Below are 288,358 nucleotides of genomic sequence, written 5' to 3' on the forward strand. Positions count from 1 at the left end.
GGTAAGGTGCCTGCCTTACCTGCGCTAGCCTAGGAGACGGACCGCGGTTCGATCCCCCGGCGTCCCATATGGTCCCCCAAGCCAGGAGCGACTTCTGAGCGCATAGCCAGGAGTAACCCCTGAGCGTTACCGGGTGTGGCCCAAAAACCAAAAAAAAAAAAAAAAAAAAAAAAAAAAAATAGTAAAATAGGAGCTGGAGAGATAGCATGGAGGTAAGGCAGTTGCCTTGCATGCAGAAGGTCATCGGTTCGAATCCCGGCATCCCATACGGTCCTCCGAGCCTGCCAGGAGTGATTTCTGAACATAGAGCCAGGAGTAATCTCTGAGCACTGCTGAGTGTGACCCAAAAAAAAAAAAAACAACAAAGTAAAATAAATAGCAAAGGTAACTACTACCATCTGAATGGTTAGATGTGGTAGTTATCCAGTGTACAGTCTAATTTTTTTTGCCACACCCAGCTATACTCAGGGTTTATTCCTAACTATTATCTTCTCTCATCTGAAAAACAGGTGCTTCTGGCAAGCTTGTTCTCAATCGCCCTTTGGCTTCTTCTCAGCTCATCTAAAAGCTTTAAAAAAATTTTTTTTTTCTACCTACTTTTACCTTGGAGTTAGACTGAGTAGTAGGTCTCCCTCCATCCCCTCTTGTTAAGCATTCATTCAATAGACTGTGGAAGTGAGGAGATAAAGCAGTCTCACCCCCAGCTTCTGGGTCTAGTGGAAGACATGAGCTGGCAGATTGACTCTGTGTCTCAGATCCTATTCCAAAAAGATTCTCTTGCCAAGCCGGAATGGACAGAAAAAAAGGTGTGGGTTCAAGGGGTGATGACTTGAAGTTTCTGAATAAAAAAGAAACAGAGTAATGTGCTTTTCGTTTGTGTGTTGTTGGACTACATCCAGTAGTGCTCAGGATCACTCCTGGCAGGCTCCAAACTCCAGAGATCAGATTTGGTACTGAGGACTGAACAAGAATCTGCTGTGTACAAAGTCAGCACCCTCTCTGTTGTATTATTGGTTGGGCCTCAAGAGTTCTCTTTTTTGGACTCAACTACTTGATATGTGTGATTTCTCTTCCTTTACTTTGTAGGACACTTTTTTTCTTTCTTATTTCCTAAATAAAACCATTTTATTTCCCTGAAAAATTAGAGAGAAGGCTGGTATAATCTCTCTTCCTCTCTCTCTCTCTCTCTCTCTCTCTCTCTCTCTCTCTGTTTGTTCATTTGTTTGTTTTTGGGGTCACACCTGGCAGTGCTCAAGGGTTACTCCTGGCTCTACACTCAGAAATCGCTCCTGGCAAGCTCAGGGGACCATATGGGATGCCGGTATTTGAACCTCTGTCCTTTTGCATGCAAGGCATGCATACCTCCATGCTATCTCTCCAGCCCATTTTTTTCCTTAATTTTTTCTAAACTTTATTTATTGATTGATTAATTGATTGGTTTTTGAGCCACATCCAGCAGTGAAATAAAATGGTTTTATTTAGTTCTATCCACATTGATACAGAGAGCTCCACCACCAATATAGGATAGCATCAGCATGGTTTTATTTTTTTTGGTTTTTGGGCCACAGCCAGTGGTGCTCAGGGGTTACTCCTAACTCTGCACTCAGCAATTGCTCCTGGCAGGCTGGGGGACCATATGAAATGCCACTGAACAACTTGAACCACCGTCTGTCCTGGATCAGCTGCATACAAGGCAGATGCCCTACCCGTTGTGCTATCTCTCCGGCCTGAAACTGCTTTTTTTTGGTTTGTTTGTTTTTGTTTTTGTTTTTTTGGGCCACACCCGGCGGTGCTCAGGGGATACTTCTGGCTGTCTGCTCAGAAATAGCTCCTGGCAGGCACGGGGGACCATATGGGACGCCGGGATTCGAACCAACCACCTTAGGTCCTGGATCGGCTTGCAAGGCAAACACCGCTGTGCTATCTCTCCGGGCTGAAACTGCTTTTTTAAATTATAAACAATATCTCCTCTAAATCTTCTTCTCTACTAAATCATCAACTTTTCCTCTCTGCTGGACTACTTTCATCAGTTATAAAAGTTCTTCTGTTTCTCCCATCTTGAAAGAGACATGCCTTTAGTCTACCTTCCCTCTAGTCAGTATTTTGATGTCAAACTCCTTCAGAGTGTGTCCTTCAGAGTTGTTGTTGTTTTTTTTTTCTTAGAGTTGTTATTCACTGTCCTACTCTCCTTTAATCCTGCCTCCATCTGCCTTTGACCTTCCAACTTTACACCAAACTGCTATGGCCAAGTCATCTATTACCTCAACATCATAAAAATACAGCGATTCGGGGCCGGGCGGTGGCGCTGGAGGTAAGGTGCCTGCCTTATCTGCGCTAGCCTAGGAGACGGACCGCGGTTCGATCCCCCGGCGTCCCATATGGTCCCCCAAGCCAGGAGCGACTTCTGAGCGCATAGCCAGGAGTAACCCCTGAGCGTTACCGGGTGTGGCCCAAAAACCAAAAAAAAAAAAAAAAAAATACAGCGATTCATTCTAGCTCTTCTTCTAGTTTGACACATTTACTCCATCCTTCTTGAAACACTTTTATTTATTGGTTTCCTGGAAATCACATCATCAAGCTTCAATTCCTCCTACACAACTTCCTGAATTCTTTTCCTTTCCCCACCCCTGAGTGTAGGGATGGTTGGGGTTCAAGTTTTGAGCAATTCTTTCTTACCTAATCTCATCCAACATCATGATTTAAATATAATATAATTTATATGAAGCAACTGCCAGATTTAAATTTCTAGCCCAAATGTTTCCCTTGACCCCTAGAATTACTAATCTGTCAATAATAATGTTTGAATCTGCTTAAATGTTAAATAGCTATTGTGTGTAAATGGAATTAAACTTTTCAAAACAGAACAGTTCAAAGGTATTACCTCCTGGGACTGGAGAGATAGTACAGTGAATAGGGCACTTTCCTTGCACACAGTCTATTCGAGTTTGTATTGTTTTGTTTTTTTTGGGTCACACCCGGCAGCACTTACAGGTTACTCCTGGCTCTACGCTCAGAAATTGCTCCTGGCAGGCTCGGGGACCATGTGGGATGCTGGGATTCAAACCACCATCCTTCTGCATGCAAGGCAAACACCCTGCCTCTATCTCTTTGGCTCCAGCCTATTCGAGTTTGATCCCTGGCATACCTTATGGTTCCCTGAGCACTTCCAGGAAAAAGTCCTGAATATATAACTAGGTGTAAGTCCTGAGTACTGCTAAATGTGGCAACAAAAAAAAGGAAGGAAGGAAGGAAGGAAGGAAGGAAGGAAGGAAGGAAGGAAGGAAGGAAGGAAGGAAGGAGAGAGGAAAGAAGGAAGGAAGAGAGAGAAAGAAAGAAAAAGAGAAATAAAGAAAGAAAAAGAAAGGAATGAAGGAAGGAAGGAAGGAAGGAAGGAAGGAAGAAAGAAAGAAAGAAAGAAAGAAAGAAAGAAAGAAAGAAAGAAAGAAAGAAAGAAAGAAGAAAGAGAAAGAGAAAGAAAGTAAGAGAAAGAAAGAAAGAAAGAAAGAAAGAAAGAAAGAAAGAAAGAAAGAAAGAAAGAAAGAAAGAAAGAAAGAAAGAAAGAAAGAAAGAAGAAAGAAAGAAAAAAAAGAAGAGAAAAGAGAAAGAAAGAAAGAAAGAAAGAAGAAAGAAAGAAAGAAAGAAAGAAGGAAGGAAGAGGAAGGAAGGAAGGAAGGAAGGAAGGAAGGAAGGAAGGAAGGAAGGAAGGAAGGAAGGAAGGAAGGAAGGAAGGAAGGAAGGAAGAAAATGAATTACCTCCTTTTCCTATCCACACTAGTTACTGGCCTGGTTTGATGCCTGGCATCATATGATATCCTGAGCACCACCAGGCATGACCCCTGAATAGGAGTAGTCTTTGAGCATCACCAAGTGTGATTTCTTCCCCACAAAACCCAAAAAAGTACCAAAATAATTTGCTAGAGTTGGGGACACTGCTCAAAGACTAAAAAAAATTTTTTTCAGTTTTTGGGTCATACCTGGGGATGCTTAGGGGTTATTCCTGGCTCTCCACACACCTGGCAGGTATGACATGATGGAGATTGAGGCCAGGTCTTCTGTGTGCAAGGCAAGCACAAATAGCTTTACTACTGCTCCAGCCATAAAACTCATTTTTTATTATGTTTAAGGCTCCAATTTCAATCCACAGTGTTGCACGGATTCCCAAGTACTGCCAATGAATGGCCTTCATTATCCTTGGACCTGAGCAGTACCACCACATTTTCGGGCCTGTTCAATCTGAGGCCCAACAGAAAAGCCTGGCCCTCAGGCAACTTAGTGTTATTTTCTCTCAAAATTATTGTTGTTTTATGACAATAATAATAATAGTCTAACATCTGGTCCCATTTAATTATCATTCAACCATTTTTTTGATTCGGAGAGATAAAGCAGTAACTTAGAATGCCCGCCTTACAAGAATATAGTCCCAAGTTCAGACCCCCTGATGTCCCACATATGAAGAGTGTGTTCTTGGCAACTGATGGCAGCCATTACTGGTGCTGCTTGTGATTTTCTGTCTTTCACAGCGAGGTGCATGTAAACAAAAAGGAGAGCAAGCACTGCAACAACAGAAAGATGTCTAAGTGCCACGGCCAGCAAACATGACCCTTTGTGCAGCCTGGTACGAATCTGGGAGCACCATACTGACCCCTGAGGAGCATTACAACTGTAACTTGGGTGCTTCCAGTGAGAGAATGTCTCCTAGCAAGTATGTGAGCAAGCACTACCATTAAGGGGTGCAAACATTAGTGTGCACAGGGTGATAGTACAGTGGGTAGGTTACTTGATTTATATACAGCTGACCTGGGTTCAATCCTCAGCATTCCATATGGTACCCTGAACCTGTTAAGAGTAATTGTTGAGGCATACATGTGCTCTCTGGACCCATGTGTCAGTGCTGCACACACGTGGCTACTGGTCCATGCACATGGTGCTTGAATACATGCTGCTTACATCTCTCCTCTTGAGACATGTACTTTCCTACTTTCAAGCTGCATGTGTTCTGGAGCTCTCTCCACCTTTGGAGAAGCCTGCGTTCTCACTTGAGAGTGTTTCACTCTTTCATATCCTCTCCTGAGTCAGTACCTTCGAATAAAAAAAAACAGTTTTTACTTAAAAAAAAAAAAGAGTAATTCCTGATTGCAGAGCCAGGAGTAACCCCCTGAACATTGCCAAGTGTTGCCCCCAAATCAAAGCCAAACCAAACCAAAAACCATCAGTGAGCACAGTAGTCATTATGTGAACACCACAGCCAGGTGCGCGCGCACGTGTGTGTGTGTGTGTGTGTGTGTGTGTGTGTGTGTGTGTGTGTGTGTGTGTGATCTTCAGTCATTACAACATGTACTATCACAGCATGGGGTCCTGGAGTGATAGTACAAGGGGGAGGATGCTTGCCTTGCACACAACTGGCCCGAGTCAATCCCTGGCCCTGTCTGAGCATAACCAGATGTGGTTCCAGAACTGATTTAAAAAAAAAAAAGGGCCCGGAGAGATAGCACAGCGGCGTTTGCCTTGCAAGCAGCCGATCCAGGACCAAAGGTGGTTGGTTCGAATCCCGGTGTCCCATATGGTCCCCCGTGACTGCCAGGAGCTATTTCTGAGCAGACAGCCAGGAGTAACCCCTGAGCACCGCTGGGTGTGGCCCAAAAACCAAAAAAAAAAAAAAAAAAGATGGGGCTGGAGAGATAGCATGGAGGTAAGGCGTTTGCCTTTCATGCAGAAGGTCTTTGGTTCGAATCCCGGCATCCCATATGGTCCCCGAGTCTGCCAAGAGCGATTTCTGAGCAAGCAAGCAAGCAAGAAAGAAAGAAAGAAAGAAAGAGAAAGAAAGAAAAGAAAGAAAAGAAAGAAAGAAAGAAGAAAAGAAGAAAGAAGAAAGAGAAAAGAAAAGAAAGAAAGAAGAAAGAAAAGAAAGAAAGAAAGAAAGAAAGAAAGAAAGAAAGAAAGAAAGAAAGAAAGAAAGAAAGAAAGAAAGAAAGAAAGAAAGAAAGAAAGAAAGAAAGAAAGAAAGAAAAGAAAGAAAAAAGAAAGAAAGAAAGAAAGAAAAAGAAAGAAAGAACATGAGAACAGAACGATGATGGGCAGGGATAGGACAGTAAAATCAATCCATTTCTACAGACATGGCCTAGATTTCTGGGTTTCTTTTTTGATGGGGTCTCCTAAGAGGTACTCAAAAGCCCTGGGGGCCCCACACTAGTTCTTGACAATTGGTTCAGGGTAAGGACCAGGGATCACCTAGATCACCCCAGCAGGGCTGCTCCTGGTTGTGCTAGGGGCTACATGGTGCTGGGAATCAAACCAGGTGGCACACAGATGCCTTTACCACTAAGCTCCTTACCACTCCCTTTTGTGTGTCTGATTCCTCTCTCCTTTTTTTTTTTTTTTGGTTTTTGGGCCACACCCGGCAGTGCTCAGGGGTTACTCCTGGCTATCTGCTCAGAAATAGCTCCTGGCAGGCCCCGGGGACCATATGGAACACTGGGATTCGAACCAACCACCTTAGGTCCTGGATCGGCTGCTTGCAAGGCCAACGCCGCTGTGCTATCTCTCCGGGCCCTGATTCCTCTCTCCTTCTAACTCCTTTCCTTCATCAAGGAATTGCTATTCACTCTGCTTTCGAAATATGGCTAATCAGGGCCGGAGAGGTAAGATGGAGGTAGGGCGTTTGTCTTGCATGCAGGAGGATGGTGGTTCGAATTCCGGCATCTCATATGGTTCCCCAAGCCTGCCAGGAGCAATTTCTGAGCACAGAGCCAGGAGTAATTCCTGAGCACTGCCGGGTCTGACCCAAAAACCAAGGATGTAGCTGAATGCTAGAGCACTTGCCTTATATGTAAGGGGTAAGGGGCAAGGAGGGGAGGAGAGAGATATGCTGATTTTACCGCTGAGAACTAATTCAATAGGCTTTATTTGGGGGGGGGGGTTGGGCCACACCCAGCGGTGCTCAGGGGTTACTCCTGGCTGTCTGCTCAGAAATAGCTCCTGGCAGGCACCGGGAACCATATGGGACACTGGGATTCAAACCAACCACCTTTGGTCCTGCATCGGCTGCTTGCAAGGCAAACACCACTGTGCTATCTCTTCGGGCCCCAATTCAATAGGCTTTGCATGTACATTATTCCCTGAGTACAACTAGAAATCAACCCCCAAGTATGAAGATGGAGGTTGCAGTCCAAGTGTGACCTCAAAATTGGACACCAATGAGTCTGTAGCCATGATACAGCGGTTATTACATAAAGGCAGCCAACCTGTGTTCCATTGCTGGCACGCCACATGATCCCCTGAGCCCTGGAGTGATCCCTGAGTACAGATCCAGGAGTTTACCCTAAGCACAACTGAGTGGCATCCAAACAAACACCTGTCCCATCAAAGAATTCCTACCACTTCCTCTGGAGTCTGAACCACCATCATGTCTATTCCAGGTTTGCTGTAAGAACAGCAGAGAAGTGTCCTTACAGCCACTAATGCCTCCTCAGCCTATTCCCAGCACAACAGCTGAGTGATTTGTGTGGGAAGGGAGAGGGGAGGAGGTCACAAAGGGTGGTGCTCAGGGACTGCTCCCAGTGGTGCCTGGGCATTAAATGGTGCCAAGGGGAGAAGCCCAAGGTCTCTGCCTGATGTGTTCCTGTCCTGAGTCATCTCCCTGGCACCCATAATGATGTTTTTAGAACATAAGTCACATCCTGTGGAAGCCCTGCTCAGGCCTGTAATGGCTCTACTCGCCCCTTGCCTTGCCTTTCTCTCTCCAGTGCTGTTTCTGGCCTGTGCATGGACTTTTGCCCTGGGCCTGCTTTGTTCTGCCTGTTCTTTCCTCAGAATTCAGCTTGGCTAACCTCATCTACCCCAAGTGTTTGTTCAAATGTCATCTTTGGGTTTTTTGGATTTTTTTTAATTTGTTTTTGGATAGATGAAAGAGAACTTTATTGGCAACAAACCAAATGTTTGGGAGATGATGAACTTGTTGCTCAAAGTAACCATCTTCCAAATGACCCCAGCCATATTCCTTAATTTCCTGTTGCCTTTCCCTATCTAGCTTGTTATCTTTATGATGTTTATTGTCTTTTTCTCAGAATACAATGTAAGAATATAGGGGCATGATTTTTGTTTGCTTACTGATATATCCAAAGGGAATAGAAATTGTACTATTACCACCCAGACAGCAGTGATAGATTTCTTTTTCCAGCAAGCTGACACATACTTGTCTCATCCCAAAACAGTGCCAAGTCCTTTATTGTCTTTTTCTTTTTGCTTTTGTTTTTGGACAATACCTGTATGCTCAAGGATCATTGCTAGTGGTACACAGAGGACCAAAGCCAGGTCAGCTGTATGAAAGCAAGTGCCCTGTACTGTTTTCTGGCTACAGAATCAAGACCTTTATTTGCCTAGGCCAAAATAGAAAGTTTTTATCATCCAAATGCAGTCTCAAGAGCACATTCTATCATACTCTTCATTTCTTTGCATTTATATATATATATATATATATATATATATATATGTATGTATGTATGTATGTAGGTAGCTAGGTAGGTAGGTAGGTATGTATGAGCCATACACAGCAATACTCAAGACTTACTCCTTTTTTTTGAGAGGGTCACACCTGGCACTCAGGTTACTCCTGGCTCTGTGCTCAGAAATCACTCCTGGCAGGCTCAGGGAACCATATGGGATGTTGGATTGAAGTTGGGTTGGCTGTGTGGGTAAGATGAATGCTCTACCCTCTGTTCTATCACTCTGACTCTTAGGGTTCTATGTTTCTTAAGCTATACTTTACTTTGTTGTTGTCACAGTGAGGTATTGTTTACAGTTGGTTCCAGAAATCTCTCTCTCTCTCTCTCACACACACACACACACACACACACACACACACACTCAGGACCCAGGCTGGGGCCTTAGTGCTGCTAAGATTGAATCAGGAAAAAGTGCACTTAGAGTTGAGCAGGATCAGACTCTGACCCTCACTTGTTTTTGGGACAATATCCAGTGGTGCTTAGAGACTACTCCCAGCAGGGTACTTGGGAGTTATTCCTGGGGTGGGAAAATCTGCAGTGCCAGGGACACAACCCAAGCATCCTTGTATGCAAAACTTGAGTTCCAACCTGTTGAATTATCTCTCTAATCCTGTGTTTTTCCTTTCCTTTTCTTTTTTTTTTTTATATGTTTGTTTGTTTGGGGGTCATACCAGGTGGTGCTCAGGACTTTACTCCTGGCTCTGCACTCAGGTATCACTCTTGGAGGGCTCAGGGAACCATACAGCATGTAGAGATTGAACTGGATTAGCCATGTGCATGGCAAATGCCTTATCCAGTGTACTATCTATCCCTTTGGCCCCTTGGACCCTATGGCCTCACTTTTGCAATGGCAGGACTTTGTCATTGTGCTATTCCAGACTTTACCTCTTTGTTTCCTTCTGTTCATTTATGTATGTATATATATGTGTGTGTGTGTGTGTATATATATATATATATATATATATATATATATATATTTTTTTTTTTTTTTTTTTTTTTTTTACCATACCTGTTAGTGTTCAGGGGGACCATGCAGAGTTGGGAACTAAACCAAGATCTCCAACATGTAGATCATGTGCTCCAGACTTTTAAGTCCAGTTCCCCAGCAATTGTGTTCAGTCTTCCCTCTGTAGTGCCAAGATTATGATACAATCTTCACTCTGCACTGTACTTCCAGAAAAAAATTTCTTTATTCTCTATTCTCTATTTTCAGCCCCAACCCTCTCAACAGTCATTAAATAAATTTTCCTGGAATTACAACTATTACTGTAAGCTCTGAGGTCATTTTTAGTAGTTTTGTAAGTTTTGGGTTCAATTTATGACAAGATTGTATTTATTACTTAAGATTTTCCTCCTATGGGGCAGGAAAGATAGAACAGTAGGTAAGATGATTAATTTGCAGCCTACCCAGGTTTAATTCCTGGTATTTCATATGGTCCTGAGACCCTCCAGGAGTGATTCCTAAGCATAGAACCTGGAGTAATCCTGAAGCATCACTGGGTATGGCTTTTCAGGTTCTTCCCCTAAAATTTTATTATGATTTGGTGCCTGTGACAGAAATGCAAGGCCTCATACATGTGGAAGGAGGGGAGCAACTGTTGAGCTGAGAGCCAAGTGCCAGGTAATGCTCTGAATGAGCCAGTACAATGTCATGCACTGAGCATCTTCCTTGGTTCACCATCCATCCTTCTACGTATGACCCCAGTGATAGATGTCCAATGACACCAGTCACAAAAGGTCACATAGCCAGGGTACAGAGGAGAGGGTAAGTCATTTGCTATGTATGACCTGAGTTTGATCCTTTACCAGGAGTGATCCCTAAATGCAGAGCCAAGAGTTAAATCCTGAGCACCAGTAGATGTAGCAAAAAAAGAAAAAGAAAAAAGACTGAACATTAGATGAATCCAATCATTTAAAAGCCAGAACAAGGGCTGAAGAGATAGCATGGAGGTAGGGCATTTGCCTCACATGCAGAAGAATGTGGTTCGAATCCCGGCATCCCATAAGGTTCTCCAAGCCTGCCAGGAGCGATTTATGAGCATAGAGCCAGCAGGAACCCCTGAGTGCTGCCAGATATGACCTAAAAACAAAAATAAAATAAAATAAAATAAAATAAAATAAAATAAAAGTCAGAACAGGAGCTGGAGCAATAGCATAGCAATAAGGTATTTGCCTTGCACATGACCAACCCAGGAAGGACCCTGGTTTGATCCCCTGAGCCTACCATAGGCTATTTCTGAGCGCAGAGATAGGAATAACTCCTGAGTGCCACTGGGTGTGGCCAAAAAAAATGTTAGAACAGGAAGAGCCAGAGAGTTATTGCAATGAGTAGGGTGTTTGCCTTTCACGAGGTTGACTCTGGTTCAATATCTGGCATCCTATATGGTTTTCAGAGTCAGCCAGAAATAATTCCTGAGTGCAGAGCCAGGAATAAGCCCTGAGTACTACCATGAACACCCCCCAATAACCACAAGCAAGCAAACAAACAATAACAATAACAATAACAATAAAGAACACGAAGATCTATGGGGAAGAAGGTAGATCAAAGGTTGTTTAGTACGAAGAGGTGGGAATGGCTGGATAAAACATGATTCACTTAAAGGTACAGAGGCCTGAGGGGTAACACAGCAGATAGTGCATTTGTCTTGCATGCAACCAACCCAGAGTCTATCTTTGGCATCCCATATGGTCCCCAGAACCTGCTAGGAGTAAATTTTGAGTGTAGAACTGTAAAGGAAAAATTTCCCGAGTTCCCTGACTGCCCTGATCACCTACCCCCCTTCACAATTGTGGGAACTTGTAGACCCAGTTACAGTTCAACTTTCTTTCTGTTCTAACATGGTTCTAACCTGGTCATGTTAACCCTGTAAGCTTGCACCTGCACCTTGCAAAAATGTGATTAAGCAAATGCCAGATGTCATGTACTTCCTGAAGCAAATCAATCTACTGTACCTTTCTATTGTTTGAAATACTATATACAGCTAGTAAGATCATGGCTTGGGGCTGGCAGTTTCTGGCTTATGCTGGATTCTAGCACAGCCCCTGCATATGCTTGTAAGAAAATAAACCCCCTGCTTTTGCATGAGACTGTGGTCTTGGTGTCTTTGAACGGCGCATCATTCTCCTGGACTTAACAGAACTAGGGTTAACTCCTGAGTATCACCAGGTGTGACCCAAAAACTAAAAAACAAAAAACAAAAACAACAAACAAACAAACAAAAAGTAAAGAAAAACTTAAAGTACTGAGTTTGTTAAGTGGCAGCACATTGGTGAGCTCTGGGTTCAATCTCTGGCACCATCAAAAGAAAACACTAGGGGCTGGAGAGATAGCATGGAGGTAAGGCGTTTGCCTTTCATACAGAAGGTTATTGGTTTGAGTCCCGGCATCCCATATGGTCCCCCGAGCCTGCCAGGAGCGATTTCTGAGCATAAAGCCAGGATAACAACTGAGCGCTGCTGGGTGTGACCCCCCCCCCCAAAAAAAAAAACAAAGAAAAAACAGTATTGATATTCTTTCTTTTCTTTTTCTTTTTCTTTTTCTTTTTTTTTTTTTATGTGTGTGTGGGGGGAGGGTGTGTTTCATGCAATGCTCAGAGTTTACTCCTGGCTGTGTGTTCAGGGACCGCACCAAGTGGGGCTTAGGGTGCCAGGGATCAAATCCAGGTAGGCTGTGTGCAAGGCAAGTGCCTTTTCCCTGTATTATCTCTTCAGCTTATACAGTTCTTTTTTTGTAGGAGAGATATTGAGTAATGATTGAGCATGATTGTTGTACTCAAACATATTCAGGTGTTTAACATCTTTGAGTATATGTTAATATTTAACCCCTCTCCACCCCTAGGGTTTCTTTGTTGCTTTTGTTTTTTGGGTCACACCCTTCCTTCTCTTTTTTGGTGGTGGTGAGGTACATCTGGAAATCCTCAGGGGTTACTTCTAGTTATGCACCCAGCCCCACCTAGGATTTCTCCTTGAAGTGATAAAACGTGCTTAAAGAGTAACCTGTGGATAAAGAGTTGGTTCAAAGGGCTGGAGCACAGGCTTTGCATACCAGAAGCCAGGTTTGATCCCTGGAACTGCACAGTCTCCCAGCAGCTTCTAAAGTTGACCCCATGCAATATCTTATAGTAATCCTAGAGTACTACTGAGTGTGGCACACTTACTAACTCCCACCCAAGGAAGAAAGAAAAAGAAAGGAAGGATGGTAGAATGATATAAAGATTAACTAAGTCATCTTACTAAGATTTACCAAGCGATGATGGGATACTTGGTTTCCTCTTCGTTGTTGTTGTTGTTGGTTTTGGAACCACAGTCAGTGATGCTCGGGGGTTACTTCTGGGCTCAGAACTCAGGAAGCATGCCCAGTGATGCTCAGAGGACCCTATAGAATACTGGGGATCAAACCCAGTTGGCCACAGTTCAAGCAAGCATTCCACCCACTGTACTGTCTCTCTAACTCCTCTTGGTTCCCTCCTTTCTTTACACATTTATTTATTTATTTATTTATTTATTTATTTATTTATTTAGATTTTGGGCCAACCCAGTGGTGCCCAGGGCGTGTGCTGGCCCAGTGCTCAAAATCTCTCTTGGCAGGCTTAGGGGACCATGTGGAATGCTGGGAATCAAACCTGGGTTCATCCTGGGTCAGCCATGTGCAAGGCAAATACCCTATCGCTGTGCTATTGCTCCAGCCCCTAACTTGGTTTCCTCTTAAAGGTGCTGTTTCTTACACAAACATACCATGTGATAAAGTAGACAGTGAACACACATCACCCACAAATGAGTGTATGGAAAAATGGTGAAATGTGAATTAGCCATGTGGGCTGTACTCAGGTCAATTTTCTGTTTTTGATATTGTGCTATAGTTATGCAAGATGTCACCATTGGGAAGAACTGGGTGAAAGGTACACAAGAGCTTTTAGGACATTTCTTTTGTGCAACTTCCTGTGAGACTAATTATTTCATAATCAAATGTTTAAAAACATTGAACAGAAACAACTTCTAATAAAGAAAATATAAGGCCCTAATGGTTCTATAGACAAATTCTGTCAACATTCAAGAACTGTGTTCCTTGGACCAGAGATAGTTATTTCAACCTGCTAAGGGTCTGTTTTTGTTTTTGTTTTTGTTTTTGTTTTTGGACCACACCCAGTGGTACTCAGGGGTTACTCCTGGCTCTATATTCAGGAATCACTCCTGGCAGGCTTGGGAGAACCATATGGAATGCCGGAGATTGAACCCAGTTCAACTGCATGCAAGGCAAACCACCTACCTGCTGTGCTATTGCTCCAGCCTCTATGAGTGTGATTTGTATTCAGGAGACTCAATGTCTAGCACCAACCCAGAAATAACTCTTGCACAACCAAAACAAAACAAAATTAATTATCTCCCCCCACAAAAACCTGTTCATCAAAATATCTAAGCCAATTCAAACCATAGAGCATAGAAAATGAATTGAATTATCTCTGTTACTAATTCTGTGAGGCTGATAGGAACTTGATATGAAATCCCAATAAAGGAAGAACAGGGAAAGAATATTGGGGCCGGAGAGATAGCATGGAGGTAAGGCGTTTGCCTTTCATGCAGGAGGTCATTGGTTCGAATCCCGGAGTCCCATATGGTCCCCTGTGCCTGCCAGGAGCAATTTCTGAGCCTGGAGCCAGAAATAACCCCTGAGCATTGCCGGGTGTGACCCAAAAACCACAAAAAAAAAAAAAAAAAAAGAATATTAAAGATCTATTTTATTTGTGAATATAGGTGCAAAGATCCTAAAATATTTTAATGAATAATATATAACAATGAATAAAATACTGTATACTGAAATTCAATTTATTTATTTTTTGGTTTCTGGGCCACACCCGGCGGTGCTCAGAGGTTACTCCTGGCTGTCTGCTCAGAAATAGCTCCTGGCAGGCACAGGGGACCATATGGGACACTGGGATTCGAACCAACCACCTTTGGTCCTGGATCGGCTGCTTGCAAGGCAAACGCTGCTGTGCTATCTCTCCGGGCCCGAAATTCAAATTATTTTATATTTCATTGCCAGAGCAATGATACAGTATGTAGGACACTTGTCCTGCATATGGCCGACCTGGGTTCCATCCCTGGCACTCCATATGGTCCCCAACCCTGCCAGGAGTGATCGCTGAGCACAGAGCCAGAATAACCCTGGAGCATCATTGGGTGTGATTTCAAAACAAAACAAAATAGAAATATTCTAGGAATAATATAAATAATTATTCTAGGTATAATATATAATAATAATATATGGTACTGCTGGTATATGTAAGAAAATCTGTAGTAGGCCACAGAGATAGTAGAGTGGGTAGGGCCCTTGCTTTGCAAGAACCTAATCTAGGTTCAAACTCCCTTGAGTGATTCCTGAACATAGAACCAAAAGTACTATCTCTTTGGTCTCTTCCTATTCAACACGGAAGTGAAGACTCTAGCCAGTATAATTAGATAATAATAAGAAATTCAAGGCAGGGGGGCTGGAGAGATAGCATGGAGGTAAGACGTTTGCCTTATATGCAGAAGGATGATGGTTCAAATCCCGGCATCCCATATGGTCCCCTGAGCCTGCCAGGAGCGATTTCTGAGCATAGAGCCAGGAGTAACCCCTGAGCGCTGCCAGGTGTGACTCAAAAACCAAAAAAAAAAAAAAAAAAAAAAGAATAGTCAAGTGCTCGCTCGGCAGCACATATGCTAAAACTGGAACCATACAAAGAAGATTAGCATGGGCCCTGTGCAAGGATGAAATGCAAATTCGTGAAGCGTTCCATATTTAAAAAAAAAAAAAAGAATAGTCAAGACAAAATTTTACTTTTAACATATATATTTTTTAACTTTTTTTTTTTTTTTTTTGGTTTTTGAGTCACACCCGGCTGTGCTCAGGCATTACTCCTGGCTGTCTGCTCAGAAATAGCTCCTGGCAGGCACGGGGGACCATGTGAGACACCGGGATTTGAACCAACCATCTTAGATTCTGGATCGGCTGCTTGCAAGGCAAGCACCGCTGTGCTATCTCTCTGGGCCCATATTTTAACTTTTATACAGTAAATTGATTTTCAAAATGTATTCTTAGTCTTTTGCTTATTATAAAACTCCTATATTTTTGCACTCAATTTTCTATACAATTTTCAATTTCTATACACTTTTGTTTCATCTGTACTTTTTCTACTTTCACCATCCCAGATTATTTTGAATCAGATCCCAGACATTACATCATATCATCCTAAAAAGGGAACTTGTTTTAAATGTTTTGACAACGTAGCTGCAAGTGGAGCCTTTTTGCTCCCCGCTTACTCATACATTCCAATAAAATAAAACAGAAGTGAAAGTTAGATTGTGTTTCCCTTAAATGCAGATTAGAGCTAAAAAAAAATAATCCTGCCAATTTGATGATACAAGTAAAATTTACAAATGGAGGCCAAAAATCCACTTAATTACCCTTTCTTTTTTTCTTGGTGAGTGGGTAGGGCCACACCTCGTGGCCAGGCTTACTTCTGGTTTTGTGCTCAGGAATCATTCCTGAAGATGCTGTATGCCCATATGCAGTGCCAGGGATTAAACTGGGGTTGACTGTGTGCAAGGCATGAGCCCTACTCTTTGTGCTATCTCTCTCCCCCTAATTACCAATTCTTTGTAGAGATTTGGTGGGGCTGGGGTTGGATCAAGCAGTCACCAGGAATCAAACCCAGGGCCTCACATTTGCTAGCCAAGTGTTCTACTCTCCCCTTTTAAAAATTGAATCAGGGGCTGGAGAGATAGCATGGAGGTAAGGCATTTGCATTTCAAGCAGAAGGTCATTGGTTTGAATCCCCACATCCCATATGGTCCCCCAGCCTGCCAGGAGCGATTTCTGAGCATGGAGCCAGGAGGAACCCCAGAGCACTGCCGGGTGTAATCCCCCCCCAAAAAAAATTGAATCACTGTGAATAACAATTACAAAATTATTCAATATTAAGATTTAGACATTAGGGCCCAGAGAGATAGCACAGCGGCGTTTGCCTTGCAAGCAGCCAATCCAGGACCAAAGGTGGTTGGTTCGAATCCTGGTGTCCCATATGGTCCCCCGTGCCTGCCAGGAGCTATTTCTGAGCGCTTAGCCAGGAGTAACCCCTGAGCACCGCCGGGTGTGGCCCAAAAACAAACAAACAAACAAAAACAAAAAAAAAAGATTTAGACATTAGAGATAGCATGGAGGTAGAGTGTTTGCCTTGCATGCAGAAGGACGATGGTTCAAATCCCGGTGTCCTATATGGTTCCCCAAGCCTGCCAGGAGCGATTTCTGAGCATAGAGCCAGGAGGAACCCCTGAGCGCTGCCGGCTGTGACAGCAAAACAAAACAAAGCAAACAAAAGATTTAGACATATAATGTTTCAATCCCAATCCCAATCCCTTCACTTCCCTCTACCCTCCCGCCTGGCCCCCTTCCATCTCTATAGCTCGTATTTGTTTCTTTTTCTTTTGGTTTTTGGGTCACACCCTTTGTTTCTCAGGGTTTACTCCTGTCTCTTCCATCAGGGATCACTCCTGGCAGACTCGGGGGACCATATGTAATGCCAGGGATCGAACTCAGGTTAACTGCATGCAAGCCCTGCCCTCTGTACGATCACTCTGGCCCTTCTTCTTACTCCTCCTCTCCTTCTTGTTTTTATTCTTTCTTCTTCTCTTTCCTTCTCTTCTCCTCTTCCTCCTCCTCTCTCACCTCTTCCTATTCTTCCTCTTCTTCCTCCTCCACCTCCTCCTTTTTCTTTGGCACTCTCAGTGATACTCTGACTCTGTGCTCAGGGATCACTCTGATGGAGCTTGTGAAACTAGATGAGGATGCTGGGAATCAAACCTGGATTGATTGAGCAAAGCAAGCAATTTACCTGATGTACTACCTCTCTGGCTCCTGTGTTTCTTCTTGGAAGAGGTTACTCTTCATCTCTTCTTCCCATTTTATGATACAGTTGGATTTTTATTTCTTGTAGAGTTCTACCAGTGCTTTATATATCTCGGTTTTTAATCCTTTGTTAGATAAGCTGCGACAAAGTAATTATTTTCGTTTCTGGGCTGTCTTTGTATTTGGTCATGATTTTCGTTGAGGCGCAAAAGCTTATTACGTAGTGTTTTGTAGTTTTCTTTTTTTCTTTCTTTTTTGTTTTTTGGGCCACACCCGGAGGTGCTCAGGGGTTACTCCTGGCTGTCTGCTCAGAAACAGCTCCTGGCAAGCACGGGGGACCATATGGGACACTGGGATTCGAACCAACCACCTTAGGTCCTGGATCGGTTGCTTGCAAGGCAAACGCTGCTGTGCTATCTCTCCGGGCCCGTTTTGCAGTTTTCTTTGTATAGAACTTTCATCTTTAAACTGATTCTGAAGTACTTGATTTTCTGAGACACAATTATGAATAGAATTGTTTTAAATATATATGTCCTATTTCATTATATAAGAAAGCCATGGAATTTTGCACATTAATTTGTGGTCTGTCACTTTACTATAAAAATCTTGAAAAAAATCTTGTTTTTAGATTTTTATTTATTTATTTATTTTATTTTGGTTTTTGGGCCACACCCTGTGACGTTCAGGGGTTACTCCTGAACTCAGACATTGCTCCTGGTTTAGGAGACCATATGGGACTCCGGGGATCAAACCCAGGTCTGTCCTGGATCAGCTGTGTGAAAGGCAAATGCCCTACTGCTGCGCTATCACTCTGGCTCCTGTTTTTAGAAATTTTTTTGTAGTCTTGAGATTATCATGTCATATTAAGACTTAATTTTATTTTCTATCTGAATGCCTTTATTTTTTCTTGCCTAATTTGCTATGGTGAGTACTTCTAGTATGATAAGCACTATATTGATGAGAAGTGGTGAAAGTGGATAACCTTCTTTGTGCCTGATCTTAGAGGGTGAAGCTTTTAGTTTTTTGGTATTGAATATAATGTTTCCTCTGTGCTTGTGGTAAGTGGCTTTAACTATGCTGAGAAAAGTTCCTTCAATTCTCATTTTATTGAGAAATTTAGTATTAATGAGTGTTAGATCTATTCTTTTTTCTTTTTTTTTCTTTTTGGTTTTTGGGTCACACTCGCCAGCGCTCAGGGATTACCCTTGGCTCTACATTCAGAAGTCACTCCTGGCAGTTCAAGGGACCATATGGGATGCCGGGATTTGAACCACCATCCTTCTGCATGCAAGGCAAATGCCTTACCTCCATGTTATCTCTCTGGCCCCGAGTGTTAGATCTTTTTGAATAATTTTTCTGCACCCATTAATATGATCATATGATTTTTCTTGTACTGATATGCTCTAGAATATTGATTATCTTGCAATTGTTAAACTATTTTGTTTTGATAAGTTGTTGGATTTAATTTGCTAGTATTTTGCTGAGAATCTTTGCATCTATGTACATCAATGATAGCGATCTGTTAGGTTTTTTTTCTTTTCTTTTTATTTCTTTCCTATTTTTTGGCAATGTGGACGTCTCTGTCTGTTTTTGGTATCAGAGTAGTGTTTTTTTTTTTTTTTTTTTTTTTTTTTTAGTTTTTGGTTTTTCGGTCCCACCTGGCAATACTCAGGGGTTACTCCTGGCTCTACACTCAGAAATCTGCTCCAGGCAAGCTCAGGGGACCATGTGGGATGCTGGGATTCGAACCACCGACCTTCTGCATGTGAGGCAAAGACTTTACCTCCATGCTATCTCTCTAGCCTCTCAGAGTAGTGTTTGCTTTATAGAAAATGTTTGAGAGGGTCTGAGAGATAGCATGAAGGTAGGGCATTTGCCTTGCATGCAGAAGGACAGTGGTTTGAATCCTAGTATCCCATATGGTTCCCCAAGCCTGCCTGGAATGATTTCTGAACATAGAGCCAGGAGTAACCCCTAAGCCCTGCTGGGTGTGACTCAAATATTAAAAAAAAAAAAAATAAAATGTTTGAGAATGGTGAAGGAGGTAAAGATCTTTGCTTGCACTTTGGCAGACCAAGGTTTGATTTCCTGACATCCCCTATCGTCCCTTGAGTACACCAGGAATAATCCCTGACTGCAGTATTAGGAATAGGCCCTGAGCAAATATTGGTATAACTTCCTCTCAAAAAAAAAAAAAAAAAGGTGTGGAGGTGACAGAGAGATAGCACAGTTGTAAGGCGTTTGCCTTGCATGCAGCTGACCCAGGACAGACCTCAATTCAATCCCTGGCGTCCCATATGGTCCCCAAGCCAAGAGCAATTTCTGAGTTCATAGCCAGGAGTAACCCCTGAGCATCACCAGGTATGGCCCCAAAACAAACAAACTACCCAGAAAAAAATTGTTTGGGAGTATTTCTTTTTTTTTTTTTTTTTTCTATTTCTAAAAGAGCCAGAAAAAAAAATTGCAGTTGTTCTTCTTTAAACGTTTGAATGAGAGAGGGAGGGGCAAGGAAAAAAAAAAAACAAAAAAGAAAAACGTTTGAATGAACTCACTAGTGAATTCATCTGGGCCTGGGCTTTTGTTTTGGGATAGACTTGATTACTATTTCTACAGGACTCCAAGAATGTATCCATTTATTCTAGGTTCTTTTATTTTGTGGCATTAAGATATTTAAAGTAATCCCTGATAATCTTCAAATTTTCTATGGTATTTGTTGTGGTATTTCTTTTTTAAGTTTTAATTTGGTTAATTAGAATTTTTCTCTCTTTGTGGGTTTTGCTAGTGGTTATCAAAGAACCAGCTCTTGGTTTTGTTAATTATTTGGATTTTTAAATTTCAAATTCATTAATTTCTTGTTTTATTATTTCCTTCAACCTGCTCTTTTTTGTTGGCAATTTTCTAGTTTCTTAGGCTATGCAGTTAGATTATTTATATACAACTTTTCTTCTTTCCTGATGAATGCTTGCATAACTATGAACTTTCCTCTTAACACTACTTTTTTGATGTCTCACAAGTTCTGGTAGCTCATGTCTTCATTCTTGTTTGTTTCTAGGAATATTTAGATTTACTCTCAGAATTCTTTTCTGATCCATTGGCTGTTCAGTGATGAGCTTTTCAATTCCAGGTATTTGAGTTATTTCTCCATTTCTATTTGTGGTTGACTTCTTATTATTTTTGTTTGTTTGTTTGTAGACCACACCCAGTGATACTCAGGGATTGGTCCTGGCAGGCTGGGGACCATATGGGATGCTGGGGATTGAACCCGTGTTTATCCCAGGTCAGCATCCCTCTAGCCCCTGTGGTTGACTTTTGTTTTCAAAGCACCATGGTTTGAGGAGATAGTTGATATTATTTTTATCTTTTTGACTATAAAGGTATAATTTATGTCCTAGCATGTAGTTTATCTTAAAGAATGTCCAGTGTGCACTGAAGAAGAATATGTTTTAGGCTTTTTGTATTTGTTTAGGTTTTGAGGCCACACTCACTATGTTCAGGGTTTACTCCTGGTTCTTTACTCAGGGAGCATTCATTGAGATCTCAGGGGACCATATGTCATGCTGGTGATCAAACCCTGGTGGGCAACATACAAGAAAAATTCTATACCCATTGTACTATCTGTCTGGCCTACTACTAAGCTTTTTGGAAATGAAAAAATGTAAATAGATATGTGTTGTCTATGTATCTATCTTTCTATTTCATTTTTTCTTACAAATCTAATATTCCCTTGCTGAGTTTTAGTCTAATTTATCTGTTAAGGAGTAGTGTTGAAGTCCTCCAACTATTATTTTGTTGTTGTTGTTGTTTCTTTTTTGGGCCACATCCAGTGACGCTCAGGGCTTACTCCTGGCTATGCGCTCAGAAAGTGCTCCTGGCTTGGGGTCCATATGGGATGCCAGGGGATCGAACTGCAGTCTGTCCTAGGTTAGCACATGCAAGGCAAATGCCCTACCACTTGTGCCACCGCTCTGGCCCTATTTTGTTATTTTTGATGTCTTCCTTCAAGTCTGTTATCAATTGTTTCAAGTATTCTGTTGTTCCCTCATTGGGTGCATATATGTTTAGGAGTGTGAATTCTTCTTGATGTACATATTCCTTGATCATTGAGAAATGACTCTCTTTTAACATTTTATAACTGAAACTCAATTATGAACAACTGGGTCTAGAGCGATAGCACAGTGGAAGGGCCTTTGCCTAGAACACAGCCAACCAGGATTGACTTGGGTTCCATCCCTGGCATTCATTTGGGTGTGGCCCAAAAACAAAAACAAAAAATCATGAACAACTTTGTAACTTTGAATCTCGTGGTAATTCAATTAAAAATAATTGGGGCTGGAAAGATAGCAAAGCAGTAAGGCCTTGCACACAGCCTACCCAGGATAGACATGGGTTCGATTTCCAGCATCCCATATGGTCCCCTGAGCCTGCTAAGAGTGATTTCTTTTTTTTTTCTTTTCATTTTTTTTTTTGCAGTAACCCCTGCAACGTTCAGGGGTTACTCCTGGCTCTATGCTCAGAAATCGCTCCTGGCAGACTCGGGGAGCCATATGGGATGCCAGGATTTGAACCACTGACCTTCTGCATGCCAGGCAAATGCCTTATCTCCATGCTATCTCTCCGGCCCCACGAGGAGTGATTTCTGAGCATAGAACCAGGACCCTGAACACCACTAGGGGGATTGAACGTGGTCCGTCCTAGGTCAGCATGTGCAAGGCAAATGCCTTACCACTTGTGCCACTGCTCTGGCCCATGGTGAGGGTAAGCTTTACTGAAGAAAGGTTTCCTGGGTTAGATTGTAGATAGAACTTTTTTTTTTTTTGGTTTTGGGTTTTTGGGTCACACCCAGCAGCACTCAGGGGTTACTCCTAGCTCTGCACTCAGAAATTGCTCCTGGCAGGCTCGGGGGTCCGTATGGGATGCCGGGAATCAAACCATGTTCTGTCCTGGATCGACTGCATGCAAGGCAAACTTCCTACCGCTGTGCTATCTCTTCAGCCCCAGATTGTGTATAGAGCATTCTTTTTTTTTTTTTTTTTTTTGGTTTTTGGGCCACACCCGGCGGTGCTCAGGGGTTACTCCTGGCTGTCTGCTCAGAAATAGCTCCTGGCAGGACCATATGGGACACCGGGATTCGAACCAACCACCTTTGGTCCTGGATCGGCTGCTTGCAAGGCAAACGCCGCTGTGCTATCTCTCCAGGCCCGTATAGAGCATTCTTAAAAACAATCATAGGGGGGCCGGGAAGGTGGCGCTAGAGGTAAGGTGTCTGCCTTGCAAGCGCTACCATAGGACGGACAGTGGTTCGATCCCCCGGCGTCCCATATGGTCCCCCCAAGCCAGGGGCAATTTCTGAGCTCATAGCCAGGAGTAACCACTGAGCGTCAAACGGGTGTGGCCCAAAAAAAAAATCATAGGGGCCGAAGAGATAGCATGGAGGTAAGGCATTTGCCTTGCATGCAGAAGGACGGTGGTTCAAATCCCAGCATCCCATATGGTTCCCCGAGCCTGTCAGGAGCAATTTCTGAGCGTAGAGTGAGGAGTAACCCCTGAGCGCTGATGTGTGTGACCCAAAAACCAAAAAAAAAAAATAATAATTTTTAAGTCTAGAAAACTAAGAAATATGTTAATGAGCACTGTAAGAGGCATCTACACCATGAAGTATAATGTGGCAGGTCTTGAGTATCCAGATTCCTTTACTGAAAGTAAACTGAAATCATAAGATTATGGTAGAATGATGTGTTACTTGTAGGCAGCAGAAGGTTGAATTCAATTCAGTTTTCTAAAAGAATATATATATAAAATTCATCATGAATTTGCTGTATTCTGGGTTATGTTAATATTTTCTGTATCATTCCAATGTTAGTATAAATGCTACTGAAGCAAGCACATACCCTATCCTTTTAGATAATCCAGGAAGAAAAATCATCCTTAAACATCAAAGATACTGTGTACTTAATCACAGAGATGGCTGTGGAACAAACTGAATATGATCATTTTATACATGATGAATTTCAGCCTCAAATTTTGCTAAATCCTTACAATGCTAGAAAGCTTTGGTGCATTATGCATTTTAAATCCCAAAATATGCTCAGTTTTGTCATAATACATGTAGATCAACCTTTTTCTAAAAAAAATGACACATAGTCACTCTCTAAATATTATTTGGCATAGAAAGATAACTTTTTCTTCTGGAACTATATATAGTAAGTAGTAATGGATGTGCCAGGTAAAATGATACTGTGTGAAGCTCAAATTAAAGGAAGATTTGGAAGTTTCATCCACTTCCCTAGAGCAACTTTATTCCTGCAGTGCTTGCAATGATAGCAGTCATTGGATCTGCTGAAAATAGTTGCCACATTTTGAGGATGACGCCTGTTATATCCTTCCAAGTTGATGATCACCAAAAAGCAGTATCAGGCTCATGACAAGGTTAACTGCTTCAAAACTGTTTCATTCTTGGGGCCAGGAGCGATAGCACAGTGGTAAGACATTCGCCTTAAACACGGCTAACCTGGAACGGATCTAGGTTCGATTCTCAGCATCCCATGTGGTCCCTGAAGCCTGCCAGGAGCGATTTCTGAGCGTAGAGCCAGGAGGAACCCCTGAGCATGAGCGTTGCTGGGTTTGGCCCCAAAAACAAACAAACAAAACAAAACAAAATAAATATTCTGGAAAGAAAGTTCAAGCATGCCTTGAATGCAAGAAGCTTGGGTTCTGTCCTCAGTACTTCCTGAGTATCAAGTCAGGAGTAACTTCTGATCTTCAGCAGGAAAGGAAGGAAAGAAAAGAAGCAAGTAAGTACAATGGAAGGATAGAAGAGTTTTAGATACAGTAGAGCAAAGGGGCACTTGCCTCACATGTGGCCTATCTGGGTTCAATCAATCTCTGGTACCACATATGGTTTCTTTTCTTTCTTTCTTTCTTTCTTTCTTTCTTTCTTTCTTTCTTTCTTTCTTTCTTTCTTCTTTCTTTCTTTCTTTCTTTCTTTCTTTCTTCTTTCTTTCTTTCTTCTTTCTTTCTTCTTTCTTTCTTTCTTTCTTTCTTTCTTTCTTTCTTCTTTCTTTCTTTCTTCTTTCTTTCTTTCTTTCTTTCTTCTTCTTTCTTTCTTTCTTTCTTTCTTTCTCTCTCTCTCTCTCTCTCTCTCTCTCTCTCCCTCTCCCTCCCTCCCTCCCTCCCTCCCTCCCTCCCTCCCTCCCTCCCTTCCTTCCTTCTTTCTTTCTTTCTTTTTTGGCTTTTGGCTTTTGGCTTACACCCAGCAGCGTTCAGGGGTTACTCCTGGTTCCATGCTCAGAAATCGCTCCTAGCAGTTACAGGGGACCATATGGGATGCCGGGATTCGAACCACTGTCCTTCTGCATGAAAGGCAAACGCCTTACCTCCATGCTTTCTCTCAGGCCCCACATATGGTTTCTTGAGCCCTGATAGGAATGATCCCTATGATACCTGAGCAAAGACCCATGAGTAAGCCCTGAGCACTGCCAGGTAAGAATCAAAAAAATAATTAATAATAAGAGAGAGAAAAAGAGGAGAAATGTCTTATTCAAATGTGTAATTACAGTTTAGAGAGGTTGTACAGTGGGTAGGGTGTTTGCTTTATAGGTGATTAATCCAGGTCTGATCCCTAGCACCCCCATGTGCTCCCCTGAGCCTTGCCAGGAGTTATCTTTGAATATTGGCAGGTATGGCCCCAAAACAAAAACAAACAAAGGTAACAAAATGTTTGATGGAGCCTGAGGGATAGTACAGCAAGGAGGGTGCTTGTTTTGTATGAGACTGACTTGGATTCAATCTCTGGCATCCCATAGAGTCCCCTGAGCACCTTTAGAAATAATTTAAATAGGGCCCGGAGAGATAGCACAGCGGCGTTTGCCTTGCAAGCAGCCGATCCAGGACCAAAGTGGTTGGTTCGAATCCCAGTGTCCCATATGGTCCCCCGTGCCTGCCAGGAGCTATTTCTGAGCAGACAGCCAGGAGTAAACCCTGAGCACCGCCCGGTGTGGCCCCAAAACCAATAAATAAATAAATAAATAAATAAATAAATAAATAAATAAATAAATAAATAAATAAATAATTTAAATATAGAACATGGAATAACCTCTGAGCATTATTGGGTGTAGCCCCCAAACCAAAATAAGAAAAACAAAAACCAAATATTTGATCAAATGAAAAAATATTTTTCTGGGCCTGGAGAGATAGCACAGCGGCATTTGCCTTGCAAGCAGCCAATCCAGGACCAAAGGTGGTTGGTTCAAATCCCGGTGTCCCATATGGTCCCCCGTGCCTGCCAGGAGCTATTTCTGAGCAGACAGCCAGGAGTAACCCCTGAGCACCACCGGGTGTGGCCCAAAAACCAAAAAAAAAAAAAATTTCTGTTATCTGAATATGACTGTAAAAGCCTACACATTAGCAAGTGTATTTGTAAACATTTACATTCATTATATATTATTTTGCTCATTTTGTTAATATATTTTAGTTTTCTTTCTTTCTCTCTCTCTTTTCTTTCTTTTGGTTTTAAAACCACACCTGGAAGTTCTCAGGCTTACTCCTGAGAGGGCTTGAGGGATTCTACATACAGTGCTAGAGATAGAACCAGGTCAATTGAATGCAAAACATGTACCCTACCCATTGCACAATTTCTCTGTCCCCTTGATAATATACTTTTTTTTTGTTTTTTTGTTTTTTGGGTCACACCCGGCAGCGCTCAGGGGTTACTCCTGGCTTCAGGCTCAGAAATCACTCCTTGCAGGCTCGGGGGACCATATGGGATGCCAGGATTCGAACCAATGACCTTCTGCATGAAAGGCAGCTCTGACTTTTAATGTCAAAGAGAAGCTGAGGGTGTGTCTGTGAAGTGAAGACACATCAAACCATGTCTGGGTTTGATTCCTGGCATCAAATGATAAAAAATATTCTCTGAGATCACAAAACTGAACACCGGCATTTATTTCATGGAGTGTGAGAACCAAAAATGTCATTTTTAGTTTTTATTTTTTGTTTGTTTACTGGGACACACTGCTATGCTTCAGGCTCACCACTGGCTCTGTGCCCAAGGATTACTCCTGGTGGGACTCTGCAGATTTGTTTGGGGGGGGGGGAGTTTTTGGGTCTCACCTGTGCTGCTCAGGGGTTAAAAAAATCGCTCCTGGAAGACTCGGGTGACCATATGGGATACTGGGGATCGAACTGGGGTCTGTCCAGAGTTGTCTGCATGCAAGGCAAATGCCCTACCTCTGGGCTATCACTTCAGCCCAGCTCTGGAGATCATATGTGCTGCCAGGGATCAAACCTGGGTCAGTAATATGCAAGGTAATTGCTGTCCCTACTTTAAATTATTTTTCTTTAATGTATTTATAAAGTTTTTATTTATCCCTTTTCCCATCCCAATTTTGTTGTTTATAGTTGTGAGGATATGAGTTCACAAAAATTCTTGGCCTCAGTAAAGCTGGGGTCTCACATCCTTTTAGGGGAAGGGTGTTAGTATCATACCTGGAAGTATTCAGGGTTTACTCCTGTGCTCAGGGATTACTTCTGGCAGGGTTTAGGAGACTATATGTGATGCCAGAGATTGAACACTGATTTGGCTGCATGCAGGGCAAGTGCCTTACCCCTGTACCATCACTTCTCCCCCCCCCCCCCCAACTTCTTGGCCTGCTTGTTTTGGACTGCTTTCCTTCCCAAAGACTATGTTTAAAATTATTTACTTCCCTGACACCACATCACAGACTGAGAATCAAAAAACTCTAACATCTCAATGCAACCATCATCTTTAGAATCCCTGTTTGTGTCCTTGAGGTTTGGGTTCCCTGACGAAACATCCTTTTTGGCTTAGAGAAATAAATGTGCTTTTGTTTACTCTAAGGACAAAATTATATGCTTTCTTTTACTGTTAAAGTTCTATTCTACAGGTTTTGACCTGTAGATTTTTTCTCATCACTCATTTTTCAATAAGTTCTTTTTCTTGTTCTCCCCCCACCCAATTTGGGGGTCACATCTGGTTTTCAGGGGAACATATATAGTGCCAGAGATTGAACCCAGGCTAACTGAATACAAGACAAACTCCTTACTATTATTTCCACTGAGGTTTGAGGTTTTGTTATTTTATTTTATTTTTTATCACATCCAGTGATGCTCATGACTGGCTCTACACTGAGGGATCACTTCAGGGGTTCAGGGTTTTATGTGCAGTGCCAGGATTGAACCTGGGTCAGGCACAGGCAAAGAAATTTCCTTACCCTCTGTACTATCTTTCTGGCCCCTTTACTAATATGTAACATACTTCTTTACTATTGTGGCATATATCTTTTGGTCTTGTTTTGGAGGCCACATCCAGTAGTGCTCAGTGATTACTTGTATCTCATTGTTTAGGGGTTTTTGCAGCAGTGCTTAGGGGGCCATTTAACATTTTGGATCAAACTCAGGGCACTAGCACACAAAGCACTTCTTCCAGTTCTTTGGATAGTCTCCCTATCTTAATATATGTATATACATACATACATACATATATACATACATACATACATACATACATGCCTATATATATATAATATATATATAATATAATGTTATATATAGGCAGGGGCAAACTCATCAGTTCTCAGGGATTACTTTTAGCCTTGCATTGAAGGATTACTCCTGGCAGGTCTCTGGAAACCATATAGGATGCTAGGGATTGAACCTGGCTGGCCACATGCAAGGCAAACATCCTGCCTGCTGTCCTATCTCTTCAGCCCAATTATAGATTTATATTTATATATCAGAAAGAGGTATTATGGATAGCTTCAGTTGAAGTTATCAACTATCTTCATAGTTATTGCTGTTTATTTCAGAGGGCTCATAATTTCTTTCTTTTTTTTTTTTTTTGGCCACACCCATTTGATGCTCAGGGATTACTCCTGGCTAAGCACTCAGAAATTGCCCCTGGCTTGGGGGGACCATATGGGACGCCAGGGGATCAAACCATGGTCCTTCCTTGGCTAGCGCTTGCAAGGCAGACACCTTACCTCTAGCGCCACCTCACCGGCTCTGGTCTATTCTTGTTAAGTGTAATCTTTTCATTCTTTTGCAAAGAATGATTAATTTCCCCATTCCCTTTGATATTGCTATGATAGCTGGGGTCATGCACATGCTTGGTGCTGCATACATGACTGTGGCAATAGTGGGGCTTGCACATCTGGCTGGCCAATAAATGTTACTTTTTTTTTTTTTTTTTTTTTTTTGGTTTTTGAGCCATACCTGGCAGTGATCAGGGCTTCTGGTCCTGCACTCAGAGTCAGGGCTCAAGGGATCATGTAGGGTACCAGGAATCATACAACTGGGTCATACAACTGGTAATTACCCTCTATCTCTCTGGCCCCACTTTATTTTATCTTTTTATATTTGACCACACCAGGTGGTGCTCAGGGATTAATCCTGGATCTGTGCTGAATATTGATCCCTAATGGTGCTAAGGATTCGAACCAGGGATTGATCACAAGCAAGACAAATGTCGTATTGACTACTAGAAATTTTTTGGTTTTGTTTTGGTGCCACATCCCCCAAAGCTCAGGACTTTGAGCTTAGAAATCACTTCTGGCCATGCGTGAGATGTTTACAGTGTGGTAGGTCAAACTCAGTTTAGCTGCACTCCACCTATGGTCCTATTGCTTCAGATTCCAAAATAATTTTAGAGGGGCACACACACCCATCTGTACTTAGTGCTTATTTCTGGTTCTGTGCTCAAAGATCACTCCTGGCAGGTCTTGGGGCATCATGTGAGTGTTTGGGATATGACCAGATCAGCCATATAAAGAGCAAATGTCCTACCTGCTATAATATTGCTTTGGACTCCAGAAATATTATTTTAACCTTTTAGTTATTGCCTTTACTTTAGAGTCCATACTCAGATATTTATTTCTTACTGATTTCTTTTTTCTTTTTCTTTTTCTGTTTTGGTTTTTAGGTCACACCTGGCAGTGCTCAGTGGCTACTCCTGGCTCTATGCTCAGAAATCACCCCTGGCAGGCACGGGGGACCATATGGGATGCCGGGATTTGAACTATCGTCCTTCTGCATGGACACCTTACCTCCATGCTATCTCGCTGGCCCCATTTTTTTACTGATTTCTAAAATGTATTTATATCTCAGTGTTTCCCTAACAAGCTAGTACTTTGGTATCTTACGTGTCATTGGGTTCCCATGTGAGATTATTTAAGTTATATGATTTAGATATTTTTTCCTTGAGATTCTATTAACTTCCTAGTTCTCTTTTCATTTGCTATTTCTTATTCTTCCTTTTTTTGGGGTGTGTGGGGGGGTCACATTCGGCGATGCTGAAGGGTCACTCATGTCTCTGCACTCAGGAAAAACTCCTGATGGCACTTGGCATATTAGATGCCAGGAATGGAACCCAGATTGGATGTATGCTAGGCAAGTGCTATTGTGCTTTCTCCAGCCCCACTTATTCTTTCTTTTGCCAGCACAGTAAGTTACTTCACTATTTCTTGCTTGTACTCTTTTTTTTTTTTTTTTTTTTTTTTTTTGGTTTTTGGGCCACACCCAGCAGTGCTCAGGGGTTACTCCTGGCTGTCTGCTCAGAAATAGCTCCTGGCAGGCACGGGGGACCATATGGGACACCGGGATTCGAACCAACCACCTTTGGTCCTGGATCAGCTGCTTGCAAGGCAAACGCCACTGTGCTATCTCCCCGGGCCCTTGCTTGTACTCTTGTACTGGGTTTACTGGAGTTTTGTTTTTATTGAGGCTTTTGTACTCTCCTGACTTGACCTCAGTTCCCTGGAGATGAGTGAAATTAGTGTCACCACCCCTCAACTCTCACCTACATATCAGCCTTAATTTTCCTCATATTTTGTCTACAATTAATAATTACTTAAGTTTGTGCTTTTAGTTTTCCACTGGTTTGGAAAATTAATCATTTCTATTTTTGTTTTGTGTTTTGGCCACACCCAGTAGTTCTCAGAGATTACTATTCCTGCCTTGGTTTTAAAGGATCACTTCTGGGGGTCCCCAGGGATCCCATATGCAGTACTGAGGATTGAACTGGGATCATCCATGTGCAAGGCAAGTGCCTTAACATCTGTACTATATCTCTGATCACAAAAAATTAGTCTTTTCTTGTCAAATTTTCCTTCTGTCCTAGTCTCTACTTCTGGATTTCTGGGTTTCTAATAACTTATATATCACATTGTCTCATTACCGGGACCAGTGAATAGGGGTCTTGCCTTTCATATGCTCGAACTAGGTTGGTCTCCAGCATCCCACATGATCTCTTGATATCACCTGTAATGATTCTTGAGTGCAGAGCAAGGAGTAACCTTGGAGCATCTCTGACTATAATCCAAAAGCAGTGGGGCCCGGAAAGATAGCACAGTGGCGTTTGCCTTGCAAGCAGCCGATCCAGGACCAAAGGTGGTTGGTTCAAATCCTGGTGTCCCATATGGTCCCCCGTGCCTGCCAGGAGCTATTTCTGAGCAGACAGCCAGGAGTAACCCCAGAGCACTGCCGGGTATGACCCAAAAACCAAAAAAAAAAAAAAAAAAAAAAGCAGTAGAAACATCAAAAATATCTCATCACCTCATCAGTAAACTTTTTTTTTTTTTTTTTTTTTTTTTTTTTTGGTTTTTGGGCCACACCCAGCGGTGCTCAGGGGTTACTCCTGGCTGTCTGCTCAGAAATAGCTCCTGGCAGGCACAGGGGACCATATGGGACACCGGGATTCGAACCAACCACCTTTGGTCCTGGATCGGCTGCTTGCAAGGCAAACGCCGCTGTGCTATCTCTCCGGGCCCATCAGTAAACTTTTATTCTCTTTGTAGTCATTCTGTCTCTTCTTTTTCTTTGGCGGTGCCAGGAATCAATTCAGGGCCTCAGTTATGTGAGACAAGTGCTCTGCCCTTGAGCCCTATCCTTCATTCTCATTTATGTTTTTTTTATAGGTATTTTCTTTTTTATTATTATTATTTTATTATAGGTATTTTCTTTCAGTTTCAAAATTCACAAATTCCATCTTTAGCAGTATTTAATCTGCTGTTAATCTTATATTATTTCTTTCTTTCCTTCCTCTTTAGTTGTTAGAGAATTTCTATTTGGATGTTTTGTATATTTTTCATGTTTCTCTCCAAATTTTCCATCTTCTGTCTTTTGGGGGCATAATAAATAATTTGTGTTTGTATTGGGGTCACACATTGTGTTGCTTGGAGCTCACTCCTGGCTCAGGAGGGATCTCTTCTGGCACAATCTGGGGGGGACATATTGAATGCCAGGAATTTAACTAGTTGGTCACCTGTAAGGGAAGTATCTTACCAACTGTACTATCTCTTGGGCCCATAATAAAATTTTTGATAATTACAATATGTTAAATTTATTTATTTATTTTTTGTTTTTCAGACTACACCCGTTTGATGCTCAGGGGTTACTCCTGGCTTAGGGCTCAGAAATTGCCCCTGGCTTGGGGGGACCATATGGGACGCCGGGGGATCGAACCGTGGTCTCGATCTTTCCTTGGCTAGCACTTGCAAGGCAGACACCTTACCTCTAGCACCACCTCGCCGACTCCTAAATTTATTTTTTTTAACTTTATTTATTGATTGATTGATTGGTTCTTGAGCCACACCCAGTGGTGTTCAGGGCTTACTCCTGGCTCTGCACTCAGAAATTGCCCCTGGCAGGCTGGGGAACCATATGGGATGCTGGGAATCAAACCGGGTCCCTCCCGGGTCAGCCGAATGCAAGGCAAATGTCCTACTGATGTGCTTTCTCTCTGACCCCTGTTAAATTAATTTATTGGGGAGGGGGTGGCACCATGCTAGAAAAGAATTAGGGCTTACTTCTGGCTCTACATTTAGGGATAACTCCTGGCAGGCTCTGGGAATCACAGGAGTTCCAGGGATTGAACCTAGGTCAGCAGTGTGTAAGGCACAGCTTAACAATATCTTGAATTCTTTGGACAGTAAAATTTATTTTATTTTTCTTGATAACAGGTTTATTGAATCTTATGTAACTCAAGCTTTATTAAAAAGGCAACAAACTTGAAAAATTGCATTCTCCCTCTCAAGTTTTATGTTGCCAAAGCTTGAAACAGTAAATTTAGCAAACAAAATGATAGGAACATTTCACTCTGGAATTGCCTACAGCTAAGCTTGGTGTATGCAATTATTTTCTTTACTTTATGGGGTTCACTTTTTCTCTCATCATTCTCCTCTCTTACTCTTTTTTAAAACTACTTTACTTCAGCAGCAGCAGATAGAACAACAAAAGCTCTGCAGAAGAACCTGTTGAAATCCTTTGAAAAATATAAATGAATGAACAGAGTGATAGCACTGCAGGTAGGACATTTGCCTTGCACACAGCAGACCTGGGTTTGATTTCCAGTGTCTCATATTGTCCCCCAAGCCTGCCAGGAGTAATTTCTTTTTTCCTTTTTTGGTTTTTGGGCCACACCCGGCAGTGCTCGGGTTATTCCTGGCTCTTAGAAATCACTCCTGGCAGGCTTGGAGGACCATATGGGATGCCAGGAATCAAACTGGGTCCTTCCTGGGTCTAGAGCATGCAAGGCAAACGCCTTACCATTATGTTATCTCTCTGGCTCCAAGAGTAATTTCTAAGTGCAGAACCTGGAAGTAATCCCTGAGTGTCATCAGATGTGGCCCCCCATAAAACAATATATATTATTATATATAAATATATTTATATGTGTATATTTATATATAAACAAGGGGCTGGAGCAATAGTGGAACAGATAAAGTGCTTACCTTATACACAGTCAATCCAGATTTGATCCCTAGCACCCTGAATCTTTCAGGAGTGACCCCTGAGTGCATACATTGTTGATGTGAACATTTAACATTTGTTGAATTTGAACATTCAACAAAACAGGAAAAAAAACACAATCTAAATGAGGATCTGAAGAGATGAAGAGATAGATAATATAGGAGGCTAAGGGGCTTGCCTTTCAACTGCTAGCCATAATTCAAATCTCCAGCACTACATATAATCCTTTGATATTTTTTCAATTTAAATTTTTTTGTTTGTTTTTTTGGGTCACACGAGGCAGCGCTCAGGGGCTACTCCTGGCTCTATGCTCAGAAATCGCACCCGGCAGGCTCAGGGGACCATATGGGATATCAGTATTCGAACCACTGTCCTTCTGTATGCAAGGCAAACACCTTACCACTGTGCTATCTCTCCGGCCCCTTAAATTATTTTTTAATAATTTCTTTGAGTAGTGTGGTTACAAAAATATTTGGATTTTAGTCATGGAATGTACAGCCCTCTTCACCAGTGCAACTTTCCCATCACTAATGTCCCCCATTTTCCTCCTCCCCCCAACTCTGCCTGTCTTTGTTTTTTTTTTTGTTTTTTTTTTTTTTGTTTGTTTGTTTTCTTTAACTGCACTCACCACTCTTTGTGGTAAGCTTCATATCATGGGTTGGTCCTTCCGGCCCTTATCTCTATTGTCTCTGGGTTTTATTACCATATTGTCTTTTATTTTTCTTATATCTCACAGATTAGCGAAACTATTCTGTGTCTATCTTTCTCTCTCTGACCCATTTCATGCAATATAATAGTCCATGTACATCTATGTATAGGCAAATTTCATGACTTCATTTTTCCTAACAGCTATATAGTGTTCCATTGTGTAGATGTATCATAGTTTCTTTAGCCATTCATCTGTTGTTGGGCACCTGGGTTGTTTCTACTTTCTGGCTATTGTAAATAGTGCTGCAAATAACATAGGTGTACAGAAGGCATTTTTGTATTGTGTTTTTGTGTTCCTAGGGTATATCCCTAGGAGTGATATTGATGGATCATATGGAAGCTCAATTTCTAGTTTTTCAAGGAATATCCATATAGTTTTCCAGAAATACTGGACTAGGTGGCATTCCCACCAGCAATTATTGAGAGTTTCTTCCTCACTGCATCTATGCCAACACTGGCTGTTCTTGTTCTTTGTGATGTGTTCCAGTCTCTGTGGTGTGAGATGATACCTCATTGTTGTTTTGATTTGCATCTCCCTGATGATTTATTAGTGATGTGGAGCATTTTTTCATGTGACTTTTGGTCATCTGTATTTCTTCTTTGTAGAAATACCTATTCATATCTTCTCCCCATTTTCTGATGGGGTTAGTTGTTTTTGTTTTTTTTTTTCCTTAAGTTCTGTCAGTACCTTGTTTAACTTAAATATTAGCTCCTTATCTGATGGTGAATAGTTTCTTCCATTCTGTGGGTAGCTTTTGTGTCCTCATCACTGTTTCCTTTGAAGTGCAGAAGCCTCTCAGTTTAATGTAGTCTCATTTGTTTATCTCTGCTTCCACACATTTGATCCTTTGAGCACTACCAGGTATCACTCATGAGCACAGAGCAAGAAATAGCTCCTGAGAATCAAGAAGCATGGTCCAACTTTCCCTAAGCCCAAGTGAAAGGCTAAATAGATTGTAAAGCACTCATCTTACATGCAGACAATTCCAGTTAATTCCTGGCACCTTTTGTCCCTGGAGCATCCCCAGAAGTGTTTCCTGAGTAGAAGATCCCTGAGTACAGTTGGGTGTCACCCAAACAAGATTTAGGGTTTTTGTTTTGTTTTGTTTTGTTTTTGCTTTTTTCTTTTTGGTTTTTGGGCCACACCCGGTGACGCTCAGGGGTTACTCCTGGCTATGTGCTCAGAAGTCGCTCCTGGCTTGGGGGACTATATTGGACACTGGGGGATCGAAACACGGTCCGTCCTAGGCTAGCGCTCGCAAGGCAGACACCTTACCTCTAGTGCCACCACGCTGGCCCTTAGGGTTGTTGTTGTTGTTTGTTTGCTTTTTGGTTTTTAGGTCAATCCTGGCTCTGCAATCAGAAATTGCTCCTGGCAGGCAGTGGTGGGGACCATATGAGATGCCGAGATTTGAACTACCGTCTGTCCTGGATCAGCTACGTGCAAGGCAAACACCCTACTGCTGTGCTATCTCTCTGGCTCAACCAAACAACATTTAGTAATGGGGTTGGGGAGATAGTACAGTGGTTACCTACTTATCTTGCATGCAACCCATCTGGTTTGGTCCCTGACACTGTGTATGGTTCTTGGTTCTTGAAACACTGCCAGGAATCACTCCTAAACAGGAAGCCAGAAATAGCCAGCTCTGAACACCACAAATGTGGCCCCAAATAAAGTTTTTTGTTTTTGGGCCATACCTAAAGATGCTCAGTCACTATTTAAGATTATATGCCCCTTTCTATAGATTCTGGAGCACACAACCACATATGTAGCCATGAGACACCTTCAAATTTCTCAATACTGACATCCAGTAGGAACACACCAAGTTACATGGAAAAGTAGAATAGAAGTCAAGTAATCTCAATAAACAATACAAAATGCTCAACTAGCAACAAATAGTTTAGTAAACCCAAAGACAATTACTTAATGACCCCATTGTGTAATAATTTTCCCATATTTTTAAACTGAAGCATTTTTCATTAATTCCATTATCCACTTAGTAGTAACAAACAATATAAAATGAATTATTTTGCACCAGCCAAGAGGGAATCTGGGGACATTTGTGGTGGTGGTAATGTTACACTGGTGGTAGAGATGGTGTTGGAACATTGAATGCCAGAAAGAACTGTATTATGAACAACTTGTAAATTACAATGTCTAAATAAAGTAGTCAAAATCTGAGTTGATGTGTTAAACGAATTATGTATCAATGAAGCAAACAAACAAAACAAAACAAAACAACAACAACAACAACAAAAAGCCAGGGCCAGAGAGAGCAGGGTCCTTACCTTGCATATGATCAATCCAGATTTTATTCCTGGTACCCTATACAGCTCCCCAAGAACCATCAAGAGTGATTTCTGAGCACAGAGCCAGGAGTAATCCCTGAGCATAGCACAGTAAGGTGTGGCTCAAAACTCAATAATAAAAAATAAATAAATGGGGCCGGGCGGTGGTGCTGGAGGTAAGGTGCCTGCCTTGCCTGCGCTAGCCTAGGACGGACCTCGGTTCGATCCCCCGGCGTCCCATATGGTCCCCCAAGCCAGGAGTGACTTCTGAGCGCATAGCCAGGAGTAACCCCTGAGCGTCACTGGGTGTGGCCCAAAAACCAAATAAATAAATAAATAAATAAATAAATAAATAAAATCATGAATTGATCTGCATGCAAACTGTAACTGTTTCTACTCAACACTATGGTAAAAGTCCTAGCCAATGCAACAATTAACAAGAAATTCAAGGCATAGTTATCGAAAAAGAAGAAATGAGTATTGTAACAAGATGGTATGATCATTTTTATTGAGTATGAAAGAAACCAACATCCCAGGCCTCCTGCACACAACACATGCACTCAGCTTGTTGAGCTATCTCTGCAGTCCAAGATTTTGGCTTTATATTAGTTTTCCATTTTCTTTGGGGAAATAAAATCTGAATGAATTTTGGGTCTTTAAGTTATTTTTTTGTTTCTGCTGCATTTTGCTCATTTGATCTCTCCATGTACATGTGATTACTTTTTTTTTTGGTTTTTGGGCCACACCCAGCAGTGCTCAGGGGTTACTTCTGGCTGTCTGCTCAGAAATAGCTCCTGGCAGGCACGGGGGACCATATGTGACACCGGGATTCGAACCAACCACCTTAGGTCCTGGATTGGCTGCTTGCAAGGCAAACACCGCTGTGCTATCTCTCCGGGCCCTACATGTGATTATTTTTATTTGTGAATTAAATATTGCATTTACATAATTGTTCATAGAAATTATTTCAGGCTTAATCTGGTGATATCTTTTTATTATTGTTTGTTTTGGGACCATGCCCAGTGGTGCTTATGGGGTCTATTCCAGACTTAATACTAGGGTTCAAGGGGTTCCATGTAGCCACTTTAGGAGCCTAGCATTCCTCCATGCGAAGCATGTGATCCATCTCCCCAAACAGGATGACGTTATCTTTACGTAGAAAAGATTCACTATGTTTTTTGCTAGTTTGTAGTTATTAACACTGGACTCTGAAAATACATTCATACAATTTCAGGGTTTGAGACAGTTTGGAGCTGAGTTTCTGTTTGTGCAAGTAGAATTTGGGTACACTATTAACCTTTGCTTTTAGGGTGCTTTTAAGTAATACAATTGGAGTGAATTCTTTTTACTAAGTTCTCTTTCTTTTTTTTGGGGGGGTACACCTGGTGGCGCTCAGGAGTTATTCACTCAGAAATTGTTCCTGGCTAGGGGGACCAAATGGGATACCAGGGATGGAACCAGGCCTAGTGCAATGTGCTATCACTTCGGTCCCTACTAAGTTCTCTTTTTAACACTGTAGGTTTAGTCTTTGGTCTCCTAATTTGCTCTCTCTCTCTCTCTCTCTTTCTCTCTCTCTCTCATCATCTCTCCTCTCCTCAAAATAGTTTAAATATTTTGCAGTTTTGGGGATTTTTTGTTGTTGTTTGGTTTTGGGCCATATCAAGCATTGCTCAGGGGTTACTCCTGGCTCTGCATTCAGGAAAAACACCTGGCAAGGGGGGACTATATGTGATGCCATGAATAGAACCCAGGTCGGTTCTGAGTCAGCCGCGTTTGAGGCAAACACCCTTCTGCTGTGCTATCGGTCTGGCCCCAGTGCTGGGTATTTAAGCTAGGGCTACATACATGACAAACTCATTTATTTATCTTTTTGTTTGTTTTTGTTCTGGGTCCATGCCTGGTATGTTTAGGGGTTGCTGCTGGGTTAGCTTGGGAGTTGCGCTGGGAAACCATATAGTACCAGGCCCAGTACCTGGGTTTCTAGCATGCAAAGTATGCACTCCAGCCCCCTTACAGCTAAGGCTTGAATCCTTAGTCATTATTTAGTCTATTAGCTACATTTCAGGAAATGTGCCACCCAGAAAAGTGGGGCTTACATATCTCAGTTTCTCCTTGCCTGAATCCTGTCTCAGTAATTCTAACTAATTGATTAATTTTCCATTGTTCTCAACAAGAGCATTTTTAGATTTTTATTAGTTTTACCAGTTTTCCTCAGTGGAAAAGTTGGTCAGAATTTACTAGTTATCAGTTCTGAAAACATAAAACCTCCCTTACTCATTCCTTCCTGTGAGAAAAGGACTCTTAATAACCAATATTTGCTAAGAAATAAAATTACAATGGAAATGCTACAGTCCAACAATTATCTAAGTACCAAAACAATGAAAGGAAGTGCTGCCCAAGGGAGATCCTCCAAATAGACAGAAACACAAGGGCAACATCATTGAAAAAGCGACTCGAACTAATACTGATAACATGTTTTCCTAAAAGTGGAAGAATTCCAATTTTGCTGGACCATGTTTTACTTTCAGTTTGTTAATACCATATTACAGTAGCCACTAGCAGTTGGTTGTAACAGAGAATGAAAGCCTATAGCATCAAACAGCATTTGGGGATTTGTTCTTAGTAGTCAGCTCGGCCAGTTTGGCTACTTTTACTGAGTCCCAGGCTACACTTTGAGAACCACTATCAGAGAAAGGAAGAGGAGCCAAAGCTTTCTTGAAGAGTCATCGTTGAATGTTTCTGACATGAGATCACTGTCTTTCCCAGTTGAAGTTACTGTGGGAAGGATTAGGTTTCTACTGATAAAGTCCTCAGCCAGGTCAGCTGGATTAGACTTCTGATGTTTGAGAATTCTGGAATATTGATTTTACTGTGTCTTATGTGTTAGTTTTAGCCATTGTACTTTGAAGCTTCCAAATTGGTTTTCTTTTATTTGGGGGTGGGTTGGGCCACACCCAATGACGCTCAGGGGTTACTCCTGGCTATGCACTCAGAAATCGCTCCTGGCTTGGGGGACCAAATGGGACTCCGGGGGATAGAACCTCGGTTTGTCCTAGGTCAGCATGTGCAAGGCAAATGTCCTACCACTTGTGCCACCGCTCCGGCCCCTGAAGCTTCCAAGTTTTTTTATTTATTAATTTTTTTATTTTGGGGCACACCTGGCTTTTGCTCACGGGTTACTCCTGGCTCTAGGCTCAGAAATCGCTCCTGGCAGGCACAGGGGACCATATGGGATGCTGGGATTTGAACCACACTCCTTCTGCATGAAAGGCAAATGCTTTACCTCCATGCTATCTCTCTGGGCCCAAGCTTCCAAGTTTTAAGGATTGTTTGAATAAATGCTAGACTGGTTTCATACACTCTCCAAGTATCACTTTCCTCACTTTTGGTTTTTGGGCTACACCCAGTGTTGCTCAGGGATCACTCCTGGCTCTGTGCTCAGGGATCACCCTTGGCAAGCTCTGAAGACTACTTAGAGGGGGGTCACTTCTGATAAGCTTAGTGGAACATATGAGGTGACAGGGATTAAACACAGGTTGACTGTCTGCAAGGCAAGTGTCCTGCCTGTTGTACTACCACTCCATCAGCTTTTTTCACTTTTGAATGGGATAGTAATGCCATCCATTTTATAGATAGATGGGGAATTTCTAGTTTTGTTTTTGTTTTTGTTTTTTTTTTTTAATTCACCAACCCAGTGGTGCAGGGTCAGGGTTATTTCTGACTCTGAACTCAGGAATTACTCCAGGTAGTGCTCAGGGGACCATATGTGATACCTGCAATGAAACCTGGGTGGGCATGTGCAAGGTAAGTGTCTGCTATACTATCTTTCCAGTTCCAATAATTGGGGGACATTTTAATAAAATGCACAGTGCATGAGACATAGGCAAGCACTGAAAAAACATTTCTGCAGGCCACAGCTGGCTGGGCTCAGAGTTTCTTCTTGTTCTGTGTTCAAGGATTACTCTTGGTAGTGCTGGAAGACCATATGTGGTATGGGGGCAGGGGAAGAATCAGCTGCTTGCAAATCAAGCACCTTAACCCTTATACTATCTCTCTGACCCTAAGCAAGCATTTGATAAGATATTCGTTCATGAGTAGCAGGCATGTTCTTACTGAATTATTTTGGGGCTGGTTTGGGGCTTCTCAATTGAGAGAGAAACCAGTTTTTTTCTTTTCTTTTTCTTTTTCCTTTCCTTTCCTTTTCTTTTTTCTTTTGGTTTTTGGGTCACACCCTGCAGAGCTCAGGGGTTACTCCTGACTCTATGCTCAGAAATCACTCCTGGCAGGCTCAGGGGACCATATGGGATACCGGGATTTGAACCATCGTCCTTTTGTGTCTAAGGCAAATGCCCTACCGCTGTGCTATCTCTCCGGCCCAGTTCTTTTCTTTTCTTTTCTTTTCTGTTTTTTTTTGTTTTGTTTTGTTTTTTGTTTTTTGGGCCACACCCGGTGGTGCTCAGGGGTTACTCCTGGCTGTCTGCTCAGAAATAGCTCCTGGCAGGCACGGGGGACCATATGGGACACCGGGATTTGAACCAACCACCTTTGGTCCTAGATCGGCTGCTTGCAAGGCAAACGCCGCTGTGCTATCTCTCAGGGCCCAGTTTTTTTCTTTTCTCTCTCTTTTTTTTTTTTTTTTTGGTTTTTGGGCCACACCCGGCAGTGCTCAGGGGTTACTCCTGGCTGTCTGCTCAGAAATAGCTCCTGGCAGGCACGGGGGACCATATGGGACACCGGGATTCGAACCAACCACCTTTGGTCCTGGATCGGCTGCTTGCAAGGCAAACGCCGCTGTGCTATCTCTCCAGGCCCAGTTTTTTTCTTTTCTATCTTTCTTTTGAATGTCAAGAATGACCAACAGTACTTGATGGATACTATTGGCATGGTGCTCAGGGATTTCTCTAGGTGATGTTGGAGGAATATGCCCTATTGAGGACTCAATCTGGTGGACTTTCATGTGAAGCATTTGTTCTAGCCCTTTGAGCTATCACCTTGGCCCTCCTCCCCCCTTGTCTTTCCTTTTCTTTTTTTTGCAAATCCAGTGATTAAATCCAGGACCTCAATCAATACATGCCAGGTATATGCTGTAACCCAGATAGCCATATGTCCAATCTCTAGGAGCAATTACTTCAGAGAAAATAAGGAATGGTGAAATTTGACTATGGAGAGGTAAGAATGGGTATGGCTCTAGTTGAAATAAAAAAAAAATCTCTTTTGCTCAGTAGTAAAAGCTAATATTTAAACTAAGGAATTGTTAATAGATTTCAGGGTCAATTGAGGGGTTTGGAGTGATAGTGCAAGCAGCCAACCTACAGATGATAACCTGCATCTCATATGGTACCCTAAGTACCTTTAGGAGTACAGAGCCAGAAGAAACCCCCGAGTAATCACAGTCGCTGTATGTGGCCCCCAAACCAAAAAACCAAGCCCAAACAAAACAGTGAAATGATGGAGCACATGGCCCTGTAAGGGTGTGGAAATTTTGTAACTGTCGAATGTCTACTGTGCTTCCTTTTCTTACATATTTTTCTATTAAGGCTACTCAGCACTTTGCAGAGTTCTGGCCTCCTGGGGCTAAATGCTTTTCATTTAGAGCCATTATATTAACCTCAAGTTCCATGGGAGAAAATGGAGGCTCAGAGAGGTTAAGTAATTTTTGGTCTGGCTTAAGAGATGGATCTCTGAATACAGCATATCACTTTTAGGATTCTTGAATTTGAGACTTGACACTCTAAATGACTGTTAATTCATTTAACAAACATTTAATGAACAATTACACTGTGCTTTGAACTAAGTTGGCATCTTGAGACTTGGAAATGAATGTTAGACCACAAGTAAAAAAAAACAGTTACAGTTATTGAATGCTAATTTTGTATCAGACACTTTATAGATATTAGCTCATTTAACTTGTAAATACCTTGTTAGAAAAATACTGATATCCCTTTCTTTAAAAACTTTTCTTTGGGGGGCTGGAGTGGTAAGGCATCTGCCTTGCCTGAGATAGCCTAAGACGGACTGCGGTTAGTTTCCCCAGCATCCCATATGATCCCCCAAGCCAGGAGAGATTTCTGAGCGCATAGCCAGGAGTAACCTCTGAGAGTCACTGGGTGTGGCCTAAAAATCAAAACAAACAAACAAAACAAAACAAAAAGCAAAAATCTTTTTATTGGGGACTGAAGAGATAGTACAGTGGATAGAGTACTTGAATTGCACGTGGCCAACCCAGTTTCGAGCCTGGGAATCTCATATGATCTCTCGAGCACTGCCAGGTCTAATTCCTGCTTGATAAGCCAAGAGTAACCCCTGAGCATTGCTGGGTGTGACCCAAAACCAAGGAAAAAAATTATTTTTGTCAAGGCCAGAGAATTTGTACAGTGGGATAAAAAGCTTTTTTGTAGATGGCTAACACCAGTTTTGATCCCTGCAATGCCGCATAGTCTCCAGCACCACCAGGAATAATTCTAAGTATAGAGCCAGGAGTAACTCTTGAGCATCAACAGGGATACTCAGGGCTTCCTCTTGTCTCTGCACTCAGTATGGCTTGGATGGGGTGGGAGGAATGACCATATGTAGTTCTGGTATTGAGCCTGGGTTGGCTGCTTATGAGGCAAGTGCTTTACTGGCTGTACTGTTGCTCTGGACATTACTCCACTTTTATTTATTTATTTATTTATTTATTTTTAATAAATGAGGTTGATTGAGATTCATAGGCTGGCCCCAAATTATATCATCTGGAAGTAGCTAAGCTCAGGGTCTCTACCTTCCCAGTTTTTTTTTTTTGAGAAATAAAATCCTCTCTTACTTTTTGTTTTGAGGGTGTGTGTGTGCGAGTATGTATGTGTGTGTGTGTGTGTGTGTGTGTGTGTGTGTGTGTGCGCGTGTGTAAAGGACATTGCCCACAGCCAGTGGTGCTTAAGGCTTGCACATAGCTCTGCACTTAGGGATCACTCTTAAGGACTTTAAGCACCATCTTAAATGTTGGGGATAGAACCTGGATTGGCTGTATGCAAGGCAAATGCCTTATCCACTGAATGTCCTACCCACTGTACTACTGCTGCAAACCCTCTTTTTATTGTTGGTAATTTTGTTTGTTTTTGGGGGGCACACCTGGCGGCATTCAGGGGTTACTCCTGACTGCACTCAGAAATCACTACTGGCAGGCTCTGAGGGCCATATGGGATGCCAGAGATCAAACATGTGGGTCAGACACATGTAAGGCAAACAAACGTCCTACCTGCTGTGCATCACTCCAGCTCCATGTTGTTGGTATTTTTTTTGTCACTCCTACTCATCTTTCTGTGACCATGTGGTACCTGTGATTGAACTCAGGTCTCCTGCTTATAAAGCATGTTCTTTAGACTATTGAGCTATCTCTGACCTCTGGGCTATTCTTTTTTTTGGGGTCACACCCAGCAGCGCTCAGGGGTTACTCCTGACTCTATGCTCAGAAATTGCTCCTGGCAGACATGGGGGACCATATGGGATGCTGGGATTTGAACTACTGTCCTTTGTATGCAAGGCAAACACCCTACCTCCATGCTATCCTTCTGGCCCAAATTTTTTAAAATTGTTTTGAGAAGTACAGTATTTATCATCTTTAGAAAGTGGAGTAAATAGGGCCGGGCGGTGGCGCTCGAGGTAAGGTGCCTGCCTTACCTGTGCTAGCCTAGGAGACGGACCGCGGTTCGATCCCCCGGCGTCCCATATGGTCCCCCAATCCAGGAGCGACTTCTGAGCGCATAGCCAGGAGTAACCCCTGAGCGTCACCGGGTGTGGCCCAAAAAAACCAAAAAAAAAAAAAAAAAAAAGAAAGTGGAGTAAATAGTTTTACTTAAAGAAATTTACTTCTACACTGGTGAAGGGGGGTGTTCTGGTTATGACTGTAACCCAAATATGATCATGTTACTTAAATAAAAATATATTTAAAAAAATTTACTTCAAGGGCCGAAGTGAGAGCACAGCGGGTAGTGTGTTCTTCTTGCACATGGCAGTCCTCGTCATCCCACATGGTCCCTGAGCCTGCCAGGAGTATTTTCTGAGCATAGAGCCAGCCCTGAGCACCACAGGGTGTAGCCCAAAAACAACAGCCAAAAATAAATTTACTTAAGTAGGAAAATAGTCAGAGAGTGACAGAGACAGAGAGACAGAGACAGAGAGAGAGACAGAAACAGGGAGAGAGAGAGACAGAGACAGAGATAGAAAGACAAAGAGAACTGGGGGGGAAAGACTATTCTCAGTATTTATCTTGGGGATGAAATGATTTTATATTATCCATGAGGTAATATTAAAAGCTGTTTTCTCATTTTTACTTATTGATGGAATACTTACTGTTAAATGTTTAAATATTTCAGTCTTTTTTTTTGTTTTTCGGCCACACCTGGTGAAGCTCAGGGTCTACTCCTGGTTATGTGCTCAGAAATTGCTCCTGGGTGTCGGAGCAATAGCGCAGTGGTAGGGCATTTGCTTTTTATGTGGTTGACCCAGGATAGACCTCCATTCGATCCCTGATATCCCAAATGGTCCCCCAAGCCAGGAGCGATTTCTAAGTGCATAGCCAGGAGTACCCCGTGAGTGTCACTGGGTGTGGCTCCAAAAACCAAAAAACTAAAAAAAAAAAACCCCAAAAAAGAAATGAAACGAAACCAAACCAAACCACATGGCTCCTAGCTTGGGGGACCATATGGAACGCCTGGGATAGAAACCAGGTCCGTCCTGGGTCAGCCTCGTGCAAGGTAAGTGCCCTACCACTGTGCTACTGCTCCAATCCCTAAATATTTCAGTCTTTTAAGCAATGATTCAATGATTCATTATTTTCCCTCGTCCAGTTATAATATACTCTTCTTATTTTGGTATTTAAAAATAGTGTATTGTGTGGTTTGTGTAATCTTTCAATTTATTTTGGATTTAATTGGAGATCACATTTCACTACATTTGGAAGTCACTCATTGAAGACAAACTTTACTTTTAAATGACAATAGGTAAAATTGAGTCCTTACAAACAGGATGGGCTTATATCATTTTATTTATTTATTTTTTGGGGGCACACCTAACCATACTCAGTGTTTACTTGAATCAGGATCAGCTGTGTGCAAAACACGTTCCTTATCACTGTCCTATCTTTCTGACCTCTTTTGTTTTCCGTTTAAGGTTATGTGATTGCCACATTGACATTACAGCAATAGTGAACATGGACCCTGTACATACTTATAGTTTGCCCTGGGCCCAAGCAAAATCATGTAGCAATTCTGCTTTCAAGTTCCAGCACTGTACTAGTTCTCAAGACAATCTGTTATTTTTTCATATTTCTGGCCCTTTTACAAATTGGACAGTGGACATGAAAACTAAGGTCACACACAGAGCCATCAAACTTCAGCAGATTATTTGGCGGCTGGTGGATTGAATCCAGGACCCCACATAGTCATAGTCAAGGCATGCAAGGGCTTTGAATCCAGTACTTATACTTCTAGAGCCACCCTAGTAAGCTCATTAACTGTAATTTGGGGGTGAAACTATGAGCGAGTAGAGCTGCTACAGTTCTTTATTATTATTATTTTTTATTAACATTATTTTATTCATAAATGTGAATGATATTTTAATTGCTACATGTAATACAAATGCAGGGAATTCAATGTTACCTTTCAGATGACTATTTGGTCCTTTATTCTTTCCTTCACTTGTCTGCCAGCCTTTTATTTTTATTTATTTTTTAAAAATATCTTTATTTCAACATCTCGATGACAAATATGACTGTAGTTGGGTTGCAGACCCAGAAAGCACACCCCACCTTCACCAGTGCAACATTTCCATCACCACTGTCCCAAAGGAGGGAGATTTGCTCCAGTCCTTTATTAGCATAGCAGCTCAGTGGAACGGAACTTGAAACACTGCGGGATCCCCCCCCCCCCCCCCCCCGGGCGTGCCCATCCCGGTGCCCACCCAGGGCGGCCGGCAGCACACGCAGTTCCAACATCTGGCGGGCTGTAGGTGCTGGAGAACGGATCCGGGGAGATCCCGCCTTCTGGCCGCGGCCGCGCGCGCTCCGAGCGGGCGGGCGCTCGTGCGCGCGGCGGTTGTGTGTTGCTAGTGAGTTTCCCAAGTTCACATAGGCCCCGGGTTGGCATGGCAACCGGGCAACCTGTTCCAGAGCCGCCGCCTGGCCTGCCTTTCCCCGCACATGCCGCTTGCCATCGCTGGCGCTGGGGCCCGGAGCCCATCCCAGGATGCACCGCGCCAGCCCAGTCCCCAGTGGGCCGCCATGTTGTCGGAGTGAAAGGTAAGGGGGAGCGAGAGCGCCAGCGAGAGAGCGAGAAGAAGAAGAAGAAGATCGGGGGGCTGAAAATCCATCTTCATCCGACCGCTCCGCCCGTGAGTATCCGCACCCCACCGCCCCCAAACGCTGCTCCGGACCCCCAGCGAGCAGATTCTCCCTTTATCTTGGTGTTTGGAGAGCGGCTAAGGGGGGGTTGAGCCAGAGCTTTTGGGGGAAAGCCTCCCGGGCCCTCGGCTCAGGCTTCTCGCACTCGCTCTGCCTCCCTCCTACATGTTGGGGAGGCAGCGGCAAGGCCCTATTGTTAGCCGAGGAGGGAGGGGGTGGGGAGCGGGGTCGAAGCGAGGCAAATGCGGGCTGGCTGGCTTAGGCCTGTGCCCAGGGCCATCCATGTGCCTCTCTGCAATTTTGGCTTGGCCCCGCTGGAGCCCCCCACCCCCCCAAAAAAAAGATTGATGTTGCCATTCTGGTTGCTTTTTTATTTATTTAATTTTGGTTTTTTGTTTTTGGATGGGTTTGAAAAGGATCCCAGTCTTCCTCTCTTCTCTTGGCCATGAAGTCTTTCTTTCTTGAGCTTCCCTGGATTTCCTGGACTTCTTTCTTGGCCGCCGAGCTGGAGGAAGAACAATACATCGCTTCTAGGTGCTGCCGTGGCCCCTCTCTGCTCGGGCTAGGTTCGGGACCCGCCACCGGGGGGGAACTTTGCCAGCTTTCAATGTGGAGAAGTGTCGATCAGGAAGTTTGAGATGGGCTCTGAGATTCCTGGGGTGCTCGGGGCCTTTTGTTTAACGCGAGAGCTGCTTTATTTATTTATTTTTTTATTATTTTTTGGGGGGGTGGCTTCTTCCTTCCTCTTTGAGCCTTCCCAGTGCCGGGTGCCTTCTTTGGGTCCTGCCTCGAAAAGGGGGGGCTTTATAAAGCCCGGGCCAAAGGGAACCACCTCGACTCTTAATCCTGGATAGTTTTATTTTATTTTTGCATGGCTCCCCGAATGCTTTCTTTCGGTAAACAGACCTCCTCTGCTAGACTTCTTTTCTCGGTACCACTCCCACGTCAAGTGTGTGTGTGGGGGGAAACTCCGCTCCCCAGACCCTCCTGCGGCTCCCCGACCCCCCAAAAGCCTTCCACTCGTAGTAGGTGCGAGGGTTTTTCGCCTCCCCCATAACTCGGAGAATCACTACTCTTTGTTGTCGGTCGACTGGAGAAAACTGCGTTCGGAGCTGTCGGTTCGCTTCCTTACTCTCTCTGCCCGGGGTTGAGAATGAGAGTGGATATGATTTCCCCATCCCCCCCGCACGGCTTTGGGTTCTTGGTTTTTACTTTTTGGAAACAATAGGGTCTATAGCTTTAGCCTTTTTGGGGGCTTGTTTTGGGGAAATCAACCTGAAAACTCAATAGGGCCCAACTAGGAATTTTATTTTGCGATGAAGTTTTTTAGTGAGCAGGACCCATGTTTTGATGATCCATTGTTAATTTTAACTTTATAAAACTCTCTCTCTCTAGGAATTTTATTTTGCGATGAAGTTTTTAGTGAGCAGGACCCATGTTTTGATGATCCATTGTTAATTTTAACTTTATAAAACTCTGTTATCTAGATCTCTGGAAAATATTTCTGGTTCTGGACTTTTTTTTTTTTTTTTAGTTCGGATTTTGTTTTAGCTACAATTGAATTCTTGACAAAGGCCATAGTTTTTTTTTTTTTTTTTTTTTTTGAGCCTGAAGTTTTTAGTTTGGATTTTGCGTTTGAGAGAAAAGAAAATGCTTTACCGTTTATAACCACAAAATGTTTTCTTTCGGTGTGATAAAATAAATACCCTTGAAGCTTCTGATCCTTTTAGTAAATAAGAAGGGAGAGTTACGGAGATAAATTAAACCGTGTTCCTTTGTTCGAAATAATATGTTATTTAAAAACTAATAAACTTGTAAACAGGTTGAAAGCTGGAAGAGTAGTCAACACTTAATTCTAATTGCTTAAGTAGTTATTTTTATATGTCATACTTTGTAAAAAAGTTGCATTTCAGCTGCTGCTCGACTTTGTGGTTCTTTAAAAGATATCAGCAACTTGATGTTTTCTAATTTTAAGGGACTTAAATTTTTTTGGCCTTGGTTTTTAAAATACTCCAAAATTATCCAAAAACACTTGTTAATTGCTTAGGTTATTTGCTAAATTCCTGATTGTCCCTTCTGGCCGACTCTGAGAAACTGCCCTGCCTCATTAGGTAAAGCAGGAAGTCTCAGGGCATACAGATAGCTTTACAAAAGCCAATTGTTTTGTTTGAACATTTTTATAGACGTCTTCCCCCACCCCCATATAGCACGAAGTTGCGTTCTGTGTGTCTTAGAGTTAAACACCTATTTTCATATGGATAGTCATTATCGGAAAGGTATTGAGGTGACTTTATTTTAGGAAGAATAGTATTTGGCTGTTTTAGAAACAAAGTTCAAAATTGGTGGCAACTAAATTCCTTGGGGTCTCATTATAGCGACTTTAAATGTATCGAAAACTTGAATTTTGATAAAGAAACTTATGAGCCATAAAGGAAATGATGCCTTGCATTTTCTCGATGAGGAAATGGTATTAGAGGTTGCAAGTTTAGTGGTAAAACTCTGGTTTTGAGGCCCTGTCTTGCTCTCAAACGTTGTTAAGATATTCTCCCGTGGAAGAGAATGGCATTGGCTTGCTAATAAGAGGCGGGTAAATTCTTTTACAAAGTCACACGGGGAAAGCACTTTGCAAAGACTGGCAATGGCGATCAACACAGCTCTAACTTAGTGGTTTGGGTACCTAAATAGAAACATTTTATTCATGAAAGAAGAAAGCAAAGGCTACAAAGTACCAGACTCTCCTAGTTTCGGGGAAAGGTTCCAGACTGGAATTGTGATCTACCAGTAGGACTTCCAAATTAGGTTTTGAAGAAATTCGCCAATTCAATTGTCTTCTTACTTCTGGCTTCAAAACATGAATTTCATATGAAGTTCGAAGCAAATGTGTCTTTATCTGGAGGTTTAATTATGTTTTAAAGACAAAGAACTTAATAGATGTACCCTAAAGTATGTTTGCTTTTGAAATGTCCCAGGTGTAGGAAGCGCGGAGGCATTTATTTATTAGTTGCAGAGATTTGGAGTCAGTCTTGAATTAACACTCCGGTGGCTGTAGGCGTGTAGGTTCTAGCTGGTCACTGATTAATTTGTAGCAGTTACTTTTTAAAACTTGATTACTTGTCTCCTTTTTTTAAGCAATCACAGGCTGACAAGTAATGTAATGTACAAAGGTTTTTTTTTGTTCTTAAGCAATTTAAATAGTAATGGTTCTTAGTATCATTCTAAAGATTAATTGTAACAATTGCATCTTGTTTATTTGTGACGAATCCGCCAGGAGAGGATAGGAACTGATTTTGGATACAAAAAGGATTTTGCTTCCAATCCCCCTCTCAGCTGATTGGCTTTGACAAAGGCATAACTTTCTTGTACTTTCCTGTTTTTTGCTTCTGTGCTTTTGTGTGAATTAGGGAATAGATGGAATATATTTGCCACAGGGTTGTGTCTAGGGAATTTGTTTTTTGGTAGCAAGCTTTTGGCACTCATAGAGTGCCTGCTTGAATTTGGTTTGTCTTAGGTTGTTTATGGGAATTGAAGAACTAAACATTGTAGTATTGGTGAACATTGTGTTGGTTCCCCCCCCCCCCCACCAATAGCGGTTGAGAAGGTTCAGGCAAAGGACATTTTTATTGCAGTTTTTGGATCAGGGATTTTGGTATTTCTCCAAGGAGCACTCTATGAATATAGTGTACTTCTCAAAGTCTTTTTTTCAGGGGTGGTGCTCAGTGCTTTACTTCTGGCTCTGCTCAGGGATTACTCCTGGTGGGGATTGGGAGACCCTATGGAGTCCCAGGGATTAAACCTTAGCCTGCCATGTGCAAGGTGTTCCCGATTTTATTTTATCATATTATTTTCTTCTTTGCTTTTGGGTCACACCCAATGATGCTCAAGGCTTACTCCTGGTTCATGGCCAATGGGATGCTGAGATTGAATTTGGGTTAGCCATGTGCAAGGCAAATGCCCCACCTGCTGTCTCCTAATTTTATTACTTTAATTTAATATTTGTCTTTTGGGCTACACCCAGTGGTGGTCAGGGGTTACTCCTGGCTCTGTGCTCAGAAATCGCTCCTGGCAGCCTCTGGGGACCATATGGGATGCAACGCAAATGCCCTACCCCACTCCAGCCCTGTATCTCCTAATTTTAAAGTTAAAAAAATTTGGAGTCACACTGCTGGACTGTATTTAGAGTTTACCCTTGCCTCTTGAGGTGCCTAGGGGAACATATATGGTGGCGAGGAGAGATATGGAACAGGGCTAACCAAAGTAAGTCAAGGTCCTTAATCCCTATATTGACTCAGCCTTATTGGATATTCTAAATTTTATTTGTTTGTTTGTTGTTTTGGAGTCACATTAGGCAGTACTCAGGGCTTACTCCTGGCCCTGATGGTATTATTCTTGGGTTAGAGGTTACTCCTGGTTGGGCCTGGAGAGATACTACAGTAGGTAAATTGCTTGCCTTTTATTGAACTGAGTTCAATGCCCATCACCTCATATGATCCTCTGAGCAATGCTAAGAATAATTTTCTGAGTTCAGAGCCAGGAGTAACTAACTGATCATTGGTGGGTGTGACCCCAAAATTTAAAAAAGTGAAAAAGGCTTACTGGCTCAGGAATTACTCCTGATGGGATTTGGGAGATCCTTTGGGTGCTGGAAATGAAATATGGGTCGGCCTTGCTCAAGACAAATGCCTTACCTGTTGTACTATCCAGTACCAGGATTTAAATTTTTGTTCATTGACATAAACTGCTTCAGCCATAAAGTGACATTTTATAAAGCTCTGTTTTCAGTTCACTTAAATATCTGTGACGGTAGATTTAAAGTATAAATAAATAAGTTTATTTAAAGTATAAATAAATAAGTTCGAACTTGATTGAGGTCTAATTCATATAGTTATATTTGCTCACAACTTGTTGCCCTGCAGTTGCTTTGAGTACTGATCTCAAATTTTGTCAGTGCTTGCCATCACCTAAACTTGTTTCCATATTAAACAGTCATCAACTTAAAACTGGAGGGGCCGGAGAGATAGCATGGAGGTAAGGCGTTTGCCTTTCATGCAGGAGGTCATCGGTTCGAATCCCGGCGTCCCATATGGTCCCCCGTGCCTGCCAGGAACAATTTCTGAGCCTGGAGCCAGGAATAATCCCTGAGCACTGCCGGGTGTGACCCAAAAACCACAAAAAAAAAAAAAAAAAAAAAAAAAAAAAAAACTGGAGGCTTTACTTTAGAAAATTGTATATATATTGGAGCCAGAGAGATAGTACTGCACAGAGGGTAAAGTGCTTGCCTTATATTTGGTTGATCTGAATTTGATCTCTGGCACCCCCATATGATCTCTTTAGCATTGCCAGGAATAATCCCCAATGACCTGAGCTCTGCCAGGTCTGGGGGTAGGGGGAGAAAATTGTGTATAATAATATTTAAAAAAGTTTATCTTTGGGCCATTGTCAATGGTTCTTGGAGACAGTAAACTCTTAGCTCTGTGTTTGGGGGGAAGGCAGCATACTCGGGAACCACGTTGTGCTGGGGTCTATTTGATGCATTCACCCTAACTTAATAAACTATCTCTGGCCCAAAATTGTGCATCTTTAAGTTATTTACTGCTTTCTAGAAACTTCTCTGTTAATAATGGGCAAAAGACATGAGCTTGGGCCCGGAGAGATAGCACAGCGGTGTTTGCCTTGCAAGCAGCCGATCCAGGACCAAAGGTGGTTGGTTCGAATCCCGGTGTTCCATATGGTCCTTCATGCCTGCCAGGAGCTATTTCTGAGCAGACAGCCAGGAGTAACCCCTGAGCACTGCTGGGTGTGGCCCAAAAACCAAAAAAAAAAAAAAAAAAAAAGACATGAGCTTAATTTTTAGCTTGATGTGTATCAAATAACTTAAATATTTTTTAAACATTTGTGTGACTTGTTTGTCCTTAGGTGTTGGTGGAATGAGCGTTGCATGTGTCTTGAAGAGAAAAGCAGTGCTTTGGCAGGACTCTTTCAGCCCCCACCTGAAACATCATCCTCAAGAACCAGCTAATCCCAACATGCCTGTTGTTTTGACATCTGGAACAGGGTCGCAAGCGCAGCCACAACCGGCTGCAAATCAGGCTCTTGCAGCTGGGACACACTCCAGCCCTGTCCCAGGATCTATAGGAGTTGCAGGCCGTTCCCAGGACGACGCTATGGTGGATTACTTCTTTCAGAGGCAGCATGGTGAGCAGCTTGGGGGAGGAGGAAGTGGTGGAGGCGGCTATAATAATAGCAAACATCGATGGCCTACTGGGGATAACATTCATGCAGAACATCAGGTAAAAAAAGTTCACTATTTCAGCTTTGCAACTCTTACAATTACTGTCCACTTAGGATTTCTGTTTTTAGTGAATGTTTTGTAAAACCTAATTTGTTAATTTGTTAATTTCAGTTACTTGTTTTGAAGGATGATTGTTGTAATATTGTAACTGGATCATTTATCATTCTGGTGATAAGTGATAAAAACAAATGACCGTTTGATTATAATAAAGACTTTAGGCTGTTTAAAATTGTTCATCGAATTTCGGGTATTTTTCTTTTTACCCCGATGGGGTGCTCAGGGCTTATTCATGGCTCTGCACAGGGATCTCTCCTAGCAGTGTTTAGGGGACCATATAGAGTGCTGGGGTGAACTTGAGATGGCTTTGTGTAAGGCCAGCACCATATTCATTATATTATCTCTCTGGTCCCATCTGGGTATACTTTTGTTGTTTTTTTTTTTTTAGTCAGTACTCAGTGTTTACTTCTCTGCTAAGGGGACCATTTTTGGGGAATGAACCTGAGTTGGCCATGTGTAGGGCAAGCACCTTACCCATTTCTCTAGCTCTGTTTTTTTTTTAAACCAGTTTTTAAAACAAAGGTACTATCCCTTCACTTTCCTGACATTTTTTTTCTTCCTTTTTTTATTGTTTTTTTTTTTTGGGGTGGGGTGGGGTGGGGTAGGTGGGCCAAACCTGGTGACGCTCAGGGGTTACTCCTGGCTCTGCTCAGAAATCGCTCATGACTTGGGGGACCATATGGGATGGGGGACCATATGGGATATCGATCCACGGTCAGTCATAGGTCAGCCGTTTGCAAGGCAAATACCCTACCGATGCACCATCGCTCTGGCCCTATTCCTGACATGTTTTAAGTACTGTTGGTCTCTTGTTAAGTTGAATACATATTTTAGAATTTTACCTGTTGATTGTGGTGACTTGTTTTTTTTTTTGGTGTTTGGATCACACCTGGTGGTGCTCAGGGTTACTCCTGGCTCTGCACTCAGAAATCGCTCCTGGCAGGCACGGGAGACCATATGGGATGCCGGGATTCAAACCACTGTCCTGGGCCTGCTGCATGCAAGGCAAACACCCTACTGTTGTGCTATCTCTCCGGTTCTGTGACTTTACAGTCTTACATTCTTTACATTTCTGTTTTGATCATACTTGATAGTGCTTAGGGGTTATTTCCTGCACAACACTCTGGGTCACTCTTGGCAGTACTTGTTACAGAATATGGAATCTGAGCCTCAAACTTATAAAACATGAATTCCAGCCTTTTGAGCTATCTTCCTGGTTCTGTTTTTAAACATTGTAATTGAAAGTAGTAGAAAGTTGGTAAATTAGCTGCTCATATAAAAGAAAAAAACCTTTTCTGGTTTTTTGAGCCATATCCGTTGATGTTCAGGGGTTACTCCTGGCTATGTGCTCAGAAATCACTCCTGGCTTGGGGCACCCTATGTGATGCTGGGGGATCGAACCTCAGTTTGTCCTAGGCTAGTTCACTCAAGGCAGATGCCTTACACCCTGTGCCATCGCTCCGACCCTGAAAAAACTTTTTTTTGGGTTTTGGGCCACACCCATTGACGCTCAGGGGTTACTCCTGGCTATGCGCTCAGAAATTGCTCCTGGCTTGGAGGGTCCATGTGGGATCCCGGGGATTGGGGATCAAACCAGGGTCTGTCCTGGATTGGCTGTGTGCAAGACAAATGCCTGCCTGCTATGCTGTCACTCCGTCCCATCCTATGAAAATTCATTTGAAAATTTTTATTTTTGGATCACCCCTGGCTTACTCCTGACCTGAACTGAGGATACTCAGTACTCTCCTGGGTACTTTATATGGTGCTGGGAGATTATGTGGAATTTGAACTGGGATTGGTTTTGCAAAGGCAGGTCCCTATACTCTCCTGTATTGTCTTTTGAAATGGAACTGCTACACTTTAACTGATATAGCTAATGTTTTGTGTCAGAGGAGTGAATGTGGTTTTAGTTTAAGTTTCCTCCTCTTGTTCTAAGTACTTGTTTCACTAATTACTTGTTTCACTGGGCTGTTTTTGTTTTTGGGCTATACCCAGTGGTCCTCAGGGATCACTCTTGGCACTGCTTGGGAATCTTATGGGATCATGAGGTTTGAGTCCGGTGGTCTGCATGCAAGGCAAGTGCCCTAACTAGTGTACTATCTCACTGTCTTTCATTGGGCTAATTTTTAAAAATTTGTTTGGTTTTTGAGGGGCCGGAGCGATAGCACAGTCGTAGGGTGTTAGGGCATTTACTTTGCACCCGTCTAACCCAGGACTGACCCTGGTTCGATCCCCGGGCATCCCATATGGTCCCCCAAGCCAGGAGCGATTTCTCAGTGCAATACCAGGAGTAACCGCTGAGCGTCACCAGGTGGCCCAAAAACAAAAAAGGTTTTCTTTTGGTTGTTTGGTTTTTGGTTCTTTGACCTTACCTAGAGTTTTTAGCACTTATTTCTGTTTATTCAGGGATTATTCCTTGTGGTGCTCTAGGAACCATTTCCCCCTATTTGCTCTCTTAGGCCCCCTTGAGGCCCAAGAGAGCAAAGTAAATTTGGGGTAAAAAGAAAGGGCATTCTCACAAAGACAGATACTGAATGCCAGGCTAAGATTTAATTCTGTAGTCAACAGGAGCTTTTGAGTGTACAGATATGGGATTTTTTTCTTTTTTCTTTTGGGCCATACCGGGAAGTGCTCAAGACTTAACTTCTGGCTCTGAAATCAAGTCACTCCTGATGGGCACTATCTGGGATGTTGGGGGGGTCAAACTATATGGGGACCAGATAGGTTACAAGCAAGGCAAGCACCCTGCCTACTTACTTGCTCTTTGGTCCCAGAACTGACTTTTATTCAGTGTTATTTTAGGAAGATTAGATTAGAGTAGGTTAAAAATTAAGACTAATAGATACCTACTCTACCAACCCTGGTGTGAACCCTGGTGTGAAGAATGTTTGGAGGGGCTGAGAGAGATAGTTCAGTGGGTTAGACTCTTGCATGTGGCTAACCTTAGTTTAATCCCCAAAGCCTCATGTGGTGGTCCTGAGCCTGCCAAGAGTGACCCCTGAGTGCAGAACCAGAAGTAAGCCCTGAGCACAGCTGGATGTGGCCCAAAAACAAAACCAAAAAAGAATATATGAGTTCAGACATGCACAAAACCATAGACATCTTAGGGTTTGGGATGTGCCTGATAGCTTTGTATATGTGAGGCTCTCGGGTTGTTTATGTGGCCCTTAAAAAAAACAACAACCTCCAAACAAAAATCATTTTTATGGGCTGGAAGATAGATCAAAGTATTTGGGCACATGCTTTGCATGCAGGAGCCTATGGTTTGATCTCTAGCACTAACTAGTTGGTCCCCTGAGCACTGCTGGAGACTGGGGTAGGTTTTTGAGCACTGTTGGGTGGGCCCGAAAACAAACATTTTACAGAATTTATGCCCTGGGAAATGAATTGGATTAAAGAATTGGAGAGGCGGCTCTAATTTGGATAAAAATCCATCAGTTTTTTAGTATTGTTGAATATAGATTGGTATTTGCCAATATCTCCCTATCACTGCCATATCTCCTGATCCCTGAATGCAGAACCAGGGGTAATCTCTGAGCACAGTTGGGTGTGGTCCCAAAACAACAAAACTTACCTCCATTTCCTTCCCCAAATATCAAAAACTCGGAGTGTTCTACCTATTGCTAAACTAGCAGATTAAATGCTGGGATAGTCTTTATTTTTTTTCTTCTTAAATTAAGAAGGTTTATCGGAAAGTAGAAGAGAAACTCCCTCAGTATAGACTTAGGTTACTCTGGGCCAATTCTTGGTAGTAGGGCTCTAAGACTTAAGATTTGGATGTGTTATATTGAAGACCTATCCTGGTTGTTTATCTTGTGCTCTGCCATAAGGGAGTTTTATACAAGTCAATTAACAATTTGTTGGACGACAAAAACAGTTTCTATCCAAGGGGCCTGAAAGTGACCCAACTTGTAATTGGCATTAATTACAACACCACTTTTTGGGGGCCAGATTCATGACCAACAGTAATGAATTTATGGTGGTTGCTTTGTTGTAGATGTGGACTACGTAAGTCCTTCAGTCATTAGAGTGAATTTAATTTTGTTTTTCATCATATTGAGAACTGAGGTCTTATGCATACTAGACTTGTCCTTTGCCACATTCCTGGTCCCATTATTATTATTATTATTATTATTATTCCCATTATTATTATTATTATTCCTATTATTATCATCATCATCATCATCATTTGGTTTTTGGGCCACACCCAGCAGTGCTCAGGGATTACTCCTGGCTCTGCACTCAGAGATCGTTCCTGGTAAGTGCAGGGAACCATATGGATGTCGGGGATTGAATTTGGGTCTGTCCTGGGTCAGCAGTATCCAAGGCAAATGCCCTACCGTTATGCTATCACTCTGGCCCTCGTCATCATTATCAACAGCTGTGCTCGGTGATCATTTGGTGATGCTTGGGGGACCATTTGTAATCTATTGTTATTATTAACTGTGCTCAGTGATCACTCTTGGTGATGCTTGGGGGAACATTTGTAATGTCCAGGATTGAACCTGGGTAGACTGTGTCTGAGACAAACATTTTTTTTTTTTTGGGGGGGGTTTTGGTGTTTGAGTCATAACTGGCAGCACTCAGGGGTTAGTCCTGGCTCTGCACTCAGAAATCTCTCCTGGCAGACACGGGTGGGGTGGGGGGGACACGACCATCTGGGATGCTGGAATTTGAACCAAGTCAGTCCTGGATTAGCCGCTTGCAAGGCAAATGACCTACCACTGTGCTATCTCATCGGCCCCTGAGACAAACATCTTTTTTTTTTTTTGGGGTCACACCCGGCAGCACTTGGGTTCCTCCTGGTTCTACGTTCAGAAATCACTCCTGGCAGGCTCAGGGGACCTTGTGGGATGCCGGGATTCGAACCACCGACCTTTTCTGCATGTAAGGCAAATGCCTTACCTCCATGTTATCTCTCTGGCCCGAGACAAACATCTTAACCACTGTATTATCTTTTCTTCCCCATTCCCAGTTGTAATTTTAAATTTCTTTTTTAGTCTTGTTTTGATCTCTTGAACTGAACTATCCTGGGTCAAAATGTTGTTTTGGAGCCACTCTTTTTTTTTTTTTTTTTTGGTCACACCCAGCAGTGCTCAGGGGTTAATCCTGTCTTTACGCTCAGAAATCGCTCCTGGCAGGAGATATGGGTTGCCGAGATTCGAACCACTGACCTTCTGCATGCAAGGCAAACCTTGCATGCTATCTTTCCTGCCTCTGGTGCCACTCTTGTTAAAAATATGGAACGCTTCACGAATTTGCGTGCCACTCTTGATGGTTATCAGGACTTATTCCTTCCTCTGTACTTGGATTGATCACTCCTGTGCTCCTGGCAATGCTTGGAATGAACAGGAATCAGTTGCATGCAAGGCAAACAAGCACCTTAATCTCTTCATTATCTCTCCAGCCTATGTTATATAATTTTTTTTCATACCTCCTTTATAGTCTTTTGAAATTTTGGCATTGTTCAAATGAGAGAGAGAAAACTAATTTTGCACTCAGATTAAGCATGGGGGGCAGGATCAACAATTCCCAGCAACTCAGCTGTGTTGGGAAATATGGCAACCGGCAGAACCCAGTTGGATACAGTGTTTGGATTGTAATGTAATTGAAAAAAGGAAGGACTTCTTTAACTGGAGCTGTTACTGATAGTGAGAAAGTGATCTTGTCTGGAGGGAGTACAAAAGAATTTGAGAGTCACTGCAAATAATAGAAACATTTTCTGAGCATATGCATCCTAGTTATTGAGCCAAATATGTTTATGTATTTTTGGTTCTGAGATTGAATTTAGGGTCTCATACATGTGAGTCATACATTACACCTCTGATCCCTGGCCTCTTATTTTCTCTATTTAATCTTAAAATCCTATACTTAATTCTTAATTTTTTTTTTTAGTTTTTGGGTCACACCTTTCATGGGGACCATATGGGATACTGGGATTTGAACCACTGTCGGTCCTGGGTTGGCTGCTTGCAAGGCAAATGCCCTACTGCTGTGCCATCTCTCCAGCCCCAAACCAATATAATTCATAGGCTTTCGTTTATTTATTTTTTTTGCCACACCTGGTACCCCTGGCTATGCGCTCAGAAATCGCTCCTGGCTTGGGGCACCATATGGGATGCCAGGGGATCGAACTGATGTCTGTCTTGGGTCAGCTGTGTGCAAGGCAAACGCCCTACTGCTACACTGTTGCTCTGGCCCCAGGCTCTAAAATCCTATATTAAATTTATGAATAATCCTTTAAGGGACAATTTTTGTTGTTGTTACTGTTTTTGGGCCATATATGGTGAAGCTCAGGGGTTATTCCTGTCTCTGCATTCAGAATTACTCCTAGTGGTGCTTGGGGGACATATGGGGTGCCAGGGATTGAATCAAGGCAAATGCCCTCCCCATTGTACTATTGCTCCATCCCTGGATTGTTCTCTTTTTTGACATATGAAAGTTATATTTTGTTACTAGATAGAACTTGGTTTTTATATCTTTTTATTTTATTTTTTGTTTTTGGTTTTTGGGCCACACCTGGCGGTGCTCAGGGGTTACTCCTGGCTATCTGCTCAGAAATAGCTCCTGGCAGGCTCTGGGGACTATATAGGACGCTGGGATTCGAACCAACCACCTAAGGTCCTGGGCCGGCTGCTTGCAAGGCAAATGCCGCTGTGCTCTCTCTCTAGCCCCTTATTTTATTTTTCATAGATTGTCCATGCTCTTTCTCCCTAGAAATGATTATAGTCTTTTGTTTTGGAATCACACCCAGCAGTTCTAAGATTTATTACTGGTTCTGTACTCTGGAATCACTCCTGTTGGGCTCTTGGGACTATACATGGTGCTGGGGATCAAACCCATGCTAGCCATGTATATGAAAGACAAGTTGTCTACCTGCTGTACTCCAGTTCTAATTCTAGTCATAAAAAGTAAGCCAGCCAGGAATGTAGCTCAGCAGGTAGAGCACTTGCCTTGCTTATCTGGGAATGTGGCTTAGATTCCTGGCATCTTCCAACAGCAGTAAGTTATCACCACCAAAAATTAAACCATCAGGATCTAGGGATCTGGCCCAGGTGGTAGAGCTATATCTTGTTGTATGATGTTTTAAATTTTTTAAAAAAAAATAATTGAATCACCATGAGATACAATTTAAAAAAGTTATTGATAGCTGAGTCATAGAGTCATAGAGTTCTAATACTTACCTCTTTGCCAGTGTTCATTTCCTGCTACCATTCCCCCAGTTTCCATCTTTGTGCCGTGTTGGCTGGACTCTGGTTTGATTCTCGGTATCCCGTATGTTTCCCCAAGCCTGCCTGGAGTGACTTCTGAGCGCAGAGCCAAGTTACCCCTGAGTGTGGCCAGATGTGATCCAAAAACCAAAATCAAAAAAAAAAAAAGAAAAAAGAAAGAAAGAAAGAAATGAAACTGTTATGACAAATGACATATTTCAAGGTCAAAAACTTAGCATCATTTTTGTTTGTTTATATTTGGGCCTTGCCCTGTGGTCAGGGATCATTTTGTGGCACAATCAAGTATCCATATGAGGTGCCAGATATCATTCATTAGTCAGCCATGTACATGACAGGCAGTCTACCCACTGGACTGTCTTTCCAGTCCATAAGATCATATGTGGCATAAGTAGTTTAGCTTGAATTTTAAAGAAAATAAACTTGATAAAGGAATGTACATAGAAATATTTATTTTTTTCCTGTCATCATCTTTTTTCAGGAGGGCAGTAATGCTAAATGCTAAAGACTTATTTGATTTTGGGGCCACACCTGGTGATGCTCGGGTTACTTGCTATGTGTTCAGAAATTGCCCCTGGCTTGGGGGACCATATGGGACACCGGGGGATCAAGCCGCTGTCTGTTCTAGGTTAGCACATGCAAGGCAAACGCCCTATCGCCTATGCCATCTCTCCGGCCCCTAAAGACTAATTTGTTATTATACATGCAATTTGTTTAGTAACTGGAAACCTTTATCTCTTTCCAGACAGAAAAATTCAGTATAAAGTGGGCTTATTAAATGGGTGCTGAAAGAGGATAAAGTGATATGCTATAGTACAGAGGGGTTGAGGGAGGGAGAGAGAATGACTGGTAGGCATGGGGATGGGGTGGGAATGAAACTGGGGACACTGGTGGCAGAAAATGTGCACTGGTGAAGGGTGGTGTACATTCTATAACTGAAACTCATTCATGAACAATTTTGTATCCACGGTGTTTAAAGTAATTATAAAAAAATAAAATAATCTTACTGCAGTACATTCTTGATACTACTAGGCAGTTTATTCCTGTTGTTGGACCTTTTTATCTTTAGCTTTAAAACATTTTATTTGGGGGGAGGGCTGGAGCAATAGTACAATGGGTAGGGTGCTACTTTGCACATGGCCTACCCAGGTTTGTTTTCTGACACCCCATATGAATCCCACTCCTAGCCCCCAGCAGTAACCAGCAGATCTAGGTGTAACCCGTGAGCATAGTTGGGTGTGACCAAATATAAAAAGCAACAAAGCAGGGGCTGGAGAGATAGCATGGAGGTCGGGTGTTTGCCTTGCATGCAGAAGGATGGTGGTTCAAATCCTGGCATCCAATATGGTCCCCTGAGCCTGCCAAGAGCGATTTCTGAGCATAGAGCCAGGAGTAACCCCTGAGCACTGTGTGACCCAAAAACCAAAAACCAAACCAAACCAAAACAAACCCCCAAAGATATAGAAGAAATCTATTTTTGGTGTTGTCGGCATCAAACCTGACCTCATATATGTGAATGTACATGCATTTAAAACTCTGATCTATATGCCTGACTCCTGGTCTTTTCCCCGAGGTGTGTCTTCCTAAGGAGTGTTCAGTGCCTTGGTGGGGGCCCACTCCTAGTTATACTTGGTCATCTGGACTAAGTGATTTTATGCTAGGGCCCCAGTGTCTAGGTTGGGGGCCTCCAGGCAACACTGGTGATGCTGAGGGATGATGATGTGGTCCTGGGGTTTGAAATCAGGTTTTGGTGCCTACAAATGATCACGGAGTTATTTTTGCTATCCCTGGACTTTTAACAATTACTTTGGTATAATGGTCCAAAGATTGCTATCACTGATAGAAATTTTCCCCAGTGAGCTGGGGAAGTAAAGAAGTCATAGGCTGTGCTGCCAGCAAGTAGTGTTGGAAGGGAGGGAGCTGGGGTCCAACACTACTCTATTGGTTCTTTTGGGGTGGGTATTTTCTGCCCATATCTTTCTTGTTTTATTTCTTTATTTTTGGGAGGTACATTTCTGGTGTTAGCCTGAGGATTGCCTCCTGTTGATGTTTGGAGACCTAGGACTCTGCATGCAACCCTTTGTATTATCTTTAGTCTCTTAATTACTCTGAATTATGAACAATCACTCTTGTACACTTCAAGGGAGTTTCCTCCCCCACCACCCCAGCTTTTGGGCTGTGTTCAGAATTTATTCTTTTTTTTTTTTTTTTTTTTTTTTTTTTGTTTTTGGGTCACATCCGGCAGTGCTCTCAGGGGTTACTCCTGGCTCTATGCTCAGAAATTGCTCCTGGCAGGCTCAGGGGACCATATGGGATGCTAGGATTCGAACCAGTGACCTTCTGCATGAAAGGCCTTACCTCCATGCTATCTCTCCGGTCCCAGGATTTATTCTTGTCTCTGCTCAGGGAGCAATCTTAGCGAGGCTCTGAGGACCTAGGCAGTGCCGGGGTAGAATTGGGTCAGACACATGCAGGAGTCTCAACCTCTGTACTTTCTCTCTTGCCGATTTTAATAGTTTTTAAAGTGAAGATCTGTTCCTGAGGGGCCAGAGTGGTGGCGCTAGAGGTAAGGTGCCTGCCTTGCAAGTGCTAACCTAGGACGGACCTGGGTTCGATTCCCAGGTGACCCATGTGGTCCCCCAAGCCAGGAGACATTTCTGCTCACATAGCCAGGAGTAACCCCTGAGCATCACCGGGTATGGCCCTCCCCCCCAAAAAAAAGATCTGTTTCTGAATAGCATTAGCAAAGCCTAACATCTAATGTTGGACTTAAAATATTTTTATTCTCATTGTGAAATGTTTCCTCTTTAAACTGTTATGAGATACAGTGTGTGATGAAATAGGGAAAAATTTTAAGGTTGACCAGTTGAACTGTGACCTCTACTGGATTTTAGGGGTCAGATAGGCAAAAGTTCTGCTTTGAGATAAAGAAAATTTAGATACTGGTCCTCAGATTGGTGATTGAAACCACTGATTTAGTAGACAGCAAACACAGCTTTCTCACTCTTGCTAGTATTAGTCTTTTGGCTCTAGGATGTATCAGTATACAAGTATTATTTAGAAAAAGAAAAGTTGAATGGAAAGTAAAAGGGAAAGGAAGAGAAACTTACTGGCCAGGGAGAAACTTACTATAGGACTAAATTTATGGGAGATAGTTAAGAAAAAGCAAACCTGAATGGATTGAAGCCTCTTTTGGATTGTTTGTATTTTCTCCCTTTACTTGGTGTTGTTATCTCCTCGTGTTATCATGTCATTTGTTTTGTTTTCCTTTTTAATTTTTCTTTTAGGGCCACAACCAGCAATACTTATTAGAGGTTTATCCTGGCTCTATTCAGAAATCTCTCCTGGGGGTTCCCTGGGGACCATTTGGGATGTGGAGATCCAACCCACATCAGCTACGTGCAAGGCAAGAACCTTACTTGCTGCATTATCATGCTGACCTCCAACCCTGTAACTTTTAGAAATTTTTTTTTTTTGTTTTTTTTTTGTTTTTGGGTCACCCCACAGTGCTCAAGGATTACTTCTGGCTCTACACTCAGAAATTGCTCTTGGCAGGCTGGGGGGACCATCTAGGATGCCAAGATTCGAACCACTGTCCTTCTGCAAGCAAGGAAAACATCCTACCTCCATGCTATCTCTCTGGCCCCAGAACTTTTTTTTTTTTGTTTAAATTGAAACAAAATTTTTGGGCCACATCTGATGCAACTCAGGGCTTACTCCTGGTTCTGTGTTCAGGGATTACTCCTGGAAAGCTTGGGGAAGCATATGGGCTTCTGGAAATCTAGACCTGAAACTTGGTGCAAGGGCACACTGTACTGTCTTCAGATCCAGTTGTTTTTTAGTTAAAAGTGGAGATCACGGGGCTGGAGAAATAGCACGGCGGTAGAGTGTTTGCTTTGCTTGTGCTGACCCAGGAGGGACCCAGTTCGATTCCTGTCATCTCATATGGTCCCCCAGCCTGCTGGGGCGATTTCTGAGCACAGATCCAGGAGTAAGCCCTGAATGCCACAGGATGTGGCCCAAAAACCAATCAATCAATCAATCAAATAAAAATAAAAATGAAGATCGGGGCCGGAGAGGTGGCGGCTAGAGGTAAGGTGTCAGCCTTGCAAGTGCTAGCCAAGGAAGGACCGGGGTTCGATCCCCCGGCATCCCATATGGTCCCCCCAAGCCAGGGGCAATTTCTGAGTGCTAAGCCAGGAGTAACCCCTGAGCATCAAATGGGTGTGGCCCAAAAAACAAAACAAAACAAAACAAACAAAAAAAAAAGATCACAGGGCTGGGCAGGTGGCTCAGGACTGTAGCTTTTTATGTAGGAAACCCAGATTTATTCCCTGGCACCTCTCTAAGCACGAGCTGAAGATTCTGCTAACAGCAAATTTACAAAAAAAGAGTATTTGAGACCTGAGTGATAGTAAGAGTGGGTGGGGCATTTTCTTTGCGTGTGGTCAATTTAGGCTCAAACCCTGGCATACCATATCATCCTGAATTCCACCAGGATTGATCCTTGAACACTGCTGGATGTACCACCTTCCCAAAACAAACATAAAACCAAAATAGAAATAACTTATTTGTTTTGTTTCTCATTACACTTGGCAGTGCTTATGCTTAGGAGTCATTGTGGGTGGTGCTCAGGGACCATGCAATGGCAGGGATTCATGCCAGGGTCAAACTTCCACATGCAAAACATGTCCTCTGTCCATTGAGTTCTCTCTTTGGCCTGTTAGTTGTTTATCTCCCCCCCCACCCCCCAGTGCTCAGAGTTTACTTCTGGTTCTGCACTCAGGGATCATTCCTGATGGGTTCTGGGGACCATATGGATTGCCAGTTCTTGAACCTGGGTTGGTCACAGGCAAGGTAAATATCCTAATACTGCTCTGACCTTCCCTTAGTTTTTCCTACCCCCTTTATATCTGGTCATGGGATGGAACCCAGAATTTCTTTTGTTTGTTTGTTTGTTTTTGGGCCATACCCGGTGACTCTCAGAGGTCACTCCTGGCTTTGTGCTCAGAAATTGCTCCTGGCTTGGGGGACCATAGGTTCATCCTGGGTCAGCTGCGTTCAAGGCAAACGCCCTACTGCTGAGCTATCATTCTAGCCCAGGAACACCAGACTATCTTTTTTGGGGGGGTTCACACCCGGCAGTGCTCAGGGGTTACTCCTGTCTCTGTGCCCAGAAATTGCTCCTGGCAGGCTCAGGGGACCATATGGGATGCCGGGATTCGAACCACTATCCTTCTGCATGCAAGGCAAATGCCTTACCTTTATGCTATCTCTCTGGCCCTGGGAACTCAGAGTTTCTTTTTGTTTTGGTTTTTCGGACCACACCCGTTTGATGCTCAGGGGTTACTCCTGGCTAAGCACTCAGAAATTGCCCCTGGCTTGAGGGGACCATATGGGACACCAGGGGATTGAACCATGGTCCTTCCTTGGCTAGCGCTTGCAAGGCAGACACCTTACCTCTAGCACTACCACGCCGGCCCCAATGAACCCAGAATTTCTAAGCAAGGCAAGTTTCCTACTGCTGAGCCATATTCTTGCCTTTCCACCTCACTCAAAAAAATTGTGATAATGTGTAAGCAGTGAGATGCCCATCTTAACGTGTGCTACCTGATTGTTATGCCTTCTAGATGGCAGTTTACATAGGTTTATGGTATGATTACTTTGTTTAGAAAAGCTTTTATTGTCAAATAGGTTAATGGCTTTGGAATTGGGGGCTGGAGAGTTTTACAGTGATTAAGGTGGTTGGTTTTGTATATACCTGGCACAAGACCCCCCAAACCTGCTGGAAGTGATATCTGAGCCAGGAATAAGCTCTGAGTTCAACAACGTGTGACTCAAAACCACAAGAAAAAATAAATTGTGGAATAGAAAGTAATGAGATACAATAATGGTAAAATAAGAGTATGCCAGGAAAGTGAACGGGTGTAAATTTAGGAATATCTATGTACTTGAGTGTATTGGGCTATAGAATTTTCTGTGTCCCTTTAAAGAGGAAAATGGATCGAATTATGAGGCTCTTGGAGAAAAACATAGTTGCTACTCTTAAGTACTATGTTAGATTTGTTACAGATGTGGTTGAAATGTTTTGTAAACTGTAAAGTAATAGTTGATAGTGTTTTTCATCACACCTCTCTGTATTAGCCAGTAGACTGCACACATCCTTTGTACATTTTTTTCTCAGGCATCAGTGTTTGCTGATTACTTTATATGGATTGAGCCTGGGAAGGAACTTATTTTTTCACATAGCGTTTTCTGAGAACTGGTAATTTTAAGTGCTTTATGAATGTTTCCTGAAGATTTAGCAAACATGGATTTATTGCCTTTAGGGAGTATCCTTATTTGGTTAACATTTGTTTCATGGTGTGTGTTTGTGCATGCACGTGTGTGTGTGTGTGTGTGTGTGTGTGTGTGTGTGTTACTGTTTTTGGGCCACACCCATTGGTGTTCAGTGGTTATTCTCAGCTCTGCTGGCAGAGCTCGCTCCTGGAATTGTTTGGTTAACCATGTATGTAGTGCATGTGCTCAGCCTGTGGAGTCATTTTCCTGACCCATATTTCTCGGGGCTTTTGTGAGTCTCATCAGAAAATATTTTAAACAGGTCAAAGATACTTAAAAATTAATTGCTATGTAGCTCTGTGTGTGTGTGTGTGTGTGTGTGTGTGTGTTTTGGGCCACACACTGCAATTTCAGGGTATGTGTTCAGGGATTACCCCTTACTCTGTGTTTAAGGATCATTTCTGGTGTGGCTTGGGAAACCATATGAATGCTGTGGATAGAACCAGGTCCTCTATGTGCCATGCAAGTGCTCTACCCACTGTACTATTTGCTCTGGTCTTGATATGTAATGTTGTTTATTAATTTTTTGTTCTTTGAGCCTCACCTGGTGATGCTCAGGGATTAATCCTTGCTCTACACTCAGGAATCATACCTGGCAGGCCTCTAGACTATATGGAATGCTGAGAATTGTACCTTAGGTTGGCCGCATGCAAGGCAAATGCCCTACCTTCTGTACAGTTTCTCTGACCTCACTGATATATAACTTAAGCATATTATTATTATTATTATTAGTTTTGGTTTTTCGGGCCACACCCGTTTGATGCTCAGGGTTTACTCCTGGCTAAGCACTCAGAAATTGCCCCAGGCTTGGGGGGACCATATGGGACACCGGGGGATCGAACCGTGGTCGCGATCTTTTCTTGGCTAGCACTTGCAAGGCAGACACCTTACCTCTAGCGTCACCTCGCTGGCCCCATAACTTAAGCATATGATTCAGAGTTTTTAATTTTATTTTTAAATTCTTCATTTATAATTTTGTTTTATTTGGACTACACCTGTAGTGCTTAGGAGCTGTTCCTGGCTCAGTGCTCAACAATGATCCCTGGCAGGTGTTGTGAGAATCATTGTGTGTTGCCGGGGATCAAACCAGGCCTTCTGTATGCAAGGCAGGTGTTTTAATCCCTGAGCCATCTTTCCTGTCTATTAAATGTTTTGGGGCCATATCTGGTAGTACTTTAAGGGATTATTTCTGGCTCTGTTCTCAGAAAGGACTCCTGGTGATACTTGGGACTGTATGGAGTGTCTGGGATTGATTCACTGTTGGCCTTGTTGCAAGGCTTTCCATTTCCACAGTAGCATATTTTTTAGAGGTTCATTCATGTTGTAACATGTACCAGCACTTAATTTTCTTTTATTGCTGAATAGTTCATTATATAGATTTTTATATTTTATTTGCCCATCCTTAAGTTGACTTTTTTGACTTTTAGAAATAATAATGCTCTAGATATTTGTGGAGTAGTAATATTATGTATACATTGAGATTTTTCATTCTCATAGAAACCTCGAGGTTTTTATTTTTTATTTTTGGGACCATACCCAGCAGTGCTCATTGGTTCCTCCTGGCTGTATTCAGAAAATAAACCTGGTAGGTTGGGAGACCATATGTGATGCCAAGGGATGAAACTTAGGTCAGCTGCATGCAAGACAAACACCTTCCCTGCTGTGCTACTGTCTCACCCCAAACCTCAAGTTTTTTTTTTTTTGGGCCATACCCAGTGACGCTTGGGTTACTCCTGGCTACGCATTCAGAAATTGCTCCTGGCTTGGGGGACCATATGGGACATCAGGGGGATCGAACCATGGTCTGTCCTAGGCTAGCGCATGTAAGGCAGATGCCTTATGGCTTGTGCCACTGCTCTGACTTTTTTGTTTTTTTTGTTTTTTTTTTTTTTGGTTTCTGGTTTCTGGTTTTTGGGTCACACCTGGTGGCGCTCAGGGGTTACTCCTGGCTCTGCACTCAGACATTGTTCCTGGAAGGCTCAGGGGACCACATGGGATGCCAGGATTCGAACCACTGTCTGTCCTGGATCAGCTGCATGCAAGGCAAACACCATACCACTATGCTATTTCTCTGGCTCCAAACCTCAAGATTTTTAAAGCAAACTGTACAGATAGGAAAAACAATGGAGATTTTTTTTTAAATCACTGTTACGGTGACTTTTAGACTTAGACACATCCATTTATATGAAACTTGATACTATCAATTTAGAGTTTTAACAAATTTTCTTTTTTCCACATCCAGCATGCTCAGTAGCTCCATCAGACTCGGGCTCTCACATGGAAAGTATTCACTCCAACCCTGAGTCATCTGGCCCTACAAAAATTTGCCCTTTCGGGGCCGGAGAGATAGCATGGAGGTAAGGCGTTTGCCTTTCATGCAGGAGGTCATCGGTTCGAATCCCATCGCCCCATACGCCCCATATGGTCCCCTGTGCCTGCCAGGAGCAATTTCTGAGCCTGGAGCCAGGAATAACCGCTGAGCACTGCTGGGTGTGACCCACAAAAAAAAATTGCCCTTTGATTTTTCTGGTGCTAATCATAGCTCTTCTCCCATTCTCCCCACCCCTGTGAACAAGACTTACTTTTGGCTCTGTACGTAGCTCCGATCTGTATGCGGTGCCAGGGATTGAATTTGGATGGGTCCAATGTATGGAAGGCTAAGCACTTTAACCCCTGTCCTATTCCCCTGAACACAACTTTTTCTACATGAAATATTTTTAGATTAGTGCCATCAATAAACTAGCTTAGAACCCAGGGAATTGGAATGCATAGATTATAGAGAACAGGCGTTTTTAGGGAGTTGCATTAAAAAAAAAATCACTGTAGGTTTCACTCATGGGCCAGCTGAGCCAATGTAGTGCATCTAGCCCTGCGGTTGATCTACCTCTTGAGCAACACCCCCAGCCCTGGGAATTATACTCTTCAGATGTCATAAATAGATGCAGCCAATTGATCTGTTAGTGATGAATATTTCCATTTTAAAGATCCCTAAGGACTTTTAACAAGGAAACTGCTCATTAGCCTAATTTTACTTATATTGTATGTATTTAAAAGCATTTAATCTATTGTTAATTAAAAGATGTTCTTGAATTGGAGTGATAGTATAGGGCTAGGTCTCTTGCCTTGCACAACACCAGCCTCACTCACGTATGATCCCTGGTACCCCATTTGATTCCAGAGCCCATCAGGAGTGATCCCTGGGTGCAGAGCCAAGAGCACTATTGGTTATAGGCCAATCCTCCTCACCCAACCCCACTTAAAAAAATAATAGGATGTTCTTTAATTTGCTAAGAATTTGTGGGCTTAAATAGTTTTTCTTATCTCAGTTGGCCAAATTATAGAGATATTAACATTGATCAGGAGACCATGTTTTGTGGGGATCAAACTCTGGATCTCCTACCTTTTAGAAAGCATTCATTTCAGTTGTCAAACTCTTCATGGCTCCATAATTATATTTCTTTTTTTTTCCTTTTAGTTTTTCAGCCATACCCAGGGATGCTCAGGGGTTACTCTTGGCTATGCGCTCAAAAATTGCTCCTGGCTTGGGGAATCATATGGGACGCCTGGTGATCGAACCAGGTTCCTCCTAGGCTAGAGCATGTAATGCAGATGCCTTACCACTTGTGCCACCACTCTGGACCCCATAATTGTATTTCTGAGGAGAATAAAACTGCTATGTCCTGCCATCATATACATTTTTGTGTTTTTTTTTTTTTTCCTTTCACTTGCTTTTGGTATAAGTTCTAAACTCAGCAAGAGCATAGTATAGGTACACTGTTTCAGATTACCTGTAATCTTCACTGGCATCTCTCTTTTGTGTGTGTGTGGGCCACACTTGCTGGCACTAAAACACACCTATTTAAAATGCGTTTGTCACAGGCCCTAGAGATAGGACAGCAGGTAGGGCATTTGCCTTGCACATGGCTGACCTGAATTTTATCTCTGGCATCCCATATGGTCCCCCAAGCCTGACGCGAGTAATTTCTGAGCACAGAGCCAGGAGTAAAATCTGAGCATTGCCCCCACCCCCCCCAAAAAACAGCACACTCAGACATACATAGATACCAATCGGTGAACCATTTCAGTGGACTGAAATACATGCTTTGTATGTAGAAGGCTCAAATTTGATATCTGGTATATATGGTTTCCTGAGCACAGAAGCAGGAGTATGTATCAATGTATCAATGTAGCAACATTGAGTAACTCCAAAATCAAAATAAGACCTATTCAGTAGTGTTTAGTATAGTATATTTAAATTCTCCAAAAGAAAACCTGCTCTGTTACTAGTAACTTTTATCTTCCTAGCAATTCTCACCAGGCAGGCAAGTCAATGTTTTCAGTGCAAGGGCCAGAGAGATTGAGATGGTCAGGGTGTCCTGTGTTGCTGGGGATACTCTGGTTACTGCACTGATGCTGGGGATTGAACTAGTGTTGATTATATGCACAGCATGCATAACATGTGCCCTAACATGTGTTATCTCAGGGCCACCGCTTATGCCTTTTTTGGTTTATTTTGGTTTGCCTTTTTGGCCAGACCTGGCACTGTTTACTAGAGCTTAATCCTGACTGTTAGGGATCACTCCTGGTAGGGCTTATGGGGTGTCAGAGATTGGACTCTGGTTGGTTGTGTGCAAGGCAAGAGTCCTATCCACTGTACTCTTTGGATCCTGGGCTAGAATTTTATTTTTTATTATTATTTTTTTTGCTTTTTGGATCACATCCCGTGACGCTCGGGTTACTCCTGGCTATGTGCTCAGAAATCACTCCTGGATTGGGGAACTGGGGACCATGTGGGATGCCGTTTCATCCTAGGTTAGTGTGTGCAAGGCAAACTGTGCCTTGCTTGTGCTACCACTCCGGTCCCTGGGCTAGACTTTTAATGATTGGACTTAAATGTCATTACATGAGATTTGTGTGTAGGGGGAAGATTCCCGACTGCTTGGAGTTTACTCTTGGCTCTGTGCTTAGACAATCACTCCTGGAGGGGTTGCAACCATATGGGGTATTAGGGATCAAACCTGTGGGTAAGTGTTCTGTCTCTGTCCTATTCTGGCCCCATGTTTTTTTTTTTTTCTTTTAAAGTTTTGTACCATATATGGTGCCAAGGTTTTGAACTGGGGTTGACTACATACAAGGCAAATGCCTTAATTGCTTGTAATAGCTCTGACTGAACTGGGAGTTGTGAATATTCTATGGGTGAGACTCATTTTTAGGCTACACTTGGTGATGCTTAGGTTACTTTGTAGTCAGGAATTACTTCTGGAGGTGCTTAGGGGAACTTAAGGGGGACCAGGAATCGTTGTCAACTGCATACAAGACAAATTCCTAACTTGAAGTAAGCCCAAGACCTTTTGATCTATATAGTTGTATAGCATTACAAAGATTCCTGTGGTTGGGGCAGGAGTGGTAGGGTGTTTGCCTTGCATGCTGCCAACCCGGGAGGGACCCGGTTCGATTTCCAGCATCCCATATGGTCCCCCAGCCTGCCAAGGGTGATTTCTGAGTGCAAAGCCAGCAGTAACCCCCGAGTGCTGCTAGGTGTGGCCCATAATCTTTATTAAAAAAAAAAAAGATTCCTGTGGATATGGTTATGTATCTTATTATTTTACAGATTTTTTTTTTGTGTGTGTGTAGTTTTTGGGTCACACCCAGCAGTGCTCAGGGGTTATTCCTGGCTCCAGGCTCAGAAATTGCTCCTGGCAGGCACGGGGGACCATATGGGATGCTGGGATTCGAACCGATGACTTCCTTCATGAAAGGCAAACGCTTTACCTCCATGCTATCTCTCTGGCCCCATTTGACAGAATTTTTATTTGTTTAATTTGGGCAGTATTTGATGGTGCTTAGCTATTGGTGCTGAGGAACATAGGTGGTGCTGGGAATTGAACCCAGGTTGGCTGCATGGAAGGCAAGAACTGTCTCTCTGCTCTGGAAATTATAATTTAAAAATTTGATCTTTATTGTTACTTTCATTTTCTCCTCTGTTATTAGGATGATTGGGGGGGGGTCATACATATGTTTGCTGGCTTGCAACAACTCAGTATTTACCTAAAACAAAGATCATCCCTGGTTCCTTTGTATGTTTGTTTACAGCTAGGATTTACCCCAAAACAGAGATTGTCTTACTTATAAACCTGCGTGGGACTGATTCCTGATAGCCTGAGATGCAGACCCTGATTTATACTCATTCAGCTGGGGTGGGAGATATGGTGTGTGGGGTGATTTTACACAGGGGTAAAATACTTTTTTTAGTGTGGCACTCACACTGTCTGGTTGCAGTATAGTGGAGATTGCACAATTTCTGTTGCTGTGCCCAGCATCCCTAACTGCAGTGCCACTGGGTTTTTACTTGTCATATGCAAGGCGCTGGGGATGGAACTCATGCCTCTAGGCCAGCATGGTTGCAGAGAATCTGCCACTGTGCCATATTCCTAGGTCCTTGTCTGTTTAATTCATTTTCCTCTGTCCTTCTCTGTTGTGATAACTGAGGCCATATACTCATTTATTCCGTTATGCCAGAGGCCACACAGTTATTATATACACTAGAGATCACACAGTATACTGGTGTCAGGAATCCCAGACAACTGGCAGCATGGTTGGCATGTGGTGTAATGCCAAACCAGGTAATCTACCGATTGAGCAGTCCCAGACCTTTTCACTTACTTATGTAAGTTACTACCTTCTTTTCTTTTAATTATTAACATTTAGTTGTATGAAATTATGTCACTTGTATGCTTTGCTCTCGTTGCCACAATGTTAATGCTTTGCATGTGACATTATAGTATATATAGTATAATATACTATAATACAGCATAATGTGACATTATAGTTTAAATGTCACACCTAAGATAATGCCATTAATATAGTCCACAGTGTTTCTCAGATTTCTTTAGCTTAGCTTGTTTGAATGTATGAAATAGAATTTTATTGCCTTCCGTAAGGAACCATTTACTTGACCTGTGTGTGTCTGAATGTGTGTGTGTATGCTGTGTGCTGGTAGGACTTCCAAACAATGCTGAGGGCACCTCTTGCTTAGGAGCTCCCACTCCTGGCAATATCTGGTAACTGGGCTTCAGAATTACAGGTGCTGGATGGTGCTGTTGTGCCTGGAGTTTCCGGAAATGAGGCTGGAGTGCCTCTAGGCCAGGTATTATCTGGCAGTGCTTCTGGTAGTTGCCCCTTTTTGAATTATACATTCCATTTTTTCTGGTGCTTAGGTAAGGTTCCTTTCACCCCATGTCTATCGGTTTTCCATTTATATAATTTCATTTTATCATTTTAGAAGTGTTTTATAGGTGAAATCTTAGAGTTTATAGCTCTGATTCCTTTTTTTTTTTTTTTTTTTTTGTGGTTTTTGGGTCACACCCAGCAGTGCTCAGGGATTATTCCTGGCTCCAGGCTCAGAAATTGTTCCTGGCAGGCACGGGGGACCATATGGGACACCGGGATTCGAACCGATGACCTCCTGCATGAAAGGCAAACGCCTTACCTCCATGCTATCTCTCCGGCCCCAGCTCTGATTCCTTTTAAAAATAATTTTTTGTTAACAGCTTAGATAATGCTTACATTAGTTTTAGTTTCTGGGATTTATTTTTATTTAATGTTTTGGGCCATGGCTGGCGTTGCTTGGGTGGATTGCTCTGGCCTCTCAGTTCAGAAATTACTCCTGGCAAGCTCAGGGGGCCATGTGGGATGTTGGGAATCCACCCCAGTTGGCCACGTGCAAGGCAGCCACTCTACCCACTGTGCTATTGCTCTAGCCCTCTGGGAAATGCCTGTGTGGGTTTGTCTGTGGTGTCACACATGTCGGTACTCCATGTTTATTCATGGTTCTTTGCTCAAGGGTTATCCCTAGTGGTGCTGTGAGGACAATATGTGGTGCCTGGGTATTTGAACAAGGGCCAGCTGCATGCCAGACAATTGCCTTAATCTCTGTGTTTTTTTCTTTTATTTTCTCTATTTTTTCTATACAATTCCATGCAATATAATTCAAAATGATTTCTTTTAATTCATGGTATACTATTATGTGGATGTACCAGTTTGATTAGTCTATTGAAGATCTGGGTGGATCCCAATTTTAGCTTTTTTTGTTTTTTGTTTTTTGGGTCACACCCAGCAGCGCTCAGAGGCCACTCTGGCTCAATGCTCAGAAATTGCCCCTGCAGACACGGGACCATATGGGATGCCAGGATTTGAACCACTAACCTTCTGGACCTCCATGCTATCTCTCTGGCCCCTCCAATTTTAGCTTTTGAACATAAGGCTTTTGAGAAAATTCTTGTTTAAATTTTGTGTGAATTTAATTTTCTTTCTTTCTTTCTTTCTTTTTTTTTTTTTTTTTGGTTTTTGGGCCACACCCGGCGGTGTTCAGGGGTTACTCCTGTCTATCTGCTCAGAAATAGCTCTTGGCAGGCACTGGGGACCATATGGGACACCGGGATTCGAACCAACCACCTTTGGTCCTGGATCAGCTGCTTGCAAGGCAAACACTGCTGTGCTATCTCTCCGGGCCCTGAATTTAATTTTTTACTCTGGGGTAAATGCAAGTGCAATTGTTGGATCATATGGGAGTTGCATGTGTCTGCTTTCTTCATCCCTTTTGCTGTGTTGCTGCGGTGACCAGGGTTTCAATACAATTGGTTGTAGTGCTCACACTTTCCTGGTTTCATACAGTGTAGTTAAGGTGTTTATACACATAGTTGCTGTGGACCACATGGTTTTGATGTGAGGGATCCCAAATAGTGGTGTCTGTGGGTTCATACTCCACATGTGAGGTGGGATCCTCATACCACACAACAGGTGTTTTATCACCAAGCTATTTTGGGGCTCTCGAAACTTTCTCAAAGTGGGTGTACATTTTACTTAACAGCAATGCTTGAATAACTCAGTTTTTCTGTGTTCATGCAGGCACTATTTTTTCTTATTAGCCATTATTTATTCATTTGTATTTAACTATTTTTGTATGAGCCATTCTGAATAGTTGTGTAATGAGATCTCCTTGGGTGTGTTTTTTGTTTTGTTTTGGGGCCACATCCAGTGCTGCTCAAGGTTTACTTCTGGCTCTGCACTTAGGAATTACTACTGGTGGGCTCAGGGGACCATATGGAATGCTGAGACTTGAATTTGAGATTTGAATTTAGGTCAGTTGCATGCAAGGCAAAGGCCCTGTCTCAGAAATACTGTGTTTCAAGCCTGCAGTTACCTGAAGGCTAATGAAGAACATCTTTTCAGATGAGAAGTGATCTTTATCTCTTTTTGAAGGGGCCACACACACCTGGCAGTGCTTGGGGCGTACTCTTAGCTCTGCAATTTAAGAATCACACTTGACAGGCTTTGGAGGGGGAAGGGACCATATGGGGTGTCAAGTATCAAATGCCCCTTAAAACTGGTTTTGAAAGGTTTATGATTTATGCTCAGTGTTCTTTTTAAAGTTTAGGCAGTGCTGAAATTTACATGAGGTGTATATAATCTGATAGCTTGCTAGCAAAACAATTTGTCTTTAAAATTTATCTCTTAAATTTGTACATTAGATATATGTAACTTTATTTAAAAAATGTGTTAGGACCAGAGCAGTAGTACAGTGGATAGGGTGTTGCCTTGGATGTGCTGGCCCAGGTTTGGTCCCTGGCATTTCTTTTTTTTTTTTTTTTTTTTTTTTTTTTTTTTTTTTTTGGTTTTTGGGCCACACCCGGTGACGCTCAGGGGTTACTCCTGGCTATGCGCTCAGAAGTCGCTCCTGGCTTGGGGGACCATATGGGACGCCGGGGGATCGAACCGCGGTCCGTCTCCTAGGCTAGCGCAGGTAAGGCAGGCACCTTACCTCGAGCGCCACCGCCCGGCCCCGGTCCCTGGCATTTCATATGGTGCCCCAATGCTGCCAAGAGTGGCCCCTGAACACTGTTGGGTGTATCCCCCAAAAGAAAGAAGAGAGGGGGGATGGAGGAAGGGAGGGAGGAGAGAGAGAAGAGAAAGAAAGAAATGTGTTCACTTGAGCTTCTCCAGAGTGGAAAAAGCCAGTAAGAATTGCTTTACAGGGCCTGTGAGACAGCACTTAAGCTTACTTAAGATAGGCCTTGCAAAAAAAAAAAAAAATCTGATATCTTGATATCTGGCTGCCCATGTGGTTGCCAAGCACTCACTCCCATGAGTGATTCTTGAGTGCTGAGCCAGGAGTAACACCTGAGCACTGTCAGGTGTGGCCCCCAAACAAACAACAAAAAAACCAAACCAAAAAAATGGGAACCCTGTATTTTGCAGATTGGGTGAGGGGGGAGCAGGGTGTATTCCAAGCAGTCCAGGAGGGCTAATCAGTGTCAGAATTTTAACCACAGACATGGCTGCAGCTGTATAAAAGGCAGCTTTGTAGTATTGCTTAAGTCCAATATGTAATTTTAGTTATACTCTTTATTTTTTAATTTACTTTTGCGATATCCATTGGTGCTCAGATCTACTACTACTGCTCTGTTGGGGTGACTCCAGTGGTGCGCAGGGAAACTTGGAGTGGTTTGGATTGAACCCAGGTCTTCCTGTATGCAAAGTATGTGATGCCACACAGCCTGTTGAACTTCTGCAACCCTAATGTATTGACTTTAATAATAAAAATACTGAAAACTCAACAGTACAGAAGTCAGCAAGCCTGAATGCTGTGACTTCATCCCTCTCTACTCTCCCAAAGGGTATAAAAATAGCTTAGAAGTCAGTTGCTGGAACCACAGCTGTTTAACCCAGGTGTGCCAGAGCTTTTGCACTTGCTTTGATGATATCAGGGGGAGGAAAGTAGTAAAGGCCTGAATTTTAATTCCACTTCTAATTCTTATCAGCTTTATGACTTTGGACAACTTACCTGACCTTTGCATTGCTATTTATTGCAGTATGGCGACTTGAAGTACCAAGTGAAAAACTTTTTACAAATTTTTTTTTCAGGCCACACCCATTTGATGCTCAGGGGTTACTCCTGGCTAAGCACTCAGAAATTGCCCTGGCTTGGGGGGACCATATGGGATGCTGGGGGATTGAACCCTGGTCCTTCCTTGGCTAGCGCTTGCAAGGCAGGCACCTTACCTCTAGCACCACCTCGCCGAACTTTTTACAATATTAAGTGAATAAGTTCATAATGTATGGGGCTGGAGAGAGAGCACAGTGGTAAGGCTTTTGCCTTAGACGCAGAAGGATGGTGGTTAGAATCCCGGCATCCCATATGGTCCCCCGTGCCTGCTAGGAGCAATTTCTGAGCATGGATATAGGAGTAACCCCTGAGCGCTGCTGGGTGTGATTCCCCCCCCCAAAAAAACCCAAAACCAAAAAAAAGTTCATAATGTAATGAATACATCTATTTATAATAAAATATATTTATTCATTATAGTGAATAAGTTAAAATTTATAAATAAGATGCAATGGGGCTTATTCTATTTAGCAAAGGGTACGGATTTTGTTTATTTTTGGGTGCTAGGTATTGGATGTACAGCTTCAGAGTGCCTGTCACAAAGTAAATCCCAAAATTATTAGTTATTATTATTCAAATTGAAGATGGTATAGAGTTACTATATTTTTCCATTGATAATTAAATTCGATTCTCACATTCCATTTCCTCTTCTCATTGTTCAAGTTACTTCTGTATTTGCGTTTTTTTTTCTCACTGGTATCCCCTTCCCATAATGGTTCTTGGCACAGTTCTGCTTATGTTATTTTGAATCTTGCTTGGTGAAATGGAGCCAAGGGAACAAAGGTGGGTGTGGAAAAGAAAAGTGTTTATCAACTTAGATTTGGTGGCTGAGGAAATAAATATTCTTGTGAAGGCAGTTTAAGTCTTAAAGTATAGAAATATATTCTAGGACTGGGGGTGGACTCAGTGATAGAACCCATGTCTTGCATATGTGGAACCCTGGTTTTTGATCCGAGGCACCACAAAATAATAAATGATGGACTGGAGAAATACCTCAAAAAGGTCTTAGCACATGCTTTAGAACCTGGCTTCAAATTTGCTGTGCCATTTGATCTCACTGAACTCAGTGCCAGGAACAGTCCCCAAAGACTCTTAGGTATATGGCATTCGCCACACCGCCGTACTTTGGCCTTGACAGGTAGAGAGTTAACAGTTAAACTCAAAAAGCTAGAGAGCTCAGAGGTCCTGAGTTCTCTTTCTGGCATTATATCTCATTCCAAGCACTCCTGAATATCATAGAATACCTGTAACAGCATTGCAGGTCCTGAGTTGCATTGCATCATCTGGCCCAAGTGTTGAACTGATTGGCCCACTATTGCCAGGAGTGGCCCCTGAGTCTTCCAGGTGCCAAATTTGTTTAGTTTGCTAAAGTTCAGGGTATAAAGTGAAAATATACCAGCGTTCTTCTTGATTCCCAAAGCAAGAAATAATATATATGTGGGCACTCTTGGGCATTGGAGGAAGTTTTTGTATGTCCCATAAATGCTTGCTTTTGCTCTTTACTTTTTTTTTTGCTTGACTTAAATCACAATAATTACCAACTAATTGAAAAAAATTTTTTTGGTGGGGTGTCTCCTAGCAGTTATTTTTTGGGGGGTTTGTTTTTGGGCTGCACCTCAAACCTATTACCGCACAATACTAGGGCTTGTTCTGGCTCTGAGCTCAGGGATCTGGGAACCATATGAAGCATTGGGGATGGTAACCTGGGATCAATTGCTTTAGCAGTTCTTAGGGAGTGTGAGGTCACTCCAGTTCTGCTTGGCCAGCCTGGCTGTTTGATTCAGTGTTCCAAGCTAGTCTTGCTGGGCAGGGTCATTGTAGTTAGTGTTGGGTACTGAACTCAGATTCTTGTTTGTTTAGTGTTTTATTTGGGGGGGGGTACTGGGCTGTGTTCAGGGTTTACTTCCAGCTCTACACTAAAGCATTTCCTGGACTGTATGGGATGCTGGGGATCAGATCCTGGTCAGCAGCATGCAAGGCAAATGCCCTACCCATTATGTTAGTGCTCTGACTCCTTGTTTTGCTTTTGTTTTTGACCCACACCCAGTGGTGCTCAAGAATTATTCCTGGCTCTGCATTTAGGACTTACTCCTAGTAGGCTCAGGGGACAGTATGGGATACTGGGGATAGAATCTGGGTTGGGCATGTGGAAGGCTTACATGCTCTACTATCATTCCTGGCCTTTGAACTTTCTCTGTACCCCTGAAGCTGTATAGGATTCAGGACATATCTATCTATCCGTCCATCCATCCATCCTCTTTCTCTTATCCCTCTCCCTCCCTCCCTCCCTCCCTCCCTCCCTCCCTCCCTCCCTCCCTCCCTCCCTCCCTCCCTCCCTCCCTCCCTCCCTCCCTCCCTCCCTCCCTCCCTTCCTTCCTTCCTTCCTTCCTTCCTTCCTTCCTTCCTTCCTTCCTTCCTTCCTTCCTTCCTTCCTTCCAGTTGGGGGTATACTCAACAGTGCTTAGAGCTTACTCCTGGCTCTGCACTCAAAGATCATTCCTGGTAGGGCTTGGGAACTATAGGGAGTGCCAGGGGACTGAATCCAGGTTAGCAGCATATAAAACAAACACTATCCACTATACTATCTCCAGCTGGCTTTTCAAATTTCTTTTTAAGTTTTTTATTATTCTTTGTTTGGGGCCACACTGGAAATGCTTAGTGATTACTGGAAATGCTTAGTTTGAGAACTGCTCTTCACTCAGAAATCACTCATGTATGTCCTTGTGGACTATATGGGAGCTGGGGATAAAACCTGGGTCTGCTGCATCCAAGGGAAGCTATCCACTGTACAATCTCTCTAACCCCAACACTTCGATTTTCTCTGCAAAGCCATTTCAAATACAAGAAATCTGATGAGGTAATTTCATTTTTTATCTTCAGTTTAGGGATTTGGCCTTTTAGAAGAGTGCTTGTTGTTTGTGGGCAGAAGTGGGAGAGATCATCTTTTTAAGATGTTTTGAAAAATATTTGTTCTAGAAAAGATCTAAAGAGTGTTGATGTGAGGCTGGAGAGAATAGAGGGTAGGGCACTTGCCTTTTAATTAACTGATCTGAGTTTGATCCCTGGCATCTCATAAAATTTTGTGGTGTGGCCCCCAAAACAATGAACCATTTAAACAACAAAAAGCACTGATGTGTTGAATTTTACTTATCTGTGCAATATGTAGCTATTTTGGATTAATCTGTTTTAAAATAATAAACTTGCAGAATGCTTTAAGAATAATTGGGCCAGAGGGGCCGGAGAGGTGGCGCTAGAGGTAAGGCGTCTGCCTTGCAAATGCTAGCCTAGGACCGACCACAATTCTATCCCCCTGGCGTCCCATATGGTTCCCCCAAGCCAGGGTTGATTTTTGAGCACATAGCCAGGAGTAACCCTGAGCGTCAAATGGGTATGCCCCCCTCCCAAAATACTTGGGCCTGAGAGAGGTACAGCAATTAAGGCACTTGCTTTGCATATCAGACTTTGGTTTGATCCCTGGCACCATGTGGTGTTACTCTTGCCAGGAATGATTCCTGAGCACAGAGCCAGGATTAGGCCCTGAGCACCACGGAGGTGCTTATTCCAAATACATTAAAATACCAGCTAAGTGATACTCTTGTGTCTTAATTTAGTTCTTCTGTAGGACTACAGAGAACTAGCTCACTTGGCTCAGGTAAGGGAGTATTTAAAGAGATACAGAGCAGGAAAAGGGCAAGATTAAAAAAGGTACTGATTTGTGCCAGAATGCTAGTAACACATTTTTTCTGGCTGTACCTGTCAGTAATCAGGTCTTTCACCTGGGTCTGCACTCAGGAATCACTTCTAGTGGACCTGGGTTTTCATTTGGGGTGCTGGAGATTGAACATGGATTAACTGCATTCAAGGCAAGCACTCTTACCTGCTGTACTCTCTCTCCAGATCCTAATGTTTTTTTTTAACATTTGAAACTATTTAGAACTATTTTAAGTTTTTGTTTTCAAAAACTGCCTTGAGTTGGGTTGGTGATACAGAGGGCACATGTTTTGCATGCAGAGGAGCAGTTTATGAGGAACCAAGCCAGGAGTAGCCACCAACCACAGCCAGGTATTGTTGACAAACAAACAACCCCAACATATTGCCTAGTACTAGTTAAATGTTTGATTCAATTCCACAGAAAGAACTAGATGTAGGGCTTTGTAAATGTTAACTCTGGCCTGAAGGTGAATGATTTTATCTAACATTTACTGTTTTAAGCTGTTATTCCTCACCTCCCCAACCTCTTCTGTAATTCAGGACCTTGTATTCAGTGTGCTTGGCTACCTAACACCAACACCTTGTAAATTGATCAGAGGTTGTTTTAAGGCCTGCTGAAGTTGTTTTTATCATAATAACAACCATATCATATCACTATATTTCTTTGTTCTCTTAATTGAATTTTAGCTTTTTTGTGTTTGTTTTTGGGCCACGCCCAGCAGTGCTCAGGGCTTGCTCCAATATCTGTGTTCAGGGATTAGTTGTGGCAGATTGCGGGACCACATGGGGTGCCCAGAATTGAACCTGGACCAACTGCATGCAAGGCAACCACCCTACTTGCTCTACTATCTACCATCCTTTTATTTGAGTTTTAACAAGCACCCCAAATTTTGTATCTTTTTGTTTTGTTTTGGGCTAACCCAGGTGCGCTCAGGCCTTACTCCTGTATCTGCACTTAGGGAACCATATGAGGTGCCCAGGTAGGCTATGTGCAAAGCAGGTACCCTACCTACTGTACTATTTACCCAGGAATCCCATCTCCAAAAGCTTATATCAACTCTGAGTTTTGAAAATGTTTAAAATAGTAATGCAGGAGCTGGAGCGATAACAGCGGTAAGGTGTTTGCCTTGCACGCAGCCAACACAGGATAGACTACTGTTCGAATCCTGGCATCCCATATGGTCCCCTAAGCCTGACAAGAGTGACTTCTAAGCACAGGATAAGGTGTAATTCCTGGGCATAGCCGGGTGTGACTCAAAATAAAAAAAGTAATGAAGTTATATTTGGGGCCACACCCTGGCAGTGTTCAGGGTTTACTCCTGGCAGGTTTGGGGGACCATATAGGATTCCAAGGATCAGACCCAGGTTAGCCTTGTGTAAGGCATATATCTGTCTGCTGTAATATTGCTCTAGTTCCCCCACCCCCAGATGTGTTATGGTTTGTGTACAGGGTTATATATAGATGATGGTGACCAAATGAGAGAAGAGTTCTGCTTCAGTTAATAGTCCTTTTTAGATAGGCAGAAGAGAACCTTGAATTAAATGAAAACCTTCTCTTGCATCAGTAGAGACAGCTTGCTGTTCAGAGCTGAGTGAACCACTGGACTGATGAAAAAAACAACTGACTTTTAGCAATCTGCATCTTTTTTTTTTTTTTTTTTTTGGTTTTTGGGCCACACCCGGCCCAAAATTCAGGGGTTACTCCTGGCTGTCTGCTCAGAATTCGCTCCTGGCAGGCACGGGGGACCATATGGGACACCGGGATTCGAACCAACCACCTTTGGTCCTGGATTGGCTGCTTGCAAGGCAAACACCGCTGTGCTATCTCTCCGGGCCCAGCAATCTGCATCTTTGACTGCAGTATTATTTTGTAGTAATGAACTTTGGGATGAGTTAATTGAAGTCTATAGAGAATTAAAAATTTTTTGTTTTGGGCTGGAGAGATAGCACAGCCTTGGGATGTTTGCCTTGCAAGTAGCCCACCCAGGACCAATATTAGTTCGAATCTTGATTCCATATGATTCCCTATGCCCGCCAGAAGCGATTTTTGAGCACAGAGCCAGGAGAAATCCCTGAGCGCCGCCAGGTGTGGCCCAAAATCCAAAAATTTTGGTTTTGTTTTGGGGCCACACCCAGCTGTTCTCTGGTTTAATTGTGGATCTTTGTTCAAGTATCATTTCTGGCTGAGCTCGGGGACCATATTATGGTGTGCTGGGGAGCAACCCCAGGCTGATTGCATGCAAGGCAAGCAACCTGCCCACTGTTCTATCTCTTTAGCCCTAAACCTAGGGTTATAATATGCATCCTTTTGATGACAAAGTTTGGAAAATTCTTGTGAAATGAGTTCCTTTATTCCTGGTCTTGAGATTCTAAGTATCTTCTAATATGGAACAATGTTGGTGTACTCTTACAAAGTTTAAGGTACCTTTCCAAACTGAGGTTGACCAACAACTTCTGGCATGGATCAAGTGAGCCCCTGAGTTTATTTATTGTTTATGCTTGGACAACCTTTGTAGTCTTTGATTTAGTAACAAGATTTAAGTCACAAAATCTTACATTGTTGCTCTTTAGCATGTTGATCTTGGCTTAATGAATTAAAATAAAATATATGAAAAATAGCTTACATAATTTTCATGTATAGAGTTTATATTTCTTGTGATAGAATTTATATTTGTTTTTTCTTGATTATGTGTTTTTCATGTTTTGAAAAAAGGGAATGGGAAAGCAGGGGTCATTGTAGAATGTTAAATGAATAAAGGTAAGTGAAAGTTTAATAACTTGTACTGTCAGTTTTTCAGTTGTGTTTAATATGTGAGTAAAATCTAAAATACTAATTTGAAACTTTATTCTGTTCAATAGGTACGCTCTATGGATGAGCTGAATCATGATTTTCAAGCACTTGCTCTGGAGGGAAGAGCTATGGGAGAGGTAAGTGAATTGATGTATCAGGAAAGTGGGCTTGCTTTTAAGGGAAGGTTGGAACTATCCTTTATCCAATGTGTCTGGATCTAGTCTCTGATAATATGTGTTTGCTTTTCCTTGTTACCATCCTCATAATACAGGAATGTGCAATTTTAAAAACTTGCCAGATGATTACTTTTACGAGAATGATAAACTTAAAAAATATATACGGGAGCAGAAATGATTAATAATTAGTTGTAAGTTGAGGTGAAAACAATTTATATGTGTCAAAAAGTTCTTTGCCTCATTTTCTAGTTGCTAGTTTCTTTTGTAGAGGAAGAGAATTTTAGATTGGCAGTTAAGCAGAGCATGCTAGTAACCCATTTTCAGAAGTAGTGTTATTTTTTTGTTGGTTAGAACAGCACTTTAACAAGGAAGTTATTAGCTTTTATAATAGTGTCCTAAGCTAGTTATCCCTTACATAAACTGAAATTTTCACTTGTAATATTTAAACATAACAAAATCAAAAAATTTTAACCTCATATTAATAAGGAAAATTTGTGTGTAATCTAAAAGAAGTGGTATAAAGTTAAAGTACGCCAACTTTTGGTGAATCAAGTTGACATTAAAGTTGTGTTTGTAGGTAGAACATACTGTTTGAATTAATTGCTAAAAGTGTCAAATTCACTAGTTAGGGCATTTGCCTAGGGTTCACTTGTTCTGGAGAGTAACTGTATTATTCTATTTTGTTTTACATGTAAGTATTTTAGATATTTAGTATTTTAAAGAAAAATGAATATTCTAGGTTGCCTTTTATACATTCATCAAATTTATTTTTTTTGATGCAAATATTGTGGTAGGTCCTGAAGATTTAAAATTAAAACTAATTCTCCTGATTTGTAAATTTTATTTTTTAGATTTTGGTTTATACCCGGTGACGCGCAGGGGTTACTCCTAGCTATGCGCTCAGAAATTGCTCTTGGTTTGGAGGGCCATATGGGACGCCGGGGATTGAACCTAGGTCTGTCCTGGGTCAGCCGTGTGCAAGGCAAATGCCCTACTGCTCCAGCCCTGACTTGTAAAATTTTTTTTGACTGCTTTGTGATTTAGACACTAAATTCCTTTGGTGTTTTGATCTTGAGTCCTACTTTTATTTCCTTTTGGCCACACATGGTGATGCTCAGGGGTTACTCTGACTCTGCATTTAGGAATCACTCCTGGCAGACTCTGAGGACCATATGGATGTCAGGGAGTGAACGTGGGTTGGCCATGTGCAAGGCAAACTCTGTACTATTGCTCTGGTCCCTTAATACCTGCCCCTTTTGTAACACTGCCTAGTTCTTCTGGCTCATCTGTGGTCAAGAGACTAGTCTTCTATCATCTTTGTCTCAGTCTGTGATCCTTTCACCCCCGTTTTAAGAGATTGGTAGGTGCATTGTACTTCCTGTGCTTACTAGAATCAGTGAAACATTATACATCAAGAAACCTGAACTGGTTGCTGCTAAAAGATTTTCTCAACAAACGTAATATCAGATAGGTTTGATAGTATGTATAGATGAGAAATAAGCTTTATCTCCACGCACGTGCTATTCCCAGAAATACAATTTCAAGTTTTTAAAATGTTATAGTCCAAATGTTCCCATTTTGTAAGCTGTACTTCATACTTTCTAAAGACCCAGTTCTGTGACTTTTTTCTTTTTGGACTACTCCTAGCAGTACTTAGGGCTTATGCCTGAGCTCTAGCTCAGGGGTTATTACTGGTAATTCTCTGGGTACCATGTATGGTACCAGGGATCGAATCTAGATTACCTGCATATAAGGCAAGCACCTTAACCTCAGTTCTTCTTGTTGGTCCAGGACTTAAATCTAACTGAAGGATAGTGACTACAGTTAAGTAGAAAGTGAATTTATTTTAAATGATTACAACATATTTGCTTACGTGATTATATAAGTAAAAGATAAAATATTTAAACAATAGCAAAAATTCTTTTGAGCTAGTCCCCCAGCCCTCAGAAATGTCTTTTAAAAAATAATTCAAGAATCCAAATCTCACTATTTTTGTTTGAATGCAAATTTTGCACATATATAGATAACTCCAGATATGGATATAGTATGATGTATATGCAAATTTCTATCTATATAAAACACATGGAAACAGTGCATTCCAACAAGATATGTATGTATTTGACATATAGAAACAGTACATTCTAATAGGAATGAGGCACCACATTTCCTTCCCCCACCTCATCAATCATAGCACAGCATCTCCCCATTTGTTGACTATTAGGCAGAAAAGTTCTGTCTTCCAGATAAGGAAAAAGGCCAGGAGAGAGGTATTAATTTTCAGAGTCATATCTCTTGATAGAGATTTTTTGTTTTTGTTTTTGGGTCACCCCCTGCTGTGCTCAGGGGTTACTCCTGGCCCTGCGCTCAGAAATCCTCCTGGCAGGCTTCGAGGACCATATGGTATGCCGGGATTTGAACCATTTCATTGTCTTGGATTGGCTGTGGGCAAAGCAAGTGCCCTACACCCTACTGCTGTGCTATCAGCCCCAAGTTTTATTTATTTATTTATTTATTTATTTATTTATTTATTTATTTATTTATTTATTTACTTGGGCTACACTGGGCAATGCTCGGAGGTTACTGCATTCTCTGCACTCAGGAATTACTCCTGGTGGTGCTGGGGCGGGGGGAGGGACTATATGAGCTGCTGGCAATTGAATTGGTCAGCAGTGTAAGGCAAGTAGCCTTAGGTACTATTGTTCCTAGCCCCTACACTTTACTTTCTCTTCAAAGCATACGGTAGGAGAATAAATGAAGCCTATACTTGGGTCTGCTATGTGCAAAGCAAGTGCCCTACCCACTATACCGTTTTTCCAGTCCCAAAGATTTTATTTTGTTTTTTTTTGACAGTAGTAACCTAATGAGTAGGAACAAAGGACACAAGATAGTAAGTATGGAGTCTTAAGGAACTCCTTGGTCAAAGCACCAGTGAATACACATGGATTTTAGTAGGTAGAGTTTGGAAAGTGTTTTTTGCAGCTCTAAAAAATGAGTTGGTTCAAAACAGAAACGAGGAAAAAGTTTTTTCTTTTTCCTTTTATGGGGTGGGGGGGACACACTGAGTGATGATGTTTTAGGGATTACTCAGATTAATCCTTGTGGGTTTAGGGGACCATATGGGATGTTGGGGATTGAACCTCATTTGGCCACCTGCAAGGCAAACACTCTACCTGCTGTACTATTGCTCTGCTCCCAAAAGTTTTTTAATAAGATAAAACATGCACAATTAGTTTACCTTTGCTAAGTTATATTCTTAATTTTTTAAAAATAGAATCACCATGCTTTAAAAAGTTAGGTATATGGGGCCGGGAAGGTGGCGCTAGAAGTAAGGTGTCTGCCTTGCCAGCGCTAGCCTAGGACGGACCGCGGTTCGATCCCCCGGCGTCCCATATGGTCCCCCAAGCCAGGAGCGATTTCTGAGCACTTAGCCAGGAGTAACCCCTGAGCGTCTGTTTTTAGGTATACAATGTTCCAACACCAGTCCCTTCGTCAGTGTTTTCAGCTTCTCTCTCACTCCACAGCCTGCTTCTATGGACAAGCACTTTTCCTCCTCACACCCCAGTTTAATAATATCCTTTTAAGGCAAAAAAAACATCTAGAGATGCATAGTAGGTAAATATATAGTAAGTAAAGCATTTACCCATATAGACTAAAATTTCAAATAAATTGTATGAAGTGTATGTCTGCTGAAATCATATTGTGTGTGTGTGTGTGTGTGTGTGTGTGAGTATCTGCATGAGTGAGTCCTTAATGTAAGCAGAACTCATGATTAAATCTGAATAACTAGAATTCAAAGAGAATTGGCTTCATTCGGAACAATTGTCTTCTAGTTATCTTAGTGCTACTGGTTTTGTTAGATTTTTTTTCCTCATCAAGGCCGCTGTTAATTCTTGTTATCACTTCAGGTTTAGACTTTTTGGGGGCCCCCTCCTGAGGTTGCTTCAAACTTACTATTGGCTCTTCACTTAGGGATCATTCCCTGTGGGGTTTTGTGGGGGACACCATATGGTTCCAAATATTGAACTTGTGTCAGTTGAGTTCAGTTTAAGGGCCCTATTATGACCCAGATTTAGAACATTTCACTAAGTGGCTGCTTACAATACCACCTTTAAGCTTTGCTGGTTGCCTGAAGTATAATTTTTAGCTGAAAAACTCAGTGCATCTGTGCAACTTTCGTGGGAGTCCCCCGACCCGCGGGGGTGTGAAAATGAAAGTTGCTAGTTATTAGTGGGTTCACTCGAGCAGAACCGACCTGTAAAGAAGAACTAGAGAGATTAGTAAAAGAAGCCTTCAAGACAACACATGCTGTTCAAAAAGGGAAGTTTATTGTTGGGGGATCAGCTTTTAAGGGCTGAAACACGTCAGGGGTGTTACAAATTTTACACCAATCACAGTTACAAGCATTTATTAGCATAAATTGGGGCAGGTAGTAGGGAGGGGCAGAGGTAGACCTGAGCACGTTTTACTAAAAGGCATAAGATTCAAACAAAGTTCTTAATAATGTTTGCTAACACAAAGGCAAACTCTATATTTTTCTTTCTGGCTGGATATATTGGGCTGCTCTGAATTACTTTATTTTTGTCTATTTCCTTTGTTCTCAAGGCATGGGCCTTTTGGTCACGTGGGTGACCAGATTAGGAATTACTGAGGTGTCCTATGTCCCAGGTTTCATCAGCTAGGCTCCCCACACATCTGCTTTATTTGCCTCCTGTTTCAGAAAGTCAACATAAAAAGGGTTAGTATCACAAATTGTGTTAAGAGGGGCCGGAGCAATAGCGCAGCGGTAGGGCATTTGCCTTGCATGAGGCTGACCCAGGATGGACCTGGGTTCGATCCCAGGTGTCCCATATGGTCCCCCAAACCAGGAGAGATTTCTGAGCACATAGCCAGGAGAAACCCCTGAGTGTCACCAAAACACCCAAAAATAACCCAACTCCCCAAAAGAACCCCCCCAAAACACTCCCAAATCAAAAACAAATTGTTTTAGGATATTATGGGCTGGAGGTAGCACGGTGGCAGGGCGTTTGCCTTGCACAAGGCCGACCCAGGACAGACCTGTTCGATTTCTGGCATCCCAAATGGTTCCCTGAGCCTGCCAGGAGTAATTTCTGAGTGCAGAACCAGGAGTAACCTCTGAGCGCTGCCAGCATTGTATTCTCTTCGTTCAACTGTAAAGTTAAAAGGCACTTAGAACAGCGTTTTTCCCCATATGAAAAAAATTTATTGTTATGGTCACTGACCAGGATTTCTGGTATTTCTTTCTACTTCAGTTTGGATTTTTGCATGACTCACTTGCTTCACTGGCAGCACAATTCAGCTTCTCTTCTTCCTCCTCTTCCCTTTTCCCCTTCCCCTCCTCATCCCTTCTCCCCCTCCTTTTCCTTTATTGGTGAAGCAAGGTTTTTATTGAATGAAACTTGCTTAGAAAGAAGAGAAAGGGTGAGAGATAGTTCAGCAGATAGGGTGCTTGCCTCGGAACTGGCTAATCTGGGTTTCATCCTTGGCTATGCACATGGTCCACTGAGCACTGCCAGAAGTAATTCCTGAGCTCATAGTTAGGAGAAACTGAACACCAGTGTGGCCCAAAAACAAATACCGTAAATAAAATATGTTCTAGGAGAGAAAGAGGGAAAAGTGTTCAGGAAAGAACACAAGCTTCTTCAGAGTGGAACTAAGAAAGCAAGCAAAGAAACAGAGACAAGCAAGCAATATAGTCCAGGAAGAATAGGCTTGACGAGCAAGCTCAGGTTCCATTCTTAAAAGGAAGAATTTACAAAGATGAGCAATTTTGAATAGAAAGCGAGATTTGCTTTCACTTTTTAATTGAAAGCATCACTTTATTATTTTTGAAAAATAGAAACTTTTTTTTAAAAGGTACATAATACTTAACATTAATGGATTCACTTTAAAATTAAACTTTCAGATTAAACTTTCAAGATGTCAAGTGTGGTGATTATTTCCAGAGTAAAGGGAATCTAGTTTTGTGAGAGGCTTATTGTCTTTGCTATAGAAAACTGAAGCATTAGAAAAAATTATAGAGGGGGCTGAAAAGATGGCATGGAGGTAGGGCGTTTGCTTTGCATGCAGAAGGACGTGTTCGAATCCCGGCATCCCACGTGGTCCCCCAAGCCTGCCAAAAAACAGAAGAATTAAGAACTGGGCTGGAGTGATAGCCCAGTGGGTAGGGTTCCATCCCCAGAATTCCATATGTCCTCCTGATCCCAGTCAGAACTAATTCCTGAGTGCAGAGCCAGGAGTAACCCCTGAGCGCTGCTGGGTGTGACCACCCCCCCCCCCAAAAAAAAAAGAAAAAGAAAAAGAAAAAAATTTTAGACTGGTTATAGACCAGTTAGACCTGAGGAAAGAAATTAAAAAATACCCCACTATACAGAATAATAGTATTAGCCTGCTAAATTTTCTGAAAGTGGACAAAGGATAATATATATATATGTATGTATATATATGATACAGGTATCATATATATAATATATATAAACAACTATCTGCAGAGTTTTACTAGACATTAAAGTAAAGTACGTTAGCAGAATGGTATATAGAGGTAGGAATTTGATAGTGATTTATAAAACTGTTAGCCCAAAGACAGGTACAAAATTTGGTGGGGTAAGATTGTTTTGAATCAGAACAGAGCTTTTAGTCTTGGCATATTTGTTTTCTTTGGGTTTTGTTTTTCAGTCTGTTGATAAATTGATCTATTGTTTGAGTCAAACCTAGCTGTGCTTGGGCTACTTAGCTGCATTTCGGGGATCATATATGGTGCTGGGGATTGAACCAGTGCCAGCATGTGCAAGACAAGCATTTTACATTTTAACCCCAGTACTCTCTCTGGATTTGGACTTTCCTGCTTTTTCTCCTCCTTCCCCTCCCCTCCCCTCCCCTCCCCTCCCCTCCCCTCCCCTCGCCTCGCCTCGCCTTGCCTCCCCTCCCCTCCCCTGTTTTCCCCTCCCCTCCTTCCACCTTCTTCCTCAGCCTCTCCTCCCCACCCTGTGGTGCTCAAGGGTTACTTCTGGATCTTCACTCTCAGCTCTCAGAAATTGCTCCTGGCAGGCTCAGGGGACCATAAAGGATGCTGGGAATAAAACCTAGGTCCATCCAGGGTCGGCCTCATGCAAGGCAAACACCCTATCTCTGTGCTATTGATCCTGTTCCACTTTTCTTTTTCTTTTTCGGTTGGGGGGCAGGGGATATGTGGGGGATAGACAGACAGACATAGTTGCTCAGGGCTTACTCCTAGTAATGTGTTTGGTTATTCCTTGTGGTGCCCAGGTGTCTTTTTCCCCTGTTTCTAGCATGTGCCTAAATAATACTTAATTTAGAGCAATTTCCTCCTTTTTTGATATATTTTCCTAACCATATTTTTTTTGTTTTGTTTACCTGGCATTTTTGTGTGCAGTGAAAGGAAGTGTCTTCACCTCACCTTAATGGTTGGGAAACTATGTAGTACTGGGGATCAGAGAGGTTCCTATATTCAGTTTGCTAAAAATTTATTTATTTATTTTTTTTTTTTTTGGTTTTTGGGTCACACCTGGCAGTGCTCAGGGGTTATTCCTGGCTCCAGGCTCAGAAATTGCTCCTGGCAGACACAGGGGACCATATGGGGCGCCGGGATTCGAACCGATGACCTCCTGCATGAAAGGCAAACGCCTTACCTCCATGCTATCTCTCCGGCCCCCAAAAATTTATTAATAACTTTATTTAAGCACCATGATTACAAACATTTGTAGTTGGGTTTCACTTATAAAAAAGAATACCCCCTTTTTTTTTTTTTTTTTTTTTTTTTTTGGTATTTGGTTTTTGGGTCACACCCGGTGACGCTCAGGGGTTACTCCTGGCTATGCACTCAGAAGTCATTCCTGGCTTGGGGGACCATATGGGACGCCGGGGGATCGAACCATGGTCCATCGTAGGCTAGCATTGGCAAGGCAGACACCTTACCTCTAGCGCCACCACCCGGCCTCAGAATACCCCCTTTCACCAGTGCAACTTTCCCACCAGCAATGCCCTCCATCTCTCCCCACCCCTTCTTGTATTTGAGACAGGCATTCTGAATACAAGCATTGTCATGATAGTTGTTAATGTAGTTATTTCTCTAAATGCACTCAACACTCTTTGTGGTGTGCTTCATAATGTGGGCCAGTCCTTCCAGCCCTTAGCTCTATTGTCTCTGTATTATTACAATAATGTCTTTTATTTTTCTTAAATCTCAGGGTGAGACTATTCTATATCTCTCTCCCTCTGACTTACTTCACTCAGCACAATAGTTTCCATGTCCATACATGTATAGGAAAATTCATGACTTCATTTTTCCTGATGACTGCATAGTATTCCATTGTATATAGGTTTCTTTAGCCACTCACCTGTTGTTGGGAATCTGGGTTGTTTCCAGATTCTGGCTATTGTAAATAGTGTTGCAATGAATATAGGTGTGCAGAAGGCATTTTTATATTATGTTTTTGTGTCCTAGGGCATATTCCTAGGAGTAGTATAGTAGGATCATATGGAAGCTCAATTTCTAGTTTTTTGAGAAATCTCCACATTGTTTTCTATAAAGGCTGGAGTAGATGGTATTCCCACTAGCAGTGAAAGAGAATTCCTTTCTACCCACATCCCCTCCAGCATTGATTGTTCTGTATTTTGTGAAGTGTGTAGTCTCTGTGGCAAGAGATGGTATCTCATTGTTGTTTTGATTTGTATTTCCCTGATGATTAGTGATGTGGAGCACTTTTACAGGTGCCTTTTGACCATTTATATTTCTTTGAGCAAGTTAATTTCTTCCCTTTTTTTTTTTTTTAATTTTGGTTTTGGGCCACACCCCGTGACGCTTGGGGTTACTCCTGGCTATGCACTCAGAAATCGCTCCTGGCTTGGGGGACCATATGGGACACTGGGGGACTGGTCCTCGGTCCATCCTAATCTAGCGCAGGCAAGGTAGACAGACGCCTTACTGCTTGAGCCACCACTTTGGCCCCTTTTCTCCATTTTTTGATGAGGTTAGATATTTTTTCTTGTTAAGTTTTGTCAGTGCCTGTATATCTTTGATATTAGCCCCTTATCTGATGGGTATTGGGTGAGCAGTTTCTCCCCATTCTGTGGGTGACCATTGTATCCTAGTTACTATTTCCTTTGAGGTGCAGAAGCTTCTCAGCTTAATGTAATCCCATTTGTTTATTTTTGTATGAGAGCTTCTGATTAATCATTGAAGACTCATGGATGGTAATTCTGAGATCAGTGGATTTGTTAAAATTTTGGGTTGTTAGAAATACTTCTAGGAGCAACAGATTAGAAGACTACTGTATATACACTGGCCAGTTTCTTATAAGACTCATAAGGGTTACTAATTTGATTCCAAAGCATATTGAATTTTGAAAATGAGATATTTTGTCTGCCAGCAGGATAATGCATCCTTTGTTGCAGAAAGGAGTACATTAATAGACTGGTTAAGGAGTGCAGTATTTTTTTTTCTTTCCTAAAATGAAGCTTTTGAATACAGATAGGAATAGTAAAAAGCTGCATAGCTTTCTAATCTTTTTATTAATTGATTTTGGTTTTGGTGGCATTCCTGACTGTGCTCAGAGATTACTCCTGGCAGAATGTAGGGGACTACATGTGGTGCTGGAAATCGAACCCTGATTGTTTGTGTACAAGGCAAGCATCCTATCCATTCCAGCCTTTATAATCTCTTATTAATAGCAGTTGTACAATTTTTACATCCTATTAAAATTATTTTTGAGAAAACAGTTTGACTTTGAGGAATATAATGGCTTTCTTGTATTAGGTTAATGATTATATATGTTGGAAGTGGAGTGACAGCCTAATGAGTGAGTAATCTTTGGGGGAAATTGATTACTTTGGGGGATTGAGTACTTTGAAGAATAAAATGAGTCTTCTAATTTTAAAATGTGATACACCTGACATTTGAAATACGGCTCTCAATTTTGTTTTGTAGCTGAAAGTCTTGTGGATTCACACTCACTCCAATAACCTATGATCTGTCTTGCACTGGGAAGAAGAGGGAACCCATTAATTTATTCATTCATTTTTCATTTTGGGGAGGCATATATGGTGCCGGAGATAGAACCTAAATTGCCTTGTACAGAACAGATGCCATACCCTTTGTACTGTTGTTGGATTGACTTTGCTTAATTTGTGTTTATTAAATTTTTTTTAGCAGAAGGGACATTTTCTTTATCTACATTAATGAAAAAATTTTTTGAGTGTAAGGCTGTAACATTTCCCCCAACCCTCTGGCACCTTTTTTTGTTAAAAAAGGTTTTAGATATTCAGTGTTCTTTTTTTTTTTTTATTTTTTTTTTTTTTATTTTTGGGCCACACCCGGTAATGCTCAGGGGTTACTCCTGGCTATGTGCTCAGAAGTTGCTCCTGGCTTGGGGGACCATATGGGACACCGGGGGATCGAACCTCGGTCCGTCCAAGGCTAGCGCAGGCAAGGCAGGCACCTTACCTTTAGCGCCACCACCCGGCCCTGATATTCAGTGTTCTAACATCAGTATTTGATCACTCTACCAACGACCTCGGGTTCCCTCTCACCCTGAACCTCCATGACAGACAGATTGACAAATTGTTGTAATTTGGGTCCTGTGTTTACAGTAGAAATGGTTCTATTTACATTAACATTTAAGACAGTTTGGTTATGACTTAAAATTCCAAAAATTTTGTGGAGGAGGGAAAGGTTTGACTCTTTAGGCTATGCTTAGTGCTATTCAGGGACTATTTTTGGCCCTTTGACCCCTGGAATTGCTCAGGAGACCATATGAGTTAATGGAGATTTGAACCTGGATTTGGCTACATTGCAAGGCCCTGTCCCAGTGTTACCAGATCCTCTACAGATTTTTACCTTCTAAAAAATGAGGTCAAAGGCCACTGGTTCCATCTAAGATCATTTGTGGCAAGATAAGGGCTAATTTCATGTTGTTTAGTTAAACTCCAGTAATTGTAATATATTGAACGTTGACTTTCCAGGTATTGAGTTAGTTACTTCCTGCATATTTCCGCCTTTAATTTGGCTTTGGCAGTAGTTTGATGCCTTTTCATACATGAGGAAAGCAAAAACGATAGTATTTAACACTGGTTCATTTGACTATGTGAACCTGGGTCTCTGTCCTCAGATTGTAGATTTTTATGCTGTTTATTCTTTGTGTCTAGAGTCTGCCTGTTCAAAATGCAGCTTCTTTTATCAGCTCCTTTCTCAAAGTTTTCTTTTTTTACTAGCCAGAAGTTATGGAAGGAGATTTAATTAGCAAGTTATCTGTAGCGTTCTTAGTATATGTGCTGCCAAAGCGAGCACATCTGAAGCATTCTTAATTATTCTAATTTACCTAGTATATAGTCATCTGTATAATTATCTTCAGTTTCCTTGTTCATAATTTCGTTGAGTGCAAGGGTTCAGCTTATATATTTCGTATAGATGCTACCTAATATATTGTGTTTCATGATCTCAAAGTAGTAACCCCTTGCTTAGCATGGATTCCTTTTTATTTTCTCTTTTACATTGGAGTCAATTATTGTACTTTTTCTAGAGGGGCTTAGTTCAATTTAATAAATACTTATTGCATGTATTTTTATTCATCATATTTTTCCTATCTTAATGATGTGATGTGTTAAGGACAGAGGAAGAGACAAAACTGAAAAATATTTATTCATCCTTCTGTATAAAGGAAGTACCATACGGAGTTTTATGTTTTAATTTTTTGGTTTGGGGGACTTGATTTTGGGATTACTCCCAGCTTTGTACTGGGAGTAAAGGTGAATTTGAGCGTCAGGAGTTATTTTGTATAATCAGGGGACATCCTGTGCCAGGAATCAAACCAGAGCTGGCTGCTTATAAGGCTATGCCTTAAGCACCCCCTGTATTAGTTTCTCTGAACTCCTAGTTTTACTTTTTTTTCCGGTGTGTGTTTTCGGTTTTTGGGCCACACCCAGTGACACTCGGGTTATTCCTGCTATGCAACCAGAAATCGCTACTGGCTTGGTGTATCATACGGGATAGAGGTCCGTTCTGGGGTAGGCGCTCTACTGCTGTGCTACCACTCTGGCCCCTAGTTTTACATTATTAACCTGTTCAGTGGTGAATTTTTTTGTGTGTCTGGGATTAAACTTTGTCTCACAGTTACAAGATAAATGTATTTATATTGTTGAACTCTATCCCTGCTTTCAGTAATCACTTTGTAAAGTTCTAGATAAGTAGTAAAGCAACAATTCTATATGCGCTCAAATCAAGTTGAATCTGGTATTTAAAAACTTTAATTATAACTAATTCAGCAGGACACTTTCTCTGGACCATCTCTTAAATCAGGGGTCTCAAACTCAATTTACCTGGGGGCTGCAGGAGGCAAAGTCGGGGTGATCCTTGAGTGCAAAGTCAGTAGTAAGCCTTGAACTTTGGGGGGTGTGACCCAAACAACTAAAACAAAACAAAACAAAAAAAGATTCCTCTAGGGCAGGGCAACAAAATGTTGTATGGAGGGCTGCAAACAGCCCATGGGCCTCGAGTTTGAGACCCCTGTATAGAGAAATTTATGTAGACAAGATTAGAAACTGGAGGTGCCTTTGTTATATTTCTTGTTTAAACTTGTATTGAACTATCTTGTATTTGATATATCTTGTTTATTGAGATTTTTCCCGAGGAGGAGGAAGCAGAACACTGTTTAGTTTACTTTTGATTAGTCATTGTACTTTTTTGGTTCTCATTACTGCAAAATATCTAGAGAAAGTAGTTTATTAGTTATCCTTATATACACAGTAGCCACATCTATGAAATTTTTGTCTTCTAGAATAATTAAGGGAACCTACCCATACTGGCATACAGAGATATTTAAAATAAAATTGATAATTAAAATATACTGAGGCTGTTGAGATGTGATAACTATTTTTGTTTTTTGTTTTTTGTTTTTGGGCCACATGCTGGCGCCCGGGTTACTTCTGGCTCTGCACTCAGAAATTACTCCTTGCTCAGGAGACCATATGGGATGCCAGGAATCAAACCCGGGTCTGTCTTGGGTCAGCAGTGTGCAAGGCAGATACCCTACCACTGTGCTATTGCTTTGGACCCAATGTTTCATGTCCTTTTTTTTTTTTTTTTGGCTTTTGGCTTTTGGGTCACACCTGGCAATGCTCAGGGCTAACTCCTGGCTGTGCGCTCAGAAATTGCTCCTGGCAGACTCAGGGGACCATATGGGATGCTGGGATTTGAACCACTGTTCTTCTGTATGCTATCTCTGGCCCCCTTAAATTTGATTTTTGAGTGTCAGAAGTTAGCTCAACTGGCTGGAGTGCATGTTTGTATGTGGGAAGATTATGTTTGATTCCTGTCACCACATGGTCCTCTGAGCACTACTGGGACTAGCACTGCTGAATATGGCCTCAACAAACCATATGGGATGCCCGGGATTGAACCCAGGTTGGCTGTGTGCCTACCTGCCATGCTATCACTCTGGCCCCAATTTGGGACTGTATTTATGTAACCTTTGCACTCGTTTACAGCATAGGTTCTTGATTAAAAACATTTTGTTTGTTATTTTTATTTGTTTGTTTGTTTTTGGGCCACATCTGGAGGTGCTTAGGAATTATTTCTGGCAGTCTCAGGGGGATCCTATGAGATGCCAGTGATTGAACCCCGGGAGGGTTGATGGCATTTAAGGCAAACATCATACCTGCTTTAATAGATTGGCATAATTACTGATGGTGCTGGGGCTTGGACCCAGACTTTACAGAAGTGAGGCATGCACACTACTACTGAGCCACATCCTTGGACTCCTAGTTGTATTTTTTAGTATTCCAGTGTGCTATGAATCTTTTGAGATTGGTAGCTTTCCCCAACTTTATAAAGATGCTGTGAAAGCTAAGATATGGGGTGGTAACTGAGCAAGTTTTGTTTTCTTTGTTCTCATTTACTATAATCTTTGTTATTATTTCACAACTAAACAACTGCAGCACTTAGCTTCTCAGCCCCCATTTGCTTTTTCTCATACATTTTTTTTTGGGGGGGGGGGGGCACACCCATCGGTGCTCAGGGGTTACTCCTGGCTGTCTGCTTAGAAATAGATCCTGGCAGGCACTGGGGACCATATGGGACACCAGGATTCGAAACAACCACCTTAGGTCCTGTATCGGCTGGCTTGCAAGGCAAACACCACTGTGCTATCTCTTCGGGCCCTTCCTCATCCATTTCTATGTAGGTCTTTTAAAATTAATTTTTATGATTGTACTTTCTTGCTGTCCCAAGTAGGGATATCTTTTTTGTTCTCCATCAAGTCTCCCTGATGATTGGATTAGATATGTCTTTATAAACCTTCTCTTTACTACAGCCTGTGTTAGTAATTCCTTTTTTGTTCATGGACACTTGTCCCATCTTTTCTCTCCAAGTGAAATTCTTTGCAGTGTTTTGCCCTCTCTAAACAATTTGGTCCCTTTGAGGCATTTCTTGACCAGGACTATTTGTTCTGTCTTCTTCTGTGGTAGATTGTGAAATTTAGCAGCCTGTACCATATAGTATGCCTTGTAACTGAAGTTGTTTGGTAATGTTAAGTTTTTCTTTTTAACATTATAAGATACTTTAGAATACCATTTCTAGTAGTGGCTAATAATGCATTTTAGAACGCATTTAACTAATGCAGATCAATAAGTACCTCAGGTGCCAAATTTTTTATTTTAATGTCTGGAAAAGCAACATTAGTTTTCCAGATATAGAAAATTTCAGATGTGACCTCTTTTGGCCTAGACTAAATGATTTGTGTAAATCTGAGTGTTGAAGGTATTACTAAAAAATCTTTTTTTGGTGGGGGGCACACCAGTGACGCTCGGGGGTTACTCCTGGCTATGCACTCAGAAATCGCTCCTGGCTTGAGGGACCATATGGGACGCTGGGGGATTGAATTGTGCTTCATCCTAGGCTAGCGCTGACAAGGCAGACGCCTTACCTCTTCGCACCACTGCTCTGGCCCTACTCAGGGAGCTCTTGATAGAGAGTGCTGGGGATTTGGACTGGGATCTGTTGCAAACAAAGCCATTAGCTTCTACTCTATATGCTTTCTCTTAAAGCGTATGTGTGCTTGTGTGTGTGCGTGCAAGTATGTATGTATGTATGTATGTATGTATGTATGTATGTATGTACGTATTTGATGTACTTGCAATTTTTTTCTTTTCTCTTTTTGTTTTTATTTTTGGCTCACACCTGTTGACGCTCAGGGGTTAGCTCTCAGAATTCTGTCCTGGCTTGGGGGCCATATGGGACGCTGGGGATCTAACTGGTCTGTCCTAGTGCCACCTTACTGGCCCCTTCTTTTCTCTTTTTTTTCTGGCCATTCCCTATGGTGCTCAGAGCTTACTCCTGTGTCTACTCAGGGATCATTCCTGAGTGATCTAGGAACCATATGGGATACTGGAGACTGAACTTAAGTTGACTGTGTATAAGGCAAGCACCCAACCCATTACATTATTTTCCAGCTCCTAAGTAGGGAAAAAGTTTTTTTTTTTTTTTTAGGTCACACCGGCAATGCTCAGGGGTTATTCCTGGCTCTACACTCAGAAATCACCTCCGGCAGGCTCGGGGGACCTACCAGAGACCTTCCGCGTGTAAGGCAAATGCCTTACCACTGTGCTATCTCTCCGACCCCGAAAAAGTTGTTTTTTAAACCTTAGTTTTGGAGCTGAAGAGATAGTACTGTGGGTAAGGTGCTTGCTTGCACAAGTCAACCCAGGTTCAATCCCCAGCATCCCATATGGCCCACCTGAGCACTGCCAGTATTAATTCCTACTGGAGAGCTAGGAGAAGCCCCAAAGTATTGCTGGATATGGCCCTAAACCCCCCAAGTCTTTAATTTCATTAATTTTTCTTTTATTTTGTTTTGGACCAGCTGTTTTCATGGTTGACTCCTGATTTTGTGCTCAGGGATCAAATTTGATGGTATGGGAAACCATATATGTTGTTGGGGATCAAACTATGGTAGGCCATGTGTCAGGAATCACTTTTTCCTTAAGCCCTGTTCTATCTGTGTCCCAAATTTTTAGACATTTCCTAGCACCTCTTTTCCTGTCTCCCATTCTCATTCGTAGGTGTAGTCTTGGTGTATGTCCCCACCAAGTGCTGTACTAAATGACATTCATCTAGGTTCAGAATCATTGGGAGTGGCCTTGAACCCCTAGTATTGCCGGATATGGTTCCTGTAAGAATCTATTAATTTTTATATATTATGTTTTAGTTTAATGTGAACTATCTAAAGTTGGAGTATATTACATTTCAGTCAAAGTGACATTTAGTTAAGAAAGCATTGGGGGCCAGATGAATGTAAAGCAGATAGGGTGCTTGCTTTGCATGTGGCTGACTTGGGTTTGATCTCTGTTCATCAACTACAGAACCAGGAGTAAGTTCTGAGCATTGGCAGGTGTGGCCTAAAAAGCAAAACAAAAATTAAAAACGGGGCCGAAGTGATAGCACAGCAGTAAGCTGTTTGCCTTGAACGCAGCCAATAAAGGATGGACCCTGGTTTGAATCCTGGCATCCTATCTGGTCCCCTGAGCCTGCCAGGAGCGACTTCTAAGCGCAGAGCCAGGAGTAACCCCTGAATACTTCCAGGTGTGACCCAAAAACCAAAACAAAAAACAAAAAAAAACCCCACAAATGTATAAACATTTTCCCATTGGTGTTCAGCTTTATACAGAAGCTAAAATTAAAAAAAAATTTAAGCAGTATTTATTTACCTGGTGGCTGATTGTGATGGCAGATTGTGATAATGCCTAGTAGATATAAATGAAAAAAATTTGTAACAGATGTTGATTGTCAGACTTGTTTTATGGTTTGTATTATTTGAAATGGGACACAAATGTTTAAATATTTAAAAACAGGACTGGGAATAGCTCAGTGATAAGAGTACTGAAGTAGCCTAGCCTTTGATCCTTGGCACTCCCATGTCTTCGCTAAAAGCAGTAGGTAAACCCTTATTTGTGCTTAGGAGATGGCTCCCAGAGCTAGAGTACATGCTTTGCAAGTGGGAGACTTGTGTTTAATCTCTAGCACTGCCTAGTCACCCAAGCACAGTGTCTAGATAATCTCTGAACACTTTCAGATTTGGAGGCAGGGGCTCACCCCCACCATCTTTATACTTTATTACAGAAAAACTAATTTAAAAAATGTTGGACTCTGCCACAATTTTATTTTTATGTGTATATTTTTTAGTTTTTGATATTTGGACTACATTTAGCAGTGCTGGGGGGGCATATGTGGGTGCCAGATTTGAACCAGGAGGGGACACAGCCATAGTCACATATTAGGCCTTAACCTTGGTAGTATTATTCCTGTCCCAGATGGCCTTTTTTTGGAAGGAGGGATGTCAACCAGTGATGCCCAGAGCTTATTCTTGGTTCTTTGCTCAGGGATCAGTCCTGCAGTGTTGAGGATCTAACTGTGGTCAGCTGCATACAAGGAATTTGCCTTTATACCCATGCTATTTTTTGGCCCCACAGAAAATATTTTATTTTAAAGGGTGGATTTGGGCCACATTTAGCTTCTCAGAGCTATTGGGTTACTGATGAGACTGCTCAGGGACTACCCCTGCTTGCTTGTTGCTTGGCAGTTGCTCCTGATGGTGCCAGCAAAAGCATGTGCCTCAGCCATTAAACCTACCTCTTATTAATTCAGAACTTTATATTATCATTAATATAAATGATATATTGACATATTTATATATATATTGATTTATACATTTACAGAATATCTTCTTGTTTGTACTGACTTCTTTTTCCGGGGCGGGGAGGGGAGGCTCATATCTGGTGGCACACCGATTACTCCTGCCTCTGTGCTCAGAAATTGCTCCTGGCTCGGGAGACCATATGGGATATTGAAGATTGAACCCATGTCCATCCTGGGTCAGTCATGTGCAAGGCAAATGCCCTACCATTGTGCTACCACTTGGGCCCCCTTAGTGTAACGACTTCTATGAGTATAGTTGTGTTTTATTTTTAGTACTTTAGTATTATCTCATTTAATCTCACGACAACCCTTGATGTTATGGAGGTCGTTAAGATAAAAGAAAGGGGGGGCTGGTGTGGTGGCGCTAGAGTAAGGTGTCTGCCTTGCCAGCGCTAGCCTAGGACGGACTGCAGTTCAATCCTCTGGCATCCCATATGGTTCCCCAAGTCAGGAGCGACTTCTGAGCACATAGCCAGGAGTAACCCCGAGCGTTACCGTGTGCGCCCCCCCCCCCAAAAAAAAAAAGATTTGAGAAAGGGAAGCCAGAGAGCTAGTATAGGGGGTTAAAGTTCATCCCTTGGTTGCAGTTGACCCTTGTTCCATTCTGGCACCATGTTTGCCTCCACTTCCTACTCCGAAAGCCCCCTCTGTGTGTGGCTCTAATCTCTGAGAATAAGTTCCTGATGGTAGAGAGTTGCTGGGAGTGGTGTCCAGACCCTTAGAGTCCTACTGGGGAGATCTCAAAGGACTAGACCTTAAATTTGCATAAACCTGGTATTCCCTAGCCCAACTGGGTTTGGCAGCATGTCATTACTGGGTATTGATCTATATGTCTGGGTGGCTGATTATCATTAGAAGGGACCTTAGATTTCCTAAGTACTAATTTAGGATATCTACTACCCAAAAAATATTGAAAAGTAATCCTCCCTCCCCCATCCCCTTCCCTTCCCTTCCCTTCCCTTCCCTTCCCTTCCCTTCCCTTCCCTTCCCTTCCCTTCCCTTCCCTTCCCTTCCCTTCCCTTCCCTTCCCTTCCCTTCCCTTCCCTTCCCTTCCCTTCCCTTCCCCATCCCTATCCCTTCCTTATCCTTTCCCTTCCCTTCCCCATCCCTTCCTTATCCTTTCCCTTCCCTCCCTTCCCCATCCCTTCCTTATCCTTTCCCTCCCCTCCCCTCCCCTTCCCTGCCCTCCCCTGTCCTGTCCTCCCCTCCCCTTCTCTTCCCTGCCCTGCCCTTCCCTTCCCTTCCCTCCCCTCCCCTTCCCTACCTTCCCTCATCCCTTCCTTACCCTTTCCCTTCTTGTCCCTTTCCCCTTCCCTTTCCCCCCCCCCCTCTCTCCCCTCCCCTCCCTGGGCCACACTCCAATGGTGCTCAGGGTTTGGGGTACTATATAGGGTACTAGAATCGAAGCTGGGTTGTCTGCATGCAGGACAAATGCCCTACCCAATAGCTGTACTATCTCTTCAGCCCTGAGTAGGAATTTCTTAATATTCTACAGTATTCATATCCAGAACTTTGACAGAAAATGCGACTGTCAGTTAATATAAGGCCTCTTTATTTCAGTTAGTGTTATTCTGTGTTGATGTCAAATTCCTTAATGTTAATAAGAATATTTAAGAGACATGCCTTTTTTTGGGGGTGGGGGACACACTGGTTATGTTCAGAGGTTATTCCTGGCTATGCTCTCAGAAATTGCTCCTGGCTTGGGGGACCATATGGGACGCCGGGGGATCGAACTGTTGCCCATCCTAGGCTAGCGCGCACAAGGCAGATGCCTTATGCCCTGCGCTACCGCTCTGGCCCCCTTTTGATTTTTTTTTTTTTTGTTATCTGTGTGTGTGTGTGTGTGTGTGTGTGTGTGTTTTTGGGTCACACCCTATAGCATTCAGGGGTTACTCCTGGCTCTATGCTCAGAAATTGTTCCTGGCAGGCTTGGGGGACCATATGGGATGCCTGGATTTGAACCACTGTCCTTCTGCATGCAAGGCAAACACCCTACCTCCATGCTATCTCTCTGGCCCCAAGAGACATATCTTAATACTATATCTAATTACTAGCTAGTTAGAATGTTAGGTATTTACTCTTGCGTTGGCTACATTCACTTAAATTAAAGCTTGCTATGGAAGTTTGCATTACCACATCACATGAGCAAACATGAATATGCCTGCAGGTTTGTAGCTTCCTGCCACTGCACTGAAAGAAGCCAGATTACTCTGCCCAGCTCTTCCTGCCTCTGCTCAGGAACTGATAGGGCTGATAAACGTGTTTCTGGATTGAACTGAATGCATGGCAAGCACCTTAATCCCTGTACTATCTCTCTGGCCCTTGAAATCAGATTTCTGATACTAGGAGAAATACCTCTCTGCAACCTGTGTTCAGCTTGAGCAAAGCTACCCAGTAATTTATTCATCATGTAGTGTGCTTTTAGTGTTAAAATAATCTGAAAACCTCATTTATACTTTCTTATGTAAATATTAGTGATGGTATGGTCAAACAACTTTCAGTCCTTAATAATCATCTTGTCAATTCATTTTAAGGTCTGAAAACAGTAATCATGGTTCCTTTGCCAGTGCTTTCTTTTGTAAGGCTCTTAACTATTGGATTTATACTGAAGGTGGCGGCTTGATGCTATATTTCATATCTGCTCCTGAGTAGAGATGAACATTTGTCATTGGTTAGCCATTGAAAGATCACAAAGGAACATTTTTCTTTTTTTTTTTCACCCCTGCAGCCCCCCGCCAGGAACATTTTTCTGTCAAGCCCTTAAAGTTGTAAAGTGTGTTAATGTACTACTTAATTCTTTTATAATAACATTTAGTTTTTTTGGTGATTACTCTGGACTTTATCATGACACTACATATAATTTACGTATCTCATTGAAATGTTCAGAATAGTTCATTTTTTGGGTGGGGAACTGAGGCCTAAAGGTTTAAATTAATACAAGAGGAGTTCAAAATCAGTCCAGTCCCATTTCCCCTTCAATGATTTCAGAATGTTTATGTGCTTTTCTTTTTGGTTTTTGGGTCACACCCTGCAACGCTTAGGGGTTACTCTGGGCTCTGTACTCAGAAATCGCTCCTGGCAGACATGGGATCATATAGGATGCCGGGATTTGAACCACCGTCTGTTTTGGATCAGTCATGTGCAAGGCAAATGCCCTACCACTACCACTCTGCTATCTCTCTGCCCCCCTCTTTATGTGCTTTACTTTTCTTCTTGAAATAAGAATCCTGGAGGTTCTTGACTTTCTCAATCTTTTATTGTATGTTTTATTAGATGATAACAGAAAATAGTGTTTATTAAAAATGTAGAGAATTACCAAGTGACTGACTTTGCTATCTATGTTTTGCCATACTGCAGTTCTTGGAGGTCACTCCTTGTGGCACTTTGGGAGAACACGGGGTCTTGGGGATCAAAGTCTGAACTTCTGCATGTATATGATACTCTGGTCCTTTGAGCTATCTCTTTTGCTTGATTTCACTTTTGTTTTCCAGACAATTCATGAAAGCAATTATATTGCTTTCTTTATTCTTAGTCTTTTCTTTTATAAAGCTCTGGTCTAAACTGGGGTAAAATATTGTGTGTTTTGTATTGTCAAGATTTGAACATAGACATTTTTGGGTTGTTAGGAATTCTATTTAATAGAACAATGTAAAGAAGGGTACACAATGGTATGTTTCTGCTAAGGATATTGATTTTCAGTTTGTGTCTAGAAAGGAGCTCTTTTTTACTAAATATGGTAATTGGATTATAGACAAGAAAAGCTAATATATAAGAGTGAATGCAGTTTATGAACTTATACCAAGAAAAAATTTTCAGGTGCGTAGAACAATTATGTTCATTGATAAGCTTGCTTGGGCAAAGGAAGAAAGTTGCTTTAGGTGGACCAAGGAGATAGGATTTCTCAAAGCCCTGAGTATACGATTTGCACGCTACAGCTCCAGGTTCAATATCTCATTCCCAGTACCCCGGCATCTCCAGATTTTTTTTTTGTCATCTCTCCAAAAGTGAGTGAGTGAGTGAGTGAGTGAGTGTGTGTGTGTGTGTGTGTGTGTGTGTGTGTGTGTGTGTGTGTGAGAGTGAGAGAGAGAGAGAGAGAGAGAGAGAGAGAGAGAGAGAGAGAGAGAGAGAGAGAGAGAGAGAGAGAGAGAGAGAGAGAGAGAGAGAGAGAGAGAGAGAGAGAGAGAGAGAGAGAGAGAGAGAGAGAGAGAGTTAGTTGGCCTTTCTATCAAGTTGCAAGCACCTTAAACTACTCTCTAGTTTGGTTCTTAGCTTAAGTATATATCTGTTTGATATATTTATTTGCTTTTGGGTCTCACCCAGGAGTGCTTAGGGCTCTATGCTAGGCAATCATTCTTGGCTATGCGGAGGGTGGAGTGGGGGGGCAGGGAAGTGAGCAAATGTGGTGCCTGGGGTCTGACCATGTATGCAAAGCCTTATCACCTTTATTAGTTCCCTGCCTGGGATCCTGGTGTTACAGTCAGTAAGAAGCAATTTCTAGGCCCTTGAAAGCTACTGTCTTCAGGGTGGTTTTCATTCACAAGTCCTTGAACTCATGCTGGCTTGCAGGTGTAAAATGGTTGAAAGGTACTCACAGTGTTTAACGTCATTCATTGCTTTTTGTTTTAGAGCACATGTCCTCACCCTAACTTGCCCATGAAACAATCTTGTCTAAAATAATCCGACTTTCATGCCTTTGTTGGCTTTATTTTTTAATTTTTGTTACCTTTTGAATTTTCAAATCTTTTAATCCTCTTGCTACCATATTTCTGTTTTGTTTTTGGGTCACACCTGGTGAGGCTCAAGGGTCACTCCTGGCTATGTGCTCAGAAATTGCTCCTGGCTTGGGGGACCATCTGGAATTCTGGGGATTGAACCGAAGTCCATCATGGTTCAGCCACGTGCCAGGCAAATGCCCTACCACTGTGCTATCGCTCCGGCCCCACCAATTTTTTTTTTTTTTTTAATTTTGGGTCACACCTGGCAGTACTCAGGGATTACTCCTGGCTCTGTGCTCAGAAATCGCTCCTGGCAAGCTCAGGGGACCATATGGGATGCTGGGATTCAAATCACCTTTCTTCTGCATTTAAGGCAAATGCCCTACCTCCATGCTATCTCTGGCCTCATCCAAATGGTTTTTTTTTTTTGTTTGTTTGTTTGTTTGTTTTTGGTTTTTGGGCCACACCTGTTTGACGCTCAGGGGTTACTCCTTGCTATGCGCTCAGAAATCACCCCTGGCTTGGGGGACCATATGGGACACCGGGGGATCGAACCGCGGTCCGTCCTACGCTAGCGCTTGCAAGGCAAACACCTTACCTCTAGCGCCACCTTCCCGGCCCCAAATGTTTTTTTTTTAATTATTTTTTTATTTTATTATTTTATTTTATTTTATTTTTGGTTTTTTTTTGGGCAACACCTGGCTTGCTCAGGGATTACTCCTGGCTCTGCATTCAGAAATCGCTCCTGGCAGGCTCAGGGGACCATATGGAATGCTGGGAATCAAACTCAGTCCGTCCCAGGTCGGCCACATGCATGGCAAATGCTCTGCCACTGTGCTATCTCTCTAGCCCCAAGTGAATTTTGTTAACTTCTGTTGTAGGTCTGCTGCTTATGTCCTTTCAAAGTCTTTCTAAGGAAACCTTTTTATTTTATGCACTAGTTGCATTTCATGTTTTTTGGTGATTGAACTTTTATTTATTTATTTATTTATTTATTTTTTTGGTTTTTGGGTCACACCTGGCAACACTCAGGAGTTACTCCTGGCTCTGCACTCAAAAGTTGCTCCTGGTAAGCTCGGGGGATCATATGGGATGCTGGGATTTGAACCAAGGTCTGTCTTGTGTTGGCCAAGTGAAAGGTATCGCCTTACCGCTGTGCTATCATCACTCCAGGTCCTGGTGATTGAATTTAGATGTGGTTTAAGCAGTTTGGCTAATAACCTGGTTTTTGCTGGTGAAATAATGTGCCATGATGTTTTAGCTTTTGTTTTTCAACTAGACTATGTTGTGGATACTGTTAGAACTACAGTGGGTTTGAGGCTGAATTTGAAATTCAGTAGTTGTATATTTATCCCTTTTGTATTTTGATAGATTATGGCTCCTTTTAACATTTCATATGAGCAGTTAATGTTTTTCATTTGGTTGGTTTTTGATAATTACTAATTCTAGGCATGCTTTAACTGTGTCTACGACTTAATTTTGAAGTATTACAAAAGCCAATGGCTGGAATGTGCGTTTGGGAAACGTGGGTTCAATTTCTGGCACTGTACAGTCTGAGCTTCATTGGGTATGGCCCTCAAACAAACACAGACTAAATCATATATATGTGAGGGCTGGGTTGCAGTGGCAATGCTTGGGGGTTTCTCTGGGCAGTGTTTGGGAGACTATATGAAATGCCAGGGATTGAACCTGAGTCAACTGTATGCAAGACAAATGACCCTTCCTGCTGTTAATGTTCCCGCTCCAAATCATTTTTAATACATAAAGGTAGGCTTTAAGAGTAGAGGAGAACATGAACTAGAACATCAACATTCAAAGAAAAGTTCAAAAACACTTTTCTAAATTAAAATATTGACATTGGGTATTAGAAAATGCAACTCAGTTTCTTTAAATTCTTAGTACATACTTACCTTATATACAGTCAACCATGTTCAATAACCGGCACCCCATATGCCTGCCAGGCGTGATCTCTGAGAGCAGAGCCAGAAGTAAGCCCTGAACATAGACGGGCATAGCCCCACCTTTCCCGCAATAATAACTTTATTAAAAAAAGGCTTTGAATATAAGAAAATTTCCACATATTCATAATCTTATTGGTTACCTGTTGCTCTTAATTGTGACTTAACTAATGCAGCTGTGTAAGTCCCAGTTTCTATAGAAATTGGTTTACAGGTCAGAAATCCACTCATACTTTGCAAAAGGCCATTCACATGGTGACACAAAATGAGAATTATGCTTTATGCAGGCTGTTGAGAGCTTCACTGTATTATAGTTAATATGTTGTCCAAAGATCTCTTTGTTCATGGCTATGTGGACCTATCTAAGGGCAACTACTAAATGGCAGTTTGTTACTTCAAAGTGAGAAGGGCAGTAGATGAGATCAAGAAGGCAGGAGAGGAAAAGAGTTGAAGCAAGACTGATCATAATCTTACTCGTGACACTTTAACACCTTTGTCTTGTATTTGTATTTATTACAAACAGGTCTCCAGGAGCACCCTTCCTGGAATCAACTAAGGAAATTATCAGGGCATTGGTATCAGGAGACAGATGTCATAAGGAGTCCTTTTGAATGCTGCTAACCATATAAATTGAGTGGTGGAGGAGGACCGAACTTTGGAGAAAAGAAATGCTAGCTAGGTTCTAAGACCAAGAAAATGAACAGCTTTATCAAGTTTGTTTCATTTTTATTCAGTTACTTCTGTTCATAGTTTTCCTTTCCTTCGTGTCTGCAGAATACTCTTGTAGCCTATAGTATAGGTTTTGCCCCCACAGAATCAGCAAGTTGCCATGCTCTTCTCCACCCTCCCTTTTTTTTTATCTGTTACAAACTTGCCCGTTTCAGTTCCTGCTGTTTTCACTGATAATAATAGTTTACTAAGTAACAGAATGCTTTAGTACTTTTCGGGCTGGAAAAATTTAAGATGTGTATTTCAATCCATTGTCAGTTCTTCTGTAGATGGAGCTGGTGTCTGGCTAGGATCTTGAGTTTCTATGTTGTGTATTCCTTTGAGACCTGTTGCATCTACTTAGTGATTCTAGTTTGAAGTAGAATCTTTACCTCTTTTTATCTTGCTCCTTGTTTGGTATATTGTTTCCTTTTGAGATAAGTTTGGTTAAAAACAACCTTCCTTAAATTTAAGTTCACCTGCTTTTGCTGGCTTTGCATGTTGTGACAACCTAGGAAGCTACATTGATAGATAACAGACTCAAAGCAGGCTTTTTGAAACCTTGAGTTCAGAGGCTTTTGCTTTTTTAATAAATGACTGTCTTTGCATATCGAGGCTGTTAAAGAATATAACTGGGATTTGATTAAAGATTTCTAAATGTGCATGGAAAGTGATGAAAATTATAAGGAAGGGCTACTTTGATAAACTTTGCTCTTTCCACTATTATATAAAGAATACAATTAAAATTCACAAGTAAAGTGGCTCTTGTGCTAGCATTCTTATGATATACAGAGGTGAAGTTGAGGTGGGATTGTTTGCTCAGATTCCCTGTAATATAGGGGAAAACAGTCAGAATGCTAAATGGAAAGGTAATAAATCGTAAGAAAAGAAATTTTATTTTTAATCTTGGAAGAGGGCATTTTCAGGAGCAAACAGGAGAAAAATAAGCATTAAAACAAGATTCCTAATTTTGGGTGCTAGAGAGGTAGCACAGCGATTAGGGCATTTACCTTGCATGTGGCTGACCTGGGTTTGATCCCTGGCACTCCATATGTTTCTCTGGGCATTGCCAAGAGTTATTTCTGAAAGCGGAGCCAGGAGTAACCTGAGTGCCACCAGATGTGACTCAACTCCCCCCCCCCCCAATATGTTTTTTTGGTTTGATTTGATAGTAATGCTCAGGACTTACTCTTGGCTCTGTTATTCTGGTGGGCTGGGGGAACCATATGGGGTAATGGGCATTGAACCTGGGTCAGTCACATGCAAAGCAAGTACCCTACCCATTGCTTCAACTCAAAAATCCTCAAATTGTGCTTGTAGTTCATCTTTCCAGTAACTCATCTGTGACACAATTATTTGGTCATGGTGTTTTTTCCTTGAAAACCATTTGAGAACCCACTGTATATTGTACTAGGTACTTATCACCAATATTGCTAACGATCCAAAAAGAAACCTTCCGTGTCCAAATTACTATCTCAGTGCAAAAAAGGATCAGATTCAAAAGCAGTTCGTTTTGTTCTAGGATACAACATTCATAGGTTCTCATTCATGGTTCTCTCCCATTCCCCATTTCACTCTCAATTTCTCTCTAGCTAATAGATCAGCTTGTTTTCCTTAGCAAAAGAACAATAATCATAGGAATAATGGATTATAATGGTTCATCTTTCAGTAAACTATGCCTTGTAGCAATTAATTTTGAATCCAAAATGTGTCTTTCATGATCTTTTATATCACAAATAGCAAATTAGGGCCTGAGGAGGAAAGTATACCAGGAAACTCCTTTTATTGCGGTAGTAATTAATATTTATTTGATAATTTAAAGAGCTAAAATAAAATGGTTGAGAAATCCAAATTTCAAATTTAGGTTTGGAAACAGACTTGTTTTTGAAGTAAAACTGACTTACCAGAATGAAGACTGATGGAATTCCAGTCTAATTTAACTTTCTAATTCTAGTCATTGTTACTTTGATCTTGTATGGAACTGAACTACTGGTTTTTTTTTTTTTTTTTTTTTTTTGGTAAGAAGGTAATTTGTGTTTCTTTTGTTGAAACTAGTTTAAAGTTCTTACAGTGGTTTAGTGGTTTAGGAGCAGTGATGCCTACATTTCTAGGACATGGAATGTTTTGTGAAGCAACATTAATGGCATTACTAAGCATTGTTAAAACTGAGACTACAAGATTTTAATTCTCTTCCAGTAATAAGAATAGCTCTGCTATTTCAAAATCTTAGAATAAGTTAAAACTATGGTTGGAAGGAATTTCCCCCCCTTCTGATGAAAGTTTTTTCCTGATGAAATGTTTTGGTTTACAGAAAATTTATGTATGAAGGGGGTGAGTTTTACATCTAAAAACTCCAATGTTGGAATTAAGTTCATGTTCCAGGTTGAACAACTCATTGTGACTAGTTAATACTTATACAGGCAGAAGCATTTTAATCACTGTAGTTCCCCCCCCCCTTTTAAACTGTCTTCTACAAAGGAGTTAGTTTATAAGTCTCCTTTCCCACTTAAAAAAAAATCTTGTCATTGACAATTTCAGAAACTTAAATTAGCCCCTTGCTTTAGGATTCTGTGAAGTTTACTAAACGTACATTAGTAAGTACTCTGACAATAGTCAGGGCACTGTGATTAAACACCTGGGCACGTGACATCTTTTAGTACCCTTGTCTAAAAGAAAGTGTTGACTGCTGTACTTTCATCCTTTATGAATTCTTTAAAAGCATCTATTATTTTTAATTTGCAGCAGCTCTTGCCAGGTAAAAAGTTTTGGGAAACAGATGAATCCAGCAAAGATGGACCAAAAGGAATATTCCTGGGTGATCAATGGCGAGACAGTGCCTGGGGAACATCAGGTAATCTAGATCTAGCATCTGTACTGTGATTTATGCCTGTCTTAGAGCTCCTTTCCTCAGCATTTGGCAAGTCAAGTCATGAATTTTACATCAGTGACATAACCATATCAAGTAGTGTCCTGCCCTGTAGAAGAATTGCCATGAAGGAGCTTATATGATGTAATTTGTTAAAGCAGAGCTTAACACAAAGTTAAATCTTTACTATTTTATTCAAGCATTCACAGGGAAATGCTCTTATTTGAAATTACCATAATTTCACTTACAATTTCTTGTTTAGTACTGCTGTCAGCACACTTGGAATCAGAAAATCTATGCCTGCCATTGGAAATTAGTTCATTTTTCTTTAATCTCCCCTTGCTTCTGTGTACTGTGCATAGGATGATCTATAGATATTATTGGGGCCAAGTCAAATAACTGGGCATGGATGCTGTTTTGACATATTATTCCTGAGGAGGAATAAGAACTTCTAGAGGCAGATGCGCTGACAGTAGAAAGAAATGACAAGTGACAGGAAGGAAGATAACCTCAAAGTTGATGTGCTATGTTACAGCACATTGTAAGATCTTTGAGTTTCTCATGTTAGATGACAGTGATTCATCAGAAGAGATAAAATTATTTTTTTAAAAAGGGCAGTAAAACCACATTTTCTATTATCACCACAATAAAATATATTAAAATAATTGCTACTACTTGACAGGGATGAACATGTTAATTTATTCACTTATCTAGATAAACCAGTAACAAATGCTGTTTTGTTCTGTTATGCTGGGTATATGAGGATGTGTTCCGCTTTTTATAAAGACGCGATACTTAGGGAAAAACATTATAGAGGTTTTGACTCAACTGACCATGGCAGGTTTTGATTTGTAGTCATTGGTTTATCCATGAGACATCACTCGTAATATGTTTGAGCCTCTGGCTGCACTGTATCATGCTTGTGTATCTTTTTTGTAGATCATTCAGTTTCCCAGCCAATCATGGTGCAGAGAAGACCTGGTCAGAGTTTCCATGTGAACAGTGAGGTCAATTCTGTACTGTCCCCACGGTCGGAGAGTGGGGGACTAGGCGTTAGCATGGTGGAGTATGTGTTGAGCTCATCCCCGGGCGATTCCTGTCTAAGAAAAGGAGGATTTGTAAGTTGGTTTGAGGAACTTGTTCCTATATCTCTTTCTCTTCTTTCCCCCAAAACAAAACATGCCTGTTTAGTTTCCTAAGATATTAATAGCATTAATTATAGGGTGTTTAAAAATTGGATCTCAGCAAACACAATAGGGTGTGTAAACTTTTTAAAAATAGAAGTGATAATTTGGGGACACATTAAGTAATAGAAGAACTGAAATCCAGAATTCAGTTTATTTGGTCAATCAGAAAATGGCCCAACTATTTTTAATTGGGAGGGAGCTAAAAAGAGAAGATATTAAAAAACTGGCTCTAGGAAGTCAATGTAGAGTAGATCTAAGAGCAGTTACTTGCCTATTTCTAGGAGCCAAGTGGGTAGAAGTATTCTTGTTCTGCTAGTTAGGCTAATTATAGAATGAACCCCGGCCCTCTTTGAACAGTTGTACTTCTTATACCCAGTCAGGTTAGTAAAAGTTTTGTTGATTCTATACCTGCATTCATTCATTCATTCATTCAAATCACCCCTCATCTCTGATGTTTTTATCTACATACAACCTTTTCTTTTTCAGTCTTAAACAGTTTCCCCCCAGGATCTTTGGTATGATAGCCTTTCTCAAAATAATTCTTTTATTTTTTTGTCAAACTCATATCATTTCTAGAAGCAGTACAATTTCATTTGCGTCTTAGTCATTTTGTGTTTTGTGTTTGTTTTTATATTTCAAGTCACAGCCAGGAAGAGGGACCTTCCCAATCTGAAATGAAGGGTTGTTTTCTTTTTCTTTGCTTCCCCCTCCCACCCAAGCTAATTTTACCTGTGAGGGGCCTTCTTCCCCTAACTTCATATTAGTAGCCTTTTCTTTATAGACATCTTTATCTTAACTTTATTATTCATCATGGTGTTAGTATTTTTATTGTCATGCATCTGTTGCTGTTTATCAGAGACTTGGACCTGTGTCCTGCCCTGTTTTAAACTTTTTTGGAGTATTGTATTTTGGATTATTGGCTACTGTTTCGGATGTATCTTTCTCATGTATGAAATTTAATAGATGTTAGTGGATATTAAATGAATGATTGTTGATTTGGTTGGCATGAAGAGAATGGTAATATCTGAAGTAACCAGAATCTATATGAAGTTTGTTTTAGGTGTGTCAAAGGGAATACTTAATTGACATTGATGTTTGACATGTGGCTAAAGCATTAATCCCCAGAAAAACTAGAGCAAACAAGTGAAATAAACTAATTTAGGTTTCTGGTTTGGATTTCTCATAGATCCAAACCTAGAAATTAGGTATGAGAATTTTAACTATAATAGGATTATTTTTAAAAATAAATGATAACCCTTCCCTATGTCAAGGAACTAAACTGGGGCTTTTGTTTGGTTTTGAGAGCTATCCATTCCGAATGGATAACCCAACTGCTTCTAGAGACTTTTGAACCTATAAAAACATTATCTGCAAAAGACTGCTTTTAGGGGCCTGAGGGATAGATGGCACAGAGGTAGGGCATTTACCTTGCATGCAGCCAGTCCAGGACTGACAGTGGTTCAAATCCTGGCATCCCATATGGTCCCCCAAGCCAGCCAGGGGTGATTTCTGAGCTCAGAGCCTGGAGTAACCCCTGAGCACCGGGTGTGACCCCTAGAACCCCCAAAAAAGAACCCCCCCCAAAAAAAACAGCAAAAGAAACCCCACACCTGTTTTTACCTCCATTTTCCCCAAGTGCATGTGAAGAACAAAATCTACCCTATAAATGTAGGAAACAGGATCAGACCAAATTATCTTTTGCCTATAGTTCCCATGGGAAGAATGGATTTTCATTTTTTCTTTCACTTTATGCCCAGCTCACCTTTTTTTTTTTTCCATGGGTTGCATTTTAGGCCGTACCTGGCAATACCTAGGGTCATATGTGTTTCTGGGGATTGAATTGGGGCCAGCTGCATGCTAGGCAAGTGCCTTAAACCCTGTACTGTTTCACCTGCTTTCCCCTCATCTCTTTTACTGTCCTCACACTTTCCTCACTTACTGAGTGACGTTTTATCAAATGAAGTGCTATCATTACTTTCTATAACTTTCAGTTCCTGACTATCAGAGAAAAGTTAGTATATTGAGTAGGTCAATTGTTAGTGTGGGGAGAGAGGACTTAAGTGACTTTTGCTTGAAATCCTGTCACTTACATAGTTTCTAGTTTTCCTCTTTAGCCAAGAGGCTTGTACTTAGTTATGATGTTGGCAGGAGTCAACAAAATAATCGGACTTTAGAGAAAGACCAAATGCTAAAAAGGAATGTTATTGTCCTATTTTCCTTTATTTTATTTATTTATTTTTAAATTATTGTTTTTTGGGTCACACCTGGCAGTGCTCAGAGGTTACTCCTTGCTTCATGCTCAGAAATTACTCCTGGCAGGCTCGGGGGACCTTATGGGACACCGGGATTTGAACCAATGACCTTTTGCTTGAAAGGCAAACGCCCTGCCTCCATGCTATCTCTCTGGCCCCTATTGCCCTATTTTCTTTTTTTTTTTTTTTTGCCCACTTTTTATTTTATTCATGTAATTTTTGGTTTTGGTGTCACATCTGGCAGTGCTGAGTCTTACTCTTGGCTTCATGCTTAAGGATCATTCTTGATAGTACTCAGAATACCATGTGAAATACCAGGGATCAATGGAGGTCAGCCATAGGCAAGCACCCTATCTGTTATACTATGTTTTCAGTCCTACTTTTCAAATAATTATTAGTTATTCTAATGGCATATCTTTTTGCAGTCAGTGTCTTATATATTTTTATTAATATCTTTGTTTAAACATCTTATATATTTTTTTGTAAAAAATGACATATACTTTTTTATTTTTTCGAAGAATGGTGATTTTTTTTTTAGCTTATGTTATCACTATTTTAGGGGAACACCTCAGACTAGAGTTCAGAAAATTAACATCTCCAACAGTCAGGTTATTTGTACTTCCGAGATTTGCATAAAAATAAACATTTTCAAATCTGTGTTTCAGGTTCTCAGAATGCAGGTTGTAGGCAATTAAATTTATCCTACTTGTAGTGACTTGAGTTGCTTCTACGGGGTGGTATAGGAGAATTGGGTAGTGACATTAGCAATCAAATTTTTATGTCCAGCTCAGCATCAGCGAACTACCTCATGGCTTTATGGTTGTATGCTGCTGATCCCCTGTCTAATTTGGCTTGGCTTTGCTCATTGGTTAGGATGAATGACATTTGACCAGATATCTGGTTATGGAAAGTGCATCATTTTATGCTTTTCATAGTATGCAGGTATCCTCTTGGAAGAGGTGAGCTTTATCCCTCCCCCCCTTCCAAATTTTTTTCTCAACTAGAACTTACTCAGAGTTGGGTGCAGCAGCCAGTGAAATTAGAGTATCTGATTTTTGGAAATAATTGCTTTAAAGAGTAGTAACTAGTGATTTAGAGAATAAAACACAATCAGATACTTTTACTTGTTGGGTAGCAACACTACCTCCAACATAAACTATTTTACTCTTCTGAGAACTAAGAACATCATCTCTGTTGAGGAGGAAAGCACAAGGAGTCATTTTCATGCTGACCACAAAAATCCAAATGAAGTATTTAGTTAGAGATGACTTAGAACTAGAGTCATCTAATCATCCTAAAGCTATTTCTTATGTCTTTTAAGGTGGTTTTTACGTTACAACTTGAATGAAGATGGTTAACTCTGTCTAGTTTTATTAGGTTTTCCTCAGTGTTCTGAGTAGTAGAGTGAGATAGAATACTTTCAGGCATGATAGAGTATTCTGTGATAAAGTACTTTAAGGCTGAAGTTTTAAAAAGCAGCTATAGTTTCTTCTTAGTACACACTGTAAATTTTCTATAGTATTCTATAATGAATCAGGAAGTGTAGTCGCTTTCAGAATAATAGGACATTTTAGGGCTGGAGCAGTGGCACAAGTGGTAAGGTGTCTGCCTTGCATGTGCAAGCCTAGGACAGACCACAGTTCAATCCCCCGGTGTCCCATAGGTTCCCCAAGCCAGGAGCAATTTCTGAGCACATAGCCAGGAGTAACCCCTGAGTGTTACTGGGTGTGGCCCAAAAACAAAAAAAAAAAAGAGAGAGAGAGAGAGAGAGAATAATAGGACATCTCAGAATGCCAGTTAAGTTAGAATCAAGTCTATAATTTTGTATTTATGTACTTTATATCTAATTTTTTCAGGAATAAGACTGTCTTTGTCAATATAGAAAGTATAGTTCAGAGTGGTTACTGAATCATTTATAAAAGCTATATTTTGAGACCACTGGTATTAATTTACTATATAAGGACACTGCTATTTGTGTTCTGGAATGCCACATACTCTTCAAATAGATGGGAGCCTAGTTAATCAGAAAAGTGGATCAAGGGGCCAGGGAGGTAGGCTCAGTGGTAGAGAGAACACTTTCTTTGGCACATGTGAAGCACCACAACTTCCTCTTTTTTTTCCTACACCAAACCAAACCAAAGTTACAGTGGATCATGATTTCTCACTTTCTGGCTTACTGAGACTACCTCAAACTTTCACTAGGTGAAGAAACTTAAAAAATGCATTTAGGAAAAAATATTTCGGGATATTTTTCTACTTGTCTATAGAGACTATTGCTTCTTTTTTATTTACTTATTTGGGTTAGGGGGCCACACCTGACCACATCACAGGGATCGCAAGGCAAGGACATTAGCCCCATGTGCTATCTCTCTGATCTGGGACTAGCTTCTTTCTAATTTTTTTTTTTTTTTGAAATTCACCCCATGTGCTATCTCTCTGATCTGGGACTAGCTTCTTTCTGATTTTTTTTTTTTTTAATTCACTTAGGTTATAAATTTTTTGTGGCTTTTCTAGTCTTCATGGCCTTTTCTAAGGCACACATTAATAATTTTTTTGTTTTGTTCTTTTGAGTACAGTAATTAAAATCTAGAAAGTGATTCATATAGCTGGATAAAATATATGGGAATGGTTTGTACAATGTACAAAACCATGCCTATGGAACAATAATACTGCCATTACTTGGGAACTTGTTAGAAATTCAGAATCTCAGACATGATATAGAACCAGTGAATCAGAAACTCATATTTTGACAAGTTTGATAAGTGATGCCTTAGTTTGCTCCCAGCACTGCATTAAACCCCCACCCTCATTCCTCAAGTACTGTACAGTGTACTCTTTTCTTCTTGTGCTCTAGCAGTCTGCTGGCTTTTAAGCACTACACTGCTAGGGCTGCACTGCCAGGCCAAGTCTTGCTTGGAGCTGCCAAGGACCCTTGATTCCAGAGACCTGAGGGTAGCCTCTATTGAAAAACAAAAACAAACAAAACCCCACAATTTTCCTGAAAACTTAAGTTGTTAGGCATTTATAGACCAAATGCATAAACTTATCTCTGGATAGTGCTTCCCTTGAGCTTGACACTATAATCTCTGCCCTTTTTTGTGCCAAGCTTTTAGAGATAAAAATATACAATTTTAGGGGCCCAGAGTGGTGGCACAATCGGTAGGGTGTTTGTCTTGCATGCGCTGACCTAGGATGGACCGGACTGTGGTTCGACCCCCTGGCATCCCATATGGTCTCCCAAGCCAGGAGCGATTTCTGAGCGCATAGCCAGGAATAACCTCTGAGCATCACTGGGTGTGGCTCCCCCCAAAAATATATAATTTTTGATTTATATCTCTGTAATAACAACTATAATGCTACATGTTTAATATAGATTTTATATGTTCTTTTGACCTTATGGCTACCAGAGCAAAAAAAGAACTTTATTTTTAAGTGGTGCTAGAGATCAAACCTGGGACTTCAGGGCTTCAGGTCAGGAGAGATAGTACGGTGGAATGGGTAGGGCACTTGCCAAGAGTAATTTCTGAGCACTAATATAAACAACCTAATATAAAACAAACAAAACAACCCCCAAACACCTAGGTTTCTCACATGACCTACCAGTGAATGACAACCCCAGCCCAGGGAACTTTATTTAAACACAGTGGCTTACGAGGTTGTTCCAGGGAGCATTTTAATCTTTTCTTAGAATTGGGTTATTGAATACACTGCACATGGCATATTTCATGCTATATAAAATCCACATTTCCTCACTTTTATCATTTCAAAATTGGGTTGCATCTTTTACTTGATGTAGTTTAATGATCAGGCCAGAGAGTTTTCTTTTTAGCACTACATAAAATGAAGCTAAGATTCAGTGAAATATAGTACTTTGTGATGACTTGATGCTGTAATTCATTACTCTGAAAAAAATCAATGGAATAAGAGTATACTAATTAGGGCTTTAACTTCTTGCCAGAAGTTTAGATGTCTAGTAGTTTAGAAATGTGGGGAAATCTAAGTGAGGATGGTGGTTGCTTGAGAAAGGCAGCATGAGAAAAAAACAGGAAGAGTTTGTATAAAGAAATTTTAAGAATTAAAAGGCACTTTCATGAATTATTTAATTCTTGAAATAACACTGAGATAAGAGTGTTGCATCTAAATTTATAGATGAGAAAAATGAGACTTAGAAGTGTTGGGGCCTTAATTTAGACTTTCTAACTTCAGTTCTTAGCTGTATTTTTCACTATGCTATCTATATTGATCTACAAATTGAGCACCTCACAAGAGAATCATATTTCACATTACATAGAAAATTCACATGAGTGAATTTTACTTTTACTGAGACTTGAATATTTGAATTTTTTTGCTAGTGATCATAAAGGAACTTACATATTGTGAAAAATAGACATGTATACACACAGGTCCAAAACAAATACACAGCGATACCTTTTAGAAAGAGAACTTTACTAGTCTCAAGAATATGATTTCTGCTGCAATGTATAGTAAGAGCTCTGTTTATATAAGAGATAATTTTTCATTTTCCTGACTTCGCTTGGGATTAATAGCTATTCCCATAAGGAATCCTCCTTTTATGTGAAGTTATGAGGAAACTGAGCTATAAGTGGATAGATTCTGATTTCCATGATTTATGACTCTCCAGTGTTCTTTTTTTTTTTCAGCTCCCTCCCCAACAGGTGTAGATACTTGTCTGCTTGAATTTGGGCCACACCAGCAGTGCTCAGGGCTTACTTCTATAGAGATCATTCTTGGCAGGGCTAGGTGGCCATACGGGGTGCCAGATGTGCAAGTCTCAAGTGCTTTACCCACTGGGCAATCTCTAGCCCCTTTCTTCTGTTTTGGAACATATACCTTCTCTATATTTTTGGGATCTCAGAACCTTTTGACCTCTCGGGTTTGACCGCTTGCATTTTCAGTACCCACTGAGATCTGAATTTGAATAGTTGAGGTAGCTTGTAAAGGATTTCCACAATAAAAAAAAGATACTTTTAATTTTTTTTTTAAATTCTGTTTAGTGGAAAAAAATTTTTAAGTACTTTGTACTATGTGATAAACGCAAAATGTGTAAGCCCTGTTTTTAATGATAATTATGTTGTACTGAATGACAGGAGTTTTCAGTTGAGAGTCCTCCCCTCCCCCAAATTGGATTACTCCTGATGGCGCTTGGCACCATATACAGAGTGGGGATTGAACTGCAAGCAAGCACTTTATCTTACTATTGCTCTAGCCCTCACTTGTGAGAGTTCTCTCTATCTCCTCCTCTCTCTTCTCTGCCTTGTGCCACACTCAGTGGTGTTCATAGCTTGTTCCTAGATCTACATTCAGGGATTACTCTTAGCAGGTTTGGGGGAACTGTAAATGATGCCAGAGATTAAATCCAGATCTACCACGTGCAAGACAGGCACCTTAATTACTATACCACATCTTTGGCCCTAAATTGTGAGTTCTTAGAGTTATTGGAAAAGATGCTTTGTAGAATAGTTGTGGGAATTTCTATAGATTAATTAAATCAATATTTTGGCAATAGGCCCAGGCACTTGTACATTTAAAAAAAAGTATTGGTGATTGTTTGACATGATAACCATGGACCATTGCATTTAAAAAAAAATGTCCCTTTGAGAACAAATCCATTATTTATTTTTACTTGAGCTAAAGCACTTAATTGGGAGCATTTTTTGATAGAGAAATTTGTCAAACCACTTAATTGAACATTTGGTACACAGTAACTATGCAGCGCCTAGCTATTACTATTTGTATAAAATTGAATGCATATCGTTTATTAATGATCATGACTACACTTCCAGATGTGAGAACTCATATTCAGGTTTAATGAACTCTCCAAAGTCCTGTGGCTAATAAGTGTTACCAGTTGTGTAGACTTTTTTTTTCCTTCCAGTTTGGTATTTTTTTTTCTTTTATCTTTTGGGATACCCCAGTCATTGCTTGGGGACCTTGGGGATGTTTCTGGGGCCAATCATTTGACCGGAAGGTTTAATGTCAGGGCATGGTGATGTGGCCCTGTCTTGTCCCATTGGTGTTGAGGGTTTCCAGGTATACCCTGTTATACCCTGTAGTGCTGGAGGGTGGGGAACATGCATTGTTTGGTCCTTAAGCATACAAGATACGCACCCCTGGACCCTGAGTTTTTGCCCCAAACCAAAGTTAGCAATTTCTTTTAAGATCACAGATCTATAAATACAATATCTTAAATATATAATACATTTAAGAACCCCCTCAATCACGCTAGCCCATTTTATATCTCTATTTTCTCTCTAGGATCTTCATATTTCTAAGAGGCCTTTTTATGATCTCGAACCCTGTAATCTCTTAATAACAGACTTTTGGCAAAATAGCTTCTACTTATGCTCTTGGTGTTATTCAGAAATCAGACTCTTTAGGCTTGTGACTGATTTACTGAACTTTTTCTTTTAAGCAAATGTTTTATTGGAATGCTAACCTTTATAAAAAGTCATAATTGCTCATCTTCATGAATTTCTACAAAATGAATACACTCATGTAACCCATCCAGATCAAGACATTGAAGCCTCCCTTGGGTCCCCCATCTTTGAATAGAAGGAACCACTATTCTACTGAGGCCATTATAGCCTATTCAGAGTAGAAAACCAGCTAACTGTTTTGTATGAACACACTATACAGTATTGGTAAAAAGCAGCTCATCCTAGGCAAGTCTTTGCAAATCTAGTGCTTGATAGTGTATTTGAAAATGTTAAGTACCTGTGGCTAAGTTTACCTGTGATAGTAGTTGCTGAACAGCTTTTTAGCAAGATTTTGTAAAGGATGGCTGAAGAAAGGGAATGTTATCACTTTGTCTTGACAGTGATGACAAATTTCTCTTGCTACAATATATCTTGTTTATTGATCAAACTTTCTTTTGCTCCTTTATCCCGTTTTCTTCTCATTTGTCTCTTAGATCTTTTGAACTGCTTGGAAACTAGAGCTGAAACTGTTCCTTTTAGCCAGTCTTAATTTGTAGATTTGTAGAATGTTAACATAGGTATATTGGTAGGAAAATCCTTCAAAAATTCTTGCTGTTGTTACTAGCCCTGTTGAATTCAGGTGATTTCATTTATTTTCTAGATAGCTCCATCTCCTGGTCTCTTAACTGATAATAAAGATATAGGGAAGATCCTTGTTTTAGCAGTTTAGATTTGCAGAGTTCTCTACCCCTGTCCGTATTTTTTTCATTCGTATTTCAGAACTGTTTGCCTGGTACTGCATTCAGTACTGGCAGTGTGAAAATGAAAATACTTAACCTCTTCCAGATTTTAGTCTGGAGCTATTGTTGTCTGGCTATCTTGAAAGAAAACAGTTTTTGATTTTAGAATTCTGTCGTTTCCAACTCTACTTTCGGGGCTTGACTGGGTGCTTTATTGCCTGTTATTCATGCCTTCTGAACTAGTAATAACCTTGTACTTTAAGATATTTTAAAAACTCTGCTGTGAGACTTGCATTTCAATGGCTTCCAATACTATAATAATTTACTATCTTTTAAACATTTTATACTTTGGTCTGTCAGTGACCTAGCTCACAGGCTTAATACATGTAAAGCATATTTCCCCTCAGAGCTACATCCTTAGCCTGTAATTTAATTTACTATTTTGATTCCTCATCAAACTGAATTTTAAATATTTTTAAAATTTCTTCTCTTGTCTCCCTCTACTCATATTAGCCATTAAATTTTTCTTTTTATGTGTTACATATAAACAGATTGTGGGTTATGAAGTGCAATTTGAAAGGTGTAAGAATATCAGCATCTAGCAGTCACCCTTTCTGGGCTAGTGATTGCTTAGGATAATCTCTTAGAGCATTTATTTGTTTTGCATCTGCACTCATACTCACAACTGAGTGTTCCTCTGGACTCTTATTGATTCCTACCCTTTAGTCCCTTTCCTGTGGAGTTCAGTTGTAGTGATGGAAATGCTATGCACCATACCAAGAGATTTAAGTAAGTCAAGGAACATTTGTTTCTTCCTTAATCCAGGAATCTGTGGTGAGAATAAGCAGGGTTGCCTCTCTAGTTTTCCTAAAGCAAAGGTTATTTATCTTCTGATAAGATTCTGTAAAGTTCTTGATATCATATCACATCAGTAGATCAAATCTTTTACCTTTAGTGATCAAAGCACATTTTTACTCACTTATGCCCAGGTCTTAATTTACTTTGACTATTGGTAAGAGGAGACAGATTGATTTCTATGAGATTTAACATGTTGTGAAGGAAATTAAAAATGGAAGGATGGTTAGTAAATTATTGAGGCATGGGTTGCATAGGACTGTGGTAGTAATAGTTTAAATTGGTAGGGCATAGACCCAAAGGTAAAATACAGAATTATTAAATGAAATGATATCAGACCACATTAGCTCAGTATTTGAGGAGTTTAGATAGGACATTGAGGAAGCAGGCAATTGTTTTATTAGGCTTACCACTTTCCCCTCTATACACGGGGCTTATTACGATTAAACAGGGTTATACACTAGAGCAGGAAAGTGGAACCAAGATATCAAAAGTTTTGGGTAGAATGGAAAAAAGGGTGGTGGGATGTTGGGTGTGGTAAAATTGTCTTATTACTATACATGTATGTGTGTCTTCCTCATTTGGCAAGACTTTCTTTCCGCAGTGTTTCTGCTTCTGTGTTGCTTGTTAATTAGATTGTAATGTCTTGAAAGGGTACGGACACTAGCATGGACTCAACCCTGTTTAATTAGCATCTAGAGTAGCATGGTGTCCACAGTGGCTGCCCACTATTATTAGTTGATGATGATTAGTGAAGCTGAAGCTATTTTTTAAACAGGGCCCAAGGGATGCAGACAGTGATGAAAACGACAAAGGTGACAAGAAGAACAAGGGTACGTTTGATGGAGATAAGCTAGGAGATTTGAAGGAGGAGGGTGATGTGATGGACAAGACCAATGGTTTACCAGTGCAGAATGGGATTGACGCAGACGTCAAAGATTTTAGGTTTGTATGTTTTACACTTATGAATTTTGAATGGGGTCTCTGGGTTTTGTTTTCATTTATTTTTATTTTATTTCTCTCATATTTAACAATTGGGTCCAGTGTAGGTTATATCATAAATATAAATTAACTGGTGAGATAAAAATTTTAAAAATCGCTAATTCTCGGTGCTTTGCTAAACCAACAGGCAATTTGCATTTGTATAGGATTTATTGCAGAATGATTCCATGAAGATTATTTCACTGCTTCTCAAATACCAAATCACTTGGTATTTAAGAACTTTAATATCTTTTCATTTGACTTTTATAAGCTCCCTTAAGTGTAGGTGGGTGAGGGTATCATTTTACTGATTTTGAAGAACCAGAGGTGCTATGTGAATGACTTGTCTCTCACCATATTCTTTCCAGGGATGCCTCTACTTCCATCTCTGGTTATGACTGATACAGAGGTTTTACCATGTCAGTAACACACAGTATTGTGATATATTGTCTTATTTGACAGTTATTCTTCATTTATCTTTAGTGATATGTAATTTCAAATGATTTTAGTATTAGTCCACACACACACACACACACACACACACACACACACACACACACACACACACACACACACACACACACCTCCTAATTTCATCCAAAATTAAAATCAGTTTGCTTAGTTTGGAATGGTTTAAATGGTTTTCTTATTCTTAATCTTAATCTAATTCTTAATCTTCTGAGAGAGAGTTATTATTTTCTGTAATATTTGAAGCACAGAATAATGAACATGTACCAAAAGGTCTTTCAGATGAGTTTAGGAGACCTTTTTACCCAGACTGTAGCAGTGTTTTGTGGCACCCACCCAATTATGGGAAGAGGAGGGGGGGATGGGAGTGAGAGGAGGAGGAGGAGGAGGAGGAGGAGGAGGAGGAAGAAGAAAAGGAAGAGATAGGGTCGGTGGTAGTGGCAGTGGTGAGTGTATGTATGTGGTGTGTGCTTGTGTGCATGTGTCTGAAGGAACTTGACAATAGATTTGATTTGTACCTACTATAAGGCTTTCAGGGAATGAAGGGTTTTAGAGAAGGTGGACTAAAGCTTCACTCCTGACTAGAACATAATACTACCTTACTTTTGACACACAGATGTCATATTCCATATTTCTTTGGTATGATAGTGTAATGGGATATAATGTAATCCTATAACATAAATACTATCCTAAATCCCTTTTGCCTCTTTTTGTTTGTGGTCACATTAGACAGTGTTTAGAGTTTACTCTTGACTCTACACTCCAGGATCACTCCTGGCCAGGCTTAGGGGACCATCTAGGATGCTGGGGTTGAACCCAGGTTGCCCACATGGAAGGCAAGCAACCTCCCCACTGTGCTGTTGTTCCTGCCCCCAAAATCCTTTTTATGCATGTGATTACCTATATATATCCTGGATTATCTAGGATTGTACTTGTATTCCAGAATATTTAATATTCCTTTTTCAGGTTTCCTTATTATTTGCATGATAAATTATGTCTTCACATTAATTTTAATTATCAGGTATCTCTTTGGTTTCATATAGCTAGACAATAAACTTACTGATTTTGCTGTATTTTAGCTCATGGACCACACCTTGCAATGCTTAGGATCTCTAGGCTCTGTGTTGTTCCCAGTCATGCTTGGGAGACCATGTGGTTGCCAAGAGTTCAAATGTGGATACCCCTTTGAGTTCTCTCTGGCTTTTGATCCATTTTCTAATGATGTGCTTCTAATTTTTTAGAAGAAATGTAAAGCATTGGTTAGAGTGTTCAAAAAATTACTTACCACTTTGTAAAGGAGAATCATACTTAGATATAGTATTTCCCATTAGAATTATTTTCTGTTTGTTATTTAAAGGGTAGATGTTGCTTTTGGGGGTGGGCATACTTTATATTTGCATTTGGGAATATCTATTGTGGTGCCATGGCAGTAATTTCCAATCAATCCAATGTTCTTTAAATATGAATCCTTTCGATTAGGTGATTATAAATTATGTGTAGTTAATAAAAATTTAGGGGGTGAATTTTAATGCAAACGTGAATCGGAGCAGTCATTTTATGGGATGTAGAATATAAGCAATATGAGGACTCTGGTTATTTTGTGGAATTAGATTTAAATATTATTGAGGATGAGCTATGAAAAGGACGTGTCCCTTGATCTTAGGTTGCTGTAGATCCCCTTCTTGCACAAAATAAGATTTAATGCCCTTTACTTTCTCTGTTTAGCCGTACCCCTGGTAATTGCCAGAACTCTGCTAATGAAGTGGATCTTCTGGGTCCAAACCAGAATGGTTCTGAGGGCTTAGCCCAGCTGACCAGCACCAATGGTGCCAAGCCTGTGGAGGATTTCTCCAACATGGAGTCCCAGAGTGTCCCCTTGGACCCCATGGAACATGTGGGCATGGAGCCTCTTCAGTTTGATTATTCAGGCACGCAGGTACCTGTGGACTCAGCAGCAGCAACTGTGGGACTTTTTGACTACAATTCTCAACAACAGGTACTGTGTGTGTGTGTTTGTATGTATGTGTGTGTATGTGTGTTGGTCACTTTCTTGTAGTACATTACTTAACTAAGAATGGGATGTGGGAAGAGGGCAACATTATTAAGGCTTTCACTAGCTAACTCAATAGTTGTTACCAGAGCCTCTGAATCTCCCCCATCAAGAAGCTGGTTTGATGTTGAGGTTATTGGCAAGAGACCACCTTGTTCTTTGTGCACAATATGTTGCTCCTCTCTTGTCTCCCAGGGTTGGAGGTGAGGTGGGTGAAGTTGTAGTCTCTCTTATAGCACAACCTCTTAGATACTACAGCAATCTCTCGGATGATTCATGTGATTGTGATGCTATTGTTTGTTTTTAAATCATAAATCATAAAATCATAAAATTGGAGTTTTGTGTCAGAGTGTCTTATTCATGTTCTAATTAAGTGGTCTACTATAGAAAACCAATGTCCCGGTTTGAAAGAAGTAGAATATGATTGAGGTGAAAAGAGATCACTCAGTAGAAGATCTATGGTGAAATTGTTTGGCTAGAAAGCAGTTTGATGGGCTGTGAATTTCTGATACTACTTAATTCAGATTGTAATCTAAATATAAACTAGGTTTAAAAGGTTGAAGTCTCATTTTGACATTTCAAAATTCTATATCCATAGTGGAAATTGTCTGGGAATCAGTTATACCATGCTGTCTCTTTAGGTAGCATAAATAGTTAATTTTAAGTGATTTTGACTCAACAGTTAGTTATAGGAAGGCTACATACAAAAAAGAATCCTGTAGAGGAAAAATCTGATGTGTATATTCTGTACTCCTGTCTGAGGGCCATATTAAGTCTAATTAACAAACTCATTTTCCAGAGAGTGTACAGTATCTGCTGTTCTTGAAGGCGTTACACTGGACAGGCCCTCCTCATCATGACAGTGGTCTTTGTGCCCTTTCTCTTCTGTATACCAGATTTTATTATATAGTTGCAGATTTTCTGTCAATTTTCTTTTTGAAAAAAGTGGGTTGCAGGCATTATGTGAATCTCTAAGGGTTATAATTTTGGGCTGATGAAATAACAGGCTATGACCATTTTATAGTGAAACACATTGGAATAAACATTTATATTACTATTTATGAGGGGTGTTTTATAATGGATTTTTGAAATTAGTTTCTGGTGATGTTAAAAGTTGCTTCAGGTGCTAAAGATATACTGGAAATAAAAATATTGTGCGCTAAATTAGCAAATGGAGGGAAATACAGTGACATACTGTGACTAAGTTGTCTAACTTAGTTTATTAATGTGGTGGTTTTTCTATCTAAATTGAGCGACATGCAAGCCAGGATCTTCTAGTTTAGTGATATAAGGTTGTCTTTTTGAGTAAAATAATTTTATTCAATAATGTAAGAGTCAAAGAGGAATACACAATGCAGGTTTTGATGCAGGCAACAGAGAATGGATGCTTAAAGAAGTTTTATTTGAGAATTTTCTCCCCCCCCCCCCCCCCCCCGTTTAAACTTCTTGGAACTCCTAGAAGTTCTTGCCTATTACCTTTTAACTTCCAATCTAATCTGTTCTAATTTTATTTACCTGGTATTTGACTTGTTTATACCTTCAATCTCTTATGAACAAGTCTGTCATTTAGTTGTTTTTTTTTTGTTTGTTTGTTTTGTTTTGTTTGTTTGTTTTTTACCTTACAATCACATCCTGCAGTGCTAGGGATTATCCAGACCACTTTGAAGTTATCTTTGGCTCATTTGAAAAAATTTTATATGGTATAAATACTTAAGAATAGACATATAAATAAGTAGGATGACAAAGAAAATCAATTACATGGGAGTAAACAACAGCAAAAAAATGTAATGATGTGTTTATTGTGATCCACAAAATAGATGTATCATAAACAAGAATGATACCCCTCTTGTAAGTTGTAATGTTCATTGACACCTCTAGAATATTAACCTTTTTCTTTTTTATTTCCTTTTTTATTGGGTGGGGGGAGGGAGATGGGGACTGTTCCTGGCAGCCAGGGATCGAACTGGGGTTGGCTGCATCCAGGCAAGCATCTTATCTCTCTAGTCAGTTCTTAACCTTTCCACACTTTTCCTCCACCATATCTTTTTTTATCCTGGAAACAGTGAATAGCTATACCATTTGTGTTATACTTATTATGGCTTTGGGTCACATACACCTACCTAGCTGTGATCAGGGCTTATTTCTGGCTGGTGCTCAGGGATTGCTTACGAGGTACTGGGGATCAAATTATCGTTAGCATGTTCAGGATAAGTATCCTGTTATAGTATTGCTCTGGCCCAATAGCTGTTTGTTTAGGCTTTTGAATCACACCTGGTGGTACTTGGGGTTACTCCTGGTAGGCTCAGGGAACTATATGGGATACTGGGGATTGAACTTGGGCCAGAGACATGCAAGGCAAATGTCCTACTTCTGGACTATCACTCCTGCCCCAATAATATTTAATTTTAATAGAACTGAGTAGTTACATTTGTGTGAAAATACATTTTCTTGAGCTTGTAGGTCTTGAGAACTGTATGAAAGATTTGAATACAAAGCTTGGAAGATTAAGAAGTTTATTGTACAGTTTAGGTAAATGGGGCTGGGTATCTTCCAAAATGTCCAAGTTTCTGCTTTACCTGCATACTTCACTGTTTCACAGTGCCTGGTCCAGTGTATAACTTTTAAAATCTTGTCACTGGACTGTTTGAACTATACTCCAATGACTCCCTGGTGTAATCTCCAGCCACGGACACTTGCACTTCAGCAAGATTCCTACTTAACTGTATCTGAGCAGTTCCTATTGTCCTGGTTTTTCTTAGTCTCTGGTTACAGCTACAGTGCATGTATGTTGCCAAGATCCTTGGGTTCTGACCTGTTTTTGGAACTTGCTCAACTGTACCTCAGCAGTTCCTGCTATTCATGCTGGCTTTTCTCATCTCTAGCTATGCGTGGGGGTGAGACTCCTGGACTCAGCACCCTGGCACTGCCTGGGTGTTCAAGACCTTCCTGAATCTGAGCTCTCCTGCACAACCAATATCTGCCTATATTATGCCCTGTCTAGGCAAATGAGACCTGCCTGATCCTATCTAGGCTCATGTAAAGCTAGTGTGAGAAGAATGCCAGAGTGGGACTGACTTGAAGATTCCTTTTATCTCCTGTTACTTCCCATCCCCAGCCATCCAATTATCTATTTTGATTGTTCGATGGGTGAGATTTAAACTGACAAACTAAATTCCTCTCCACTCCTCCTGTATCAGTTATATGTATCTCCATTAGAATGTTTTAGGAAATTATTACCAGGAGTCATTATGAACTGATCATGTCTAGCAGGAGTCATAATGAGGATGCTGTTTATATGATTTATCAGATTGTTGGTGTTTTTTATTTAGAATTTAGTTAATCTATAAATAGCCTAATTTAGTGTATCTAATAAAATTGTATAAAAATACACTAAAACTCATTGTTAAGATGAGTGTTCCTTCTTAAACTGATACTTTTGACTAGCAGTTGGGTCAGCTAAAGGTTATTCTTACTTGATTTTTGTGGAAATTTTACATAATTTTCTTCAAAAGAAATTAATGTTCTTAGTGTATGGATGTTAGTTTTTCACATTAACTAGATATCATTTACTTTGGAATGAAATTCCATTTACTAAAGAAATGTGGAAAAAATCTTAATTTGGCAGCCTGGGTCCTCTGTGGTAGGTAAAAGTCATATCTTACAAGAATCAGACCATGAGTTAAGTTATTGGCACCTATCAAGTGCTATTCCAATTGCACTGATCTTTGTATTCTTTGGTTGCATAACTCATTTCCGGTACAGCACCATGACCATGTACAAACAACACAACCAATTCTACCTCTATTCAGCACAAGAGTAACAAAAGAAAGGGAATACAAGTTTTGGCAATGTGGTTCATATATAATTGTGAAACCAAAGATCATTATTATCATTTGCCAGTTATTGGCAGTTCTTCATAATCCAATTTAAAAAGTTTTGATATCGATGTTTTATTTAGTAATTCATTCCACAAATGTTATGTATTGAGACTAGCTCCAGTTGGTGTTGGGGATAAAATTTAAGTGGTTCAGAGCATATGCTGCAACACTCTGAATTCAATCCCCAGTACTACCTCTTACATTTTCCTCTCCCAGCCTTGCCAAGCATGGTGGCTTTGAATACTTTCTGTCCTGAAAACAAAACTGCCAGCCTTAGGATCACTGGAAATGGCTCTTATTTAAGAGTATGGGAGTAGACTTATCATTCATTGATTCAAAGGGCTTTATTTTATTTTAATTTTTGGTTTTTGGGCCACACCCAGCAGTGCTCAGGGGTTACTCCTGGCTGTCTGCTCAGAAATCGCTCCTGGCAGGCACGGGGGACCATATGGGACACCGGGATTCGAACCAACCACCTTTGGTCCTGGATCGGCTGCTTGCAAGGCAAACGCCGCTGTGCTATCTCTCTGGGCCCTCAAAGGGCTTTATTTATTTGAATTCTGACAATAGTCTCGTAAGTAGGACAGGGTATTGGGTTTAAGAGTTTTAAGACATAATTAAACTTAGAGCCTAAATGAAGATCAGATACTGTGAGCAATGCAGCTGCCTTGGTTCTGCTTTCTAGCTCTAGGTGTTTCCTTTGGATCTTGTGCTGGCAAAATAGGAAATTATTTGATACATGCAGTTGTCTCATCTTGTGAGTCCACTGCATGTCTAGCATTTTTCTTCTTGGAATATACTGTTAAAGTACCCATCAAAATGAAAGAACATTTTTCTTCCCTGCAAGATACAGTTGATGATCACATATTTAGTGGGATTAATTAAGTCTGACAAGGACCTTTTCCTTTCTCCATGTCCTGAGCTACCTTGTCTAGGGCCCAGAAGTCTTAAAAGTGACTCACAGAAGCTGCAAAGCTGCTTTTCCCATTCATTTTAAAGAACATTACTATTAGGAAATGTTTCAGGTACTTTGCATATGTTAATTTCCCACTAGAGTGAGGAGGAAGCGTATGGAATCTTTCTCCTGAGTATTATTACATCGTAAATTAATGGGATTTCTGGCTCCAAGAGTCTGTGCGTGTGTGCGTGCATCCGTGTGTGTATGTGTGTGTGCGGGCATGCGCGTGGATGCTTGCTGACTTCATATTTAGTGTGTGCACATGCATGCTTGCTGACTTCATATTGCTTGACTTGCTGACATCTTACTCCTCCAGGACCGAAACTGTAGTACTCTGGGTAGGGCACTACCTACCTTACCTTGTGTGTTGTCCTGGTTCAGCCCCTTGTACCTCATACAGCCCCTTGGAACCATCAGGAGTGATCCCTGATAACAGCAGCGTGTGGCCTAAAAACCAACTCCATTCCCTCCAAATAGATCTTATTCCTCCAGATTAAGAAAACTCAATGGTAATGTTTTTATGCCAAAGCCAATAACAGATATGGCTTGTAGATACCTTTTATGAAGTCTTAACTGTATGTCAGACACTATATTGGCTGTTTTTAATTGCCTCAATTCCATTCTGGAATAAATATAAACAAGTACTAATGTCTTTGTAAGATGTAATAGATATGAAAGTCAAAACAGCTTGCTTTTATAGGTTATATGTTATGCTTTGAATTATTTCCTATTCAATGTCCTGATAAATTGATAAAGTTTTTCCTTGCATTCAGTTTCTGGACAACTTTAAATTCTACCTAAGTAAATTGTAACCTTTGTGAATTATTTACCAGCTTTGATATAAGCACAGTTCACAAAATTTTGAGTGTTCTGTTTTTTTTTTTTTATTTATATGGTTTGCATTGTAAAATATAGAAAATCTTAAAGAGAGTTCAGTGGTTTGACCAGTAGATGGCATAGGTATAAAACTTGGAGGATTTGGAGTCTCCTTCACATGCACTTTTATTGTTTAAATTGTCTTTCCAGTTAATAGTGTATATTTACATGTAGAATGTGTCAAGATCAGTATAATCTGTGCTGTAATAGATCTGCTATTGCAGCATGTGTCCCTACTTTTCAAGTGGCAGCATAGATTTGGGAAGTCCAAACTGACTCCATATGTACTAATTGTTTTCTATATATATTGATGTACATATTTACAGATATTACACAGGATAATAAAATACATGTAATACTAAAAAATAAAACATGAAATTAGGATAATACCGATGGAATGATACTGAAGTACTGTTTCTTCTCTTTGATTTTGGGCCACACTCAGTGCTCATGACTTACTTCTGACTCTGCTCAGAGATCACCTCTGGCAGGACTTAGGAGACCATATAGAGTGCTGGGAATCGAACCCATGTTGTTGCATGCAAGTCCCACATCTTACCCATTATAATATCTCTTTGGCCTCTCTTTTTCTCTTAATTTTTTGTTTTTGTGCTACATTCAATGGTGCTCATGGCTTGCTACTAGCTCTTTACTTGGGATCATATCGAGTTCTGCAGATGGACCCTGGGCCAGCTGTGTGAATGCAAATGCTGTTTACATTCTCCATCTCTGGAATACTTTTTCTGACTGACAGATATAATCCCAAGAGTTATATTTTGAATGCATTATTTTTATTCCTCTAGCTCCATGCCATAGCACTAATGCTTGCTGAGAAAGTTTGTTGAATAAAATGAGTTATTTTCTTCATTGTGGGGTAAGAGGGTGTACAGCATCTGAGATGTTAAATGTCTCCAAAGAATTTAGACTTAAACAATTCCAGAAGTCTTACTACAGAGACTGATATTTTTACCTTGGAAACCTGAATTTTTACTTTGCAAAAATTTGGGAAGTATTTCACTTTTTTTGGTGTTTTTATTTGTTTGCGTAGTGATTTTTCCTGTTGATAGGACTACTACAAAATAATAGTTTTTTAGGTGAAACAACTGTTCTGAAATCAAGTTACAAATCAGTTAACACATAGTAGCAATTGGTTCCTTTCTTAGACTAAAGAAGTGTTTTTATATGTTAAATACATTCCATTGTTTTCTTGGAAGGTATTTTATTGACTGCCTATAAAATAGTCTGTTGGTGGCCAGAGCCTTAGGACAGTGGTTAATACACTTGTTGTGCATGTGATCAACCTTGGTTTGAACTCCAGCACCCCATGCACTACTAGGAATAGTTCCTGAGTACTGCCAGGTGTAATTTAAAAAAAAAAAGGTGCTTTTTTTTTTTTATTGTTGTTGTTGTTTTTTGGTCATCATATGAGCCCACCCTTTCCTCTTTTTTGGGTAGTTACTTCTGCCATTGCTCTGGGACCATATGTGGTGTCAGGGATCAAACTAGGGTCAGCTGTGTACGAGACAAGCGCCTTAGTCCTTGTACTATCTCTCAGATAAATTAAAATTTAAAATTAAAGAATATTTTGGATATCTTTAAATATCAAAAGTAACCTTGTGTACTTTGGCGGGGGTGGGGGGTTGGCCAACCCAGTGAGTGATTCAGGGCTCAGGGGTTACTCCTGGCTATGCACTCAGAAATCGCTCCTGGCTTGGGGTCTATATGGGACACCAGGGGATCGAACTGTGGTCCGTCCTAGGCTAGTGTGGGCAAGGCAGTGCCACTGCTCCGGCCCCAGCCTTGTGACATCCATACAGTTAAAGTAAAAGCTAATTTTTTTTAGGTTGGATGATACAGACTTGATGAGGGTAGAGGTGTTTGACTATACCAGGTGGTGCTCAGGGATTATTCTTAGCTCTGTACTTAGGAATCAGCCTGACAGTATATGGAACATATTCTGGGGGGTATAACCCTTGTTGACTAGACAAACGCTCTGCTCAGTGTATAATCACTCCAACCCTTACACCAGATTAAAAAAAAAATGAAATAGAATTAACAAAGGAAGACTGTTGAGTGTATGCACTTTTTATTTAAAGTCAATCTACTAAAATTTGAGAATAAATCTCTTATGCGTAGGATAATATTTGACCAGCTATAAGGATAATGAAGCCGAGTTGGTGATTTGATGTTATTCTTTTTTGGGGGGAGGGATTGTTATTTGGGCCTAACCTGGCAGTGCTAAGGGGACCGTATGGATGCCTGGGTTCAAGCCCAGGTTGACTCTGTGCAAGGCCAGCACTCTGCCCACTGTACTATTTCTCTGGCCTCTGATGTTTTTTTTTTGTTTTGTTTTGTTTTGGTTTTTGGGCCACACCCGGTAACGCTCAGGGGTTACTCCTGGCTATGTGCTCAGAAGTTGCTCCTGGCTTGGGGGACCATATTGGACACGGGGGATCGAACCGCGGTCCGTCCAAGGCTAGCGCAGGCAAGGCAGGCACCTTACCTTCAGCGCCACCGCCCGGCCCTGATGTTTTTAAATATCTGAATCAATCAGGTCTTTGATTGGGACATATATAATTCAAAATGCACCAGGTGTATTACACATCATGTAGTCATATCCGTAGAACTGTTGAAAAATTCTGTGGAAAGAATAGGTATGTTGAAGGTCCTCTCCAGGCCCTCTTCACTATTCTTTTAGTCTGATTTATGGATATGAAGATTTTTAAAAGGCCTCTCAGAAGGAGGTCCACCAAGGCAATTGAGTAACATTTTATTGCCATCACCTTTCTTTGTCATGGTCATTTTCACAGTAAAATGGAGACAGTTATTCAGTGTTGTGTTCATAGTTCTTGCACAGTGCCTTGCAAGGATTCTCTATTTCAGGACCATTTCTTGAGTGAATGATGACTTTAACAGAATCTAGCAATATTCTTAGTATCAAGGTCTGTCCTTTTTCTTGAGAACTAAAACATGATCGATTGAGTTCATATTTTATGCTTTGTTCATAACAGCTGTATTTCTGCTATTTTACTGCTCTGTAATATATACTTGGAGAAACTCTAGAGTGCCGACAGTTGGGGCTATCTTCTAATATCTTTATTAGAGCAAGCTTCTAGAAAAATAGCCAAATAACATTTTTTCCTGGAAGAGTCAGCCCAAGGACAAAGTACACTTTTAATATTCTTCAAACTAAAAGTGGGTGAGGAGTAATTTAAACTGTATGGAGTTCAAAAAAGAAGGGACATCACAACTCTTAGGGGCAATGTGGTAAGTGATTTTGTAGTACATTGGTTTAGTTTTTGAGTGCCTTCAATCAGGCTTTGCTTTTGATCAGATGTGATGCCTACACAAGGTTTTAAGAATTTTTTCTTAATATAGTTTCTCTAACTTCTTGTTCTTTTCTTACCATAGCTGTTCCAAAGACCTAATGCACTTGCTGTCCAGCAGTTGACAGCTGCTCAGCAACAGCAGTATGCCCTTGCTGCACACCAACCACACATTGGTAAGTGTTTATTCTAGGTGTCTATGCTAACTTAAGTCTAGTTTGGGATATTTGAATATTGTCAGCCCAGGAATGTGGACTGATTGTGAAAGTCTAGATAAATTCTTCCTCTGCTTCTCTTATGTCAAAGCATATTCTTCTTTGTTTTTGTTTTTTTGTTTTTGGGCCACACCCGGCAGTGCTCAGGGGTTACTCCGGGCTGTTTGCTTAGAAATAGCTCCTAGCAGGCACGGGGGGACCATATGGGACACCAGGATTCGAACCAACCACCTTTGGTCCTGGATCGGCTGCTTGTAAGGCAAACACCACTGTGCTATCTCTCCGGGCCCTCAACGCATATTCTTTATTTTAGAATAAGAATTCTAGCTCACCTTCTTGACCTCAGTTTATAGATTTTCTTAGAATCCAGCTATTGCTTTCCTAAGCTGTCTCAGGATTTTAAGTTTGCCTTAATAGTGACTAACATAAGTTTCTTTGTTAAGATTGAATGAAATAGAATAAATCACAATAGTTTGGCTTTGTTGTTGTATAGATTGTGAACATAGCAACTTTCAGTTTTATTAAGTTGCAACTAGTACTTGCAAATCCATTTCCAAGGAGCATGTCTTGACATTTTACAAAAGCATGCTCAGATAATTACTCATTTTAAAAGTAACATTGCCCTTTTCCTAGAGCAGTTGTTGAAATTTTGATGTAAGTGCTTTTGTCTTATTGTCTAACTTCTCCTTACCCATCTCGACCTTTTAAAGGTCTCTTTGAAGCAAAGTGCTTTATGTGTAAACAAGCATTGTAGAAATGTTTCTTTATGTATGTCCAAATTACTCATTTAATAGAAAGGAAATTTCCACATGGATTGTGGCATGTTGGGGGAAGGTGGGAGGAGGAGAGTTGCTTCTAACTTAGAAAATTAAGACCAGGCATACATGACTTTATTCAGGTTTTGCATTTTATAGTTACAGATAGTGTTCTCTATAATTAGTCATATCTGATCTTTGAGTAGATTGCTATAGTGGAATTAAGTCCTTCCCTTCATTCCATTATAAAGTATTTTAAACAGGGGCTGGAGAGATAGCACAGCGGTAAGGTGTGCAGAAGGACAGTGGTTCAAATCCCGGCATCCCATATGGTCCCCTGAGCCTGCCAGGAGCGATTTCAAACAGCTTTGGAAAAAAAAAAAAAAGCCCTAATATGGGTTTGCTAATCTTTTAGAGCAGTGGTCCTCAAACTATGGCCCGCGGGCCACATATTGTATTTGTATCTTGTTTTGTTTTCTTCATTGCAAAATAAGATATATGCAGTGTGCATAAGAATTCGTTCATAAGTTTTGTTTTTACTATAGTCAGACCCTCCAATGGTCTGAGGGACAGTGAACTGGCCCCCTGTTTAAAAAGTTTGAGGACCCCTGTAGAGAGTGTGCTAAATTGAAAAGTATATGTGGTTTTAATGTAACTCTTGAGCAAAAAGACAAAAAAAACGGGGCTGGAGATAGCATGGAGGTAAGCCGTTTGTCTTTCATGCAGAAGGACTGTGGTTCAAATCCCAGCATCCCATATGGTCCTCTGTGCCTGCCAGGGGTGATTTCTGAGCATACAGCCAGGAGTAACCCCTGAGCGCTGCCAGGTGTGACCCCCCCTCCAAAAATGGACAAAAAGAAAAAACGAGTTGTAGGGATTGTTTGTTTTTGGTTTTTGGCCACGCCCAGTGATGCTAAGGGGTTTTCTCCTCGCTATGTGCTCAGAAATTGCTCCTGGCTTGGGGACCACATGGGTATCCGGGGGAATCTAACCGTGGTCTGTCCTAGGTTAGCACATGCAAGGCAAATGCGCTACCGCTGCACCACCACTCAGGCACTCAAGATCATGTTAGTTTTTTAAGAAGTTCTCTTTTAGCCAATTATTAACTTTTTTGTTTTCATTTACTTCAGCTGCAGCTTGGAAGGAATACTTAAACTGTGGGTTCTTGATAGGGCTATAGTTTTAGTCCTGTGTTTTTACTGACAGGTATGTTTTCAGCAGGTTTAGCTCCCGCTGCATTTGTCCCCAATCCATACATCATCAGCGCTGCTCCCCCAGGAACGGACCCCTACACAGCTGGATTGGCTGCAGCAGCAACACTAGGTGAGATTTTCTGCTGCATGAAGGAGTTTTCTCGCGTACTATAACGTTGATTGAGAAAGGCATGCATTCTTGACTATACTATTTCACAAACCCTTATCTCCAGTGGATATTTCTGTTAATAATGTTTAGTACCATGCCTGCCAGTTCATTATCTCTACCCTTGAGATAGTGTAATCTCAGACTTGACTATTCCTAAAGTCCAAATAGCTATCCTTCTCTTATATATCCTTTTGACCCATGGAGTAACTGTTGGCTAATATTCGTGGACTTTTTTTTCTTAGTCTTACCTTTAGTACTCCATAGTCTAGAGCAGTATTTCTCAATCCCCGTGGCCTCCAGGATATTCCAAGGGGGCCACAGGTGAAAAATCACATAAATGTAAGTAAGATCATGAGACTCAGGCAGTGACCAGTAGGATGAGGAGAGCTTGTAGGAAGGGAAATAGGTTGAAAACATTGATCTAGAGCTTTAGTCTTTTTGGGGTAGAGGTGTGTGTGTATGGGCACGTTGGTTTGTTATGGGGCCATGCCCTGCAATGCTCAATGTTTACTCTTGACTTTGTACTCACTGATGACTCCTGACAGGACTAATGGAACCATTTATGGTGATAGGGATCAAATCCAGTTCCTTTCCATCAAGGCAGACATCTTCCTGATGAACTCTCTCTTTGGCTCTTAGACTTTACCTAGACTCTTACATATTCCTATTTTTGTTGCTTCTATCACCTTCTGTGATACCCCCTCCCCCCAATTTTTGTCCACAAAAATTGTTTTTATACAGAACTCTTTCCCTTTTGCCCCTTGGTTTAACCTCTTGTTTGACTTCTGCCATAATCCACAAAATATAACTTACTATAGTTTTTACCAGAGTTGGTTTAATCACTGCAGACCACTTGGTAGGGCGGTAGCAGTGTGTTTGTTGTTTCTTGTAATCAGTATTTTCTAGCAGTGATCATGTTGGGTTGAGGGGTCCTTGCAACCCAAGTATTTCAAACCATTGTACCCATTATAGGGGAGATAACTAAAACAAATACTTGGTAGGCCAGTTTAAGGACTCATCTTTAGTGCATAAATGATAATAAGATTTTTCTTAACATTCAGGTTCTAATAAGTTAAACATATTGAAAAATAAGGACATTAAATTAATTAATTTGGGGAACTGCTACACCAATTAGGAAGGTCAGAGCCATATCAGGTATAATTAAGCCTTGTCTAATCTATGTTTGTAATACTCAGTAGGGGGAATCAGTTAACTTGAGTTGTCAAGGTAGTTTATCATGTTGAGTGCTAAACTTGCCTTGCTCATGGTCAATTTAGGTTTGATCTCCACCACCCCATATCATCCCCTGAGCCCCATCAGGAGTAAGCCCTGAATACCACCAGGTGTGGTGTGTCTCCTTTGCAAATATTTTATACTGGGTATTAATTATAGGTATTAATAGGCATCAATTTTACAGTATCAATTTTTTTTTGTTTGTTTTTGTTTTTGGGCCACACCCGGCAGTGCTCAGAGGTTACTCCTGGCTGTCTGCTCAGAAATAGCTCCTGGCAGGCACGGGGGACCATATGGGACACTGGGATTCGAACCAACCACCTTTGGTCCTGAACCGGCTGCTTGCAAGGCAAACGCCGCTGTGCTATCTCTCCGGGCCCACAGTATCAATATTTTAAACTAGATGTTATCTAAAGAAAGTTCTACATGGGAGGTATGTTTCAGCAAATAGAGTAGCTTACTTTGATCCTTTGTCTTTGTTGTTAGTTGTTAAATATACAGTCTTGGTATTCTTATTACCATCTTTAAAAAATTGTAGTTTTGATTTGTGCTGTCTGAGATTCTGTCTTCATAGCTCTTCTGCCTCATTGCCAGCTCTGCTGGGAGATATTGCAACTGTAGCTTGTTGTCTGAAAAGGCAAAGAGATGATTTGGAATAAGTTAAAATGCTTAGTTTTGTTTTAGAATACTTAACTGACAGAATCAGATGGCAATGTTTTTGTGTAAATTTAGTTTCAACTTTGACATGTTTTTAAAATACAGTGATTGGCGGGGGCTGGAGAGATGGCACCGTTGTAGGGTGTTTGCCTTGCACTTGGCCCATCCAGGACTGATGGTGGTTGGAATCTCGACATCCCATATGGTCCCCTGAGCACCACTGGTTGTGACCCTAAAACCAAAAAACAAAAAGTTACAGTGATTAGGGCCAGAGAGATAGTACAGTGGGCAGGGATCTTACTGTGCACCTAGCTGACTTGTGTTCACGCTCTGGTACCCTATGTGTGGTCTCCCATATGCTGCTAGGAGTGCAGATTCACCCTCCAAATCAATGTCTGAAGGAAGTTCTTTGACATTTATCTATTTTGGTTTCTGAGTCATACCTAGCAGTGCTCAGGGTTTACTTCTGGCTCTATACCCAGATCAATCCAGGTGTTGCTCAGGGAACCATATGGAATGCCAGCGATTAAACCCAGCCTGATTATGTGCAAGACAAGTGTACTGCCAACCATATTATATCACTGTGGTCCAGCAGGTACTTTTGAGTTTTATCGTTTTAAGATGAAAAGTGGATTTTTGTGTCCCTAATAGTCATTTCATTGAGTTAGGCACAATTCCATCTTCTGTTTTTGTTCCTTCACTTTGGCGCACATTCTCCATTTACCTCCTTTCTAACTCATCCACCCTGTATTCTTTCTTTCTCAGGGAAAAAGCATGTCACCTTCCTGTCTTAAGTTTAATTCATCCATCTGTTCTTTTCTTTCGCCTTTTTTTTCTTTTTTTTGGGGGGGTGGGGATCACACCCAGCAGCATTCAGGGGTTACTCCTGGCTTTGTGCTCAGAAACCACTCCTGGCAGGCTCGGGAGACCACATGAGATGTTGGGATTTGAACCACTGTCCTTCTGCATGCAAGGCAAAAGCTCTACCTCCATGCTATCTCTGACTCCTTTTGCTTTTTAACCTCTCACATCTGGATAGGTTAGAGGTTAGATCCCATGCAGTGCTGGAATCAATTTCAGGACTTTGTTCATTCATGTTCTCTATTATTTGAACTATAGCTCTGGCCCCATTGTGTTTGTTCTGTTCTTTTCCATATGAAGCAAAGAAGTTCTAATAAAAAGGAAGTGAGAAAAGATAACATTGGAGGGAGAAAGAGCGACTGAGACCTATGAAGTAGAGAATAGTTCCACACCCTGTGTTGGGATGTGGGTGATTTTCAAAATTTAATGTGCCTCCACCTGTTTTTAAGCCCACATCTTATAACTTCTAAATCTATTTTGATATCTGCGGTGTGTGTCTTTTTCTAGATTCTTTCTTTAAGGCTGGTGTATTATTACTGACTTTAGAAGATTGCTGTGTGAAATCTTATTTAATGTATTTCATTTTCTGAAAAAAGAATGAATGATAAACCATTATCAGCCACTGTATTTATTAATTATTAATTTATTAATGTTTTATGACAAGACATGCCAAATTAGGTGTTTGTTTGTTTGTTTGTTTTGAAAATCCTGAGATAGTTATTATTCTAAACTTTTTTCCCTGGCTCTTGCTATTTCAGGCCCTGCTGTAGTTCCTCACCAGTATTATGGAGTTACTCCGTGGGGTGTCTACCCTGCCAGTCTTTTCCAGCAGCAAGCCGCTGCCGCTGCCGCAGCCACTAATTCTGCTAATCAGCAGACCACCCCACAGGCTCAGCAAGGGCAGCAGCAGGTTGGTGAAACAAAGCTGACTTCCATTTATATGTGAAAAATGTTAGTTTCATAAGAATGAATGTGTGACTTCCCTCCAGCATATTTGTATCTGAATTCAGACTCTGACTTAAAACTCTGTATACTGGATGTATTTTATGTATCAGGTTCTTGGTTAGTGTAATTACTTGAGGTAATATAAGAGAAAAATGCCTAAAAGATTTTTTGGTCAAGAGTACAGAGGTTAGCAAGAGGGCAGAATAAGCATTCTTATAGTAAATTTTCTTCCCACCTGCTAGTACCTTTCTCTTTCCCTCTGGCTATTTATTTTACCAGTACTTGCTGCCAGATGAGGTATACTTGTTATTTAAACAATATATTTTAACTATTTGTTGGATATAAATCTTTTGTTTTTTTGGTGTTTGGTTTATGGGCCACACCCGGTGGTACTCGGGGGTTGCTCCTGGGAGGCACGGGGGACCATATGGGATGCCGGAAATTGAACCGGGGTCCTTCCTGTGTTTGCCGCATGCAAGGCAAATGCTCTACCGCTGTGCTATCTGTTCAGCTCCTGGTATTTCTGTTTTAACATAGTAATATGTATTTTTTTTTAACCACACACAGTACATTCAGAGCTTACATCTAGTTTTGTGCTCAGGATTCACTTTTGGTGGGTTCAGGGGCCACATGCAAAGCGAGCCTCCTAACCACTGTACTCTCACTTTGGGCCTATACTTTATAATTGAATTAATAGTTAAGAGTAAAGTTAAGTACTTAATGATGAAAATGCTTTCTGGAATAATACCTATTTATTGCCAAAAATTGTGACGAATTAGAAAACCAGAGAAGGAGGGGGTGTCACCCATAATGCTCTTGTTAAAAAACATAGACAACCTGATTTGATTCTGTGTATGGCCAGGCATGAGTCTTGATTGCATCTAGGTATAACCTCAAACCATCCACTCCCTTCCCTCTCCCCAACAAAAGGGGGCAAAAACCTCACCAAAAACCTAATCAGTGGAAGCAAGGGAAATAGGTTAGGATAGAATGATTATTTGCCTTCCATGTGTGTAGCTCTGGGTTTAATTCATATAATCGTCTCCTTAAAAACAATAAACCAAGGAGCCAGAGTGACAGCATAGTCGTAGGGCATTTGCCCGGCATGCAGCCAACTGGGGTTCAATTCCTAGCATCCCATATGGTCCCTGAGCCTGCCAGGTGTGATTTCTGAGCACAGAGCCAGGAGTAATCCCTGAGCACCGCTGGGTGTGGCCCAAAAACAAAACATAATAATAATAAAATTAAAATAAATAATTAATATTTGCCATTCAGCTTTACTAAATTGGGGGTTTCTCTATGGTTTACATAATATTTCTTGCAATTTTTATGTTAGTTTTATTTAATACTTCTTTTTTATCATTTTAAAATAATATTAATAACTTGTAGTTATTCTTCATGTATTTGCCGCACCTGGTGGTATTTAGGGGTTACTTCTGGCTCTGTGCTCAGAAATTGCTCCAGAACACACGGGGGACCATATGGGATGCCAAGATTCAAACCATCGTTGGTTCCGGATTGGCCTCTTGCAAGGCAAATGCCCTACCGCTGTGCTATTTCTCTGGCTTTTATGATTTGCTTTTATGATTAACTTTTGCTTATTTTTATTTTGTGTTGTAAGGCACATACCTTGTGGCCTTCCATGGGCATAGGAACAGAATATGTGTTTATTGAGGGGGGTCAGAGCAGTAGTACAGCAGGTAGGGCATTTGCCTTGCACATGCCAACTCAGGTTTGATCCCCCACATTCCACATGGTCTCCTGAGCCTGCCAGGAGTAATTTCTGAGCGCCATTGGTTGTGAACCACCTCCCAAAAGGGAAAAGTTGAAGGACAAACTGAGGGTTTATATATATATAATAGGGCATTGTGACTCTAACCTTAATCCATTATTCCCCTAATCTTGGGTCCTTGAAGATCATGCTTAAATGATAATTATGGGTTTGAAGACTAAAATAATCATTAATTTTATTTATTATTATTGTTTCTTTTTACCACATCCAACTGTGTTCGGGACTAACTCTTGGTACTGTGCTTAGGGATCACTCCTGGCAGGCTTGAGGGAACATATTGGGTCCCAGGGATCAAATCTCGGTCAGCTACAAGCAAGGCAAGCTCTACCTGCTGTACTCCAACCCCATAATTGTCAACTAAAATGTATTTCACAAACTGAAGAAGGAAAATAAGTATGATTATTTTCATTGATTTGTCTGTTTTGATTTGGTTTGATTTGGTTTTTGGGCCACACTTGGTGATGCTTTAAGTTTACTTCTGGCTCTGAGCTCAAAAATTATTACTCTAGGTGGATTTAGGGGATTATATGATTTGAACTCAGGTTGGCTGCCTGGATGGTAATCACTTTACCTGCTATCACTCTGCACCACTAAGTATTGTTCTATTGAAGTATTTTTGTGTTCTATATAATTCATCTTCTTTATTCATTTGTTTACTTTTTGAGTTGTGGGCCTTTTCAACTGTGCTCAGAGCTCTATACTCAGAAATTACTCTTACTGTGCGTGGGGGACAATATGTGGTGTGGGCATAGAACCCAAGTGGGCAACTAGAAAGCTTACTCTTAGTACTATCTCTTTGCCCCTTAATCTAATTTTGATAAATTTCTCACTTTACACTGGACTTTTTATAACAGATGTATACAGATGATAATTGTTAGGATTTGATCATGCAGCCTTAATTTTGCAATGTACATGTTGTCTGGTCATACTGTAATGTCTGTAGTTTAAAAAAGTAGATACAGTTGCTGTTCTTCCACTGGATTGCAGTAGGGCAAGTTACGTAATTTTATTGAATGCAGATTCCTTAAGTATAAAATGGATGCAGTTATCATTTGTAACCCGGTTTCCTCTGTTATCCATAAATAAAAGTGCAACTACACAAAAGTTACTTTTTATTTTTCTGACTTCACTTTTAGGAAAATTTGGTTCTTTATAACATTATAAAGAGAAGTTGGGCTGGAGAGATAGAAAAGTAAGTAGGGCATTTGCCTTGCACATGGCTGACCTGGATTTGATCCTCAGTATCCTATATTATCCCCTGAACCTGCTTGGAGTATTTTCTGAGTTCTGAGCTAGAAGAACCCTTACATACTGACCCCAAAACGAGAATCAAACAAAAGAAGCTTTTCTCAAATTTTTATTTTGACCTTTTGGCCTTTGTATTTTGCCTGAGTAATTGCAGGAACTTTTTATAATTGTGATATGACCAAAGAGAGCATAGTGTGTAGGGCATTTGCTCTGCACACTGCTTACTGAGGTTTGAGCTCCAGTACCCCATATGGTTCCCTGAGCCTGCCAGGAGTCATCCCTGAGTGCAGAGCCAGAAGTAAGCCCTTGAACACTGTTGTGTGTGATCCCTGATGACCCCATGTCCTTGAAATATTCAGTTAACTGTTGATCAGATTTTAAAATGCTATCAGTAAAATTTTATGTAATTGTTTCCATAAGGTCTCCTTGACAATTGTTGATGAAATGAAAGTTTATGAAATTGCCTGCCGATTTTAGAACTTTTATTGTTTGTTAGGTTCTAGTTAATAATTATTAGTTAAGGAATCCACAAAGATTCCTTGAGTCAACAGGAAGGAAACATGTTGCTCTCCATTAAATAGGGCTCATTAGGGCTGGAGTCATAGAATAGCAGAGCTGGTAGAGCACTGTCATCTACACAGCCAACCTGGGTTTGACCCCTGACATTCCATATGGTCCCCCAGCACACCAAGAGTTATCCTTGAGTATGGGGCCAAGAGCTCTTGACCACTGTGGGGTGTGGACACCCCCCTTGTCTCCTCCCTCTATAGAATAAGACAAAGTTTATTAGTCTTACCTGTCCCTTAGATTAGCAGACACCTTGCCCACTACCCTCTCTATAGTTTTTTTTTTATTTCAGTTTATAAGCAGACAGAAGTCTATAATAATGGGGCTTTTATTGTTGTTTTAGTTCTAAAGAAAAATTTTAACTCTAAGGAATTGCTGTATCTCTGGCTTCTGTGTGTATTTGTTTTTAATTGAATACCCATAATAACAAAGTTATTCATATTGCGTTTTAGGCATACAATGTTCCAGTGCTAATCCCTTCACCAGTGCCTGCTTTCCTTCACTTATGTCCCCAGTTTCCCTCTTGCCCCTCAGAAATGCCCCTTAGATATTTAAGAAATTATCTAAAAATAATGATAATTAGCTATTGAAAATTAATCACCTACAAAGTACCAGCCATTGTGTCTGATAACAAATACATTCAACAATCAGCAATATATCCATTTTTCTCACTAATTTTATATGACTAGGAATTATGTGTGGGGGGAGTTAAATAACCACAGTTTTCCTCTTGACAAAAGTGTTGTGTATAATTATTCTTTTTTAATTAGTATTTTTTAGTGGTTAATAATGTTCCTCTTCACACATCTTTAATCAAATGCTAATGTTTTGTTTGCTTCATTCTAATTTTGAGAATCACACTGAACAATGGAGAGATTATTCCTGGCGGTGCTTAGGGAACCATATGGGATGCCAGGAATTGAAATTGTTGGCTGTGTGTGGCAAGCACTCTACCTATTATTCTCATGTTTCTCTCTCTCTCTCTCTCTCTCTCTCTCTCTCTCTCTCTCTCTCTCTCTCTCTCTCTCTCTCTCTCTCTCTCTCTCTGTTTTTTTTCTAACTTCTATATAAAACAATTAAAATTGGAAAAATGTTTTCGACCCTTTTTTTGGAGGGGGTGAGAGTCGGGCCACACCTGATGGTCATTGATTACTCCTGGCTGACTTGTGGGGAAACATGGAATGCTGGGTATTGAACCCAGGTTGGCTATGTACAAGGCAAACATCCTACTCATTGTATATTCACTCTGGTCTTTCAACAATTAATTTTTAAAAGTTGAACAGTTTAACTTAATATGTCATAGATCATGGAGCTATCCAATGAGATGAAAGTAGTTAATACATTTTTGTCTCCCAGGTTCTCCGTGGAGGAGCCAGTCAGCGTCCTTTGACCCCAAATCAGAACCAGCAAGGACAGCAAACAGATCCACTAGTGGCAGCTGCAGCAGTGAATTCTGCCCTTGCTTTTGGACAAGGACTAGCAGCAGGCATGCCAGGTGAGGTTGCATTGTTGTTTCTGATACTTGGTACAAAGAAAGTCTTACTGCTAGTTTCAGAGGAAAATAAGTAGCACTTTTAATTTATATAAGCATGTCCAATTTGGTGACTGGCAAGGATGACATTCACTTGCCCTCACTTAGACTACAGTTCATTGATGAGAGTAAGATTGTTCTGAGCCAGTCTTTTTGTTTTATTTTATAAATATCTTTTTTTAAGCATCATGATTACAAGCATGTTTGTAGCTGGGTTTTAGTTATATAAAAGAAAGAACACCCCACTTTACCAGTGCAACATTCCCACCATCAATGCCCTCCATCTCCCTCTCCCCCCACCTCTTGCCTATATTCAAGACAGGCATTCTATTTCTCTCAATTACTACCATTGTCATGAAAGTTGTTAGTGTATTTATTTCTCTAACTGCACTCACCACTCTTTGTGGTAAACTTTATATTGTGGGCCAGTCCTTCTAGCCCTCATCTCTATAGTCTCTAGCTCTTTTATTTTTCTTAATTTCCACAGATGAGTAAGACTATTCTGTGTCTCTCTCTCTCCCTTTGACTTACTTCACTCAGCATAATAGTTTCCATGTCCATCTATCTATAGGAAAATTTTATGACTTTTTTTCTGACGTGAGACAGCCTTAATTTTTGATTTTGTGGATAAGTGAATCTCTATACTGCTCCTTTGACGACTATCTTACTTTGTCCCTCAGGATCGTTAATAGCAGGCAGTATCATTGCAAATTCTTGGCTCACTATCACCTGGTGTTTGATCGTTACATGTATTGGAGTTTTTGAGGTTCTTCCTTTGAAACAGGTCCTGATGAGACCTCAGTATTAAATCATGGATTTCTATTGATCAGAGAGAATAACTAGATTAAGTGATCAATATTTGAGGTCAATGAGTAACTTAAATTGCATTTCTTTTTTTTTTTTTTTTTAATTTTTTTTTTTAATTATGAGAACAAAGATGCAAAGAAAGAGGACAAGGTAAATTTACAGTGGAATGACAATCACCCATAAAATAATTCTCAGAAGAACTTCCCTTGCTGATATCTTAACTTTGAACTTTCAGCCAAAGAACATTAAAATAAATAAAACAGAATCCATGTACAATTACTTTGTCCCTCAAGTCCCCAGATTGTAACACATTATAATATTTTTTAACAGCACACAAGGCAATCTAAAGCCATAAAACTTAACGTAACTCCTTAATCATTAGAGGCATAGTATTTTTTACATTTCTATGTACATGCATATTAGCTTAAGTTAACCTCAAATTTTAAGTGTTTTTTTTTAAGGATTAGAGTCAAAGGAGCACAGTAAAAACGGTGTTAGAGTGGCAATTGTTTGCATAGGCCCACCAAAATATGAGGGGAATGGAAAGGAATAACCTTGGCCTAAATACAAAGAGACCCAACCCCTGAAGTTTCCTGGCACAAGACCAACTCTAGGCTCCAGGCAAGCTAGATCGTCCAATCCAAGACATTGTCTGTAGTGCCAACACACTTTTATTTTACGCACAGTCTCTGTTGTTGGTATCATGTTTCTGTATTAAAGATCCTGGAATCTGTATATCCTACATTGAAGTCAGGATGTGGAGCGTCCTCTTGTTTCACCTCACCATTAAAGGGCAATGCAGAGAGCCCTGTCCTGTAAGCAGGTTGTTGTTGTTGTTAAGTCTTCTCAGTGTTAAGGGAAGTCGCTTTTGAGCAGGTCGATGTCTGAGCAGTGGTAGGGTCTTCCGTGGTAGAGGATTGCTTCCAGGTGATGTTATAGACAAACCTGGATGTTTCGTGGATGGCTTCCCTGGTTCAGGGGTGAATGGAAAATGTCCTTTCTTCTGAGGCCTGTGCCAGGTCGTTATGTCAATGTTCAGGGTGTAAGGTCCCTTTGCACTACAAGATTTGCGTGTTCCAATCTCTATTAGATAGGATCTTATTTGTATTAGTATTTTCCCATTTTAATGTGCCTATGCAAAAAAGGAGCAATATTGCATTTTCTTTTGTTAGTTGCTAAATATGTTTTCTCAGGAAGACACTTAATTTTTTTTGTTTTGGATCCACACCTGGTGACACTCAGGGGTTGAACATAGGTCTGTCCTGGATCAGCCGCATGCAAGGTAAATGCCCTATCATTGTGCTATTGCTCTGTTTTCAGGAAGACACTTATTTCTCAAACAGATGACTAGGATTTGGAGATATCCATCTTGTATGGTATTGAAAGATTTGACTCATTTAACCCTATGAGGTATTTTTTTTTGTTAAAACAGGAAATAAAAAACAAACAATCCCCCCCCCCCAAAAAAAAACTCAGGAAATTGTAGACTATTTTTTCTTAGATTATCATGTAGTATGGAAGGACTATGAATGTAATCATTTCTATGCCTTGTTATTTGTGTACTCAAGAAAGCAAGAGCTTTCTGAGGGTTTGATTCAATTTATAACTGCTAGTAATAGTATTCTCTATTCTACCGAAATCCATCCAAATATTTAGTGGCTAATAAATGACTGCTCAACTTTGTATTTATTGGATATCAGACTAGAACTTTTCATACATTTTTTTTTTCAGCCTAATCTTCATAGAGCTTTTGCAACAAGTACTACTTTTTTCACTTTATTAGGAATGTAAATGAGTTGAGATCCAGTGTCATATAAGTCTTTAAACATTGAAGTCATGATGTCACTTTAAGTTTCTGCCCCCAAAGCAGACAAATACATCTTTCCCCAAAGTAGAGCTTGTGACTATTTATAATATTCTCCTATCCAGAAACTATTTATACATATAATATTTTACTTAATCTATTGACTCAATATTCCTAGGTTATCCGGTCTTGGCTCCTGCTGCTTATTATGACCAAACTGGTGCACTTGTAGTGAATGCAGGAGCAAGAAATGGTCTTGGAGCTCCTGTTCGACTTGTAGCTCCTGCCCCAGTCATTATTAGCTCCTCAGCCGCACAAGCAGGTGAGTTATACTCCTTAGTGAATAGAGCTACAGGGGGCAAGAGATAAAGTTCTTACTATATGTTGAAATACAGTTAATCAGCAATTCTCTGTATGCAAGTGATACCAGTAGATTCTGATTATGGTAGTAGCATGTAATAGTTGGTTAACTGCAAGTGAGAACAACATGGTTAGATGTCTTGGGAATTTGAGGAATGTTAGTAATTGGTTTATTAAAATGATTCTAGAAAAAAAGTGTTTACAGGATATGAGTGGAGTTTTTAGCTTTTAGGAAGTAGTTTGTTTTTTTTTTTTTAAGTTTATATTTTATATTTGTTTTAAGTCACAGATTCTTTAAAGCTCTTAATATGGTCAGTTTGGTCCAATGGTAATTTTGAGTTCTAATTCAAAGTTGAAATATAAAATGGGAACTTCAGATTAAAGGACCAAAGACAGATTTTCTAGTGCTTTATAAGGTTTGTGTTGCTTTGAAAAATATGGCAGCATTAAAAGCTTTTCAAAAAAGAATAACAATGTAATTTGGAATGTAGCCTATTCTCTTCCTAGCCAAATGGTTTACTTTCTTCTTCATAGCTGTTGCAGCGGCTGCAGCTTCAGCAAATGGAGCAGCTGGTGGTCTTGCTGGAACAACAAATGGACCATTTCGCCCTTTAGGAACCCAACAGCCTCAGCCTCAGCCCCAGCAGCAGCCCAACAACAACCTGGCATCCAGCTCTTTCTATGGCAACAACTCTCTGAGCAGCAATTCACAGAGCAGCTCCCTCTTCTCTCAGGGCTCTGCCCAGCCTGCCAACACATCACTGGGATTTGGAAGCAGCAGCTCTCTTGGAGCCACCCTGGGATCGGCCCTTGGAGGATTTGGCACAGCAGGTAGAGATCAGACTGATGTGCTCTTAAATTGAATGTTTATTGTTTGTACACCCTTTGGAATACTGACAGTGCATGGAGCCTTGGGAAGATACCACAGACAGATCTGGATTATGTCTTGGGGGAATTCAGACTTTCCACAAATCTTTGAGATTGATGGACTGTTGAGTTCAAATTATAAAAGCTGGAACCTGTTTTAGGTTTATGCTCAGGTTGTTTTTATTTTTGTCAGTATGTTTCAGTGATTAGAAGAAAACTATAGGGGCCCAGAGAGATAGCACAGCGGTGTTTGCCTTGCAAGCAGTTGATCCAGGACCAAAGGTGGTTGGTTCAAATCCCGGTGTCCCATATGGTATCCCGTGCCTGCCAGGAGCTATTTCTGAGCAGACAGCCAGGAGTAACCCCTGAGCAACGGCGGGTGTGGCCTCAAAAGCCAAAAACCAAAAAAAAGAAGAAGAAACCTATAGGAGATTCGCATATAATTGGCAAGAAGACAGGTATATGTTAAATACTGAGGGAGGCGATCAAAGAACCTAATATCTTTTTTTCTGTTTGTTTGTTTGTTTTTGGGCCACACACGGCATTGTTCAGGGGTTACTCCTGGCTGTCTGCTGAGAAATAGCTCCTGGCAGGCACAGAGGACCATATGGGACACCGGGATTCGAACCAACCACCTTTGGTCCTGGATCGGTTGCTTGCAAGGCAAATGCCCCTGTGCTATCTCTCCGGGCCCAGATCCTAATATCTTATACACTTCAGCCCACATAGCTGAGACTTGAGTGCTTGGCCTGCAGACCTATAAAGAGTTAATGCATTTTTCCAAGTCTTTTGAAAAGAAATAAGGTGGATATTGAGGAAAAGAGGGAGAAAAGGAATATTAGAACAAGATTTTTGTTTGTTTGCCGTCCTCAGGGGTTACTCCTGGCTCTGTGCTTAGAAATCACCCCTGACTGGCATGCGGGACCATATGGGATGCCGAGATTTGAACCACTGTTGGTCCTAGGTCTGCTACTTGCAAGGCAAACACCCTACCGCTGCACTCTCTCTCCAGACCTAGAACAAGATTTTAAAGACTTTCGTTAGGAGTTAAAAAAAAAAACCCTAGAACATAGTGAAACAAACCATGGAATAACTGCAATACTGGTAAAGTAATGTTACTGCAAAACAGTAGCATGTGTGAGAGAAAGTATCTGAAGTTGGAATTGGGGACAGTTGATTTGATTTAACCTATTGAGAAACAGGGCTTTCAAAGATGTCTTGTGTAGTGGGACAATACCCCATTTACATATCTTTTTTTTTCTGTATTCTGTTGTCTACTGGAACCTTTGGGTTAATGGAAGGCGTTCTTTCTAGCCCATTTTCTTTCACTTTTTCCATAGTTTTTGTGGCCATCAGAGCTTTATAAACTTTTCCTATCCCATAATACGTGACACAAAAGGGGGTAAATTTAGTAAATGTGTGATGGTTTGAACAAGAATTTTATGTTAACTATTAAGCCATGTCCTCTTATTAGTTTACCTGACCCTAGAATTGTCACAAGTAGAGATAGGCTGTCTCTGCTGACAAATTTGCGGTGGTAAGGAGTTGATCAAAATGTTAGGAACAGGTCACTGGGCTTGTTCTTCCAAGAACAGGCCTGTTCTTATCTGCATTGTTTAATTTCCATTTTAGTTGCAAACTCCAACACTGGCAGTGGCTCCCGCCGTGATTCCTTGACTGGCAGCAGTGACCTTTATAAGAGGACATCAAGCAGCTTGACCCCCATTGGACACAGTTTTTATAACGGCCTTAGCTTTTCCTCCTCTCCTGGACCCGTGGGCATGCCTCTCCCTAGTCAGGGGCCAGGACATTCACAGACACCACCTCCTTCCCTCTCTTCACATGGATCCTCTTCAAGCTTAAACCTGGGTAAGAACCATTACTCTAACACACCCTGAACTCTGGAAATCTCCGGTCATTGATGACATTAGTATTACTTTGCATATGCAAAGGTAACAATCCCTTTATACTAGAAGTGTCCTGAGTGTTTTGTACTTTCTTTAAGTGCTTTATGTTATTAGTCTATACCTAGACAGCACAACAGATTTGGGGTTAATGAAATTTGGATGCAACCCCTCTATATTCACTTCAGATTTAGTGTGGACGTCTTGTCCTTGACTACTTACTTAGAATCTTTCATAATAAACACAGTACAGGTTTAAGTAAAACTAGAAAATGTAGAGACAGAGGAAAAGAATGTATTTACACAATCTCATAACTAAAGTTTCATAGTTAATATTTTGCTTTTTTTTCAGGCTATTTTTTTAGGCTTATGCTTAATATCTTCACATAATACATTTTACCAAATTTTTGTCCTTAAAAATTAGTGGCATTGACATTCTAAAACTTGTAATGTGCTATGAGTAGCTTGTATTTCCAAGGTAGATATAGGTGTTTTTGAATGTTACTATCGAGATTATAGAGAAAGTGGATAGAAAAGGAAAAAAAAATTTTTTTTGGTGTTTGGGCCACACTCTGCAGTGCTCAGGATTACTCCTGGCTGTCTGCTCAGAAATAGCTCCTGGCAGGCATGGGGGACCATATGGGACACCGGGATTCGAACCAACCACCTTTGGTCCTGGATCGGCTGCTTGCAAGGCAAATGCTGCTGTGCTATCTCTCCGGGCCTCAGAAAAGGAAAATTTAAGCCAGCATAGTATATGAAATAATTTAGTGTGGCAAAATTTTTAGAGATGGGAAATTATTTTTTGATCTCAGGAACATGGTACATTCTTTGTTCTTACAATTGATTGTTTCAGTTTCAAAGTACTGATTTATTTCATAGATAGGGAAATTGACATGTAGGTATTCATTGCCCATACCGTTTATTTTGCTATTCAGGATAGTTTGAGGAGGGAATGGGTGCTTTAATCATAATAAGCTTAATCAGTACTGTCCTGGGAAAAATCATGCATGATTACTTTATTAAGAAGATACTTATTTTGGACAAAAGGAGGTGTTTGCCTTGCACTTGACCAATCTATGTTCAATTCTCGGCATCCTAGGTGGTCCCCAGATGTTCTGGGGGTCACTCCTTGTGCACTGGACTGGATGACTCAATCATCAGCCATGGGATGTAAAGCTGCTTGGACAAGGCAGAACCATTCTCAGCGTCATGAGGATAATATATTTAGTAGAACCTCCTGTCTTTTTTGTTTGTTTGTTTTGGGGTCACACCTTGTGGTGTGCAGGGGTTACTCCTGGCTCTGTGCTCAGAGATCGCTCCTGGCAGGCTTGGGGGACCATGTGGGACCCCAGAGATTGAACCCAGGCTTGTTCTGGATCGGTCACGTGCTATCACCTCGGCCCCTCCCATCCTTTTGTATGTGAGATATGTACCCCTGAACATTTTCCTGAGTCCTTGGAGATGGTATTGTTTTGATATAAATTATAGATTTATATCAAAATATGTGTGCTTGCCAGGCTCCCCCACCAAACTCTAGATATTTTTATTTGATGAACCTATTTTGAGGTATCATGATTACTTTAAAACTTATGACTTGCAAGTACTTCCTTCAGCTAATAATCAGTAAGATTAAAAGTAATTTTAAAGGGCAGAGGCTGAAGTTTTTGCTTTGTCACATGGCCAAGCCAACTCTAGCCCCACTTCTGCATATATTTCTCAGAGCCAGGAGTAAGCCATTGGGTATGACCCAACCATCCTACCTTAAAAATATGAAGACGTAGCTTTAAGTATTTAGAAATGAGGGCTGACTGAAGAAAACTACTGTGCTTTGATTTCAGAAGATGAGAATGGAGAATGATTTATGAAAGAATAAAAGCCTTACAGGTATTCTAAGATATAAGAGCATTATCTATTTGAAAGAGATGAGGCAAAAATAGTGTAATGAATATACCTGAAGTTTTATATGGTAGAAACTACAGTGGTAGAACTCATTGTTTCAGGATATACATGGGTATAACCTTTTTAAAATAAATGGTTAGAACATTCCATAATAATACCTGTATCAGCTATTTAAGGGGATGAGATATTTTTCAGAACAACTCCAGTCTACTGGAATGGGATAACTGAAATATACACATGGTTAATGCAAGGTTAGAAGGAGTAGATAAAAATGTCATTTTACTAAGTAGATGAAAGAATCAACCTTTATTGAAAAAGTGTTATTGAAGAACCTCTCTCTGGTTTTGGGTTCTGAACTCTGGAATGATCATTATCAGGTCAGTGACACAGAGAGAGGAAATGAACTTAAATATCTTGCCTCGCTCTTTATTTTTCAGTAGATGTAGTCCAAAGTTTTTAACTCCAAAACTTGCAATCTCTTTGTATATCATTTTACATGATTTGGCCAGGATAGTGCTTAACCTACTGTATTATCAGATTCAGAAATCATATTTTTTCTTTATTTAAACATTTTAATTTTGTCATCTCACATTGAATATTTATTTAACAAGGTCTGCAAGAATAGTATTTTAGCCTTAAAGGTAAAATAAGGTATATGTTTCATTGTTGACATGCAGAAGACAGAATCAGTGAGCGTAGTTGTTATATTCTTTTTTTTTTTTTTGGTTTTTGGGCCACACCCGGCGGTGCTCAGGGGTTACTCCTGGCTCCTGGCTGTCTGCTCAGAAATCGCTCCTGGCAGGCACGGGGGACCATATGGGACACCGGGATTCGAACCAACCACCTTAGGTCCCGGATCGGCTGCTTGCAAGGCAAACGCCGCTGTGCTATCTCTCCGGCCCTAATAAAATTATTTTAAATAACAAAACTTTACTGTAGATCATATAACTCACCTGCTTTAAGAGTATAGTCATTTTTATTAACATGTGAATTCCTTAACCACCATCATAATTCTTTTTTAGAATATTTTCATGTCCTCGATCAAATTCCTCATTATTTTACTGTTAAACTCCATTATGGCTGGGGATATTGGTTTAGCTATAGAGCACATGGCGTGGTACCACAAAACAGAACAACTATTCTAACTTTATATCATGATATAATGGTGTGTTAGTAGTTCCATTTATTTCTGAATAGTGTTTGATTTTTGATTTCACAGATAAATCACACATCCCAAACTTCGCGTTAAAACACACACATACCTTTTTTTTTTAACTATAGAAATAATGCTCTATGAACATTTGCCTGAAAGTCTTTCTGTGGGCACATTTTTTTTCCTTTCTCTGGGAAAAAGTTTGTACAGTGCTACAAATTTTGTTTGTGATGAGAAAATTCCGTGTAGAATGTGGTTTGAGAGGCACATTTGATACACATTCTTAGGGGACTGAGAGAATACAATGGGTCAGGTGCTTTCCTTACATATGGTTGGCTCAGCTCTTATACTGGGCACCATGCTCACTAGGAGTGATCTATCGCACAGATCCAAGAAAAAGATTTATTTTTGGCATCCCCCAAATAAATATATATAAATGTATATATATATCCTTAGAAACTTCCAAATAGATTATTATTTGATTATAGTTGTGTTATTGATAATAGTGCTATTGAATTTTTTACAATAGTATACATTACTTATTTTATAAATTAAATTTTGTATCATTTATCTTCTTTACCCCTCAGTTCAGATCCAAGATCTTGAGATTTATTAACATATAATTTTGAATTATTCTACATAGAGTTATCAAATACCTAGATTCTACATATGCTTGTAGTTAAATTTCTGTTTTGTTTTTCTCTGACTTTTTAACATTTGATCTTAATTAGATCTGAGTCCTATGAGATAGCTCAAATGGTAAAACACATTCCTGGTACTGCATCTTGGTCCCCTCCCCCCAGCACTTTGTGTGGTCCATATATATGTGCATACGTAGGCAATATGTACAGATATGATTATGAACATATATTTTGTTATTAATGCCTTTTGAAATTTGGGCCACTCCTTGCTTTGTGCTCAAGATTTACTCTTGATGGTGCTCAGATATTGAACCTAGGGCGGGCACATGCAAAAGTTCCCTACTTTAAGACAAGCACTTACTTGCTGTACTGTTATTTCTCCAGCCCCCATATAGTTACTCTAATGGGCCTGGAACATTATGTCATTGAGGTTTTAATATGCATTGGCCCACTTCCTCTTTGTTTTTGTATTTAACAGGGGCTGACTGCAGTATTTTCCAGTGCTCACCAGGGGGCACCATGTTTGGATGGTATTGCGCTTCAGGCCACTGTGTTTACACACTTTAATTTTGGTGATCATACATTTGGAGATATATACTCTGATGAGGCATTGGGGTGCTGAATAGCAGAGATGCTGGTTCTGCACTTAGTGTGGGCTATACTGGGGGGTTGAATTGACTTCACATGAGTAGGGCAAGGACCACTGGGCCCAAATTACTACATTTTACATTGCAATGATGATTTGCTTTCCGGTTTCTTTTTCCCTCTTTTTCCTTCCCCTCCCCTTCCCTCTCCTTCCCTCTACTCTCCTTTAGCCATGCCTAGTATTGCAAGTGGGCCATTCTAGTAGTACCTAGGTGCCTTGTGTGCCAGACACCCAACCTGGAGTTTCCACATGCAAAAGTTATGCTCCAGCTCTTTGAGCCATCTCCCTGGCCCTTAAGCCTCTTTTCATGTACTTACTAACTATTCATATTCTCCCATAAACATGTATATGTTTATGTCCATGTTAGTAATTGTTGAGGTGTTTTTGTTTTTTTTTTTTTTTTTTTGGCCACATCCGTTTGATGCTCAGGAGTTACTCCTGGCTAAGCGCTCAGAAATTGTCCCTGGCTTGGGGGGACCTTATGGGACTCCGGGCGCTTGCAAGGCAGACACCTTACCTCTAGCGCCTTCTCACCAGCCCCGAGTTTTTTTTCTAACAAAAAAAGGCGTATTTATTTAGTTTAAATATGTTTAAATATATTATATTGTGTTTATATTAACAACATTTAAAAAAAGAATACTGTTATTCTTAGTTTTTTTTTAATTTATCTAATGCCCTAAAGCAGGGGTCTCAAACTCAGTTTACCTAGGGGCCACAGGAGGCAAAGTCGGGGTAATCCTGGAGTGCAAAGTCAGTAGTAAGTCTTGAACATTGGGGGTTGTGACCCAAACAACTAAAACAAAACAAAACAAAAAAAAGATTCCTCTGGGGCAGGGCCACAAAATGTTGTACAGAGGGCCGCAAACAGCCCGCGGGCCGCAAGTTTGAGACCCCTGCCCTAAAGTATTCACTTCTAACAACTTCTACCTAACATCTTAAAAGAGTAATTTATGTGGACTTTAATGTTGTGGTATTATGTTCTGTTTACCCATAGATTGCTTCATCTTACTCTTAACCTTCCTTTTTTTCCCCTAAGATGTTTCTTTTGGGGTTAGAATAGGTTTGGACCATACCTGGGTCAGGGTTTTCTACTGGCTCAGTGCTTATGGGATCATATGTGATCAAACGAGGCAAGCTCCTCACACAGATTTTGTCATTTTAAAACCTGTAACATCCAAGAATTAACCTGCAGAATTTTATTACTATTTACAAGGTTGAAGTACTCAACCTTTTCCTGTGCCTTGGAAGAAAAGTCTTAGGCATGTGGATTCTCACAGTGATATACTTAATATAGATGTCTTCTCTTCTCCCCACTCTGTTATTTATACTAATGTTGATTTGTCCTGTACTTTTTTATTTGTCTTTGGACCATATTTGACACTACAGTTGTGCTAGAGTAGAGGTGGTGATATGCTGCTCCTGACTCTGTGCATTAAAAGTCACTTCTTGGGCAAGGGGGGGCAGGGTTTGCACACCTTGTGGTGCTCAGGGCTTATTCCTGGCTCTGTTGTCAGAAATTACTTAAGGTAGATTCAGCCGTTTTGGATGCTAGGCTAATGCTCTCTATGCTATCACTCTAGCCCAGGAGCCACTTCTTATGCTGGAAATTAATTCAGGTTGGTATGCAAGGCAAACAAGTGCCTTCCCACCTCTGTTATCTTTCCAATCCCTCATTCTGTCCTTAGAACACAAGATTTTATGTGCAATGGTAAATTATTCTAATGTCTTTAAAGAAAAGCAGTACTTAAAATTATAATTGTATTTTGTGTCTCTGCTTGAAGTGTAGAAAATGTTTTTAATTTATTGGCAACAAACTAGCTTCAGATTGTTTACATAGTTTGATGTGTGTGCATCCTTAGATATTTTGCTTTATAAAGAAAAAATACTTTTTGTCATTGCTTATCTAGTTTCCAAAAGTGATCTTTGTTTGTAGATGTATGTGTGTGTGTTTTGTTTTTAGGCCACCTTTGGCAGTACTCAGGGGTTATACTTCTTGCTCTGCGCTCAGGAATTATTCCTGACAGTGCACAGGGATGGGATAGAACTCTGATTAGCTGTAAGGCAGGGGTCTCAAACTCTCGGCCCACGGGCTGTTTGCGGCCCTTCGTACAACATTTTGTGGCCCTGCCCTAGAGGAATCTTTTTTTTGTTTTGTTTTGTTTTAGTTGTTTGGGTCACAACCCCCCAATGTTCAAGGCTTACTACTGACTTTGCACTCAAGGATCACCCCGACTTTGCTTTCTGTGGCCCTCGGGTAAATTGAGTTTGAGACCCCTGGTGTAAGGCAAATGCTTTACCCACTGTACTTTCTCTTCAGTTTCCATGATCTGTCATTTGTAATGCTAACTATTTAAAAAGGACCTTTTAACTCAGTATTATCATTAGAAACTTTTAGTTTTAGTTTGTATGATTAGCATTAACTAGATATTTAATTCTCATTTTGGCTTATATGTGGTCTTCAGCGGTCAGTCCACAGATCTGTGCTGGTCCACAGGCATAAAGCAATAGAAAACTACTGTTTTTACAGCCTTAGTTAGAACTGCAAGTCCTTGCACTGGTTTGCAGGATCTATTGTGTTAAACGTGTAGAATGCTCAGTTAGGTGAAACCCTCTGTCATGCCTGACTAGAACTATACTGTACATCAATTTCACCTGCTTCTGAAAGAGACAAAGGGGGTTTGAAAGAGTTTCACAAAAGTTTGCTTGTTCTGTTAGAAAATAGATCAGAGAGAACTATTTTAGAAACATTTTAAACACATTAATTTAGCATGAGCTAATAATTTCTCTGTTTAAACACCATGGTTACAGAAATGTTTGTAGTTGGGTTTCAGTCATTGAATGTACACCATCCTTTGCATGGTGTAATTTTTTTATAAAGGGAGTCCTGCAGATCACTCCTGTTAATTCTAGCCAGCTAATTCAGCCAGTTGAATCCCAGGATCTGAGCTTACTATTGGGCATGTAGTACTGATGACCATCTTGACTACTTTGTCATTGCTTGGGGGTTTCTGTGGCTACACTGGGAGTGGGGTAGAAGGATGCCTCTAGTATCCAGGATCAAAGCTAGGTCAGCTCAGCATGTCCTTGTGCTGCAGTCCTTTTAGTTCCTGATCTTTATTTTTGTTGTTACTGTAAAGATGGGTTTCTTGTGGACAATACCCAGTTGATTGTTTTGATCTATTTGACAGTCTTTCATTTATTTTATTTTATTTTATTCTATTTTATTTTATTTTTTTGCAGTGCTCAGGGTTACTCCTAGCTCTGCACTCAGCAATTACTCTGGGGGTGTTGGAGTGATAGCACAGCAGTAGGGCGTTTGCCTTGCATAGATGGAGCTTACCCAGGAGTTAACCCTGAGTGCCACTTTGTGTGGCCCCCAAACCCCCCCCCCCCCATTTACTCCTGGCAGGCTTGGGATTCCGGGGATAGAACCTGGGTCGGCCTCATGCAAGGTGCTACCCGCTATGCTGTTGCTCCAGCCCCAGTCTGTCTTTTAATTATTATATTTAGGTTTTGACACTTAAATTAATTTTATAGTTTGAGTAATTTTTACTGTGTTCATAGTGTTCTTTAGTATCATTTTTGTTTTCCATTCTTTTTCCTCTTGTGCTTTTTTATTTTAATGGAGCATTATATGTTATGTGTTTTTCTATTTTCTCCTCTTACAATACCAATTTCTTTTTTTAATGTTTAATTATTTTTGTAGTGTTAAGGATTCAACCCAGGGGCCGGGAAGGTGGCGCTAGAGGTAAGGTGTCTGCTTTGCAAGCGCTAGCCAAGGAAAGATCTCGACCGCTGTTCGATCCCCCCGGCGTCCCATATGGTCCCCCCAAGCCAAGGGCAATTTCTGAGCGCATAGCAAGGAGTAACCCCTGAGCGTCAAACGGGTGTGGCCAAAAACAAAACAAAACAAAACAAAGGATTCAACCCAGGGCCTCACACTTATTAAGAATGTATTCACTACTAAGCCATACATCTCCCTGCCTCAGTATTACTTTTGTTACTGTTTTTACTTTTAGGCTACACCTGGGTTTACTTTTGGCTCTGCATTCAGAAATTACTCCTGGCAGGCTTAGGGGAGCCATATATGGTGCTAGGAATTGAACCTAGGTTGACCAAATGCAAGGCAAGAGCCCTATCTTCTGTACTACTGCTCTACTACTTTATCTTTCCTTTTAAAACTTTTCTAGTGGTTGTCCTGGAATTTTTATTAAACACACTTAAAAAAATCTACATCCATTTTCAAATGATATTATTACCAATTTGAATGTAGTATAAACGCCAAAATAATCTTAATTGCTTCCCTTCACTTTCATGTTATCATTAGTTTCTTGTGTAGAAATAAGCATATAGTTTCATACATTGAATATAATATTGCTGTTATTATTGTGAACAATCAGAAGAGTTTAAAAGGTTCTATGTTTTATTATCTTCACTTATACCATTTTCAATGCTTTTCCTTTGTGTAGGTTCAACTAACTTTCTGACCTTTGTTGCTTTTCTTTTTGCTAAAGAAATGCTTTTTAACATTTATTGCAAGGCAGTTCTACTGGAAACTGATTCTCTCAAATTTTGTTTGGAAATTTTTGCTTCTCTTTCACTTTTGAAGATTTAGGATGTGAAGTTCTAAGCTGGTTTTTCTAAGTTGCTTTTTCTCTGAGAACTTTAAATATTTCACTCCACTCTCTTCTTGCTTGCATGCTTTCTGAGAAGTCGGATGCAATTCTTACCTTTATTCCTCTATAGGTAAGGTGTTTTTTTCCCTTTGATAACTTTGAATATTTTTCTTATCTTTGATTTTTTATAATTTAGAAATGATGTAAAGAGAGATAGTGTTTTATGTGTATGTGGTTTGTTTGCTTGGTTTATTTTTTTCTGCTTGGTGTTCTGAGTTGCCTAGTTTTGTGGTTTAGTGTCTTAACATTAATTTGGGAGAATTTTTTCACTAATGTATAACATTTCTTAATTTATTTCTCCTTTTCTGATATTTCAATTATTTTTCCATCTAGTTGTCCCATAGTCCTTGGGAGTCTGTCTCTCTCACCCCAGTCTTTGTTCTCTTTTTTTTTTTTCCCAGTTTTTTTCTTTTTAATCCTCTTATTATGCATCTATCCTTAGCTATGCCAAAAAAGGCTTATGCACAGTCAATAGTAATTTTGGAGCCCCAGGCATTTCTTATTGGTTCTTTCTTAGGATTTTCATTTCTCTGCTTGGATTGTCATCTATTATATGCTTTCTGTTTTAGGCCCCATATCATATTAATCTATAGTTCTTTAAAGTTCCAGTCTAAGTCAACATCTTGCCATGTATGTTGCTCTTTTTCTTCAGGGTATATAGTTTTACTTTGTTCTTTTTTTTTTTTTTTTTTTCTTTTCTCCTCACCACTGGCCTTCTTCCCCTCTTAAATAGCCAGGCCTGATGTACCAGGTAAAAGGAACTGCTGTGTATTGTGGTGAGTATGAAGGGAGGGAACAAACTGTATTAGGGGCTGGAGAGATAGAACAGCGATAGGGCATTTGCCTTGCATGCAACCAATTCAGGACGAACAGTGGTTCAAATCCAGCATCCCATATTGTCTCCTCAGCCTGCTAGCAGCGATTTTTGAGTGCAGAGCAAGGAGTAAACCTTGAGCACCGCTGGGTGTGACCCAAAAACAAAAACCAAAAAAAAAAAAAAAATTCTGTATTAGTTTTGGTCTTTTAGGTCCTATATACACATCTTTGGACTGTGAACTTCACAAGTATTTCTTAGTTATATTTTCTTTCCTTCTGTTGAGACAGGGTGTTATGAGTAGGCTGGAGTTGTATGTATTTTCCTTCCCCCTGTTAGTGTCTGGTTAACTAACCAGACTGTGGACAGGCCTGCTAAAGAACCAGTATACACTGGCATATTGCAGCTGAATTCCTTTCCCATTTCCTTATGCTGGAAACCTGAGGAAATTTTTATCTTTGTAACCTGGTTGGGCTCCTAAAGGTAAATTTTACGATTTTATGGAGTGTTTCCTCTGGGGTGTTAGTTTTTAAACTTTGGTGTTTTTCAGATTGACCCTTTAGGAATTAATTTGTCCATCACAGTTTGGGTTTTTCTATCGTGCCTGGGATTAATTATGATGGTGGATTTTACTAGAGAGACTTTGTTTCAGGAAGCTAAGATGGACTGTCTTCACTTTGCTGTGTATCCTCTCCTCTTTCATAGATCTAAAAAGACTTGGTTTTTTTCCCCACTCTGCAAAATGTGTGTTTCTGACAGTCAAAGCTGTTGTCTCCCACATGCAAGGAAGACACACTTCTACTAAGTACCTATTTGGCCATCTCTTCAGCTGTTTTACTTGTTAAGATGGATTTCTACTGCCAAGCTCCCTACATGACAGCTGGAAACCTGTACTTGCTCATATGTTATAGTATTAGTAAAACGTTATCATACAGCAGAACTCCTTTTAAAACAGACTGGGATAGGAGAGATAATACATGTATAAAGGCACTCGTCTAACACGCAATTGGCCTAAGTTTAATCATGGGCACCACATCATTCGCCAGGCACCACTTGGTGTGCCTTCAACCCCTTGAAAAACCAAACAGGCCACAAATTCAGACACTCGTTCAGGGGATAATCCTAGGAGCACAGTGCTTAATGAGTCAGTACACCTAGATTTGTGAGCTCTAATTTGTGAGCTGTACTAAACACATTTCTGCTGGGTTCCTTGTCAGAATGAGATTTTGTAAATACTGATGACTTACTTACTACTACTTGCCAGGAACCATTTTAAATACAATCAGAAGCTGCAGGTTTATGCCTAAATCTGCTTTAAGCCATGATTTATTGCTTAAAGTAAAATTATCTAACATAAACAAAGTGTTGAATTATCACTTTGCCATTGATAGCATAATACCTGGAAGGAATTAATTTTAGATTTGTATACTTTTCATAGTAATAAAAGCTATGTGTATTTGTGCATATATTAGTGTACTTTTGTGTGTATATTCGTTAGATATCAGAGGGATACTAGAACAAATTATTTCAAGGAAAATATATAAATATTAATTGTAGGCATATTACCTATTACTTCACCCCTTTGTGTTCTGGATCAGTCAAAGGCTAAAGGCCATAGTAGCAGAAAAACTGGCAACTATTGACTTAAATGGCAAATGAATTAATTGGCTCACATAAGTGTATAGAGTTATGGTCAAGTTTAGTGTTTATGCCTTTAAGCTTTGTCACTAATGGCCTGACTACATTCCATCTAAGTAGAGATGGTTGCTATATTTTAAGTTTGGTTTTTTTGTTCTTTGAATTGTTACTGGTCCTTATAGGCCTTTCTTGGCTAGTGAGGTTTTTAAAATACGTGCATTGTTGTTTTTGGCTACCAGACTTAAGTATTTGTGCCATTTCTCCTCTTAAAGCATGTTCTTGCTGTACCACTCTCTCCTAGTATGACTGGCCTACTTCATTCTCATTTCTTTTCCTCCCCATTCCTAAACCTAAAAAATAGTTCTGCTACTCATATGCTGCTGTATACTCATTTCTTAGAAACCGTCTTCTCTTTTCCTTTGATATTTTTCATTTGGATCAAGAAGTTAATTGTGATATTTTGTAGTAAAGCAGTGTCCTTTAGAACAAGAAAACTGTATAACCGAGTCTGAAAATGAGTGTTACATAGCTGATTGCAAAGGCATAGACTATTCTCGAGTTGTGGAATCATCTCTGATCATGATGATTTGTGATTTTTGTGTCTTTGCCGTATGTATCATGTTAATCTCTCTGGATCATAATTTTTTGTTGCTTAAGTCGAAATATAAATTTTTCCAATATATCCTTGAGAATTCAATAGGAAAAAATATATGGTTCTTCTGACATGGGGTAAAATTTTTATTTTATAAATTTTAACATGGGGGGACCGGAGAGATAGCACAGCGGTGGGGCATTTGCCTTGCACGTGCCTGACCCAAGACAGACCTGGGTTCTATTCCTGGTGTCCCACATGGTCCCCCCCTCCCCCCCAGCCTGCCAGGGGCAATATCTGAGTGCAGAGACAAGAGTAACCTGAGTGCCGCTGGGTATGGCCCAAAAACCAACCTACCTCCCTCCCTCCCTCCCTCCCTCCATCCAACCTACCTACCTACCTATACCTACCTACTTACCTACCTACCTACCTATACCTACCTACTTACCTACCTACCTACCTATACCTATCTACCTCTACCTACCTACCTATACCTCCCTCCCTACCTCCCTACCTCCCTCCCCCCCCACCACCCTTTCTATCTATCTAAACATGGAATATTTCTCTGCTTTGTTTTTGGGCAATGCCTGGCAATGCTTTTGTGGTGCAACTCTCAGCTCTGTGAGCTTAGATGTCACACCTGGTTGTGCTCTGGGAACCATGTGATTAAACTAGGATCTCCTGAAAGCATTTTTGCTCAGTCTGTTTAGCTATATCTCTCTGGCCCAAGCCATTTTCTTTTGCTTTCATCACTTTCATTGAGACCCAAACTTTTGAATCTGATTTCTAGAAGGCAGAATTTGTTGGTACCATGAATTAAATATAGGTATTTAATAAAACATGCAGAAATTGACAGTTTGCATTGGGTGACTTTTCTCATGGATCCTGAAATTATCTGTGTTCTTTGTGGTTTATGTGGTATTTCTTATCTGCCTTACTGTTTTGTTTAATAGGAGTCTAGAAGGAATAGAGAGATATTACGGGTTTAAGGCACTTGTCTTGCATGCAGCCTGTCCAGGCTCACTTTCAGCACAACATATAAACATATCAGTTCCAGAGGTTTGTGAGCTGCTTAGGAGTGGTCCCAAAAAGAAATAGTTAAAGGAAAATTTCCGCTCACAGGAAGCTTTATATCCTGTATTGTATAATCTAAAATATGTTTTTAAGATTCAGATTGTTTAAACTATATACTCATTATAATTTGTTGGTCTGCCTTTATTTTTTTGTTTTGTTTTTGGTTTTTGGGTCACACTCAGCAGCACTTAGGGGTTACTTCTGGTCTATGCTCAGAAATTGCTCCTGGCGGGATTTGAACCACTGTCCTTCTGTATACAAGGCAAATGCTATCTCTCCAGCCCCTATATTTTGATTTTTCTTTTCTTTTTCTTTTTTTTGGATTTTGGGTCATACCCGGCAGCAATCAGGGATTACTCCTGGCTCTATGCTCAGAAATCGCTCCTGGCAGGCTCGGGGAATCATAAGGGATGCCGAGATTCGAAACAATGACTTTCTGCTTGAAAGGCAAACGCCTTACCTCCATGCTATCTCTTCGGCCCCTGATAATTTTTAAAAAGGTCTTATATTCAGAGAAAATAGGAAATATGGCAAGCACTTACATTACTTGCAGCTGACTCTGGTTCTAATCACTAGTACTGCATATGGTCCACTACTACTGCCAGATGGGACCCAAACTCCCCTTCCCAAGGAAGATCTTACCTCTTATTTCAGGTAAAATGATAGTAGCAGCAACTTCTGTGCTGAAATTTCAGGTTTTGTCCTCATGAACAACTCAAATCCTTCTGTTTCAAAGTATACTTCATATGTTGAATTCTTAACCTCTCGTGTCTTTGTTACTTATTTGGCTTTGGGATAATTTCCACTGGGGTTCTGGAGACTTGTTGTGCTGGGAGTCAAATCCAGGCCTCTTTCATGCAATGCTTGTGCTTAGTAGATAGATCTCTGTGGACTTTCAGTGTTTTAGATGGGAATAAGGATTATTCTAGAACGACTGAAATCACAGTGAGTTTAGAATAGAGAACTGTTGAAGCCTCCACACATTTTCTCTGTCTTATTCCTGGTGTTCAGGTGTTCATTTGCACAACAGACTTTCATTGGCATTTAACTTACTAAGGGACACTTAATTTTTGTTTCACTGATTCCAAGCATCCCTTCTCACTCTGTGCGAATATTTCTTTCCAGTTTGTGACTTGCACTCAGTGAAAGATGTGGCATCATAAAAATTACTCTAAATACAAAGTTAGTAATTAAAAATAAGCCAGAGATAATCCAGGATTTCATGTGTGGGATGCTTCCTGCTCTTGGGAATATTGTTCCTTAAAAACAAATGACTCTTGAGTTCTCTTCTGTAACCAACAGGAGGACTCACCAATGGCAGTGGACGATACATCTCTGCTGCTCCCGGCGCTGAAGCCAAGTACCGAAGTGCTAGCAGTGCCTCCAGCCTCTTCAGTCCCAGCAGCACCCTTTTCTCATCCTCTCGCTTGCGGTATGGAATGTCTGATGTCATGCCCTCTGGCAGGAGCCGGCTTTTGGAAGACTTTCGAAATAACCGGTACCCCAATTTACAACTCCGGGAGATTGCTGGGCATATAATGGAATTTTCTCAAGACCAGCATGGGTCCAGGTAAGGACTTAGTTTTGGTAAATAAGATAGTTGAAGTTTTTTGTTTTTTTTTTTTTTTTTTTTTGGTTTTTGGGCCATACCCGGCGGTGCTCAGGGGTTACTCCTGGCGGTCTGCTCAGAAATAGCTCCTGGCAGGCACGGGGGACCATATGGGACACCGGGATTCGAACCAACCACCTTAGGTCCTGGATCGGCTGCTTGCAAGGCAAACGCCTCTGTGCTATCTCTCCGGGCCCGATAGTTGAAGTTTTAACACCTTAAATTCTGATACCAAATACATCAAGTTGTCATAAAATAGTTGAAACAAAACTTATTAAGGCAATTCCCTGATCTTCTGTAGTGGAATTAGATGTGTGAGGGCTATCAGGACACAAGTGAGTGAAAAAAACTACTTAATCATCTAAACCACATGTCAGGCAAACCGGTTTACCTTCTAAAGCCATGTCTGTGTTCCTAGTTCATGAAACTCATTGAAAATCTGTAATTTTAGAAAAACTGTATAGCAGCATAAGAGACACATGGGTGCCTTTGCTATTTTGCTATTTTACTCACCATGTAAAGTCTTATTCTCAGATACTAAGAAAATGAAGTTTGGGTTTCTGCTTCTTGGGTACTACAACTCCACTGCTTTTCTTAGTTGTGTCACTCTGTGGAACAACTCTAAAAAGTCTGTGTAGAGATGAGTATGGAACAGATTTTTATAAAACGGAGTTTCGACCTTTTTGTTTGTCTGTTCCAGTAGGCTTCACAGACTGACAACCCTCTTCTGGGGGAAAGGCATAATTGTAAATTCATCCTCCAATATTCTATATTTATCTTCTTGACTATGACCACAAAAAACAGCATCTGAAGAACCAGTATCCTCAATGTTCTGTTAGATTGTTAATTGGGCCAGACAATCCCATGTTTGGCAGACTCAGAGTCTAAGCCAGACTTAGAGAGATGGAGTTCTTCTGATGTGCCCCCAGAATTAAAAAACAAATAAATGAAATGAAGTAAATGCCACTTCAGAAGACATGGCATTACATATATTACAAGTTGTTTCATATTCCTAATGAATAATGCTTCAGATGAATATGATTTGAGCACAGTGACAAAGATCATAAGCTTTGGTTTTTGGATGTGAGAATGGTTTCTAAAGGAAAGTCAGCTTTCCTTGTGTTAAACCCTCGTATTACTTACTCTTCTTCTATCTCTCCTTTTATGTACATTTAAAGAGAATTGTGTCCTGTAAGTTTAAATATACTTTGAAAAGTTCAATTACCATGCTCTGTCATATACATCTTGAAACCTTTCCCTTCCTTCCACACCCCTCCACTTTTGTGTGACCAGTATGTGACACTTAAAAAGTTGTTCTGATAATACTACAGAAGTGGAATATAGGGGCTAGAGAGATAGCATGGAGGTAAGGCATTTGCCTTGCAATCAGAAGGACAGTGGTTCGAATCCTGGCATCCCATATGATCCCTCGAGCCTGCCAGGATTGATTTCTGATCGTAGAGCCAGAAATCCTGAATGCTGCTAGGTGTGACCCAAAAACCAAAACAAACAAATTAAAAAGAGTGGAATATAATTATTTTGTGATGAAATACAAAAGAAAAGCATGGGTCCCTCACACTAAGATTTTCTTTTCAGAAAGTCTAAAAATGAGATAAAGTGATTCATTTAAATAACACTGTTTATATGCATACATAGTAGTTTCCTAGTTGATACATTACATAAATTAAGCTACCCTTTATTTTTGAGTGTTCTTAAAATGCTGTGATTTCCACTTTTCACTTTGTACTTCAGATTCATTCAGCTGAAACTAGAGCGTGCCACACCAGCTGAGCGCCAGCTTGTCTTCAATGAAATCCTCCAGGCTGCTTACCAGTTAATGGTGGATGTATTCGGAAATTACGTCATTCAGAAGTTCTTTGAAGTAAGCTTTGTTCTTTCTATCCTTTGATTTGAGAGAATCTCCAGATCATTTTGCTTTTCATGAGCTGTGCTTAGAAGTGCTTTGCCATTCATTCTAATTCTCAAAATGAAGTGTGTGTGGTCTTTTTGAAGAACTTTTTAATGTTTCTCCAATTTACTAGCAGCAGCCCATTATTTATTTAAGTGTCCAAGCAGATGATCCCAGTTGTATTTTAGACTCGTATTTGGAGAGCCATTGTCCAAACATTATTTTGATTTTTTTTTTTTTTTGTGGTTTTTGGGTCACACCCGGCAGTGCTCAGGGGTTACTCCTGGCTCCATGCTCAGAAATTGCTCCTGGCAGGCACGGGGGACCATATGGGACGCCGGGATTCAAACCGATGACCTTCTGCATGAAAGGCAAACACCTTACCTCCATGCTATCTCTCTGGCCCCTTATTTTGATTATTAATATTTTCACTAAATATATTTCTGGAGGAAATAATTTTTAGAAGATAATTTTAGTAGCATCACAGTAACATTCTGAAAATCAATATTTTAAGGAATCTTAGAGATTCTGTATATATCAACTTGTTAACATCATAACTGGTAACCATATGGGCTATAGAAATTTTCCCCTTAACTTACGTTGTAGGCTTTTAGTCCGTCTTTCTCCCCTTTGTTTTTAGGCTACACCCGGTGGCATTCAGGGGTTACTCCTGGCTCTGTGCTTAGAAATTGCTTCTGGCAGGCTGAGGAGACCATATGGGATGCCGGGGATCCGGGATTCTGGGATTGAACGTGGGTCAGTTTGTCCCAGGTCGACAGCATACGAGCCAAATGCCCTACCACTGTACTATCTCTCTGGCCCCCTTTAAATTCCTTTAAGCTTCTCTTATTCGTTCATTTTTTTGTGTTTTTGTTCCTTTTTGGGTCACACCCAACAGTGAGTGTTCAGGGCTTACTATTGCCTTGCTGTATTTGGTGCCAGGGATCAAACAAACCTGGTTCAACTGTATGCAAGGAGCAGCCTTAATACCCATAGTATCTCTCGACCGCGCACATGTGTGTGCGCTCGCATGCGGTCTGGTTTTTGGACCACATCTGATGGCGCTCTGGGGTTACTGTTCTCTCTGCACTCAGAAATTATTCCTGGCAGGAGTAGTAATGTCAGCTTTTTATCATTGTTTTTGTATAGGATTAATGGGATTGTTGGACCAATGGATTTTTCACTTATCATTGTTAGTTCAGGTTTTATGGTACCAACAACTCCAAGTTATAAATGAAAGGCTTTAAATGGGTCCCAGAGCAATACTACAGCAGATAGGGCACTTGCTTTGCAAGCAGCTGACCCAGATTTAATACCAGGTATTCCATACTGTCCCCTGAAAATTGCTAGGTGTGACCCCAAAAACAAAACATTGAGATGAAGGACCTGATAAGAAGGTGGGAGTACTATAATCCTGTACATGATCTACCCCTAGGGAAAATAAATGAATGAAATTCTAATTTGCTTTATTTTCATGAAGTTAAAAATGATAGATCATCCATAACCTTCTCTTTTCAACTTAATGAAATTTAAGTGTTTTGGTTTTTTGTTTGTTTGTTTGTTTGTTTTTTGTTTTGGTTTTTGGGTCACAGCCAGCAACACTCAGGTTACTCCTGGCTCTACACTCAGAAATCTATCCTGCCAGGCTTGGGGGACCATATGGGATGCCGGGATTTGAACCACCACCCTTCTATCTCTCCGGCCTAAGTTTAAGTTTTTAAATGCTGGATTCTCTAACCACGTGCAAAGAACCTATTTGAAAACAGCTCTTATAATTTTAGAATGTCTTCTTTGAGTTTGTCATAGGTTGTAAAAATAGCAAGATCTCTAGCTTCAGAGGTTAATAATACCACCACATGGCAGAATTAACAATGGAATACAGCCATATGATTGGCATTAACTAAAGAACTCCCTGGCTTTAGAAAAAAATGAGTAGGTTACAAACTAATAATTTTAGTTTTTAGTTTCATGATTAAGCTATTCAAAAGAAAATAAAAAACTGAGGCTAGAAAACCTATCAATATCATGTTTTCACATTTCAATATTCAACATTTCCTGTTGATTCCAACATTTCTCCTTGACTCTGTTACCTTGTGTAAACAGATAGTACCACAATCTTGAAGTGTTGAAGTAGGGTGCTCATTGAAAATGTGACCAAAGGCAGGCTATTTAAACAAAACTTTTAGTTAATCATAGGTGACAGGGCTAAAGGTTATGGCAGCAGTTGATTAAAAAAAAAAAGGCTTTGATTTCTCTGATTTCTTTCCTTCTTCCTAAGTAATGGTGTTCACCCACACATTATTTCTAGTTTGGCAGCCTTGAACAGAAGCTGGCATTGGCGGAACGAATTCGGGGCCATGTTCTTTCATTGGCGTTACAGATGTATGGCTGCCGTGTTATCCAGAAAGCTCTTGAATTTATTCCCTCAGACCAGCAGGTAATTGTAAGTTTCCCCTTTAACTTTTCTCTTGGTGTTTGGTGTCTCTCCATGGTATGCGCAAGAAACACTGTGAATTTGTCCATCTCTCCCCATCCTCCTACCCCAAACACAAATGTACATACTTTGGTGCTGTGGTTGCCTTTCTTTGCATGGCAAGCATGAAAAGTTAATTTTGTAGTTGTGTTAAAACTTGGGAATTGTATTAAACCAAACATTAATTGTTAACATATGCAATTTTGTAGGTTATTAGTTGGTGCTCTTTGGCAAAAATTGAGCGGGTTAAACATTAATTAAATCATCTCTCTTTTTTTAACCATATCTGATTACTACAGCATTCCAAAGTTTTGTTTAGCTCACCGTAAAGGTTTTTATTCTTCTTCATCCTGCCACCTTTTCTGGGAGTGCTGCCTGCCCTGGGCATGGTCTGGCCTGAGTCCTGCTCAGAGTGTGGTGTGAAGGAGCGAGAAGCACAGCAGTAGCAAGTAGGGTACATGGGACATTGGGGTTCAAGTGGGAATGTAGGGGGCAAGAGACAACAGATCTGACTTTTCAGGCAGCACTACTCAACCCTTTTCTGGCCATGGCCCCCTAGTCTCAACCTGTCACCCCTTGACACAATTTTCACTTATGGCTCCTTTGGATAAATATTCTAGTGGTCCATATGGCTCATCTGGCACCCCCACCCCCAAGGATCAATCACTGTGTTAGGTACTGAGAGTGGGCGCTCACAGCAAATGTCCCACATAGCTTCAGGAACAGTCAGAGAGAAGGTCCAGCCCGGCATCACACAGATCCCAGACCCAGGGACCCTGTCATGCGCATCGTGGGTGTGTGTTTGCTGCTGTGCTGGGCAATGTGTGAGCCTCGGGTGCTTCTGATGCCACCCTACCTATTCCAGCCTTTGGGCTCTGAGCTCACACAGTGTGCTCAAGGTGGGGACGGCCCCAGTCTGGCAATGATGACTCACTTGCCCTCACTGAGAACAAAGTTCGATAATGAGAATCTTTGTTAATGGACTCAGGTCTGAGCCAGTTGGGGCATCTGGAACCTCTTGTTCCAGATAGAGACCAGAGACCACACAGCACAGGTGTCTGGTGATGATAGGTGAGGATCTGAGTGGCCTTATAGGTGTGGTGTTAGGGTGTTAGCCAAAACTGAGCAAATGTTGGAGGCACATCCATAAGTTCAGGGTTCATTCAGCTCGGGCCCAAGATGTGGCAGAGATGAGGGGGCTGTTGTAGTTAGTTCCTCTCAGCAGGGCTGATAGTACTGCTACTTGAGGATTTCTTTTACCAGTCAGTTAATTACCAGGCTTCTTATTTGTTCTCTGGGATTACTGTCATGGATTAAAATCATCAGCTTTAACTTTTCCCAAAGGCTTTCTCTTTTTGATTTGATATATCTTGTAAACTCTGAAAACTTCTTGTTATGGATAACCGAGTATTTTCTTGATGCAATTTTATTATATTTTTAATTTAAGTATTTGTAATCACTATGAATTATAGTTATTTATTATTGAGTTTCAGGCTCACAGTATTCTAACACAAATCTCACCAGTGCCCACTCCCCCACCTTCCTCTAGAGCAGACACCTTTTCACTCCATCATTGTCCTAGTGTTTCTTCGCCAACACTATGGGAAGTGTTTAGGCACATCCTAATCAGAATGATGAAAGCCATAGAGATAGAATACTTAAAACAGACGCCAGGTTGCAGCCCACTTCCAATCCAGTGGCAAGCTTCCTTGAAGAACACTTCACCTGCACTTCTTTTCTATTGTCAAAGCCATCCATGTAGCAATAAATTGTATGAGTTTATCTTTTCTTATTGCCAAGTAGTATTCCATTATGTATAGTGCCACAATGAAACACAGGAGTGCAAATGCCATTTCTGGATTTGAATTCTTGAGGTATATTCTAAGAGTAGGATTGCTGGGTTATATGGAAGCTCAACTGCTGTTCTTTTGAGGAATGTCCATTTTGACTACCAAACAGACTGAATCAGTCAACATTCCCACCAGCAGTGAAGGAAGCCCCCCCCCCCAATCCTTGACAATACTGGTGGTTGTTTTTGTTTGTTATTAAGTGAGTGCCACTTAAAATCTGCTCACAGATTTTTGTCCTGTACTACTGTTAGTCTACTGATGAGTCCTTCCAATGAATTTTTTATTTTGCCTACCAATTTTTTCAGTTTTGTCATTTCTACTTGTAGTCTTTTCATTTCTGCTCTCATCCACTTTCTCTCCCCTACACACTCCCCCTTCCCCATTTTGTTTTCTTTATTCCTTGGATTGGGGCACTTTCACTAAGTAACTGAGAGCACCCTTCTGTGGTCAGTATTCTTGACTACAGTCACCTTTAGTCTTGTTTGTGTTTCCTTTTTCGGCCACACCTGGCTATGCTTACGGGTTATTCCTGGTTCTACACTGAGGAACTAACTCCGGGTGGTGCTCAGGGGACCATATGGTTGCCAGGGATTAGACCTGCATCAGCTATGTACAAGGCAAATGTCTCCCCAATATACTATCTCTTCATCTCCATGTCAGCTTTAATCTTAACATTGTGAAACCCTTCCGGATTTAGTTTCTTCATTTGAAGGTTGAGTTGTGTGCACGGCTATGTTATTTACAGGTGATTAACTGACATATACACAGTTTGCCGTAAACAGGATAGCCCAAACAAATTATTTGGTCTTGAACCTGACAGTTCTAGGATGATTTTGTTAAGTCATTTAATGTGCCTTTACTTTGGTTTCCTCATCTCTTGTATGGCTAATGCACATAGCTGTTACTGTCATTCATTGAACAATAACATGGACTATGCCTATTCTAGAGTAAGTCTGAGGTTAAATTCTTATTAGAAGTAATGTGTACTTTACAGTGCAGGACTTTTATGATAAACATGATTGATTGTACGTAAAATTCTCTTATTACAGTGGACTGCATATATCCTCCTTTCCATTTGGAGATGTCTTTTTTAAAATGTTTTTTTAAATCTCTAGAAGTCCTTTGCAAGCTGGAAAACTGGGGGTATTTGTTACCATTACCTGAAGTTTGATAACATTGGGAAATTTCCCCGTGAGGCAGTCCTGCTGCCATACTGTCATAGTCATGTCCATTTTCATTCTCATGGGCTCTCTGTTTCATGCTTTTTGTGTTTGGTCAGCAGAACAGAGGTTGTCCAAGCATTTTCTCGCTATGATTCTGGTGGTGCTTTTTTCCCCTTGTTTTCAATAGAATGAGATGGTTCGGGAACTGGATGGCCACGTCCTAAAGTGCGTGAAAGACCAGAATGGAAATCATGTGGTCCAGAAGTGCATTGAATGTGTGCAGCCCCAGTCTTTACAGTTCATCATCGATGCTTTTAAAGGGCAGGTAAGTGACTTAGGAAAGGAAGAAGGAAAGCAACACTAGGCTTGGTGTAAGCAGAGAATTGGACAGGATTTGATGAGTGATCTCTAGCGCTTTTTAATTCAGTTTAGACCAGTGTTTCTCAATTGTTTCCTGACCATGATACCTTGTTTTCTTCCTGTAAGCACCCTTGGCCCCCTAGTCTTATCCCTGAGCCCAGTTTACATGATTTTCATGTGTTCGCAGACCCCCCTCCCCATATCCCAGGGCCATATGACCCCTATGAGAGAAAGTGTTGTAGATTCTAATAATTGACTCCTCTGCTTGGGTGTCAGATGCATAACTCTGTATCCTCATCTTTTCCCTGAGTAGTCGATGAGGTTCTCTCCATCATTAATGCATTTGTCCTCTCACATTGGGATAAGACTTAGAATTAAAGCTCATATTTCTTTTTTTTTTTAAGCCAGTCAAATTGAGCAGTGTGTGTGGGGGTTATATACCAACTTTTGTGATACTAATGTTAATAAGTTCTGATAAGCCACTGCCATCGGACCAGCCAAAAGCTCATATTTCAATTTTCGTTTAAGTTAAAAAACATTTTAGGACTGGAGAGACAGCACAGTGGTAGAGTATTAGCCTTGCATGCAGCCAGGCGGTGGTTTTTTTATCCTGGCATTCCATATCCCTGTGCATGCCAGGAGTGATTTCTGAGTGCAGAGTCAGGAGTAACCCCTGAGTGCTGGCGGGTGTAAAAACACCCCCCCCCCACCACCTCAATTTTAAACATTTCTGTTTTGTTTTGGTTTGGTTTTGGGCACACCTGGCAGTACTCCTGGCTCTGTGCTCAGAAATCACTCCCAGCAGGCTCAGGGGACCATATTGGTTGATGGGAATTGATACCAGGTCCGTCCTGAGTCGGCCGAATGTAAGGCAAATGGCCTACCTCTGTGCTATCTCTCCGACCCCCCATTTTAAACTTATAAAAGTAAAATTTATACCAGAATTGCATTATTTGTAGAACTGAACTTTTATAGATAATGTGTTGCTATATCTTTAAAATAATGAACTGGTTCTTAAGTTGGGGTATGGGCAAGCAGTTATCAATTTGATTTCATGCTATGAATCCAGAGTTGGCTTCTGACTTCTTATTCACTTGTATTATGAACCTTATACTTTTCGTTTCAAAGCAGATTTGGCATTTTACTTGGGCTTTTACAGAAATATCTTTTGTTTTGTTTTGGTTTTTGGGTCACACCGGGCAGTGCTCAGGGGGTTACTTCTGGCTCTATGCTCTGAAATTGCTCCTGGCAGGCTTGGAGGACCATATGGGATGCTGGGATGCAAACCACCGTCCTTTGCATGCAAGGCAACTGCCCTATCTTCATGCTATCTCTTCAGCCCCCAGACATACTTTTTTTTTTTTTTTAATTGGTTATTCTTTTCTTTTCTTTGCAAAATATCAGTGTTCTTTTACCTCTGGGGCCAAGTGCTAAACTACATTAAAAGAGGAAGTTTTTATTTAAACATTTTTACTGAAGTACTAGGATTTACATTACTTCTCATGCACACATCATTCCAACACCATACACATTACCACCTCTACCGGTAAAAGGAAGTTTGAAAAAATCAGTTTATGGGGCTGGAACAATAGTACAGTGGGTAGGGTGTTTTTCTGGCAAGCAACCACGTGGGTTCAGTCCCCAGCCCAGGCCCATCTGGGGACAGAGCCAGGAGTAACTCCTGAGCATTGCTGAGTGTGCCCCATCCTCCCCCCAGTTGGCGTATTAGATTACATTGTGGAGTTGAAAGAGTTTATAACATAATATCTCCATGTATAAAATTTACTCACCACCAAGTTTCATTGTCAGAGGAATGGAATTCTACTTTTTTGTTTCTGGAAAGCACCCCAAATAAATTGAGTGTTGTGCTTTGTCTATGAAAGCAATCAGAATTTGATTCTCGTTCTTCCTTTTTTATGTTTAACCATTTTCTTTGGAGCTGTCAATACTGAATCTTAGTTAAATGTAGTTTCCATGATTATGACTTTTTATTTCTTTCAATGCTTCTTGGGAAAGTGTTCTTAAGCTCTGGGTTTATGTGCACTGGTGAATCCTAGAATTACTTAAAATGAAATTTACTCAATTGTACACACACACACGCACACAGGAACAACCAGCAGTGCTCATGAGCTACTCCCAGCTCTGTGCTTGGGACCATGCAATGCCAGGAATTAAAATGGGTTTGATTGCATGCAACAACTTCAATGTTATATTTTTGGACTTTTGAGTCAAACAAGGAAATAAATCCTGACTGTCATTTGCTATTTGTATGACTGTGGGCACATTATTTAAACTTGTAGTAAGTTCAGTTTTCTGATTTTTAGGCTTAGAATAAGCATGGCGATGTCTCAGGGTCATTTTGAGGTGGATTCATGTTCTAATGAGTACAAGCAGGACTGTAGCACTGAATGTGGCAGCTATCATTTTTGGGTTTCTTATTTGTTTATCTGCCCTAGGTATTTGCTTTGTCCACTCATCCCTATGGCTGCCGAGTGATTCAGAGGATCCTGGAGCACTGTCTCCCTGACCAGACACTCCCTATTTTAGAGGAACTTCACCAGCACACAGAGCAACTTGTGCAGGTAGTCGAGTTGCCAGTAGAGTAACTGCAAACACCTGTGGGCTCGTGCAAGCCCAGAGCTTGTGTGTTATCTCAGAACAGGTATCTGTTCCTGGAGAGGTTAATGTGAGTGTGTTTGAAGTGCCCAGTGAACATTCTGGGCAAATTTTCATTTCCACCAACCTGGTTTGTCTTCTATGAATTTGTGTAACTTTTGGTGCCCCTCCCCTTGGAATCCTGACACCTGTCTGCCAGGGATCAGTTCTAGATTAGCTTTGCAATGTCTCCCAGCCACCTTCTGAGACAGGCTGCCTCCAAGTTGCTGAGTTGGGTTAGTTAGATTTCTTTCTAGCCTTGTTATTGTACCACTGAAAATTTCTCCCATGTACTAAACATTTAGGTACCTGCTACTTACTGAGTCTTGGACTAAAGTAACTTGTTTTTGTTTTAATTCTTTGTTTGTTTTGGTGGAAGATAGAATAGGAAGACTTACTAAATATTATAGGACAATTTGAAAGTTCAGAAAGAGTCAATGAAATTTATCTACATATATGCATATCACCCAGAAGCAAACACATTTGACGTGGACTAGTTTTTTCATACATTGATTTATATTAAGATGTCACGGTTTACAGTAGTATTGATGCTGTTTTATGATTTACAGCCCCCACTACCAGGGTGTGTCCCATTGACATTCTTTACTTTTTTCTTAGAGGATTGTTACAAAATTTTACTTTAAACATATAAAAAAAATATAATCATTGTTCTCTTTTCCTTATTTGCACATGTTCTCAAAATAGCTTTAACTGTAGATGTGAAATGTTGATGTGCACTTTGTGCTTTGTTACGCTCTGTTGTTAGAAATAGGCTTAGTGAACATTTTTACAGTTCTGTTCTTCTCATCTTCCACATTTATTTAAATGAAAGAAAACCTTTTTATATGTGTGTGTATTTCTTTCCAAACAACCACCCAGGACCTTTAATGTGTATACATACATATATATATGTATATGTATATGTATATGTATATGTATATGTATATATATTCCTTCCAGTGCCTAGTAATATGTATTTTATTTTTTAATATTGGGAAGGACTGTCCTTCCCTGTTTGTTTTCCAAACTTTTATATGTCCATTAGTGTTTAGAAGAGCTAATAGTGTTGATTAGACCTAAGGTTAAGTAACCCATAGAATTAATTGTTCTATAAATTTTATTTGTGTTGTTGCTTGTCACACAGGATCAATATGGAAATTATGTAATCCAACATGTATTGGAGCATGGTCGTCCTGAGGATAAAAGTAAAATTGTAGCAGAAATTCGAGGCAATGTACTTGTACTGAGTCAACACAAATTTGCAAGGTATGTGCTTTGAATTACACAGGTTCTTCCATAAAAGGAGTACATAGTTTTGTGTTTCGCTTACTAATTTATTTTGGTTTCTGGGCCACACCCAGTAATGCTCAGGGATTACTCCAGGTATGCTCGAGGGACCATATGGGATGCCAGGGATGGAACACATACAAGGCACATACAAGACAAATGTCCTACTTTCTGTAATTTTGCTTTGTTCCCCAAAGTATTTTAGATATGCCCCAAAGTATACATACAGCTGAGCATAAGTCAGATAGTTCTGTTTGTGGGCTCCTTAGTTCTCCACAATCAGCTACTTTGAAATCTGAGGAGTATGTTTATAAATACTGTAAGGCTTGTGTTTTGAAAAATTTGACATTTCATTATTAACTAATTGAGAATTATGGTCCTTACCAGCTTCCTTTGGCACCCTCAATAAAGAAAATAGTTTACTGTATCCTTAGAATAGCCTTTGCTATCTTTTTATTATACCAGCTTAAGAATAAAATACATCTGTTTTATTCAGGCATTGCAAGATGTTTGTTTTACATAACTGTAAGAAGCGGTGCTCGGACTGAGGGAGTTGGTGGGTTAGTGAGTCAGTCTTCTGGATGAGCTTGCATCTCATACAATATGCAGAACACAGTTCTTTACATTTTTGGAATACTTTTTTTATTCCTGGTTTTCAGGATAAGTAAAGGCAGATGTGACTCATGCCACCAACCTTCCAATCTTTTGCAGTCACTGAAGGGGTCACTCATGGCAACAGTGCTTGCAGTGTTTGAAGGGATCATATTCTTTTCTTGCGGTGCTTTACAGCTGGCTATAGTATGGCTAGAAGTTGCTTGTTCCATACATGGGTTTGGATTTATGGGAGGCCTTTTTCCACTAGGCCTCTCATAATGCTCTGCCAGAGCACTGTGGGTACTGAAGTGAGCCATACAGTAGGAAAGGGGGACAAATAGACTGGAGAGAATAGTGCAAGAGGAAAGTGCTTGGCTTTTTCACAGTTGGCCCTGATTCTAGTCCTCAGCACCACAGATGGGTCTCTAAGTACTGCCAGGATCATTACTGAGCAGAACCTGGACTAGGAATAGTCTCTAATGACCCAAATCCTTCAGAGAATGGGGGAAAGGGAAAGGAGGAGAAAGTAAGGGTTGAGTACAGCAGGTAAGTCAATTGTGGATCAACCAGGGTTTGAGGATCTAATATTCACAATCCCACCCAGATTAATCCCTGAGTGCAGAACCGATATCTAGCTCTCAGTGTCACTGGGTGGGGCCACAAATAAACAAAAAGCCAAATCAATCACATATAGCTATGTTGTTTTTATTTTGGTTTTTGGGTCACACCCAGCAGCACTTAGGAGTTATTCCTGGCTCTACGCTCAGAAATAGTTCCTGGCAGCCTTGGGGGACCATATGGGATGCCAGGATTTGAACCACCGACCTTCTGCATGCAAGGCAAACACCTTACCTTCATGCTCTCTCTTCAGCCCCAGCTATGTTGTTTTTGACACTGACACACAGGTCATGAACTGCAGTTTATAACCATTAGAATAAATTGGGGCAGGACTCAGGAACTGTTCCTCATGGTTCTGGGGGTTAAACTTGGGCCTCTGCATGGAAAGCATGTGCTTCTTTGTACTCTAGAGTGAATTTTGAAAAGTCAAAAGTCTTACCCTTTGTGTATAATTGGAAGCTTCTGTCAAGTGGATTCCAATGGTCATAGCTGCTTGCTTTCTTGGAAAGACAGATCAGTACTGAGGACTAAGTTCTGCATCCCAAACCATAAATACCTGGGTCGAATTTGAGTTTATCAGAAAGTTTTGTTCATACCCTGAGCACTTTATACGTTGTAGGTGAAATTGGCCTGCATGGATAAAAGAATATCCTTAACAAAGTTACTAAAAAGAGAGTAATTCTTTGGCTGATTTAACACTTCTCTTAGCCAATGCTAGAATGACTGCATGGTTGTATAAAAACAAAGGTGGGGATGAAATGTTCTCATATCTGGCCAGCATATAAAGGTTATTGGTCAGACTGGAGAACGCAGATCACTGGATCCTGGTATTATCTACTAGGATGATCACTGTCATTCAAATTGAACATTTTTGTTTGAAGATTTTGTTTCATAATCTACATAAAAGCCTATGCACAAGCCTGGTATATCAAACTACGTAACATTGAGAGGATCCTTTCGGAGATGAGTGAAACAATTCTTGCTGTTGTGAAGCCAGAGAAAGGACCCAGGGTCTCATAGGTACAGAATGTGCACTTGTAATACTGAGCAGAGAGATTGTACAGGGGATAAGGCTATACACACTCAGGTACAATCCTCAGCACCACATACGGTTCCTTGAGCACCAAGAGGAGTAAACCCCAAGCTCTACCTTTAGGCAAAACAAAACAAATCACTGAGCTACATCCCTAGACAGCAACACCTTCTATTGGCTCAGAAACCTTTTGACTAGAAGGGACTGCTCTGATACAGGTGATGGCAATTTGTAAAATATCCAGAGGGCTGGTCTTTGGGAAGCAGAGTAAGGCAACTGGGGGAAGTTACAGGGAAGCATATATACTTAACAAAGTTCATTCATCTATCTCTCTGGTAGTTTTCTTTTTCTTTTTCGTTTTTGAGCCACACCTGGCAGTGCTCAGGGTTACTCCTAGCTCCTGCACTCAGGTCATTTCTGGTGGTCCCTGGGGAACCATATGGGATGCCAGGGATTGAACCCCGGTTGGTCTCTTTCAATGCTGTGTTATCACTGTGGCCCACTGGTATTTTTCTTAAGAAAGTAATACTTTGGGACCAGAGAGATAGCATGGAGGTAAGGCGTTTGCCTTTCATGCGGAAGGTTGGTGGTTCGAATCCCGGCATCCCATATGGTCCCCTGAGCCTGCCAGGAGCGATTTCTGAGCATAGCAGGGGTCTCAAACTCGTGATCTGCAGGCCACAAACGGCCCTCCATACAACATTTTGTGGCCCTGCCCAAGAGGAATCTTTTTTTGTTTTGTTTTGTTTTAGTTGTTTGGGTCACACCCCCCAATGTTCAAGGCCTTTGCACTCAAGGATCACCCAGACTTTGCCTACTGCAGCCCCCAGGTAGATTGAGTTTGAGACCCTGGTAGAGCCAGGAATAACTCCTGAGTGCTGCTGGGTGTAACACCCCCCCCCCCCGCAAAAAAAAAGAAAGAAAGAGGGAGGGAGGGAGGGAGGAAGGAAGGAAGGAAGGAAGGAAGGAAGGAAGGAAGGAAGGAGGGAGGGAGGGAGGGAGGGAGAAAGAAAAAAAGAAAAGAAAAGAATACTATTAGGTTCTGGAGGTGTTAAAGCAGAGGGTTCAGAATTCTGACTCCCATTTTTCTGGCAATCCAGAAGAAGAACATTTTGTGTTTGTTAGATCTAAACTTTTTGGTTCTGTTTCTATTGGAGTTTTTAATGAGCCAAAGCAGTTCTTTCCCCATTTCTCAACTTGTTATGAAAACCTTCAGCTACCTTGCCAGGTGTACTTGCCTGGTCCTACGTTCAGCAATACAGATATAGATGGTACCTCTTTTTGGTCTCTCAGTGCCCTTGGAGCTGTAGATAGAAAATAGTGCCTGTGAGGCCAACCACTGAGGAGTCAGTCACTTTTAAGCACAAAATACCTACAGCATGGCCTTTCTTCTGATGGAATAAAGCAGCGTTCCTGCTTTCTTCTCCAGGTTTATACATTTGTGAAGTATTTAGCTATGTGGACAGGCCTACTCTAGGGGCTCTGCGAGACTTGCATAAGGTAGTGAATGGCCATTCAATGGGTTCCTGTGGCATGGTTGAGCTCTGCTCGGCATAGATATAAACAAGATTGAGTTTTGGTCTTAATAAGCAGGCAGAGGCAAATAGAGACCTGTCTGCAGACTTTGGTACAAGTTGACATGGTGCTGCTTAAATTTTATGATTGTTAATCACTCGTGACACCCCAGTTAGGTGCCTGATCCTGTTCCCTTTCTTAGTAGAGGGTTGGATTGGGACAGGAGTGGCCCAAAAGTGTTTCCTAGAGGTGATTCATTGTCCCAAACTTTGGATTGTTCATTGCCCTTTGTGAGCATGGTCAGGGCAGCCACAAGACAGGGAGCCTCTTCTAATTGTTGTCTGTGGCTCTGTCTCATCGTAGTAATGTTGTGGAGAAGTGTGTCACTCACGCCTCCCGCACGGAACGCGCTGTGCTTATTGACGAGGTGTGCACCATGAACGACGGTCCCCACAGTGCCTTATACACCATGATGAAAGACCAGTATGCCAACTACGTCGTCCAGAAGATGATTGATGTGGCGGAGCCCGCACAGCGCAAGATTGTCATGCATAAGGTAGGGGCCCCGCAGTTGGCCTTCCTGGGAGGACTATGTCACTCACTCATCGATACTGTTGCTTGTTATGCTCCTCTTTCCCTGTCACAGGGATGTATGTTACCCAGGGCTGTGAGAGGCGCTCACTGAAGGATTCCCATTCTTGAGCATCAGGGCCTCCATCTGCTTGGAGACTCCCTTCTCTGTTAAAGAGATCCACTTGCTGGTCTCCTTCTACAGCCACCATTTCCTGAGGGGCTGGGCCCTCGGGCATCTAAGATGAGCCCTGTTTAGAGTGTGATGTGAGGGAGATCACCAGTAGCACAACAGTGAGAGTGGGTTGCATGGGACAGTGGGACTCAAGTGGGGGCTGAGTGTGTAGCGGTAAGACACAACAAATCTGAACTACTTAGGCAGCACTTTTCAACCTTTTTCTGGCCATTGCCCCCTAGTTTCAACCTGTCATCCCTTGACACAATTTTCACCTGTGGCTTCTTCAGAGAAAAATCTTGATGGCCCATAGGGACCATCTAACCCCCATCCCCGAGGAGCAAGCACTGTGTTAGGTACTGGGAGTGGTCGCTCACAGCAAAAGTCCCACATGGTTTCAGGAACAGTCAGAGAGAGGGTCCAGCCCGGCACCACACAGACCCCAGGCCCAGGGACCCTGCCAGGTGCATCATGGGTGTGTGTCTGCTGCCCATGCTGGCCAGTTGTGAAGCCTGGGTGCTTCTGATTCCACCCTGTCTGTATCAGCCTTTGGGCTCTGAGCTCATACAGTGTGCTCAAGGTGGAGGTAGCCCCAGTCTGGCAATGATGACTCACTTGCCCTCACTGAGAACAAAGTTCGATAATGAGAATCTTTGTTAATGGACTCAGTTCTGAGCCAGTTGGGGCACCCAACACCTCTCGTTCCAGATAGAGACCAGAGACCACAGCACAGGTGACTGGTGATAGTAGGTGAAGGCCCAGGTGTTCTTACAGGTGTGGTGTTAGGATGCTGGCAAAGGTTGAGCAAATGTTGGAGATAGACAAAGTACATATTTTTATTTACTTAAGAAAATACTGAGCAGGGGCCGGAGAGATAGCATGGAGGTAGGACGTTTGCCTTGCATGCAGAAAGACGGTGGTTCGAATCCGGCATCCCATATGGTCCCCAAGCCTGCAAGGAGTGATTTCTGAACATAGAACCAGGAGTAACTCCTGAGTGTTGCTGGGTGTGACCCAAAAAATAAAAAGAAAAAGAAAATACTGAGCAGGAGGCAGGTATGATTTAATGATAGAACACTAACCTTGCATGTCGGAGGACCTGAGTTTAATCCCCACCATTTAAACAATTTTTAAATAGCTTATTAAACATGCATGTGTTGTGTCTGCAGTGATCCCTCATTTGAGCAAGACTGCATCAATGACCATGGCAGTATTCTTCTGAGAAAGTTAACGGTGTTGTGGGAACAATAGGAGGACCAGGTCATGTGAGAACATGCCAGTGTCTCTTCGGTGTGAGGCATAGAGAAGTCTTCCCCAAGAAGAAACATTTGAATAGCCTCCTGAGCCTTGTATAAAGGAAGTGTGTCTGAAGTATAAAGTAGGCTCAGCATAGCAGAACAGGTGCCAGAATCTGTCACTTGGTCAGCTATTGGGTTTTTGTTTTGGGGGTGGGGTGGGTTTTTGGGTCACACCCAGCAGCGCTCAGGAGTTACTCCTGACTTTATGCTCAGAAATCGCTCCTGGCAGGCACGGGGGCCCATATGGGATGCTGGGATTCAAACCACCGTCCTTCTGCATGCAAAGCAAATGCCCTACCTCCACGCTATCTCTCTGGCCCTCAGTTACTGTTTTGCGGAGGGGTGGGATCTAGGTAGCTTTGGAGCTGAAGAATAGAGTGAGGAACACAATGGCACTTTTGCAGGAGGAGGGAGAATTCTGAGAATCTCAACAGCTCTGCACATCCATTTCAGCAAGAGGCAGAACAGGCTGGTCCCTGCTACCTTCTGTGGGGTCAGGTGAAAGGTGTGGGGAACCGTGCTGTGCCTGCATGCACACATGGGCTGGTGGGTTCTCTGGAAGCAGAGAAGGGCGAAAGGTAAAGGCTGGACTTCCTGACCAGGCAGTCCCGGAAATAGAGGTGAGACATGAGTTTCACTTGCTCTCTAAAAGGAGAAATACAAAAAACAACTGGGTCCTGGACCTCAGACTTCTGCTTCAGAAGCATTAGCTATGTGCATAGACACATGGCTTCCATAGCCTTTTCCAGAATGTGTCAGCATCCCAGAATGTGCGGATGCAAAGCGGTATCCTGGGGAGACTCCCACTGAGACTGCAGCAGGTGATATAGGTCTGTCCTGTGAGGCTGCGCCGAGCCCTCATTGGTGTGAGCCCCTGCCCTGGCACGCTGCCCCAGGCATGTGCTCACATGGGCTCTGAATGGGAAGTTGGTGAATGAAGGTTGATGGTGAGCTTGGAGCCTTGTGTTCTGAGGTCATTTGGGTCATCACTTGTTGCTTTTGGTGCCTCTGAGTTGGAGACAGGTGCTGGGCCCATGATTTGGGGCACACGGGGAGATGCTGGGCTGGTTGGGACATGGGGATGTGTCTGTGGGGAGCTCCACCCCACTCCACCCCCACCCACAGTTAGCTTTCCTGCCTCTGTGACACAAACTGCTTCCTCCCCAGATCCGGCCCCACATCGCGACTCTTCGCAAGTACACCTACGGCAAGCACATTCTGGCCAAGCTGGAGAAGTACTACATGAAGAATGGCGTTGACTTAGGGCCCATCTGCGGCCCCCCGAACGGGATTATCTGAGTCAGTGTCGCCCTTGTCCCCTCATTCCCACTGACCTCACTGGCCCATTGGTGAGTCCAGCCAGCAACCAGAGATGTTCTCCTCGAAGCTGCAATGGGAAGTGGTTGCTCCCGGATCACCCGCTCCTCCAAAAAAATAATCAGATCCACAAGTGGAAACGCCTTTGTAAATCTGTTTAATTTTATTACACATAACATGTACTAATTATTTTTTTTAATTGACTAATTGCCCTGTTGTTTTACTGGTGTATAGGATACTTGTACATAGGTAACCAATGGACATGGGAGGCCACATATTTTGTTCAATGTTGTATCTATATTCCACATGTGGAAACTTTCAGGGTGGTTGGTTTAACAAAAAAAAGTTTTAAAAAATAAAGAAAAAAGGTTTTTAACTCATTTGCCTCACAGGCAAGTTTTGCAAATAACTCTTCTCCACCTCCTCATTTTAGTATAAAACTAAAAAACCCAAAAAAAGTTTGAATTTTAGTTAAATGACCCCAAACTGGCATTTAACACTGTTTATAAAAATATATATATATATACATATATATATAATGAAAATCGCTTCAGAGTTGCTAAAGCTTCAGTTTATGACATTAAGTTTATGAGACTTCTAAAAATTGCCGTTTCGGAGACTATTATGCTGAAGAGTGTGTTGTGAGGAGACAGAGCACCCGAGGTGGCTCTCAGGCTGCACGGGTGTAAGTGTTTACTGCCTACTGGATTTTTTTCTGTTCACATTGAAAGGCAAAATCTGATTATTTAGCATGAGAAAAAAAATCCAACTCTGCTTTTGGTCTTGCTTCTATAAATATATAGTGTATACTTGGTGTAGACTTTGCATATATACAAATTTGTAGTATTTTCTTGTTTTGATGTCTAATCTGTATCTATAATGTACCCTAGTAGTCGAACATACTTTTGATTGTACAATTGTACATTTGTATACCTGTAATGTAAATGTGGAGAAGTTTGAATCAACATAAACACGTTTTTTGGTAAGGAAAGAGAATTAGCCAGCCCTGTGCATTCAGTGTATATTCATACCTTCTACAGTCGTAGCATATAGTGTTGTATATTGTAAATTGTAATTTCAACCAGAAGTAAAATTTTCTTTTGAAGGAATAAATGTTCTTTATACAGCCTAGTTGAAGTTTAAAAAGAAAAAAAATAGCTTGGTTTTATTTGTCATCTAGTCAGACAGTAGCGAGATCTTTTCTAAATGTTATTCAGGCTGATTCAGTTCGCACTAGTGTTTTTTTTTAATCCTAAAAAAGTAATGTTTTGCTTATTTTGTGACAGTCAAAAGGACGTGCAAAGTTCAGCCCCACCCCAGTTTTCCTCACAATCAGAGGCCCCCTCACCTTGTAAAGTGTGAATTGCCCTTCCTTTTTGTACAGAAGATGAACTGTATTTTGCATTTTGTCTACTTGTAAGTGAATGTAACATACTGTCAATTTTCCTTGTTTGAATATAGAATTGTAACACTACACGGTGTACATTTCCAGAGCCTTGTGTATATTTCCAATGAACTTTTTTGCAAGCACACTTGTAACCATATGTGTATAATTAACAAACCTGTGTATGCTTATGCCTGGGCAACTATTTTTTGTAACTCTTGTGTAGAATTGTCTCTAAACAATGTGTGATCTTTATTTTGAAAAAATACAGAACTTTGGAATCTGAGTTTGTGCTCTTAATGTTTTGTTTCTTTTTTTTTGTTTGTTTGTTTTTCTTTTAGCCCAAAGATGTTGAGTTTAGTCAGTCCGGGGCTTCAAAAAAAACCAAGACAATCTTGGTGCATTTATCAAGCTTTCTAGTTTCTGTTGATCAGAATAATCTAGCAGGGATGTGCATCGGCCCTGTTACCCGCTCCTCAACAGAGCACTGCCCATTCTTTCCAGCCTCACAGTGTGGGGAACCCAGGGCTGAGATTAGATCCAGTGGGTCACAAGTGTCTCCCAGCTGAGAGAAGGGGTGAGCACCTACTTAGGCCTCTCTTCCTGGAGCCCCTTCTCTGGCTGTTGCTGTTGCATATGTATACTGGCCTAATGGCCCAGTTCTGCTTAATTATCTTGGCCTTCTCAGGACTCTGTGTTACAACAGTCACCCAACGGCTTCCCATCTGATTGGGTCCCGAGGAGCCCACTTTCCACTCCTCCTGGACTAGGAACAGTCATCTGACAAGCATAAGGGTGAGCTCAGCCAGGGAGGACTGAGGCTTGTCTCCAGCAGTGCAAGCCCAGCCCAGGAATGGAGAAAAAGGGGAAGAAACCAGGTCCTCTCCCAGTGAGGGTGAGCAGTGAGGGTCACTTCACCAAGCCACCTCCTAGGACCTCGAGGGCGAACCTATGGCATGCGTGCCAGCGGTGGCACGCGAAGGCCTTGCAGCTGGCACGTGAGAAGGTCCGCAGTTAACATATGCGGCACGGCGGGAGTCGAATGTGCCGGTGTCTGCTTTGCAGCTCACCTGGCAACAGGGCCACACTGGCCATTGGGAGGACCGGGCATTGTGTGGCAGTTTGGGCACTCGGTCTCAAAAAGATTAGCCATCACTGTCCTAGGAAATGTGCTGAAGACAAACTTCATTCAAGGACCTCACAGTCCCATGAAGAATGCCTAGGTACAGTGGTCCTCAAACTATGGCCCATAGGCCACATATTGTACTTGTATCTGTTTTATTTCTTCATTGCAAAATAAGATATATGCAGTATGCATAAGAATTCGTTCATAAGTTTTGTTTTTACTATAGTCAGACCCTCCAATGGTCTGAGGGACAGTGAACTGGACCCCTGTTTAAAAAGTTTGAGGACCCGTGGGAGGAGGCTGAGCCCAGTGTGACTCCTGAGCTGGTTGTTTTGCCTGGAGATAGAGTGATGAATTGAAGCACCCCCCACAGACTTTTTTCCCACTAGTTGGGAGGGCTGCTGCTTCTCTGGCACTTCTCCCCTTTGTGCTAGCACTTCATGAATTGTTTTTGTGATTGATTTATTTATTGACAACAAAGCATGGTGCTGAGGGCCAGAGAGATAGCAAAACAGTAGGGTGTTTGCCTTGCATGCAGCAGATTCAGGACAAATGGTTCGAATCCCGGCATCCCATATGGTCCCCTGAGCCTGCCAGGAGCGCATGGCCAGGAGGTGTGGCTCAACCCCCCCCCCAAAAAAAAAAGCATGGTGCTAGTTAAAAACGCGATGGCCCCTTCGACACCCCACCTTCTGCCTTTCTTGGGTCATGTTTCCTTCTCCTGGTGGGGCGTGGCATGAATTGTCTCATCCCAGGTCTCCACAGCTGTTGGTTGGCATCCCTTGGGTGAAGTTTACATGTAGTCATTAGACCGACTGACTGGGGGTCAAGATGGATTTTTACATGGTGCCAATGCTGTGATTACCACCCCCCATCTTGTAAACATAGGTACAGGCCCTATCTGAGTTCCTATGTGATTGTACCTGACCTTGCTAGCCCATCCGGAGATAGCCCCACCACCACCACCTCTGCCGGACAGACTAAATCCTGGGCTCTGTTTCACTTGAATGGCTGCTAATGCCTAGTTACTACTGTATCCCAGGATATGCTCTCCTGGGTAGCCACTGGTTAGACCCCTCCATTGCTGTCCCTCCAGGATGGGGTCTTCAGACTCACCTTCAGAGCGCTGACTGCTTTCCACCTGCTTTTGGAAGCCCTGCCCCAGAGCTTGACTGTCTGCAGAGTGTGTCAGTGACTGACTGAGTCTTCTTCAACAGCTGGGAAAGAAGGTAGGATAGATGCTTGCAGCCCATTAGATGAGGAGATTTAGATCTCAGTCATGCCAAATGAATTTATCTCAAGTTTTCCTGACTTCAAATACTGTTTATTCATACCACATGAACCCCAAGAGCTTCTTCCTCTTAATTTTTTCATTTTTAGCGGGGTGGGGTGTGGGACACACAGGGCACATCTGTAGTGCACAGGGACTACTCCTGTTCTGCATGTAGGGTTCACTCCTGAAGGTGCTTAGGGGACCTTATAGGTTGCCAGGCAATTTGCATCCCAGTCAGCTGCATGCATGCTCTCTCCCTGCCCAGCTGTCTAGAGAAGAGCCCTGTGCCTTCGTGTAGTTACCAGCTATCACCACACGATGGTACTGCTGCCTAAAGCAGCTTTTCTTCAAATTGAAAGGTTCAAGAATGGAGTGTCCTGCAGAGAATAGTGGGGCTGGCCTCTGCCCTAGGACTAAGCCTCCCTCCTTTCTCCTGGGCATAGAGTTATTGGACTCCCTGGTTGGGATGGAGGGCTGTGGTCACAGATGGACTCACTGGCCCAACCCTCTTTTGGATATACTGTTTGTTTGTTTGTTTTTCTGGCAAGTTACTGACTTCTCAGGGCCTCTGTTTATTTGTCACTAGCAGTCAGTGACATCCTTGCTCATGCCATCCTTTTCCCCAGGGCTGATATGACATTTGTATAGGTCTAGGAGGAGGAGAGAAGGAATAAAGGAAAATAGAAAACTGACCTGGATGTTTGTTCTGGCCCCAGCAAGACCATACCTAGCAAAGTCTAGTTTTAGCCACATCCAGAGTAGACACTTAGAAATGAATCCATTATATCATTAGATTTAGTGGGGGAACAGGACAGGCAGTGCTTAGGAGGCCATGGGTCATGCCTGATGATGTTTGTCCAGATGAACTGCACAGTTCAGTCCTTGGGTCCTGCCATCCTCGGCACCCCTATGACCATCCCTGCACTGCCACAGGTAAAGTATGGGCCTAACTAAGGCACCTGGAGAAAACCCTGTGTCCAAGTGCATTCAAGACAAGTGCTTTACTACTGAGTGACAACATCACTGACCCAAAGTGGAATTTTGTCTGTTTTGGTTTGCAGGACACGCCCAGTGGTGCTCAGGAGCTACTCTTGGCTTTGTATTCATGGATCATTCCTGGTGGTACCTGGGGACAATACCGGGTGCTGGGGACCAAACTAGAGTTGGTTGTATGGAAGGCAATGCCTCACCCATTGTGTTATCTCCCCAGCTCCTGTTTAAAGTGGGTGTTGTCTGGAGCTGCCTGGTCAGCACCAGGGAGACAATCTGCCTCCAACCTGAGTCTTCCCACAGAAAGCAGCTTTGCCAGTTTGCATGAAATCATCTTAATTTCTTTCTTTCTGTGCTTTGCTTTTTTGGCTTCACCAGAATGCTCAGGGGCAGCTACTGTTCATTGTTGTAAAGGGGAAAATTACTCTTGGTGGTACTCATGGGACCGTCTGGTGCCAGGGATGGAACCTAGTCTTCTTGCAGGCAAAGCCTGTGTGTGCTCCAGCCCTTTGAGCCGTCGTCTCACTGACTCTGAAATAATTCTTTTCTTTTGCTGCTATACTTGCACTCCCCTCTCACCTCCCCTTTTCCTTGTTCTAAAATTGCACTTAGATGAACATTTGGGAGTACATTTCTGCTTACTGGGTAGAATGCTGCCCAATTCAGGGTCATCTAATGAAGCAATTAGGTTTTTAAAGTAATTGAGTGGAGGTTCAGAGTGATGGCACAGCGGTAGGCTTTTGCCTTGTGTAGGGCTGACCTGGGTTTGATCCCTGACAATCCTTATGGGGTGAGCCTGCTGGGAGTAATTTCTGAGCGCAGAGCCAGGAGTAACCCCTGAATGCTGCCAGGTGTGGCCAAAAAAGGAAGTAATTGAATGAAATTGTTCTGAACAGGTCCGATGCTTGACATCCCTGCTCTGTCCATGGAACCTGAGGCCCTGTTACCTTTTGCAGAGCCCATAGACCAGTGTATGCACCAAGCTTCAAACAGCTAAAACATTTACATCCTGGTAGCGAATAGCCACTGAGCTCCAAGTCCAGCTCTACCTCCCTCCTTCCCTCTCCTCATCTGGAAAAATGGTGTAGTAATGACTCAGTCACTAGCCCTTCCAGAGGTCATTAGAAGCACATGGCACAGACCTGGGGACACAGTTATAAAGAGTACTATGTGGGCTGGAAAGTTAGCACAGCAGTAGGGCATTTGCTTTGCCTGCAGCTGATCCAGGACAGACGGTGGTTCGAATCCCGGCATCCCATGTAGTCTCTGTGCCTGCCAGGAGCAATTTCTGAGTGCAGAGCCAGGAGTAAAACCCTGAGCATCGCTGGGTGTGACCCAAAAACAAACAAACCAAAAAAGAGCACCATGTTATTTTTTCCCCATGTCCATCCAGGCAATTTCCCAGGACACCTATATCCTCCACATTGGGCCCTTTTCAGAATGATGCACTGAGTTCCTGGGCCCTCTGCAGTCCCACCTCTGTGTAGCATTCCCAGCCCTGAACAGGATGTCATGGGAGTTGGGTGCGGGGGCACAAATATCCTCTCCAGAATTACGTGTCACTTTCCTAGACTTTCCATGGCAGGGGAAAGACCAGCCAGGACTGACCAGTAGGGTCCCAAGCCATCACCCCTCAGACTGGCTCCTGCACTCTTCACCCCAGAGACAAGAGTGAGGAGAACAGGGGGCCTAATTAGGTCCAACCCACCCCAGCCAGAGATTACACATGTTCAGGTGGGGCTGTACCTGAGACCCCTCAGGAGGTCACAGGTAAGAGGCACCTTATTTCTCAAACCCATGACTTCCCCTTTGTCCCCACTTCCAGGAGGATCACAGGGCTAGATCTCCCAGCCCCCCATTCTGCAGTGCTCAGGACACCTTTAGGCAATGAATGAGCCCTGAGCTGATGTCCTTACAGCAGCAGGCAGGTAGAGCCCTGCTGGGGGCAGACTAGTGCCTCTCCCCAATGCCCAGTGTTCCCTCCTGCTGGGGTCCCCAGGTGGCAGCAACATTTCTAGCTGGAGGCTCATGGTCTGGGCAGCCTCTTGTTGCAGCTCCAGCTGTATGGGCTGACTAGGAACTGTACAAGGGCCCTTCTGGTCACTGTCCTTCACCCCCTCTCTTTGGTTGTCACCCAGCTGGGCTGCTGGAGTTTCAGGATGAGGTGAGAAAGAAGAAATATTTTTAGAGGCTTTTTTTTTTTCCTCCAGGAAAATGACTGCAAATGTTCAGAATAATCCTCCATGTGTGCATGAGGCTACAGTATAGTGCTGCCCCTCCTCCTCTTGTCTCCCCCTAGCAGGACAGGTAAGGGACTAGGGAACTTTGACTAGAACCCAGCACTGAGGAGCCCTTGGAATTTGGGGGGACAAGGACCAGGTAGGTCCCAGAGGCAGCTGGTCTAGGAGATGAAGGGGCATGAAAACCCCATCTCAGGGTAGAAGCAAAGGCTGGGAGCTTTCCTAGCTCTACCACACAGTCATCATGAGAACACCTTTCCCATGGGGTGACCTTGATGTAGGTCCCACACCTGCTTGACTGTGGTACTGAGTGGGAGTCATGCCCCGCATTTAGGGGTGTCCCCACAACTTCTAGGGACCCTTAGAAAAAGCAAAGCTGGTAGGATCACATTCTGCAGCAGCACCAGATCCAACTGGTGGCCTCATGCTGGTGTCTACACCTCCTTCTATCAGGGGTCCTCAAACTTTTTCAACAGGGGGCCAGTTCACTGTCCCTCAGACCATTGGAGGGTCTGACTATAGTAAAAACAAAACTTATGAACGAATTCTTATGCACACTGCATATATCCTACTTTGCAATGAAGAAACAAAACAGATACAAATACAATATGTGGCCCGCGGGCCATAGTTTGAGGACCACTGTATCTAGATAGACCATCACACCTCTTTAAAAAGCTGATTTCTCCTTTAACAATTCAAACATAAAATGAACCTGTTGCACTGGTAGACCAGGAGGCTAAGGGTGGAGGTATGGGATGCATGCTGGGAACTTTGATGGAGGGAGGTCAACACTGGTTGTGGGAATGGCCCTAATTTACTCTCACTGTATGCCTGAAATACAACTATGAAGGACTTGTCATTCACAATGGTCTCAATAAAAATTTTTTTAAAAAGTCTGTTTCTGGGGCTGGAGAGATAGCATAGAGGTAGGGCATTGCCTTGCATGCAGAGGACGGTGGTGGTTCGAATCCCGGCATACCCACGTGGTTCCCCAAGCCTGCCAGGAGCAATTTCTGAGCATAGAGCCAGAAGTAACCCCTGAGCGCTGCCGGGTGTGACCCAGAAACAAACAAACAAACAAACAAACACACAAGCAAAGCCTGTTTCTCACCTGTGAATTGGGCATATGAAGTGGGCACAGGGAGAGAAGGCTTGTTCCCCACATTCTGTGCATTGAGCTTGCAATGACTGAACCCCAAAGGTTCTCACACGTATTTCAGACTGCTCCAGGCACTTGGCTCAACCTTGGTGTGACTGCTTTATAGTACTCGCTTTCCCAGACCTGCCTACCAGGACTCTATGTAGATGCTGCCACCACCTCAAAACCCCCCTAAGTTCCTGAGAAGACCCCAGATAACAGCTGTAATGTGCTGATTTTTCGCTGCCTGGTTCCCATCCTGGCTCTGCAGCTTCCACTATCCTTGCTGCCAGGGTTCTGGGTTTTTTTGCAAAAGCAACATCCCTGTGCTGCCCTTTCCATGTTGTCTCTAATCTCATGCTTCTGTTTTCAACCAAGGTCCTTGGTCATGCCACGGTCATGCCAAGGTCCTTCCCCATCCTCAGCCCTATAGTTCTGAGTCCCCAGAGTCCTTTTCTCCCCTCCAGCAGTGCCTGCACTGACTGATCTGACACCTGAACTAGCGACCTCAGCCAGAGGCCAGGATTTGTCCTCAGGTATCCTGGCTTTTACTTCTTTTTACTTCCTGCTGCTCAAATAGCACACACACACACACACACACACACACACACACACACACACCATCACCCACACCTCCCCTGGCATGTCTCTGGGAACCGTTCAGGACCCTTAAGTTGCCACCCTAGATCAGAAATTAAGGAGAGGTCTGGATAAAATCTTGGCTGGTAATTGAGTGCAGTTCATGGGGGTGTCCCCCATCCTCATCTTGAAAGAACTTAACTGGTGCATGGGACCTCAGGATGATGCAGCAGGGGCTCCCCATGGATAGATTCCTCAAACAACACTCCCCACACTCCAGCCACAGATCACCTTGGCTACTTCCCAGGCTCTTTGCTCCCCAGCAGCCTTAATGTCCTCATATTCTCTCTGTGCCTTCAAATCAGAGGTCCTCTAGCCAGACTCCTGGCTGAGTCCTGGGTTTTAGGATCACTCAAACTTTTTTGTAATCAGCACTGAGCTGTGTGGCTTCAATGCAATAAATGAAACAGGCTTGGTGGTGGGGAGGGGCAGGACTGGCGGTGTGGGGTAAAGGAGGGTGAGGGCCTAGCAGGCCTGGCAGAGTGGAGAACCCCCTGTTCTGTGGTCCTTTGCCCTGATGAAGAGACCTGGTTGGGAGCCCAAACCACCCTGTGTCCACTTACCCCCATGATGTCGGTCCTCACTTGCTTTCTCCTGGCTCTGAACTCCTCTATCTGGGCTGTTTCTCCTGCTGGCCAATGGGTGAAGTCAGGAACCAAAGGAATGGATGCTCAGCTGTGTGCTCAGGGCCCAGCTTTGGTCCTTGCCAAGAATGGGAGGAGAGTCTGTGCCCAGGAGAGGAAGTGGTGGCTCTGGAGATACCCTGGCAAGTGAGGGATGCCAAGGACCTTGATACTCATTCTCACTTGGCAGTAAGTGCCAGACTGCTGGGCTGAGGAAGAGGGAGAGAGAAAAAGAGACTTGCACTTGCCTTGCATCTCACATACCCCAGTTTCATCCCTGGCACTACATATGGTGTTCCTCACTGCAGAGGCTATACATGAATTAATGCCTGAGCACCACAGGTTGTGCCTACCCTTAAATAATAAACAAAGCATGGGTCTGTTTAGCCAAACCAGGGGGAAGAGGATGTGCAGCTGGGGACACATTGCTGTCCACTTTCCTGGGCACCAGACAAAAAAAGGTAGCCAGAGTAGAACAGTGGGGTGAGGCACAGGCCCACTGGAACATCTGGACTCCATATGCATCTGAACATGCCCCAGGTGTGTGGCCAGTACAATGTGTGGCCAGGCAAACTCCCGCCAAGATCCCAGCTCTCACATATCAGCTGTGTGACCTTGGGCAAGTGTTTTAACTAACTTCTCTGAACCTTTTCTTGTGTGTCTCCATGTACCTCATAGAGCAGAGCCTGGAATGAATCAGCCCGACTTGAACTCTGGGCTTACCATTTATTGGGGCTACTAAAGAGGAGCTGGCTCGTCAGTGGTGACCTGAAGCAGATGTATATTGTGTGTGAGCACAGGAAGGTACATGTGTTCTTGTGTGTATGCGTGCATATGGAATCTGACCAGGCAATAAGGGAGGCTTCCTAGAGGGACACAGTGACCTAAGGAATGTGTGCTGGGCAGAGACAGTGGCTGGTGGCCATGTGGGTGGGTGGTAGGTGACAGGAGCCTCAAGTGTGCTGGATGGCTTCACATGCCCAAATGGCACAGGTGGAGGTCAGGCCACATGTGCACTGTGAGCTCTGAGGGATAAGTAAGGGAACGGAATGGGAGCCCCAAGAAGAGCCAGCGCCAGGGATAGAGATGAGAAGCCTGCTGGAGACCGTGAGGTAGTAGTACCTCAACTAGCCAGCAGGCAGCACTCCAGGTCCACCTTGACAGCCTTCTGCCAGCTTTTCAAACGCTCAGAGGGGCGGCTTGACTACACCCCAGCCTCAGAAGCAGCGCTGCTCACTGTTGGTTGCCCTGTGCTGGACGTGATCCTCGTGGGCCTGCAGGTGCCAGGCTGCTGAGTCTCCACACCTCCACGACACTTTGCTCTTGTCTTGCATGTCAGCTTCTGCAGGCCACAAGCCTTTCCTGACATCTGTCACCCCCCACACCCCAACTCTAATTCCTGAGTCTCTGCAGCAGGCTCTTCTGGGCCTACAGCACCCCTTCTGAGAGGTGACCATCCCCACTCCTGCTCCCTTTCCTTATAAGCACTGGTCCTTTGAGCCCACAGGACAATGGCTGTCAGCTCCTTCAGCCTTCTGGAGCTGTCAGCGGCAGTGGGCTGGCAGGAAGGTATGCAGTCACTGGCTCTTTTTAGTATGAATGCATGAGCCTAGTCGGGGCCTAGAGCTCAGAGGTAAAGTCACTCTCCAGTTCACACAGCTCCTGACAGGCACTTGAGATGGGGGCCGGCCTGGTGCTTGGCTAGCCCAAATCCAAATCCAGAATCCTTCCCACTCCACGCTGTTATTTGGTCAGAACTAGCTCCCCATACCCCGGGCCACTCAATCTCTCTCGGCCTTGTCTCCCTGAAGTACCCAGAGGTCAGAATCACAAAAAGATTTGGGAATGGGATTTCCAGAGGTTAGGGCCTCTGAATTCCTAGGGACTTTGGAATCTCAGAGTTGGAAAGCTTCCCTCCTCCGACTGGGATCTATGCCAGAGCACTGCTGGACTGGCCTTGCATGCCTTCAGGGATGGCAGTCTCAATCCTCTACTTATGGGCTTGATCTCAGAACAAAGTTGGGTCTCTTCCCTGCTCCTCACAACCTACAATCAGTCACAGTTGTGTCCCTAGAGTCTCTCTGCTCTATCTCTCCTAGTCTCAGCTCCCTTTGTCTTGGTGGGCAGTGGAATCCTTTCAATTCAGGCAATTCCATATTCTCTGCTGCAAACCCAGCATTAGAACATGGAAGGAGAAGGGAGGGAAAAGGAGGAGCCTGGCACCTCAGTCCAGCAGGGTGAGACCTTCCCCCACTCTCTGGTTCTCTGATTTGGTTCAGGAGTGGAGACACCCAGCACCTGGGTCAGCACTCTCCCCGTCCCCCATCTCCAGCTGAGCATGGGTGAGGGAGACACTTGTGCCAAATTGGCCTGTGCTGTGGGCACCAGCTGTGTCTCAGGGCCTGTGCTTAGCCTTGGGAACCACAGTGGGCTGGAGACACAGAGCCTGCCCTCCTGGCTCATGCAGGGGTGGGGTGGGTGGGAGTGAATGAAGTAAGTGAAGTGCACAGGGAACCCCTCTGATGGGGAAAGAGGACAATACAGGCCCAGTGTTCCCATAAACACCCCCAAGCAGGGGCCTATCATCACACCACCCACTGGATGGGACTGTCCAGGACACTGTGGGGGATTGGGACTCTCCAAGAGTTGGGGCTCTGGCCTGGGGTCACTCAGCTGAGGAGAGAGGGAGTCAGGGGGTGAGAAGCAGCTTCTGGGCTCTGCTGTCCCCTGTGTCTGGGCCCTGAAGTCACACAGGGCAGGGGGCATTTCCTCTAGCCCCACCTCTGAGATCGTCCGAAAGCATGGTGCCAACAAGGATAACACAAATGCCCCCTGAACCCCCACCTGTCCAGGTGGGGACCCTGCCGTGGCCCCAACCACCCAGGAACCATTGGAGGCCTGTTTTGGGGGGCTCCGGGTGGACCCGGGATGTGCTGGGGGATTTGAGGGGCGCGGGGTGCGAATGCCTGGCAAGGCAGGGGGTGCGGGGCCGGGGAGGGCGGGGGTCAGGGTATGGGGGTCGGGGCTCGGGGGCGGCGCCGGCGCGGGTGGAGGCGTGGGGCGCGGGGCTCGGGGTGCGGGGGGGGGCGCCCACACCAGCCCCGCCCCGCGCCCCTCCTCCCCGCTCCGCCCGCGCTGGGGGCGGCCGGCGGCGGCGGCGGCGCACGCTTCCTGCGGGCGCGGCTGCTGGGCGCGGAGCTGCGAGGCGAGGCGAGGCGAGGCGAGGCGAGGCGAGGCGGAGCCGGGCCGCGGAGCCGGAGCCCCGAGCCGAGCCGCCCCGCGCTGCGCCGCGCCGCGCCGCGCCGCGCCGCGCGTCCGCTCCCGCCGCCGAGCAGCCGCCCCGCGCCCGCGCTCGGTCGGGAACAAAAGGCGCTGCCGCCATGAAGCCGGGGCCGCCGCACCGAGCCGGGGCCGCGCACCGGGCTGGCGCGGGGGCCCGATCGGCGGCCGGGCCCGGGGCCCGCGGGCTGCTCCTGCCGCCGCTGCTGCTGCTGCTGCTGGCGGGCCGCGCCGCGGGGGTGAGTGTCTGATGGCAGGGGCTTGGAACTCGCATGCCATTTGCAAGCGCCCGGACCCCGCTTGGGCCGGACCCTGCCCCCGCGGCCACCGCCTCTGTGTGTGTATTGGGGGGCTCGCTGTCCTTCTCTTTGGGACCCTCCCCGCTGACCACCGCGCCCCGCCCCTGGACCCTGTGCCCGGCCTCGCAGCGGGGCCGAGGGGAGGCAGCCCCGATGGCGGACGCGGGGCGCGGGGCCCAGCTGGGTGTGTCCGCGGGGGCTGGACGGAGCGCGGGTTCGGCTTCGTTGGGGAGAGCCTGGGGCGCACCGCTTCTAGGGACCCTGGAGGGCTCCCCCCCCCATTCACAGCGGGGAGGGTGTGTCTTGGGTCCCCCCCCAGGGTCACTGCATTGGGGGGCGGTGAGAGGGGCGGGGGACAGAGCCTGTGAAGGTGACCCGAGGGGGTGCGTGAGCGTGACCCTGTGTGTCCATCGGCTCTTAGGGATGCTGGGACCGGTGGGCGGATCAGCAAGGGCAGGGGAAGGGGCGAGGATGGACGTGCCCAGCACATGGGTGGGCGCTGCCACCCCTACGTGTGTGTGTGTGTGTGTGTGTGTGTGTGTGTGTGGCCGCGGGTGGGTGACCCTTTGCGCACCCATGTGTGTGCCCGGGGTAAAGGGGTCCCCCTCGGTTGGTGGGCGTGTGCCGGCTCCGGAGTGCACGCGCAGGCATGTGTGCGCGCTTGTGCATGGCCGCAACTCGGCCCCGCTTGCAGGTAGAGGTGAGTGTGTGCGGGCTGGCCTCTGAATGTCCCTTTGAGAACCGCCGAACTGAGCCTCCACCCTTGTTCAGTCGGGGAGCAAGGCCAGAGAGAGGGTCTGGAGGAAGAATCGCCCCCCACCCCACCCCAAGGTGGAGCCGAGTGAGTTTCCCCAGTGGACACGTGGCGGGAGCTGCCCGCTGCGTATAGTCATCGAGCTGTGCCTGGCAGGTCCCCAGGTCAGGAGGATCCAGGCTCTCAAGCAACTCCGGGTTGTCCCAGCCACCTCCACAGCTCCCCCAAGTCGGTGTGTCAGTTGGGTAGGCAGGAGGGGCATGGGTTTCCGAGGTCACTTCTCAGACATGCTCTTTTCAGCCTTCCCCCATGTTGAGCCAGTGGAGGATGGGGGACCTGGCCCGCACACACCCCTGTACTCTGGAGGTGGAGGGAAGGGACTCAGCACTCCTGGATTTGGGTCATTCTCAACACCCCATTCTCCAAGATTGTCTGATGGCAGGGGCTTGGAAATCTCATGCCATTTGCAAGCAACCTTGAACCTCACCACAACCCCCTACCCTCCTCCTACTGTTCCAGTTTCTTGGGGCAGTGATTGTGCCAGGAGCCTGTCAGGGGCTGGGCTGGGCTGGGCTGGAGCCTGGGCAGGTTCTCCCTCAGCGCCCACTGTCCTTGCTGAAGAAGCCCAAGGGCCCACAGGACAGTCCTGGATGTTGCTGGTGAATCCGAGTTTATGGGGGAGGGGGGCTAGGGAACCCCCCAGTACTGCCTTTCTGATGCTCTGAGTCTGAGGAGAGAGGGGCAGGGCTCCAGATAAAGTGGGGAGCCCTCTCCAGGTCTCCTCCTCCTCCCTCTCCTGTTGGTGGTTTGTTGGAGCTGCACAGGCTCAGAGGAAGCAGCTGCAGGAGGATGGTGGGGACTGAGGTGAGGGCTGGGGGCTCAGCCCAAGGGCCAGCCTGAGTGGGGGATGTCTCTAAGGACAGGCAGGCAGGTGGCACCTGCTTTGCAGTCCCTCATTGTATGTGCAGTCTTCGTGGGGACTGCAGGTCTTCCTGCCTTCTCCAGGGAGGGACATTCAGAGAGAGGGTCTGCTGCAACAGCACTGCTCAGCAACCTGATTCCCTGTCCACACCCCAGTGCTCCCTGCATCCCTTCCTTTTTCTAGCTCCCTATGCCTCCTCCGGGTTGCACCAGATTGTCTTCAGGACCTGAGCTTTGTCCTCCAGGGTCTGCTGTCTCATAGCCCCCAAGGCTCCTGGCTGATACCTGCTGAGTGACTTTGGGGAGGGATTCCTCTCTCTGCTTCAGCTTCTTAAATGAAATAAAATGGGGACAGAAGTGGAGCCCCCTCATGGGGGAGCTGCTAGGGGAAGGGGCTCCTTTGGTGGGCTGAACGGTGATAACACACAGGGCACTTTGTGGAGATGAGGTCCTAAACCTGGGGCTTCCTGGAAGAGGAGGTCTTGAACAGAGTTGCACAAAGCAGGCTGTCACCTGCCAGCTCCTGGCATCCTCAACTGTCCTGGGGACAAATCCCATTCAGGACTGTGGCTAGGGGGAGTGACTGCACCCCAACAATTGACATGGGCACTGAGGGGCTACTCAGAAGTGGGACTGATGTTTCTGCTCTCTGTTGGCGGGTAAGATGAAGTTTGCTCGAGAAACTGTGCTTGGGTTTTGGAAAACAATGGCAAGTCTTTCTTTTACTTCTTGAGTTGGGGCAGGCCCCCCTGGGGAGTCCAATGTAGACTTTAGCTTGTGCACTGATAAAAGTTGGGCATCTTTGCTGGATGTATGCTAGAGGCAAGACAGAGTTTCCCCCAGAAGCTAAACAGGGTATGGGCTGCCCCTCCTGTCTTCCTGCTGCAGCTGGGACACCCCCTCCCCCAGCTGCATAGATTAGTGCCTGGATCCTGGAAAGGACTGCAGTTGTAATCCTGCAGAACAGAGCTGCCTGGAGGCAGAGGCAGCAGCAGTGTCTAAAACCAGGATTTGGGAGCAAGCCGCACCCCAGGGCTTCCTCATAGATTGCCCCAGCACTTCTGCAGCTTGGGTAGCCCCACTGATCCTCCACAGGAGCTCAGGGACCCCCTCCAATTTCTCTGGAACAAAAGGATCTGAAATCCCCTTTAGGAGTGAGGAAGCCAGAGCCCAGAGGCCTTCAGCATTTTGCCCAGGGCTGCAAGCTGGGCTGAGCCAGGCTCCAATAGATGGGTGGGACTCACTGAGTCCAGCCTCTCTGGTGCTGTGATCTCTGGCCCACTGCAATGCTCAGGGCCTCTTCCCCCCCTGCCCACCGTTACCCCCCCTCCATACCCCAGTCATATCCCATGATCTGTCTTATAAGTGCCAGGCACACCCAGCCCTTCCCTCATTGACCTCCACTTTGGAGTGGAGAAGTCCTGGCTCTGCCTCACACCTCTGACTATCCAGGGGCTGGGTGGCAGAGATTATAGGGACGGTCACTGAGATTGGAGGGGCAGTGATTATGGGACATAGGACAGGGACAGCTTAGAACCTCAGGGATCTCCAGATTCTGAGTGAGCCCTAGAGTGGGGCTCACACTGTACAATATGACCAGGGGGCTTACCTTTGGTCTCCTCTGACCCAGATATTTGTTCCCACATCCTGGCCCTAGTGCGTGGCATATTTTCTCTGCCCCGAGTGATTGAGGCTCAGAGATGAGAGGGGTCACTCAGTAGTTAGGAGACATATTAGGGTTTCTTGAGAGATCGAGATTCAGTTTGGGGGCAGGCTCTGGGGATACCTTCTCTTCTCCGAACCCCTGGGCCATCTTTGTCTCAACAGTGGCTGGTATGAGTGAGAAAGTGAATGAATGATTTAGTGAATGAGTAGTTGAGTGAATGAGTGAGTTAGTGAGCAATAGGTAAAGAGTGAATGAATGAATGGCTTAGTGAGTGAATGAATGAGTGAGTAGGTGAGTGAATGAGCGAGTTAGTGAGTGATTGAGTGATTGAGTTAATGAGTGAGTGAATGAATGAGTGAATAAGCGAGTTAATGAGTGGGTGAGTGGAGGCAGGCTGGACTGTGCACATTGCAGGTACGCTGACCCTCTTTTAAGACTCTTCCCTGGAGGTGGGACAGTGAGGCAGGCAGACATGGGCTGGCTCCTAGGCCTGTGTCTGTGTCCTGGTGGGCACCATGGTGCCCTGTGTGTTTGTGTGCCCAGGCAGGGCCACCTCATCTGGGTTGGACCGAGAGCTGTGGCTCTGGGCTTCAGCCCAGCTGCAAGGCACCCTGTGATTTTATGTCTGGAGTTGAGACTGGGGGCGGGGACAGGGTGGCCTGAATGAGAAACTGTCTCTCTCAAAACTCAGTCCTTGCTCCTCATATCCCCTTTCTATGCCCCCCCAGAGAGAAGGGTCTGGGCTGGTTTTGCCCCCTTCCCCAACCCCTAGAGTCCTACAAAATCCTTGGATCTACACCCAGGATTATCTGTTGGCTTTCCTTCCCCGGGTTGACCACACAGGAGGCTGTGTAGCTTTCACTTCCGGCCCCTCTTCCTCCAGAGCAGGCCCTGGCTAGAGGGGCAGCTGTTCCCTCCTCCACTAACCAGACCTGGCCTCAGTGCCAAACAGGAAGCCATGATTATAGGGGGAGTCTCAGGGTAATGGCTGAGGGCCCTGCAGGAAGATGGGGCGGCACTGGGCTGGAGCACCTTCCCTACCTGGCAGCTGGGGCCAGGGACAGGAATGCAGGTGGCCCTTCAGACTTGGGGACTAGTCTGCTTTCCACCCCTCTGGGTCCCCATCTGAGCACTGTTGCTTGTGTCTCTTTGAAGGTTCTAAACTCAAGGCTGTAATTTTGAGTTTGTAGACTTGAACCAATGGAACCAGGATTGAAATTCTGTTCTGCTAATTTCTTGCTGTGTGACTTTATTAAATCCACTGACTTCTCTGAGCCTCAGTCTTCTTTCACAAAGAGTTAGGGCTATTTTTCTCTGCCTCATAGTTCAAGAGTGCAGCATACACAATACTAATACTCCAGTGCCTGAGGAGTGAGTGAGTCGTGCAAACATCTCGTCCTCCCATTTCCTATTTGGTTTCATTCTCTTTTTGCCCCTTTTATTCCACCCTCCAATTTGGGATGAGTGACAGCACCCCCCTACTCTCTGCCTCAGGTCTCACATGCAAGACATGCACTCTGCTACTGAGCCACATTCCTGGGTTTGGGAAAGGGGTATTATTGTTTGGGGGGGTCAGGAATCAGGTTTTCCCTTGGAGAATTTGGAAGCCCAGTTTGATTGTAGATAACCAAAGCTGAACCCTGGGGTAGGGGTTCCATAAGGGAAGAGCTGGGCAGGATCCTCCCTAAGTGGCACAGATGGGCTTGTCGCAGCTGGGGGGTACTGTACACTCAAAGCCTGGAAGAGTTGGATTCTTGGGGAGAAATTTCCAGGAAGCTGTTGCAGCCCCCAGTTCAAGGTAGAAACGTGATGACTCTTTGGGGCCCATGAGCTCAGGGCACAGGGACATTTGGTTTCTTCACCGCTGCAGAGAGGGTGGCCAAGGAAGGCTCATGGAGTGACCCCTGGCTGGGAGTGGGTGAAGCCACAACACTTGTGGCTTCAGAGAAGAGAACCTGAGGGTGTGATCAGCCCCTGCCTGGAGTGTCACTGGGAACCCTAAGGCTTCAGGGAGCTTTCTGAGCACCTCTGAGGCCAGGAGCCCTTCCCCTTATTAAGTGGGGTTGGAGGAGGTAAGCCACTGGTCCAGAGCTCACTGCCCAGGTCCTTGCCTGTGCCCCACAGTTCCCATTTAAGCAGGGACTGTAGCAGATCTGGAGTTCATTCACTTGCTGTAGTTGGGACTGGTTGTCACTTTTCCCATATTGGGATTCTGTATGCCCCTGGCTGACAAGTACATCAAATACTCTGAGGGCTTGAGTTTTCCTTTTTGGTTTTGCGGCCACACTTAGGAGTGCTCAGTAGCTATTCCCAACTCTACTCACGGGTGACCCCTGGTGGTCCTTGGGGGAACCATATGTAGTGCTGTGGACTGAATGGGGATGGCCCGATGCAAGGCAATAAATAGCCTTAACCCCTGGGGAGGGGATGCTGGTTCTGGGATGGCCTGTGTGTTGGCATCTCCTGGGGTTGGTCTTGTCTGCCCTCTCGAAGAACTTCCTGTACCCCCAGTGCTGCCACCCAGACTCCCCAACCCTCTTGCCCACCTCCAGCCCTGCTCACCAGCCCAGACTTTAATAAAGGCAATTTGGAATCAATCACCAGCAGGATTGAGGAAATCTAATTGCAGCCAAGTGATTGCCAATTCTATTCCAGACTCCAGGGGGTTGCGAGTAGTAGCTCATGCGCCCAGATTCCCTCCCTGAACTCGGGGGGAGGGCTAGAGGTCAGACTTGAGAGCTACTACATGGAACTGGGAAGGGCTTCCTGCTTCTAGGGGACCTTGCCCTCTTCCCAGAGCCATAGCTCGAGGATGGTGGAGTATCTGCCCTTGTTTACCCTCCACATACTCCTGCCCTCTCCCGGGACCTGTACTTGGGCCAAGGAAGACACTGGCTGGGACTTCTGCTTCACCGGGTGGCCTGTGTCATTGACTGGACACATGCTGATCAGGACATTGTTATCCTTGAGGGCGTGGCCCACTCTCAGTGTTCTGCCTTTACTGTGTGGTCCCAGTTTCTCCCCAGCCCAGCCGAGTCGGTACTGAAACCCCTTTTTTTCAGTTGGGGACAAGAACCCTCAGGATTAAGTAGGTGTCCCAGGTTGTAGGCGTGAGTGGCAGGAGTTGGGCTCGGAAACCAGTCAGGGGCCAGGGGCTCAGGCAGTGCAGAGCTGGGTGTGTTGGTGGCCAGGCAGAACTCTAGTGGATGGATTTTCCTTTTGCAAATGCTCCTTGAGCACCATCTGTGCGTGGTATTGTCACCCCTGTAGCACCATGTCTGTAAGCTACTTGGGGTGTGTGTGTGGGGGGGGGGGGAGTATATGTAGGTGTGTGTACTTGCAGCACCTGGAGATTTAGGGAGGGCACCAGGAGATAGCTCTGCCTTGTCTGCTCAGGCAGGTTCAGATCCCAGCTGCTCCCAAAGCTAGGTGGACTCTATTCCTGGTCTTGGTCTCCCTCTCCCCTCAGATGGGTTGGTGCTATCTCCTCAGTACCAATGAGGGAGGGTGGGGGACCATACAGTGAGTTTAAGGGAAGTTGTACCTGGATAGTTACTTTTTAAAATGTGGGTCACACCCTGCTGTGTTCTGGTGATCATGCAATACCCGGACTTTCTCCACTGGTCCAAGCTACTTATGTTTTACTTTTTTCATCTATCTTCAGAAAGATAAGATTAACCTCTCAGCAGTGAATCTGCCCTGGTGTGTTCAGTGACTTTGCCCAATACCAGGCCCCTCCATGTCCCCTCTCACTGTGTCCATATCTGCAAAGGGGGAGACTGGAGAGGGTAAGGTCACCACAAGTGACCATATCTGAGGAACTGTCAGAAAAGGCCCTGAGCAGTAGTACAGCAGGTTGGGTGCTTGCTTTGCACATGGCTGATTGAAGTTGGATTTCCAGTACCACATAGGCTCCCTAAACGCTGCCAGAGGTGATCCCTGAGTAAACCCTAAGCACTGCTAGGTGAGGCCCCAAAATGAGAGACAGAGAGAGAGAGAGAGAGAGAGAGAGAGAGAGAGAGAGAGAGAGAGAGAGAGAGAGAGAGAGAGACACAGAGTAAGAGTGAGAATGAGTGTGAGAGAGAGAGAGAGCTCTTATGTCAGGGGACCTGGATGGGAGGGGTTGGGCCTGCTTTCTGGATGTGGCCATCTTGGGGGCAGTGACCCCTTCTCTTGCCCAGTACTCCCCTTGCACCTGAACCCCTAGAGAGCCAATCCAAGGCAACCTGGAGCTGGGCTTCGGGTAGTTTCCTGAACATTTCAGAACCCAGGGCCTCATTCTGCACTGCTGTTCACTTGCTAGTGTTGACAGCTACCTTGTTGTTGTCCCTGCAGCATCTGACCTAGACTGAGCACTGAGCACCCCAAGGTGCTAAACTTAGTCCCTGACCCAAGGTTTCCTGTTTAGGTGGAAGAGTTGGGGGAAATAATCTGAGGGGGGAATAATAGATTGGTGTTTACTTTGGAGAATCAAGGGGGACTCCATATTGAAGGTGTCCTTTGTACTTTTCTGTTTGTTTTTGGGTCACACCTGAGAATGCTCAGGGGTTACTCCTGGTTCTGTGCTCAGAAATTATTCCTGGCAGACTCAGGGAACCATATGGGATGCTAGGAATCAAACCGGGTCAGCTGCATGCAAGACAAACACCCTACCCACTGTTTTGGCTCCTGTACTAGTTTTTGGTTTTGGGTCACACCCATTGATGCTCAAGGGTTCCTCCTGCCTATTGGGGGGACCATATAGGATGCTGGGGGATCGAATCACGGTCCATCCTAGGCTAGCACTTGTAAGACAGACACCTTACCTCTAGTACCACTGCTCCGGCCCCTTCTGTACTCTTTTTTGAAGTAAGAACACTGTGAAAGAGACCAGAAAGATCTCAGAGCAGAAAAGGTTTTGGTATATTAGGGAACTAAATTGTGGTTAAAAGTAACAATTCCAAGGGGCCAGAAGAGATAGCACAGCTGGTAGGGCATGCAGCCAACCCAGGACAGAGACAGTGGTTCAAATCCCGCCATCCCATATGGTCCCCTGTGCCTGCCAGGAGCGATTTCTGAGTGCATAGCCAGGAGTAACCCCTGAGCACCGCCACCATGTGTGGCCCAAAAAGTAACAATTCCAGCTGCTGACCCGGGTCGAACCTGGGTCCGAACATACATTTGTTAGATTTCTCCTGGCTGCCTGGCCCCCATGCCTTGGGGTGAAAGAACTGATCAACCAAGGTTCCAAAATAGAAACATCACTGGCTGCAAATGGGCTCGAGTCCAAACCTAAACATTTTCTGGTTCTGTTCCCCAGATCAATGATGTTGGTCTGGAAAGTGGGGAAGGCGGTGTTCTGCAGGGTGGGCTGAGGTGCTTGCTAGTATACCCCAGGGTGTGGGAAATTGGCTGCTGCCTGCTCAGTACCTGCCACACATCTGAGAAGATGCCACTGTTCCCTCAGTCATCTGATGGAGCAGGCATTATGGTTCACCACAAGGACAGGGAGACAGAGGTTCGAAGCCTGCCTAGGGCACAATGCTAGTTAGTTAGGGCTTGGTCTGATTGGGTACATGGGCTCTATTCCTCCTGGAATGTGTGCTTTCCAGAGGGGTGAAGGTACCTCTATGCCTGCTGGGGTGTTTAGTGGAGACTAGCCCAGACTTGGGGGAAAGGCCAAAATTTTAGCTGCAAGATCTTTGGAAACACTTTTTTTTTTGGGGGGGGGCACACCCGGTGATGCTCAGGGGTTACTTCTGGCTATGCGCTCAGAAATCACCCTCGGCTTGGCGGACCATATGGGATGCTGGGGGGTTGAACCATGGTTCGTCCTAGGCTAGCGCATGCGAGGTAGATGCCTTATGCCCTGCGCCACCACTCCGGCCCCTGGAAACACTTTTGTTTAGCTTATTCATAGTCTGGAAAGGTAAACTGAGGATTCAGGTATGGTCTCTAGTAATAAAAACTATCTTACAGTGGGAAGATGAAGCTCTGACTCAGAGAGGTACAAAGCCTTGCTCAGCATAACACAGCAAGCTGGCAGCTGAATTTTGGTTTAGAGTTGTGAATTTAGACCCCATCTAGCACCATCTCCATGTCCTGTTTCTCCTTCTACCTGCCTGTCCTGCCTAAGACAGCACACCTGGCTGTCCCCTGCCTCTCCTGGGAAACAAACTTCCGATGCAACTCTAGCCGCCTCGTGCCTCGTTGGTTCCATCAATGCATTCTGGCTTCATCTCTGCTCTGTATCCCACACTGCCCCTGCCCAGACTCTTGCCCCACTATTCCTGGGGCCAGAGCGCACCACTGTCTGTCTTTTTTTTTGGGGGGGGGGGTCACACCCAGCAGTGCTCAGTGGTCATTCCTGGCTCTATGCTCAAAATCGCTTCTGGCAGGCTCGGGGAACCATACCACCGTCCTTGTGCATGCAAAGCAAATGCCCTACCTCCATGCTACCTCTCTGGCCCCTCACTGTCTGTCTTTCTTGCCCTCATAACTACTGTTCCTTCTGCAGTGAATTCCTATTCATCCTGCACATCCCAGCATAGCAATCTCTGGGGATCCTGAAGTCAGGGGATCCTCCGCCAGCTTCTTCTCCCAGATCCCAGCACAGCGAGCCCCTTCTCAGCTCTTTCTCCTGAGTACCGCTTCTTGTTGCAAGGTTCTATTCCTCTTCTGCCTGTAGTATACTTGGCCAAGCCTCAGTTCTGGGACAGGTTGGGGCCTGGTTCCCCGTAGGGTTACCTGATTACCTCTTCGGAGCCCTCACTTGGATACCTTGTTGCAGTAGCAGCTTCCCCATGACATCATCTCCCCGGTTGAGCCTCACTTTGTTCCATTCCCCCCCAACTGACATTTGCTGTATTGTTTCCTTTCCTGCTTTCACACATCCTCCCTCATTTTACTTCTTATTCTCCCCTGTTGTCACACCTTGTCCCTTCCTTTCTCCTAGGCCCCGGCTCATGTGATTCCTCCAGTTTGGAGGCGAAGGAGGATGGAGCTGAGACAGGAGGGGATGCCAAGCCCTCCAGTTTTAGCTCCTTCTTTCTCAGGGGTGGACCAACTCTGGGTTTCCCAGAGTAAGCTCAGGCTTGGTTCTGAGAGACCTCACTCCTGCCTAATTCTTGTCACCTCTTCTTCCCCTAGCTGCTGCCACCTGTCCCCTTTCCTGCTCAGGATATGGAGAGTCCCAAGTTTTGGGTGGGGGAGATAATATAGCATGGAGGGATTTTGCCTTGCACATGGACAACCCGGACTCAATCTCGGATACTACATATGGTACCCCAATACCTCTAGGAGGGATCCCTGGGCACAGAGCCAGGAGTAGAGTGGAGCCCAAAAACAAGAACAAAAAGATCTTGGGTACTAAAGGGGTGCTTAGAGTCAGACTTTGTATTTTTAGCCAGAAATATTTATTTATTTATTTTTGGGTTTTGGGTCATACTTGGCAGCACACAGGGGTTACTCCTGGCTCTACACTCAGAAATCACTCCTGGCAGGCTCGGGGAAACCATATGGGATGCCGGGATTTGAACCACCGTCCTTCTGTATGCAAGGCAAACACCCTACCTCCATGCTACCTCACTGGCCCCTAGAAATATACTTTTAATTCATTATTAAAAATTCTGGGTGGAGGGCCCGGAGAGATAGCACAGTGGCGTTTGCCTTGCAAGCAGCCGATCCAGGACCAAAGGTGGTTGGTTCGAATCCCGGTGTCCCATATGGCCCCCTGTGCCTGCCAGGAGCTATTTCTGAGCAGACAGCCAGGAGTAATCCCTGAGCAATGCCGGGTGTGGCCCAAAAACCAAAAAAAAAAAAAAAAAAAAAAAAAAAAATACTGGGGATTGAGCCAGGCATTTTTTAGGCTAAGCATTTGTACTAGACTTCTGAGCTATCTCCCTGGCCCCTAGTTCAGTTACTTTGTAGAAGAATATCCCCCCCCCCCCCCCGGGCCCGGAGAGATAGCACAGTGGCGTTTGCCTTGCAAGCAGCCGATCCAGGACCAAAGGTGATTGGTTCGAATCCCGGTGTCCCATATGGTCCCCCGTGCCTGCCAGGAGCTATTTCTGAGCAGACAGCCAGGAGTAACCCCTGAGCACTGCCGGGTGTGGCCCAAAAACCAAAAAAAAAAAAAAAAAATTCTGGGTGGGCTGCTGGTGGGCTCAGAGGGCATCTGGGGTGCCAGGAATCAAATTCAGGTCAGCTGCATGCAAGGCAAGCACCCTACCCACTCACCGTCTTGTCACCCCAGCCACTTAAAAATAAATGTATTCCATCCCCTCCTCCTTTTCCTGGTTACCGTGGCAGTGACTGGGCTTGCATGTAAACCCAGCTCTGGTGCTCACTCATTGGGCTGAGCCAGCAGAAGACCGAAGCCCGTTTGCGGTGCTCGCATACACCCAATTGCTGTATGACCAGACATTGCACGCGACACTGGAGGTTGCAGACAGCAGGACCACCAGCTCATGTGGTAGTGCTACAGAGTCTTGCTTTGTGCAAGTGGGCACAGGGGACTTGAACTCATGACTGTATGTGTGCAATGCAGTGCTCTAAAACTCATGCATCAATCCCCCGGGCTATGACCTGCTCATCAGGGCCTCACCATCCCTGAGCATAGGGGTGGGCAGAAACACAGAATGTCAGCCCTTCTTGGCTCTGCAGAGAATCTGAGCTTGGCTGTTAAGGATATTCCCCAATGCTGAGAAGCACAACTACTCCCCAGGGCAGTGGCCCTGGTGCCTTTGGGATCTGAGCTCTGGGATTTGGCAGGATCTTGCCTTGTGGATTGGGGTGGGATTGGAGTGGGCTAGGAGGCTGTTGCAAATGATCTCAGACCCAGGCAGGATTCAGGTTCTGTATTTGAGGTCTGACCCTTTTCTTTGTAGAGCCAACAACCCCGTTCTCTGGAGGACTTGGTTGTGGTGATGAATAAATGTATACAAGCAAGTGTGTAGGTACAGTTGCTGGGGGCTGGGTGTTGCTGCTGGGGTCTGGGGAAATCTGCAAGGCAGTTCTTTCTGACTTCTCCCTTTGTCTTCAGTTGTTGTGATGACTTGGATGTGAGACTGTCTCTGCAGGAAGCCCCAAACCCTCATCCCCTTTACTTCTCAGCTGACGGGGGGCTTACTCCACCTGCTGCAGTGGCCCTGGGTAGTAGCAGCCCTAAGGAAATGGTAGAGGGGTGGAAGAGATGCTCTCTTAGCCTTGGCGGATTGGTGCAAACATGCCGTGTAAATTCATAGGACACCTGCAGGCTCCATACTGGAGTCTAACATTTGGGCACAGACTCTTGTCCTGAGCTACAGGGACTCCTGGGCACAGATGAGCACACTGGTACAGACATGGAAATATCCTCCCCATTGTGCCATGGGTTTCAAAAGCACAGAGGCAGCAATGTCCTCCACATGTCCTCCCCTATTCACCAGGACGGACATGGACACACACACACACACACACACACACACATGGATACACAACCTGTGCACACACACCGAGACACAGCAATGCCTCCCTCCATGTACAGAGACAGCACATGCCTTCCTCATGCAAAGACATGGCACATGCCCTCCCCTACACACACACACACACACACACACATATATATACACACACACATTCTGCTTGTAATGGGGGGGTTCCTGAGTCTTGGGTGGGGGAGCGAATATAGCACAGACCCTCTACACGCAGACACACTCCAGCCCTTTTTGTGCAGAAACATGGCACATGCCCTTCCTGACCACATGGACTACCACAGAGCCACATGCCACACCCACACAGGCTCTTTGCCCTTCTCACCTGTGCTGGACTGTCTGCTCAGGGACTCCCCCTGCTGCATCCACACGCACACTCGCATGAAGCCAGTGCTCTGTGCCACGGGGAACGTGTCCATACTTAATCCCAGCGCCTAATCCCTGACTCTCTCTCTGCACCACGGCCAGAGGCGCAGCTGGTCATCCGCCTCCTTGGAGGTGATTAAGGCGAGGGCGGGAGAGGTGCCAAGGGGCTCAAAGCTTTGTTGTCTGCCAGACGTCTGTCACCTCCAGAGCAACTGCAAGCTCAGGACTGAGGCTCCTTCAGAGGTTCCAAGGCCTCTCTTTCATAGCCCCAAGGAGGCAGGAGGGGGTATGGCTGTGGGCCACAGAGGGGTTGGCATCTGTGTTTGAGGGACCAGGGAGGTGGCCCCCTTGTGCAAATGCTGGGAATATTTGTAGAAGATGTCCCAAGAATTTGAGTCTCTGGGCCCCCAGGTTCTAGTCAGAGAGCTTCTAGACTAAGTGGAGAAATTAGGCCCAGTCAGGGGATATAGGGATGAAGGGTGCAGGCTCTGGGCCAGGGAGCTGGAGAAGCATCCAAAAGGAAAAGGGAGGCCTGAGCGCCAGGCCCTGGAGTGCCAGCACTGGTGCATTTGCAATTGCAAGGAACAATTTTGGTTGTCCGAGTAATGGGGCTGTTTGTACTGACTGGCCAGGGTAGCTAAATGGCTGTGATGGCCATACTGACAGTTCTGTCTGGAGGTCAATTGAGCTACCAGGAAGAAATGCTGCAGGGTAGGTGTGGGAGGTCCTCGAGGACAGTGATGTGCACCACACCCCCCAAAACCTGCACCCACAAATCTATACCACCCAAGCCTGCTCCCCTCTGAATTAGACTTCTCCTGCATGCAGGATGGAGGGACACCCCACCAGTCAGTCAGATAATGCCCCAACATTGGATAAGCGGGAGTGACACATAGGGGTGGCTATAAAGAAAGGGGAGAGGGTGGTTGGGCATCAGCCCTGCTTGAACTCTGGCTGTGTCTCCCATTTGCCCACCAAGATGTCCCTCACCCTGTCTGACCTCTACTGGTCTCTGATACTGGATACCCACCATGGCTGTGTGGATTGGGGTTTAGCCCAGAGGTGATAATCATGGACTGGTGATAGAGTGAAAGGTACTACCCCATGTTTGTACTGGAGTTTGGGAAACAAGTTATGGTTCCTTTAACAGTCATAACCTTTGTTTTGTTTTGTTTTTGCATACACCTGGCAATGTTCTGAACTTCTGGCAGTTTTCAGGGCAACATATGTGCCAGGAATCAAACCTGGGTCAGCTGTGTGCAAGGCAAATGTTCTACCCATTACTCTACCTACTTCAGCCCTGACTGGTGCGAGTTTTGAGCTCTGCTTTCCCACATCCCACCCATCTGCTCAGCCCTTGGCCCCTCCACTTGGGATTTGCTTGGAGGGGGGCTGATTCTGATGAAACCTTGGGGAGGGGGACAGATGGGGGGGAAGTCCTGGAGGCCAGGGCTGAGGGCTAGAACTGGGCCTGAGGAGAGCAGGTGGCAGGGTCCAAGATCTGCAAGCGGGTGGGACCCAGGGGGGCTGTACTCACAGGATACCTCTTGTTCCTCTGCAGCTGCACTAAAGCCTTAAATCCCTACATGTTTGCATCATGTCTAAGTTGAGTGGTGGGGGGGGGCTCTGCCAACACCCAGCTGGATGCAGTTTGGGGCTGAAAGACTCAGGACCAGGTTTCCTTCTGCATTGAGAACTCTCTGGGGGTTCCTACTGTGGAACACAGAGCCTTTAACCCTGCCCCAGGCCTGTGCTGGGGCACTCTTGTAGAAAGGAGGGCTCTTTCCTTTTTCAGCATTCTCAGGGCTGTTTTCAAAATGGATGCACATCTGATGTGCAGCATCATCCATGAGTTCAGCTCCGGGAGGGGTGAGTGGGGACCGAACCCTGGGCAGATCCAGCCTGGTAGCTCCCAACTCAGTGCAGCTCAGGACACTGGGCCTCCTCGGCAAAAGAATGTACTGGAAACCAGGCTGTTTGTGGTGCTGGAGCAGAGAGAGGCAGGGCAGGAGTGAGGGCGAGGGGGGTTGGAAGGACACCGGGAGTGCCAGCCATGGGCAGAGACAGCGCACTTGGTTCCCCATTCTGAGGTGCTTCTTCTCTGCTTGGCAGGACGCCCTCCTGTCCCTTCCCTGGCAAGGATGGAGCCTCGTGAACTTTCTGTGGGCAGGAGAGAGGGTAGTCTGGGACAGTGAAGGGTCTCAGCTCTGCAGAGCCACTGAAGACTGCTTGGGACACTGAGCTTGCAAGGGTGGAGAGCAGGACCCCAGCTAGACCTTGCTGCCCTTCTAGGTCACTCGGGACCAGGCCTGCTCCCTTCCAGGGGCCTCACCTGATAGTGAACTCCCATGTACATGCATGCAGCTTCTTCCTGCTGGCTCTTTGCAGGTTCTGTGTTTACTCTTCATAGTCAGGCCTGGGAAACTTCTCGTGGAACTTATCTAAGAGAAATTAGATGGGGAGAGGGGCTGGGCAGTCTCCCCACCTGTCTGAGTATTTGCATCCAGTCTCTGCTGTGTGACCCTAGACGAGTTTCTCACTCTCTCTGAATCTCCACCTCACATTCATTCTTCACCACCCTGCCCCAAACAGACAGCTTTATTGAGATTTAACTCACCATTAATTCACCCATCTAAAGTGTGAAATTCAGTTTATGCCTTTCATTCTATTTGTTTTAGTATATTTACAGACTTGTGCAGCCATCCACAATTTTATACCTTTTATCACTCCCACAAATAGACACCTGATCCCTATTAGCCGTCACTCCCTATCCTATTTCTCTTCTACTGTCCAGCCCCAGGCGGTCGTGATTCTTATTTTCTGTGCCTGTGTTTGTCCTGTCTGTTCGAAGGGCCACCCCAGAGACATAGACACTGGGCATGGGGCCTGTGCTGGAATGTTTCTCCATCTGGGCTTTAGTTGGCATCTCGTTTAAGTGGGACCCCAATACGCTGACATTCTTTGTACCCAGCACCTCACAAACTTGTTGTTTCCCTTTTTATAAAGCAGTTTATTTATTAATTGATTGGCTTTGGGGCCACACCCGGTGGTTACTCCTGGCTCTGTGCTCAGAAATCGCTCCTGGCAAGTTCAAAGGACCATTTAAGATGCCAGAAATTGAACCGGGTCTGTCTTGGGTCAGTTGCATGCAAGGCAAATGCCTTGCCGCTGTGCTATCTCTCCGGCCCTACATTTTTGTGTTTTCCAAATGCATCCTCATGATAGTGGGCATCTTTGGTTGCCAAATCATTGGGCAGCTTGTACAATGTGCCAGGCCTATATCTTCTAGGGGGTGTTCTCCCAAGCAGAGGGTGCTCAGGCCTGGAGATTCTTGGCCAATGGTCAAATGGGTGCTTAGCTCGATGCAAGACCCAAGGATGCATTGCTGCCACTGGAGGCCTCCATCCAGGGCCACACTTGGAGATAGATTCTCTGGGGACCCAGATTTGAACCCAGGTTGGGTGCATGCTAGCTTTACCCCCTTACCTCTGTACCATTGCCCAGGGACTGTGTCTTTATTCTACACCACCTGATAGACACTGGTTTGTGTCATTGAACTGTGCCATGGGTTTGGGCACACATTTCTTTTTCCCCAATACAAACCCATGCCTTTTTGGTAGTAGTACCAGGCTTTTCCAGCAGGGGTGACGAGTTGGGCCTTCTGCCCACTTGCCACCTCTTGACGTGTGCCTATATCCTCTCTGGTCTTCCCAGGGATTGATGGCCAGGCACTCTCTGTGACCCAGTGAATCAGGAGCTCTGAGAAGATGCCAAGAAGCATATCTATGAGCCCCCACTGTGCTTAGTGTCAGGAGAGAAAGATCCAGGGAGACCCGGGAGACCCAGGGAGATCCATAAAGATCCAGGCCATGGCACAAATGGAAGAGACTGAGCACTGAGAAGGAATCTGTATGTCCCCACCCACAGGGGCACCTCAGCATGTCAGTGCCCATGACTGCTGCCCATGCTGTTCCTTGGGCAAATGCCTTGTCCCTTGACCACCCAGTTGAGAAGTATTAAGCAATGGGAGTCTTTTTGGAAACATCTCAGTGGTATCTCACAACTATTTGTCCTGTCCTTTAATAGATTAAGAAACAGCTCAGAGAGGTCAAGTATCTTGAGCAGGGCCACACAGTTTCTGAGGGCCAGCGCTGTGGTTTGAGTGGAGTCCTCTCCTCTGGGTAGTGACTGTGTCACTAAGACAGGAGATAAAGGTGTGGGCCTGGACATCACCTTACACCACCTGCTTCTCACAGTGTCACTAAGGATTGCACTGGCCTTGGAGACAATGGTGATCCTAAGCCAGTGCCTCACTCATTCTCTGGGCCTCAGTGGTCCACCCAGACAATATTGTGGCCTCGGCCCATTTCATTGCCTGCACTAGTTCTTGATGTAGAACTGCTAGGAAGTCAGTGGGCTTGGCTGCAAAAGCAGTACAGCAGGTAGAGCACTTGCATTGTATGTGCCCAACCTGGATTCAATCCCTAATACCCCATATGGTTTCCTGAGCCCACCAGGAGTGATTCCTGAGAGCAGAGCCAGGAGTAAGCCCTGGGCTAGACCTGAAGGGTGTGGCTCTCAAATAGAAAGAAAATAATAAAAAATGAAGTCAGTGAGTTAGCCCAGGGGGTAAAAAGGGTGGGGTGGTCATGTCTGCCCCACGGGGGAGTTATAAATAACCAGCAGACAGGAGGGAGACCAAGCTCAGCACCTGGGCTGGACCCACACACAGATGGGGGCTTTGTGAGGAAGGCTTTGGGGCGCTGCCCAGGACAGCTGCAGGCATGCCAGCCGACTCTGTTTCCTGGACCCGGGTAGAGGGGGCCAGCAATGTTCTTGGAGCCCTCGTCTGGCTTTAGGCTGAGGATCCTTCAAGTTCGGGTCCTCTGCTTGTGGGAGCTGATACCCTCCTCCCGAAGCCTCTGCTGTCCTCGCAGCTTTCCCAAGTCCTGCTCCCATTGTTTTGACCCCTCAACTCCATCCTGACTCTGTAGCTGTGTGCATGATGCTTCTCACAGTTCCCCTGCCTCTTAGTGAGCCCAGGAGCCCAGGAACTGACTTGCCTGCTCCCTCGGGAGTGCCTGACACTTCGAGGTGCTCAGCCCATCTGTCTGTCTCCCAGCCTGACCCACTCTGAAAGTGGCCAGAATGGTTGGCCTGGCAGGGAGCCTCTGGGCTCTGTGTGGCTTTGCATAGAATTTGTATGCTCGTTTTATTTTTAAAATATGCTGACATCAGTCTTGGTTCCTCCTCCATACTTCCAGCCCCATTGAATGCCTCCTGCTTTTACGTATGGGGAGACTGAGGCAGGATCCTGCACAGAACACACTGAGATTGGGGACAGAGATAATAAGAAGAGGTATTTACACATGGATTCAGTAGACCAGCAGTGACAGAGCTGACTATTAGAGAAATATTCTGGGCCCCGGGCACTGGGGCCTGTGGAAGGGAAAGTCTTGGACAGGGAGTGGGCAATGCTCTGCTCAGGGTCCTTTGTTAGGACTTTGGGATGACCTCTGAGTACTCAAGCTAGAATCAGGACAATGTCAGCCCAGAATTGTTCACTGCAACAGGGTGCTGGGCACCCTGACCCCCAGGGCACCTGAGGCTCAGTGGGGTGGAGAGCTTTGGCAAGACTTTCAGGTGGGGAGCAGGATAGAGACCTCTAGTCCAGCTCTGGGTGTTCCTTGGAGATCTAGGGCCCCACTGTGGATGTTTTCACTGTGGTTCTCACTGTGGATGTTGGGGCTTGATGGCAGAACCTGCACCCCCTTCCCAGTGTCCTTGCTGTGTGACCTGAACTTGGGGGAGACCTTGACTTTTTGAGGGGGTCACACTAGCTACCTTGACTTTTTGAGGGGGTCTCACTAGCTGGGCCACTTGTCCTGTTTTCACTCTCCTGGAAGTCTATCAGTTTGTATTTCTCACTACAGGACATAAGAGGAAGTCAGGGTCTATGTTGTTTTCTGTACTCATTTTTAATAATTTTGTTTTGTTTGGGGGCAACACCCTATAGTTCTCAAGGATCACTCCTGGCTTTGCTCAAGGAACCATGAGGTGCTGGGGATTAAATCCAGGCCTCCCACACTCCAACCTATTATACTCTCCCTGTCATTCAGTCAGCCTTACTTTTATTGGGAGGAAAGTTTTAGGGACACAGTTGACAATGCTCAGGGATGACTCCTAGTACTATAATCAGGAATCACTCCTGGTTGTGCTCTTGGAACCATATATGGAGCCTGGATAGAACCTGGGTCATCTGCATCAAGGCAAACACCACTGTACCATCGCTTCAGTCTCATCAGTCAGTTTTTCAGTGGCCACATCCTGCTTCACAGTAGTTTTCGCATTCCTGCTAAATGCTTCTCAGACTTGACAATCTACCAGCCACCAGAGTGCCAGTGTCCCTCCAGCTCTGTCCCAAGGTGCCTTCTCCCCTCACCGCCTGGCAGCCTCAAACCTCAGCGGGGCGGTTGGCACTATCTCACGGTTTGTTTTCTTGGCTTTCCCTGCTCCGAAGGAACTTCCCAGTGTGGTTGACTCAGAGTGCTCTGTACTACCAAGAGCAACATCGTGGAGACGCTCATCCCCAGTTCGTCCTGACTTCAATTCTGGCCCTGCTGCTGCTGTGTGGTCTGCAGTCTGTGGCTTTACATGGCATCTTCGAATTTGAATCTTTGTCTCCGGGAAGCATGTGTGAAGAGCCTCTGTCTGCCTGGATCCCCTCATAGGGCACAGTTGGCTCTGTCTGAGTGATGAAACCCTCCAGGCCAGCCTCCTTGTGAGTGACAACATGGTGGCAGGCATGGCCCTGAGAAAGGGTGGTTGCCTGGAGCTGGCTGACCAAGCTTAAATGCTGACTGGACAGCAAGGTGGAGACATGCACATCTCACTAACTGTGGGGCTTCCAAGTACACAATAGGTGCTTAATAAATGCAGCCTGTACAGGGTCACCATCTTGGAGGAGCTGGCCTGGGAGAGATGGGATGGAGATTCAAGAACTCAGCCAGCATGTGCTTAGGCCGAAAATTGTCCACCAGTTCCCAGCTCCATAGCAGCCTAAATGTGGGGATAAGCTGTGGAGGCTGGAGACTGAGGGACTGTCAGCCCTGAGGAGGGAACTGTCGTCACCGTCCTCCCTGTGTGGGGGACAGGGAGCCTCTTGAAGGGTCAGTTCTGGGGGAGAGGGCAATGCGGAGAGGTGCTGAGTTTGCAAGTTGGCAGTGGTGAGGGCTCCCTGCGGGCTTCTTTGTGTCTGTTTCCTTTCTGAGATGTTTCTCATGTCCCCTGCACAGTCTTTGGGAGGTTTTTTTTTTTTTTTTCCTCCAGAACTGGGGCCCAGAGAGGTTCACAGGACCAAGATGGGGGCACATTCTTTTTTTTTATTAACATTTATTTATTTATTTAGATTTTGGGGCCACATCCAGGGGTTACTCCTGACTCTGTGCTCAGAAATCACTCCTGGCAGGCTCAGGGGACCATGTGGGATGCTGAGAATCAAACCCGAGTCTGTCCTAAGTCAGTCACATGAAAGACAAATGCCCTACCACGGTGCTATTGCTCCAGCCTCTAGGGTACATTCTGAGTTTAGGCTGGGAGAGTGCACAGATTAGGAGGTTGGACATGCCACTGCTGGTCTGCTGGTATGGCAGCATCCCTTCATTCACATACCAGGAGCTGGTGGAAATGGGATCAAGCTGTACCTGCTTTTTGGGTAACCTATTTTTCAGGCTTAATGCTGGCCATAGTATTAATAACCACTGTTGAAGGAGCCATTCACTAGTGTGGGGGCATGTGGAGCCCCAGGTAGTAGTAGGGGTAGTGATCTTTGTTCCAAACGGCCTGGAGAGCCCAGTGCCCTGCCTGCCCCAGCCCAGCACAGACAGTTTCAAATCGGGAGGTGACATCTAGCTGTGCCTATGATGCCTTCAGGAGCACCATGATGGGGCCTCCTGGCTGCTGAGTCTATATTGAGGATGTGCTGAGGCTCCCTTTCTCTTAGGGGGCAGGTCACCCCACTCTCCTTGCTTATGAATGACTGGCTAGAGATAGAGTTCTGGGGGTTTGGAGGGTTTGGATGGGGCCCTGGGAATGTTTGATGATTTATTTTGCACCCCAGGATGGTAGATGTGGGGTGGAGAGTCTTGTCTGAGTCCCAGAGCTGTGGCCGGTAATCTAGAGCCCAGCTGCCCTCATGTGAGCTTAACTTAGGGTGAGCTGAAGAGGGGGCCCCTGGGTGGGAATTAAAGGGCCTGGAGGGGAGGGCTCGATGGGGCCTGCGGGTGGCCTAGCTAAGCAGCTATTTGACAGGTGAGAGCACCTGCCTAGGCTGCTCTGTAGAGACTTGGAGGTTCTATTTGAGCCAGAGAGAGGACAGTTTGAGTGGGAGACAGAATGTGGGTGGGGTGTCAGTAACTGTTTGGTTGATTTAAGGGGTTGAGTTTAGCTGGGTCTGTCTCTGCAACCCCAACCCACCCCCAGGGCTGCCACTCTCTGGCTTTGGTCTGTGTGGTCTTCCCTGCAGATGTGGCTCTACACCCTCCCCCAGCAGGCCTGAATGCAGCCTGGCGGGTGCTGGCTTTCCCAGCCAGGGCAGCTGTGAGTGGGTGGGGGTGGAGACCCAGCGTCCCCCTTCCCAGTTGAAACTCTTCTTTGTGCAGACCCTGCTGTCTTGCTGCCCAGAGCCTGGACCTGCCCACATTCCTGCCACGAGTCTCCGGGTCTCCGGGCTGGAGCTGGTGAGCGTTAGGGGCATGGAGTTCTCACAGGGCCAAGGACCTGGAGGGGCTGGCCAGAGTAGAGCTGGTCAAAATCCCAAGGGTTCTGCCCAAACCACCTGCTTTCTTTCAGCCTTGCTAAATTGCTGTGTGTCCTTGGGCAGATTGCTTTGCTTCTCTGAATGTTACCTGGCTGGATGATTTCCTACCATAGACCCCTCTTACAGGAGGTGATATATGTGAATCTCTCCCTTCTCAGGGCCTCATAGTTTCCACATCTGTAAGAAGGGAGAGTTGAGCTCAGTGATGCTTCAGGCTTAGTTTGGCTTGAAGATGTAGCCTGGCTGGGTCAAACCAAAGTGTTGGTGCCTGCTGTGTGTTTGGGGGCTGCCTGGAACATCCTTTGATTCTGTTGGAAACTCTGTGGAGTAGGATTTTTTTGTTTTTGTTTTTGTTTTTTGGGCCACACTCGGCAGCACTCAGGGGTTACTCCTGGCTCTGTGCTCAGAAATCTCTCCTGGCAGTTTTGGGGGACTAGTTTCGGGGGATGCTGGGAATCGAATCTGGGTTCGTCCCAGGTTGGCCACATGCAGGGCAAATGCCCTATTGCTGTGCTATCTCCCCAGCCCCTATGGAGTAGGTTTTATTGTTTCCATTTGACCCAACAGGGTCAGAGGTGACAGTGCCTGCTCAGTGTCACCCGGCCAGCCAGCCCAGTTGAACTTGAACCCAAAACTGGGCTCCTAAGCTCTGTTCAGCTTGGCCACTGCGGGGAAGGGAGCTCGGGCAGAACTAATTCTACTTGATTTTATTCTTAGCCTTTGCAGCGTGATTAACACTGCACAGGGCTCCTGGCCCCCTGCCAGCTGACCTAATTTGTGTGTCTGTGTCTGTTTCTGTAACTTGCCCTTTCTTCCCCCTCATCCAGCAGCTCTGTTCCTTGCTCTGCCTCTCCCCTGCTGTGTGGCCTTGGCAATGCCGCTTCACCTCTCTGGGCATCCATCGTTCCTTCTGTAACTATGAGTTCATGATTGTAATCAGGCCAATTCTCCTTCCGTCATGCAGACAGCGAGGCTTCTGTGAGCTAAAGCACTTCAGCAGCAACATTAGGATTTAACTAGCAATTGTCAAGGACACAGTTACTTCCTCAGCTGTAGGGTTTGGTCCTGCACTCAGCCAGTGACATGCAGCATCTTATTTGACCCGTTCGTAACTCTGTGGGTGACAGAAAACATCATCACTACCACTTTACCTGTGAGAAGGCATAATAAGAGATTCTGGGACCCACCTGGTACCTTGCCAGTAGTCCAGGGGGATGAATCACCAACTCCTTCTGACCCACCCTCTATGCTAGTCTGCTTCTCTGGGAAGGTTTGTGATGGGGGCAGCAGATTAGGGTAGCAGGACACGAGGATCCCCAGTCTTCTGGTCTTAGAGGGAGACTGGGGACAGGATGGGAGAGGTGATGGGCTTCCTCCCTGCCTTCTGGGTGAGTGGGGGAAGGGAAGTGGGGAGACTGCTGATCTTGAGCTGATTTGGGCCTTTATTTCAAGCCCCACCCCTGGGGTGGTGAAAAGGGAGGTGACCTCTGGTTTCTGCTGGGCCAGTCCCTATCAAGGCTGGAAGCCTGTGGTGCCTCTTTGAGGCAAGGCTATGGCTTAACTTAAGTGAGGGTGTAGGGGGCCAGAGCGATAGCACAGTGGTAAAACAACCCAGCACGGACCCTGGTTTGATTCCTGACATCCCATAAGGTCCCCCAAGGCTCAGGAGTAACCCCTGAGTGCTGCCAGTTGTAACCCAAAGCCAAACAAACAAAAAGCGAGGATGCTGGAGAGGGGATGGAAAAATGCAGGGCTGTGTCCTGTTAGGAAGGGAACATGCCTCACCTCCCCCACATGCTTCCTGTGTGCTTGGTGGGAGTGTTGGGCAGAGAATGCTTGGGTGTGTATGGAAGGGACAGGTGTGTGGGTGTTAGGGGTGGACATGGGGCCCCCTGTGGGATTGTGTAGGGACATTTGGTGATATGAGGGGGTGAAGAAGGAGGTGTTGGGAGCAGGTGGGGCTTTGCATGTGCTGGGGTGTGAAGGGCTTGTGGAGACTTTGAGTGTGTGGGATGGCCATGGGTAATTCTTAGTTCAATTTGCACAGGAAATGACAGGGACTGTGGTCACACATGGGTTGGGGGTAGAACTGGGGTGCTGGGCCAGGGTTCCAGAGACCAGGGACCTAATTCTCAGCCTCAGTGTCTGATTAGGTGAAGTGGGTAGCAAACCCTTAGGGGGCAATCAAGGAGCATGTCCAGCCCCATGGCAGGTGTCAGTAGGAGTTCTGGTCTCTGAACCCCCTGAGGTACCTCAGCAGCTCTGGGGGAGCTCAGTCTCCACTGATGGGACCTGCTGAGTCTGTTTCTGGGACCATAGATGAAATATTGTCACAGCTTCCTCCATGGATGTGGTTGACCTGGTAATGAGGGTCTGCTGAGTGGGAAGGCCTCTGTGGAAATGTTTTTGGGTGCAGTTGTGTTTCTGGGAGAGGGGTGTGTGTGTGTGTGTGTGTGTGTGTGTGTGTGTGTGGTAGGTCTGGGCTGGTATTTTTTTTTTTTTTTTTGGTTTTTGGGCCACACCCGTTTGACACTCAGGGGTTACTCCTGGCTATGTGCTCAGAAATCGCCCCTGACTTGGGGGGACCATATGGGACGCCGGGGGATCGAACCGCGGTCCTTCCTTGGCTAGCGCTTGCAAGGCAGACACCTTACCTCCAGCGCCACCTACCCGGCCCATGGGCTGGTATTTTGGCTCTGAGCTGAGGGGACCTCAGGTTAAAATGGGTGAATATGAATGGATGTTGCTGTGTAGGCACAGGGTATGTGTGTGGTATGTGTGGCATATATGAGGTATGTGTGAGCTGTGTGGCATGTGCATGAGGTATGCACTGGACGTGTGTGAGTGTGCAGATTATATGTGTGTGAGGCCTGCTTTGGATATGTCGGTGTGTGAGGCTTTGTACTGGATGTATATGTTGTATTGTGTGAGGATGTGTATTGGATGTTTGGTGTGTGAGGTGTGTGTGCAAGCTATGTGGTATGTGTTGGACGTGTGTGGTGTGTGTGTGTGTGAGGTTTGTGTATGAGGATGTGTGGAATGGGAGGGTGTGTGGGAGGGGAACTTATTGGATGTCTATGAGGTGTGTGTTGGATATGCATGAGGGTGTGTTTGATATGGGGTGTGGGGTGTGGGCTGCTCTGTCCCTTAGCTGCTGAGTGTGTGAATTGTTTAGCAGAATTGAAGGGTATGAGTTTACCTAGGGAGACTGTGAAGGTCAGGCAGACCCCTTTGGGGTCTCAAGGATTCAGTTCTCCTTTAAAGGGAATAGCATGAATAATTGGGTTGATTATGCTTGGATTATGCAAATAGAAGGTTGTGAAGGGGTCAAAGGCTGTTTGTCACAGCTCTTCCTCTGGCTCTTGGTGACTTCCCTGTTGTCATCCAGACCCCCTTTCTCTTGTCTTCTTGGACTCTCTTTGTCCCCTAAAAAGGCAACGCCCCCTCTGTCCCACTGAGCCCCTGAGCACTTCTAGCCCAGAGGGGTCAACTATGCTTTTGGATACTGGGCACCCCACACCCCACCTAAAGGTCAAAGATCAAAAGTCTCCATTTGGTTCCAGCTGAATGGCCCCAGGTGACCTGTGGGTGGCCTTCCCTTGCAGCTGGGGGAGCTGCTTCTTCAGAAAGGGTGTCATCTCAGGTGCAGCTTTGGAAAATCACTAAGGTGCCCCTTCCCCAGCTCGTCTGAGGCTCATGAGTCTAAATTAAGACGTGAGAGAATTCTCTCCCTCCTCCCACTCTCGCCTCCACTCCTCCTCAGGCGCCCAGCCCTCTCTCCTCACCCTTCTTGGGGGCCCTGGGCCCCAACTTCCCTCTGTCCCTGCCTCTGGTCCAGTGTATCTGCCCTCCCCCTCACTGCCATCCTCTCTTCTTCCACCGGGCTCCCTCTCCTGCCCCCCTCTCTGCAGGGAGCTGGAGCTCCTGGTCCTTAGCTTGGAGGAGATGATCGTCATGGTAACGGTTGTCATGCCGATGGCTACTGAGTGGGGATGAATAAGATCTAGGTGAGCACTACCTGGGTGGAAGCTGCTGTAGGCTTCACAGAAGGCTCCATGCTTGTCTCAGGGTGCCCAGGGTCGCAGTGCACCCCACTCATTGTCCTCCCCCCCCCCCCCCCGAGTGTGCCTGTTTATACCCACAGGCAAAGCCACAGCAGCACCATTGCATCTTGTGGCTGACCTGGAGTGTTAGGGTGTGTCTGTCTCTTTTCCCTATGGCTCCCAGAGTGTCATTTGAAGGGGGTGTGACTTGTGCATTTGTGCAGGCTTTGCTGAGGGGCTTGGTAGGAGCTGGTGTGTAGTGCTGAGAACTGAGGGAGATTCCCTAGTGGAATCCTCACGTTCACCCCAGTTTGTTGATCCACAGGCTGTAGACTCCTCCAGCCATGCCCCCATTTCTGGCAGGCAGGGATTTATTCTGTCCTGGAATTAGGGCTTGGACTCTAGTTCCCGCATGGTCCCTTCTCCACTTGAGTCCCTGCTCAGTCCCCTGTGCTTCAGAACTACTCCCCACACTCCAGGCTCACTTGCTGCCTGAGAGAGGACAGTCTTCACAGGATCTCTGTGGCTGGTCCCGCCCCTCTGCCAAGGCTGGAACATGGGCAGCAGCCATTGGGCTCCTTCTGTCCCATGTCCTGGGCAATAGAGGGCCTATATGGGAGGTAGGGGGAGTTGGACAGTAACTGCTCTGAGCTTTTGGAATGTCTAAACTGGAGGAAGACCCAGCAATTAGTCACGGGAGCAATTACACTAATTGTTCCACTCTCTGACTCACTGGTAGCAAGTAAATACTGATTAATTCATTACTTGGGAGACTGTATGTGTATGTGTGTGTGTGTGTGTGTATGTGTGTGTGTGTGTGTGTGTGTGTGTGTGTGGTGGGTGTGTGCGGTGGGGTGGGGAGCTCCTGGCTCCCTGCCCTGGCCGCCCTGGGTCAGGCTGGAGCAGGTGGTAGCTGTCGCATCAGGAAGCCAGCCATGGCTCCTCTCTTGGGAAGGGGCGTGAGAGCCCGCTTTCCCCTCCCTTGTTCCCACTCCCTGGCTCCACCTCCATCCTGCCTTCTTGGTATTCTGATGGAGGCCACCAGCTTCCATCAGACCCTGGAGTCCTTTCTCCAGCCTACTGTCCTCTTCCTCCCTTCCCTTCCCCGCTTGGAGCAAGAGCCCCACCAGCCCCAGCCCACTCCCCACCAGCCAGCTCCAGGCTTTACTCGCCACCCTGAGCACTGACTGAAATGGAGACTGAGCTGTGCAGGCTGCAAGGATGCCTAGGAGGGAGAATTCCTGTGAGCAGTAGTTAGGAGTTGAAGGTCGGCTGACTGGGGTGAAAGAAGATGGTGGTATAGACAGGGATGGAGGGAGGACAACACTGGTGGTGGGAATTCCACTGATTCAATATCACTATGTACCTAAAATATTACTGTGAAAGATTTGTAATTCATTTTGCTCACAATAAAAATTATTGAAAAAAAAAAAAAGAAGGTGGTGGTATAGGAGGGAAGAGAACTCTTGGCAGAGGGAACAACCTGAAGGAACCCTGGCATGTTCTAGGCACAGAAAAGGTGGGAGATGGGGCTCAGTGACTAGAGAAAGGGCCAGCCCATCTTCTGGACCTGGCCCCTACTTCTGCTAGAGAGGCCTTTTTCTCTGTTCCAGTTGGGCTGTTCTGTTGGCTTGAGACTTCTCTTTTTTGTTTGTTTGTTTGTTTGTTTGTTTTGTTTTTGGGTCACACCCAGTAGCCTTCAGGAGTTACTCCTGACTCTTACCTCAGAAATTGCTCCTGGCAGGCTCAGGGGAACCATATGGGATGCCAGGTCTGTCCCAGGTTGGCTGCATGCAAAGGCAAACACCCTACCGCTGTGCTATCACTCCGGCCCCAAGACCTCTCTCTTGAAAGCTCTGGGTTTTTTTTTTTTGTTTTTTTTTGGGGGGGTCCACACCCAGTGACGCTCAGAGGTTACTCCTGGCTATGTGCTCAGAAATCGCTCCTGGCTTGGGGGATCATATGGGATGCCGTGAAAATTGAACTGTGGTACGTCCTTGACTAGTGAGGGCAAGACAGATGCCTTACCACTTGTGCTACCACTCCAGCCCCAGAATGCTCTGGGATTTGGACCAGGCTGGCTCGTTCTGTAACCAGGGGCAGAGGTGGGGCTGGGAGAACAGGACTGGCAGCCCTCTCTGAGGGAGTGGCTGTTTTCCTCTAGTGGAGGGGTGTGGGAGGGGAGCTCAGACCCTTTCCTAAGCTCTGCCATGAAAGAAGTACCCTGTGATCCCTACCCCATGCCACTGAAAATCCTCAAGGGAGGACAGACCCTCAGGGATGGACACCTGAGACACCTGAGGCTGATATGACTTTTCGACCTTGAGCTGACTCTGAGATGTTTGGGGGAGAGTAAGGAGGTGAACTGACTCTTGTTGGGGGCAACCTGGCACATGCACCATCTTCTCTCTTACTCCTCCGTCAAACTACTTCCTTCACAGGACCCCAGATCTGTCTCAGTGCCATATCTGCCTTTCAGGATTGCAATGTGAGGCTTTGGGGTTTGAGCAGACCCTGAGTCTCATCACATTACCTGTCGGCTGGTGCCCCAGGTCACTGAGTCTCAGTTCTCTCCTCTGAATGGGGACTTCTGCCTCTCTTCCCAGACCCACCCACATACCACACAGGCTATTCTTGGGGGCCGAGAAGGATCCTCTGGGAGTGGCTGATAGCACTGGCCACACCAGTGCTCTGTTTACCTGTGCTGAGACCCTGCTGCAGACCAGGCAGGTCCATGTGGTTCTCTGCCCTCTGTGCACACGACAGCTCCATGCACAGGGTGTGTGGCCAGGCTCCAGGGCACACACTTAGGAAGAGTCACACCAGCCTGTTGGCTCTAATCCAACAGTTCTGATTAGAGGCTGGGGGTGCATCCTGGGGATGGGTCTCCAGTGGGAACTGCTTGGGCAGAAGATGGGCTTCTGAACACACCTGGCCGCTGTGTTCTGGGAGACTGTGCTTCATGATGATGCGGATGCCAACCCTTCGGTGTCCTTGCCGCAGTGTGTCTGGGGTTCCTCGGGGACAGGTGCTGGTCTCAGTCACTGAGCCCCATGTCTGTTCTGCCTCTCCAGACTCAGCGCTGGCTCAGTGAGAACTTTGAGAGACCAGTGGACCTCGAAGGCTCCGGGGATGATGACGCCTTCCCCGATGATGAGCTGGATGACTTGTACTCGGGGTCTGGCTCAGGCTGTAAGTGCTCTTCCCCTTTTCCCTGTGTCCTGGCAGACCCAGCTGGCTGTCCATGCTATACAGACCCCCCCACCCCAGATGGAGTGGCAAGAAGCAAGAACCCCACAAGCTTGTTTTGCATGGGATGGGAGAGCAAAAAGTGATCTGGTCTCTCCTGAGTGCCAGCACAAAAATGCACCTCCCTCATGAACAGAACCAGGACTCTGTTCCTCTCTTCTCCATCTCTGCATCTCTTCATGCATTGCTTGGCTCTCTCTACAGATCCCCAGCCTGCGGGTGGGAGATACAATTGCCCCTCTGTAGCCCATTGCTCAGAACTATTTGACCCAGGAGAGGAACTTAGCAGCCTCTTTTCAACTCCCTGGCTAAGAGCCCAGGAGAGACCATTTGATTGGCCCACCTTGAGTTAGATGGTCTTTTCCCATCCAAGCAGTGGCCAATGGTGGAGTTAGGGCAGTGATGGAAAAATACTGGTGGTGTGGCCTGTTCATGAGATGAGGGTGTGCCCAGTCACAACCCTTGATGCCCCACTCTCAGTGTGGCACCTCAGAGCCTCTGGAAGACTTCAGCATAAGATATCAGGTCTGGCATATTGCTGTGAAGAGGGTTGTGGGGCTGAGAGAGGTGGGCTCAGAGAGGGGGTAGGGCAGACTGATGAGATGGTAGAGGGTCTATAGGACATGAGCTGGCCACCCACATCCAAGTCCTGAAACCCCTGATCCTCCCAGCCCCTACTTAAGCCTCCTCTCATTGCTTTTTATAAAACCCACTTCTGGTGGTCTCCCTGGCACATTCCAACAATCCCCTCACCCATCTTCATCCCCCATACTGGTGGGACTTCTCTCTCCACCTTTCCTCTCGAGTCTCTCACTGGCCTGCCTTGAAGTCCTCAGATTGCTGGAGCTATCCCTCATTCTTTTTCTCCCTCTTGCCTTCCATCTCTTCCTTGGAAGTGCCACTTTGTTCTCATGGTAGGGAATAGACTTTTGTACCCATTCCCCCTCTCTAGCAATATTTGCAGCTGGTAGGACTCCACTGCCTGGACTCAGCATGTTAGAAGTTCTAGGAGGAGTAAACTGGAATATTCTGAGAATACTTCCTAAAAGAAAATTTGAATAGACAGATATGAGTTGATGACTATGTGCCAGCCATTAGCCAACCAGTAACCTTTCTCTCATTTTGTCTGGGGAAAATGTACTAGGCAGGGATGTGGCTTAATGGTAGGGTGCAAGAAGGAAGAAGGGAAAGTAAAGAGAGGAGAGTAAAGGAAGGAAGGAAAGAAGATGGGAGGGAAGAAAGGAGAGAATGAAGGAAAGAGGAAGAGATAAAGGAAGAGGGAAGGACATGAGGGAGGATGGAAGGAAGAGGGAAGAAGGAAGAAATAGAGGAATGGAGGAAGGAGGGAGGGAGGGAAGGTATGAAGAAGGAAGGAGGGAAGTAATGGTAGAATGGAAGAAGGGAGTAAGGAAGAAAAGAGGGAGTGTAGGAAGAAGGGAGGAATTGAAGAGGGAAGGAAGGAAAAAATGAAGGAGAAAGGGAGGAAAGAAAAATAAGTAGGGAGATGAGAGGGAAGAAGAAAGGAGGGAGGGATGAAGACAGGCAGAAGAGGGGGTCAACTTGATAGCCTTGCTTTGCCTAGGCTCCTCATGGTCCCTGACACCCAGCTCCCTAGCTCTCTCCTCTCCCTACCCCCTCAGACTTCGAGCAGGAGTCGGGCATAGAGACAGCCATACGGTTCAGCCCAGATGTGGCCCTGGCAGTATCCACCACCCCTGCTGTGCTGCCCACTGTGGACATCCAGCCCATGGGCACCCCATTCGAAGAGGTCTCCTCTGAGCAACCCACACCGGAACCAGCCACCAGCCCTCCTATAGTGACGACGGTCCCAGAGGAGCCCAGCCAGAGCGCCACCACTATCTCCATACCCACAGCTACTCCTGCTGCCACCACACCCGAGGTCCCAACTGTGGCTGTAGTGCCTGCCACAGTGGCCACCACTACCCCCAGCATCCCTGCGGCACCCCCTTCCACGGCCACCACCTCCGTCATAAGGACCACCGGCATTCAGAGGCTCCTGCCTCTTCCACTGACCACAGCAGCCACAGCCCGGGCCACCACGCCAGAGGCACCCTCACCGCCCACCACAGTGGTCATCTTGGACACAGAGGCCCCAACACCCAGGCTGGTCAGCACAGCTACCTCCAGGCCCAGGGCCCTTCCCAGGCCAGCTACCACCCCGGAGCCTGCCATCCCTGAGGAGACCACCCTGCCACTGCGCGCCACGGTCCCAGAGCCCACAGAGCCAGCTCAGGTGAGTGGGTTGAATGGGGACAGGGATGAACGGATGTGAGGGGGCAGGAAAATGGAGCTGGGCAGGGGACATGTAGAGGGGTAAGAGCAGAGTGAATGAGTGAGAGATGTGTGGATACAGGACCAAGGCTGGATGAGTCACAGGTGAAGACAATGGGCAAGACTGATGGCAACACAGCAAGGAGTCAGGGCCAAATGTGGGCTGGAGGGCTTAATGTGCTGGGGTGAGGGGGCTAGGAGCCCAGGTCAGCTCCACAGAGGCAGGAGCCTCTAGGCAGGACCTAGTAAACTATGTCTCTGTACTTCACCATCATCAGTCTGAGGGACTCAAGAATTGGGCTGCATGGAAGAATGCTTGCAGCTCATGTTCATGCCCTGGAGGGGGGGGGGCGCTTCTCCCACCTCACACTCTTCGCCTCCTTCTCTTCTTCTCCTGCATACATTGGCAAGGCTTCCCAGCCAGATAGTCTTTGAACCCAGCACTGGATTCCAAAGTCCAAGACCAGGGCCTGTGTGTCTGAGGCATTATGAATGGGCTGGGCAAGGAATGATTAAAGGGAAGAAGTAAGGAATGTGAGGATGGAAAGGATGAAAAGGAGACAGAAGATGCAGCCTGGGCCCTGCTGGTTCTGTAGGATAGATAACAAGGGAATGTAGGAACCTGAGTGGTAGGTGAAGGCCTCACAGCAGAACCTTTGGGCCCTGTAGCTGCTCTGGATAAGCCTCAGCCTTTGGATGCCTTGGCATCATTATTGCTTCTGCAGCAGGGGACACATACTCAGATATTCAAGAAGGGGAGACTTGGGGCTGGAGAGATAGCATGGAGGTAGGGCGTTTGCCTTCCATGCAGAAGGACCGTGGTTTAAATCCCGGCATCCCATATGGTCCCCCGTGCCTGCCAGGGGCGATTTCTGAGTGCAGAGCCAGGAGTAATCCCTGAGCAAAGCCGGGTGTGACCCAAAAACAAACAAACAAAAAAAAAAACAAAGGAGACTTAAGCTGTTGGTGTGGCCTTCACATTGGCATCTTCTTTTTTTTTTTTTTTTTTTACATTGGCATCTTCTCACCTGGACATCAGGCTCCTATGAAAGCAGCTGTTCTCTGCTATGGTCGCTGGGCCAGTTCAAAATCCTGCCACCTGGAATTGCAGGTGTCCCCTGCAGTGGTACTCTGGGACTGGCCTCCTGGCCTAGGGGTTCATCTATGCCCCAAGCACACGAACCAGGCGTATAACTGTAACAGTTGTGCCCAATGATCCCCCAAATCAGCACAAAGGAACCTCCCAGGAATCAAGACTAAGGCCCCTAGGAGGGGAGTGTTTGGGATGGGTTGGTGGCCAGGTTAGAATAGAGGCAACATCATATGGGCCAGAAACAGAGTGGCAGTAGATTCCTTGGATTTCAACTACCTGTGTGTCCTTGGATCCATCACTTCACTCTAACCTATTTCTTGCTCTGTAAAGTGGGGGGTGATGATGCCTCCTTCATAGGGTTGTTGTAAGGGTCACATCTAGTTAATATGCTTAATGTAGTGGCCTGACACGTTGTGCTTAGTGTGACTGGTGTTGGGAAGTGGTGGTCATGGGCATGTTTGTGTATGCATTGTGCACCGTATATATACATGTGTGTGCATGCATATGGATATGTATGTGTGTGAGTGTGTGCATATATGCACATATGTGGGGTGCTGCCACATGGTATGGCTACTTCCTGGCTCATGCCACCTTCCCCACAGACTCCAACTCCAGAGTTCTTCCTCACCACAGTCCAGGAGGAACCAGAGGTGCCAGTGAGTGGGGGGCCCAGCGGGGACTTTGAGCTGGCAGAGGAAGAGACCACGCAGCCAGACACGGCCAATGAGGTGGTGGCTGTGGGAGGAGCTGCAGCCAGGCCGTCACCTCCTACTGGGACGCTACCCAAGGGTGCTCGCCCAGGCCCTGGCCTCCTGGACAATGCCATTGACTCGGGCAGCTCAGCGGCTCAGCTGCCTCAGAAGAGCATCTTGGAGCGGAAGGAGGTGCTCGTAGGTGAGAACTGGGGTTCTGGGCAGGGAGCTGGGGGACCCAAAGGGAGGTGACTGGGAACTCTGGGGATTTAGGAGGGAGGCCAAGGCATGGGTTATCTCAGAAGGGAAAGTGTAGGAATTGACCTCTAGACTTGTCATCTAACCCTTGACCTTCCCTCATTCCAGGGTCTGACCTTAACTTCACCTTCATCTTTATGCCCTCTGACCCTGCTCAGATTCTGACCTTGATCCCTAGTCACTGTAGCTGGATCTAACTTCTAACCCCACTTTGACTTGCCCTGCCCTTACCCTTGCCCTGTCTCCTGAAGAGCATCTGGACTCATGGTCTAAACCTTATCCATCATGTAGGAGCAGTCTGTCCTCTGGCTGTCCCTCATAATCAGTCTCAGTGCACTTCTATTCCTGTATATATGTGAGTTCTCTCAGAGATGCTATGTGGCATCATTTAGTTCCCTCGTGGTAAAGAGAAAGTATGTGAGTGTCTCCAATGGATGAGATTCTCCATCTGATGTGGACTGCAGTGACTGTGTCCATGCACTCAGGTTAAAGTGACTGTGTGAGGTAACAAGGACAGAGCCAGGCTACAGGGATGATTCGTATGTGGCAGCAGTGCTAAGGCTGGATTCCAGTTTTAGATTGGACCCCAGCAACAACAAAGAATTTAAAAAAATCAAAAGAGAAAAGAAGCTGATGCCAACTGCGGCCTCATTTGAAATCCCAACCTTCTTCCCACTCTAGATCCGTAGCCCAGGATCCAGTCTCTGTGCCCAGGCTCTGGGCTGGCCCTCCCATCATCTGTGTCATTACCTCTGCTTTCTTCCCCACAGCCGTGATTGTGGGCGGGGTGGTAGGTGCCCTCTTCGCCGCCTTCCTCGTCACGCTGCTCATCTACCGCATGAAGAAGAAGGACGAGGGCAGCTACACGCTGGAGGAACCCAAGCAGGCGAGCGTCACGTACCAGAAGCCTGACAAGCAGGAGGAGTTCTACGCTTAGCAGAGCCCTGGTGCCTCCCTGCAGCCTCAGCACTGCCCCTCTGCCCAGTCCTCTGCCCGGGGTAGCCCCACCAGCTGGGGCTGGGCCTGAGAGGGAGCCTGGCCCACTTCATCTTTGCCCACCTTCCCACCATTGCCCAGACTGCCAGCCACACACAGATGTCCCCCGAGGGAGGGAGGGTTCTGCTCTAGACTGACCTTATGAGATCATCTCTGTCTCCCACCACCCTGGCATATATGTGAGGGCCTCATGTCTGATGCGCAGGTGGAAGGAAGCTCCCGACTGGCTGGTGAAGGAAGGAGTAAGGCTTGAGGTGGCCTTCATTTCCAGCCTGGCCCCTCAAGGCTGCCCAGGGTCTCCTTTCAGTGGCAATGAGGCACTCGAGCTGATTTCTAGGACAAACATTTAGCAAACTCAGCCCTTGGAATCTCCAAGGCACTGTAATCTCTCACTCCTGTCATGGGGACTCCTCTCTGTCCTGGCCACCAGCCTGCTTTGTCCCGGCTTTTCTGGAGCTCTGGGGTCACTTCCCCTGCCTTCCATACATACTCATCTTTTCTCAGTCTGCTCCTGGCAGCCACTGATGAAGGCCGGGCTGCTCTGCCCTCCCTCTAGTGAGTGGACCCTGCAGAGACACCATCTCCCACACTGTCACAGGTCACAAAGATAAAAGCCCACAATGATGTAGTCATCCATAGCCCTCCCCGCAGCCACTATGACATGGTAGACACACATTCTTCCAAAGATATTTATTCTCATGTTTGTCACCCAAGCCCCCGCCCCTGCCCAAATACTCATGACAATGCAAGACACTGGCCATTGTTACCACATGGTGACAGGTGGCCCGCCTTGTTCCTGGACCTCCCCCACCTCCACCCTGGCACTCTGCTCTCCAGCTCCAGGTTCACTGGGGAGCATGGGATCGAGCTGAAATGCCCATATTGGGTCCCTGAGCTGTTCCATCCCTCTACGCCCCCATTATGATCCCCACAGCGACTCCATTGCCACCTGCCCTGGCGTGTCCAACACAATCCCATGTGGATGCACAATCTCACCCACACCTTTCCCAGAAGGAAGTGCAGTGGATAGGGAAGCACCACCAGTTTCCCCAGGGCATTGCACATAGGCAGCAGCCACAGCCCCACTTGCCCCTGGGCAGCCTGGAAGGGCTTGCTTTGGGGCCAGCCCCCCACCAAATGGGGACTCTTACTGGGCAGGCTGGGAAGGCAGGCTGGTTGCTGGAGTGTGGAGGGCCCGGCATCCCAAGAGCAAAGGCCCTGGGTAGAGCGGGGGCATGTGGTCTGATTCCTGATTTCCCTGCATCTCCCCCAGCTCTCAGCTCCCAGGACACAAGTCTCCAAAGTGCCTGCGAGGGTGGGCCCTGCCTCAGGGCCCTCCGCACCTCTCTCCTCAGCCTCCACCCCACCCTGAGGTTCTCCCTGTGCCCTGCCCCTGGACACCTGCCCACTCATTTAGCCAATACCCTGGTGAGCCTCTTGGCTAGAGCCAGTTGAGCTCCAGCTGGGAGCAGCCCATCCTGGCACCCTGGGCCAGGCCAGGGGCCCAAGTGGGACTCGCAGGGAGGCTCCAGACTTCCCCTGCATTGTTCCCCTTATGAGGAAGGTCACTTCTGTACAAATCTTCCACATGAGGGTCACACATCTCCTTTGGGGGAAGTTGTACTTGGTGGTGGCTCTTGTAATTGAGGGTGTTGTAGGAGTTGAGGTTGGCTGGTGCTTACCCCTACCCCCAGATTAAAATCAGGAACCCAGATTTAATTTCTGTTCCCCTTTTCAGGACTCCCTGTCAGCAGACTTCTGCAGGGTGAGGGCTTATGGCACCAGGGCACTAGTGGGGAAAGAACCAGGCTGTTCCCGGCCCATCCACTGTGCACTTCCAGGCTGGGGCTCTGTTTTTCAGACCCCAGAAAACCCCCCTTACAGGGCCTGAAGGCTTAGTGGAATCAGCTGTTCAGGGGGCAGGAGAGAGGGGCCACGCCAGCCCAAGATCTGAAGGTGACCTGATCACTCATCCCTGGGGTACTGAGGGCAGGTAATTAAAGTCCCTGTGCCCTCTCCCTGCTCTTAGGGGGCTTCTGTCCATGGGGTTGTTGCTCTGGTGAGAAGGCCTGGGCCGGCCAAGGCTGAGAAACCAGGGAGCACGGGAGGGGACAGGATGTGAACCCCAGAAGTCTGGGCTGGCAGAGAGAGCTGTCCTGCACAGGATGTGGGCACTGCCTTTGTGCTGTGAGGGTGGTCGGGGGCAGGCTGGATGAAGGGGGTCTGTTTGGCCTCCCCACACAGGCCTGGCCTGCCTTATATCCTGAGGGCACCTTTGCAGCTCTGTACTCTTTTCTGTCATTTGAAAGAAAAGGCTGGAGCTGTCTTTCATTCCACCTGGACAGACGTTCTGCCATCCTCCTCGAGTCTGATAGCCCAAAATCTCCTACCTGCCCTGCTTAGGCAGGACAATGTGGGAGAGAGGGCAGCTGTAAGGAGCCTGAGCTCTCATGTGCAATGTGGGTGCAGGGTCTTGCCCTGCCTGATTTACGATGGGGGTGCTAGGTTAGCTCCAAGAAGGACACTGTGGAGGTCATGTCCTCTAGCACCCTGGTGTTTCCAGGACACATGGTCAGTTCCAAAGCAAAGGGCACCTGTGTGACTGAGTCCGTCTGAGGTCTTAGTTGCCAGAGTGCATGGGGGTGGCTGTGACTTAGGGAGTTGGGGGTGGGGTGGGCCCGGCCCCGAGCTGTGACTTCTTTTGTTCAGCTCAAGAGTTGCTTCTCTTGAGGCCAGAGTGGGGGGAAGTCTCTCCTCATGCTGGTCCCCCCTTTGAGTGGAGGTGAGTGGCTGGTACCAGGGTGCCTAGGCAGAACTGACTGCAGCCTCACAAGAGCTTGGCTGCACAGGCCAGACTCCCCAGAGGGTTGGCACTACCCTTTGTCTAGACACCCTGAGCTGGGGCCCCAGGAACTGGGTGTGGCTGCTGCCTCCTCTTCTGAATTTCTTCCAGCCTGGGCTCTGGACTGGCCACTTTGGCCTCCTGCCTGTAAATAGAAGCCCACATACTGTACAGATTTGCGAAGATGCCGAGGTGGGGGGCAGGAGTCGCCCTCTGAGGGCTGATGGCTCCAGCACCCCCAGTCGCCCACCGGCCCCAATGTGGCGAATGCATGTAAATAGTTTCCGTAGGCAGCGAGGCTCCAGAGAGCCCCTTGAGACAGTGTCCCTCTGTGCGTCCTTTCCCCTGTACAGTCCTCCAAGACCCTGGCCTGGGCTCCTCCCCAAGGCCTCCCTTGATCTCCGTCCCCAGAACCTGTTTATTAACCATACCTGCCCCGAGTTCATGGCCAAAACTACATGAGGAAAAGCAGAGTAAGAGACCAGGCACGTACCCCGACACGGGGGCTCACCAGTCCCAGCCTTGTGAAGGAACTGCTCGGACTTTTGTTTGGTTCTTTTTTTCTTTTTCTTTTTCTTTTTTTTTTTTTTTAACACTTTCCCATGCTGTGCCCATTTATAAGAGGAAATAAACGAAGCTGAAATGATGCCCCGTGTCAGAGTGTGAGAACTTGGAGGACACTGGGGGAGGGAGGCCCATGGTCTTGGGCCTCAGCCACCTTCCCTCTGAAAGGAAATTGAGAACCAAACCAGGAGAATGGACCCGCAACCCCTCTTGGGAGCTATTATGGTAAAAGCGGCTGTCTGTTGAGAGTGTTTGGGAAACCTCAGGGCTAGCTGTGGGTAAGTCGGGAGTCTGTAGTGTGCCCCCCCCCCAAAAAAAAAAACCCCGGGAAGAACTCTGGTTTTAGGCCGCAGAACTTAGGGACCACAGGCTATTGGAAGCAGGCCCAAGGTGCTGGCTCTGTGGGCAGCCAGGCCCAATTCCAAGCCCAGGTGACATTTCCTAGCTCAGACTCTGAAGAAGTTTCTTGACTTCTTGGAGACTCTTTTGTTTGTAAAGTGCAATAGTAATCCACCACAGTCCCCAGAGGGTTGCATGAATAGTACAGTTTCTAGTGGGTCCTCTGTGATGAATGGAATGGGCAAGTGGAGTAATTCTATGGCCCAGAACAGCAGACTGATTTGGAAGGCCATCAGGGCATGACTGGAAGAGCCTGAGAGCCAGTTACATGGCCCTGAGTGTAAAATTCTTCTCCAGAGCCTCTCCTGATAGCTGTTACGTTGTGAGTCTTTCTTGAAAGGTCCAGCCTTACTTGAACTCACATCCCCAGTGTTGTCTGTCTTCTATTGTGGGGATACACTATGCCCCCCTTGACATGAGTGTCATGTCACATTTCTCCATTTACCAACCCTTGTGCTCAGCACACTCAAGGCCCATACAGAACCAGTCAATCTCACTATATGTGATAACACAGGTCTCAGGGGTGAGGGGTGTTTTGCTCCTCCACCACCTGCTCCAATCCTCTTGTCCCTATACCTTCTCACTGCCAGGCTGTGCCAAGACAGACCCCTGGCCTGTGACTCAGACAACTTGTCTCAGTCTGCCCATTCTATAAAATGTGAAGGGGCCAGTCCTGTCTTCTCCGCAGAGGATGAAATGCACTCTAACCAAGTTCTCACAGGGCCAACCATGTTCTAACAGGGCTAACCATGTTCTAACCAAGTTCTTACAGGATAACTGAGTTCTAAGTGAGTTCTGACAGGGCTAACCAGATTCTAACCAAGTTCTCACAGGATGATCAAGTTCTAACACGATTAATTGAGTTCCAATGAATGAATGCTAACTCTCCAACAGGCCTGGGCCCCAGCTAGAAGTCTGTTTCCTCATGAAGGGGATAAATTTCCACCATACAAGGGCCAGCTATCTCCATGGCTCCAACCCCAGGCAGTTTTTCCACTGGCCTCAGTGTTTCTATGTCCTATCCCTCCTGCACACTCCACCACCTTCTCATCAGAACCTAGTGATGTGCTCCCACATTTTAATCTCAGCTTCTTGGGAGAGTAGAAAGCCTATGATCTCAGAGGGCAAGGGTCTCAGCCATGTGCTCTGGGGTGTGTTCCACCTCCCAGTTTCCTCCCATACAAATATGTAGGAGGAGGGTATTTGGAGGCTGTGGAAAGGATTCATTGAGATAATCCAGGGGCATCTCAGCGGCATTATGAGCTTGGTTCCAGCCCCTGCAATAAAGCAAATATCGCCATAAAGTGAGTTCATAGGAACATTCTGGTCTCCCAGTGCATGTATAAGTTATGTTTACACTATACTGTAGTCTGTTATGCGTGCAATAGCACTATTTCTAAAACAATGTGCACACCTTAATTATAAAATGCTTTATTGCCAAAAATGCTAATTATGGGGGGCAGAGGCTCAAAGGGCTGGAGAGCATGCTTTGCATGTGGGAGCCTTGGGTTTGATCCCCAACCCTGCATGGTACCCTGAGCACTGCTGGGTGTGATTTCCCTCCACAAAAATAGAGCAAACCATGTACTGGGGAAATGGGGCTGATGGACTTGCTCAACCCAGGTTTGCCACAAACCTTCAACTTGTACAAAGTGCAATATCTGTGAAGTGCAATAAAGTAAAGCGCAATAAAACCAGGTGTGCTTGTATAATGAAAGCAACAAATATGCAGAAGCTTGGTGTGTGTGGCAGCCAATGGCTGGGCTTCAGTCCCTCCTCGAAGTGTCTTGCTTTTGGCAGGCAAACCTTGCTTCATATCCCAGCTCTGCTACAACCAAGCTGCAGACCTTGGGGTGAGTGGTAGTGCTCGTGGGGCTCACGGCGTGCCTAGCTTAGTGGAGGTGCCACTTAAGCAGGTGCGAGCTTGATTCTTGCTGTGGCTGTGCTCATTGCTGTTGTGAAGATTTGTGGAGCCCTGCATGCTGCTATTGAATGCTTGCAGGACATGAGACTCTGGGTGGAAATTGAAGCATCGGTGTCAGCTGCGGGTGGCCTGTGTGTGACTCAGGCTTGGACCTGGATATATAGTGCCGGACTGCACAGATGGACTCTGCTGGAGTTGGAGCTGTTTTCGCTGGCCCTGGGGCCCCAGGAGGAAGAATAGCTGATTGTTTCCCTGCGCCCCAGAGGTCACAGCTGCCTGCCCGAGCCACCCGAGGACAGAGTGTGCTCGGCCGCTGTGGACCGCCCACCCCGTCTCTGCGGGCCTGCGGGTGGGATGGGGCAGATGGATGGAGGACCCAGACTCATAGCAGTTATGGACTCAGGGATGAAGGAGGTTGGGCTGACGTGAGAGTGGAATTAATGCCAGAGAGCAGATGGCAAAAGGGCTGGGTGTGTCCAGGAAGAGGTAGTCCATATGTGGTCTCATCTGAGCCACATGCTCATCCTGCCTCCTCACTGGGTTTTGTAAATGGGGAAACTGAGTCACAGAAGAGCAGGAACCCAAAGTCTCAATCTTTTAAAGATGTTGTGGGCTTCCAGCCTGGGAATCCACCTTAGGTTGGAGTTTTTTTGGGTCCCACCCTCTGCTGTGGGCAGGTTGTGAGAGTCTTGGCAGGTCACTCAGCCTCTGTGACCCTCAGCTATATCATCCAGAAAACAGAAGCCATGGGAATGGAATGGTTCAAAAATGGTCTTTATACATGCTCTTTATGGGGTGCCTATTTTGGGGATCACACCTGGCAGCGCTCAGGGGTTACTTCTGCTCTACGCTCAGAAATTGCTCCTGGCAGGCTCGGGGGACCATATGGGATGCCAGGATTCGAACCACCATCCTTCTGCATGAAAGGCAAATGCCTTACCTCCATGCTATCTCTCGGGCCCAGATGGGGTGCCTTTTAATTGTCATGCACACTCAGATATTATGTAATTTTTAGAGAAAATGATGGGGGCCCCATATCTAACCTTTCCCTATGAGAATATCCTCCATGTTGGAGGACATTTCTAATGGATAAGCAACTAGGTTTTAAGAAACTTTAAAAAATTTTAAGAAAGGGAGCATGGTAGGGCATTTGTCTTGCATGTGGCAGACCCAGACAGACCCGGGTTTGATCCCCAGCATCCCACATGGTCCCCAAGCCTGCCAGGAACAATTTCCAAGCACACAGAGGTAACCCATGAGCATTCATTGCTGGGTGTGGCCCAAACCCCAAAAAATTTCTTTAAGAAAGTGAAAAGAGGGCCGGAGAGATAGCATGGAGGTAAGGCGTTTGCCTCTCATGCAGGAGGTCATCGGTTCGAATCCCGGCGTCCCATATATGGTCCTCCCGTGCCTGCCAGGAGCAATTTCTGAGCCTGGAGCCAGGAATAACCCCTGAGCACTGCCGGGTGTGACCCAAAAACCACAAAAAAAAAAAAAAAAAAGAAAGTGAAAAGAAAGCATGAGAGGGACTCATATAGGTAAATGTAAAGGTCATATTAAGTATGGGCCCAGGGGTGACCCCATAGCTTAGACGTGAGATCTCGGGACCCCCGGGACTGCCCTTATGCACAAAGCTGCTCCTGGCAGCTCTGCCATCCGAAGATGCAGTGATGAAGCAGAGTGTGTGATCCATGACACATGACCAGGTGAGTGCCAGCTCCACAGCTGTCATATTTAAACCCTAAAACCATAGGAGCACTGTGCCATGACCCTGTGGGGAGCAGCTGTATGAGCCCAGTGGTCACCACAGTCAGAGCATCTCAAATCATTACCACAGAAGCAATAAAAGGAAGGAAAGTGGGGAATGCGTTCAAAAAGAAAGAAAAGCATGTTCGCCTATGAATGTGAGAGAACTTGATTCAGACACATTTTTTGGAAACATGAATTATGAGACAAGTAGAAATTTGAAATTGAATAAATATTTGCTACACAGGTGATATTGTCAGTGTTCTTAGTTGTGACGATGATCACAGCTATGAGCTATGCTTTTTGGGGTGGTCTTTTGGTTTTTGAACCACACCTGGTACATAGGGTTTAGTCTTGACTCTGGGCTCAGGGATCACTCCTGGCAGGGCACAGGAGACCATTTTTAGTCTTAGATCCAAACCAATGTCAGCCTCTATAAAGTAAGCACCCTAACTAGCTCCTGTACTATCTTTCTGGCTACTAGTTATGCTTTTTTTTGTTGTTGTTTGTTTTGTTTTTTGGGCCACACCCGGTGGTGCTCAGGGGTTACTCTTGGCTGTCTGCTCAGAAATAGCTCCTGGCAGGCACGGGGGACCATATGGGACACCGGGATTCGAACCAACCACCTTTGGTCCTGGATTGGCTGCTTGCAAGGCAAATGCCGCTGTGCTATCTCTTCGGGCCCTATGCTTTTTTTTTTTTTAAGGTACTTATTTAAATACAAAGTGAAATATTAGCCAATAAAGTGTTAAAACGACTAGAGTTGACTTGAAAGAAATGTGGAAGAAGAGTAGATGAGAATGGAGGAGATAAGATGGAACTTGAAGGACAGGAGAGATAATACAGGGCTAAGGCACTTGCATGCCACTGACACTGGTTGTATCCTAGCACTGCATATAGTCCCTCTGAGTACCCCAATAGGAGCAATCCCTGAGCTCAGAGCAAGGAGTAACCCCTGTGTTCACTATCAGTTGTGATTCAAATGCTCACCTTATACCCAAAAAACATTGGATTATAGAAGATTATAGAAGCTAAATAATAGGCACACAGGGGTGTAACACACAATAGTTACATTAATCTATTCTAAATGTAAATTTTAAATTGTTCATAATAAAAGTTAAGAAAAAATATATTCCTTTTTTTGCCACACCCCTTTGTTGCTCAGGGGTTACACCCGGCTAAGCGCTCAAAAATTGCCCCTGGCTTGGAGGACCATATGGGATGCCAGGGGATCGAACGGCGGTCCTTCCTTGGCTAGCGCTTGCAAGGCAGACACTTTACCTCTAGCGCCACCTCACCGGCCCCTAGAAAAAATATATTCCTATGGAACATGGGAATTTTCCAAGGTTTAACTCCTGGTTAAAGCAGAACTAGATCTTTGGATATCAAGTCCCACTTTCTTCTTTCAATCCAGCCCCTTCAACACTCTGTCTTTAAGATGTTATCCTCAGTGTCCTGTTTGCCCAGCTGCATGTCAGCAACATTTATGGGTCTCACCTTCTGCTACCCTTTGAGAAAACTGTTTTTCATGATTGTCTTGGATCAAAGAGCTCACATGAACGTGTGGTGACGAATGGGATTTCGGCCATCCTCTGGGGGTTGGCTTTCTTGGAGGCAGGTAGCAAGGTGACCAATTCTTCAATCAGACTGTAAGCTGCTTGGGAGTAGAGGCATAAGGTCACTATCATACACTCTGGTATTTCTCATAATATCTTGTAGGGCTGAAGTATACATTTGGTGCTCAGCAAATGCTGTGACATTGATAGATGTCCCCCAGGACATGCAGGAGGATTTTAGTAACACCCAGAGCCTGGCTTGCATTTGGGTGCTGTCCATGGTACTACAGCATATTCAAAGGTTGCAAGCCCAGTGGGCTTCCTGAGGGCAGCACATATATGCACCAGAGTGTGTGCCTGTGTTGTGTGTGTGTAGAATAAAGATGCAGAAAGGATCGTCAGTGCCTATATTTTGATATAAAGGCAGGGTCCCAGCTATTTCAACCTTAAAAGGCTGACTGCATGCCTATGCTTTTAGCGATGGGGGGGCGGTGAGGATGGTAATGGTGATGATGACCGCAGTGCTCTACACTAAGCCACATGCTCAGCCTCTGGAAGGCAGATTTTTATTCCATGTGGCCAAGACTCGGAGCTCCAAGATAGGAAATAAAGTTGGGCAGAAGGTGGGACCTGAGTTAGGGATTGTCTTCAAGGCCATGCCTGTAAGTGTAGACCTTTAGAAAGAAAGTGACCAGGTCACCTGTGGTCTAGAAAGACCTCTCTACTGAGAGCAGGGAGGATGGGCTAGAAGGAAAGGAGACTCTGACATCTCCAAGTTGCACACTAGCACCCCTACTGTGCAGCAGAGCTTTGGAGAGAAGATGTTTGACAGGACTGGAGCCCTAGAGGAGGTAGGACTTGAGCTCATTTTTGAAGGAACCAGTGTGAGAAAGGTGGACACTGCAGAGGAAATCCCCCAGAAGATTGAAGTTGCTGGAAGGATTAGTGGATGAGCAAGAATAAAGAGATGTTTCCATGGGACTCACTGGGAGCCAAGTCAGGGACTTCCTGTGTCTGTCTGCAAGCTTAATGCCAAGAGCTCACTCACAGGTGCTGCTGCAGGCACCAAGCACAATTTGGGCGGCTCTGGTCTTTTGGTTCCTGGGACTGCCAGTGATTTTAGGCCTATGGCAGGCCGATCGATGTGTGTGAGCACAACTCCAGGTTTGTGAGGCCCAGTGAAAGATACACAGCACAACAGCTAGTCAGTGTGAGTTCTGACCTGTGTGTGTTCATATGTGCATATGTGTGTGTGTGGACTGCAGTGAACAACATGAGAATATGCCAGTACTGGCAGATCTCTTAGAATAGCATAACTATATATGTGAGCCCCATGGCCTGGCATGTGCACCTAGGGGGTGTTCATTAAAGCAATAATAAAGAAAGGGGACAGAAATATCTTGGAATAATCTAAATAAATGGGAAGATAGTCCATGTTGATGGCTCAGAAAAAGAAGTGTTTTAAAAAGTCTGGAGCAGTGGCGCAAGTGGTAGGGTATTTGCCTTGCATGCGCTAATCTAGACGGACTGCGGTTTGATCCCCCAGCATCCCATATGGTCTCCCAAGCCAGGAGCGATTTCTGAACGCATAGCCAGGAAGAACCCCTAAGCATCACCAGGTGTGCCGCCCCCCCAAAAAAAAGGTATATAGGACTGGAACACAATAGCAGTGAGTAGGGAGTTTGCCTTGCATGTGGCCAACATGAGTTCAATCCCTGGCGTTGCATATAGTCTCCTAGCCTGCCAGAAGTAATTTAGGAGTGCAGGAGTTACCCCTGAGTGCTGCTGGGTGTTCTTCAAAACAAGAAATGCCTGTTCTTCTGTGCCTGTTCCTTCCCACATCCCCTCCTCCTCCTTTGAGCAGGGAGTGGGATCTGCTTGCGCGCTGAACTCAGCTGCATTTCTGGGTGTCTCTGGCTGAGGCAGGGGCAGGCTGAGTGCAGCCAGGAAAGATCCTTCATTGTGAATGAGGCTGGCCTGGCTGAGGGGGCAGGTTCCAGCAGCCTTTCTCTGCCAGCCCCACCAGCCCTCTGGCAGACTTCACATTCCCTGCCAGCCTTGCTCTCCCAGCTGTGCCTCAGAAGTGGGTGGTTCTGCCTCAGTGGCCCTTGGTATCAGAGCTAAGAGAAAGGGTGCCGGCGGAAGCAGAGGGTGGTGGCCTTCAAGGCTGATAAATTGCCTCGTCCCCTGGAGGTTCAAGAAATCACCAGTTTGTGAATCCCTCCACAGCTTGACAGAACCTTTCAGAAGCTGAGAATTCCTGAGTAATGGAAACAATTTAGGCTCATTGAATCTCTTATAGTAGAGGCTGTGAGAATCACAGAATCATGCAGAACACAATCTTGAAAATAATAGACTTGGGGTTATGAGATGTGTCTTGTTGCTAAAGTGACTGGGTTTAATCCCCAGCACCACACACACTTAAAACCATGCTTATTAAATATTTTTCTTTTTATTATTACTATAATTTGCATTTAATCTTGGTCTACACCCAGCATTACTTAGAAATTACCTCTGGCTCTGGAATTACTTCTGGTGGACTTGGGGGACCCTATGGGATGTGGGAGACCCAACCCAGGTTGGCTACATGCAAGGCAAACACCTTACCCCATGTACTATTAACCTGGCCTCAATTCGTCTTATAGAATAACAGTGAAGGGAAGATGAATTAGTCCATGGAAAGTATGTAGCACAGAAGGGAATATTGTAGAAGCCTCTCTTAGTGTCAGCTGTTGTCTCCATCATGATTAAACTCAGGCCCAGAGAGGTGAGGTGACTTGCCCAGGAATTCACGGCTTAGAGGTTACTAGAATCAAAGTGCCCTGAAGGGAGTTGGAGTGAGGTTTGATACTGACTCCCCAGTGACTGCTGCTGTGCCTGAATTTGGTTCTTGAGTAAGACTCACTGGGGCAGGAAGCAGGAATGCAGAAACCTGAGTCTTTTTTATGAGCTTCCACATGAACCCCTATGTGTCTTCCTGAACATGTCCTTCAAGCTCCCTGGATCTGTCCCTCCAGCTCTAGAGGATCAGTGGTGTTCCCTTCTGCTTCTGTCCCTGGGGAAGTTGAACAACTGGGGTTGTAGACAGTCCATAGATCTCAGCCTCAAGCTGTGTGTTCCTGGGCAAACGACCTCATGTCTCTGAGTTTGTATCCTCAGTGCAACAGGGGAAAAGCAAGATACAGAATGGCCATCAGGATCGAACCAGCTGCTCTCCTCAGAAGAAGCAGCTCTGAGAACTCACTGCCTCTGCATTCAGGTTCCAGCTCCACCTGGGAACTGGTGGCTGATCTGGGGCAAGTATGTAACCTACAGGGCTTCTGTGTCTTCCACGGCAAACAGGACACAGCTTAAGCAGCCATGCAGGCGGAAAAGGCTGCTACAAGCCGAACATCAGAGGAATGTGTGGAGTTAACGTCCACAATCGCTGCAATCATGTAAGCCTCGATCGTTGGGAGCAATTGTTATTAGCGGTTAGCAAGCAGCTTAGGAAGTACCGCAGGGCTGTGTGTGAGCGTGTGTGCGTGCTTGAGTGCCTGAGAGTCGTGAGGATGCTTATTAAAGGCAGTGCCTGCAGCCCAGAGTTGCGCTGTGTGCCCGGAATAGCTGCTTCTCCTGGCGGCCTCTCTGGGGACCAGAGTGTAATGAGTGTTTATGGAACCCCCTGCCAGGCAGAGATGAGAGGCACAGAGGAGCAGGCTCCGGAGCCAGGCAGCGGCTGGGAGCCCAGGGTTATTATATTAACGAGCATCAGGGTGATGATTACCATTAACGAGATCATTCGCCAAGTCTGTGCCTATGCCAGGTGGGGCAGGCAGGCATCCTCTGCCCTGCCCCCTACCCCAATCTAGGGAGGAGGAGATGTGACTCCTGGCCTTCCTGGCAGCAGGCACACTATGGTGTCCATTATCTTCAGGTCTCAGTGCTTCTCTCCAAGCTCCCAAGGTGAGGTCTTGCCATCTCGACTTCACAGATGAGAAAAATCAAGGCTCGATGAGGGAGGACTAGGGTTTTGAGTCCAGAACTCACGTATTTTCGTTGCCTCTTAATGTTGACCTCAAGCATGGGGGACTGAGTCCTGTATTTGTTCTGTCCCTGTGCAAACCCTTTAATTGCCCCAGGATAGAAGAAGGAGAGAGTGGTCTATACCTTCCCATCCCCAGATGCACTGCCCTATGCCTCCTATGAACCAGAGGAAGACATGGTTCCTGACCAAAATTATTTTCTAGGGAGTTTCTGTGAACATTTGGGGGAACTGGAGCCTTGTGCATTCATCATCTTCCAAGTTCAGCCCTACTTGCAGACAGGCTCTGGGTGCTACCACTTGTGATACAGGCTGGGGAAAGCACCTACACACACACACACACACACACACACACACACACACACACACACACACACACACACACACACACACATTATCCTGAAACGTGGGAACAAAATGTTTCTCTCCCCACCCCCAACTTTGACTCATTCACCCACCTTTCACTTACACCTTGCTGGCTAGAGGTGCCTGGCATGCATGAGACAGGCCCTGAAGACACCCTGGTGAGGGAGATGGGCCCACCCCATAGGGTGCAAACTCTCGGGTAGCTAAGAAAGGTGTGTTTTTAGAATTGCAGCTGAGCTGAACATTCCGAAGGGGAGATCACAGACTGGACAGTGCACTGGGCCACTGAAGAGCTGTAGGATTGGGAGGCTGCATGCCTCTGGGCAGCGCAGAGTCAGGCAAAGACCTGGTTTGGGAGGTGATGCTGAAGACAACACTCAAAGGGACTGGAAAGAGAGAGTACAGGAGGTAAAAGGACTGCCTTGGGTGCAGCCAATCCAGGTGCAAATCCCTAGCATGGTAGATGTACCCTGAGCACCACCAGGGTCACTCCTGAGTAGAGCCAGGACTATTCCTTGAGTACCACCAGGTGTGTGGCCCATCTGCTTCTTCTCACCCACCCTACAAAAAGAAAAGGTGAGCCCCTGAAGCTGAGCAGGACCTGGACAATCTTAGAGGGATGAGGAGCTTGTCAGGCTGAGGGATCAATCAGTATCTCCACACACAGGCTCCATTCTGGTCATTCACTCAGTCCATGATCATCTCTCCTTGGAAGCATTTTATTTTGTTTCATTTGGGGACCACACCTGGCTGCACTTAGGGTTTACTCTACGCTTTGGCTCAAGGATTATTCCTAGCTGACTCAGGGAATGCATGGAACCTGGGTCAGCCACATGCAAGGCAAATACCCTACCTGCTGTGCTATATCACTCTGGCTCAAACCATGAGAATTTCTTCTTTTTTTTTTTTTTTTCTTTTGGTTTTTGGGCCACACCCGGCGGTGCTCAGGGGTGACTCCTGGCTGTCTGCTCAGAAATAGCCTGGCAGGCACGGGGGACCATATGGGACACCGGGATTCGAACCAACCACCTTTGGTCCTGGATCGGCTGCTTGCAAGGCAAACGCCACTGTGCTATCTCTCCGGGCCACCATGAGCATTTCTAACTAGGATTCCCACCTCGTCTTTTCTATGAATTCTTCTATTCTTTGATGCCTGTCTGAGGCTTGGGGCTGTGCAGAGAAAGAGTCTATTCATATGTTGGTGGGGGCAAGGAGATAGCTCAATGAGATGAGCACATGCTTTGCATTCAGGAGGTCTGACTTATTCCCAGCACTCCATGGTCCCCTGAGTACCACTAATGAGAAACCCTTCATGACCACACCCCAACCTGGCAGAGCTGAGCTGGTGATTCTCTCTATTGTCCTAAGCTTTTGCTATCTCCCTCTGAGACCCCTGGGCTGAGCATCTTTCTGGTGTGTGTGGAGGCAGGTTGGGACACATCCAGCAGGGCTCAGTGGCTATTTCTTTTTTATTTTAATTTTTTTGGGTTTTGGGGGGGGGCACACCCGGTGACACTCATGGGTTATTCCTGGCTATGAGCTCAGAAATCACTCCTGGCTTGGGGGACCATATGGGACGCCAGGGGATCGAACCGTAGTCTGTCCTCAGCTAGTGCAGGCAAGGCAAACACCTACATCTTGTGCCACCGCTACAGCCCCTCAGTGGCTATTTCTGGCTCTGATCTCAAGAGTCCTCCCTGGCTGGGGCTGGAGAGATAGCATAGTAGTAGGGTGTTTGCGTTGCATGCAGCCAACCCAGGACAGACCTGTGTTCAATTCCTGGTATCTCAGATGGTCCCCTGAACCTGCCAGGAGCAATTTCTAAGCACAGAGCCAAAAGCAATCCCTGAGCACCACTGGTTATGGCTCAAAACCAACCAAACAAACAAACACACAAAAAACCCCAAAAAAACAAAAACAAGAGTCATCTCTGGCAGTTCTCAGGGGAACCATATGCTATACCAAGGATTGGAAACAGGGTTGGCTGCATGCAAGACAAGAACCTTAGCCCCATATTGTCTCTCTGCCCTGGGCTGAGAGACCTGGGCAGGTGTTGGCCCTGCCCACTTAGGTGTCTGTGTCTCCATCTATGGACCCATATACAGGTATGTTCATTCTCATGGTCTGGGGTTTAAGGTGTGTGTGTCTGTTAGAGGGTGCATCTATGTATGTAGAAGAGGTTACAGGTGGAGTTTGTCCATGTGAGGTTTTCATATGGGGATTTCGGGTGTCACTGCAGAGAGGATAGTCTGAGATAGACTTAGCAACCTTAAGGTGTGTACACAAATACATACATAGAGAGTATAGGAACACACAAACAGACATGCAGCTAAATATGCTAAAAATATAGAGACTCATATAGACACATTCACATGCATACACACACAGCTCTGTGTGGCCGTGGGCCTGCCCAGGGCTGCTCTGTGTGTGTGTGGCTACTCTCTGGGACAATGACTGGAGCCCTTGTCCCCAAGTAGGCTGATTCTGGGGCATCCCCTCCCCAGATGGGAATGTTCCTGTTCCCCCGCAGTGGCTGCAAGCCAGTCCTGCCCTTGTGACTTCTATTCCAGCCCTGCAGCCAAACTTTTGACAGCAGAACAGCAGGAAGGCCCTGGGAAAGGGGTCTCCACATCCCACTGTCCCTCTGCTCAGGCACAACCTTGTTTGCAGTCCCAGAGAACCAATGGGACTAAGACACAGTTCAGAGTTGAATCAGAAGTTAGGAGTTCACCTCACAGGGGTGGGGTGGAAGAGTGTGTTCCACCATGTCCTAAATAAACATCCCTGACACATCCACCAAAGTGTGTTTGCTACTGTAGCCCAGCTCAAGGCACAGAGCCTGGCACAGAGCCCATGCACACATGGGCTGGAAGTTCTGAGAGGCTGCAGATTCAAGGCTATGCAGGAATTGAGCAACAGAGAGATAGAGTTTGAACCCAGACATTGACAGAGTGTGGAGGCTGGTTGCTTGACTGGCATCCTGGTTCACATCAAATGAATTGAGTAACCTGAGCCTATGATCTGGCACCCCAGAGGCCCCCATATCACTATCACTGCTGAATCTGTTTCCTCCTCTATCCAATGGATTTGATGGTAGGAGATTGGTGTGGAGTCAAAGTTATTGCATAATAAATCATTGCTTTTGTGGGCCAGAAAAAAAAAAAAAAAAAAGCACAGCAGGTAGGATGCTTGCCTTGGATATATAGACCTGGCTTTGAATCCCCAGAACCACACATGGTCACTTCTGAGTAGAATCAGAAATAGTCTCTGAAACTTGCTAGGTATGGCCCAAAAAGAAAGGAAGGAAGGAAAATGAAAGAAAAGGAAAAGAAAGAGAGAAAGGAAGGAAAAAGAAAAAGAAAGATTGCTTCCTTATGAGGGGCTCCCAGGAGGATTCAGGGGGCCACTCTGGTAATACTCAGCCCAGCTGTGTGAACCTGACAGGTCAGTGCTTAGCCAGTGGTTTATGGCTACTAAGCCCAGCAGTCCTTGTAAGCCTCCAAGATCACACTGACAGGACTGGGGCTCTGTGGGGCTGGGGGTTGAATTTCATCCCTGCCAGACATGTGCCTCAGCTTCCTTCACTCCCTCCTGGGCCCTGCTTCCATTACCTCCCTGACATGGGTTTGCATTTGAGCTACAATTCACGGAAGGTGACAGACACATAACCTCCCCCCAATCCCACCTGGGAGACACAGCAAAACAGCTTTGTTGTGACAAGTGTTGGGGCTGAGGATGCTCTTGGGGTGCTATCACTCCACAACAGCTGCACCGAGAGGCCCTTCCCCTGTGTGGCCTGTGAGGTCAATCCACAAAAATCACAGCTGCACTGCCCATCTCTCACCATAGGTCTCAGTTCCTCCTGGGACCACCTGGGTTATCCCCTGCACTGGTGTGAACTCCAAGATTGCTCCACAATTGCTTCACACTTCCCTCTGCCTTGGACTTCTGTTTTTTTGTTTTGTTTTGTTGTGATTTGTTTTGCTTTGGTTTTTGGGCCACACCCGGCGGTGCTCAGGGGTTTCTCCTGGCTGTCTGCTCAGAAATAGCTCCTGGCAGGCACGGGGGACCCTATGGGACACCGGGATTCGAACCAACCACCTTAGGTCCTGGATCGGCTGCTTGCAAGGCAAATGCCGTGTGCTATTTCTCCGGCCCCAACTAGGTGATTCTTTTTTTGTGTGTGTGTGGTTTTTGGGTCACACCCGGCAGTGCTCAGGGGTTTCTCCTGGCTGTCTGCTCAGAAATAGCTCCTGGCAGGCACGGGGGACCCTATGGGACACCGGGATTCGAACCAACCACCTTTGGTCCTGGATCGGCTGCTTGCAAGGCAAACGCCGCTGTGCTATCTCTCCGGGCCCAGAATTCTATTTTTTTTTCTTGTTTGTTTTTTGTTTGTTTGTTTGTTTTTCTGGCTTGTTTTGGAGCCAAGCCAGTTGGGCTCAAGACTATACTCTCAGTTTGGTGCTTGGGACTGACTCCCAGTTGTGCTCAGGGGACTCTGTGGTGCCAGGAATTGAACCTGGATCTTCTACATGCAAAGTATGGGCTCTGTCCTTTGAGCTATCTCTGGCCTAAACCTTGATTTTCTGAATGCTAAAGTGGAGATCAGCTGACCACCTGTTCCAGAGGGTCTTGAAGTTGCTCTTTGATTTTTGGAATAAACACATTTATCTACTTGCTGCTGAAACAGCCCCTGGCAGGCAGGGATTGGGCTTGGCGGGGCTGACCCAGGCTTTGTATGCAGGAGACCTGGGCTTGACTCCTGGTACCCAGGGTCTTCAGGCATTGTCAGAGGAACCTCTAAACACAGAGTTGGCAGTAGCATATGAGCACCTGGGGGTGGTGCCCGAAAAACACAACAAATAGAACTGGCATGATAGTGCCTCACTGGCCTCACTGCTCCATAAATAATATTGGAGCTATTCCAGAGCCCTCTCTTTTCTGGGAAGCTGGCTCAGGAGGTGGGGTAGGGTCTCACCTCACTGCTGTGTCTGCCTCATCCTCTGACTAGTGAGGACTGGCAAAGATACCCTCTGGGTATCCTGGACATCATGTGTGCTTGCTGGTGGCAGGCAAGGGCAGCAGGTTGAGCCACACTGGGAGTGAACCCGCAGTGAACCCACAGCTAGTGGCTTCCAGCTGTGGCTATTTCTGGGTCCAGCACCTTGAAAGGAGAGTGCCTCAGTGCTGAGGGTGATACCAGCATTCCATTTCTTACCCATTTCCAGACAAGTCAGGCTTTCCTCACCTGCCTCATGACCTTGTAAGTGACCTCAACCTCCAGACACCAGGTTCCTCATCTGGTCAATGAAGATATGACTCTGATACTAGGTGAGGCGAAGGTGGGAAAGGGCAGAGGGATGGACAGGAGAGAGCAAGAGACAAATGGCTATTGTTGTTGTGCTACACACACACACACACACACACACACACACACACACACACACACACACACACACACACACACACACCATATACTGAGAAGGTTGCCCCAGCAACAGTTTGGGAGGCAGAGGCCCTGCATTTTTCCCTGGAAAACAGGAAGTCACTACCTAGGCCACCCCAGGAGGCCAGTAAATCCCTCCCAACCATGGCAGCAGCTCCCTTGCTCAGAGTACCCAGACCTCTCTGCTGAGGCCCAGAAAGGGGACATGGTAGATGATCTGGCCCAGCGCACCGTAGACACAAGTGCAGAGATAGCCTTAGGCCTGCCCCTCACAGTCACAACAGTGGAGCTTGAGTCCACACATGTGCCTGCTTCTATTGGCCCTTTCAGTCTACATGGGCCCTCTCTAAAAGAGAAATTCCAAGAGCACTGAGCATTTCTCCTGTTGTTTTGTTTTCATCTGTTTTGTTTCGTTTGGGGCCACACACAGCAGTGCTCAAGGGTTACTCCTGGTTCTACTCAGAGATCAATCCTGGTGGGCTAAGAAACCATATGGGATACTGGGGATCAAACCTGAGTTAGCCACATGCAAGGTGTGTGACCTACCCACTGTACTATCACTATAGCTACCAATTCTCTTGTTTTTGAAAAGGGGAAATTGAGATTGAAAGTGGTACAGGGTTGTGCCCCAAACCACATAGTGTATCAGTGGTGGTTTCTGTGGGTTTCTCATCCTTTTCATTTTCACTAAGAAGCTAGATTAAAACCTCCAACATTGGCACAGGGAAGTGACTCAGGGTAGAGTGTTGCATATATGGCCACATGTTCATCCCCACCCCACCTTAAATTTAAGGCTGGACAGATAGTAAGAGGAGGGACTAAGGCCCTTGCCTTGCATGTGACTGACCCCAGTTCAGTGTGCAATATGGGCCCCTGAATACCACCAGGAGAGAACAGTTCCAGATGTCTCACCCACCCACTTCCAGAGAAGTCAGGCTCTTTTTACCAGCCTCATGGTCTTGTAAGCGACCTTAGCCAAATCTAAGCAGATTCATTGAGTGAGGTTCTAGAAGAATCTTTTGTTTTGCTTTTTGCCTTTTTTATTTTGGTTTAGAGAACACACCTGGCAGTGCTCAAGGGCTACTTCAGGTTTGACTTGAAAACCATGTGGTTTTGGGAACAGAGTCATGACTTCCTGCAGGCAAAGATCTTACATGAGGCCCTAAACTCTCCTCAGTGCATGAAAGGTTTACCATCCTGAAAGGATGGCAACCCAACTATTCTTTGAGCTGTTAGTTTTTTACTTTTCATTCTTCCCAGACAGCACAGATGCAATGTGGGAGCAATCTATAATACACAAATTGGCACATTTACATCGATGCATGCAGACCTTAGTTTTCCAGATACTATGGGAGAATCACATCTTTTTGCTTAAAGAGAGCATTTTTGGTTCTGCACTGCTCTAAAAAAATGTGGTAAAGTCCAACTCTCTTGCTTCACAGTGGGGAGGCTGGGCTTGGGAGTCCAGAGGAGCATATCAGAGTTTAGGGGTCACCTCAGTGGCCCCTAGAACCCTGCATGTTGGAAGGGCCTGGGGTAGGGCTGATGAAAGCTGATTCAGAGATGAGCTCAGAGATGCAGAGAGAAGTTGGGCAGCCCTGAAACTCATGGGCACTGAATGCTAGCCACTCTGCTGCTCAACCCTGGTCTGGGCTACAGAGACACACTAGGGAGCAATGAGTCTGCCTTAGAAAGGGACTGAGAAGGACTTGGAACCAGCTGTTTGGAGAGAGGTGTCCTCAGCACCCCTTTCCTGTTGGGCACCCTTGGGTGAAAAGTCTTCGACTGGGCTTGGGGCTGGCCCTCAGTTCCTGCCTCTGCTCAGGCCCTCTCTAGAGTGGCCCTCTCCCAGGAGTCCGCAGACTGACATTCAGGATTCTGCTAACAGGGTTGATATCTTTTTTGAATATACCTATGTGTTTCTTCACTGCTTTTATGTGACTGCCTTTTCAGCCAGAGGCATCAGGGGCTTAGAGAGGAATAGGATGTGGCTCAGGAGTACAAAAGGAAGGAATTGATGTTCAGTGTCTGACTGAATAGGATCCTGCAGTTCTTAGCCAGATAATGGTCTTGAAAGCCAGGCTTTGTGGAGAAAAGGGAAAGGCTCTCTTAAGTCCTCAAGTCCTCTTTGCATATCAAGGCCAGTCTGGCAGCCGGAGATGTGGGGAGGAGGGTGTGGGGGGATGGTAAAGGAGAGGGGAAGAGAAGGCTGCCACTGCAGGAGAGGGGGCTCCCCCCTGGCTGGGTGCCAGAGAGGATGCCGTAAATTTGAGAAGCAAGTCAGAACCTCAGCATGGACAGTCTCTCAAGTTGCTTATATGGGGAAGGAACTAGAATTGTGGAAGTGGGAAGTGATATCTGGTGCTATTGAAGCTGCTCAAGAACTGGTGGAGCCCCATCTTCCTTGCTTTGGCAGAGTGAACTGAAAGTGCAGAAATCCAGTGACTGTCTAGGATCAGAGAGCAGCAGATAGTGGCCTTTGGCCAGCAGCAGCAGGAGGCAGAGTGTCTGGGGCCCATTGTGCAGAGACTGCCTCAGGTCTTCTCTTCAGTCAGTCAGTGTAGACTGAGAGAAGTAGAAGGAGATGCTTGACTGGTAGACAGGTGGGCTGCTGTTACAGATGGGAGAGCTTTTGTCTTCTTCCCACCCTCCATTCTGCCTACTATACTGTTGGGACCTGAGTTCTGAACAAGGAGAGAAGGTTTTCCTTGCACGCAGCTGACCCAGGATGGACCTAGCTTCAATTACTGGTATCCCATATGGTCCCCAAACCTGCCAGGAGTGATTGTGATTTCTGAGCACAGAGCCAGGAGTAATCCATGAGCGCCCCAGGATATGGACCCTCCCCAAAAGAACCAAATGTGTAAACCACATGCTAGCTCTTCACAAGCCTATTTCCATATAAGCACTGCCCCAAGCTACCTGGCCATACCAGGTAGCCAATAAGAGAAGGACAAGGGAGCGGTAGGAAGGTACCCCAAGACAATAGCCAGTCATTTTAAGGATCATCATAAAGCTGCAACTTCCTATATACTTTATATCATTTTCCTTTTCCTTTTTCTTTTCTTTTCTTTTTTTTTTGGGGGGGGGGTCACACCAGCAGTGCTCAGGGTTTTCTCCTGGCTCTATGCTCAGAAATCACTCTTGGAAGGCTCAGAGGAACATATGGAATGTCAGGATTCGAATCACTATCCTTCTGCATGCAAGGCAAAATGCTCTACCTACCTCCATGCTATCTCTCCAGCACCCCCATATAATTTTCCTCATGACCTTGGGTGGGGGCTCATCTCCTTTGGGAGATGGCCTTGGCTGGCCAGAGTGGGAGCCTTGTTGGCAGATGGATTTAGTATTAAACTTTATTCCAGTTGTGTGGTATTGTCCTTCTACTCCAGACCTGAGAAATACTAGAGGAGTATTTTGGGGAGCCGCACTGGTGGTTTTAGGGACTATTCCTGGCAATGGAGCTAACAATTGTTCCCAGTGGTTCTTGGGGTATGGTGGGGACCCTGTGGTGCTGGGGATTCAATGTGGGCCTTACACACACACACACACACACACACACACACACACACACACACACACACAATCCTGAGGACATCCTTTCTTCTTGGGCTCTGTGTGGCTTGCTCATCTGTGAACAGAGGTTGGCATAGGGATAGGCAGCACACAAATGATACCTGCCCAGCCCTTTAGGGATCACTATCATATAGATGTCTTCTTTCAGAGCATTAAGGATGATCACCCCTAGTGGTAGACAACTGAAGCTCAGTAAAGGTAAGCAATCAGTTCAAAGTCAGGCAGTAAATGGGTGACAAAATAGGATTTGAACTTGGCCCTGACGTTTCCTTAAGTCACATGTTTGTGATGGGCACAGATGCTTTGGGAGCACTGTGAGCCTGTGATTGATGTCTGTGTTACAAGGCCATGATCTATTTGGGGACCCTGCCAACATATGACAGGAGACATCCTCAGCGATTAGTCAGGAGCCTCGAGGGATCTGCCTGCTGGCTTCCAGGCATGTCATGGCAGCAGTTTCCGAGCCATCACTCTTTCTGCAGTGCCTAAGGAGGCCTGGGTGAAGACTTGGGCACTCCTGGCAAAGAAAGGCACATGCAGTAGAGAGCTATGCATCTTGCTCAATGAAAATGTTCTGAGAAGAGCCTAATTGTTCCACAAATGCCTTATTCATCAAACTCAGAGGAAATCATGATGGTGGAGTCTCAGGGGAGCTGGTGGAGTAGGAATGGTCTAGGGCAGACCAGTCCTGCCAAAGGATGCCTGTTCTGGCCTGAGGGAGCTGTTTCCTTCTCTGCTGTGGGCTGTGGGTTTGCCACTGCTCTTTCTAGGTCTCAGCTCTTACTCAGAGGAAATTGGAACTCTCTGTTCACATATTTTATCAAGAAGGAAAGGGATTCTGAGAATGCAACATGCACCTATCCCATGCCTAATGCTGTGCTCAGCCCTTCCTGTACACATGCTGTGAAAACCCTTTTACAGATATGAAATGAGATGCCATTTACTTCTCCAAATAAGTGGCTTAACTAAGCCATTTAGAGCTTAACTAAGATGTCACCACCCCCCAGGAAGACTTCCTAAAGCTCTTGGGTTGGGTCATATACACACATTTTTTTGGGGGGGGGCCACACCCGGCGGTGCTCAGGGGTTACTCCTGCTGTCTGCTCAGAAATAGCTCCTGGCAGGCACGGGGACCATATGGGACACCGGGATTCGAACCAACCACCTTTGGTCCTAGCTCGGCTGCTTGCAAGGCAAACGCCGCTGTACTATCTCTCTGGGCCCATATACACACATTCTTAAGACCTTTTTGGTGTACTTAATGTACTTTTTTTTTTTTTTTTTAAGACATAGCCAATGGTTCTTGGGAAGCTACTCCTAGTCCATTGTTTGGGCATGGTTCACTGCTGGGGATTGCTCCCAGTAGCACTCAAGGGACCAAGTAGTGCCAAGAATCAAACCTGGGAGTCCTGCATGAAAAGCAAGTGCTCAGCACTTTGAGTCACTTTTCTGGCCCAGACCAAGATGATTTTTTTTGTTTTTGTTTTTGGGTCAAACCCAGCAGTGCTCAGGGGTTACTCCTGGCTCTATACTCAGAAGTTGCTCCTGGCAGGCTCGGGGGACCATATGGGATGCTGGGATTCGAATCATCGTCCTTCTGCATGTGATGCAAACACCCTACCTCCGTGCTATCTCTCCAGCTCCCAAGATGATTCTTGACTCATGTTGGGCTATCTGTATTTAGGATAATTCTCCAATAGATCTCCTTATGCATTGGTTGAATTGGTGAAAAATATATGACTAATATAAAAAATAAGTTATGGGCTGGAGAGATAGCACAACGGTGGGGCATTTGCCTTGCATGTGGCCAACCTGGGAAGGACCCAGTTCGAGCCCCAGCATCCCATATGGTTCCCCAAGCCTGCCAGAAGAGATTTCTGAGCACACAGCCAGGATTTACCCTTGAGTACTGCCGGGTGTGGCCCCAAAACCAATCAATCAATAAATAATAAAGAAAAAAATAAGACATGAAAAAAAGCAAATAATAAAAATAAGACTCAATGTGTCTTCAGTAACTAGCCCTAAAATAGTCATCTCAAAGCCAAGAATCAATGTGTTTGACAGAGAACTTCATAAAAGATCAAGTGTTGAAAATTATTTGAGACTGAAGATAATCCAAAGGCATGGGTGCCCTCATTGCTCCATCAGATCCTGACCATGGTGAGTCTCTCACAGAATATGCACAACAGAGTAAATGTTCAGTAAATGGAAGAAAGAATGAGTTGATGATGTGCCAAGCACCATTTTATATTCAGATGGTGCAGGTGTCAGCATTTCAATTTCAAGGTGCCCCCTTTCTAGTTGGGGAGACAATTCTGTAAAGATACTATGGCAGATGTAGTAAATACAGAACTTTCCCTCTATTTTTTATTGTTATTGTTTTTTGGGGGGGCCACACTTGGTGATGCTCAGGGGTTACTCCTGGCTATGCACTCAGAAATCGCTCCTGGCTTGGAGGACCATGTGGGACACTGGGGATCGAACCGCAGTCCATCCTAGACTAGCACCAGCAAGGTGATGCCTTACCACTCCGCGCCACTGCTCCAGCTCCATTCCCCTCTGTTTTGTGAGACTTGACCCTACAGGAAATCAGAAAAGACTTCCTGGAGTACTTGACACTTGAGTAAGTCTTTAAAAACGAGGGGCAAAGATGGGGTGGGGTAGATAAATCAAGGAGCCTGGTAGTATGTGCAGACAAGTGGGGTCAGCTGGGAACTGGTTCAGCTGGGGTTCATCTTGTCTCTAGAAACTCCAGAGTGGGAGGTTGTGACCCAGGGTTGCCCCAGAATCCACCTGCTGAGTCAGACAGTTACACCCTGTCAGCTAGAAGTTTCAGAGGCTCCAGCTGCCAGATTTCTTGCCAGGGCAAGAGAAAAAAGGAAGCAATCTTAGGGTGCTCAGTTTCCTCTAGTCTTAAATGCAATCAAGGTCAGAACTGATATTTTAACTTTTCTAACAGTTTCCTCCAGGCCATTAGGTTTGTTTCCTAAATCATGTGCCCTGCCCCACCTGTCAAAACCAACACTTGCTTTCAGAATTTGTCACCATGCTGAAAAGGCATATGTCCACCTGACTCTTTTGTTCAGAATCTTGTCCTGCCAGTAAAAATGTTCAAAAAATGTGAAAGATTTCCTTTCAAATCCCTGTGGCTGGTTGCAGGAAGCAATGTCAGTAGTAAAAGTTGATACTCGGTGCTATAAAACATATGCTTTGCAAGCATATGGACCTGGGTCTATTTCCTGCATCCTAGAGGTGTAGGATGTGGAAATGAAAGAGAAATAAGAGAGGAGGGGGAGGAAGTGGAGGAGGAGGAAAAGAAATACGTCTTGGACAATTCTGCAGAGCAAGAAGGGTGGAGCAGTTCTCTGACCTTGGGGTCCTTTGCATCCACATGCTGGTCATAGTTCATTCCACAGAGCTGAGCTTGTATCTAGGAGTGATTAACTGAGGCACTTTTATTTGTTAGTTTTTGTTTGGGGTACCACAATCAGCAATGCTCAGGGGTTACTCCTGGACTTATACTCAGAAATTATTCCAGGCAGTGCTTGGAGGGCCATACAGGGTGCTGGGGATTGAGCCCAGGTTGGTTACATACAAAGCAAGCAACCTGTCCATCGTTCTAGCCTCCATTGTGGAACTTTCATACAATGGTCTCTCACTCCTCATGGCAGTCCTGTGGTGGTTCTGTTATCCCCTCTGCTTTGTAGATAAGTCTGATTCTCAGGTGGGGTAAGAAATTGGCTTATGGACATTGAGCAAGTTCATAATTTGTATTTAAGAAATTCTGAATTTGGGCCCAGAGAGATAGCACAGCGGCGTTTGCCTTGCAAGCAGCCGATCCAGGACCAAAGGTGGTTGGTTCAAATCCCGGCATCCCATATGGTCCCCCGTGCCTGCCAGGAGCTATTTCTGAGCAGAGAGCCAGGAGTAACCCCTGAGCACCGCCGGGTGTGGCCCAAAAACCAAAAAAAAAAAAAAAAAAAAAAAAGAAATTCTGAATTCAATGGGCCAAGCTGACTTCTACATTTATCTCAACTTTATAGAATTATATATATATATTTTTTTTTCTCTTTTTTTTTTTTTTTTTTTTTACTGGCAGGACAAGATCCTGAACAAAAAGTCAGGTAAATGTGCCTATTCAGCAAGGTAACAGATTCTGATATTCTGAAAGCAAGTGTTTTTTTTTTTTTTTTTTTTTTTTTTTTTTGGTTTTTGGGCCACACCCGGCGGTGCTCAGGGGTTACTCCTGGCTGTCTGCTCAGCAATAGCTCCTGGCAGGCACGGGGGACCATATGGGACACCGGGATTCGAACCAACCACCTTTGGTCCTGGATCGGCTGCTTGCAAGGCAAATGCCGCTGTGCTATCTCTCCAGTCCCGCAAGTGTTGGTTTTGACAGGTGGGCCAGGGCACATGATTTAGGGAACAACCCTAATGGCCTGGAAGAAACTGTTGGAAAAGTTAAAATGTCAGTTCTGACCTTGATTGCATTCAAGTGAATGTTCTTGACAGGAAAATAATACTACTCATAATCCCATATATATACATATATATGTATGTATTTTTTGTTGTTTTGTTTTGTTTTGTTTTGTTTTGGGGGTCACACCCAGTGATGCTCAGGGGTTACTCCTGGCTCTGGACTCAGAAATCGCTCCTGGCTCAGGGGACCATATGGAACACCAGGGATCGAACTGAGATTTGTCCTGGGTCAGCCGCATGCAGGGCAAATGCCTTACCACTGTGCTATCGCTCCAGCCCGATCCCTTATATTTTAATGTGCACATATTCATGTATTTATCTCTACAACCAGCAATCTCCATGTCCACCCACCTATTTATCTATCTATATTCATCCATCCACCAACCCACTACCTAGCCATCTAACTTATGTACTCATCTAGGGCAGCCACCCATCTACCCATTCATTTTTTTTGGGGGGGGGGTCACACCCAGCAGTGCTCAGGGGTTAATCCAGGCTCTATGCTCTGAAATTGCCCCTGGCAGGCTTGGGGGACCATATGGGATGCTGGGATTCGAACCACCATCCTTCTGCATGAAAGGCAAATGTCTTACCTCTGTGCTATCTCTCCAGCCCCAACCCATTCATTCATATATATGTATATATATATGTATATATATATATATATATATACACACACATCTATCTACTCACCCTTCCACTTACTTATCCAAACAGCCATCTATTTATCCATCCACCCATTTATCCAGCCATCCATGCATCTATTCACTCATTCATTTATTTTATTTTTATTAACATTTTTCCATCCACCTACTGATTAATCCATCCATTTACTCAGCAACCTTTCTTTGTGGGTATGTCTGTGTTTTTGGGAATACATCCAGTAGTACATAGGCCTTGTGCTCTCAAATAACTCCTGGCAGTGCTTGGGGACTACATACAGAGCTAGGATCAAACTGCATTGGCAACCTGCAAGTGTCTTAGTTCTTGTATTAGCTCTCCAGCATCCAACTAGTTTTCAACATACCTTTAGGCAATCCATCAATCTATCCACTCATCCATCCATCCATTCAAGCACTCACCCACACATTTATCTATGCATATATAAAGCCATGCATGTATCATACATGCATCCCTTCCTAGGTACCATTGACATTTTCCTTTTACTATTGATTTATCAATTAATCCATCTACTGGTGCATCCATCCACCCATCCTCCAAACACATTAATTCATTCATTGGCTTAATGAGAAGCTCTGAGAACCCAAATTATATTTTCTGTTCTGTGGTACCCAGATTATAAGGATTTTGTCCTCTATATTATCTTCTCACAGTTGAAAGATTTTCTCATGGCTAAAGCATTTCTAAACATCTCATCCTCACACATCAGTGTTAAAGGTTGAAGGGAGAACATTCCCTCTTTGTGTTCCTTTAATGAGGAAAACTTTCCAGAGGATCCCCAGTAGACTAATGCTTATGTCTCCTGGGTTAGAATTACATCACATGGCTATTCCTAAACAATGCTCTGGCAAGGGAAAAGGTATCACCACGATAGCCTTAAATGAAACAAGATGTGTTGCCTAGGGCTGAGAGAAGTGCCCAATCTCCTATTAAACCGACAGTATCTTGAATAAAATTGGAATTAATTTAGCAAGAAAGATGCAGGGGAAGAGGAAGGTGGCTGTTGAGTAGGCAAATGTGTCAACCGCTCCATCCATCTTTCCATTCACTCATCATCTATACAACAATCCATCTATCTCTACCCCTCCTTTATCCAGCCACGCATCCGTTCATCTATCAAACTTTTATTGATGCCCACTGTGAACCAGGCCCTATGCTCCCCATCTGGTGGGAACTCACAAGAAAAAGATCTCATTAGGGAGAAATATGGAGTTTCCCATAATACCTTCGATAACAGCTTTATTTAGTCACAGTAAGAATAATATCTGAAGATCGTGCTGTGCATTGTAGCTTGCAAAGATCTCCCAGGACCACTCCTTCATTCCACACACGTTTACTGAGCATCTGCCACACGCCAGGCCTAGCTTTTTAGTTTTACAAAGTGCTTTTCCCTCCATTTGTCACAAAAAGCTCTGCAAAGCTGGAGACCAAACGCTTCTGGGGTAAGGGTGCTTTCTGGAGCTCTGCTCAGAGTCAAGGGTAGAAAGTGCTTTAATACTTTTCCCAGGGTGGTTGGTGGTGCCTGCAGGAGAAAGGGAGACAGGGCAGGGCCTTTTTGGCCCTCCCCCAGAGTATTTTCCAAGACTGATGATGGGCATTGCTCAGAGTCAAACTGGGTTTTCACTGTCTGCAGGCAAGATACTTCTGGTAGGATTGGATGACCAATTTGTTCTTTGCTCTACATTTTGCTCTCCACTAAACCCCAGGTGTAGGACTTGCTTCTATTCTACTTGCCGTGTCCCTGATCAACCCCTGAAAGCTATGAGATTAGAGATAGAAACTCATACTTAATGCAGAAGTTCTGTTTCAGCAAGCCCCCATCTTTCCCACCTTCACTTCCTATAGGCACTGAGCATGTTATTGGTGCCCAATGCACCCTATTTCCCCACCAAAGTTTAGTATTTTATATTCCATCTCCTGGGAACTCAGACAGAGCAGGAACAGTGACCTCAATAATGATCATTTTTATTTAGGTGGTACGTAGAGAGTGAACCTCACCTTCCAGGTGATCAATTTCTCAGCTTTCCAGATGGGAGAAAAATCCCATAAGTATGTATGTGTTACGCAGGTAGTTAAAATATTGTCAGGGGCAGGGCAGATAGTAAAGCTGCATGAACTTGATTCAGTCTGGCACAACATATGGTCTCATGAGTACTACTGGATGCAGCTCTAGAGGTCCTCAACACTAACAGGTTAGCCTGGATAATCCCCAGTATTGCAGGGCCAGAGCAGCACTGCATCCTCAATGAATTTCTGAGAGGGGTCTCTGGCGTTTGGAGTACTGCTTGAAATATGCCATCCCCTCCATTGAGGTATTTTCAGGGCAGATTAAAATCTAAGTACATTTTTTTTTTGGTTTTGGGGCCACACCTCGTGACGCTCAGGGTTTACTCCTGGTTATGCACTCAGAAATTGCTCCTGGCTTGAGGGGACCATATGGGACACCAGAAATTGAACTGAGGTTCATCCTGGGTCAGCCACGTGCAAGACAAATGCCCTACTGCTGAGCTATTGCTTTGGCCCCTAAATATATCTTTTGGTGGTTTTTGGGTCACATCCGGGGTTACTCCTGGATCTTCTCTCAGAAATCGTTCCTGGCAGGCTTGGGGGGCCATATGAGGTGCCAGAAATCAAACCCAGGTTCATCCCAGGTCAGCTACATGCAAGGCAAACACCCTACCTCTTTGCTATCTCTCCCTGAATACTTTTTTTTGGTTTGTTTTTGTTTTTGGGCCACACCCAGTGATGCTCAGGGGTACTCCTGGTTATATGCATAGAAATCGCTCGTGGTTGGGGGGACCATATGGGATGCTGGGGGATCAAACCTTGGTTTGTCCTACCTAGGTCAGCCACATGTAAGGCAAAACTGCACCACTGTTCTGGCCCCCTCCCTGAATATAATTAATAGCATTCTTGCCTTTTATTTCTCCATAAATCTTTGAATTGAACCCAGGGCTGAAGAGATAGTACAGTGGGTAGGATGCTTGACTTGCATATGGCCCACATAAGTTCTATCCCTGGCATGCCATATGGTTCTTTGAGCCCCACCAGGAGTTCTCCCTGGGCATAGAACCAGAAATAAAGCCCTGAGCTCCTCAAGTATGACCACACCAAAACAATAACAAAATAACTCTGAATTGATCTTGCTTGTTTAGAGAGAATGCTATTAACCAGATGTCAGGGGTTTAGCTATTGCCTGGGCATGGAGTTACCTAAGGCTTGGGAGTATCTTCAGGCCCTGAGTCCCTAAATTCATCTTCCCCACTTGATGTTCTGTTCTCCATGATTGAGCTAATACCCTCAGGCTGGAGAGATAATACAGTAGATAGAGCATTTGCTATACACACAACTGACCTGGGTTTGGTCATAGCGCCCCATTTGGTCCTCTATGTTTGTCAGGAGTGATTCCTGAGCAGACCCAACAGTAAGCCCTGAGCGAGTTTAGGTGGAGGCCAAAAACAAACCAAAAAACAAACAAAAAACCAAAGCAAAACAAAAAACACTACTCTACAACCTAAAAGAGTTACCAGCCTTGAGTAAAGAGGGTAAGGTGCTGGTCTTGTACATGGCTGATTCTATCCTTGGCATCACATATAATCCTCAGCCCCACAAAGAATGAATTTTGAACAAAGAGCCAGGAGTAAGCCCTGAGAACTGCTGGGTATGGCCCTAAAGCAAAACAAAACACAATATTTACTGTCCACTATAATGGGGAATTTGGTTGGGAGGCTGATGGAGTTCCATCAGTTCCAGCTGCTGATTGTCCGAAATGACTTCCAAATACCTCTCAGTGGTATTGCTCTTGGCAGCACTTCTGCCCCTTTGAGCCCATTGTTAGCCCTTTTCCAGCCCACAGTAAGCTCAGAGACCAGACTTGAAGGGACCAACCACCCTCCAAAGTCAGAGGTGGGGAATTCTCCACAATAAGTCAGAAGATTTTTCCACTATTGTCACAGAAACATTGTCTAGATTTTTGGATATGGTGTTGTCGATTATCGATGTGTTTTCAGTTACTATATTTCCCCAGCAGTCTTTTTCAGAGTCATGAAGGGATTGTTTCCAACTGACGATGGAGCCACCACTGGGGTCACAACCTGGCTTTCTAGAGCCCATGTGGGAATAAGGCCCTCTGGCCAAGACAGAGCATTTTCCAAATGTGATGATATAGAATATTCTGGAGTCATGGGGGGAAATTTCCTGCACCTTGGAACAAACATTTCCAGAGGTGGGGATTGACAGTTGTTTAAGCCAGAAATAGTACCATGAATAATTAAATAACTGGGTAATTTTAAGGGGACCATAGACACAGATGCATCCAGAGCAAAACTATCCAGGCTAGCTTTCAGTTCTGAACAGGGGATCATGTTTCCCCCAAAATGCTGGTGTCTGGGGTACTCCATATTTTGGGATTTCCACATTTATACTAACTCATAAAAGAAGTGCAGTATTTCTTTTTTTTTTTTTTTTTTGGGCCACACCCGGTGGTGCTCAGGGGTTACTCCTGGCTGTCTGCTCAGAAATAGCTCCTGGCAGGCACGGGGGACCATAAGGGACGCCGGGATTCGAACCAACCACCTTTGGTCCTGGATTGGCTGCTTGCAAGGCAAACGTCACTGTGCTATCTCTCCGGCCCGAAGTGCAGTATTTCTAACCCACTTGTTTTTGAAGAGGTGTTGGAATTTGAAGAGGTGTTTGGATTCCTCCCTCTCTCTTCCCTCTCTCCCTCTCTCCCTCCCTCCCTCCCTCTCTCCCTCCCTCCCTCCCTTTTCCCTTCCTTCCTTCCTTCCTTCCTTCCTTCCTTCCTTCCTTCCTTCCTTCCTTCCTTCCTTCCTTCCTTCCTTCCTTCCTTCCCTCCCTTTTCCTTTCCTTTTTCTTTTTTTTTTTGGGGGGGGGGGCACACCCGGCGTTGTTCAGGGGTTACTCCTGGCTGTCTGCTCAGAAATAGCTCCTGGCAGGCATGGGGGACCATATGGGACACTGCGATTTGAACCAACCACCTTTGGTCCTGGATCGGCTGCTTGCAAGGCAAACGCCGCTGTGCTATCTCTCTGGGCCCCTTTCCTTTTTTCTTAATACTTAGCAGTATTCAACTTACTTCTGGCTCTAACTTCAAAGCTCTCTCTTGGTGGGGTTCAAGGGAACATATGGACATATGGAAAGTTTGGGATTAAACCCAGGTCTGGGCAGCCCATGTGCAAGGCAAGTGCCCTACCCACTGTATTATGTTTCAGGCTCCTATATGAATTTCTTAGTCTATCCAAACTCTAACCAATTAACTCAGGTAGCTCAAAAATACTTATGCAATAACTTTATATGAGTTCCTACCTTTAAAAATTAAGCATTTTGGACCAGAGAGATAGCACAGTCAGTGGGGCATTTGCCTTGTGCATAGCTGACCTGAGTTCAGTTCCTGGCATCCCATTTGGTCCCTCTATCCTGTCTGGAGTGATTTCTGAGTGCAGAGCCAAGAGTAACTCCTGAGCACCACTGGGTATATGGCCGAAAAACAAACAAACAAAAATTTATTTAAAACAAATCAACATAAGGGGCCAGAGAGATAGCATGGAAGTAAGGCATTTATTTGCCTTGCATGCAGAAGGTCAGTGGTTTGAATCCTGGCATCCCATGTGGTCCCTTGAGCCTGCCAGGAGCGATTTCTGAGCATAGAGCCAGGAGGAACCCCTGAGTGCTGCTGGGTGTGACCCAAAAACCAACAACAACAACAACCAAAAAAAAAAAAACAGATCAACATAAAATTACTGTGTTAAATTAAAAAATTTTTAATTAATTGGTTTTGGGTTCAGCCCTTGATAATACTAGGGACTCTTCTCAGTGTGCTTCTGATTGCTCTGGTGGTGCTCAGGGAATATATGATGGCAGGGATGCAGCCCAGGACTTCCGTGTGCCGTCTTCCTGATCCCCTTAAAATTACTCAGTTATTTAATCATTCATGACCATCTGTGGGCCAGCTTGTGCGCATTGATACATACAATATAAAATGTAAATGAATTCTTCCTTCTACACCACAATAAATACGAGCTGCAACACTAATCATCAGTATATGGACAGATGAAAGATACTAGTATTGGGTTAGAGAGATAATACAGAGTTAAGGTACTTGTCTGGTCTGTGGTCAATCCTCATTCTATCCTTTGTCCCATATATGGTCCCTAAAAATCCCCTAGGAGTGCAAACACAGAACTAGAAATAGTCTAAACTATGCCATGACCTCCCCTGCCACCACTCCTCACCCTGAGCCCAAGAAAGATGCCAGCACTGTTTTGTTTTGTTTTGTTTTGTTTTTAATGATGCTAGAGGAACCTGCCAGTAGTAATTTCTGAGCACAGAGTCAGGAGCATCCCTGAGCACTACAGGATGTGGTCCAAAAGACCAAAATAAAAACTGCTAAAATCCAGCAGAGCTAGATCTGAGTCAGGATTGCTCCCAAGGTGTCTAGCAAAAGCAAGAAAAATATACAGAAAATAATCAATCAAAACCCCTGATCCTTGGGAGTGGAGCAATAGTACAGCAGGTAGGGTACTTGCCTTGCACGCAGCAGACCTGGGTTTAATTCCTGGCACTTCATATGGTCTCCTGAATCTACCAGGAATGATTGCAGAGCATAGAGGCAGGAGTAAGTCCTTAGTACTATCAGGTATAGCCCTCACTAAAAACAAGCAAATAAAACTAAAACAAAATCCCTGATTCCTCTGGGAGAACAGCTGAGACTCATCTGCAGCACGTCCAAAGTTCCTCCACCTGGACTTATAGGCAAGGCTCCATGCAGTGAGCATGTGTGTAATAGTTGTTGCACATACTTTATTTAGAATTTGGGGGTGCCCTCCCTTTTAGTCTTTTTTTGATACTGTTCAAATGTAAGAATTCAGCTAGTGAGAGATAATTGCAATTAGTTATCTTTCAATCAATACTTAATGTATTAAGGTTATAGATCCTAGATCCTAGCTCTTTGCTTAGCCTTTACTCCCAACTTACGGGTCTTAATATTTTATTTATGAACTTAATAATTTTATATAAACCAAGATCACATTTAGATGTTCATTGATTCACATTCAATTAACTCATAAATGTGATAGATTAAATTCCCATAAACTTTTAACACCATTTACACATCTAATTAAGCAAATTCCTTTAGATATTTCAGACTACAATTACAAATTCAATTTATCTGATTCAAACACTTCAAACACCTGACAAGGGAGACTTAAAAATATGAGGAACAGATTATTCCTAAGTACTTAAACAACTTCTGCAAATCTAATCATGCATAATAAATTAGTTGCTCAGATTTTGTCTCAAACATTGTAAAAAAAAATAACAGAACATATATTGAACAAAGCAATGATTATAAAATTCCTTACAACTGTAAATACAACTAAAGTATCAACTTTGTGGTTTATTTCTCTATTGTATATTATGTTAAAATAAATATGCTTATATTTCTCACCCAGTTAAGATGAACCATATTATTATCTTTTGCTTGTGGGGTACACCCATTGTTGTTCAGAGGCTGTTATTACTGACTCTGTCTCTGAAGTTACTCCTGGTTATGCTAGTGATCCAATCAGGGTTGACCAAGGCAAGGTAAATGCCTTAACCCCTGTTCTACCTCTTCAGCCCCTCTGTCTTGCTTGAAGCTAAAATTACTTGGTAGAACCCATGTATATGGTGCTTGACAGAAACACGAAGATGGGGTATGGGACACCAGCCAAAGGTCCCCAGTATTAACATAGCAGTTGTGGGTGGATGCTGTAGGCCTTATGTTAATTAGGGCATCAACACTTTTCAAACACGTGCAATTTGCCTGGAACTTACTCAAGAACATAAGTTTCAATTTCTTGCATTTTATGTCCTTTCTTGGAAATGACTTTTTTTTTGGGGGGGGTCACACCCGGCGGTGCTCAGGGATTACACCCGGCGGTGCTCAGGGGTTACTCCTGGCTATCTGTTCAGAAATAGCTCCTGGCAGGCACGAGGACCATATGGGACACTGGGATTCGAACCAACCACCTTAGGTCCTGGATCGGCTGCTTGCAAGGCAAACGCCGCTGTGCTATCTCTCTGGCCTCGGAAATGACTCTTAACTCTATTAGGGAATTTTTCCCGTCACTAGATTTCAGTTCATTCTTGCAAAACTGTCAAATGTGCCATTTCTGGGGCTGGAGCAGTGGCACGAGTGGTAGGGCATTTGCCTTGCATGCACTAACCTGGATAGACAGCAGTTCGGTCCCCCATGCATCCTAGATGGTCCCCCAAGCCAGGAGCAATTTCTGAGCACATAGCCAGGAGTAACCCCGATAGTCACTGGGTGTGGCCCTAAAAACAAACAGACAAACAAAAAAATAAAAGTGCCATTTCTAATATAAATAGCCAGTCAACCCAGGTTTCTCCTAATTTTCTATTAACCATTTCCAAGATTTATAGACACAACTAGGGTGAGAGTTCTCTGACTACATGCTTTATAAGTATCTTCTTGTACTCCATTGATATTGAGCATCTGGATCTCTCCTTTCAAACTTTCCTGAGTGTATACTTACCCCCGAACCTGCCAGGAGTGATTTCTGAGTGTAAAGCCAGGAGTAACCCCCTCCAAAAAAAGAATAATAAAAGTTCAAATTTATCTGGCATGCCATTTTTCATCTTTTTTTGGTATGGTGCTGGAGGAAGGGGCTAATTGTGGTGGTGTTCTGTCACTGTGATACTGGATGAACCACTCAATACTGCACTCACACCTAGGGCTCCAGCAGGATCACAGTAGTTCTGATGGGAAAGTTGCCTGAAAGACCACAAGTTTAGTGAGCCTAAGTAGTAATACAGAAGACTCAACCACAGCCCAGTAATTTTGTTGTTGTTGTTGTTTGTTTGTTTTTTTGTTTTTGGGTCACACCTGGCAGTGCTCAGGCATTACTCCTGGCTCTATGCTCAGAAATCGCTCCTGGCAGGCTCTGGGGACCATATGGGATGCTGGGATTTGAACCACCATCCTTCTGCATGCAAGGCAAGCCTTACCTCCGTGCTATCTCTCCAGCCCCAGCCCAGTAAATTCTTAATGACTTTAATAACACCTTTGAGATATAATTATTACAAATTGACCCTTATTTGTGTAAGGTTGATAATTCTATTTGCCTTTGTGTTATAAGAAACAATATGAAATAAATTTATTTGTGCTTGTAAATTAGGTGGTGGGTGGGAAACTGAGGACACTGGTGGAGGGAAAGCCAAATTGGTGGTGGGACTGGTATTTGAATATTTAATGCCTGAAACAACTGCTTTATGAACAACCTAGTAAATCACGGTGTTATGATAAAAAATTAAACAAAACAAAATCTGGGATCCTGCATGCGAGGCATGTACTCCAGCCCTTGAGTCCTCTCCTCAGACTCTTTTCTTCTTTGTAATGTTGGCAGTGTCTGCAGTGGTGCTCATCCCGGCTTTTATTTTTGATATTGTTATTCTTGATTGATGTCCCCAGGGCAAAAATGGCTCCCTAAGTATTTTCCTCTCTGGGTTCTGGTACTTCCTTATCCTGTTTTTGCCTTTTCTTAGTTTTGTTTTGTTGGGGGCCACACCCAGCAATGCACAGAGACCAACTCCTGGCTCTGTGCTCAGGGGACCTTATACAGTGCTGGTACAGGAACGGCAGGGGTTTGGCTGCAAGAAGGGCAACTATCTTAATTTGTGCACTATCTCTCTGGACCGGCTTGGCCATTCCTTTTATCTTTTCTCTTTCTTGCTTTGAATGAAAAGCTTTTAAAAATTTATCAAGTATCTTATTTGTTTTTAGTGGGGAGACTGGTCTTGAAAACCAAGCCCTTGGTTTCTGGAAGTTCATGATCACTAAGATGTTTCTCTTTTCCTACCTCCAGCATACAGGGCCCCCACTGATATGTCCCATAACTCCTAACTTAATCCCAGCCCCCCAACTACAGTTTCAGACTGTCAATCTGTGAGCTCAAAGTGTTATTTTGACTCAAACTCTAGGCTCTGATTAAAAAAACTCAATTCCTCTTCTAGGAACTTTGCTAACCCTATATCTCAACCACTTCCCTTTTGTGTGTGTGTATGTGTGTGTGTGTGTGTGTGTGTGTGTGTGTGTGTGTGTGTGTGTGTGTGTGTGTGTGAGCGAGCGTGTTTAATCACCACCCCATGATGCTCAGGAACTATTTACCCTCCACTCCATGCTCAGAATCATTCTGGCTGGGGAGGATCTTGTTGTCAAACCTACGTTTCCTGCATAGAAAGCATGTGATCCAGCCTTTTGAGTTTTCTTAAACAATTTTTGGGGACCAGTAGGACTCTTGGCTTGCACACAGCTAACTCAGATTAAATCCTCACCACCACATAAGATTCTGCAAGCACCTCCAGGAATGATCTAATGAGTAAGCCCTGTACACTGCCAGATGTGGCCCCAAAACCCTCTCAATTCTTTTTTTTTTTGGGGGGGGTTGGGTCACACCTGGCAGCACTCAGAAGTTACTCCTGGCTCTACACTCAGAAATCGCTCCTGGGATGCTGGGATTCGAACCACCGTCCTTCTGCATGCAATGCAAACACCCTACCTCCATGCTATCTTTCTGGCCCCCTTCTTAATTCTTTTATTGTTTATGTTATCCTTTCTTTACTGTTGTTGTTTCTTTGCTGTTGTTGTGGTGACCAAGGGTTGGTTTTCCTCACCAGTGATCACACCTATATAGTTGTCATGCTCATTCTGGCTGTAGAGTTGCAAGATGTCCTGTGGGTACTCAGGTCTGTGCTCACTGAGGCCCTGCTTGCCTATCTTTAGTTGTGATGTTTGCATACATCTGGCTATGTAGTGGAGATCACATCCTCCGGTGTAGCATGGGGATTCTCAGAGAAGAAATCTTATGGAACTAAGGATAATGGGCTTCATAGGAAACCAAACTCAAGGTCTTGCAATTTCAAGGTAGGCACTTTGAGACATGAAGTCAACCCCAACCCCTACCCCAGTCATTCAACTTTTTCCCTATGGAACATTGATATTCTACTATCTGACACCCTGAATTAGATGATTACTCTACCCAGGGCCCACATAATTATTCAAAACACCCAGTCCAGAGCTGGAGTGATAACACAATGGTAGGATACTTGCCTTGCATGCTATTAGTCCAGGTTCAATCCCTGAAACTCCACATCCTCTGAGCACCCCCAGGAGAATTCCTGAGTGCAGAGACAGGAGTAACCCCTGAGCCTCACTGTGTATGGCCCCAAAACAAATAAACTTAAAACGCCACTCTGCTCTGGAGCCAGAATAATAACATTTGCCTTGCATACAACTGACCCAGCTTCAGTTCTCAGTATCACTTGGTCCTTTGAGTACTACTAAGAATTACCCCTGAGCCCAGAGCTGAGAGTAGCCCCTGGTTTGGTCTCAAAACAAAGCATAAACAAAACAAGCAAAATATCCAGCCCATGGGATGCAGGAACATATTTGCCCCACTCTGCAGGTCAAGCATAAGAGTTCCATTGACACACAGCTTCTGTGGACCATGAGTGATCAAGGACCTTCAGTCCATCTGAGGGTCGTTGTACAATGCCCTGCATTGTAAATGATCTCACTCCCCTATTGGTTGCATATCACTATCCCTCCACTCTGAATCACAGTTTGCACCCCAGCAACATCAGCAGAACCTTTCCTCACCCTAAAATGGATTCTTCCCTCCTGTGAATAAATGCTCTGGTCATCTAAGCTGGACTAAGACCAACCAATTCCCATGGTGGCAAAGGCCCATTCTTTATACCTCTGACCACTTTTCCTCCTGCTTCTCTGCCCTATGGGCAGGTTCTCCTCACACTTACAGACTTTTGCCAGCATTTACCACTTGCCAACCTTCACAGGACACTTGTGAACATTAACAGCCCCTTTCTCTGGTCCTCTCTCATCCCTTCTCTTGTGTTCCCTCGGGGAACCTCCCCTAACACTCCTGTTTCAAGGTGCCTGTTTCTGCTTCCACTGTCACCCTTGCATGGCATGGCCTTTATTGCCTTTCTAAACACATGTCTGTTCCTAAAATAATTCCTCATGAATGTTTGTCATCTTGTCCAGTCACTAGATGCAGTTGATCTTATTTGACTTCATGTTCTTAATTCTCATAAAGAAATCATTGGCAGGGGCTGGAGAGGTAGCATGGAGGTAAGGCATTTGCCTGGCATGCAGAAGGTAGGTGGTTTGAATCCAGGCATCCTATATGGTCCCCTGAGCCTGCCTGGAGCGATTTCTGAGCATAGAGCCAGGAGTAACTCCTGAGCGCTGCCAGGTGTGACCCAAAAATCAAAAAAGAAAAAAAAAAAAGAAAAGAAAAAAGAAATCATTGGTAGGGGCAGGACCAATAGTGCAGCGGTAGGGTGTTTGCCTTGTACGCAGCTGACCTAGGACAGACCACAGTTCGATCCCCCGGCTTCTCATATGGTGCCCCCAAGCCAGGAGCAATTTCTGAGCATAGCCAGGAGTAACCCCTGAGTGTCACTGGGTGTGGCCCAAAAATTAAAAAATAAAAAATAAAAAAAAGAAATCATTGGCAAGTATATTCTTCAATGTATGGCCAGAAAACACACTATTGGTGTTTCAAACCTGGGGGTTTTATTTAAGGAGAAACCCCTAGTTCAAATCCCTGCCACCATATATGGTCCCTTGAGCACCACCAGCCATTCATTACTCCTGTGCATAGAACCAGGAATGCCCTCTGAGCATTGCTGGAGGTAGCCCCAAAACTTAAATTTAATTGGTGTCCATTTTTTGGGGGGTCATATCCAGCAGCACTCAGGGATGCTCTCTCTGAGTGCTCTGTGCTCAGATATTGCTCCTGCAGGCACGAGGGACCTTATGGGATGTCAGGATTCAAACCACCTTCCTTCCTAAATCAGCTTTGTGCAAGGCAAATGCCCTACTGCTGTGCTATCTTTCTGGCCCTAATTGGTGTCTTAAAAATTGAAATGAGTGGGGCCGGGCAGTGGCGCTAAAGGTAAGGTGCGCCTGCCTTGCCTGCGGTAGCCTTGGACGGACCGCGGTTCGATCCCCCGGTGTCCCATATGGTCCCCCAAGCCAGGAGCAACTTCTGAGCGCATAGCCAGGAGTAACCCTGAGCGTTACCGGGTGTGGCCCAAAAACCAAAAAAAAAAAAAAAATTGAAATGAGTTTGCTCATTAATGCTGCTGGTTAGGAGATCAGAGCTGACTCTCTCACTGCAGCTGCTTTGAGAATCGCTTAATCATGAGCAACTCTAACTTTGTATCTTAAAGTGATTTAAAACATTTTAAGAAATAAAATAAAGTAATGTTATTTAAAAAAAAAAAAGATGTTTCCCTTCTTCCTGCTTTCACACAGATGCCTCCTCCTGGGAGAACTCAGCAGGAACCCAAACAACAGGGGTCTGGGAAATGTAATTGCAATTTATTACTTTTGGATTTGGGGGTTTGGTGCTTGGGGGGGTAATTCCTAACTCAGTACTGCAGGCAAGGGTGGTGTTTTTTCCTACTGGTGCCTGGGCACCATGTAGTGCTGAGGATCATACCCAGGGTTCCAGGATGAAAAGAATGTGCTCCAACCTTTTGAGCATTAAGTATGATTTTTAAACTTCTAGATCTGGTTGTTCCAGGGAAGAGAGTATGCATGCAGGTGGTTCAGTGTGTGGTGAGTCAGAGCTCTCAATGGGGTGGCACTCACTCCCAGGTCCCTGAACTTCTGTCTAGCCCTCCTCTTCTGCCCTTGGATCTTCCCTCCAGTCCAATGCTCAGGAAGAGGTTCCATTGCACTATTACTGCTGCTCCTGCTCATCTTGGAGACACAAATGTGAACCCCCTACTGCTGTTTATTCCTAGGGCATCTCACCTTTGGAGTCCCTGGTGCTTTAGAAAGAAGGTCATCTTTCTCCTTTCTTTTGGGCTTCTTGCAATGCAGAACCCATCAAAGTGTTCATAGCAATAAAAATCAAACAGTTTGGGGACCTCACAACTTTGACCAAGACTTCAAGCCCAGCCCCAGTGGTGAATCAGAATCCACAGCACAAACACCATTCTTGGCCTCTTTCCTGCCATGCTCTTCCCACCCAAACAATCTCCTCCAATTTCAGAGACTACGTTAAAGAAAGATCCAAGTGCAGAGTGGTAAAGACACCCTCCAATTCAGAGTGGCCCAGTATTCCAGTATCTCTGGGTGGAAAAGCCCATCGAGGCAAGAATGTGGTACTCAGATCCAGGAAGAGCAGGAGTGGGGACTAGCTTGTAAAGTCACAAATGCGAGTTCTTTGGCTTTTAAGTTGGGGAATTGTCTAGATCAATAAAAGATTATCTGCTACAGCCAAAAAGGCAATGCAGGGGAAAACCAAGAATCCTTCAGAAATGGGACGGGGAATTCCAGATCAGGAGCCGAAATCTTCTGCAGCCACATACTTTTCCCTAGAGCCAACAGTGATGTGAAACTATAAATATCCCTGGCATATTTTACAGAGCCAGGACAGCTTCTTTCTCCCTCTCTAATCCACAGTCGTGTGTTTTCTAGAGCTAGAAATAGAATCCTTTGAAGATGGAGAGCCATCTGGAAGGTGAGCATCTCTTTCCAGAACTAAGGGATATAGTCCTCTCTGCATACCCTGGAAGAGGTTGTGGGGCCTCAAAGGACAAAGTTGTCCTGGGACTGTCATGGAGATCCTGTCATATCCTATCAACCTCTTGACTCTTTCCCCAAGACATTCTGAACCATTAACATTTCAGTACCCACAAATGCAAATGAGTAAGGTCATGAGAAAACAAGCTCCCCTGTATTTCTTCCCAGGGTCACTATTCAGAGGGCATGGGGGTAGTAGTTCCTCTGAGATGGAATATAGGAAGCTTCTTATATAAGCCCCTCCAGATCCTCTGACTGAGGTCACTGGATGGTTGTGTGGAGAGGTTCTAGGAACTCTAGGTGTGTCCAGCAGAGGACTTCCCTTTTCCTTTCAGGGAATTTGTCAGACTCTTTCTCTGAGTCCCAGACAAACCATCTGGAGTGGTCCAAAAATCCATATGTAATTTCCTTATCAAGAAAATTGGCTTTGGAATTTGATTGGGTCATTCTATTCCAGGACACTGGCTTGTATTGGTGGATCACTTGATTTCTCTGAACCTTTACAAACACTGGCCTTTCATGAGGCACAGCCCGGTTTGATCCTGAGTACCACATATAATCTTCTGAGCATAGAGCCAGGAGTAATCCCCAGGCTCTACCAGGTATGGCCTCCTCCCCCAAAAATTCTTTTTTGGGGGCATCACACCTGGTGGCACTCAGGGATTAATCCTAACTCTGCACTCAGAAATCGCCCCCTGGCAGGCCCAGGGGACCATATGGGATGCTGGGATTCAAACCACCATTTGTCCTGAATCAGCTGCATGCAAGGCAAACACCCTACCCTTGGGCTATCTCTCTGGCTCGCCCAAAAATTCTTAATTAAAAAAAAAAAAAAGAAGGAATGTATATGAAGACCCCATCTGCCCCCTGGCTGGAGGTGTTATTTTAGCTGTTCTTAAATTACAAGACAAACCAGAGTTGTGGAAAGCCTGTTGAACTGGAAATTGGGTGCTTAAAAATCGTGGTTCTTTTCAGGAGACTACTGACTCTGAGCAATTGTTCCCCCTCCTGGCCTTAATCTCCTCATCTGTAAAACCAAAGGTTAAACAAGAGGCTTCTCAGGGCACTACCAACTCAGACTTCCTGAAGATTTCCTTGATTGTAAGGTTGGGGTTAATTCTCTTGACATTTAAGAAGCTGCCTGATTGTTTTACCTTTGTTCCTTGGGAAAGGACTAACCAGCATATAGGGGATTTAGGTGAGGTTTTGATGGTATTAGTGCAGCATTATGACACAAATACAGCATTATTGTTTCCCCATCACATTTTGTCTCATGTTCTCCACAAGAGAGTATGAAACAAGTGTTTGTGACAAATGGGAAGTCCAAACACCACTTTGTGATGAGCTAAGCAAACGCCCCTTATCCCAATGCAGGACTGTGCCAAATTAGAGTTCCAGCCAGGCCTCTCCATCTTCTCACACTCAGTCATAATAGTGCCATTGCAGGTTGATTGATGAGATAGTTCCTATGTGCCAGGCCACAAACCTTATTTAATTCTCAATAACTGCCCTATGATTGCATGACACTGACCCTGCTAACCAGAAACAGATCTTTGGAAATGACCCAGCAGACAGGCAGTGTTTCTGCCCTTCTGTGGTGGGGGGAAGTGGGAGGCATGTGGAGGAGGAGGGGACCAGCCCCAACATCCAGGTGGAGATTACAAAATGACTATGAGGGGGGGCTGTAGCGATAAAGGTTAAGACACTTGCCTTGCATGCAGCTGAGTCTGGTTCAATCCTTAGCATTTCATAGGGTTCCCAAAACATATCTGGGTGACCCCTGAGGACAGATGAGTAGCATCTGAGCACTGTTTGGTGTGGCCCACACCCCAGATTTTTTTTGAGGGGAGGGACACACCCAATGGTATGGAAAGACTTACTCCTGAGCTTTGTGCTCAAGGATCACTTCTGGCATTGCTCCAGGGACAATATGGGGTGCCAGGGATCAAACACAGGTTGGTCATATGCAAACTAAGCATCCTAGCTGATGTACAACTGCTCTGACCCCTCTTTTTTGTGGAGATAAAAAAGAGTAGAGGGGGACCGTAGAGATAGCATGAAGGTAGGGCGTTTGCCTTGCATGCAGAAGGACAGTGGTTAAAGTCCAGGCATCCCATATGGTCCCCTGAGCCTGCCAGGAGAGATTTCTGAATGTAGAGCCAGGAGCAACCACTGAGCGCTGCCAGGTGTGACCCAAAAAACAAACCAAACAAAAAACCAACCCCCTCCCCCCAAAAAAGCAACAAAAGAAACAATAGATAACCAGGTGTGGCGAAAATAAAAAAGACAACAACAGGGGCCGGAGAGATAGCATGGAGGTAAGGCGTTTGCCTTTCATAAAGAAGGTCATTGGTGGGGCCCGGAGAGATAGCACAGCGGTATTTGCCTTGCAAGCAGCCAATCCAGGACCAAAGGTGGTTGGTTCCAATCCCGGTGTCCCATATGGTCTTCCGAGCCTGCCAGGAACTATATTTCTGAGCAGACAGCCAGGAGTAAGCCTTGAGTACCGCTGGGTGTGGCCCAAAAACTAAAAAAAAAAAAAAAAAAGAAAAAGAAAAAGAAAAAGAAGGTCATTGGCTCTAATCCCGGCATCCCATATGGTCCCCCGAGCCTGTCATTAGCGATTTCTGAGCGTGGAGCCAGGAGTAACCCCTGAGAGTTGCCGGGTGTGACCCAAAAACCAAAAACCAAAAAAAAAAAAAAAAAAGACAACAACAACAAATGAGTAGAGGGCTACAGAGGTAGGACAGGGATTATAGTACTTGCCTTGCATCTCACCAACTCGGGGTCTAAGCCCTGGTACTGCATATGGGCCTCTGAACACTTCCAAGGGTCATTCTTTAGCACAGAGCCAGAAACAGCCCTTAACTATGACCAGGCGTCACCAAACACAACCCTCCTCAAAAAAAGTGCTGGGGAGGGGCTGGAGAGATAGCATGGAGGTAAGGCGTTTGCCTTTCATGCAAGAGGTCATCGGTTCGAATCCCAGCGTCCCATATGGTCCCCCGTGCCTGCTAGGAGCAATTTCTGAGCATGGAGCCAGGAGTAACCCCTGAGCACTGCCGGGTGTGACCCAAAAACCACACACACAAAAAAAAAAGTGCTGGGGAGATGCCTAGAGGTGAGGTGGAAAGGATGGATGGGGTTGGGTTAAGGGACAGGTCATTGGGGTCAGGGAAGATGTAGTACAGATGAGCTTTGTAAAATTGTTGAGAAAAGATTGGGAAAGCAGGTGTGTATTTGTGCAATGGGGTCAAGTGTAGAAACAGACATTTTCCAGAGTAGCATACCTCAAAAACAATAGGTGGTACCCAAGACATTGATGCCGAATGGAAGAGATTAGGGTGAACCCATCTGGACTACAGGAAAGCGTCCACAGCCTCTCAGGAAAGGAGCAGAGCCATGCAGTCTTCAGACCTGGAGCTTTGACTTCTGCATGATCCTTCCCGAGTTGGGTTTCCCCTAGCTCGACTCTGTAGGTCTGCAATACTGTCTTCTCCCTCTCCAGGCCATATTCCACCCAGTAACAAGGGTGCAGACCCTCCTAAAGTTCAAACTCAGCATAGCCTTTCAGACTCCTTCAGGTGCCTGAGAATATGATCCAGAATGTCTAGGCACAGCTTTTAGTTCTTTGGGGGATCTTGTTTCTGCTTCTTTCAGTTTAACCCAAAATTTCTTTTCAACCCTTCCTGTCTAATTTTTCTTTAGGACTCCTTGCTTCTTCTCAGCTCACAGTCTATGCTCTGACTATTCCTGTCTGTACTTACCTTGCCTACCCTTCCTCACCTGGTTAACTCCTCCTGGCCCTTATTCAGCCTCCCACCCCCATTCTCCCAAAAGCCCTCTTGAGCTGGCAGCTAGGTAGAAACTTTCTAGTTTTTTTCCCCTTTCCTTTTCTCTTTTTTCTTTTCATTTTTGATCCATACCCGGCAGTGCTCAGGGGTTACTCCGGGCTCTGCATCCAGGAATCACTCCTGGTGGGCTCTGGGGACCATATAGAATGCAGGGAGATTCAATCCGGCATGTTTGCATGCAAGGCAAGCACCCTACCCTCTGTACTGTGGTTCAGGGGCTCCCCTCTGGTTTTTATAGGCTTGTGCTTGCCTTCCTTTCCATCTTAATACCTTTCCTTGCTGAGTTCCTGCTGAAATGTTTGCTAAGAGTGGGGGCTCAGAGCAGGACGGATACTATTCATCCTGGTAGTTCTGCAGAACTCAGTTATACCCGGGAGCAAGTATGGGGGATCCAGGCAGTGGCATTGGGTTGAATGGAGGTGCTTTTGGAGGAGTTTGAGTGCCTGAGGTAGGGGTCCTAGGGGCTCTCGTGTGTGTGTGTGTGTGTGTGTGTGTGTGTGTGTGTGTGTGTGTGTGTGTGTGTGTGTGTCTCGTGTGTGTGTGGTGTGTGTGTGTGTGTGTGTGTGTGTGTGTGTGTGTGTGTGTGTGTGTGTTTCCCTGATCCCTGCATGCAAACACTCAGGAAAGAGATGGGGATCTAGCTCGGCTACCCGCACCTCCCATCTCTCTTCTGCCCGGAACCAGCTTGCGCTGTCATAGCAACAGCCCGCCCCGGCCTCTGGATCAACCAATGACAGTCGGTCCTAGTGAGGTAATGCTCAGGCGACGCAGTTCATTGGCTGAGCCTTGGCCCACTGCGGTGGGAAACACTGCGGGGAGCTGGGTTCCCGGAGCGCACTGGGACCGGTGCACTGTGTCCCGGCTCGCTCCACGCTCCATCCCCAGCTCCTTTGCTTTCTTCTCCACCGTGGGTCTGTTATTGTCGGTCCCGGTCATCGCCTCCCATCTGGGTGCTTCTACCTGGCCACGTCTATCAGCCTTAGGTCAGGGACTTTCTCCGCCCCAGAGTCTCTGCGCGTCCCTCTCCCTCCCCTGTCCCTGGGGAACTTTTCTCCAAACACGGGGCACAGCGCCAGAGCATGAGTCACAGCTTACACCCGCGAGGCCCTCTCATCACACCCGAGTTTGGTGGGAAGATCAAGCTCCCCCGGGGCAGATCTGGAGACCCTTGTGAGGCAGGGCTTCTCTGAAGCTTCCAAGCTTCCCTCCGGGACGGGACCTTTGTTCTCTTTGCTTCTCCCCGCAGTGAAGAGAAAGGCAGGATGTTGTTGCTTGGAGGACAGGAAGAGCTAGGAGCCCAGGCTGAGGGCAGGACCAGGAGCAGAAGAAGGCAGAAATCTTAGCAGATGGTTTGGGTTGGTCCAGGTGTAAGCACCGAATTACAGTTCATTCTAAATAAAACTTTAGATCCTAACACTGGGAAGGCACTTCCAGGGAGCTACACCTGTGTAGGCGAGGAGACATTTGAAAGCCCCTCACTTTGCCATCTATGTGTCCATCCAGCAACCCAGTAAACTTCTGGATGGCAGGTGCAAAGCTTGGCATCAGTACAGTCAGTCCCTGCACTCCAAACGGCTTCTACATTTTGATAGGATTCACGCTGCAAGAGGAAGCAGAGAGGAGGTATGTGTGTGGGACAATGGCCACTCACTTGTTGGAATCACCTTTGGGGGTGAGAGTGGCAGATAGATCAGTGTGGATAGATCGACGACTTCTTCGTGGGTAATGGAGCTACAAGCATGAGTGGAAGCAAGGGTAAGGGGTGAAGGGGTGAGATTTGGGGTGAGTGTTGGTGTGATGTAGAGAAGATGAAGTAACAGTGTAGGGCCTGAGGGGAAAAGAGGTAGAACAGAGTGATCATGTAGGCCCTCCCAGAGGCTGTAGGAATGAAGAGTGAGGTAACACTCATGTTCCAGGTGGCAACAGATGCCCTAGGAAAGATGGTTAATCTAGAAATGGTCTTCAGAGCCTGAGGGCTTGTGGGCTGTCAAGTCTGGACTAAGGGACCAGTGTATGGCTACTGAGCTACTAAGGGATTGGAATACAAGGAAGAAATTTCTTGGTAGCTCCCCAGGGATGAGTGGTGGGGGCTCTGATACCACTTGCTGTGTGACTTTGGGCCAGTCAGTCTTGTTTTCTGAGCTGCTGTGTCCTGATCTACAGAACTCAAGATGGGGAAAAGTTGGGCCATTCCTCTTTCTTTCTTTCTTTCTTTCTTTCTTTCTTTCTTTTCTTTTCTTTTCTTTCTTTCTTTCTTTCTTTCTTCTTTCTTTCTTTTCTTTCTTTCTTTCTTTCTTTCTTTCTTTCTTTCTTTCTTTCTTTCTTTCTTTCTTTCTTTCTTTCTTCTTTCTTTCTTTCTTTCTTTCTTTCTTTCTTTCTTTCTTTCTTCTTCTTTTTTCTTTCTTTCTTTCTTTCTTTTCTTTCTTTCTTCTTCTTTTCTTCTTCTTCTTTTCTTCTTTCTTCTCTTCTTCTTCTTCTTCTCTTCTTCTTCTTCTTCTTCTTCTCTTCTTCTTCTTCTTCTCTTCTTTTTCTTTCTTCTCTTCTTCTTTCTTCTTTTTTGTGGTTTTTGGGTCACACCCGGCAGTGCTCAGGGGAAACTCCTGGCTCCATGCTTAGAAATTACTCCTGGCAGGCACGGGGGACCATATGGGAAGCGGAATTCGAACTGATGACCTCCATGCTGTCTCTCCGGCCCCGCCATTCCTCTTTCTAAAGATGTGTGTGTGTGTGTGTGTGTGTGTGTGTGTGTTGCACCATACCATATGCATGGTAAAAAAAAATGCTGATCATTGACTACGGTCATGTCAACGACTCATATTGAACAGAGGAGACACAGGGATTGCATAGGTGACCTCATCAAGACACTGAAGTCCAGATCTCACTCATCTGGGACAGGGTAGTCCTGGCTTGGCCCTCCAAGAGCCCTGGAGTCATTGTTCCTTTTGGTTGGGAAATGCCTGTAGGGAAGAGGAGGGGAGAGGCTATGGAGGCAGGAAGGGGTAGATGTAGAACTGGGCTCTTTTGAGGAGCAGCTTCTGGCCCATTGCCTCATCAGGTTCTGGTCAACCTCCACTGCAGAGCCTTTCTCAGGAGCCACCTAAAGTCATACTACAGTAGAAATCTGGGTCCTGGGGTCCCACAGGGTGAGTTTTCATCTACAGGAGATCCTACCCCTGTCACTCCCACTCTTTGATCTCTAGCTTTCTCCTCAGTGACCAGGACCTCTCAAGGTCAGTACACCACTCACAGAAGCTGTCTTAACTTGCATTTGGGCAATCTCCACTAGAGCAATTGTGTCTGCAGACTGTAGCCAGGCACAAGGAATGTACTTAATAAAAGTTGGTTTAATTGAATTAAATTGCAAGTATTTCATAGATAGGAGCATAGAGGAGGGGGCTGGAAACCCAGACAAGGCCTGCCCAGGTACATGTGCATGGAAGAGGACAATCAGCAAAAATCTACAAGTCTGCATCATATGTTAACTCGTGCAATGCCTCCCTAGCACTTCCACAGCAAAAGGTAAATGCAAAATGAGACACACCCACACACACCCGAGCACACACTCAAATCTCTTTCACTGGAATGAATCCTGAATATACTCTCAGCCCTGGAGTCAAGAGCAAGGAGCCCTGTTCTTTTTTTTTTTTGGTTTTTTGGGCAACACCCGGCGGTGCTCAGGAGTTACTCCTGGCTGTCTGCTCAGAAATAGCTCCTGGCAGGCACGGGGGACCATATGGGACACCGGGATTTGAACCAACCACCTTTGGTCCTGGATCGGCTGCTTGCAAGGCAAATGCCACTGTGCTATCTCTCTGGGCCCAGGAGCCCTGTTCTAAGTCTTGCTTCATCTCAGGATGTTTTGCTCCTTAGCAAGTGGCGCAACTTGCCTTGAGTATCAGGTAGATACCAGAATACATGGTAAATCATAGCGTTACCTATCTTTTGACATTATTCTGAAGATTGCATGAATGATTTGCTATAAAATATTTAGGACAGTAGCTAGCATGTGTGAGCGCCCAGAAACATGAGCTTTTATTGATATGGGCAGTGATTTGGTTTCCTGGGCCCCTTGCCCAGACTCAGCTTAGCAGGGGGTTGAAGGTGGGTGTGACTTAGCAAACATTTCAACACTCTGTTGAGGGTGTAGGCAGTGGTTCTCAGGTTGACTCCACCTTAGAGCCACCAGAGTGATGGGGGCTTTCAAAGTTCATGAGCTTTTTTCCAGAATCTCTGGAAATGCAAACCAAGCTGAGTATCCTTCCATGTTGATATTGAAGTGAGGGCACTATGTAGGAACAGTAGACATAAAGTAGGGACCTGGTTCAGCAGCATCTCATCATTTGGAAATATACAAATCAGAACTACTGATGAAACAGCAAGTCTGGGGCTGGACCTCAGCCAACTGAGTTTGTAAAAGCCTTCCAGGATGATGGAATTTGCTTTAGAAACTCATCATCTAGAGACTGGAAAGGGTCATCATTTTTTTTCTTTGAAAAACCATTATGGTTTCTTTTTTTTTTTCTTTTTGGTTTTTGGGCCACACCTGGTGATGCTCAGGGGTTACTCCTAAATATGTGCTCAGAAATTGCTCATGGCTTGGGGAACAATATGGGACACCAGGAGATCAAACCATCCTTGCCCTACTGCTGCGCCACTGCTTTGACCCCTGAAAACCACTATGAAATCACTATGGTTAACTGTATTCTGTGATCCCAGTCTTTCAGACACAGTCTGTTTCCACTCAGCACAGAGACTTCACTGTGGATTGCCCTCTGCACTGCATGGCCCTTATCTATCATTTATCTAGTTCTGGAGGCCAAGTGGTACTTAGGCTACTTAAGGTACTTAGGGTTTACTTCTGCCTCTGTACTTAGGAACCACTCTTGGTGGTGCTCTGGGAGATCATACCTTGTGCTGGGAATCAAATAAACTGGCCATGTACAAAGCAAGTATCTTAACCACTAAACTATCTCTCTGGCCCCATGGTTCTCTGACTTAGACTGCAGAGCTACCAGACATGCGTAACCTCATCTTTACTTTCTACAGGGAAATCCAAGGCTCAGAACCTTGTGTGACTTTCAAAAGCTGGTTTACAGGTTTCCCCAGTGGTGGTTTCCTCTGAGCCTCTCTCTCTTAGAGCAAGGGTCTCTAGTATTGCTCCAGATGCTGTGCCCTGGCTCGTCAGTGGAGTTTCTTCTCAGAACCCAAGTGTTCTTTTGTCATACAGCTTTTATAAGGTTCAGAGAAGGCAAAATGCTTTGATATTATTGGCCCTCAAAATTACTTAGGGAAATGGACAGATCTAGAGTACAGTGGGTAGGGTGTTTGCCTCTTTGGCAACCCAAGTGGTCCTCTGATCCCCCAACAAGAGTAATTTCTGAGTGCAGAGCCAGGAGTAAGCCCTGAGCACTATTGAGTATTGTCTGAAACAACAGAAAATGATCTCAAGGAAGAGCAGCATACATACTGCTGGAGCAGAAGCAGGAATCCAGAGGACATGGTCTCTTGGGGGGTGGCTTATGTGGTGCTGTCTGATTCCTAATTCACAGACCTCAAAGACTCAGCTTCTATCCTTAGCATCACCAGCACTGTTCAAAAACCTTCCATCTACTATTCTTTTGGAGGGTGAGGTGGGATTTGGGCTACATCAAGTTGTGCTCAGGTGTAGAATTAAATAATCCATTTCCATCCATCTTTATCATTAATTATTTAATTCTACATTCAGGGTTTACTACTGGTTCTGTGTTCAGGGAATCACTTCTGGTGGAGTTCAGGTGACCATATGTAGTATCAGGTCTGCTGCCTGATATACTGTCTCTCTGTCTCCACATTTGGTCTTCTTGATCCTGGCTTCTTTACTTTAATTGTGGCAGAACAATAAAAATAGCCTTGTTATTTTTAATATTGTAGGCATGTTCTGTCTCAGAACTTTCTGTACCAGTTCTCTTTGTTCATAGTGGTGCACAACATAGAGGTACTCACTCACCTCCCCTCTTATTGACTGGTCAAAGCTATGGAACAGCTTCCAAGACACCATGAGCTAGCCTAGGTTCAAATCTTAGTTTATCAGTCTTCTCTAACAAACTCTTCCTCTACCCAGTCCTCAGCTATACTCACCTTCAAATGACAGATTGTGATCTTTTCCATGGACCAGTTATTTGTGCCAAAGATATTGGTGACTGTGTGGTGCTGGCATCTGCCTGTAGATTCCTGGTCTGGGAGAGATGGGGCAGACTAATTTCTTGCCTTTTGGTAACCAAACTGGGTGCCTGGAGCTCATAGGCAACTCTGAATTTGGAACTAAAAGGGACTCCAGTGCTCAGCTCTCCCAAACTTCTAGGTTCTGATTGATTCTTGATGGTGGGGTTCTTAGTGGGCTAGCATTGGTTCTCTGGGGGGTTGTGGGTATGTAGGGTTGCTAGTGGCAGGACACAAAATTTGTCCAATTTGGGGTTGGAGTGATTCACTTAGAGAATGAATGGTCTGCAGTCCCAGACACCTTTTTCTTAGACAGCTATACAAAACTGTGAGATGAGTCTAAGTCTTAGGACCACTCATAGAAGCCCCAAGATCCAGACTTGATTCCCTCAGGGCTCATACAACCTCCCTTCACTTCCGTTCCCTCTTTTTGCCACCCCTGGGATACTGGTCATGCATGCTGATCCTAAATTCTCAGCCACTTTGTACTGTGGTTCTCTCAGGCAGAAATACTCTATCCCCAGGGGAATCCATGGCCTTGTGCTCACTTCATAGCTTAACTGTAGCTTAACTTCTTGGCTTTTGTTTGTTTGTTTGTTTGTTTTGGGGCCACACTTTATGGTACTCAGAGGTTATTTTTGACTTTGAGCTCAGAAATTACTCCTGGCAGGCTCAAGGTGCCATATGGGATGCCAAATAGCAAACTCAAGTTAGACAAATGCAAGGCAAATGCCCTACCTACTAAGGTATTGCTCTTGGCTTTTGATTGATTGACTTCTTGGCTTTTGATTCATTGATAGGCACGGCTGGGTGCTACTCCTGGCTCTATATTTGTTGGGTTTTTTTGTTTGTTTATTTATTTTTTGGGGGGGTCACACCTAGTGGTACTTAGGGGATACTCCTGGTTCTGCATGCAGAAATTACTCCTGGCAGGCTCAGGGAACCATATGGGATGCCAAAAATCTAATCACCATCTGTCCTGAGTTGGCCATGTGCAAGGCAAGCACCCTACTGCTGTTCTATCTCTCCAGACCCCATGGCTTTGTATTTGAAGGTTATGACCAGCAGTGCTGGGGTACTATAAGAGCTCCAGTTGGAACCTGGACCTCCCACATGTAAATGCACTGGGATAGACCTTTATACCACCTTCCTGGTCCCGTCCTTGCTATTTTAAACTTGGAAAACTACCATGGCTGTCAACTATTCACACCCCTGTTCTTCTCCATAGCACATACTCCTACTTCATGTTGAGTTTATTTGTCTTATTTGCTATCTCCCCTGCTAGCAGGTCTATTCCACATGATGAGTGTTTTGTTTGCAATATTTCTGGTGCCTACTGCAGGGTTTGCCCATAGTAGGTGTTCAGTAAATATGTGTTGGATGAATGGTGCTGTCTTTTTCCTGTGATCTCGGCTTTGCTTGTATCTATTTCATGGTTGGTTTCAAATTTAAGAGGGGATCTGGGAGTACTGGATAAAAGAGTATAGCAGATAAAGAACTTGCCTCACAAATGACCAACCCAGGTGAGATTCCCCAGCACCCAGTATGGTCCCCCTGGCCCCAGCAGGAGTGATTCCTGAGTAAAGTTAGGAGTAATCCTTCAACACTATTAGGTGTGGCTCCAAAACCAAATAAAGAGAGGAGCTGGAGTATTATTTTTCAGCCCCCAGTCTACATCCTAGTTGTGTACCATTCAGTGTGGCTGAGTAGATCAGAACTTGTCTGTACCTCCCCTCTGAATCAGGAGATAATCCAGATGAAATACTGAGTATAGGACAGCAGAGAACAAGTCCCCAATTTCTGTTGGGTGCCAGGTATTGGCTTTGGACTTGGAAGAGGTGACTTTTGCCTTGCAAATTTATGGGGGGGGGAATTACATGGAGGCTGGAGGCATGGTCTTGCCTTGTGGGGGATAGGAGAGACAGGCTGGGAGAGAAAAACCCAAGCTTTGGCCAGAGAACTTAAAAAGAGG

General features: G+C 44.2%; 2 protein-coding genes and 4 non-coding genes across 9 annotated transcripts; all 6 read left to right on the forward strand.

Annotated features, from left to right (window-relative positions):
* The first annotated feature begins 15,177 nt into the window (after positions 1-15,177).
* LOC126013155 (U6 spliceosomal RNA) lies at positions 15,178-15,283 on the forward strand. The gene has a single exon (XR_007497484.1). It is a non-coding gene; the product is annotated as a U6 spliceosomal RNA (small nuclear RNA).
* A 31,095-nt stretch (positions 15,284-46,378) lies between these two features.
* Positions 46,379-188,169, forward strand: PUM1 (pumilio RNA binding family member 1). Of its 4 annotated transcripts, XM_049774636.1 has the most exons (23): positions 46,379-46,509; positions 52,433-52,806; positions 83,946-84,014; positions 111,899-112,007; positions 112,962-113,140; positions 124,272-124,438; positions 126,668-126,938; positions 136,116-136,206; positions 138,207-138,323; positions 141,872-142,023; positions 147,022-147,160; positions 149,986-150,129; positions 150,702-150,998; positions 152,667-152,903; positions 161,993-162,025; positions 167,376-167,643; positions 169,435-169,564; positions 171,900-172,034; positions 175,265-175,402; positions 177,894-178,019; positions 179,237-179,358; positions 183,503-183,695; positions 186,350-188,169. In XM_049774636.1, the coding sequence occupies exons 2-23, from the start codon at positions 52,444-52,446 to the stop codon at positions 186,479-186,481; spliced, it is 3,612 nt and encodes a 1,203-aa protein (XP_049630593.1). In that variant the 5' UTR covers positions 46,379-46,509; positions 52,433-52,443; the 3' UTR covers positions 186,482-188,169. The 4 variants fall into 4 exon arrangements, with proteins under 4 accessions (XP_049630593.1, XP_049630594.1, XP_049630595.1 ...); XM_049774637.1 differs by lacking the exon at positions 161,993-162,025 and having other exon boundaries at positions 138,219-138,323; XM_049774638.1 differs by lacking the exon at positions 161,993-162,025 and having other exon boundaries at positions 138,222-138,323.
* On the forward strand, positions 147,270-147,345 carry LOC126012463 (small nucleolar RNA SNORD103/SNORD85). The gene has a single exon (XR_007496930.1). It is a non-coding gene; the product is annotated as a small nucleolar RNA SNORD103/SNORD85 (small nucleolar RNA).
* Positions 172,980-173,064, forward strand: LOC126012461 (small nucleolar RNA SNORD103/SNORD85). The gene has a single exon (XR_007496928.1). It is a non-coding gene; the product is annotated as a small nucleolar RNA SNORD103/SNORD85 (small nucleolar RNA).
* LOC126012459 (small nucleolar RNA SNORD103/SNORD85) lies at positions 184,481-184,565 on the forward strand. Its single transcript, XR_007496927.1, has one exon. It is a non-coding gene; the product is annotated as a small nucleolar RNA SNORD103/SNORD85 (small nucleolar RNA).
* A 10,544-nt stretch (positions 188,170-198,713) lies between the features above and the next one.
* On the forward strand, positions 198,714-234,363 carry SDC3 (syndecan 3). The gene is made up of 5 exons (XM_049775543.1): positions 198,714-199,430; positions 228,585-228,702; positions 230,400-231,013; positions 232,747-233,038; positions 233,865-234,363. The coding sequence occupies exons 1-5, from the start codon at positions 198,714-198,716 to the stop codon at positions 234,029-234,031; spliced, it is 1,908 nt and encodes a 635-aa protein (XP_049631500.1). The 3' UTR covers positions 234,032-234,363.
* Positions 234,364-288,358: the final 53,995 nt, after the last annotated feature.

This window comes from Suncus etruscus, chromosome 6 (assembly GCF_024139225.1).
Source record: "Suncus etruscus isolate mSunEtr1 chromosome 6, mSunEtr1.pri.cur, whole genome shotgun sequence".
Taxonomy (NCBI): domain Eukaryota; kingdom Metazoa; phylum Chordata; class Mammalia; order Eulipotyphla; family Soricidae; genus Suncus; species Suncus etruscus.

What these genes read in the sequence shown, in the direction of transcription:
- SDC3 (XM_049775543.1), top strand. Translation starts at nt 198,714, where the DNA reads ATGGTGCCAACAAGGATAACACAAATGCCCCCTGAACCCCCACCTGTC. An exon ending in CTCGGGGTCTGGCTCAGGCT is followed by an intron (nt 228,703 to 230,399) that starts GTAAGTGCTCTT and finishes CTACCCCCTCAG; the next exon opens with ACTTCGAGCAGGAGTCGGGC. An exon ending in GCGGAAGGAGGTGCTCGTAG is followed by an intron (nt 233,039 to 233,864) that starts GTGAGAACTGGG and finishes TCTTCCCCACAG; the next exon opens with CCGTGATTGTGGGCGGGGTG.
- PUM1 (XM_049774636.1), top strand. Translation starts at nt 52,444, where the DNA reads ATGAGCGTTGCATGTGTCTTGAAGAGAAAAGCAGTGCTTTGGCAGGAC. An exon ending in TGCACACCAACCACACATTG is followed by an intron (nt 136,207 to 138,206) that starts GTAAGTGTTTAT and finishes TTTTACTGACAG; the next exon opens with GTATGTTTTCAGCAGGTTTA. An exon ending in TCATTCAGAAGTTCTTTGAA is followed by an intron (nt 169,565 to 171,899) that starts GTAAGCTTTGTT and finishes CATTATTTCTAG; the next exon opens with TTTGGCAGCCTTGAACAGAA.